A 288,358-nucleotide genomic window follows, 5' to 3' on the forward strand; every position below is an offset into this window, starting at 1 on the left:
ACATCATTTATGAACATTGACTTACCTCCTGCTGCGTCCTGTGAGCCGAGTTCCAGCCTCGTTTTGGCGTTGATGAAGGTAGTCCGGCTAGTTGGCTGGGGCTTAAAAAATAAAGCGTTTTTTAAGCCCCAGCCAACTAGCCAGACTACCTTCGTCAACGCGAGGCTGGAACTCGGCTCACAGGACGCAGCAGGGGGTAAGTCAATGTTCATAAATGATGTTGCTAATATGGGATGTCATACAGCTTCATGTCAAAAGAGGCGAACTATCCCTTTAACTTCAATAAAAACCCTTGGAGCACAAAATGCAGGATTCTCAGCTGGGGTTCTTGCGATTGCTCCTCAGAAAACTACGCATCCCAGCTGGAAGTAAATGTACGCACAACAATGCAGAAGTAAGATGATGCACAGCACACAACTGCTCCAGCTCTGGGTCTGTTAAGCGTTTTCATCTGGGCAGAAGGTGTCCTTACTCCTTTTGATTTCGAGCCATGAATATGTTTGGTTACACTTACCCAATATTGAAAAACAAAAAAAACAGGAAAGCGACTGTAACCACTAAAAGGTAAACTGAGAAACACACAAAAATAATAAGACTTCAAACGCATCCATTCCCATTTCTCTAGGGATGAAGTGGATTTTTCTCAACAGATGGCAGACTCAGAGTGACCCTTTCGGTTAAGTGTAACGCCAGCTTTGTGTATGCAAATCATCATGTCACGCAGCATGTGTACGAACAGATTGGGGGGGGTCAAAACTGATATCAACGGGGGGGGGGGGGGGGTCTCCTAATTAGCGACTGCTGCAATGCACCCAAGGGACCTGAAGGTGGAGTGTTGAGCTGCAGGGCGCAGGACGCACAGAAGGTCAGCGGTCTTCTGAAATCTCACATCAGTCGCAGAAAGGGATGCAAATGTTTGATGTGTTGGAATGTTTCAGGGCAGGCGGATGTACGCCGTCCTGCTAATGGCCTGAATTCTCAGCCCCTCCGCATGCCCGCATGACTTGTGTGTGTGCTCATGAATAAGTCTGGGCGAAGCCACGCCAAATAGCTCTCACTGCCGTGTGGCAATTTATTTCAATGAGCTCGGGCAGATGTGCGTTTCATGCACGTGCAAATGCTACAAATGCAACTCGCCTCTATTGCCGCCGTTTTTCTCTCCACACAAACAGGAACCAGGAGGAAAGCACAGAGTTTATTCATTAGCGTCTCACCCTGACAAAGTGGAGTAAAGTTGGACTAATGGTGGAGCAGAATGTAAATGGAGGAAGGGGTCTGCTGGGAGCAGCAGGACTGATCTTTGAGTTTGCATGTGTTCTGCAGCCTAATGTAGCCCAGATAAGCAGATGCGGGGCAAAGAAGCACATTAAGGAGACGGTGTTGTTTGCGACTTTCTGAGGGGATCAAGCCTAACGAATACAATTTTTTTTAAAGCCATCATGAAAATATAAATGCATTTATGAATGATTAGATTGTGGGAAAATCTAAGTTAAATCTTCTAATCCGAGTCTGAGCGCAGATTCCAAACTTTATGAGAAAACAAATTTCTGACGATTGAAACCCGAATCTGTGAGATCTGTGTTAAACACTGAACCCCAGCGAAAGCAGCCACCATAGGGGACAACATGACATATATTCCACCATACATTAGGAGCGAGTCAAAGAACGACGGGAACGTTTAAAGATTAAACGAGTAACTCGGAAAATTCTCCAACCAGCAGATTAACTGGTGGTTGGGGAGGGTGTCAGGATTGGGTATAAAAGGAGCGAACAAGGATGTGTGCCGGCTAACCACTTTGCACCAAACTCTGTCCATGTTTCAAATGCTTTTGGAAAAAAAAAAAAAAAAAACACAAATAAAATGAATGACCATCCAGTACGTTACGAGCAAAAGGTGCCATGAACCTGCACCTGGAACTGTTTAGGGTGTCATGAACCTGCACCTGGAATTGTTTGGGGTGTCATGAACCTGCACCTGGAACTGTTTAGGGTGTCATGAACCTGCACCTGGAACTGTTTGGGGTGTCATGAACCTGTTTGGGGTGTCATGAACCTGCACCTGGAATTGTTTGGGGTGTCATGAACCTGCATCTGGGATTGTTTGGGGTGTCATGAACCTGCACCTGGGATTGTTTGGGGTGTCATGAACCTGCACCTGGAACTGTTTGGGGTGTCATGAACCTGCACCTGGAACTGTTTGGGGTGTCATGAACCTGCACCTGGAATTGTTTGGGGTGTCATGAACCTGTACCTGGAATTGTTTGGGGTGTCATGAACCTGTTTGGGGTGTCATGAACCTGCACCTGGAATTGTTTGGGGTGTCATGAACCTGTTTGGGGTGTCATGAACCTGCACCTGGAATTGTTTGGGGTGTCATGAACCTGCATCTGGGATTGTTTGGGGTGTGGTTAAAGGTACTGTTGTATTGGCAATTTGGAACGATGCCTCGCTCAGTGGTTAGAGTGGAAGGTTGGCGGTTCGATCCCCACTCTCACCGCTCAAAATTGGTGGACTGACAGCTGCAGGGGTGGCGGTCCACCTCCCTGCCACGACTGAGGTGCCCTTGAGCAAGGCACGGCTCCCCGGGTCGCTGTGATTGGCTGCCCACCGCTCCAGTGTGTGGCACCTGTCTCTATGAGTGTGTGTTCAACAGGTGCCAACCTGGATGAGTCATTTTGTGTGACTACATGACAATAAAGCAATCTTAATCTTAGATTAGATACCATCTAGGTGGCGTCTTTTCCATGGATGCAAGCGGTCCGACCTCATTCAAGAGCCCCAGAGTGAAAGTGTAATGTTATCCGACGGGTGAAAATGGACCTGAATACATCCTAAAGTAACATCAATGCATGTGTGCCGGTGGAGGATCCCATCTCTTCTTTTTGCTCAGGGTTGGAATATTTTGGCTTCAACCAGTGATGACCTTTGTGGCCGATTGTGAAGCAGCTGGGACCACGATGAGCCTCTCCACATCTGTGGATTTGACTGCTATGGGTTACGGAGGAGTCATAGCGTCCTGTTGGGGAGTTTAACTGAATAAGTGGGGCGAGATGAATAGAAGATTGTGAATAAAATGTCAACACTGCACGCTTTAATTTGAACCTCAGTTATTTGTGTCGCGTGTTGCTCATGACAATATGATGAGATGGGCGTTTCCATTCATATTGGAAGCAGCAGAGCTTTGATCGGCTCTTACATACCGACATCAATCCAGGACTTGTCAGGTCAAAATAAAACTCTGCGAGCTGTAGCCAACAGTTAAAATCACAGCATTGGTTTTATTCCCCTTTTTACACAGCGTCTATATGGCAGCACATTCCCATCTTTCAATCAAAAGCTTTTTTTTAATTTCTTTTATCGGTTTGAGAGCAGGGTTTCTTGCTTGTAGGCAAGAAAAAAAAAAAAAACACTCTTTGACTCAGAAAGGCGCAGCGCTGGTCAGCAGGCACGCTCGACTTGGCCTGAAAACTGCGTCAGACTCACTGCTGCCTTTACATTCTCTCCCGTTTAAGCCCCTTCTCCTTCACTCCTTTCCTTCTCGCTCTTGAATTGTTTGCGAGAGGAAAAAAAACAAACACAAAAGCCTGGGATCATGCCTATGACGCCGGCGCCGTGTCACAGCTTCCTTACGGGCGCGTTCTTTCGGAACTTTTAGAGTGCGAGGTTCAGCTTTGAGAGAGCAGAACAATATCTGACCAGAAAACAAAAGAAACCCTGCTCTAAATCTAAAGAAATGTGCTCCTGATTAGCAACAGTTACACACCCCAACATGTTGCTCCTGTTCTGGTAGGAGCATTTAGTTGCACTCTTATTCGTCTGCTTTGAGGGTTCAACCTCTGCTTATACTGAAAACAGTTGCTTGGCTTTAGTTACTTCCCCTGAAGGCTTTCATCTAAAAGCAAATACAACCAAGCCTTAACTGCAATCAGATTTATTTGTAGTGCAAATCTTCCAGCAAATTTCATAAAAATATACATTTGCACCTACTTTTTTTACAAATACATACTGCATTACACCAAAAAACAGAAAGTTGGTCAATACATTAAAAGAGAAGGTAACAGAGAGAAGCCTTCATGATATAAAATCTTTAAAAAAAACAACAACTGCAGGCAGTTCCAAAGGCACCAGAGTTTAGGTCGGGCTTCATAAACTATACATTTTAGCACAGAGATGTTGGCATGATCACAGACACGTAAAGCAGCCGCAGAGCAGGTCGAATGAAACGATGGAAAGACGCCAAACAGTGAAACTACTTTGGTTTCATGCTCTTAAAATACATTAAATACATTCAGTGCATTTGCTTATAAATAGGCGTGAAGAGCCACGTCTCTTCTTCCAAAGTGTTTCTAAAAGTTTGCCGTGAAATCTCAGGCTTACCCTTCGTGCTCTCGAGCACCATCAGCGACTGCCTGCTTGAGGTAATTGAGTAGGATCGGTGTTGAGCGCAGGGCCTCATACTGGAGGCCGGCTCGTTACGGATGAGCGCCGAGCGGGAGGAGAAGCGGTGCGTTTGGGTTCGTCGGGATCCACATGAAGGTTTTTGCTCAAAGCTGAACTAATGCGGGAGGAGTCGGCCCTCTTTGGAGTCTTCCAGGTCTGAAGTGGTCAGGAGTTTCAGAGGAGCTGTAGCAGAGAGGAGAACAGAAACAGAAACACCAGCTCTTTTTTTTTTTTGCCACTCACTGCCATAGATGACATGGATGTGTGAAAATCGCATTGCATATCAGCATCTGCACTGCCATAGATATGCTCTGGCAGGTCAGCGGATACAAAGCCACGCACACCGTGCACCTCAACATCTGTACCACAGTGAAATGTCAGCTTCGGCCTGTGTGGAGTTCTGTTTTGTGTGTTCAACAGGGAGGTTTTTGATCTCCCATTTCTTATCTAACTTCTGTACCATCGCTGCAGCTGCACAGAAGCCATACAGGGTGTGCGACTGCTAGTTTTCTCATCAGACGTCTCACGCACGCTGAGGGTTTACCGATTTCCTGTAAGAGTAGCGCTGCTTACCCGACAATTATTGCATTATTTAACAACACAGTGTGGGCTTCAACATCAAATTTAATCCAAAAAAGAGTAATGTTATGATGATTAGAAAATAAGGGCGACGGAAAATTGATACTTTCAGTTTTCTTTCAGTCCGGCTCTGTCCCTTAAGGTGTGAAATAAGATCATATTTCTAGGACATTACATAACTAGAGACCTTTCAGATGCTGAAATATTTATAGACATGTTGCAGGCTACAAGCAAACATCTGGGAAATGTACAGTGTCTGTGAAGATCTGTCTCTTTTCAAAGCTTCGTTCTTCCCCTTTGTGATGGCGTTACAAAAAAAAGGGTTCACAGTGGTCCAAGAATGAGTGAAAATGTTGCTTTAAGAAAATGTTGGGAAAAAAAAAAAGGTCTGACAAGCATCAAACGCACAGAGAGTGAACACTCACACAGTGAGTCGGACATCTGTGTGCTGCTGAGGAACGTGCCGGGGCCTTTGATGGAGGACGAAAGAGCAGCAAGTCTCAAACTCCTGGATGTGGCGTCAAACTTCTCGTCCTGGGAAGACAAATAAATTAATGAATTAATTAAAAAAAAATCAATCATTAAACAGGTGGCCGTCTTTTCATTGAGAGATTTTTAATGAATCCAAACAGTTTGGACAACAGATCTCCAGCACTGCTCTGAAAAGAACTGTCGGGCAAGACTTCTGTCAGAGGCTACAAACAGAGCCAAGACTACTTAAGTTTTTACTGAAATAGTTTGTTGATCCGGCTCTTTAGTTGGTGCCAAGGCTTCAGTTTGAGCTGCCGTTGTTTCCACTGTTTTGTTCAGGTTTAACACACTGTATGAGGTAAGCCAACAAAGAAACAAATGTGTGGACCAGAACTGAACGGCAAACAGAATCTGCTCGTCTGAAACAGGGCAACCAGGGCCTTTGACTGTAGGGACAGGGAGCGCCCAAAGAAGGAATTCTGTTTTTTAGGTTTTAAAAACAGCCGTTTCAATTGAAAAAAAACACCTTCGGAAGCTGTTCGCCACTGCCAGCATTGCAGAGCAATCAAAAGTAAAAACCTTTAAAGAGGTTCTTACCTCTTCTCATTTTCTATAAAACGGACCTCGAGTGTGCAGAACTGTACTAGTTTACGGAACTGTGCTAAACTGGTTCAAAACATACTTAGAGAACAGGAAGTACTTTGTGTCAATAGGTAACTTTACATCTGAGCAGACAACAAACACATGTGGAGTTCCCCAAGGTTCCATCCTGGGACCTCTTCTGTTTAACACGTAAATGCTCCCCCACTGGCACAGATTATAAAACAACAACAAAATAAACTACCATAGCTATGCAGATGACACACAGATATATATTACAATGTCACCAGGAGACCACGGCCCTGTACAGGCTCTTGGTAAATGCATTGAGGAGATTACTGGATGTGCCACAACTTTCTCCAGCTAAACAAAAACAAAACTGAGAGAAAAAGAGAAACATAAAAGAGAAATGATTACAGGTCACCACAGAGCTTCAATCTATACACCTAGAAACTACCAACCAGGCCAGAAATCTGGGTGTAGTTATGGACTCAGACCTAAATTTGGAAAAACCCATTAAGGCAATAACAATGTCAGCCTACTATCACCTTAAGAATACAGTGGAAACCGCTTATAGTGATCACGTTGGTCCAGAGCCAATTTGAACACTATAAGCGGTTGATTACTAAAACCGAATTTGTATTATTTGATTTTTTTGCTTTTTTATTTTTTACTCCCTTGATTCCTTTCTGGACGTCTGCTTCTTCCCTATGCTTCTGCCTCGCTAGCTAACATAACGAGTTGACACCGGGCAGCAAGCCGAGATGCTGCGGCGAAGCTTGGCATTCCTCAGGCTACCTTGTGTAGTCTAATTAAGCAACGAGAGACAGTCATGAATGCTAACGACGGAGAAAGAAAACGACGCCGCCCGGGAAAAGCACCGGAGGAATGCCAAGCTTCGCCGCAGCATCTCGTTGGCTCGTTTTTGGTAATTTGTCATACGCCTCGAGGAAACTACGTTTTTCATTCAGAGAAAATGACTTCCTTTTTCCAGCCATGATTCGCGCGCTTGCTGCCCGGTGTCAACTCGTTACGTTAGCTAGCGAGGCAGAAGCATAGGGCAGAAGCAGACGTCCAGAAAGGAATCAAGGGAGTAAAAAATAAAATAGCTACACGTAGTTTTTAAATTATTTTTGCACGTTTACATTCATAAAATGGCCAAAAATTAACATTATAAGCGGATTTCTTGATTACTATAAACAAATTATTTAAACAGCATTTGTATAGAAATGATTCTGTCCCAAGCCTTTTGATCTATATAAGCGGTTGATTACTAAATCCGTGACCACTATAAGCGGTTTCCACTGTATTTCAAGGTTAAAAGATCTGATGTGTCAGCAGGACCTGGAAAAACTAGTCCATGCATTCATCTTTAGTGGGCTTGATTAGCATCTTTACAGGTCTACCTAAAAAGTCAGTTAGACAACTGCAGCTTATTCAGAACTCTGCCGCTCGAGTCCTTACTAAGACCAAAAAAGTGGACCACATCAGCCCAGCTCTGAGGTCTTTACACTGGCTGCCTGTCCATCAGAGGATAGACTTTAAAGTTCTGATGCTGGTCTATAAAGCTCTGAATGGTCCAGGACCAAATTACATCAGTGACCTCCTGACCCAGTTTGAACCTTCCAGACAACTCAGGTCATCTGGATCCAGTCTTTTATCAGTTCCCAGAGTCAGAACCAGACATGGAGAAGCTGCATTCAGCTTGTATGCTCCACATGTCTGGAACAAACTCTCAGAAAGCCTCAGATCAGCTGAAACACTCAGTGTATTTAAGTCCAGGTTGAAGACACACCTATTTTCAGCTGCATTTGAATAAAGCTCCAAAATCTGAAGCTTGAGTTTCAAAACTTAATCACATTTTAACAAATTTTATCTATTGTTCTTATTTCTTTCTTTTTTGTTTAAAATTTAAATCATGATTTTTATTTCTACTGTTTTAATGTATCTGTAAAGCACTTTGAATCACCTTGTTGTTGAATTGTGCAATTCAAATAAACTTTCCTTGTCTTGCAACAGCTAATAAGCTCCTGTAATGGCCACTTATCATTCAGCGTTGGAGTCGTCTGGCGAGCCAACAGGCTAATCGAGACGAGTAAAATCATTTAAAAAGAGGCTGTATGGCTGTTTAGGGGAGGTTGCAAACTGCTGATGGCAATCAGCTGTCAAACAATAATGTTCAGATGGCTCCCTTGACTGATTTATAACACAGAACATGATGGTAGTAATTAACAGTGGTAATACTTAGGCTTCGTTTGAGCCTACGCTTGTGCCGTTGCTCACTTTGACCACTGATGACACATTAACACTGCATGAAAGTTGCAGATTAGCTGCAGCGTACGCTGGCATCTGTGTGGGCGAGTAACACTCGTAAAGAAAAGGCTCTCAAAGTCAGACCCTCCTTATCCAAACGACGGCCATTTGAACAATTAGTGATGGAAACAGAATCAGCGTGGGGTGTTGTTTGGCTTTACAAAGCTCATTGACATCACAGCACTGACACCGTGTGCGTGTCACGTACTCTGTACTCTTGGATTCTGCGTTTGGACTCGTCCAGCTGGTGCTGCAGGTCCCCGACAATCTCTCTGTACTTAGTGTAGCGCTGCTCTACGATCTCCTTCTGCTGCTGCGATTCCTGAGAAAACAAAACAACAAACACACGGAGGCTATTATCGCAACAAAGCACAGGGAGGACCGAGCGGAGGCCTGAACAGGCTTGAAACATGCAGCGTAACACTGTGAGAAAGGAAAAAAGTAATACATTCTCGACTTTACGCGCACCCACCTCCAAATCTTTGAAGTTCTCAATCAGAATATTTTTCTCTGGAATTGACTCCAAGTGGTCCAGTGCTACTCTCGTGTTCTGGAAACCACACATAGAAAATCAGACTGACAGAAAAAGGAGATTTTAGGGAGATTTACCTGAAAATAAACCAAAAATAAACAGGAGTTTAATTAAATTAATACCTAAGTAACATAAGATAGACTTCAGTGTGAAGCTTCAGAACTTGTTCAAGAAAAATTCAGTTTATAACACAACATTAATCATCTTCTATGGTAGTCAGTGTATTTTAACAGTACACGGCAAAAAGGAACCATGTAATAACCGTTTAATAACCATGTAATAACCATATAAAGGACGAGAAGAGGGCACCACACCAAAACATAAAAGCTAAAAGCTGGAGAATGAGTTATAGATGATATCTGTGGCTACATCCTCCGTGTATCTCCTGGCCCGCTCCCTCTCATGACGTGTCCTGATTGGTCAGCACTTCTCACTTAAGAACAAGATCAAAGGCTGGGAAGCAAAGGAGGGAATAATCAATGAAACGCAGGGAAAGTGAGACGTAGTTCTCTGCGAAAACCTGTGACAGCACACAGCTGGATTTGACTGCTCTGTACAGTCGGCCGGCACCTTTATATTTGCACGGATAATGGATCACTTTGCTGGTCTGAAACATTCAGACGGGTGTTTACGAAATTGTCAAGGAAGAAAGACCTCAGCAGCAATTTTGAAGGAGCAACTGTTGCTGCCCATCAATCAGGAAAAAGGGTATGAGGTCATCGTTCTACAATGAGGACGATTATTCCCAAAGTAAAAAGATTCAAGATCGTAGGTGATTTTTCCAGGAGCGGACGTCCCAGCAAGTTCACCCCAAGGTCAGACCGAGCAATCTTCAGAGAAACTGAAAAAAAAAAAAAACTAAACCAAGAGCTACATCTCAGACTATACGGGCCTCAGTCAGCATGTTAAATGTTAAAGTTGACGACAGTACAATCAGAAAAAGGCCGAACAAGTGTGGCTTGTTTGGAATGTCTGTCAGGAGAAAGGCTCTTCTCACACGGCAGCACAGCTTAGACTTAGACTTAAAAAGTCTAAAAAACTTCCAGAACAATGTCCTTTGGACAGACGAGACCGATACGGAGGATGTTTGGTCATGTTGCACAGCAGCATGCTTTAAACAGCATATCTGTCTGACAGCACTCACAGCAACAAATCTACAACAAAATGTCTGAAAAAGTGTTAAGATGGTTCAGACCTGAACCCGATTGAAAAGCGCTGTTGGGAGCTGTGTATTCAGCAATGTGAGCAAACCTCAATGAACCGACGGAAGGTAAAAGAAGACTCGGCCAAAATTCCTCCACAACAATGTGGGAGACTTATAACGTCATATGGAAACTTAAAGGTAGGGTAGGAGATCCTGGATTTTGAGTCCAGCGAAGCTGCAATTTGAAAATACACAGGTAAAAAGTCCCAACCCTTTTCTTCACTTTCCCCCACAAAGGCACGCCTCTAGAGTACATGAACGCGCACGAGCACGAAGGTGCACGAGCGCTGTTCTGACAGCAAGCATTGATCGTTGCCGTATTTAGTATTTAGTATTTAGTTTATGCTAACTATACGTTTAATAATGCTAGGTGCTAGCCAAGCTGGCTCTAGTTTAGCTTCCTGCCAAGCTTCGTTCACGGAGCAGGGTACGCGCACAGGGGGAAGGAGGGGGAGGGGGAGGGAGGAGCAGATTGCAGTTTGATAGACGGCATCAGTATCCAATCATTGTGAACGGTCCGTTCACAATGATTGGATACTGTTTTTCCTAGATTGTACATTCTAGAGGCCACTAAAACTTTTCATATTTGTGTCAAAACTTTTAATTAATTTGTTGCAATGGGGGTTTGAAGAGTATTTCAAGCAATATGTAAAAAAATGTTCCAGAAAAAGATCCCCTACCCTGCCTTTAATACTTCAAGCTACTGTCACTAAAATAGCTTCTACAAGCTGCTTGCATTTTTGGCTGAGTTTTCTTAAATAAATAACGACACAGTGACGCGCCATTTTCCATTTTTAGACCCGGTGAGGAACAGATTATTTTCTATTAATCTACTTAATATTAATTTATATTCGTATATTCGTATCATGTCCTGATACATAAAACCTTAGACTTGAAAAAGGTTAAAGGACTTTATTTTTCACGTCTTTATGAGGGTACTGCTGCAATCCCCAGGGAAGGCTCCTCTTCCCACTAGCTTTGGCATCAGTCGAGGGTCCGCCCAGCGCCTGTGAAGGGGGAGCCAAATTCAACATGGCACACTGACTTGGCCTAAGAGTTTTATCCTGTTTTCATTCAAATGTATAAAATATTGGCCCGGGGGTATACTTATACGGCTTAAACATTATTTCACAGGTAGCTCCCTCTCTCACACATCTTTCATTATACAGACACACCTGATGCTAAAGGAATGGAAGAAATTGAATTAATTATTTTATGACAAAAACAAAAACAAAAAAACAACAACCAGAAGCGACGACAGTAAATCTCGTAATGCTGCCGACGTATTTCAGGCCGGTTCCCTATGTAAGATGCTGAGAGGACATTTTGTTTCAGGAGCATGTCGACTGGACAGAGGCAGAGAGACGGCATTCTCACTGAAGACGAGAAGAGAAACACGATAAACGATGAGCTTCGCTGGAATCAAATTGGGAAAGACGGGGATATACACTGCGTCTTAACTTCTTTCCCACCGGGACCTGAGAGATACATTTTTAATGGATTATAACTTTAATGGAGCACTGTCATCCCTGGGCAATACCGATGCTTCTTCTCCGCCCCTCTTAAACTAGTACTGGCAGGATTGCATTCAAACACCACTTGCAGTCCTTCCCTGTGGAAGCGCTGAGTCGCACGGCCTAGTTCATTCAAAAGGCAATTGAGGACTTTCATCGCAACACACTCAGCACGATCTTTAATCATTTACCCACGCGAGCTGCACTCCATTCAATTCATCCCTCCGCTGAACGTTTCAATAGCCTCCCTCTTCCCATCCGAATTCGACATGTAAGCATCATAAGACCCGGCGCTTTGAATGGCACGCTGACGAGACTAGTGAGATTTGCTGGATGATCCTCAGCTGCCAGGCTGTGAGTTGACGGCAGTCCAAAGCGTCCCCTCTTCATTTCTTGTAACAGCTACTTAAAGGCTGAAGTAGACAAGCATTGCACATAATTGTGACGGATATCCAGCGTGCCTTTGACAATTTATTTTTTTATTTTCCAGGAGAGTAAAAAAGTGCTTTAGTTAATATGACCTTTCAGTAGTAATTCATTAATTAATTAACAAATTGCTGACTGGCATCTAATGGCTGATTAAGGATGTTGGTGGTGGACATCAATAGCGCGGATGGTGAGATCAATACGGTGCTGTCAGCGCGGCTCGGTTCTTAGCGCCATCAGGAAGACGTATGATGATTAACAGAGCGCTGAGCCTTGACTAAAACAATTATTTCTATCCCTGTGTTAGCCTCCACGGGTTGCTATACAAATAAAGCCTGCCGCGGTTAAATCAAATCATGATGAAAGTCATCATGACTTCCAATTTAACTCCGGGGCACTTAGGGGATAACTTTTCCTTTTTTCTGAGCGGGAATCAAATTTACAACCTCTATTCCAAGTTGGGCTGTGTAGAATGAAAAGGAGAACAGAATGCAATGATTTGTGAATCTCACAAACCAACATATTATTCAATAGAAGAACACAGAAAATGCTGACAGTGAGATATTTCACCATTTCGTGAAAAATATTCGCTCAAACTGAACTCGACGGCAGCGGCACGTCTCAGTTGGAGGCTGGAACAAAACGCTGGAAAAGTATGCGGTGCTAAAGAGGAACAGCTGGTGTCGCAACTGATTAGGTTAACCGCCAACAAATCAGAAACTCTATTGGGTATAAAAGAGCACCTTAGAGAAGCAGAGTCTCTCTGAAGTAAAGGTGGGCAGAGGTTCGGTAACCTGTAGAAATCTGAAATCTTTTAATATCATAATCCTCAATGTAAAGCTGTGAAGAATGAACATTCAAAATCATCTCCATGAAATAACATAATCAAAAGATTCTGAGACTCTGGAGACGTCTCTGTGTGCAAGGCACACGGCCAATGAATCAATACTTTATGCTTAAGTCTGGGGGCCCTCAGGCAGTACTGCGTTATTAACAGCCATGCTTCAAATATGGAAATCACTTCCAGAAATCATTGTCTGATAAAACAGTTCACTCTGTCCTCCTCTAATACAGGTTAAAGCTACATCATGCCAAATCCCATCCATATGTGACCCAGAAATGTAGCTGCTTTCTCAGTGACTAAGTAAAAAAAAAAAAAAAGATTGTTCTGGGGTCAGACTAATCAAAATTTGAAATTCTTTTATAGGTATGAAGAGGTTTCAGTGCTACATATGCTCCCACCCAGATGAAGACGTTTTTAGGTTAACATGATCCTGTCCCCGCTCTTTTGAGATATGTTGTTGTCATGGAAATGATGGATGCCGTGTCCTCCGCACTCAGCTCAAAAGCCTTCATCTCTGATGGTTTTGAGGTGCATTAGTGCCTATGAAACTGGGAACCTGCATTTCTTGAAATGCACCATCAATGCAGAGAGGTATGAAGAGGTTTCAGTGCTACATATGTTCCCACCCAGATGAAGACTTTTTTTAGGTTAACACGATCCTGTCCCAACTCTTTTGAGATGTTATTATCGAATTCAAGATGGGCTAAACATTTTTCTGGAAACAGTAAAATGTTTCACTTTCAACATTTGATCGGTTTTTCCGTGTTCTGTCGTGAATAAATTGCAACTCGTTCCATTATGCTTTTATTTGTGTTTTTGCACAGTGTCCAATCTGTCTGAATTGGGGAAATGTTCAGCTTACCATCTCCAGATCCAGCACACGATCCTGGAAGGACACATGCAACACAGAAATATTACTTTAGACTATGCAACAGCGAGTCCAGACAACAGCTCAAAACAGTGGCTGAACAAAGAGAAGCCCGGTCGATGCATGTGAGGGAGGAAAAACCTGAAAGAAGAGTGGAATGGGGTGTTCCAACATAACGAGGGAGGGAAATGCAGGGGCTCGGGAGAGTCTGTAGCACACACCAAACTTCTTATCGCGCACACAGACGCACACGGAGACAAAATAGTCTCGCCTCTCATCCAGCCTCCTCACTGATGTTCCCTGTCTAACGATGCATAAGTGATGCTATGGCTCTTATCTGCCACTCAAATGCACACCTGCTCTTTCCTTCAACCGCCTGCCTTTCCACCTCTGCCTGCAACGTGTTGATGAGTTCTGACAGAGCTGCTCCCCCCCCCCCCCCCATCCAGCCCCCATCAGTTCATTCCTAAGCTCTATCCAGCTCCTCCGTGTCCCTCACTCTATCAGTCTTTTCCTCGTTACATGTGAATCTCTCTCTCCTGATCCTCCATGATTAAAAGCTTGGCTGACTCTCAGACTGAGTGCAGGTTCTGACAGGTGCCATCATGCAGCCACACTTTGAACCTCGCCACCCGACGCACACACACTTCTGGAAAGAGTCGCTTCTTTGCAGACTCTTTGCTGTGTATGCTATATGTGCACACATCTGCTTTCCCGTTTAATGGCGAGTTAAGAGCCTGTGAGGCACTGGGGGCCAGTTTATTCAGGACGAGGTGAGTGGGCAGCCTGCAAAATGTAGCAGCCTTTAGTGGCTTTTAAACTGCAAGGCCTCGTGTCTGCAGTACTTAGCGAGTCGTCCAAGCGAGGCTGCAAGGAGCCTGTCACGCTCACAGCTGTGCGTTCATGTTGGGAACAGCACCACGGATCTGAAATCTCCCTCAGCCTGGCAGTTTCTTTAAAAACAGCCCCACCTGACATGCAAAAAAAAAAAAAAAAAAAAAAAATACAGGGAAAGTGGTGTATATAGTCAGCATCTCCTCATAGTGGAGTCTTTTCTGTCCAGTGCACACAGACAGAGGCTGCATGGATTAATAAAGATAAACGACGCTGACCTGAAGGCTTCTCATTTCTTCCTCCTTCCTGCGACTCCTCTCCAACAGCTCTGCAAAGAGAGGTTCGGGTGTTAGATAACATGGCGCTGTTCACGAGCAGAGTTCTCAGATCCCCATTAACTCTGAATATAATGATATATAAAGTTCAAGCCTCCCATTTTATTCACTACTCAACGGTTTTGTTTTCCACCTGCAATCCATCAGCGGCAGTTATCTCGAAAGCTATAAAGCCGAGGCCATCAGGCCAGGGTCAGACCGCAAGCACTTTGCGTTTTCTTTGTGCAGCCCTCACTGTTACTTTACAAGCGATCGCCATGAGTGTGTGTGTGTGTGTGTCTCTCCGTGTCATCAAGCTATCTGCGTAGGTTGCAGAGGTAACTAAAGCAGTCCTCAGAAACACTGTAGTCACGCTGGCATGGCTTCTTAAAAGGCATCTAAGTTCCAAATTTGCTGATTCAAATGTGCAGCTTTGCTCGTGGAAAAACACACTGACTGCACTTGGCTACCCACTGTGGCTCCTGTTTTGACATTGGCAAGAACAACTCTGCTGATATTTCTCAGTGACGCAGAAGACTCTTTGAAGTAACACAAATAACTAACGTTTTCACAATTTGTTAAAAATCTAATTTTTTTGTCTGGTTAATTTGCTGATAAAATGTTCTAAAAAATTGATTGTATCCAGTCATTTTCCAGAGACAGCTTTGGGGTTGGTAGTCCAAAAAGTAGCACACCGGTCAAGAAATGATGACATTCCAAGACAAAATCTAAAAGATGACTGTGTGGAACAAAGCACAAACAGAAAAACCCAACAGGGCAACTCTCAAAGCTCAGTTCCAAACTCAAGCAGACTCTTGAATGGCGCAGCAGCCGGTTACAGGAAGCAGCTCCGTCTCTTGTTTTGAACTTTTTAATTTTCTAAAAAGTTTTCTTTCGGCGGTTTTCGGAGGTTTTTTTTTCTAAAAACAATTTCCTACACTACTCTGGATGCTGTGCTCCTGGAATCATCGCTGCTGGTAATTCTGGCACATTTTAACATCTGCCATGACGCGTAACTGTCCTAACGGCAAAGCTGTATGCACAAGGGAGCCGCTGATTGAGCCCCAGTAAAGCCTGCAGGAAGACAAGCTGAAGTGGAGATGTTTAAGATGTAGGGCAGGAGAAAAAAATAAACACAGAGAAAAGGAGTACAAAATCATGGGGAAATTAATTGGACGACGCTTTATTTATCCCTGAAGGGAAATGACACTATTCCAGCAGAGATTATGCAGATAAAATAAAACAAAAATCAGTTAAACTGTTATAAAGTTGGGAGTGCAGCACAGAGGTGCGGCTGAGACCACCGTGAGCGCATATGGTTATGTTTATAGCCTGCGTGATACCCAATGGACAAGCTCACAGGAATACAATAGAACATACAACGGACCCCTACACTTCTCTACATGGCACTCGCTTTGAGATGATGCGTGTCGTGCATCAGCGCTTTATAAATAAGATGCAGTTCATCACACAGGCAGACAGAGACCGCAGGCAGAGCGGTAGGAGCAAAGGACGGGGGATGACAGTGCTGGTTAACGACACATGATATAATTCTTTATACGTTACTGTGAAGGAGCGCCTCTGCACCATGGATGTTGAACTGTTGGCGGCGAGTTTCCGCCCTTTCAACTTTCTGACAGTTTTTATTTGCCGTCTTATTTCATTTTGAGACACATTTACAGTATATTTCAATTCCATTGATACACTTTCCTTTCAGACCTGCAACGTGTTTGTAACAAAGGGTAATTTACCATACAAGTCAAATGCTTATACTCCTAAATACTAAATGTATGCAATTCAATATTCTTTATTTCAACATAGGATGAGAACTAAAGGTTTTGGTAGACAGTGACTATTTTAGGGGACTGGGATTAACAAACTCACAGCAAATAACAGAAGATCGTGTTGATTAATTGTTTTTGATTAAGTCAAGTGAGAAATTCTCATCCAGTGTATCTGACTGCCTCAGTCTGGTAGAGATGGATTATTTTAATCTTAAAATGTAGATAAACACAAAGCGTTTCTTCTACAAAGTCCTGTTTGTTGACGGCAGCACCAAACTTTTAAATCAGAGGCGACTTGAGACGTTGACTAAGAGGAATAATTCTGAATTTACTGAATATATGCCAACCAAACTTTTCAGCACGGCAGTTCGCCAAGCAGAAAATGGTTTGTGGGAATGGTTCAGACAAAATGTTTCCCTTACAGCGATAATGCAGGGAGGAAAATGCTGAAAGACATTTTTATCTTAATTCGTCTTCTTCATTCAGCATGCTTCTAGAAACCAACACAACGTGAGAGCTGAGCATCCGATACCACTTCTCCGACAGCGTACAGCCAACAACAGCCTCTGCAAATGTTTTTATCTACACTGCCCTTTCATTTGACACGACGCCCACCTCATGACATGTCCACAAATTCAACATCCAGTTTCCTGAGGACGCTCGACACCTCCACCTCCTCAAACAGATGTGAGTAACTCACGCGGGCCAAGCCACTTGACAGACATACTTGAAAAAACCAACGCCAACTTCCAAGTCTGTTACAGTCAACTTTGAAGCCAGCAGAGGGAAGATAGGAATAGCAGTCTACTGCTATCTATGCTGACTCACACTCAAGTCTCATCTCACCTGAGAGCTGTGGCAGGCTCTGTAATACTAGAGCCACGGTTATCTACACATGCAGGGAGGAGGCCAACAGGGAGCTCTGAAAGAAAATGAACAGACCACTGCTTGACACAAAATAAATTCTGACAGAAGGGCTGTTTGGCTTTGCAAAGTTAAGGGGGGGTAATCTGTGGAGTTAAAACAAGCACATGTAAGAACTTAAAAGAGAATAGTTTCAGGGCGGTCGGTGGCGTAGTGGGTTAAGCAGCCGCCCCATGTACAGAGGCTACAGTCCTCGCTGCAGCTGGCCCCGGTTCCAGTCCCGCACCGGACGGCCCTTTGCTGCATGTCTTCCCCCTCTCTCTGCCCCCTGCTTCCTGTCTCTTTCCAACTGTCCTATCATTAAAAGGCATAAAAACCCCCAAAAAATATATATATATATATATATATAAAAAAAAAAATAGAGTTTCCAGGGTGCGTTAATGAATTTGCATTTCTCACACGCCTTGTCTGCTCTGCAGAAACGGGACACGATACAGAAACCTGAACGTCTCAATTCAGACGACACTTTCATTATTTGCTGCTTTAATTGCTACAGACTCCATATAAGAGCGTCTGCCTGCAGTGAAGAAAGACAAGCCTCCTCCTTTCAAAATGTCCACCGGATCTAGTTGGTTCACTGACCAACTTTATGTCTGCAACACAACCTGAAAAAAAAAAAAAAAAGTTGCAACAGAGGCATGTTTACTCTTGTGTTATTTTAAATTCCTTTGGGAACTGAGGATTCTATTTGTCGCAGAGGAATCTGTGTCCATCCGGCTGCTGGTCTCTGATTCTCCTCCTCATGATGTGGCATTACACTTTTAATAGGAGACAGATCTGGACTGCAGGCAGTTCAGTAAAGCACACTCTCACACTCGCACCATCACAAATGCTGGCTTTTGCAGCGTTCTCTGAAAACGACCCGGATGTTTATCTCCTTAAAGCAGCTGAAACGTGGTTAATATTCGGATTTCTCTTTTCTCCTTGTGTAAGAAACTTCCATGTTACAGCAGAAGACTGCGAGTGAAAATGGTTTTTCAAGGAAAGGTGCACCCGAGCCCACATATCTGCAGTTTCTCGTGCGTTGTTGCCTAAGGGCTCGAAGGTGTGTTCATCCAGCGGAGGTTTCACCCAGACTCCCTTTTCACAATATTATGCACTGTAGATGTGAAGAGACCAAAGTTCTTTGCAGTCTGGCATTGAAAAAAATCAGTTTGGGGAACTTACTGATGATTCTCTGATTGGACGATTCTCTGAAAAAGGTGAGCAACGACTCATCCCTGCTGGAAAACACTCAGCCTTTGGTGGATGCTCCTTTTATACCCAATCCTGACACCCTCACCTGTCCCTGAATAATTTGTGGTTTGGAGAATCGTCCAGAACGCTGTTGCTTGTGAATTCTGTTTCATCTTTTTTTTTCAACATTAACATAACTTTTTTTTTTTTTTCTTTTGGGGCATGTGTGTATCAAATGTTAATTTTATTTATATCATCAAAGTAAAATTGAGTTGGTCAGTAAAAACACTAAAAATCAAAGTTTCGATTGATAGCGACAGAATAAAAAAAAAAAAAAAGAATATCATTGGAAAGTAGCATCAAAAGTAAGTAAATGGGGGGGTGTAAAGTGTGTTGCTATGCAACAGCAGAGGGGAAAAGTGTAGGGAGAAATGTGCACAAGCAGCTTTTCATCATAACTGTGGGAATACTGTCAGTGGTTCACGGGGCTGCAGCTGAAGGGATATTGTCATACAGAACTGTGCATAAACAGACATACAAAGAGGATTAGCATGTTAACCAACCTTCTGCCCAAACGCACAGACACCGAGCATCTGTTGAGTCATCTTTTATCATGTTCTGTGGGTGTAGGCAGAATGTGTGTCAATACAAGCTGAGAAATAGCTCGATTATTAATAGGTAATAACACACACATGCATTGATATGTTAATTAGCCATGTGCTGCGCCATGTGAACGCCTTGCCTGGGATGTTGTGCTTGGTTGCAAAGCACAGTAGTCTGGGGAAACTGTCATGACTGAGGAGCATTGAGATAAATGAGGAACAGGAAACACGTGACGACATGATCTTTGACTGCATGTATTGAACCTGCATCTGAATCAGTGATGTGTTCCCATGTGCCGTGGGCCAAACTCTACAGATTCCGATAATTTGTAAAATGTCCTTTCAGCTGAGTTTAATTGGATGGATAGATGAGCCGTTATACCTCTAATAATAACCGAGCAAAATGATTCCACAATATATCCTGGGGTGAGGCTGTATCATCAAAATGCACATCTGAATAGTGTAACAGTACCACAACAACCAGAGACATTGCTGACATCCTCTTATGAAGGTTTTCCGTCTGTGACTAAACCCAACATTACCTCTGCCTCACTGCGTCTTTTTCTGAGCTAATGGGACACACGTTACTTCTCTCTCTCTGCCATTTACAGCTAATTAGGGAAAATTCAGTCAAAAACGGGGCTGAGGGTGGAAAAACAAGTCAATTTGCCACCGAAAATCCAACGCTCAAAACCATTAAGGTGCTTTCTCCAACATTTGTAAGTGTACAGACCCCCAAAAAAATAAATAAAAAAACAACAATGCATTAAGTTCGCAGACAGCCATTTTCCTAAGCATCGATTACAACAAAGCACACAAAAAACATTAAGTAGCATTTCTGATTTTTACCAATGGTCTGAGTACACGTAAATGAGATAAAAGGGAACAAAAGAGGAGAGTCTGACTCAACTTTGTCTAGAACTGTGGCACAAATACACCTTCATTTTCACAATCATTAGTTTAGCGTACATGGATGCATCAAAGGAGGTACGCTGTAAGCTTTTAACTTGTATTAACTCCCTCTTTAGTATCAGATAATGCTCAACTGGGACCGATATATTTCATATACAGGTAAAAAGTGGCATAATAACCATGAGTGAAACCGGCATGAATTTTCTTTCTGTAATAAACTACTACCTGTCTTGTCAGTGCCGAGGGAGTGCAGCAGCGTCTCCTTCTGATCCAGCCGCTGCAGAAGAGCCGCCTGTTCCAAGTCCCGGCTCTGCCTGAGGGCCTTCAACTGATCCCTGGTCTGCTGGTGCTGCCTCCTAAGGCGCTGATCCCTCGAGTCGCGCTCCCGCACCTCCTCACACAGCCAGCGGAGCTTGCTCTAGTTTGTTCCGAGACAAAAGTCTTTATTGCAAACTTGGGGAATCGAGTCCATACGGAGGTTTATGTCACCATAGACCTCATCTGATGCGCTCCACTTCATCAAAAAAATGCCGGATGAGTACTGCGAGCAGACTTTTTAGTCAAATGAGACTAAATGACTGGTTCAGACTGTGTCTAAGCCTTCTAAATCATAACATTGTATTACCAGAGAAAGGTTTGTCTTAAACAAGCAAAAATCTACCTAACATGAAATCTAGAGTTTGCTACTTTGTGATGAAGGTTTCCATAGTTTTTTTAATGACTGACAGTCACTCTCCTTTTATGTCGCATTGCCATCGCACTTTGTAGCTGCTCAAAGCACAACACGACGGCACGCTGCCACGTTTTTACAGTTTTTTTTCCCACACATGGCACAATACTAGGGCTGTAGCGATACACTAATCTCACGATACGATACACAATATTCAGCCAACGATACGATTTGATACGATTCGATGCACTTACATCATTTTATGGGGGGAAAAAAGAGAAAGTGTGATTTGACATGAATCGTCGCTAATTGGACTGGTGGTCCAATCTTTGAACCGGAAGGACAACACAGTCAGACAAACAGAAACAAACGAACATGTCACAAACGTGAGAGCTAAGCACTTTATATAACATTTTTTATGAAGTAATTTATCACTGTTTTGTATAATGTGACCCCCTGGCATTGTATAGTATTACCTTAATGTTCTGTGTTTTCACTAATTGTAACGTCTGACTTTTCAATAAAGTTTTCTTTGAAAAAATAAAATAAAATAAAAATCAATGCTCGCGGCTGAAAAATCGATACTTTATCGGGAAACGAAATATCGATATATATATATCGCGGTATAAATAAAATTGCTCAGCCCTACACGATACAGTGTTTTGGTCTGCATTGGTTTAACTCGACTCCCTCGTCCTTCCACGCTTGGTTTTCCAGTGCAGACAGAATCCCCTCGACATGGGCTGGATCTGCCGTTTATCATCACAGTTTGTGCGAAGCTGCTGCTGCTGCTGCTACTCAGAGATGAGGCAGCTTCCGCGTGTTTTTTGCGTCACACTGGTGCAGCAGACTCTTTTTTTTATCTAAAGTGACAAGTATTTCGTGGATATTACACTAAATGAGTCTGCAACTTGATTTTAGTTCAGAGGGCTATATGCTATGGTCTGCAATTATACTAGTTATGTAAACTATCAAAGACAGCTGTATTAACACTATGCTAACACCACCACTTCTTATTGAAATTGTCAGCACTGATGATGCGTTAAATAACGATGTTATATTGCATGGCAGATGCGCTTGTTTTTAACCTTAAAGTTGGTGTTGTTCAACTTATTCGTGAGTGCTGACCATTCAATTAAGCCAGTCTCTGCTCGAGTAATGGGGGAATTTCTGAGTCGAGCCCACCTTTGACACTACCACGATATCATACATTAAATTTGATGATCATCAACTGATAATCTACAGAATACGTTGGTAACTGAACTTTTTTTTTGGGAAGGGGGCAGCTGGTAAAAACAATTGACAACTTTGTGTCTTTTTCCTTGTTGTAGCAAGCTAAGGGAAACTTTCTGTACTTTTACTTCGTTTCATGTTGCACCACTTCTTCTTCTTCTTTTCTTTCCCCATTTAGTTTTATTGGCCTGAGGAGCATTTAAAACCCAATTTCATCCAGCTGACACTGTAAGCGCCACAGCAGGAGAAAAACGGGTGCGATTGGTCCACGAGTTGTTAACGCAGTCTGCGATTGGTAGACAGACTGGGCACAAAGCAGCTAGACGGCTAATGACCATACAAAAAAAAAAAAAAAGCAAAAACATTTATTTTCACTTGCTCCATCGGACAACGACATGACACTTTCCATTTGCCCAAACACAGAAATTTAGTTCCCCCGGGCAGCGCGTAACCACTAATGTTGAGCCCTTTATGAGCCTGGCTCACTTGGACCGTCGGCTGAGTAACAATAAAGATTAAGCCAGTATTGCTATCTACTACATACTGTGGAAAACCAGAAAACCGTGTTTTAATTTGTCTGGAGAAGAATCAAATAAATCTGACACCGACACAATAGTCAATCAAGCAGCCGGCATAAAGCAGCAGGTTTCTGTGTCTAGGAGTAAGCACGATGTTCTTGGTAATAGCATTACCTTACCTTTGTCTCAGCGAGCCAGCGGTGTGAATCCTTCGCTAATCCAGGTCTCTGGGAGATGGCCTGTTAAAGCAGGACAGAGTTAAATGCAAATGTGAGCATTCCTCCCATTTCTAGCATGCATATGCATTCATCTAGTTTTTTTTCATGAAATCTGAATACAATGGATGTTAGTCGTCTGAATGGACAAAAAATATCAATACAGAGAAACTGCGGGAGAAACAAAGTGGATAAAAATGTGGATGGACAAACAAGAAGATGGAAATCAGATGAAAGAAAGGGCCTCCAGTCAAACCCCTAACGTTGGTGAGGAGCAGCTGCCAACTTAAATTGCTGCGTGTGTGTGTGTGTTAAACAGCCCATCGCACAACACACACTGGCGCATGCACACCTTTGAGCAGGGGTTGTGTGTCATAAAAATGAGCTCAGGGACTGTGTTCCGTCCTGCCACGCAGGCTTGTCAGCATCAGAAATGCAAACCAACTGCCGACTTTTAATGGCCGACACAGACACCCGAGCCGCACATTCAAAAACAAAAAGACAGATATGCAGATAAGCACAGCTTATAAGCACAGCTTAAGCACCGCATAACTGAAACAGCCCGGGGCTTTTTTTCCTTTTTAAATAAAAGGAGCTAACACGTTATTTCAGCTCTTGGCCGTCTGCATTTTCACTGAGGACTGAGGAACAGGGTAGATGAAGTCAGCCGAAGTGTGAAGCCCTCTCTTTGCCAAAGTGTCGAGGCCACTTTGCGTCATACACGAGTTCTGCTGAACGCAAACACAGTTGGAGAGAGGAGATTCTTACAGTTCGACATATGCAAAGCAATTTTGCATATCTTTCCAATGGAGCGTAACTTGATTGGCTGCCGTTGGATTAAATGAGACAGGGATCGATTGCTTCTCCCTGTCTGGTTCTTTTTCCACTGACTTTTTTTAAGTAGAATTTTTTTCCACTGAATTTTTTTTTAGATGTTGAAAGTCTGATTTTGATGCTATAAAAATTCAATATTAGAAATTCATACTCAAATTCTGATGGCACAGGGGTGGTCGGTGGCGTAGTGGGTTAAGCAGCCGCCCCATGTACAGAGGCTTAGTCCTCACTGCAGCTGGCCCCGGTTCGAGTCCCGCACTGGACGGCCCTTTGCTGCATGTCTTCCCCCTCTCTCTGCCCCCTGCTTCCTGTCTCTCTCCAACTGTCCTATCCATTAAAGGCATAAATAGCCCCAAAAAATATTTAAAAAATAAATAAATAAATAAATAAAAATTAAAAAAAAATAAAAAAAATTCTGATGGTTACTGATAGGTCACTCAATTTACTCCGAGTATGCCATGAATTTGGGTTCAAAGTAGACCCAGAGAAAGCAAGAGAGAAGAAGGTGTTCCACTAATTTAGATGTTTTCCTGTCTGGAAAGACTTTACAAGAAAGCTCTTCCTCTAGCCCTAACTGCTTATCGTTCATCATTAACAGAGGAGAGTCATTTTTGTCAGCAGTCATTATGACATTTGGCAAAACTAAATTAATCACAGTAATCTGTGATGTCCACCGGGAGACGGTGGTAATCATACAGATCTCCTGTGCTTCTCTGTTGAAAACGTATCTGAAACATCCACGTTTTAAAATCTGTGGTGTCTTTGCACAAACATCCATATTTAAAGTTACCGTCCAATATAACGGCCGTGAAGAGAGTTGACACAAAACAGCAAGGCCGCTTTTTCATGCCCAACTACACCCAAATCAACACTGAAAAACAGCAGACTTATCAGGACCCTTTCTGTCCCGATCCTCAGCAATCAACACCGCCACCAAACAGGCGTTAAAGAGACTTTTCCTGCAAATGTTTACAGGTTGTCGCTGTGGCAGCTCAAAGTATGGCATCGGAGTGGTATTGCTGTGCAGAGCTCCCTGTCTGAGGCAGCGCAGGCCGTACGTCAGATCATGTGACTGTGTAGGAGGATGAAACACGTCTGAGCTTCTCGCTCGCGCTCCCTTAACTCTTACTTGAACCATCAAAGGCTGCTTGGCACAGCGGCAGACAAAACGGAGGTGAAACTGTTTGGAAAAACTTAACAAGTAAGCAGGGAGTTGAAAGTGCCGTCTGTGGGCTTGAAGCGAACAAAATGCCACTATTTTCTCAGCAGACCTGCAACTGCTCCTCTAAATATGCTGCCGCGTGGATCACTTCTGGAATGGGAGGAAATCTGTGGATGTGTTGTTTTTAAGGACGACATTTCCAACTTTCCACTGAGAAAAAACAGAAAAGGTGGCAAGATTTTGAAAAAAAGGAAAAGTGGCGAACGTTCAGGCAGACGGCAAAGAAAGAGCTTCTTACTTTGGTATTCATCTTCATTAGTCAGTTAACAGCAGAGACTGAAGAAAACGAAACGTGATAAGTGTCCACAGGAGGTGCGCAATCTCAATCTTACACGGAGTCATCTTAATCTGGCGTGTGATCAGCTCTTCAGTGGATAATAAAGGAGGAAACTTTTCACTAATTGGGACACAATCAGGAGACTCCTCAGCGGACGCACAACTTATCACGAGGTGTAATTTACCAACATCTCGCCGTACGTTGCAATATTCATCATGGTTAGAAATTCTGACTGCAAGAGAAAGCAAATCTTCCCTTTAATGTCAGAAGACAGATTGCCAGCAAATGTCGGTTTTCTCACGAGCAAAAAAGCGAGTCTGTCCTAGGGGTGGGCGATATGGGCAAAAGAAAATATCTCGATATTTTTTAGGATTTTCACGATAAAGACATTTTGACGATATTTTAAAAAAAAAATTAAAACTTGCATTAAGATCACAATAAAATGAACACAAGCATGCAAGTCTAAGCACACACGGCCGGTAGGCTACAGTGAAACTGCGAATGGCTCATTAAATCAGTTGTGGTTCCTTTGATCGCTCTACCGTTACTTGGATAACTGTGGCAATTCTAGAGCTAATACATGCAAACGAGTGCTGACCTTCGGGGATGCGTGCATTTATCAGACCCAAAACCCATGCGGGGTGCCTCTCGGGGTGCCGCGGCCACTTTGATGACTCTAGATAACCTCGAGCCGTTTCTCAGGCTACTTCTCCCTCCGGAGAGGGAGCCTGAGAAACGGCTCCCACATCCAAGGAAGGCAGCAGGCGCGCAAATTACTCACTCCCGACTCGGGGAGCCGGTAGTGACGAAAAATAACAATACAGGACTCTTTAAATCCTTTAACGGGGATCAATTGAAGGGCAAGTCTGGTGCCAGCAGCCGCGGTAATTCCAGCTCCAATAGCGTATCTTAAAGTTGCTGCAGTTAAAAAGCTGGTAGTTGGATCTCGTGATCGAGGTGACGGTCCGCCGTGAGGCGAGCTGCCGTCTATCTCCCAGCCCCTGCCTCTCGGCGCCACCTCGATGCTCTTAGCTGAGTGTCCCGCTGGGTCCGAAGCGTTTACTTTGAAAAAAATAGAGTGTTCAAAGCAGGGCGTGGCGCCGTGGTAAGGGTAGAGGACCACTGGCGCCGCACTTTATTGATTTTTGGCGATTGAAAAAAAAAAAAATATATATATATATATATCTATCTATCTCGATATTGCAAAATTACTCATCGTCAAAACAACATTCACGATAATTTCGCAAACGATACATATCGCCCACCCCTAGTCTGTCCATAAAGATTATTTAGCAAGTCTCGACAAAGTTGCGACTAGATCGAAGCGATGAAGGTATGCGTGACGGCTTCCACTCAGACAAAAACGCAGCCGTATCCAGACCTCACGCCGTGAACAGAGGTTTAACTAAATCTGTGGGACCAATTGTAACTCCGATCCTGGACAGTGGCTCTGCAGTAAAAAGTCAAAATATGAGATCTAAACCCACTACAGGTAGATTCAAACAAGAGCCTTCTTTTTCTCTCAACATTCCTCAACAGCAAACACACAATTTTCTTCAGTTTTTCTTAAAAGGAACCCTCACGAACAAGACTTTTATGTTGTAATTACATATGTTGTAAAAACTTTTTTTTTTCAAAACTCCTTCAGGCTCATCACATATTTTGAGTTAAAGTGTCCATGATGGACTATGGACCGATTTATTTAATAACTTCATATTGGCATTTTCTGCCATCGTTTTAAAGGAATAGTTCGCCTCTTGGCACTATTTTCTCTCCCTTCGTATCACTCCATGATTGCCACCTGTGCGCCTGTTTCACGGTGTTTACTGCTCGGAAGCAGGGGACTGCTCGGTCTGCACGATCTATACAGCACGCAGTGATACGAAGGGAGAGAAAATAGCGCCAAGCAATTGTGAGGTCAGACTTTTTCCTGGAGAATGATTTTGTGATGCAAATGTATTACTCTTTTGAACGCATATTGTTTTGAGAAGCAAAACGCTTTATTTCTTAAACCCCAGCCAACAAGCCGGACTACTTTCGTCAATGCCAAAACGAGGCCGGACCTCGGCTCACAGTACGCAGTAGGGGTAAGTCAATGTTCATAAACGATATTGCTAGTATGGAATGTCATACAGCTTCATGTCAAAAGAGGCAAACTATCCCTTTAAGTTCAGAGCAATGTGGATGCAGCCTAATTGCTGGCCATACCCCTGCTGCCAAACACACCGTCTAAAAGTCACTGTTACCCACAGAAAGCAGAGGGAAGCAGGGATTCCAGCCTTGCTAGTCTTGCAGAGAGCGCGATTCAGTTTTGTTTCAAAGGTTGCTACATTTTTCGCTGGTTGCTTTACGGCAAAGCAAAATGAGCTGAACGGATCTGAAAAGAGATCTGAAAAGAGGTCTAAAAATAGCTAAATCTAGTTGGCGTGACTGCGTATTGATCCTGTGTGTTATGATGTGTCGTGAGGGTGCGAGAGAGGGGCTGAATCGCAGCATTACACACAGCTTAACAGCCGTAGATTTCACTACTTTGGATTGTAAAGCATAAAAACACGCGAGTGGGCTGTCCCTGTAATCTGATAAGCCATACAGATCATATTAGTCAGGGTTCCATTTGACTTTTGCCATCTTTACACATGCAGTAGTGCCTCTTAAGCAAACAGGGGGTAACACACTCCTAATAAAAGCTTTTAACTGTTAATGATCACCCTCATTAAGCCAATCGCTGGTAAGTTTGACTTCTTTTCCTACATGACGGATAACAGATGAGCCAAGGTGTTGGCTCGCATGTCTGAAGGCGTAACCACTGGACCAGAATGAGAAATCTATAGGAGCAGATCAGAGCAGGCTGGGTTAATTAGCCCAGAGCAGCAGAGGAAAACTAGCTTCAAGCGTGTGTGTGTGTGTGTGTGTGTGTGTGTGTGTATGCCATTTATTTATCAGTGCATTAGGAATTAGATGCTTCTGCAGGGCGGCTTTTTCCCTCCTTTTGGACAGCGCTGAAATATCATTGCATGGGTGTATGGTTATATAGTACATTTGTAGTATATATTCATTTGTTCTGTATGCTTCATTAGGGTTGTCACGATACTAGAATTTCAAACTTGAAACCTACACCCAGGGAAATAATCAACAGTCTATACCAGGGCTATTTCAACTACAAATTCAGTTGGGCCAGACACTAAGTGGCATCTAAGCTGCAGACTATAACACATTTTAAACCAACACATGTATTTAAGAACGAACCTTTCCCATGTACGTCAAAAAGTACTCAAAAAGCTATATAAAAAATAAAAATAAAAAACACGCTGGAGAGTAGCAACACTTCTTTCCCACTTTTGAAATGAATAAATGTTTGAAATAAAGGCGTGAAATGTCTTTAATAAATAAGGCCACAGTCTTCATCATCAATGTTCGAACATCTGGACTACAAGGCTGCTTGGGTTCTAAACAGACAGTTTACAGAAAGAATCAAACTTCTGTTTCATTCTGAGGGGGAAATGTCACAAATGTGACTTTTTATGAGAAAACCAAACTGGATTTAAATCTCACCCTTCAAGATAGAACAGCAGTGTGCCATTTCTGTAGGCCAAACTATCTGTTCCTGTTCGAGATGGAATAAATATCAATGTGTGCTTTTGTGTCGAGTCAAGTCATCAGGGTGGAGACATCTGCGTTTATTGGGATACAGACTCCTCTACCGACTGATGAGGTGATTCTTGCCGTTAAAAAGCTGACGCATCATTGGCGAATCATCAGCGTAGCTTTACAAAGGTCTTGTGTTTAAAGTTTGAGGTCAAGTCATATTCACAAGTCGCACCTAGTTGTCTCCAAATTTGGCGGCAGGATACATCGAAGTGTTCTCAGTCTGGAGTCGTGGTGAAGTTTAGAATAACAATAATGCAGGGTTAGTTGTATGCTGACGGCAGCTGTGAGTGAGGGGGGGGCTTTCGGCCCGAGTGTGCGCAGTGGTGCCGTGCAAAGTTGTGCATCAACTGGAGAAAAGGGGGAAAACAGCACCGTTGGCATCGATACTGTTGCAAATGAGTATTTAAGCGTACATTTAAGCATCTGATAATTAGTTTCTGTTTTTTTCCTGACACCGCCCCATAGACGACACATAACCGATAACTTGATACTGGACATCAGTTCGATCTGGCTTCTCCAAATATAAAGTCTGTCATACCTGCAATGGGTAAAAAAAAAAAAAAAAAACTAAAAACAATAAAGGCTAAATGGACTACCACAAAATAAAACAACATGTTGGACAGACATAGGACCCTGCAGCTGTTTACCAATGCGAGCCACAAGGATAAAAAGCAAAAACCAGACTCAACAAACTTTCTCATTGCTCATTTTGTGCACATCCGAACCAGCAGCAAATAAGGCTTCACATCATGCCAGTTTCTGTAGGAGCACACAAATGTAACAAAATAACTGCATTTCTGACCATTTGCCCGCAAACATAAATTAAACAAGTGTTTAGATGAACACATCTGTGACAGTTCTATCTGATCCGATTTCCTGCATCAACAGAAAAGCCAGTTAGAAGCAGCAGCAAGAGGCAACACAGTGGAACAAAACAAGACTGCTAAAGAAACAAAGGTCTCCCTTCTCTCAGTAACTCTACAAACTGTAGAGACCTGTTTTCAGAAAGCACTGACAGACAGCCAAAGTTAGTAAGACTCCAGTTTGCTTGTTTCTTTTCCTAATAACGGCGAAAGGCCAAATAAGAAGAGACAGAAAGAGACACGCAGCTTCAACCTGAACACGAAGGGTGCAATTCGTGCGAGTGAGCTCCGGAGAAGCCCAGACAAAGAGCCAATTAAGAAAATTCAGCATCTTGTAAATTAAAAGCCAAGTAGTGAATAAGGACCCAATCCTTGTTTTGTACCCTTGTTGTCTAAATTTTCTAAATGCAGCTTTAAACACAACAGCGGGTCATCAAGACTGCTCAGTGGATCACTGGCTCCCCACTCCCACGCCTAGAGGAGATCCACCTTTATTACCTGTATTATGTTCTATACTTGTGACATTGTAGCCGCTACAAGCGATGCTGCCAAACGCAATTTTGTTGTATTCTTGTGGGATGACAACAAAGCTTCTTATTCTTCTAAATGACCAAGTTAAAGGGAAAAAAAGAAACCATAAGGAAAGGAAATACCTGTAGTTTGTCTTCTCCGTTCACAGCCAGGCTTCGGCACGCAGAGTCCAGCTCCTCGCCCAAAGATGAAAGGAGGGCCTCTTGCTCGGTTTCCATTTGGAACACTCTCTTCTCGGACTCCAACGCACGTCTCTGCTCACCCGACCTGACCTGTGGAGAACAGCAGAGAGATGCTAATCGTTGCAAATGATCACTTCCTGGGGGTCTCAGCAGCGCCATTTGCATCTTACAAGACATTGATTTAGAGCAGGTTTTTTATCTATCTGAGTACGCAGTATTTTTCTTGCCCCTACAGACAGAAAACTTTAGACCTCAGAGAGGCAGTCGGTTTTCTTTAAAAAAAATAAAATAAAAAAATAAAAATAAACATAACTCGGAATGTTTCCTTCCTGGGCCAGGAGCTTTAATAAGTTCAGGATCTCTACCAGGACGAAGCCAATCGATATATCAGAGGACAAGAACCCGGTGATCAGTGCTGGCTTGGGACTGTGGTTCATTATCCTGTCTCTGAGAAAATAAAGCTCCCATGTTACATTAAAAAGAGCCTGTTTTCTGCAATCAACCAGTATGAAATCAATACATGCTCCCGTCTTATCAGGGCCCTGTCAGGAAGGTGAACCGAGCTCAATACTTCATCAGCGTAAGAACACCTAAGGACAAATTGAAAAAAAAAATACTCCTTATAATATAGCCTATTAAACATTGTTTAACCTTCGAAGTTTCCTTTGTTTTAAATGATCACGCAACCTTACCAGATCAACTAAATTTCTTTCTAAATTCAGGGTTTTTTCTTTTTGTTAAACTGCAACTTATTTACAAAGTATATCCATAATATTTTGTGGAATAATAGATTTTACGAGACATGAGCTCAAAAGTCCAGAGGAAAAGTAGCAAACCTGCTAAGCACACTTTTTGGGGTTGTTAACCTGCGAGGTGCAGGTGAAAAACATTCAAAAACACAGCAGATGAGGTTGCGGCTTACTTTTTCTCCCAGTTCCTGTTTGAGGAGCTGGTATTTTCTGTGAAGAATTGAACGTGCCTCTTCCTTTGAGCTCAGCTGTGCCGCCAGCTTGTCGCACTCATCCTTCATCCTGTCCAGCTTGATCTGCAGCGCCCCGCACAGCTCCTTGTCCGACGCTGCGTCGTCCTAGTAGAGAATGGACGGTGAGAAGAGATTGACATCATTTGAGATCATCGAGGCTGCCGGGTTTGTCTGGAAACACAAGCACGCGGTACTTTCAAGAGTCATCGTTTAAAAAATAAACCTCGGCTGCGGAGATCAGATACAATAGAGCATGCCCAATTCACCTGCGCACCTCAAACACGTTTGGTGGCTCTTAAGATTGTTGGACAAACAAATTAACAATGTCATCAGGACTAGTTTTTTCCAGTTGCGTCTCCTGGCCAAAGTTGAATTGTTTTTAAGTTGTCATGACCTTGAGAAAGCCATCCATGCCCTAATAAGTTCAAGGTTAGACTAATGCAATGCACTTTATGTCGGCGTCTCCCAGTCTTCTCTCAGTCGCCTTCAACTTGTGCAAAACGCTGCTGCCCGTATTTTAACCAACACTAACAGACATGTGCACATCACTCCTGTTCTTACCTCCCTCCATTGGCTTCCTGTCCTTTATAGAATTGATTTTAAACTTTTAATGTTTGTTTTTAAAGCTCTAACGGCCTCGCCCCATCATATTTATCTGAGCTTTTAACAGTCCGCAATCCTGGTAGAGCTCTGAGGTCAACAAATCAATTTTTGCTGGAAGTGCCCAGGTCAAAATACAAACCCTGGGGTGACCGAGCCTTTTCCCAAAGCTGCCCCCAGGCTCTGCAATAAGCTCCCTGTCGAACTGCGTCTTATTTCTGACCTGGGCCTCTTCAAATCTAGGCTAAAAACCTACTAATCTAGGATTGCTTTTAATAGCCAGTAGTATGATGACACTTTTATCTTATTTTATCTTATTCGATTTTGTTGTATTTTATTGCTTTCACTGTTCTTTTATTGTATTTACTCATTCTTCTCTTTATTTTTTATTCTGTTGTTAAGCACTTTGGTACATCGTTAGGATTATCTGTAAAGGGCTGTATAAATAAAGTACATTTACATTTACTGACAGGCTGAATTCATAATTCTGTCATTCTGTGCTGTGCAAACAGACATAATTGTGTAATGAGCCAATAGAACATCTATGGCATGTGGCCCGGTGCAACTTCTTGTCTTATTTTCAACCGTCGCTGCTCCTGAATTCGCTTCCACACAGGTACGTAGATCCTTGCTGCCATTCCACAGCAGCTCCACTGCGGTGCTTCAGTTTTTGTTCTTTCCTTCTTTGCCTTCATTAGAATGCTGTCGCACAAACACATCTGCAATAAATGGCTGAGGAGCGGTGAACTACTAAGGCAGAGAAATAACCGGAGCTATACGACCCACAGTCCTGTCATCACAAATAGTTTTAGGAAAATAAAAGTAGTCGTGATTTTTATAGTTGAAATCTGAGTTTAGTCGCTTTAAAAAGGTACAGCTATGCCGCCTGCTGGCATAAGCTGGCAGGCTAGTTTAGGCTTTATAAAAAGAAAAGAGAGAAAAAAAACTGTTACACCTCATTCTGACTGAACGCGAGCGAGCGATTGATACAAAGTGATTAGAATGCGTACTTTTCAATCAGCCTTTCCTGAGCGATGTCGCTCAGTCCAGCGATGACGCAGACCCCTTATAAAAATCGCCCGCGCCGTCTCTATCTGGACGACATTTCGCGGCGGCGGCCCGCCCCTAAACACTTCTTATTGGTTGAAATGAAGACGCTGCTTCCTGTTGACCAGCTAGTTAGCAACAAGCTAGCATCATTCAGGGAATAATGGACAAGGAGAAGCTGATCTTTACCGTGGAACAGCACCCAATGGTTAATGACCCCAAACACCCGTACCACAAAGATCTGAACCAAAGGGAGCCAGAGAACTCGGTGTTTCAAGTGAGTACTTTCTGAACCAATAGAATCACTCCCGACAAAATCGTCACGCTACATATCAGAACACCCTCGCGAAATTTCATTGTCGTATCGCGTCAGTTTCGCTCGCTCGCTTTCAGTCAGGATTAGGTGTTATAGGGTTTCCTATGAACTATGTAGGTAGTTCAGCTGATTTCAAGACACTATATCACAGCTCAAAACACACTCCCACAGCCTGTGATCTGTGTAGGCACATACAGACCCTTCTTAATAGTGCTAGCAGGGGCACTTCATTCGAGTCACATGACTGGCCACAGGTGGGTTCTGGCCTTAGAAGACCAAGATTCTGAAGTCATAGTCCCGCACTTTAAAGCCTCTCCGTTAATGTCATCATCACAACATAATGAAACTATAATAAAGAGGACTGAACAATGACTGAGAATTCGGGGGGGGGGGGAAGAAAAAAGAGAAAAGGGAAGAGCTGGTAGTGAGAGAGCAAAATCCGAATCACAGGGTGGCAGAAAGAGAGGAGTGAAGGCAGTGAAAAGGAAATCAGGAGTGAGAGGACAAAGAAATGAATTAGAACATCTTCATCTTTTTACTGACAGGTAGCTGTATCACAATTGCAACACAGGCTACCAGCTATGCTGCATGAATATTAGGTGGGCTTCTGTGGGACATCTGGTGCACCCTTAGGCTGGCATTTTAAAAACACTCCAGCAAACGCCCTTGTCCTTTCCGCACAAGGAAACGACACCATCACAATGAGCTATGTCGGATATTAATGCCATTCGGCAAAGCTAATGGACTAAACTCAACCATATCAGGGAGGACCATGCCCCTTAAGGAACAGCGTGCCCAGGGGGGGCTCACCATTTGAGATACAGAAGGTAAAGAGGAGGATGGGTGCCGGGGGAGAGAGTTAAGAGGAGTCTCATATCTCCAGCACAGCATTAATGAGTCTTCTGAAGTCTGATGTGTTGGTTTTTAAATATTCAGCCTTGTGGTTCTGGCATGGACGAGGAAATCCATGGGGGCAATGCACGCCATTAACAGCTTAGCAACCCTTGGTTAACTTGTACTCAGAGGACAAACGCCTGGCCAAAAAAAAAATAATAATAATTATTGAGAACTAAATGAGAATTTTGTCTACTCAGAAATGTGCCAGCTGTTTCGTGGCTGAGGCAAGTTGCCCTGCTCCACATGTAAGGTGGGAGCCAATGATATTCTAAATGTCAATTAGATCGTGGCATTCGGTGAAAAGATTTCACAAATTAGGAAACGCGTGACAATCGAAAAAGTATCCAGCGATCAGCAGCGCTTTTGAGAGGATTTGTTGAGCATTTCTAGGAAAAACAAACAAACAAAAAAAAAAAAACACATGCTCATTATTTTTTCTTACAACAGCCAGATGGGGAGATTAACACCACCCTTGTGTATGAACACTGAATATGTAGCCTCAGTATAGCCAGCTTAAGTTTGAATGGCTCTGTTCAGAGGTAATAATAACAGTTTAAAGGTAGGGTAGGAGATCCTGGATTTTGAGTCCAGCGAAGCTGCATTTTGAAAATACACAGGTAAAAAGTCCCAACCCTTTTCTTCACTTTCCCCCCGAAGGCACGCCTCTAGAGTACATGAACGAGCACGAAGGTGCACGAGCGCTGTTCTGACAGCAAGCATCGATCGTTGCCGTATTTAGTATTTAGTATTTCGTTTATGCTAACTATACGTTTAATAATAATAGGTGCTAGCCAAGATGGCTCTAGTTTAGCTTCCTGCCAAGCTTCTGGGCGCGTAATTCGTTCACGGAGCAGGGTACGCGCACGGGGGGCGGGGCGTGGGGGGAGGGAGGAGCAGATTGCAGTTTGATAGACGGCATCAGTATCCAATCATTGTGAACGGTCCGTTCACAATGATTGGATACTGTTTTTCCTAGATTGTACGTTCTAGAGGCCACTAAAACTTTTCATATTTGTGTCAAAACTTTTAATTAATTGGTTGCAATGGGGGTGTGAAGAGTATTTCAAGCAATTTGTAAAAAAATGTTCCAGAAAAAGATCCCCTACCCTGCCTTTAACAGCCCCTCTAAAGCTCACAAATTAACACACTATTTCCCTTTTAATCGGCACTTAATGATTAAATACCAGGATATTTCTTGGCCGGAAATAGCTGCCGAACAACCAGTGGAAACTCAGGAAGATTTTTTTTTAAACTTTTCAACCAAGCTAACCATTTGCTGGTTCCATTTATAAACCTACTGCACACAGATATTGGTAAAAGGGCCCTACCGTAACCTCTCTCAGTTGTCCCTGTATTTCATCTCGGTCCTGACGACACAGTTTGAGCATCTCCTGCACTTCGCGATCCTTCCTCATCCTGCTGTCCTCCACTGTGGCCTTCAGGCCGTCCAATTCCTTCCGATGCACCTCTCTCTCAAGCTGCAGCTGCCGGCCCAGAGAAGCCCGCTCTTCCTGCAGAGCTGTCACCTTGGCTTTAAGCTCCGAGGCGCCCCTCTGCAACTCCTTCCTGGCGCTCTCCTCCTCAGCCAGCCGCTGAGAGAGCTGCGCGTGTGCTGTGGTCGTCTGCTTAAGGGCAGCCTGGAGCTCAGCTTGTGCGTCCTGGTCCCTCAGACACCGACGGGCTTGGGTCTCAGCTTGCTCCTGTAACTTCTGGTTCTCTTCTCTCAGCCGGGCTTGGAAGGCGACCTGATGCTGAGTCTCCTGCTCCAGGGCAGCTGAAGCCTCCCTCACCTGGGGTTAGGAGCCTCGTTAGGATTTATCAGCTCGATTTAATCACTCAAAAGGTGCTTTGTTACATTAGTTTCCATTTTAAGTTGAAAAGGTAATGCAGGCATTCTAATGAGTTCAGTACAAGTTGAAGGAACAACATGGATTTCTATGCACATCGCTCAATGAAAACCTGAATGGTTTCAAAACTGTTTTGAAATTCCATTTCTGGATGTTGAACCACACACCTCTCGGATTTCCTGCTGCAGTGACAAGTGGCGCTGCTGAGTCTCCGACAGCTCCACGCCCTTGCGGTGGAGCTCTTCTTCGCGCTGGGCCAAGCGGCCCAGTATATCAGCAAGTTCCCTGCGGGCAGCTTCGGCCTGCTGGCTCAGCGCCTTCAGCTGGGCCTGTGAGGTCTCTCGTTCCCTGGCTGCCTGGAGGGAGAGAAAAATCAAGGGATGGGAGCAAAAGAAGGAGGGTGGTTAGGGAGGGGAAAAAGGCAAATGAGGAATGACAAATGAAGAGGAGGATGGCGTACACAGAGGAGTTCTAACAATAATGATGAGAGGAAGAGAAAAAGTGACAGAAAGACCGAGGGAGAGAAACATATGCAGTACCAGCTCTCAGCTGATAGGAAAATGCTAACACTCAGCGTTCTGATAAGGGACAATGGTCAGGTCTGTTGAAGGCAGATTGCTTTTAATGCTCCAGCTTTGACTGGAATTTGCAAAGACTTTGCTGCTGCTCAGAGCCTAATCATTTAATTGAGCACTTGATTCTCTTCCCTAATTCATTAAGAGGGCAGAAATTATTCTGTAATGAATTCGCATCACAGAGAATGTGCCAGGTGGGAGTCTGTCCTTCTTTCTGTGTCTGTTAGAGGAGGCACGACGGTGCTGACTGAGTTTGGAGGCGACTCCCTCTGTTCAAACTGACTGAAAGTCACTGGGAGGTGACTTTTTAACCTAAAGATAGGAACTGTCAACTATTTGTTATCTAACTAAACCCAATCACTGTGTCAAACCAAGAAAATTTACTTTTTTGGGGGGGTAATCTCTGCCAAGCCTCACCAAAAAAAGAACAGGCATATTAATGATGGTTGCGATAGACTTGAGTGAAGGTCCTGCTGTAGCACATCTTTAATTTAATTAATTCCACCTTTAATTCTGTGACAAGTCAAAATGTCCGCGCTGAAAACAACCTATTCACCCCCACTCCACATGAAAACTTCACTCTCACCAGGTAATCAAATTTAAGTCCTAAATACAAATATCTCCCACGGGGTAAAATAAACTAAACATCCTCTCTAAAGCTCAAAAGGTTTTGTCCCTCAAGGGGAAGTTAAAGGGAGTTTGTTAACAGAAGAAGATGTTAGGACACAATGCAAAGTCACAATCTAAGCGAACAGTCCTCCTGACCTTCCATGTTTTATAGAATGGGACTATCACAAAGAGCTTATTTTATCTTTTTAAATAAATTTTAAAATACAGCTTATGAACAGAGCTATAATATATACATTTCCAAAAATGAATTCAAAAGTAGTGTATATCTTTTAGCATTTAGTTTCATTTTAAATGTACTGCCATATGAATGAAAGTGCCATAACATTTGTTGTGCAAACACTTTTAACATCAGCATTTTTATGTAGTTTTTATGTAGAAGCCTCGCTCCACTGTCTGTTTCATTGAATGACTTGCTGGTATCAATCGTGTGTTTTGCCTTTAAGTGATATTTTAGACTGGACCTGCTACGGTGAGAAGACAATTCAACTTGGCAGTGTTTACAGATGACTTTGGTTCTGTCGACTCCGCCGTCTGGAAGAGTAAAAGTTCCGTACCCTTCTCCATGTTTGGTGGATCCGCCAATTACTTTCTTCTCCAGTTCCACAGCAAACAGCAACAGACTTTTACAAAATAAAAGCCTGTGAGCAACAGACTTTTACAATAATAAAATAAATAATAAAACCTGTGTTAATGCGCGATAAAATATTTATCAGCGTTAAATAACTAACGAGTTAACGCGATAATAACAGGTTAACTCACCCAGCCCTAATATATTATATATATGATATCAGAGAACCGTTAACGAGCTGTTAGCAGTTTTGAGGTGTAAGTTGTCCAAAATGCCAGTTTTACATGTCAATATTCTGTCAATTACTGTAAAGAGTACATCCACTGATTTATTCTGAGTTGCACAATTACAGAGCGTTCCGCTTCAAACTGTGTTTCCTTCGCCACCCAAGGGAGTCCCCACCGAAGCATTACTGATTCTACTTCTAACACAACAAAGTAAGTTAGAGGCTTACGCGTAATATGCCCGTAAATGAAGAGTTATTCATGCAATAATTAATGTAACTCTGAAACACTCTGAAAGAAAGCCTCCTCATTTGCTCAAAGAACCCTGAAACACATACAGGAATGTAAAAGAGGAGACGGATAAATGTAAAAAGAACACTTGGACATAAATGAGCCTCAGGGAAACAAACAAGGGGAAAGCGTAAAGGGAATATAATAGAGGCATAAATCCATCCTCTAGATTAAAAAAAAACAAAAAAAAACAGCAACGTGTACAGTGATTTCATTTAGAAACACATTGTAAACATACAATAAAATACATGAATAACAATGTTTGTGGAGAATAAATTCAGGGAAAATGAGCAGAAAAAAATAACGCAGGTATGAATGCAGGGTTAAAAGAGAACACGTGTAAATTAATGAATAAATTGTTAAATCAATAATTGTAATTGAAAATTAAATGGCCAAATAAGCTGGAGTAGTAACACGTGGTCGAATAACAACATTTGGTGACTAAAGCTGAAGTTATGTTAGGACACCAATTCCAAAAAAGTCTAAACGTGTAAAAACATAAATGAAAACAAAATACAACAATCTGCAAAACTCATCAACGAATATTTCGTCCATGATAACGCAGAAAAATATGAGCCGCTTAAACTAAGACGTTTGGCAATTTCGTGAAGAATATTAGCTCATCCTGAATTTGATGGCAGCAACGGGCTTCAAAAGGTTGGGACAGAGATGACAAAAGACTGAATTTATTTAGCTGCTTCTGTCTTGTGTCATGTTTCAGCAAACACTGTTAAGGGGGCTCCATGTTTATGCATCTCAGCGCTGCTTTTGACACAGTCAAACACAGACCGGATAACTGGGTGGGACTCTAAAGTTCCACTTCAAGGACAGAGACTAATTTGTGTCACTAGGTGCAAAATGAGCATGTGAAGTTCCTCAGGGTTAAATTCTGGGGCCTCTATTATTTGACACTTGCATGCTCCCACTGCCTCAGATCATGAACAGCACACAGATGCGCATCACCCAACCTTCCGAGGTTTATAACCCCTTACAAACACTCTTTAAGTGCCTTGAACGAACAAACAATGGGATGGTCCAGAATTTCCTTCAGTCAAGCAAAGACAGAACAGAGGTTACTGCCTTTGAAGGCAAAGAAAAACAGTTGAAAATCTGTTGTCAACTGCAGTCTGTATTATTAAAAAAAGCACAAACCAAGCCAGAAATCTGGCTTGGTTTGTATACAAAATTATGGACTCGCGTCTAAACTTTAACTGCCATATCATGTCAGTTGTGAGGTCAGCCAACTTTCACCAGAAGAATATCGTATGGACTTATGTGTCAGACTGATTTAGAAAAGCCGGTCAGATGATTCAGAGTCCTCGCTAAGAAGAGAGAAGGGAATCATGTCACTCGTGTCTTGAGGTATCTGCGCTGGCTTGCTGTCAGTCAAAGAGCTGGTTTAAAACGCTGCTGGGGGTTTCTAAAGAATTTTAAACGGTTTCGGGCCAAACCACGTCTAAGATCTTGAGGTATGTTATGAACAGATTTGCCTTCTGTCCCCGGAGTCAGAACTAAATACAGAGATGCAGCTTTCAGTTTTTATACACCATGTATGTGGAACTCTCTTAAGACCTTCCTGTTCACCACTGCATCTAAAAAACTAATTTCATTCAATTAAAGGACTTTGATGAACAACTTTCACTGCACTGTACCTCACTCTGTTTTTTCCCCTTCATTCCAATGTAAAATTTCTTGTTTTTTAAGTTTTTATAATGCTTTTATGTACAATATAAAGCATTTTAAGTCTTCTTGTTGTCAAACTATGCTAGTTAAAGAAATTCGCCTTGCGATATAGCACGATGGAGCATGTTTTTGCCCGACCCCTTCTGTTAGACTTGGATAAAGACATGCCTCCCTAGCAGAAGGGGTTGTTGTGAGAGTGGCTTCATTACCATAGAAAAGATCATCTGTCACTCTGAAAAATGCCTTTGTAAGTTATCTTTGCCTTAAAGCTGACCGCCACATTCTTCTCTTCCAGACGTTATTAAACTATCCCCACCATCTTTGATGGATTTGTTTGGCTTCTACAACATAAAGGTTGTCTTCTTCACTTGGACAGAGGGTCCAATGGGACTGTGTTTTGTGGGTTCTGCAAAATTGAGTGTCCAGATATTTCCAGTGTATAATACAATGCAGATTGACATGCCAGAGGCTTTATGTTGGCTGACTGATAGGCATGTGCACGTCTCTTCGTCTGACAGACGGAGGCAGGCGAAAGCAGGGAAAATGCCACTTTCTTTATCAACAGGAAAGACACTCAACACATTATAGTCCTCTTAAGAGTTACATCCATTTTTACATCAAGTCTAAACTAGCCTTCATGTGTAAAATCAATAGAGTGCCCAATTTCAAGTGTGGGACTGACTTTTTGAAACCTAAAATGTACTTTTAGGAATACTCACTTTCGAGAATTAGGCAAAGGGAAAACGTTACTTTTTCCCAGCGTAAGAAAGTCGACATAACAATTACAAAAACTGTGACTGTAAATGTCTGCGATGTCAAAAACTGTGATGGACGCATCCGCTTCGACCAACCTGCACGGACTTGTTGGTATGAAGTTGGGCCGTGGCTCTCTCCTCCTCCAGCTCCTTCTCGAGCCTCCTGCACTTCGCCCTCCACTGGCGCACGGCCTCCTGGGCTCTCGTCTTAAGGTCGTCTCTGCTCCTCGTGCTCTCCTGCAGTAAGGCCTCCATCTCTCTCCTCTCCGTCTGCCCTCGGCTCTGAAAGGATGACACGATCTATGAATAAAGTCCAATCCTAGTTCTGTCTTCTTTTCATTCTGCGGGGTAAAATGTTTTCTAAGTCTAACATTGAAGGATGTCCTCACGGCAATATCTGATTTTCAATTCGTGACAGAATTTTATGATCTGGCGGCTCAAAAAAAAAAAAAAAAAAAAAAAAAAAAAGGGGGGGGGGGGGGGGGGGGCAGAAACAGCACGTTTCTAATTGAGATCAGTGTAGCGATTTATTAAAATATGTGCAGAGACAAACACAGTTTCTGAGGCTAAAACACTGTTTGCACAGTTCTAATGAGTTTGAAAATCAATATTTGGTCCGAGCACCTTTATTCTTCAACACAACCTGAACCCTGTTAGACAAGCTTTCCTGAAAATTTCTGTAAGTAGTCTTCAGGAATAATTCTACAGGCTTCTTGAAGGACATCCCAAAGGTTTTCTTTGGATGTTGGCTGCCTTTTGTTTCCGTTCTCTGTCAAAATGATCCACACTGCTTCAATAGTGTTGAGGTCCGGGCTCTGGGGAGGATTCATCCCTCCATAAGACCTGTTGCCACTGATTTTCAGTCCATTTCTTGGGTCATTTGGCATAGCTCAGCCTTTCCTCCCTCATTCCCTTCCTTACGAATGGCTTCTTGACAGCCACCATTCACTTTTAGATACTGTTCATCTTCTATAAGTTAGTTTCTTTCAGGCCTGCCACTTCTGTTTTATAACCTACACTTGTCCAGTTTCCTCACACCATGTCGAAGTATGCCGGGTTTTCATCTAAAAGCTCTTTGGGGATCGCCTTGTTGGGGCAAAAAACACTGTTCTGTGTCTGTCAAACTGTGATGTCTTTGACATTTTTGTAGATGAAACTAGGGAAATGGAAACAAATCGTGCGTTTTTGACAGGCTGCTCGTAACAAAGGACCCAAAGATACAAATATAAAATTGGCTCTTTGTAAGATGTGTAGACACAACACTGGTTCATCCGGCGAGTTAGGTGCCACTTTTATGCTCAAATGATTCATAAGTCGGCGTTTAATAGCATCACGCAAAAATCCATTTCTCTGAAAATAGTCATGTACAAGGACTGAAAATTAGTGAAAAAAAGCAGCCTATGTCCACAGAAAAACTTTGAGACCTAAAGCTCTCCTTTTAAATTACCTGTATGTCTTTGAGCTGGTCCAGCATTCGTAGCTGCTGTTGCTCACGCCCTGCAAGGTCCGATGACAATTCCTTGCATGTAGAGAAAAAGAAAGGTCAAGGATTGCCATTTGAGTAAATACTACTGCTGGTAGAGGGGGAAAAGAAAAAAGAAAAGCAGGGCAAAGGTTTACAGGAGATAATGGGTGTGGGGTTAAAAGATAAAACAAGAAAAGGGACCAAAGAGAAAAGGATATGATGGATTTTAAGAAAAGAGGAGTACAGGGCAGGTAGAGGTAGGGAGAGCAAATAGGGGGGAGGACACAAAGTTGGCAAAGAGGGTCAAGTTTGTCTAAAAACTGGATTATATATAAGCATGCTCAGAGTCGAGGTCTGAAAGGGGAGTTGTTCCAGTTTCCTTTCATGCCCCAGAAAAATCGCATCAAGCAAGGTTACCCTAAAATAACAAACCACCATTTAGGTATTTGCTAAACTGTTAGCTAGGAATAAGACTGTTAGTTCAGGGTAATTAGTCATCCAGTGATTAGTCTTAGACAAACTAAGACCGCTTCTCCTCATTATGCTTCCCTTTTTGCTTATTTAACACTAAAATGAGACAAATATATATATAAAAAAAAAAATTTGTACGAGTTGCCTCAGGTGATGCATGCAAACACCCACTTCATCTCTTTACACCTACTCTGCAGCGGGGGTGCTTAAATGCATTTTCAGCTATAGAATCACCAGGGATTACAGGATTGTTAAAAAAAAAAATAAAAAAAAAAAGCCTAAACTGAAGCCATTTCCGCTTTCGATTGAAGCCAACCACAATCAGGAATACCAAAGCTTATAATAGGAACGTGTTCCGCTCGTGAAGTGACACAGGTTTGAGAGGGACAATGACAGCTGGTTCACATCTGATCCCCTTATTCAAACAGTCATTCCATCTGATGAGGTTAAGAGGATCAAGCGACGCAGCGTTGGCAGAGGATTCCACCGCAGATGACAGACACCCGCGCGTTGAAATAACCCTGCTCAGGGTGACGAGGGCAGCACTGGCATTCGTGTTGTGATCATTTGCACTCATTTGCAGCCATGGGGATACTCATTTGGCTGCTTTTGCTGCATATTTTAAGGCAGTGGTTCACAAAGACCCCGCACACATCTCTAAGACTTTATCACCTTTCATAAAAAAATAAAAAATAATAACTGCCAGCTCGAGCTCGCATGCCTCCTTGATGTTTTGTGGCAGCCCGTTATGGCCTTTTGCTTTTGTTACAAGCCGCTGAAGTCTGTCCCCCGGCAGGTAAGTAGTTGTGAACAGGACAATAACCTGAAATAGATGGATGGCTGGTCGGTGTGAGAAAGCGCGTCCCTTTGACGATCCAAAACTGTCTGAATGGGTTTGAGCTCGCCTTCACGGACGAGGAGTTCCGCGTTCTCAAGGTGGAAATTTCGAGGCTCAACACTCTTAAATCCTTTCACTTGTAAGCGCCAACATTTACTATGATGAGACTTCATTTACTACCAAATAAAGCTGCGAATACACGCACAGCCGCCAGATCGTTTCACCTGGAGTGGAAATTGTTGTAGCCCCCCCGTCTGACATTTTCATACGTTTGCGTACGAAAGGCATCTCTGAGGTGTGTGTTGTTCGATTTACGACACCTGCACCTCCTGTGTCTCATTTTAGAGATTCAATGTGTCCCTGAAGAGTGCAGCTTTGAAAACGCATCCGCACGCTGTTCCACTTTCGAGAATTCTTTTATATTCCTGCAAATCCATTCAACAAACGTGTACTTGTCCAACGCAACAACCAACATACCTGCGTGGAACAGCAGTGTTTGACACTCTTCATCCCCATCCACACTTTTGATGAAGCAGTAAATGTGTTATTATATTTGCACATGTGCAAATCCAATTTAAAACGAAAAAAAAAAAAAACTCAGCCTGTGATCTTTGGCGGCCCCCAGGCTGGGAGGTGCTGCTCTAAAGGAGAAAGTGAAAACACTGAAGAACAAAGGAGAGGCATGACACACATTCTCCTGTGGATTTCTCTGATACGCACCTTCACCTGTAGGCTGAGCTGGAGAATCTCCTTCTCCTTGCAGTCCAGAGCCCTCTTCAGTTCTTCGACCTCACTGAGAACGGAAGCTTTGCGCAGCTGAGCTCGCAGCTCTGCCACTTCTCTCTCCAGGTCCGAGCGATCTATGCCGACGCAAGCGAGCACACCAAGAGACAGACTTAAAATGACCAAAGACGACAGAGGTAGAACGAGAAAGTAGAACACAAGTAGAATAAATGTCTCTCAGACTGCAGGTTTACTTGTGGAGAGTTTTAAAATCTGAGGACCTCCATCTGAGAACAACTTATCAACTTAAGAACATATCCAGAATGAAGGGTTTCATGTCCCAAACAGATCAGGAGAAGCTGATTCATGCTTTCATTCCAGCAGACTTGACTAATGTAATGGTCTTCTGACTGGACTCCCCCAAAAGAGTCTCAAACAGCTGCAGCTCATTCAGAACGCTGCAGCCCGAGTTTTAACCAGAACAAAGAGATCAGATCACATCACCCCAGTTCTCAAGTCTTTACATTGGCTCCCGCTCAGATACAGAATAGATTTTAAAGTTCTGCTACTCGTCTACAAATTACGGAATGGTGTAGGTCCAGAATACATGAATGACATGCTAGTAGAGTATAAACCGAGTAGAGCTCTGAGATCTACTGACTCAGGTCAGATAGTGGAGCCCAGAGTTCAAACTAGACACGGCGAAGCAGCTTTTAGCTGTTATGCTGCACACAACTGGAACAAACTACCAGCAGAACTGAAATCAGCCCCAACTGTAAGCACTTTTAAATCCAGGTTAAAAATATTTCTCTTTCGGTGTGCTTATGGTTGAGTTCCTTTAAATATTTTTAAGGCATAATGCTATAAATCCTCTTAATTGTTTTTTTTTTTGTTTGTTGTTTTCTTAATTGTTATATATATATATATATATATATATATATATATATATATATATATACACATCCCCTCTTCTTTGATTGCTTTTAACTGTGTGTTTTAATTTTTATTCTATTTCTTTAAATTGCTTGTTTTTATGCTGCTTTATGCTGTTCTTTTAAATACCTTGTCTTTATGTAAAGCACATTGAGTTGCCTGTAATATGAAATGCGCTATATAAATAAAGATGCCTTGCCTTGCCCAAAAGCAGAATGGGAGGCAGAGCCTTCATTTATCAGGCATCATGACATTATCGTTGGAATTAACTTGGGTTTCTCTTTCTCAGCAGGTCTCCCTGGTCTGGCTCTGATAGAGGTTTCTTCTCTTCACCATCACCTCCTGCATGCTCAGGTTGGGAGATTTTCTTTTTCTTTATTGGCTCCGAACTGAGCGTAAAACGTCAGGTAAAACAAATCGGTAATCCATTCTTTTTCCTGTTTCCTCTGCCTTCGATCCCCCCCGAGACGTCGCTACTTGACCCTCGCAGCTCACCTCTTCCCACTTCCCGGACAGTGTGGTTCCCATGGAGCTGAGCGCTGAGCTGAGACGTCTCCAGTTGTTCTCTCTGAAGCGCCATCGCCTCCGTCCTCGTCCTCAGCAGCTCACTGCGCATATCCCCCACCTAGTGTTCATCAGCAGAGCGAGCAGACACAGACGAGACATCTAACTGACAGTGGGTAAAATAAACAGTGAGGGTGCCTTCACAGGTTCCCGTTTTGTCCCGCGATGTTTGCTGCACATTTGCACACTTTATCAGGTGGAGAACCAGAAACAAACCTGCTGAACGAGGGACTCCCTGCCGTCCTCCGACTGCTGCAGTAACCTCCTGGCTCTCTCTAGCTCCTGCTCCATCTGAGGACAACAGAACAATTCTGAATCTGATGCGAAGGCAGTGTGGAATCTAAATATTTAACCATTTTGTTGATGCATAAAATTGGAATAAAAAAAAAACAAAAAAAAAAAAACACAAAAAAAAACGTAAATCTACAATCCCGATTCTTAAAACGTAGGGACGCGATGAGAAATTAAAAGTCCCGTGCAGTGAATTCAATGACAGAATCATGTCTGTTTATGGCCTAAAGATTTTTGAGGCCTTTTTTTTTTTTTTTTTTTACCCGTCTCCATCATTTGCGATGGAGTAAACGTGCTCTTTGGAATTGAACACTGGGAAGCATAATTCGGAAACTGCTCCACAAATTGCAGACAAAGTTTTTTTTGCAGATCACTGAACCTCTGCCCATCCTTACTCCCGAGAGACTCTGCCTCTTAAAAGTGTTCTCTTTAAACCCAACCATAGCAACAATGAGCCATCGTCATTTAGCCATGAAGCACTTACTTTTCCCACCTTTGTTGCCCCCTTCCTAACATGGCGGAGACATGCTGCTGCCGTCGAGAGAAGCTAATATTTTTCAAGAAACAGCCGAGTCTCACTTCCTACATTTTGTGTGCTCTATGCTTTGTTGGTTTATGAGATTTTCGTATCATTGGATGGTTTCACACGATTTACATAGTATTTCTGGAATTGGATTGTAGATTCAAGCCAAAAACTTTTGGAAATATTTTCTTGCCCTTTATTTGTTTTTTTCCCAGTAAAATTGCGCATTAAAAAAAAAAAAAAGGAAGCAAACCCACGATAAATATATATCAAACTTCCACAAAGAGGAGTTCATTTTCGATTTTTTTTTTTAAAACAAGATGCATTCACCTTGGATTTCTCCCTCTCTGCCCTCAGTAGCCTGGCTGTCGTGGCGTCCTCTCTCTCGTGGGCTTGAACTTGGCGCTTCCCAAAAGGCTACAGGACACAGACAAAAATCCCTTACAGACCACAGCGGAAGACCAATGACAGAATGCAACAACCAACCAGCAACCCCCCCCCCCAATATCTCGTCTTCTTGGAACAAGACACTGGCATCATGGTGGATTTGAACAAGAGCTTAGATCCCACTCGTTCTGAGCAGGCTGCGGTGATGACTTACCGGCTGCTTGCAATAACATCTACCCAAGTGACTCATCATCTGTTTGATTCACAACACAGCGGGCCCATTGGTGGGGAATGAATGTGCCCCCTGCTCTCCCTCCTCTCCTGCTCTTTAACAGAAGAAGAGATTATTTTCCTCTTCGTTTCCTCTTGGTTGTTTATTTACCCTTAATTTTTGTACAAATGCATTATCTCCCACCGCCCCGGGGCCCTGCCAGGGTCCCATTAGAGCACTACGGGGGGAAGAGGGATGCAAATGAAGTGGTGGCTCCTATCATTACGCAGCATGTTCAAAACTCATGCGTGCAAGGGTTATTGGCCGGCATGCAGCTACACAGCGCCCCCCTGTGGTTCTCCAACTAAATGCAGCAGGCATGGCAGATGGAAACAAGACAGTCGCAAGAAATACTGCATCAGTGATTTTAAACATTAACTGACATCCTGCTGATAAGTGTGCGATAGCGGCAACATAGCGATGAAGCCATCAGTCTGCATCACTGAAGTAAAGTCAATGATAAAACTCCATCAGCTAAAAATGCTTTAGACTGAACATCTCGCATTCAGCTGTCAAGTTGCATTCCTTCACGTATAATTTCTGTTTAGAAAACTCACTCCTCTTTCTAGTCAACATTCTAAGGAAAGGGGGGGGGGGGGGGGGGGGGATTTGCTGCATGGGTTATAAGGCCCCTTAAGTCATGTATGATCCAAGATAAAGGGATACACAATATCAAAACATATCCCACATGGGGGGGGGGGGGGGGTCAAAATAGGCTTAATAGGCAAAAAAAGCTGAATACAACAGAACTATTTTCTGTGTCCTGCTACTATTCAACCCGAACGGAACGGAAAACACGGTGGGTGATAAATCATTACTCTTTGATGAAAATCAAACTACCAATTACCCAAGTTGGTGCAAGTGCCCTTTATGTCATCGAACAGGCAAAGAGGCACTCCCCTCCGCTGGCTGTGTCTACACCACCCGTTTTTAGATAGAACCGAGCTGCTTCGGGCAAAACCCATCAGACTCCAAGTGGTCCAACTGCATTTTGAAGCGATGCATCCTAAAAAGAAGGTTATTTGTGACAGTTTGTGACGTTCTCTGCGGTTGCGTTCGCGAGCATGTGATGGAAAACACGTTGCACTGGATTACCAATGCACTGGAGCCAGAACGGGAAGTCTTGGGAAAACTGAGCACCAATAAACTGCGGAAATGCCAACATTCTGCACAAGAGTGGCCAATCAGCACTTAGTGCCGCTGTAAATCCTCATCCTGACTGAACGCGAGCGAGCGATTGATTGATTGATAAAAAGTGATTAGAATGCGTACTTTTCAATCAGCCTGTCCTGACATGCCGCGAGCGATGGTTCATGACCCCAAACACCTGTACCACAAAGATCTGAACCGAAGGGAGCCAGAGAACTCGGTGTTTGAAGTGAATATTTACTGAACCAATAGAATCACTCCCGACAAAATCGTCATGCTGCATTTTAGGACACCCTCGCAAAATTTAGTCGTCGTATCGCGTCAGTTTCGCTCGCTCGCTTTCAGTCAGGATGAGGTGTAAATCCGCTATTACGCACAGGAAAAGTGCTCCTGACATTCTGTCATCAGCAGTGTACCTCGATATGCGGAGAATGACTAAACCGATACGATTTGGGAAATTTACTGGACAAGCGCGTCCAGCAGAACTGTCCAAAAGAAACAGGTGACAGCCACATAAGTAAGTTTCTCTCTGAGCATCTTAGCATTGAAACTTGTGATCCCTCCAAATAATTTGAGACAATTCAGCTTGACTTTGAGTAAAATTAGCTGGAAATGATTTGATATATTCTTATTTAAGGCTGTGCATTGGAAACTACGCTTGATGTGATGTCTAACGTTGGCCTGTTTGTTTTTGAGGACCTCTCTATCGGTCAGACTCGCTTGTTTACATGCATTTAAAAAGTCCAGTTTGGATCGAACTAAAACAAAAGTTAAATTTTTGTTCCCAGTTTCACGTAAAACATGCTTCGTGTAAACGCATTTGTTTAACGTGCTTTGTCCTCGGAGGTCCCGCTTCACTTCTCGCTTCTGAACCCATGTGCTTTCCTGACCGCTGCAGGCTCTTGTCTGACGCTCTTTATGAATGAAAGGCAATGTGCGGCGGATGTGAGGAAAGAAAAAGAGTCACCTCCTGCGGCTCGCCAGACACGGCCCCCCGCTGTTCCGGCCGCCTCTCCCTCTCCGCGCTCCTTCGCTCGTCTCTCTCCAGCTCCTGCAGACGCCGCTCCACATGAGACGACACCTGCACAGACAAGAGGAGCGAGGACGCCTCGGGTCACGCAAACATCAGCGGCGAGCGGGCGGCGGCAGGGATGTGATTAATGAGCAGACAGGAAATTAAGGTGTGGGCGACCAAAAAAAAAAAAGAAAGAACGAAAGAAAGAAATCTCTCTGATAACAGACTGGAAGTAATGCGTTCAAGATGCGACAGCTCCCGGTCTAATCAGGAAGCGGCGCATCCACCTGGAAGGGACAGTTAATACTTTTATCTTGCAACGTCCACAGACAGGACGAGATAAAAAATATTAAACACATCGGCTGTCATGTGCAGCAGCCCGTTTGTCACGGTGCTGATGGTGAAGTGAGGAGCTATGTGCCTGGAAATCAAAATGAAATATTTGCAAGAGTCGGGCCTGTAAAGCTCCATGCACCAGCTATTTCTACTCGGAGAGAAAAACATCTTCATATTCCACGTTTTACAGCAGCTTTCGCCAGTCAAAGTTTGTTTTGTGATGTTCTCGAATTCAAGATGTATTGGCATGGAAATCCGCAGCCACAACTCACCGAGTCCTGTCTTTGGGAGGCTGTCATGTGCTCCGTGAAGCTCTCCATCGCCCGCCTGGTGTCGATATCAGACCTGCAAAACAAAACAGACGAGCCCGACCGCCTGAAAACACTCACGCAGCAGAGCTCTCGGCGGTTTTTTAAAGATTCTTTTCCCAAGATGTCATCGATCAGAACGTGAGCGTATAATTTGACGCCACGAAAAAGAATAATTGTTCAGCTGCAGATGTTGAAATACGGCTGCGGATCGATCCGCTCTGGGACGGCGGCGCTCGGAAAGGGGAGAGATTTTTTAATAACTTCAAAAATGTCAAAATTCCAATCCACGCTGAGAGAAATATCAGCCACCTTCCGACTCGGCCGCACCATGTTTTCAAGTTTTCAAGGACACCCCCCCCACCCCATCAAAGAGATTTAAAGACATGGAAACCGTGCATTTACTGACTGAGTTTAGGCAGAACCTTCAGTGCAGTGGGTATGAAAAGTAAAGGATCAGTATTCGAGACAGGTCGGCACCAACCCCAGAACTCAAGTTTGTGACATCAATACACAGCCTTAAAGAAATGACTGCATGAACATCTTCTTGCACTTGATGTGAATTATTTAAACCATCATGTTCTTAATTAGAAAAACATCCAAACTTTGCTTCGGAATTCTAGTAAACACTCGATTTGTGTTTAATTTAAATAAGCAGTTGAAGAGTCTCTTTTAGCTTCAAACGCTGTTTCACTTTGTTAATATGCTAAAGCTGTAATAATGAGCATTCATTTCATTCATTCAGACTTTGATATGTTAGAATAAACATCTTCACTGTTCGGGCCCATTGTCGCCATTTGAGGGACGGAATCTTTTTTAAACGCTTCTTAACTGTAGCGAACAACTACTTAGACACAACTTTGCTTTGTCTAATGATTAAATCCTACTGCACAGCGCTCACAAAACAATACCCAAGACTCTTTTAAGTTGTGAAACCATGCATCTGTTCGCATAATGACAGTGGCACCTTAATTCAGCTCCCAGCGAGCCACCTGTTGGTAGGACAGGTAGCGACCTCAGCCATCAGATACCTGTTTCTCCGGAGAATCTCTCTGTCCAGGTCATGGGACAGTCTCTGCTGGTCAGAGCGAAGATCCCGCAGCGACTGGTGCAACTCGTGGATCTGCGCAAGACGGCCACAAAACAATAATTACTGAACACAAAACGGCAGACCCATCAGCCAGCAAAACAGAGCTCACTGCAGGTTCAATGCAACCATCAGTGAAGACACGCTATCGCCTACTGAGAGGGGAAAAACTCATCTGAACAGCAGCTCAGTAGAAGGAAATCCTACAAAAACTCAATTTAGCTCATCAACATCTGCAGAGGACATATTTCATTTATGCTGCTGAGTCTGTGTGCCCTCCAGTGGCAGCTTTTTGAAACTACAGAATTGGGCAAATGTCTTGAGCCGCCTCTCATTTCTTTATCTAGAGCCAGTAAAAAAAAAAAAAATAATAATTTTAAAAAGGGAACAGGTGCAGTGATTTAAAATGTACCCACATCTATGGAAATGCGGTACATAAGGCAAAAACTGACTTTCAATCTCATTAAAACTGTGTATGAGCACCTTTATTCTTCAACACAGCCTGAACCCTCTTAGACGAGATTTCTTTCTTGAAGTAGTCTTAAGGAATAGTTCTCCAGGCTCCTTGAAGGACATTCCAAAGCTCTGTCAAGATGTTGCCACACTGCTTCAACAGTGTTTATGCCGTTCATCTGCTGTATTGTGTTTTTAGACCTGCCACTTGTTCTTTTTGTGCTCTGCTTCCCCAGATTTTCTAAAGGACAAATTGCACATCATGTGGATATACACCAAGATTTTTGGGCCAATAATTCTTTGGAATCACTTTGTTGGTGCAAAAACAATACCATTTTGTTTCTTCCAAGTGTCTTGCCTTTGGCATTTTTCATAGTCGCAACTTAAGAAATGGGCTGCTGGTAACAAAGTGTCGAAAGATATCATTCAAAATCGGTTCTCTGCCAAGTTGTCTGTTGCGTGTAGACACAACGCAGGCTCGTCCTTTGAGTGAGGGGGCCCTGAATGAGTGAACAGTGGGTTCATAAAACAAAATAAAAAAAAGAACAAAAAGGGACAGGTACGGGGACCGTGACTAGACTGACAGTTGGTGTCAGAGTGCCTAGAGAACTGTTGCTCAAGACCACTTTAAAAAGGTTACAAGAAAGGTTTTTGCCTCGCACTGCACACAAAGTGACACTGATTCCTTACATCCTCTCCGGCCAGGTTGGGGTCTTTGAAGCGAACGTTGGCGGACTGAGACCTCCTCTTCCTTCGCGGCGTGCTCGTGTAGTCCTTTAGCGGAGAGGTGGGACAGAAGCGCTGGTCCTCTAAAATCCCAAAGGTATAGATTTTAGGAGAGAATGTAGGCTGGTCATGAGAAACTAAACAAAAGATTCAGAAAAATCCTTAAAGGTGCACAGCTTTTCTGTTTTATCACCAGAAACAAAAAGGAGGCAGTTAACAGCAAATATTTTCTATCAAGTCTAATGTTTTTTTTTGTTTTGTTTTTTTACCTGATCCTGAGCCACCTTCCAGGTCACTGGTATGCAGGGTAGAGGCAGAAGCACTGCGAACCCCATTGGTTCTGCTCAGCCTCTGTGTCTGCAGCTGACTGATCGATTCCTCCAAATTCTCCCTAAGCTGCACCAAAAAGCAGAGTTTGACATTTTTTTGTTGTTATAGTTGCCATTGCAGTTTAGTCTTTTGATTTATTGTAATTTATTTCTTGATTCATTGCTTGATTATTGATTTTTGTGATGTTGTTTTTATTCTTTTTTTTCTCTCTCTCTCTCTCTCTGTCTCTCTCTCTCTCTCATTAACCCATTTGTTGTTTTATCCTGATAAGATACATTTAATTTTGTTTATTTATCTTAATGGTGAGGTTCTTGATAAGCCCTCCCAGGGTTTCTAACCTCTCCAGCACTGATTCATTGCAGCGTATCATTTATTATCTATTGTATATATATTATTTATTTATTTATTTTATTCTATTTCTTTCTTTTATGTGATATACTCTTGTTTGTAATGTTTTATTAAAGTGCAAACAAACAATAAACAACAAATAAATGCAAAATGTGTCTTTAACTCAAACAATTAGTAGTGGAGGTTTGTATCGATTCCAACAAAGCTTACATGAAAATGAAAGTCTAATAATCTGCATCTCTGAGGTGTGAGATCATTTTCAATTGAACAACAGTGAAGGAAACAGATGTCTCACCAGTGCCATGGCTCCAGCCTGATCATCTGTATGCTCCCTGTACTGACCCAGCATCCTGTCTACTTTGGTCAGGTTCCTACTGGTGTCCTGCCAGAGTGACCTTCAGTTAGTCATTGTGGAAAACAGGTAACATGTGCACATCTTCAACTAACTTTATTAGATATTTAAATGGATGCCAACGCAATGCAATTGTGAATCTGGAATGGTATGAGGTGACAGGAGGCTTTGGGGTGTGGTGGAGCTTCGTAATAAAGATTCGTGCTCAGTAGCTGCAGGTGTGTGAAAACACAAGCAGAGTACCTGTAACGTGTCCGCGAGGGTGCTGATTTTCTCTGAAATGTCCACGGCGCGACCGTCGCCTCCGCTCCCGCCGGCTCGGTCCCTGTCCCGGCCAGGTCTGCGGTGGGATTCACGCCCCCGAGGCCTGTGTCCGCGCAACCTGTCGTATGAGTCGGACCCACTAGATGTGTCCATAGTCGGAGACAAGTCACGGGGAGGCCAATTGAAACACGCCAGACGACGCGAATTGTGACGATTAGTGACCAGCACTAGGTTCGTCGGTGGAGAACGCTAACTGTTAACATTAACGTTCATCAGATTAACGAACATTGCATCTCTGCATTGTATCATTTTGACAGAGCAAAAATGCACGGGAGCTTTGTCATCGTTACTTTAACAACCAATTGAGACACAAAGCTATCTAACCAGCGGAGAACAACCATTCAAGCTGTCCTCATCCCAATAAATCTCTGTCCAAGACATTGTTGGGAGTGTTGCTCCTCCTGGTTAGCAACAAGTGGGAACTACAGAGAACGTTAGCTAGCTAGCTAACCAAACGCTAGCCAACTAGTTTAACCTTGTGATAACACTTTAAAAACCACAAGACAGAAGCAGGGAAAAGATGAAAACGCCAGGAATAAGTTCCACGGGAAACACCGCTGTCGCGCCGTGAGAGTGATAACCAACAGAAGAACAAGCCTCTACTCCACTGTGCTATGGCAACTTGAACTAGCCGCGTCTGAGCAGGGAAAACAACGGTCCGCAACCAGCTCCAAGGGACGCCGGGAAGTGTAGGCCGCCCACAATAGAGCGATGCGGGAATAAAATATGTGTGAACTACATTGTCCAAAGGTATGCATTTGCGCCACTGCTGCCGCTCTTCAGTGAGAAGAAAAACTGACAGTTAATCACTGTTAAACTCCCTTTTATATCGATACATGATTTAAAAATCCTAATTTTAATAAAAGTATTGATTAAGTGATATAATCTATATAGTCTATCTGACATGGAAAACGTCCCATTGCTGTAAAATGTGGTCAGTTATCAAATTCGAATCGTATGGTCTTTAATAGATTTTAAAACATTAGATAAAAACAGAGATAGTTTATGTTCCATAATCGTTTTAAACAAACCTCTAAACATTTCCAGTGCAAATAAAATCAATTTAGGACAAATCCTCTTACTGACCTCCCAAAGACTGGCTCGAAGTACAGGTGCACAGTGTGCGCACAAAATGCTGTTTCTTTTGTGTAATTTTTCTCTTGGTGCCTTATGGGTTCATAAGCTGCTGCGTTTCTGTGTTTAAACGTTGTAAGTTGGGCCATGGTGCCTCGCTTCTGGTAAAGCTTTAATTCAAATCCCTTAGCAAAAACTGGGAACCTGGAAAGTGAAAAACTCCCTCCCCTCGAGTTGGAGACCACCTCCAAACCCAGCGCAGAGCTGCGGCATCCCCACCTTCACAGCCTCCCAGACACCCTTGGGCCCCTGTAAAGCACACTGAGCATTAACACTCCTATGCAGCCCCACTCCCTTTCACCTAAGGACACCAGAGGCTACACCAGACCGACTTTGTTCAGACTGAAATATCAGTCGCTGTGGACTTCGGAGGGCAACTGACAGCCAGCAGGGTTCCATCATGCAGGTGATAACGTGCGCGCTGTTTACGCTCGTCTCCCTCAGCCGCGCCGCGTCGGACGCTGACTCTTGCCCGGCTGTCTGCGAGTGCTCAGAGTGGAGGACCCACACCATCTCCTGCTTTGACATTGATATCCTCCCGAGGTTTCCAGCAAGCACAGAGACACTGTGAGTAGGCGTCCGAAACGCAGCTGCAAAAGTGATTCTGCTGAGGGTTTTCTTTCTTTTTCAATGTATTTAGAATTTAAAAATTGCCTTTAACCCCGAGGAAAAACCATTAGCCTACACTACAATAACACGAATATTCCTCCAAAGTGCACGCATGGGGATTTGGAGGCCATCTGTTCCTAAGTGGTTTTTCCATTTTCAAGTATCATTCTGTTAGTCGTCTGTTATTTTAAATCACAAGTGCTTAAGCTGTGTGGAACTTGTAGCAGTTTTCTTAATTTGGTTTGAAATAGCCAATCTTAACTCGACTTAAACATTACATAGATGTACTTTTTTTTTGTTTTGTTTCATTAGATTAACATCCAACTTTCAAGGTTATTGTTGGAACAATACAACTGCACTGGTGCAAAATTATTAAAGTACATTTTTTTTTTAATGATTTCCTTCACCGTCAACACAATTTTATATCCTGATATCGTGCAACCCCTCATAAACCGATCACTGCTGTAACAAAATGGCTGTAACGTATGATAGCACCATACCATTCATTTTCTATTTTTGTGCCATTTCTGCTTTTCTCTGTTGACTGGAACGCCATATTTTATTGAGCAAGCACCCAGCCTTTATTTCCTCTAACTAATTTAGCTGTTAATCATTCATACTCCTGTGTGTCTGTTCAGGAGGAATATAATGTGAAAATCTAGTGTTTTTTGGTTTGTTTTTCTTGCTTCTAAATGTATTGACCAGTTCTGCAACTAGCGATGAAAATAGAGCGAAATAACAAGGCTACCTCCTTACATAATGACTTCAGTTTCTTTTTCGACCTATGCAAACAGTCGCACAATGACAGCCAAGGTGCTATTGATGCGAGATATCAGACTACGGTGAAGAATCACAGAACCACCTCTCCCTCCCTCTCTCAAAACAGTAATTCCAGTAAGAGCAAGGCACAGAGAGGGGTAATATTACTGTGGAGGAGTCATTATTTTCATCATCAACTTTCTGGCAACTTTCCTTTTTTCAAACGACACACGCCTGGTGTGTAAAACTGAGGAAAGCAGTGGAATGTGTCCATAACGTTTTCAGAGAGTCCAAGGGGAGGTATCCACATTGCTTTTTTTGTGTAACAACAAAAAAATCCCACCTTGAACTTCCTAGATGCAATTATATATGTGCAAGAAAATACAGAGAATTGGGCAACTGAAAGAAAACAATGATCTGGCACCCAAAATAATCGTCCTACGAACTGTATAAACACCAATATGATGTCATCTGTCAGGACCTCTGAAAAATGTAGCAGGGCTTTTGCACGTTCCAAACTGCTAAACTACAGAGAGAAAATTATGCAATAGAGAGCAACCAGTGATCCGTGATCTTGGCCAATGGAAACACATACCCTTTAGATGGGCTCTTTGGTATGGAAACATCGTATTAGAAGTGTGAGAAAGGATATTTCCTTCTAAATCGGCACTTGTGAATGGTGAGTGCAACTGTGCTGCGTAGACATATGAACAGATCAATCTTTTATTTCCACGGCGCTGTCGTGGAAATAAACTAAACAGCTCCATTTACTACTACAGCCCAGTGAAATGCAATGCATACAATGACACGGGTCACTGTTGGCTATTATTCCGCATGCAACCCCAATTCCAAAAAAGTTGGGACATTGGGTAAAATATGAACAAAAACAGAATGCAATGATTCGCAGAGCTCGTAAATCTATATTTTATTCGCAATTGACTTCAGAAAGAATACCGAATGTTGAAGGGGAAACATTTTACCATTTAAGGAAAAATATAATTTACTACTGTGTAGCACCCACAGCAAATGTCTGTGAACTGGGGGAAATCAGTAGCTGGACCTTTGGGAGGGGATTGTCCCACTCTTGTCTGATATAGGATTCTAGCTGATTAACAGTCCTGAATCTCCTTTGTCATATTTTGAGTTTCCTGCGTTGGTGAAAGGTCTGGTCTGCACCCAGTCTTTTCTACTATGAGGCAATACTGTTGTCATAGGTTGAGGCAGGTGGCTGCCCATCCGAAGTCTGGTTCTGCCAGAGGTTTCTTCCTCTTGATGGGGGATTGAATCGAAGAGAAGTTTGCAACCTGTTGGTTGCAACTTTTATTTTTAATTGGCTTGGTATGACTTGGACTTATTTGGAATTTAATTAATTGGATTGGATTACAGTTAATTGAATTGTAATTGGCTTTAATTGGACTGTATCTTTGAAGTGCCTTGAGACAACATTTGTTGTGATTTGGCGCTGTATAAAAAAAACTGAACTGAATTGAAGAATTGATGCAGTATGGTTTAGCATTGTCTTGCTGAAATATGCAAAGCCTTCCCTGACAAAGACTTTATCTGGATGGGAGCATATGTTGCTCTAAAACCCGTATAAGACTCTCAGAACTGCTGGTGCCTTTCCAGCCGTGTAAGTTCCCAGCTCCATAGGCATGAATGCACAACAAAACCATCAGAGATGAAGGCTTTTGAGTGCAGAAGACACGACATCCTGGATTTACAAAAAGAATTTCAGAATTTGATTTCCATAGGTTACTGAGCCTCTGCCCATTTGTACTTTAGAGTGACTTTGCCTCTCTAAGGTGCTCTTCTATTATGAAGCCATGCTGTTGTAATAGGTGCAGTATGTGGCTTAGCATTGTGAAGCTGAAAAATGCAAGGCCTTTCCTGGAAAAGAGGCTGACTGGATAGGAGCCATTTCTGAGTCTTTTGATGACATACTGTAGATGATGGATTAAGTCATCTTTACAATTATACACTGAGGAATATTGTTCGGAAATAGCTTCACAAGTTGGAGACGTGCTTTTTTTTTTCTTGCAAATTGCTTAACCTCAGTAATCTTTACTTCTGAGAGACTCTGCCTCTCCGAGGTGCTCTTTTAATACCCAGTCATGTTACTGACCTGTTGTTAAGTAACCTAATAGGGTTTAAACATGTTCCTCCAGCAGTTTCTTCTTACTACCGCTTACTTTTTCAGTCATTTTCTGCCCGTGTCCCGACTTTTTTTTAGATACGTTGCTGCCATCTAGTTCAGCGAATATTTAACCTCAAACAATAAAATGTCTCACTTTCATCATTTGACTTCTTTCTATTGTTTTAATTATAAATAAAGTATTTTTTTGCGAGATTTGCAAATCATTTCAGTCTGTTTATATTTAAATTTCGCACAGCCTGCCAAATGCTTTGGAATTAGGGTTTTATTTAGAGGGACACATTCCAGCCCTACTCTGGTATTCTATGGTTTGCGATGTTAAACTATACCAGTATTACTCATCTCTAATACACTGTGGGCATACATTAAATTACCAAACTATCACTTGAATAAACTTGTTTCTCTTTCACACAAAGCCTGGGCGTAGGCTTCACCAATAATAACTCAAGCTAAAGAAAAGATTCTGGGCTATGTTGTTATAATCCTCATTCCTGCCTTACAGTTTATTGGAACATCTCCTCATCCTTGAATTCCAAACAACACTTTGCATTGCCTCCAACAGCACCCATCACATAAAATTATCTCCCGATCACTGCTTCAATTCACACGTTCACGTGCCTGGAGTGTTCCCTACAATTTCCTAACATTCCTGCTCAAAGTTTACCCAGCACCCTTTAGGAGGATAAAGCACGCCACCTAACACTGTCAACCTTCCCGATTAAAAATATCGACCAAATAAGCCAGAAATAGAATGGGATGTTCCAGCACATGAGGCGTGAGGAAGTTTGATGTTATTGTATTCATACTGAGGAATGATTGACCCCATTGGCTTGATGAGGTCAGTGGGGACTCAGACTGCTGCCAGGTCCAGCTGTGAGTTCAGTTGTGCAACTGACTTTTCATCTTGTGGCTTCTGACTTCTGCTAAAGTTGTTCCACCTGTTGGGTTGTGATTCTGTCAACTAAATACCTTCTTCTATTCAATGTATCGACCAAATACCCTCTTTTATTCATATTTTTCTTCCAAAGAGTCGGACTCTGTTATAATCTTTTAATGTGGGCTCAAACAAAACTTTTCCAGGCTTTCCTACGGTTTTTTAAAGTTGTTTTTGGATACTGGCAGCTTTTTTTTTTTTCCTCATTCATTTTCGGTCCAGGCCTTGTACTTGACCATTTTCCGAGCAATGTGTTTGTTTCTTGGTTACGCTATTTTACACAAACCTTTCAATCATTCAAACATAAAGAAAGGCGGCCTCTGAAGAGATGAATCAGTGTTGTGTATATAACAGAACAGATTACTTAGCAAAGAACCAATTTTAGATTGTATAGGTGATTTGTTACTAGCGATCTATCACAAAGAGGAATTGTTTGTTCCCATTTCTTCTGTTGTACCTGGGGAAATTTTCAAAAACAAGACAGGTTGACTGATTTTTCCATCAACAAGTTTATTTCCAAAGAACTATTGGCCAAAATCGTGGTATATATATCAACATTGTGTGTAGTGTATCCGAAAGGAATTTGAAGAAACTGGACAAATGGAGGACAAAAAAGAAGTGGCAGGTCTGAAATCCATCTCCTGTTCACTGAAGCCTCATCAGAAATGGTCTCCCTGGAAGGGTGGCTGTCAACAAGCCGTTCTTAAGGAAGGGAAACAGGGAGAAAAGGCTGAGGTATGCCAAATGACGAAAGAAGTGGACTGAAAATCAGTGGCAACAGGTCTGATGGAGGGATGAATCCTCCGCAGAACCCGGACCTCAACATTATTTAAGCTGTGTGGTATCACCTTGATAGAAAACGGAACAAGAGGCAGCCGACATCCAAAGAAGAGCTTTGGGATGTCCTTCAAGAAGCCTGGAGAACTATTCCTGAAGACTATTTAAAGAAATGACAGAAAGCCTCTATAAGAGGGTTCAGGCTGGGTGAAAGAATAAAAACGGTCATACCGAATACTGACTTTCAAGGTAGAATTGTACAAACTCTGTTTTGACTTTATATACTGTATTTCCATTTATGTTTGGTATGTTTCAATAAATTGCTGCACCTATATCCAATTTCCCTGTCAAAAAATACAGAAAGCATGGTTAGTTCAAGATTGTTGCACATCACTCTGCAGCTAACAGCTAGTTAGCTTGGCATAGCAATAATGACCAGAAGCACAATCTAATGCATAATCTTTTACATATGCAACATCAGATGTTTTTTTTTTTCGAATTAAAATTCAAAGGAGATGGCTGCAAACGTGTGTTGCCTTTGGACCGAGACTCTCACTGGTCTTGTGTTTGATATCTTTATGCTAAGCTAAGTTCATGAACTTAAAAATTCTCGAAGAAGAGTGATAATCTCGTCTAACTCTCGGCAGCAAACTAAAGCGTTTAAACTACTATTCTTTGTTCAGTTTACTTAGTAAAGACTTGTGTAGACATAGTAATGAAATATCCCCTCCATTATAAACATGAACAAACCAAACAAAATTAGCCAAACCACATAAATACACCGCTCTAATTCTGCTATTAACATAATAGTTTAGTTCAAACATATTTTGTGCAGGAAGACGTGCAAAAGTACTTTTCGTAAGACAAAATGTGAATGCAAAGCAGACATCTGTCTGTTTCTCCATGTCGGTGTGCACATGTGGATGGTTTGGAGTACTTTTAGTGTGTGTGTGTGTAGAGATTACTCCATGTGTCACTGGGAGTCAGAGAGGTGGAAAGGAAAGCACAGACACGCTAAAAAGCCTGCGTAGCGTGACACCCTCCTACGTCTGGACGATGCATTCAAATACAATATTTACCTTTTACAGCACATTTCTCAAACACCCAGAGAGTTCCATTTGAGAATAATTAAGAGGAAAAAAGACTTCAAGGGAAAAGGGAGGAGGGGGGTGGCACAGCAGTTCCAGTCCTTCAGAAAACCTCAGAATTCCTGGATTGGAGTTCAGACATGTGATAACTCATGATATTCGTTGTCCCTCAACCTTTAATAAAACAGACTGAATCCTAATTCTGTTTCCTGGATGGTAACAGATGAGCACTCATGTAAAAAAGTGGGATGTCGACCATATTTGAGCTGTGGCTGGGATTAATGGAAATGCAGACAATTTCCCAACCATTATTTTTGTACCGATACATTGATAATGGAAATTGTTGCTTTTACACTCTGCTCATACTTTCATGGAATAACTTTATATGTATTTATTTGTATATATATATATATATATAAAACAAGAGAGGAGTTTGCACTGAATCTCTTTGGCAAAAATGTAGGTTGAAATTTGTTGAGGAATATGAAACTGACCCGCTCTACCAGTTGCCATAGACCACATCTAAAGGAGACAGAGCTCCCAGTAAACACAGCTATGTTGTAAATCCACTGCTGACACCAGTATTAATTACACGGCCTCTCGCCACTTCAAACTCAATTCCAAACTTGATTGGTTTCTATGGTTTCTATCCAAAATGACAAATTGAGGCAGCAATTTTCTTCGTAAACCTATGAGATGGGCTCATCTGTCTTCTCCCAGCTGCCCTGTGGTAAAATGCATGCTGGTTATTTGGGTTCTAACTGGGGTGTCCGGTATCAGGATCTGCTTTGTGTCCCTGTGTTTGTTTGAGTTTGTCAAGGCGTATGCAGAATGCCGTGCTCCCGTCTTTACTGACTGCCGAACCGCCCATGTGAGTGTGATTCAGAATTATGGGCCAGATCTCAGTCTCTGAATTAGTCCATTGTTCCCCTGATAAACCAAAGGTACATGAAGATGGTGGCTTTGGGCAAACCTTTTATTTTTCAACCTGTTTCCAAATGGACACATGGTGCAGTATTTCTAGTTGAGGCAGGATGCAGTGGAATTAACTCTGTCTGCGTGTCCCTTGAGCCAAGGATACAACACGACAATCACACATGTGGCTACCATCTTAATCCCTTTCCTGAATTACTTTGTTTTGATTCCTAAATCCACCACAGCGAGATGTCCAGCAAGATCACACGAAAGAAATACCACAACTTTAAGGCAACATTTTGGGAGATACAGTGCCTTTATGTGCCTTTGTTGCAACGACATAAAGACTACATATCACTATTACACCTAAACCTGAAGCAACCAGTTATCTTAGAGAGCGAAGAGACTTGCACATTGATTGATAACTTTTTTTAGCAAATGTGCACCACAAACAAAAGTGTAAAAATGACAATTCACAGCTGGTTGGCAGAGTTTATTGCTTTATGTTTATAGATACAGACATGATAGCCGTTGACTGTATAAACTTTATACATAAACTTGCATAAAACAGATGGATGTAATCACTGTCATGTCGACTATGATTTGTGTCTCAATTTTGCAACTTCATTATTGGCACTGTGGCCATTTGGCAACAGTTAATCAGGAATTATTAATCAAGATGTGAAGCTTCTTATCAAGATTATTTATGAAAATGTTTTCTTAGGTCACCAATCAGTTGAAAAGCAGGGTCATTTTCCTCAGACTTTCTTAAAGTCGATGCAAACAGACTTACTTTGCGACTTTTTAAAACTTTTTTACTTAAATGTGAGCCTATTTCTTTGAAAATTTTAAAGTGCCCTTTCCTGATGACAAATGGTGAGTCCGGGTCCAATGGGCAGAGGAGATCGGTAATGTTTGTGTGTGTTTGTGCATGAGCGTATTGGCGTGTCTGCTTGTGAAAATGTGACAACTAGAATGCTCATCTCTATTTTTCCTTTAACCAGATGGCTTTTTGAGACCCGTCTATTGTCAGTGCCAACAGATGCTTTCGCCAGCACGATCAACATCTCAAGAATGTGAGTATTCTCATTTTTATCAAACTTGACATTATTTAAAAGGCCAAAAAAGGTTTCAAGATCTTGCATGGAATCCGATATTGACATTACATCAGCTTATAAATGAGTTGATCTTGCACACAGTCGTGGCTAAATTGGACTCTCACTCAGTCCAAGAATGCAGTTTGCAATGTGTTGCAATGCGAGCAGAAGATTAGTATTTCAGCATATGGATCAATGTTGTTAATCTACTTCCTTGGCAGAGCAATTCAGATTATCTCAATAAAGTCCTTTTTGTCTCTCTTTGCCCATCTCTCCCACCTCAGATTTGCTGCCCAAATTTTTTCTTTTTTTTAACCAAATCAAAAGGTAGCCAGGCATTATCTCCCATTTATCTCCCACCTAAGCAGATGACACCCTCCCTGTTTAGTACGACCACTGAAGAAACTAATGTGTTCCTTTTCCCGAAAGGAATGTTTGTCCTTCAACCACAGCAGGGTTTGGGCATTGGTTGACTACTCCAGCAGAACCCTTTGAGCATGTGGTCATTTTAGACTCCCAATAGAGGTGCAGCCTCTGTGTCAAGGTAAAATATACACTTGAGCTTTGTTCCTCAAGTGAGTCCAAGTCACACATGAGGGGAGATTTATGTCAATGGGCAGTTTTTGGTGAGTCTCAAGTCCACATAGCCAGGTGTTTGCCTGATTCTCTGCTCACTGTCCAAATGAAAAGATTATGTAACTATGTATATTTTAAGAATTTTTTCTGACGAGTAAGGAGTTTTTGAGATTGATTTGGTGCAAAGTTCAAGATTTATTTTAAGAGCATACATGTTACCAAGTAATAACAAATGGGAGCAGAGTGACTGATGACTAGGTAATCTATAGGCGCATGCCTGTAAAATTACCCGTGACTTTGGGGGCTTTAAAAAAGATGGAGTTATAGATTGAAGACTTTAGGATTGTTTAGGAAGTCATTTTCTTCCTAAACAAGTCTTAGGATTTTATTTTCGAGAAAATGTACCTTCATTCCTCAAAAGTCACAAGCGGAACAAAAGTAATTTTTTGTGTATCAGAGAGACAATTTGTTCAGCAGGTCTGGTTTAAGCTTTGTTTGTCCCTTTTAGATATATATCTGTGGATGTGAAGCTGCAGAGGCTGGAGAAGCACTCGTTTAACAGCCTGAGGAAAATCACCCACATGTGAGTAACTAAAGGCAAAGGGCACACTCTTTATTGATCTTTATTGATTAAGCTGTTCCATTTGCTCTCTGGAGAAGAAGAAAAAAAAAGCTTAATTTCGAAGCTCGCCAGCAGCAAATGGAAGCAGGCAAGAATCACATCAGGAGCTTATTTCTCCCTCTCAACGCTTAATGGTCCTCATCAAGGTGGTGCTGAGCAGTTTTTCTATTCTATGGGGCAGATAAAAAAAAACTGTTGTGGAAATGACTAAAAACTGAATTGATTAGAAACCTTTTAATTCATTTAAATAACTCATTAACTGCATTCTGCTAAGTTCAGTCTTACAAGCATGTGAGGGAAGAGAAGCTAAGCAGCAGCCAGCACTTAAGCTTACCTACTCATCTTCTTCATACCCCAGCTCTTATTAAAGCAGCTCAGGGGAAAAAGTCTAGCAAGGTGTACTTTATTCTTAATTAAGGGATAAAGATTTATGGCTGAGTTCCCCGCTGGACCACACGCTTTCCAGCAAAACACCTCCTAGCACCTCATATATTCTTGTGAGACTGTCTGCTTATGTAAACGATTTGTCCTAAGTAAAAGCATTCTGTGACACAGCAATTTGCCTGCAAGTGTAGCAATTTGAAAGTGACTATGAACAAGACCTACGGAAATGAATTTGACATGACCTGAAGCGTCATTTGGTTTTCATTTCTATCTTAATTATCCCAGTCTTTCCTTTTTTAGCTGCTGAATTCCAGATTTAAAAATTACAGACAGAAGCAATAATTGAAATTGCTAGCTGAGGGTTGTATCTGTGCTCTGAGGTGTATTTTGGATCTTCTGAGGCCCATTTGCCACTGATTGGTGCGGTGTAGTGCCATACATACAGTAAGATAATGGAATCTCTCTCAGGTTTCTTTCAGGGTCAGACGCAAATTAATGTTCCGCTTCCTGCTGGCTGCTTCAGGCAGACAGCAGCTGTGCATCAAGGACTGCAGTTGGAGCTAAGAATTCAAAGGGGGTTGGGAGAAGTTTGAATTGTGCCACCACCAATTGAAGCCATCAATTTCACAAATTTTTTTTTTTTTTTTTTTTTTTCAGTAAAACTAGTAATGTGTGATTATTTTTCATTGCTAAAATCCATTTCATTGCCGTGTTCAAGCTTTTCAATTAGAAGGGATCGCCAAAGGAAATTTAGGGGAATTTAGGCCAGTTTAAAACAGCTCATCCTCTCCTTTTCAACCATTCTTCTGTGCGTTTGGACTCAAACCTCCTCAAGGGACTTTGTATTGATTTATATTTCATCATTTCATGTTTTACGGTAGGAACATTCTTCTTTATTGGAGTAGCTTTAAGTTTTTTGCCTGTACACTAAAGAAAATGTTTCATAGTAACCACATATGATTGTATGCAAGGTCTGTGTGACATGTGTTTGCTAATTTTCATCAGTCCGAGAGAGCCAAAAAGGGTCCCTCTGACTGTGTGCAGTTAAAAAATTTCTAACTGTGTTGACCATGCACGCCGCAAACTAGATACATGTGCCACTATCAAGGAAAAAAAAAACAGGCGCAGAAGAAGAACAACAACATGGATGTTTATTTGAGGAAAGAGTGCAAGAGAGTCTACATTTTCCAGACCTTTGTAATGCTTCATTAAAAGAGTATAAAGACTGTAGACTGATTGATTGCAGTTGCATGGAAAACTTCAGCTTATCAAAATTAGTATGAATACAACCAAGTGTTTGTCTGCAGTGCCAATATGTCAAAGTGATCTTATGGCACTTTGGGCACACTGTTGCTTGCCATTTATACATGATTAAAAGTCCACCTCAAAAATCAAGTTTTTAACCTTTTTAACATGTTCAGAAGTTATTTTTCTATGTATTGCAAAGCCTATCATGAGCAAAATAAGATATGAGTGCTGTCTTAGCTAAGTGAGGTCAGACAGTCTGTATGTGCTACATAAATTATTACAACTGGCGGGCTAGGGCTATGCAGCATGCGCTGTGTGGAACAGATGAAATGAGAAGCTAGCAAGATGAGGAGAAGTGAGTACAGGTTAGGAGAACAAAGCACTCGATGTGAAGCTTTCTCACTTTTGCCCTGTGGAACAGGAACTAAACCCGGAAGCCACCAGATGCTGGATTTCTGGTCTGGATAGGGTCAGATAGCATGCTAATCAGAGTGCAAACACAACAGACAATGCCAAGCAAGAACTTGCATCCTCTGCGGTTACATGCCGCCATTCCGACATCCCACCAGTCCGACATGGGCCTCAAATTGTCGACACTTTTTTCCTCCTATGGTCGGAATGGCGGTACGTTTTATTTTATTTAAACATCCTGCCTTTCAGACAATTCCTTTAATAGCCTATTAAAGCCTTTTTTTTTTTTTTAGAGGAACTCCACAACTTCTCAAACCAACTTTAATAATCTAATATTAAAATCCCCTGAAATTTCAAATATCAAAATACAGGTATTAATGTAAATCGGGCGAGTCTGAAACATGTTAGATTAAGCAGAAATACAGTGTCAGTGACCTGTCACAGCAGCCAGCTGGAGCGGAGCTCTCCACAGAGCCCATGCTGTCTTTTGCACGCTGGCATCATCATGCAACATTAATAATTGCAATTACAGACATCAATGACAGCTCACCTGTGTCCCAGTGCTGCAATTAAAAACAATTTCATATATTAGGTTACCCAAAATGTATCATTATTATTATTTTTTATTATTTTATCAGTTTCAAATCAATAAGTGAACAGTGTTTGTCGCTCCTTTTTGTGTAATAAACTATTTGAATATCATTTATTTGCTTTTGGAGTGCGTTTTGAAAATGACCACAGACTCATGGCATTGTTAGGATCTGACGGTATCCGGCACACCTACATGATAGCTGTTACCCGCACACACTAGATTTATAGTGAAATAGTAACAACACAGCCCTTATGGATGAATCCTGAGTGCCATCATCTTTTATTTTTAAAATCCAAAATAAGCCCACATCCACCTGATCCTCCCATCTGACTGTAGATTTGACCCATAAATTATCATTCAGTATAAATTTGATATCATTCAAACATCACCAGGTTTGCATGTTGGGATGGCGGAATGACGGGATGGCGGGAATGGCGGTTGCCGCCCGCCCTTTGCAAGCCATGCTAGCCAACTGGAAGCCCACTTGCCCTTATTATATATATATATATATATATATATATATATATATATATATATATATATATATATATATATATATATATATACACATATATATGGCTCTGATGTGTGTTGCTAATATCCTGGGAGCACTGGTCCAGCTAGCAACTCCGAGTTAGGCTGGCTACTGCAGCTAACCACATCTGAATTGCTGAAAGTACAGAAAGTGAATACATTACCATCATGATACATCCACGTGCATGCAACCTTATATTATTAATTTGGCTTTCTTGTTCTGCTTTGCTTTCTAGTTCAAATATGTATGGTTGGATTTCTTTTTATTAGCCGAGTACTTTGTAGCTTACCTGTAGAAGGCAGCAGTCGGAGCTGTCTTTTTATAAAACCAGAGAGTGAATCTTCGCTTTCTAAAACAACTCAAACCTGGATAGTCTTCCCTGTGGCCATTACTTCTGCAAAGATTTACAATATATACTGTATATATTTTTGAATTTTTTTCACAACAGCTAACGGAAAAGTTGTTCTTGTCGTGACAGAATCACTTGAAATGATTCCTATCTGCAATTCCTTTTAGTTCTGTTTTACCTTAACTCGTTGCTTTTGGTTTTACTTTACAGTTTCAGATTAGTCTAACCACTGTCATTGACCTAAATCCAAGCTCTTACAGCAGTACAGTAAATAAGATTAGCAACTATCCTGTAAACATAGCATGTAGCTTTTAGCAGCTAAGAAACCAGATGTTTTTTTCAGGAAGTATGGGAGACCAAAGCAGAACTAAAAACAGAGCATTAATCTTATATTACAGCTACATTTCCCATTCTACAAATTCCACAATTGACCAATTGGCTACCACTCCCAATTGGCCAAAAAGAATTTGACCAAAGATACTTTTTTTTCTTTTTGTCTCTCGTTTTTTTTCACTCAAACATGCCGGTCTGTGTTTTTGTCTGTGCTCGGCGGGGCTATTTCCTCTTTGATGATGAGGGTACTGTTTACATTGGCACAAGGTACCAGATTCAATTTTTCAGTAAGGCTGCTTTCAAGAGCGCTAACCTTTTCAAACTCTCTGGTTAACATGACCAGCCAAAGTCTACATGGCTGGCCAAAAAAAAAGGAGGACCACCCATACAAACGCAAACCTTATCAACAAATAATCCAAGTACAAGGATTATCTGTCAAATCTCCAACACTGCTCTTTGAACAACTGTTTGGAATTAAAAGAACTGCAACGGAGATTCAGCAGTTCTGTGCCCCACTTGACAGATTATATCATGATTATATTTCGCTGACATCTGACAATTCAGTGTAAGAATTAGCTTAAACTCTTGGAAGACAAACCTCATCCACTCAGGGACTTTTCTTCAGACACCTTGCAAACGAGTTGTCCGAAGAAGGGCCAGGACACATGTTCCTGAGAACCACATGGCTTCAAAGAGCAGAGAGAAGTGTTTACTCTGGCCAGGGAGGACCAGAATAAGCATGCTAATGAAACACTAATTGGACTTTGCTTCCTTTCCCTTCTCTTGTCCCTTGGCATTCACCTTGCTCTGTTCCCCTAAGCAGGTGTGAGGATTGTGCAGTGTGTATGTCACATGTCACTCACGGCCATGACACTTCGCTGGAGCCCAGAATGGGCTGAAGTTTAAGGGTAAGTGCATTTCCAGTAGCTGACACCTCTTTGTGCTTGTTCTTTCAGAGAGATTCGTAACACAAAAAGTCTGACGTACGTTGACCCAGAAGCCTTTAAACATCTCCCAAACCTTAAGTACCTGTAAGTATTTTTCAGAACAATTTTCTCTCTTTTAGAATTCATTTCAATGACATTGAGATTGGGGGTGATTCCTGAAACGGAATCATTTTGATAGTGATTTTGATGTGCTCATAGTACTGTATGCACGGCTTAGTGAGGTTTCAAGCAAAACCCCCTAACCCTAACCCTAACCCTTACCCTCCAAAACGGTGGTGGAACATGGTTAGACAAGAATGTGTATCTCCGGTGCCTATTAATTACTCAATTATAAACTTATTTTCAAAAGTAAAACTAGCTCATTGACTGACTTTGGATTTCATGAAAGTTGTTGAGGTTTTTTTAAAGTGGGATTGAGATCCATTTGTTTGCTGGACATGTCAGCGAGTTGGTATGCGTTTTTCCTGAGAAAAAGATTGAATGCTCTTTGCTCTGTGACAAGATACATTCTCATCCTGAAAAACTGCCTCCGCATCAACCTCTTTTCTATCAAGGACATGAGAAAAGTGTCCAAAATGTACTGGAGAGGGGATGACTCTGGTCCTTTACCTGACATCAACCCCAAATCATCGATGAAAGTAAATGAGTGACAATTTTTTTTTTTTTTTCAGGCAGGCATCTTTATATGTTTCACTGGACCTGCACAGAAAAAATGCAGCAATTTTAACTGATCATATACAGTCCATTACGGCTTCTCTCCAGCCCACCATAACCATGTAATTCTTTAATTAATTAATGGTTTAAGTTTAGCTTTTTGGATAAAAAAAAATCTTAATATCTTCCTTGTTTGACGTGTACGTTTCGCTTTCACAATCTTCCCATTTTAATTGTACTTGCTTCAAATTTTAGACACAACTGAATGGGAACAAATACATATTTAGCAACACTTCTTGCTGTATTCATTTCCCGAACAAGGTTTATAATTATTTCCATTGTTTCAGCTAATGCTTCCTTTGTTGGGGCCATGTTTCCTGTCTATCGAATTCAAATTTAGAGCCACTTTATCTGTCCCAAAGGGATAATTAAAAGGCACTCAGCCAGGTGAAATGACTTTTCACCTGTTTTAGCTTTTTTTTGTCTACCTGAAAACTATATCAATCTTAATCATTCTTTTTTTGAGGTATGTTTTTAAAAGCCAGAATGTTAAGCTGTTAGATTAGATAGCTTTGTGCCATTTCTGATGTGCCATTTTTTCATTGACTGAACGTCACAGACCAGTGGCTATTTAAGTCTTTTATAGTTTATGGTTTCAAGTAGGAATGGGACTTGATATGTGGGGCGACTGTAGCTCAGGAGGAAGAGCAGTCGCCAATCAGACGGTCGGTGGTTCAACTCCGGCTTCCCCGGGCCACATGCCGAAGCGTCCTTGGGCAAGACACTAAACCCCACGTTGCCAACCGATGGATCCATGAGTGTATGAATGTGTGTGAATGAGTGAATGTGGTATGTAGTGTTAGAATCTAACTGACCTTTAACAGTCCAGTCCACTAAAAAAAGCGCTATACAACTACAGTCCATTTACCATGTGAATTTATTCATACCAATGAGGTTATTGATGCTGTTTACAGATCAGGTTCTTAACCCAATTTTCTCAGAGGAAAGAAGTGCACTGGACGGGTTTTCAGTGTCAGCAGAACTGCTAACTGCTTTGGGTCTGAAATCTCAAACTAAATAAGCTTTGAGTTAAGTGTCTTGAGTGTCAACTCAATACAAATGACGTGAATAGCAGCAGTAGAGCATCAAATACAAGGCACTCCTATAAACACATCCAGTACTGTGCAGAAAGATGTTTCAGCATGTTCCTGGTAGAATACCATTAAGCTGATGAAGACTAAAGCATGAAGCATTAAGACGAGTGCTGTAATCACCTTCCTTCATGCAATGGGCTTTACTTTAGACCGTTTCTTTTTCTGCCATGACTCCATTTTTATGGCAGCATGTATAAACACACGTGCACTGTTCTTTCTTCTGGCCTGTGCCAGTTTGAGTCTGAATTAATGGACACAAGCGGGAGAAATTCAACTCCCAATCTCTTTTTCTGGGTCTGTTGCCTTGTATTATTTAAGCCAGAAGTTAACATGTTAACATGTATTTTAAAAGTCCAGTCTTAGTCAGACTGACACAAGAATCCGACTTGACTAAAGTTGTGTAAACACCCTGACTGGAGATTTTTTTCCAAGTGGCCCAAGCAATCCAAAATCTAAAAAAAATCCTACCAAAATCACTGGTTTCACACAACAAGATAATCCAGTTGAGGACTGAATCGCTCCTGCATGTATATGCTCAGCTAGGCTCAAATGGGCCAAGGCATTTTAACTTTTTGTAAAAAAAAAATTTGTAAAAAAATAGTCTATTTTAATACAGCTGAATTTCAACTAAAGTTGCCCCTGTTCACAGATTTTAAATTCTTTCGTCAGATGGATACAAGGGTCAGAAATTCGATTGAAAATCACCTCAAGACTGCATGTCAACATGTGATCACCCAAAGCACTTCCAGGCTGTCGCTCTGCTCTAATAAAATCCTTTTTTTAACCTCAGCGTCATCTGACCAAATCCCCATTTATGCAGCCTAAAGACAACAGTTGAGCAGTGAATTCGGGTATTCTTACCTCTTCGACGATCTTCCACAGAGCAAGTTCGGAGTGGCAGAATGTCTCGAGCGTTTTTCTCACGCAGTCCATTGTTGTGATGTTGGACTTACTTCAGTCCCTTCCATGAATGTCAACTGTTACATGGTTGGAGGTCTAGTTAAATGGCCGAGTTAAGTGGTAACGGTAGCTCGAGTGAACTGTGGAAGTAGCCGTGCTTAATGACTCCTTGAGTCGGGCTATTAAATTAGCTAGGCTCAGTAAAATAATTATTAAATGAAACAGTCTTGTCATGAAGTCTTTTGTTTCTGGAATTTCCAGACCCCCCCCCCCCCAACTTAACTGGTAACATTGGTATTGTAATACCTGTTTTGTTTTTTGTTTTTTACCTTTTTAAACATAATTGTGTCTTTTTCACTCAGAGGGATCTTCAACACTGGCTTGACTTTCTTCCCGGCTTTGAGCAACATCCACTCCAATGATATGAACTTCATACTGTAAGTTATTGCCTGCTTGCTTAAAACTGCACCAGCAGTCAATCATAGTCAGCTGGGAGTAACTCCTGAAGTACAGTTCACAAATAAGCTTGTTAAGACCATCATTTGCCATTACCTGCCCTTTCCTGCACTATATTTTATACTTAAGGAACAGGAAGATGAATCTGCTCTTCCTCTGCAAATGTACCCTTTAGTCTTTCATGATTTTGTCAATGTGTCAAAGTGAAGAGCATGGAAAGACGGCAAAAATAGTTTCTCCTTCTTTAGAAGATTAGCAACTAAGAAATGTGGTTTAACTTATGGGAAATTCCAGTTCCACCGACAGGGCCACTCTCCTCAAGAATTTCACTGGGTTCTACTGATATATTAGATCCTACAATATGTGGTTGCAAGTGCATTTGGTCCGCTTCTCCGTGTCCGATCGAAAAGAACTGCAACCACAGACACATTTCTGTGTTGGCAGTCACTTCCTTTATACGCCAAATCTAATAAATGTTCATACCCAGCTGTAACACTTGAGAATATAGACATCCACATCACATTTCTCCCCGTGCTTCTATCCAGTGAAAGGTCTATATTTATTGCACCACTTCATTTCCTCTCTTTTCTGTATCCTCCTTTGCAGGGAAATTGTTGATCATCCCTACATCACCGAGATCCCGGCCAACTCGTTCAGTGGCATCACAAGTGAAGTGCTGACAGTGTGAGATATAGGAGCAGGAGCGACACACACACACACACACGTCAAGATAGAATAGAATAGAAAAATACTTTATTCATCCCCCAATGGGCGAAATTCAAATGATTAAAAAAGATGCACACACGTTCTCAAAAGAAAATGTGCAAAAAAGAAGAATTCCCAAAAACCTAATGCAAATATGTACACAAAGGAAATGCTAAGATAAATACTATAGTAACGCTGTACCATTTCTCTGTTAACTTTGGTCTTTATCTCTAAACTTTGCCAAAAAATCCTAAAATAGTCCCTACTAGAAATCTGGACTGTCCAGCATGACTTCACTTTTAAAACATGTCCTCACCCTGACCTCACTGGAGTCTTACGGGGATAGCAAAAACGAGTACACAGGCATCGACTCGCACAGCGAGGAACTTGTATGTATGCGGTTAGCTTTGGGACAGCGGTAAGTGGGGTAAATGTCGGGTAGAAAGAGCCACAAAATTACACAGACAGAAAAAAATCTCACCATCAAATAGGAAATAAGTAGTCCCCACTTAGCTCTGTCACTCTTGCGGGGAAACAGAATAAAGATCAGCACATGGAAAGCATTTACATTCAGTGGCTTGTTTGTTCCACCTAAAAGAGAGCATTTTCTTTCATGTTACTGTGTAAACGTGTTCTTTTGTTGCAGCATGCTGTATGGAAACGGCTTCAGAGAGATACAACACCATGCCTTTAATGGGACGAAGTTAGATCAAGTGTAGGTATTTCTCCTTTGTGGGCTGAAACGCTGTGCTTGACTCATTTGATTTGATTTAGTTAGAAATATGAAACAGTCTGGCATTTTGGGAAATGCTAATATTCACTTTCTTACCGTTCTTACCTTTTTTCATTTTTTTGGCTGAAGGTTGCCAATGAGACAATGGGCAACCTTGTCTCATATTAGCTTAAAAGCAGCTTGTAGCTTTTAAGCTAATATGTAGCTAAGTTAACCTGCTGCTTGCTTTATCTTTATATTGACAATGAAGCAGGATGAGCTTACAGTTTCAAAGCTTGTTTAGAGATTATAGAGACACTGTTTTATTATATGTCATTGAAGCTCTGGCGCTTGGACGCTGAAAGCAGTCAGTTTAGCGAGCTTCCATCTTCACGTAAATGAAGTTACTCACCATTTTGGCCGGATTAAGCCATTGCTGACATCTGGGATGTGTATTTCTTTACCCAAAATTGCACTGCATAAGCAAAGGGATCACAGTCAGTTCTCTGTGGGCCGTCTCACATGTACTCAAAAATGCCTAAGTCCGGCTTCTTGATTAGTAAGACGGAGTTCTCAAGGGAAAATGTTTCCAACAGTGAATAACAGGAAGCCTGCTTTAAGAGTTCCCCTCGAACATAGCCTATACTCAGTGTCTCCGAGACCAGCCCCATGCTTGTTTATTTAATGGTCTCATTCGTATAATCACCAATCTGTGAGGATTCCTCATTTTTCTCGCAACACGTTTTCACCCTCCGGTCCAGAAAAACCCACATAATCAGGATATGAGGTATTAATGACATTAAAGTGAGACCCCTTACTTCTTTTACAACACCTAAACTCAGCTCAGGGTTTATAAGAGTCAAATTAAGCCATCGGCCTGTAACTAGTCAGTCTTACCACACGGGTGTTTGTGTTGGCGCCTGATCTCCTCTGAGAGGAGAACTGATCTCAGCACAGCGTGACCAAGACAAACACACCCCTCACAGGTCTATTATCCTTATTAGATTTAAGGGATTTGGGGAAGATGTGTAGGAGGGTGCAGCATGTTTTAAGTACACCTTTGTATCTTATGCTGTTTAATTTGAATCAACAACATACAGAAAGTGAGGCCTTTTTCCATCAGCCCCCCGACACACGCACACACAAACACAAAAGAAAAGATTGAATAAACACAGAAATATGCAGAGATGAGGCTTGAGCCTCTGTCTGACTGAAATGTGCAGAATAGCTTTTCTTTTAATAAACTTGTACATGTGCTTTCCTGTCCAGTGACCTCCACAGGAATAAGTATTTGACCAGAATGGATGACAGGGCTTTCGCAGGAGCCATCAGCGGCCCCGTGCTTCTGTAAGTGTTTGCTCTTATCAACCGTTTGCACTTAAACTCTGATTAAACACACTTCTACTCGTCATGATTTGATTTAACCGAACGTGTCAAAATCCAATCTCAAAATATCACAGGTTTGTCGCGCTTGGCTTGAGGCGTAAAACTTGGTGTTTTACAGAAAGTGCTATGCAAAAAAAGTGCAATGAAAACGAGTTTAGGGACTAAGTGATGATGTACTGAAATCCCATGACTTACGAACACACGCACGCACACAGGGCTCTAAGAAGAACCGTTTATGTTGTCCATGCTGCTCTTTGTCAGCAGGCTTTCGAACAGGTTTCTCTCCGGTTTATCTCTCGGACTGAAACAAACACCATAAGAAAGGCTGAATATTTTATATCTTAAACTTTAAGATGATAACAAATCACAACGGCACACATTAACCGGTCTTATCTGTAAAGGAAAACATTGGGAAATACTACCAATATACTTGCCAATGGACTCCGTTGCTGAGAGTTAGCGGAGATAAATGATCAGTTTTCGAAACAATATTAAACAAGTGATATAATGTGTTGATAGGCTGGCTTTCGAGGTGCTGATACAGAGATTTCGCAAACTTAGAGGAGAGCCGTGCAAGCTTTTTCCTGTTTTCAGTCAGTTTTATTAAGGCGGCTGCTGTCTGTAATCTAATATTCATAATAGATATTGATATAGATCGTCCATTTGAGCTCTCAGCAAGTCGGCAAAATGTATCCTCAACGTGTTATAAGTGTTTATTTTTTCATATATATTTTTAGAACTCTTGGACTTTTCTCACATTTTTCTCTCCTCAAACACACCACCTGCAGCAAAACCCCCCAATGGGGGGATAGATCAAGAACCAATAGCCCTGTATTAGTAATTACTCGCATTGTGTCGAGTTACTGCTGCCTTTAACAATGTCCTCATTCATAATGTGCAGACTAGGTGACACATGTCTGCAAGACAGGATAGAGTAGAGATCATTCCCTCACAGCTGCGATGAAGTGACCAGGAAATCTGTGTGCAAGCATGTGATGAAGGAACTTCAGACTTTCTCAGATACTGTTCATCATATTAAAGGATACTTGATGCCCGCACGCTTTACCACGGCTATCTGGTTGCCGTTGAGGCTCTGATCGAGCCGTGAAGTGTTTGGTTAGGTAAAAGAGTTTTTTCTTTTTTTAGTGCAGGTCGTCCTCTGTTCCACCGAGGAACATGTCCTGACTGAGGTCACCTCCATGAGGTCATGAGCTAAACATCTGGAAATGACAAAATCAGACTTAAACTCAGAGGGGCTGCCTTACACAATGAGCCCCACGAGAAGAAAAGAGAGCAGAGGACAGAGAAGTGGAGAGAGCAAATGGGACTAAAAATGGACAAGCTCTTACCAAATATTAAAAAAAATTGCCTGCTTGTGTTTCTTTATTTGATCAAATTAAGCAATGACTTAGAGCGACGATGGGTCAGAAAACTAAAGAAAGCAAAGGAGAACTTGGACTCGGCTTGGTCCCTGGAAGGGGAGAGTGTCCAGTGTGGGACACTGGAATGTCCTGATTATGGGATCACACAGGATGTTGGTGCGATTGTCTCCTTTGTCTCAGTGAGGTTAGCCTGGCTTTGGCATGATAGCCCAAGAAATACCGTATGTAATTACTTAAAGATGAAGGACTGGGGAGTTCATGCAAGGAAACAGATGGAGAGTGTCACTTAATCCATCTCTCGACTCTCTGGTCTCACTGTGTCTAGTACTTGCTTATATACCGACGGTTAGGGTTCTGTTCTATATCATGACTTGAGCCCCTTTCTTTATATTAGCATGCAAATACAACGTTGTGGACTAGGGATAGCCTGGTCTGAATGTTACAATGTGATTCAGTCACATGTTTTGACCTGTTCGTATTCCTTTCAACTCCATAGTTGTCTTTTGTCTGCCAACGCAAATACAAAAGGGGTCAAAATGACAAGCACTGAGCAAAAGGGTTTGTTTTAAAAAGGATAATAGTAAAATAGTATGAAAGCAAAATGTACTCCAAACACAATTACTGGCATCCCACAGTTGTCTTGGCAGAACTATCCATCAGTCCTTAATGGCAGATTTTAGCTCTTTCCAAAGGTTTTCAATAGGATTTAGGTCATGTCTCCCTGCCAACTAGTTTAAAACAGTCCATCCTGAACCATCTGCCTTGCTCTTGGGTCTGTGCTTCAGGTTGTTTTGCACCGAACCAAAGAATTTCCCCTTAGACCTTGTTTTATGAGACTTGATAATGCTCAGTTTCACTCAAAAAAGCTAAATGATAACAAGAAAAACTAACAAAATAATTAGATTTCATCATTCATTTGGTACATCCTGTGCTTTCAGTACCAGAGGCTGTGAAGAGCCCCCACAGCATGACATACCTCCACCGTGTTTCACTGAAGGAGTGTTCTTTTCCTTGTGGGCTTCATTTCATCACCCATAAACAAACTGATGCACTGCATTCCCAAAGAGTTCTACTCTGGTTTGTACGTAGAGCATTAAACAAAGAGAGACTGGGACTCATCTACGACTATGCCTTTTAGTGGTCTACTTTCAAGAGTGTGCAGCAGATGGTAGGGGCTGACACCACCAACTCTGGTCAGTGTAAAGCTCTAAAGATGTACGAAGTACGTAGGCCAGAATTACAGAGCTAATGGTGGATTTCCCTTTTTCTCCTGTCTCCTCATCAAGTTTCAGTTTAGCAGAATGTTGATTGAATTTTTCTTCACCACTTTCATTCCTTGTCTTAATTTCAGGGACGTGTCCCTGACGGGGGTCTCCTCCCTGCCCACCACAGGCATGGACTCTCTGCGGGAGCTGAAGGCGCGCAATGTCTGGGCTCTCAAGAAACTGCCGCCCATCAAGACCTTCAAACACCTCATAATCGCCAATCTCACCTACCCCAGCCACTGCTGCGGCTTCAAAAACATCAAAAAGAAACGGGGGTGCGCTTTCCATCAGCTCTTGATTTTGTAATTGGCGTTTGTGCCAACAAGAAACCAACCAGATTAAGTGTGTGCATGGTGTGTGAGTCTTAGTATTTCATGTGGATCTTGGCAGGGATTGAAGGCACACTGCCATGTTTACCTATAACCTCTTACAGCGCTGACATAATTAGTCACTCACCGCTGTTATTGCAGGAAAACGGTTATGTCAGACTAATCATGACTCAAAACTAGATTTCCATCTCTTCATCTGGATATGCAGTATAAATTACTTAATTATGCTTGTGAAGTTTGCAGCCAGCTATGTTTTTTTTTTGGTCTTACTTAGAACTACATTATTATTTAATGGACTCAATCTTCTGCACTGGTCTGCATGTGTTTTTCAGTTTTTTGGAGTACATCATCTGCAACCTGACGGCTTTCTACGACCAGCATCACAAGCGCTCCGTGGGGCCCCTTCGCATGCCTTTTCTTCAAGGGGACAGTGTTGTGGAAACGCCTCCAGACCAGGAGCAGAGCGACGGAGGTCACAGAGAGTCCCAGCAAGACTTGAGGACAGAAGACTTCCGTGGCAGCCTCCACTACCACACCTACTTTGGGGGCCAGCCAGATGAGGAAGTGGGTTTCGGAGAGACCCTCAAGAACCCCCAGGAGGACAACAGCCAAGACTTTGACAGTCGCTATGATTATGTGGTGTGCGAGGAAGAAGAGGAGGTGGCGTGTGCACCGGTGCCCGACGAGTTCAATCCGTGTGAGGACATAATGGGTTTTGGCTTCCTGCGAGTGTCCGTCTGGTTTGTGAGTTTGCTGGCTGTTCTGGGGAATGTGGTGGTGCTCCTGGTGCTGCTCACGAGCCACTACAAGCTCTCAGTCTCCCGCTTCCTCATGTGCCACCTGGCCTTTGCAGATCTATGCATGGGGATTTACCTCCTGCTCATCGCTTCCGTGGACCTCCACACACGGTCTGAGTACTTCAACCACGCCATAGACTGGCAGACGGGCGCCGGTTGTGGACTTGCAGGGTTTTTTACAGTCTTCGCCAGCGAGCTGTCCGTCTACACCTTGACTGTGATCACCCTGGAAAGGTGGTACGCCATCACCTTTGCTATGCGGCTGGACCGCAAGCTGCGTCTGCACCATGCGGCAGCCGTGATGTTAGGCGGCTGGATCTTCTGCCTGCTCCTGGCCCTGCTCCCGCTGGTTGGGGTGAGCAGTTACCAGAAGGTCAGCATCTGTCTCCCGATGGACACCCAGTCCACAGTGTCTCAGGTCTACATCTTGGCCGTATTGGTCCTGAACGTCCTGGCTTTTTTCGTCATCTGCGCTTGTTACTTCAAGATCTACTGCGCAGTGCACAACCCTCACTACCGCTCTGGATCCAAGGATACGAACATCGCCAAGCGCATGGCTGTCCTCATCTTCACGGATTTCTTGTGCATGGCGCCCATTTCTTTCTACGCCATGTCTGCCGTGGTAGATCGGCCCCTTATCACCGTCTCCAACTCCAAGATTTTACTGGTGCTCTTTTACCCCCTTAATTCTTGTGCCAACCCGTTCCTCTATGCCATCTTCACTAAGGCCTTCAGGGGAGATGTGTTCATCCTCCTCAGTAAGGTGGGCCTTTGTCAGCAGCGAGCACAACTCTTTAGAGGCCAGACAGTCTCATCAAAGGGCAGCAGCGGGACTGTCCAGGTCCGAAGAGAAAAGGTTAAGAAAGGAGGGAATGTAGGCCGTGACGTGCCCATCCACCTGAAAAGGTGCTCAGGACATACCTACAACAAAGCAATCAGCCAAAAGGCCAGCCCTGAGGAAATCCAGGGCGTTGACACGTGAGCCGAACACAAGCTTGAGATCGTAAAACGAAACAGGTTCAGGTGGGAGAGAAGAAGCCTCGAAGTGTTCCTGGACCGGTCCGTTTGGATATTTAAAACGATTATGAATCTGCCTCAGGTCTCAGACAAAGTTCAGCTGTTTTCCCAATTTCGGCTGTGATGATTTTACGGTTCCAGTTGTTGGAACGTATCAAGTGTCACTGAAACATGAGCCCGACTTCATCTCACTCGTAGGCTTTCGCATTCCAGTGGAAGGGATAGAATTATACAGATATTATATTCAGGAAAACAGCAAGGGTAATAGTTCAAACACATGTAACAATAAGCAAAACATATGTTTTCTGTAGCTTAATTATATATGGACTCCAGTTCAAATGATACAAAAAAAACATAGCACAATATCTTCAATTTGCAATGATGTGACGACCTTTCTGGGGCACATTATGTGTGATGATTGTGTTGTAGGACAGCCTGCTGGCTCAGTGCCGTTCAACGGTGGAAACGTACCCAGTTTAAGACGATACAAAAACACAGCATTTCTTTTTTACCCCCCATCAGATTAACACTTGTGTATGATGTAAATATGCGATAACGAATGGAGAACTATGGACCAAAAAAAAGGACACATTTTTTTGTCTATTTTTCTGAGACTTAAATGTAAATACGAACGTGCGCAGTATGGTTCAGAGTTTGGCTGTGATGTTAGAAAGCAGATAAAGGACCATTACAGCACAGGTGGACCGTGTCAGTGTGCTTTTTATTGGTGGCATAAACCTGCACCAAACTGATGTATTGCTTAGAGTAATAAAATATGTCTACTTTAGTTCATTATGTCATTTTTTTGGTTTTATTTAATTTGACCGAATACGGTCGGAGACATATTTTCAATATTAGCGTTTTTTTTTGTTTTGTTTTGTTTTTTTTTTACAAATCACACGCAGGTATGAAAATCATAAATCCATACGGTTCAGGCCGTGCCTCTCCTTTGGAATGTCATGGTTGTTTTTCTAGCACGATCGTGATGTTTTTCCATCCTTCTACGGAAACTGGTGACTTATACAATCAGGGGAGATAGCTCTCCTCTTGCTGGTAGAGCCTAAAGCAAATATAGCTGACACACGTGTGGAGCTTGTGAGATATTGAACTAATGTGCGTTAAAGGACACCCTCTGCAAATAGCAGCGTAACATCTGGTTAGCATTTAATCTGCGAGGTGACGCTTTCCTCCATCTACAGATGAACAGGAGGGACTTTCCACGAAAGAGGGATCATTTGCGGACCGCGTTTGATTTTGTTTGCATTTTTTATTTTTATTTTTTTGCATTTCTGACCAGATTCCAGCACAGTTTGGGAGAAAAAAAAAAAACCTGTGCAACATTCCCGGCTCTATATCACTCTGATGCATGAGTGGATGTGAAGTGTCTAAAACCTCAAAACTGGAAGGACTTCCAAGTTGAAAGTTGAAAAAAAGAAAGAAAAAAAATGAAAGAGTGGCATCTGCTCACATTGTTCCAGACTCGAGTCGCACCGTAAATTCCAACCTAAAATTCAGCAGGATGTTTTCCACAGCTTTATGACGCCCAATCACCCACTGACAGCGTAAGAGCGCGGTGTGGACCGTTCAGATCCAAAGCACACCGAGCCCCACGATGATGGGCCTGGCTGCGTTTGTGAGGGCCTCCCTCCCCCCGCTGCCACTTAACATCAACTCACAGGTCAGCGGTCAGAAAATCAAAGCCGCTGCACGACAAAGTGACCGGCGGGTTGGGGGCACGAACCTGCAAAATGCTCGTGATCTGTACTCACACTCGGAGAACTGTGGGTAGGGCTCATGGTCCAATTAATAGACAGAGCCGAGCAAACCCGAACGAGACTCAGACTTGATTTATTTGGACATTTTTCTTCTAACTCGTTCTCAGGCCTCAGTGATCAACCCCCTCCTGATATTACAAATAAACCCCCGTGTGAGCCGTTCTTCAAATAAGCAGGGCAGAACCCGACGATGCACCTCTCCAACACAGTGGGAAAGGAATGATGAAAAAGGGCTACTCAGAGAAACCGAGGTTTCCGTTACAAGATCTGGAGTAGCCGCGGCCACTCAGAGGAGGTGGAACCCTTAAGTATCCAGCCAGCTCTTAATGCTGGGAACATAAAATCCCTGCATTTATGCCGCGAGCCAGTCAGCACAAATGGTCCTCTTCAAGAGTCAAGTTCCTCTCCCACAGAAAGCTCTTGAATGACAACCAAAGTGAAGCGAAGAGTTTCAGGCAGGGAAAACATCCCTTCCTCCGCAGGACCCAAGGTCTCCACAACCACAGTATTTGTAGATAGGATTAAAAAACAGAATGCAATGATTTGAAGGTCTCATAAGACAATTTTTTTTCTTTTATCCACAATGAAACACAGCAAAGATATAACTTATTTACATCGATGTGCAATTTCACCAAAAACATTAGCTCACCTCATACACTCAACAACAAAACAAAACAAAACCCGGTAAAAGTAAGGAGAGAAGAAAAAAAACACCACAAAGAAGCTAATATGGAGAGCGGGGAGGCCACCGTGTTCATGGTCTGCATGATGGTGATATTAATCATGGACGATCACATCGGACGTCTAACATCGAGGCTGGAAGAGCACACAGAGAGAGTCAGGAGACGAAGAATCGAGCGGCAGGCGATACTTTTTCGTTTCATGAAGGAAGGAGAGCAGAGCGCTGCAGACAAAGGAGACGACGTGTAAGTTTAACTTATCAAACACGTGCAGGTTGTGTCTGTGTAGTATGAGTAAACATTTCAGCCGTTATTCTACCGTTTGCGTTCGAGCAGATTAGGAACATGAAGAAGCGGAAATCTGACAAGGGGCGTAGCTACCAAACACCTCCGTCACATGTGTTCGGATAAAACCCAGAAAAGACCCAGCCTCGGAGAAGGAGCTAAAGTGGTTATGGAACTGAGGGCCATGGTCCCTAGTTCCTGTATGTCCGAATGCGGGAAAAAACGGCCCTGTTCCTGAAAAGGTTTCTTTAATAGCCCATTAAATGCCTATTTTAAAAAAAAAATTTTTAGAGGAACTGCACAACCTCGCAAACCAACTATAATAAATTATTGTCAAAATCCCCTGAAATTTAAAACATCAAACTACAGGTATTAATGTAAATTGGGCGAGTCTGAAACATGTTAGATTAATACAGAAATACAGTGTGAGTGACCTGTCACAGCAGCCAGCTGGAGCGGAGCTCTCCACAGAGCCCATGCTGTCTTTTGCACGCTGGCATCATTATGCAACATTAATAATTGCAATTACAGACATCAATGACAGCTCACCTGTGTCGGACGTCCCAGTGCTGTAAATTATTATTATTTTCATTAGTTTATCAGTTTTAAATTAATAAGTGAACAGTTCTTGTCGCTCCTTTTTGTGTAATAAACTACTTGAATGTCATTCATTTGCTTTTGGAGTGTGTTTTGAAAATGACTCATGACATTGTCAGGATCTGACGGTATCTGGCACACCTACATGACAACACGCGCACACCAGATTTATAGTGAAATAGTAACAACACAGCCCTTATGGATGGATCCTGAGTGCCATCATCTTTTATTTTCATTTTTAAATTTCGAAATAAGCCCACATCCACCTGATCCTCCCCTCTGACTGTAGATTTGACCCTTAAATTATCATTCAGTATCAATTTAATATCATTCAAACATCACCAGGTTTGAAGAATAGCAGGCAGAGAGAGAGGGGGAGAGGCTTTAATTACGCTTTTAAAGACTGTATCAAATCTGTACACAAGTCTTAAAACATGTAAAATGCATGAACAGAAAGAAGGGGCTGTTACCTGTTGAGTAACACACATTTCCTTATATGGAAAGACTTGTCGGAATGGCGGGATGTCGGAAGGGGGGTGGAACCCGTCGTCTCGATGGGCGCATTGTTGTTGCCCCGAACATGGCAGCTACGCACCCCCACACGTTCAGAGATGAGGGCTTTTGAACTCAACGCCAGTAATAAGCCAAGATGGCCCCTCTCTTCTTTAGTCCACAAAGACGTCAGGGTCTCTCCACTTTCACTCCAGTCCATTTGAAATGAGCTTTGGCTCAGAGCATCTCTGGATCCTGTTCACATATGGCTTCTTCTCTGCATGACTGACTTGTGGATGCCACTGTGAACTGCGATCAGAGAGAAAGTTCCCCCTTGCACACGGATGTCTCCAGATTCTCTGAGTCTTTTGTTGATATTATATACTGTAGATAGTGATATATTCGGCCTGAGCAATTTTACACAGAGGAACATTTTCCCTGAGATTGCGTCATAATTAGTAGACACAGCTTTTTGCAGATTGCTGAGACTCAGCTTCTCTAAGGTGCTTTTTTCTTTTTTTTTTAAATACCTCGTCGTCTTACTGTCCTGTCGACGATTAACCTAAATCAGTTGCAACATGTTCCTCCAGTTATTTCTTTATTGCCGCCACTAACCTTTTCAGCTCGCTTGTAGCCTCGTCCCAACTTTTTTAGAGAAGCGTTGCTGCAAACAAATTCAGGATGTACCAGCTGGCTAAAAGCGCTGGTGGTTGAAATAGGTGGTGCAATGGTTTGTACACCGCTTCTTGCAAAAGAGATGTTTTGTTCCTTGTTAATTTTTTCAAGCTTTCCCTTAATAGAAAGCACAAAAACACGCAGGCAGAATGCAATACAAATTTTCAAACCTTTGCCGAAGAGGATTCATAACTTCCAGATTTCACAACCGGCTTTCGTCCTGTGACTCTTCTGCAAATGTACAAACTCAAATCAAGACTTCAAATTGACGCACAACTGTCCTTTAATGACGTCGGTCACATTTGTTTACAGATTACACAATTACTCTTCAAATATGGGGAAGATGGTGCACACAGATGGGACCTGCTTACTTTCTCCAGCTATTAGCCTGTGCCTGGACTGTTTTCTGTGTGATATCATCAGTCTCTCACATCTTTGTGGACAAATTTTGCATCTTCTCTTTGCAATGTTAATCCAGTCGATTGAGGTTTGCAGCAGTTGTTTATTCACGGCCCTCTTAAAGCTGCAGTCTGCAACTCTTTTTCAAGCATAATGCCTGGAACTGTCCCGGGATTCTGAAAGTAGGACATTAAATACCCCAATACAAAAAAAAATGAGTTCTCTAGGTCCCCTATATGTCCCGCTAGGTCCCTCCAAAGCCAGCAGGTTTGTTTACAAAATTGCAGACCGGACCGGTAAAAGGTAACCAATCAGGTTACGAGCTGGGCTCTGCTGCCTGTCAATCACCGATTGTGCACGCGCGATACAAGGTAGGCTCGTCCCCACGCTTATTTATCTAGACTATTGAACTTCATTACGGGCTAGTCTACTTACTGTGTCTTCCATGATCGCAAATGACAGGTGAGTTGATGAATGAGGAGTCGTGTGGGCGCATCTGGCGAGTTCTCATGTGTTTTGATGGGCGGGACAGTAAGTTGAATAACTTTTTATTTTTCGGTTAAAAAATAAGCATTTCTTGCATTTTGCGACTACGGAGGTCACCGTTTTCAACTTCAAACGTTCTGCTAGATCATGTAAACTCTTAAAATGCCAAAAATTAGGACTTTACGTATGACAACAACAAATCCTGCAGACTGCAGCTTTAAGGCTCTAGCATGGTCTGCTAGCGCGAGCGGTGTTGATGACGTCACGATTTCGTGCCCGCCAGGTATAGTGGCGCAAGTCGATGCGCCAGTAGTTGCAATTTTCTCCGTCACAGAGGTGGCGCTGCTACGTTAAGGTTACCGCTACTCTACAACCACGAAAGTGGAGAAGAAAACAATGCCTCTGTCAAAAGCAAGAATACTGTAATTAATGATACTGCTGCAGTTTTCGGATCATTTTAATTTTGTAATTCAGTTAATAGAGGTGAACGTTTGAAGCCCCCGGCATCAACAGAGTCTCTGCCCTCTTCTTTGCCTTCACGCATCTGTCCCGTAGCTTCTTTCACACATTCTTACAGAACTCTCCCTCTTTCCCCAAAGTTCTGCAAATCTCTGTGCACCAGTTTTGGGAGTTTACGAGCTCCCTGTGCTGTTTCACTGCAGTTTCGTACAGCTGTCTGTACAAACGCACCTCCTCACTGAGCCTGGTCTCACATCGGTCCATCCGGTTCGTTGTTCTCGGCGCCGCCAAGTTACAAAAATCGAATGGTGCACGACAACGCGCTGCGCCGTCTTTTCAAGGGAAGCGCCATGCCTGAAACGTCATTTTGACGTCACGGTGCGACACCGCCGTGACAGACGCGGCAACCATGCTAGCGCCTTTAAGGTCCCACCATTTAAATCGGGTTGAGGTCTGGATTTAGACGGGATCGTTGCAGCGCCTCGATTCTTCCCCTTTTTTCCCAGTCAGTTGCAGATTTGCTGGCGTTTTTTGGGATCGTTGTCCAGTTGCTTCACATTTGATATTAGAATACTTTGGTATACAGAGGAGTTCATGATCAAGTCATTGACTACAAGGTCCAATGGCTGTAAAACAAGCCCAAATCATCAGCCCTCCACCACCGTGCTTGACAGTTGGTATGAGGCATTTTGTGCTGACATGCTGCGTTTGGTTTCTCCAAATGTGCTGCTGTGCATTATGACCAAACACCACCACTTTGGTCTCATCTGTCTAAAGGATGGAGTGGAAGCAGCTCCTCATTCTTTGTTCAAGGTGGGCTAACATAGCTAGAAATGTTTTCCATGGCGGTGTTAGTTGGAAACAAAAAGGCTGGGCTATAAATAACGTGGTTAAAGGGATAGTTTGCCTCTTTTGACATGCATCACTATGGGCTATGCAGACCGAAGTGCAGACCGAGCAGTGAACACCGTAACAGGTGCGGCTATCGGCAGGTGCGGCACCCATTGATATGAAGGGAGAGAAAATAGCGCCAAGCCATTGTGAGGTCTGACTTTTTCTGGATGAACGATTTTGTGATGCAAATGTATTACTCTTTTGAACGCATATTGTTTTAAGAAGCAAAAAAACTTTATTTTTTAAGCCCCAGCCAACTAGCCGGACTACTTTTGTCAACGCCAAAACGAGGCCGGAACTCGGCTCACAGGACGCAGGTACGGGGTAAGTCAAATTTAATAAATGATATTGCTAATATGGGATTTCATACAACTTCATGTCAAAAGAGGCGAACTATCCCTTTAAGCCGCGCTAAAGGAGTGGGACAAACAAGACGCTATCTCTTAAAACATCACCAACTAGTGCGAGAATCAACTCGTGTTATGAATCATTAAACAAAAGGCATCTCACAGCCATTATCTTCGCTCATCGAGAAGGGTTAGGGCTCGAGAAGAGCAGAAAGTAGCAACAACAAACGCAGCAACCGTCGGCGTTCCGGATTTAAATACTTTTCTTGAGTGAAATTGCACAAGCTTAAGAAGAGAATGTGGTTTAGGACTCAGCCAAGAGCTAAGATTGAAAGTAGAAGCAGATTCAGTGCACAACCCTGGAAAAGGGACGAGAGATCCTGGAAGCAAAATTAAGGCGAGGAGGAATCTATTTTAGCCAGGCAGTGTCCTGACGACCTGCCCGTTTTCTGGGACTACAATAAACTCAACAAAGCACAGCCAACAAGCCCGGCTACCTCACTCCACCGGAGCCGAAAAACTCTTGCCATGTAGCTGATTGGCAGTCACTGCGTTAAGCTACCGAGCCTAAGCCAGACATCTCCAGGGCTTTGTTAGAAGCCTCACTTGACGGCGGCTCGGTTTCTTATGAGTGCCCGGGAGTGGCGAGGAGGACCCACTTGATCAGAAGCAGCCAGGGAGACATTCCTCCTCCTCCAGGTCTGTCAAGGGCTGAAAAAAAGAAATATTGTTAAAGCGACAGCTTACCTCAAAATCCATTTGCAATCAAGGGCAAAAATCTCCGTGTAGTGTCTGATTCGGCTTTAATCCCAGACAGCACCACACCATCTCATAACGACCCCGGAGGAAACACACGGGGATTGAGTGGGTTTTGGTAGGAATTAGAGGACTGGCAGGGAGAACGCCCATGCTGTGCAAACCCTGACAGCCTTCCAGATGCTGGATTATGGAAGAGTGGAACTGAAGGAAGGCTGGGACAGATGCAGAGTCTCGAGTGTGTGCTGCTTTGCTTACAGCGGCCTTCGGGAGAGCGTGGTGCGAGATAGCCAAGAAAAAAAAGACAATTGTGTCAATTTTTGCAGCTCTTTTCAGTTATCTGAACTGGCTTTTTTTTTCCCCCAGTGTGAAATGTTCGCCAAAGTAAAGCCGTGTCTCTCTTCCCAGATATTTTTGAAGACATTCATACCCTCATTTCACTGATTATCGTAATTCCTCGTATGTGGCTGCAGATCAGTTGTCTGCGGCCGACTCCTCTACTGACGGGAGCCAGGCTGGCCTTTGCCATTAGCTTCCTCTTTGTTACAGGATTGATTTTAATACTTGATTGCTGTTTTTTTTTTTAAAAAGATTCTTAAAGGCCTAGAAAAATCCAAGAGATCAAACTTCCATCTTAAACACTGAGGTCAAACAGAAGTTTTGCATCGAACTCAAGCAGAGGCCGAAACCCTGATCTCATCCGTTACATTTCGTGTTTGGTTTTTTTTTTTGGATAAAGCTTCACACTCATTTTAGTCAATTCACACATTGTGTTTTTTTTTTAAGCGGGATTTTATTCGTCCAGCACTTTGGCGCAACTCTTTACTTCAAGGTGTTTCACACATGAAAACTCAATCAAGGGTCATTTCAACGGTTGCCCGAGGGTTTTTCTAGATGACACGAGTAGGCCGAGAAGCTGCCTGATGGGGTAACAGAGAGCTGAATGCAATGGCAACAGCTGGAACTACCCTTTGAAAGTAATACATGAACACTGGAAACACAGCAAAGAACTAAATGAGGACATGAGGAGGAGTAATGGACAAACATCTGCTGAGCCGCAGATAAAGTGGATAAAAGTTAAAAGGCAACTACAATGAAGAGCTCAAACACCTGAAGGTGATCATTCAAACTTACCCTGAAGGAAAAACGCTGTCACAATACAAAAATGGTATTTTGACTTCCTTTTTGAAAAAGACAATTTCAACTGCTGAAATAAAAACTCGCCATCGTTTTATTCCAAACTTGACTTAATTTATGAAAATCAAAACGAATGAACGCAAACTTAAACATTTCTTCCACTGTCTGAACATCAGTCACAACACACACAACAAGCAGAAAGGAGAGAGTACAGCTTTCCTGTGGACATTATCTGTGAATTCCAAACCCCCCCCACAAAAAAAAAGAAGAAAATTCAAAAAGGCACAGGTGTAGGCCCAAAGAAACGCGGGTACCCTCTCAGGGCGACTCGTGTTTGTCAGGGGTCCGATTCGTCCGAAAAAGAAAAGAAAAGAAAGAAGCATGTTTTTTTTTTTATTGCAGCTAGATCACACCTGGAAAACATCGAGCCATTTGGTTACATCTCATTCGTCTACATTAGGTTGCCGTTCTTTTTTTGCGACTTCTCAGCGCCGATGCAATTCGGACTCGAAAGAAACGAACAAAACAAAAAACAAACAAACAGAAAACATACTTTATTTCAAATTGCTGCAACGGGGGCACTAAAAACAAACTGCAGAAACACACACAGCACCCCCCCCCCCTTGAGCTAAACTCACTTCGATAGAAAATATTCTCATTTTTAAAAAGTCGTGAATAAAATGAAAGCACAGGACTGTGGACGAAATGATTTGGAACACAGCGTTACGTAGCTTTCTGTCCAGCCAAAAAACAAGAAGAAGGAAGAGGAGGGGGAAAAAAAAGGATCACTTATTAGATATTAAGAGCACAATGCGGTGCTGCTTTTCAACCTTTCAAAAGAAAAAAAACAAAACAAACAAAAACAAAAAAATTGAACATTTTTACGAAATTTCAGCAATAAATAGATCAAGAATGAACAACCACCCTCCTCACGGCTGTAACTGTGGCATGTTGAGGTTTGCAGGGTGCGCACTCATTTCTTTCCAGGGAGAAGTGGTAGTAAACACACACACACACACACACACATCTGTAGAGTCAGTCACTATCACACACACAAATGGACAGAGCAGAGAACATTGAGGCTATTGATTACCTTTGACTGACTGACCTCACCACACATTGATAAAATGACACAGTGCAAATCTTTAGACGGCTGCAGAGAGCTAAAATAAGAGCGACAAAGACACACCGACATGGCAAACGTTCAGACATTTTGTACAATTCTAAAATGAAGTCTTTCTCTTTTTTTTTTTAATATTTTATTTTTTTATTTTGGTACTTTTCTTTTTAGGATCAAGATGGAATGAAGCTCCAGAGAAGCAAATGTGGAGGGGGGGGGCGGAAAAAACCCAACAAAACAACCAACAACAACATTATCGCTGATTCGGAAAAAGGTTTTTTTTTTTTGTTAAATGTCTTTACGCAACTATTTCAAAGATTTATTTCCTTCTACCTTCTTTTTCTTAACCCTTCATTGACCACGTTTAAAAAAAAAAAAAAAAAAAAAGAAAGAAAAGATTTAAAACAATTAGAGGTTTAACTACATAAAACACTCTGGAGCACCATTTTCATTAACAAGGAGACGGGACTACGATCCAAGAACAAGAAACCGACAACCAAAAAAAAAAAAAAAAAAAAAAGGAGAAAATAAAATAGAAGCCAAAAGGTCGTTCTGGTCATTCTAAAAAGGCAGCGATTTTGACTGGTGGCACTAAGTTTGGACTTAAATGTAGACACGAGTCAATCCAGTCAACCGACTACAGTGCATTATAAAGGTGTTTCTCATCTATGGGGGTTATTGTGAATGACCTCGGACCTCCTGTGGCGGGGCAGGTCGCGTCACCCTGGTCCTCTACACCTGTTTGAAGTGAAATGCTTACTTTTGAGAGTTCTCAGGAAAAGGCAGAGAAAGCCTTGGAAGGAGGAGGAAAACAAAAGAAAAAAAAAGAAAAAAAGAAACGATGCTCTGTTCTCGGGCTCTCCTCTCCCCTGTTAGTTTTCTCGTCCTCGCAAGGCTAGTCGAGTGTTTTCGATGGATGACACCCAGGTTTTTACAGTACCTCACAACCCTTTGGGTTTGCAGAGTTCTTAAAGACTCAGAAGCAGCTTCCTGAAGGAATCCAGTCACAGGATATGGAAGGATGCTGAAGTGTCTGTTAACTGGATAGAAGGAGTCACAGAGGTCCTGCTCCTGCTGCTTTCTTCTTCACCACTCGGCATCCCCGATGGTTTTGGAAAAGACGTAATCTCTGCCGTTCAGATTCATGATCCCGTCCTTCAGGTGGAATTTCCATTTGTTCTTACTTCTGTGAATCTGCGGAGCGAGCGGGAGGAAATGAGTGTTGTGGGCGTTCGGGTACAGATGGGACACAGTTTCAGCTTACGAGTGGACACAGTCTCGGATGTCTGAGGACTCATCCAGACACGTACACGGAGACATTAAGCAGTGTTGACTTTTACTCAAAATGAATTAGCATCAACTCGTGTTGCAGTACACCTCGTGCCATGTGAGAGCACCAGCCGCAGGCTGCACTTAAAGCTAAAAGGTGGTCGAGTGTCGGGGAGAATAATTTCCTACCTTGTCATACTGGCACACCACTACATTCTCTGTATCAAACAGCTCCTGGTCCTCCGCGTCGCTGACATCGTCCCCACTGTTCAGAGGCTCCTACCAAGGAAACCAAACCAGCAAGTTTAGAAAAAAGTTGTTTAACCCGAGGTGGGGCACACAAGAATTTTGAAAATCTACTAAAATAACCGTTTCCAGAAAGAATAGCGTCTTCCAAAGCTCACCTCTTCGACCTGCCCGTCCTCTCCACCGTCCTTGTCTTTCTCCTCCTCGTCATCTTCGTCGTACTCCTCCTCCTCATCCTCGTCGTCCTCTGAGGAGGTGTCTCCGGCTCCGTCCACCTGCAGCATCATGGGAGGCTGCTGCGCCTGCTGCTGGGCCTGGGGCTGCGGTGGGGCCTGTGGCGCAGCTGGGCCCTGGGCCTGCTGAACCTGCTGGACCTGAGCCGCCGTCGCTGCTTGACCGGGCTGTGGCGCCATCGTGGCCGCCTGCATCACCTGCTGGGAAAAGGGAAGTCCTGTCAGGTGACACTGGTCTGGTGTCAAGAATCTGACGCGGTCAAAATCCCACACTAGGAGACACTTTGAAATCTGGCTGGAATATCAGAGGTTGGACAAATGCTTTAAAATCCTCCAGATAATCAGTTTAAATGGGTCCTGATGTTCTGACCTGTGCATTGCCTTGGACTTTGTTTCCCGGAGCCAAGACGATCTGCTGTGGCTGTATGATGACTCCTGTTTGCTGAGGCAGGCCTCCCTGCAGAGGAGCCAGAACCTAGAAACAAACAAATAGAAATAAATTATTCGTGCGAACTTGCGTGGTTTTAAGGGAATTATTCCAGAAGAATTTGAATGCATCTCAATTACATTAAATGTGTTACTGAACTTAACTATTGCCAGCATGAGCGAGTCATTTCTTTATTTAGTATACTGCCAGGAAAACAGGAAACTGGTGCAGCGATATATATATCAAAACATGAGCAAAGACAAATGGAAAATACAGGATGTGGGTCCAAAAACAGAGCACAATTCTACTGAGCTTGGAAGTCGCTGTTTGGCATGTCCACCTTTATTCTTCAGCACAGTCTGAACCCGCTTAGTCATCAGGAATAGTTCTCCCTGCTTCCTCCTGTTGCCACTGATTTTCAGTCCATGTTACATGAGACTGTGTTGATGTTTTGCTGCCCAGGCTTTAAACCTATTTTTTTTAGGGGCCTCTCTGTGTACAAAGTCTAGGCGTGTTGGAACACACCTGTTGTATGACCGGCGCCTGCACGCCTCCGGGCTGCATCTGCTGCTGCAGCACGATCTGCTGCTGGGGCTGCTGGATGATGTACTGAGTGCCGTTGGGGGCGCGGACCACCTGCAGGATCTGACCTGAAATGAGGAAACGCAGGGGACACGAGTGTGAACACATCTCACTCAAAAGCCAAACGCGCTTCGGAGCGGTAAACGGTGCCGAGACATTCGCATGACACAGCGACTGCAATGCACAGAGATAAATTAGTGCGAGTGCTCTACCTTGGCTGGTGAGGAGCTGTTGGTATGGGGTGACCCCTGTGGGCAAAGCGAGGGTTGCTGCGGTAGCCGCTGCAGTCTAGAGGAGAGAAGCAGAACACACAGGTTTAGTGCCCCTTCAGAGCTAAAATAACAGTAGAAACTGAGACACACAGAGGTATTTATTATTTAGGTCAGTTTCTCGCTGACATGACAGGTGTGTAATCTTGATTTTATCTGCTGGGCTTCGGTGTAAAAATAGAAAAATTGAAGCTTAATGTTGTTAGTAGATCGAGGAGGGGAAAAAAAAAACTGTTTACTACGGCAGCACAGTCGCACAAACCAACAACAACAGATGGTTTGCACAGCAGATGTGTTAAGGGAAGCAAAGGAAAGTGCTCCCAGTGCGACATTAAAGGGATAGTTCTGTTTTTCATGTGGGGGCTATGTGGAGTACTTATGAGCAGTCCGTTTTAACTACAGCCGTCAGGGCGCTCTCAGGTCAGTGTTGGCCGTTTTAAAGCACTGAGGTTTATGCTCCTCACACTTCATTCCAGGGCGCATGTGCATTATTTGAAATTCGGGGCGAGATTGAGCGTTACATAAAGAGACTAATCGTTGAGTCAAAGGTTTCTCATATGTTGCATCACCGTAACAGATCACACAAGCCCATCTGGAGAGTAGCAGTTGTGCAAAACAAGCATCTGAAAATCACACTTTTCTACATGTTTAAGTTTTTCAAACCATCGGTGTCGCTGTGAGGGTTTTGAACTGCCCTCCGGTGAAAGTGTAGCTGTTCTCACCAACAGAAAAATCTTTTAATGTCACCTGTTGACATCGTAGCGCTGTCAGACGAGGAGCTGCACCGCACGAAAAGCTCTCCAAGTCCCTCTCTAGGTACAGTTTCACCATAGCAACATGCTATTTTGCCATAAAAATACACAGGAGCAGTTTAAGATATTGATATGATCGCTCAGACACGGAGCAGGAGCTCCAGCACCAGTTCAAATCCCTTTAAACTGTTTTACTTTGCTCTTTTGGCTCAGATGATGTGGAAAAAAAGAGAAATAAATTGAAACTGACAGAGCTCCAGGTGACCATCGCAGGTAAAACGACTTGTGCTGCATTTGAAAGTGAAACGTATATATTACTAAGCCCGACCTGGTGAGACTGCAGTTGTAAAACGTCCTGGAATAGCATCGGGGGTGGGTGTTTGTGTGTGTGGTATCATTCACACATGATACCCACTACCTCAGCTGCTGCCAGATTAAAGGAAAGCAGTTCATGTCTGAGAAGAGCTTAAGCGTCTGAGGCTGAAATGCCACTGCAGCTCCATCAGACCGGTAAGTAATGTGTTCTGCACAGATGAAGAACCACAGCAGGCTGCCTTATCTCATGATTCAAATCACTGTCAAACCGGCCATTAGCAGCGTCCCTCCCACAGAGGCTGGCATGTTTAAAAAACGGTCACATGGAGATGGAGATGGGAAGAGGGGGGGGGGGGGGGGGGGGGGGCTCAAGAGTCGGCAACTGGTGAATCGGACTCAGGGTTACAGAACTACTTTTTGTTTCAGAGGGATGCACAAGAAGCGCTCCTTTTATTTTTCTGATGAGCATGATGTTTTGTGCACACAATCCACTCACCATCCCCGTTGCACTCATGTGCTGTAAAATCTTCGGATCCTGAACAATGACTTGCTGCTGGGGAGCTGAAGAGAGAAAACACGTTCAAATCCCCAAAAACAATGAGGCCGTAAAATCTGTATTGTCATTCCCATCCGTGTTCCCCACCTTGCTGCTGCTGAGGGGGCAGGATGACTTGCTGGGCCTGTGCTGCCTGCGTCACCTGCTGCACCTGCTGCACATGCTGGACGTGCTGAACGTGCTGAACCTGCTGCTGCTGCTGCTGCTGGGCGGCCTGCAGGGCTGCCTGCTCCTCGGTGTGGAAGCCCTCCACTGCCTTCGACTGCAGCAGCTTGTTCTCCCACAGCTGCGAGACGGGAGAGAGACGACAGGCCGACTCAGAAACACAGCCGCGCCGCTGTCATTTCAGAACAACAGTCACGGAGGCTCCTTACCGTTTTCAGCTCCAGGAGAACCTGCTCGTCCACTCCCTCGTCCAGGAACAGCTCTCGTACCTCGCTGATCACGTCCTCGATCACAGACTTGTATAATTTAGGCTAGAAGAAAATGATCGGTCACATCAAAACAACACATCCGAAAAAAAGTCAAAGCTTGCCAGCTGGGACGGTAACTGGAATATTCTGGTTGTGGCATTTCAATTTGTGTTTAAAAGGTGCTTCCCAGCTGCCAGCAGCAAAACCTTTTGTACAAACAGATCATGTCAGCAATTACAAAACATCCAGTTTTTCCTTTGCAGAGTAAGCATTAATAGGGATAACGAGGTAATAGCTTGTGTATAGCTGCTGCATATGTGCAAGCCAACTTTGACACTGCCTGCACTCCCAATGTAATCCATAGGGCTGAGCTGCAGCATCTGCACGGCACTGCGCGGCTTGCTGAGCTAATCCATACATCCGTCTGTCACCATTAACGAGGCTACACGTCCCTCGGGACAGCGCTGCGTGAATGGTGGGTCTCTCACCAACAAAATGCATGGCGCTTAAAGTGTACACGACACGGCGGCACAACCTTAAACCTTAAACGGTCGGGCGGCCGCACAGCGCTCACTGTACGGTGCTGCCCTGGTGTCCGCAGCGGAGACCGAGGTCTCTCCTTCCCTCCCCCTCGGCCCGTCTGTTCCTCCACTATTTAAAGCTCAGTGTGGTGTTTATATGTAGAGCCGGTGACGTAGCGTCGTGTAGCACCGTCCCATCCCGGGCAGTCTATATTAGACAGCCAATATGGCTGTATAAAACCAGGCAGCGGAAAGGAGGAGGGCCAGAACCGAGAGAGAGGAGAGACGTGGAAGCCATTTTACAGAGCGGCGGGCTGCGAGCTCGCGAGCCTCGTTCTTTTGCCAATATGTGGCGGAATTAAACGGATTTTTATCCGTGTTATAGCTTATGAGAAGTCAGCTTAGACCAAGTAGTTTGGCTTTGACGTTAGGGAGCAGGAATATATTTTGTATGTTATGGGTAAAAGAGGTGGTTTGGGACGGCGCTCGTGCCCTCTGGTCGTGGAATGGTGGACAATGATGAGGCAGCTCACGGAGCGCTGAAGACTTTCGGATCAGGACATTTTTAATATTTGAAAATTAGCCTTAATTCAATCGCAGTGGATGGTGACTGTGCTTTGGGTACATTTGCATTTAATAAATTATGCAATATCAAGTATTAAACTTGAGCTGAACGTTTGTAATTTTAATCAACATTCAATTTTTTTTGTTGGCCCCCTTTGCTGGAGTAACAGCAAAAACGTCAAAAACACTCCATATTTTAAAGTGATTCAGTCATACACAGAAGCCTCTCTCACACTACAATGAGACAACTAAGCTAAAAGGACAACTCATGAAGCTCCAGCCTGACAAAAACCCAACTCAATGTAAAATTGTATTTTCAAAGGATCTAAAAACTACACCATTTTCACGTAAATTATGCTTTTTTTTTTAAAGAAATGTTGTCCCTGAAAAGTAAGCCATTCCTGCTCTGAATGGTCTCCTCTGAAAGAACTACCTAGTTTCGAAAACTGGTAAGAATGTCTCGTGCCTGAACGTGAGTTTCCCTTTTAATTGACACAAAAGTGACGTGTTGGTTAAAGCGGACTCATTTTACTGCAATAAATTAAACCAGCTCGTCGACATCTTTCCATAAACTTTACCCCCATTTTCCCCCGCTGACAGTCCTTAGAGATTGATCCTTACCACTGGGTTCGAGTTTGCCGAGCTCGCCATTATACGCGCAGTGTAAAACCACACAGAAATAGGCGAGAAATAGAGCCAAAAATTACGAAAAAAAAAGACTTAAAACAACTGGGAACGATACTTTAAAACAGCCGGCATCACTTTTGTAAATAAAACACAGTTTAAGCGGTCTTATTTACAATCCCGGGCTGCGACTCCCCAGCCGTCCTCCTTCCGTCGTTGTCCTGCTTTATATACTGAGCGAAGGAGCTGCGAGTGCGCGAGACATAGGGCAGGGTCAAGTGGCACATAGCGCGAGATTTGTTGCGGAATATGATGACTAATGAGCAGCTGCTGCTGGGAAATGCAGTTCAAATGGTGGTGAATCGTTAAATACGGGCGGGCAAATAAGCTTAGACCTCAGCTCGTTAATGCTGCTGTGTGATCGTATTTTTTTAATTAGGCTAACTGTAAATAATAAGACCTTTATATTTTTCTCACAAGTTTATTTTATACATTGAATGATTGTAAGAAGAGTAAAAAGGATAGGCAGTTGATGAAATAAGTTAGTTAATTTTTCTTAAATGACTCAGAGACCCTAGAGTGGCTGGCGTTGTCGGCTTATCTGCACTGAAAAGGTTCAACGTCAAAAGTTAAGAGGTGTTTTTCCTCTTTTCATCAGCCAAATCAGCTGCTCTTTGCTGCGTAAGCGAACATATGCGTTTTCAGATCATTTGTCATGTAGTAACACCATGCTGCCACGAGAGGGTGGTCACACCACACAACAAGAACACAACCCCTCTTTCCAATTCCAAGACACTCACATGCAAAAGCAGACACACACACACATACATACACACGCACACAAACCATTCACTTGGTATAGCATGCAACTATTTTACAAGACAACCAATTTAAACAAAAGGAGATTTAAGTGAGTTTCTGAATGAGCAGCACCCACAGGGTCTGTTTGCTTGATCTAAAATGCACCAGGCCCCAACTACCAAAGAGGGGGAATGTTCAGAAACAATAAAGCTTTGCCATAAATTTGAGCTGACAAGAGAACCGTTACCTCCAGTTCAGTCTCCATGGAAACTTGCTTTGCTGGTCATTCTGTGGATATGGATGCTATAGACCAAGGGAACGTACAGCGCTCGCTGCAGCAATCCACTTAACACGTCAGTGTGGCTTCTCTAAAACAGAAGGTCATCTACTAGAATTAATCTCCCCGAGATGGAATCAAAGGCCTCCCTGGTCCCCGCTGAGGACAATGCTTTTGATTTCACTTGTAAAACAAAAGTGAGAAATGTCTGGAGACGTGTGACAGATCCGCGCTTGTGCGCCTTTTTTTTTGTTGAGATGTGATCAGACAACAAAAGCTGGGCCATGGCGTCTCTACCTTTGAGCCTCCGTCTCTGTAACTGAGTAATACGATGCCCTCTAAAGATCTAGAGAATGCACTTTTTTTTCCTCAACCCCCCCCCCCCATCCCAACACCACACACACACACACACCACCCTCCTATCCTCTTTGCTGTAGTTGCATAGCAACAGAGGAGCTGCTATAGCTCCAGTTGTGTTGTGGTGGGAGCGTGCTGCACAGGGGAGGCACTGGCTCGAGATTAAGCCTCGTCTCTGCTTCAATTATGAATGGGCTTCCACTGCCACACGGCTCTGAAATGGCACCTCTCAGATTGATAAGACGCCGAGGAACTCTTTGGTACACTTAAACTCTTTTACTTCTCTCCCTGAGAGAGGGGAGGGGTTTGACTTTAATCAGAAGTATTGAACTTAAATGATTAGAGGAAGTAAATGAATAATTAACTGGCAGAGGAGGCATGGTTATGATAAGACCCTTGTTGATGGGAATATGCGAGGTTAATGATTGGGGTCAGGCTTGAGAGCAAATTAAAGAGTCTCCAGTCTCACAAAGCCAGCCCTTTACAAGTGAATGAGGGTTAGTGTGTGGCGCTGTGAGGGAGGAGGGGGACAGTGGGAATATTCTTTCCTGTAATCCTCTACTCTATTTAACTTCAGACGATGAGAAGAAAGCCGTTCAGTTTGGGGAGATCCTATACCATTTGTTTTTCCATCCGTGAAAAAAACAACAGGCAAAGTTCTTCTCTGCAATTTGTACTTTTTATTATTGCAACCAACTGGAAGACAATACATCACATAAACATCATTGTAGTTTCTCAGAAAATGGAAAAACAAAATAAAACAACATTTATATATTTTTTGCCACGGTATTGGACAACGTTGATATTTACATGTAGTGATGAAATCGGTCTTAAAATCATTCTTTGGCAATGGTGATTGCACGATAAGGAGAAAAACTGAACATTTAACCGGAAAGGAAAACCCCCAAAACAAAACAAAAAACAACAACAACAAATAAAATAAAAAAAAACACCCGGGTGGACTCTGCATCGCCTCTCACGGATCAATAACAGCTTTGCATTTTGACATCTCTAACCTATGGCTTTCCAATACTCAGCTCAGACGGTCACCAAAAACGAAAAAAAAAAAAAAAAAAAAAAAGAATCTTCAAAACATGGCAGTATCGTAGATCATTTCAGAAGCTCAACAGAAGACAAAAAGGCAAGTAAAAACACCGGTGAAGGAAACAAAAAAAAAAAAGAAATGGCAACAGTTTCTTTCAGAGCGTTTCTTTTGGCAGGTTTCTAAACGAACACTTGTTTTTGGGGAGCTTTTCAGGCAGTGTCGTGGAGTTCTCTTTGCAGGTGGATCTTGAAGTGTCGCTGCTTTTCCAAGGACTAACGAATGAGTCACGGGGGGGAAAGAAGAATATGAAAGCAACACACTCTCCCTGTCGACATGCCAGCTGAACTGATCTCAACTGTAGATCGTTACACGGAAACTCAGCAAAGTGCCCGACCTGGGCCCCGGACCACAGCGCAGGCGCCGTCTCCTTTCAGCCTCTTTCCTTCACGTCGGCATGGACACGTGCAGGACGCAGAGCCGGCGAGGCGCGCTACAGGTGGCAGAAACTGGACCAGCGGATGGTGCGCGCATTGCTTTTCCCGCTCGGCTCGCTGACAAATCGCTCGGAGTCTTATTCAAACTCCAAGAAAAACCCTCGTCTGGCTCCGCTGCCATAAGCCCACCCCGCCCTAGTTTGCGCCCCACAGAGCCGCTTCTTTCGGCGGGTCTGCGGAAGAGAGAGAAAAAAACGAGCCCTTTTGTGCACCCCCCCGTTTTTAGCACAGCGTGGCAGTGCAGCGTTTGGATGAAGAGAACGCTCAAAGCCACCAATCCAGTCGGCATTGTGATGTGCATTGCAGGGTCACAAAACATCTAAAAAAAACAAAACAAAAACACCCCCCCAAAATAAAGAACCATATCTTCCAGGTAGCCTTTTTTCTTTTCTTTTCTTTTCTTTTCTTTTGTTTTTTGGAGATACGAGGTTCATTCAGGACGCATACAGAGTTGTCCATGCCCATCCGAGTCACACGTTTACACGGAACAATGCCAATGGAAAGTGAGGACAACGTGTAGGCTACATTTACACACTGGAGGAGACGGAAAAGAAAAAAAACCCAAAGCAAAAAAACAAACACTGTTATAAATAAAGACGGGTAAAAACAGAGGGGCTGAGGGCAGGCAGGCACAAATGTTTAAAGGGTGTGTGTGTTCCTGGGGTTCCACACGAACTCACACACTCCACAGACGTGTTCCGGGGTGACACGGGGGGGGGGGGGAGGTGTTTAACACTGAACACCGAAAAATCACTGTACAGGCAGGAGAAAGACGGAAGCCCACCACCCTGAGAGGTGATTCTGCTGGCTGGCCAAGCGTAGCCCGAAACCCGAAGCCCAGAGGTGGCGACCCCCTGGGAGGTAAGGGGGGGGGGGGAAAGGGGGCTCTAATTGCAGAGTGATCTCCCACATTCCTCCCTGAAGACGTGTCTTTGAAAAGCCCGCTCAGAGTAAAAAGAAAAAGAACCCAAAAGAAGATTAGTTTTTTTTTTTAAAAAAGGGAGAAAAAAACCTCCATTATAATCACAGGTATAAGAACTGGTGGGGAAAAAACAAACAAACAAACAAACAAACAAACAAACAAACAAAAACTTTTTCTTTCCTCTAGGATCAAGGTTTATATGAAAATAAGTCATGCTTCATGCTAAATACATCGTTTATCTTACATGATCTTTGAATAAAAAAGATTTGCTTTTTATCTTATTTACAAGCACCCATGCAATATAACTGAGAAAAGTCCTGCAGGTCAAATTGCTTCAATTAAGAAAAGGAAAAAAATAAAATATTTTCTAACCTTTTTACAGAGTTGCCCGCGCGGGACAAATTGCTTATATCTTTATGAGGGTAGAGTGAGGGGTAAACAGACGCCAAACGGAAATCGGACAGAAAAACCCACAGTTCATGTAAAGAGCTTTGTCGACAGTGTCAAAAAAAAAAGAAGGAGGAAAGGTGTGGCAGCTACCGGCAGCTATGATATCTATACCAGGTGTCTACGTCTATGGACAGAAGTACTGAGGAAGTTTTCAGGACGTTTACATTATGCAACAACAACAACAAAATGAAGGAGATATTGCCTCAGACCCGGCACACTATCCATCTCTCTGGTGATAAACATGACCTTTTTTTTTTCTTTTCCCATTTTAATATATTTCTTCTTAAATACTATGAGTGCTCTTGAAATAAACCATGTCTTTACCCATGATGCTTTTAGTATAAGTGGCGTAAAATAATCTTAAGTGCATGAATATATATATCACATTGGGTTTTCCGTTCCTTTTGACACTTAAGGTCACTCTCTCTGGCTCTTCACCGCTTTGCATCCCGCTTGCTTCCTTTTTTTTTTCCCAAATTCTCCTCCTTTTTTCCTTTTCTTCCCCCCGGCTGTCGCATCGGCTACATGGAAGCAACCTGGTCGCTTAATCTTTGGCACAGTCTCACATTTGTGCTCGTGGGTGTAAGAGAGTGATGCTCGAGAGCTCCGAGTCTCCGCCGTCCTCGCTGCGAGATTGCTACAGATTCACGTGGAAACAAACAGGTAAAGACAAACGGCCGTCCTCGGTCGCCGTGCTGTGCGCTCCTCAGTGTGACTCAGTTTTGTCGTTTTTCAGCTTGTCCAAATTAGTGACAAAACAGGCTTCTTTTATGGCTTGCATCCCCTTTTTAAACAACAAAAACAACATAGACACATGAGAAATACCCATTGATGTTAGTGTTGCTGAACATGTAGGAAAACATAGATTTTTGATATTGCCACAAATAAGTAGGATTCACCTAATGCCCTGCAGATAGATAGAGGGAGATGACAAGTGTCAGTTGAGACTAATGCTGTAGTAACGTTACCTGTTGACCTATTTGTGTATTGTACTGTGTGTGTGTGTGTGTGTGTGTTGTAATGTGTGTGCGTCTTGCATGGCCGTGTGTTTGTTCTATGTGTGTGTCTTAGTTTCTCAGGGCCTCTTTCTGCTCCTTCTGGCCCTTGGCGGTGCGGTTTGTGATGTTGTTGAGGCAGGCTCTCACCCCCGCCAGGTGGAGCAGCGACCCCGCCGCCTCCTTCATCTCCTCGTCGTCGCTCTCCGGCGGCTTCTCCACCGCGCGCCGCTTCTTCAGCGGCAGCGTGTCGCTAATCCCCCTCGCTCGGTTTTTGGTCCAGGGCAAACTGCTGCCCGGCAGAGTCCCGGCTCCCGCCCCCGAGCTACGTCTCTGTCCGCGCAGGGGCTGCTGGGAAATATAGGTAGCGGCGGCAGTGGCGATGTGAGAATCCAGCGGGATCTCCCGGGGCTCGGGTTTGACGTCTGACTGGATCTCCACGGCGATGATGTCGTCGTCGTCCAGAGGGGAGGGAGAGTCGGCGGCCTGGGAGGGGCTCAGCCTGCTCGGGGACTTGGCGGTGCTGTATGTGTGGTCGTCCTGGAGGTCCTCGCCGCACGGCGGTGGAGAGTAGCAGGATGGGCTGTCCTGTCCTCGGGTTAGATAATCTCCCAGGGATGATCTGCATGAAGCGGGAGAGAATACTGTTACTCCATGCTGTCAGCCAGGAGACTCACACAAAAAGTTCCCGGTGATAACTTCTAACCTTCAAACTGCCACTTGGGCCTCATGTGCACATCTCTCTGGTCGGATGTAAATCAAGTTTAATCGATTAATCAAATTCGTACTTTAAAATCGATATTTTTCTCTTTAAACATCCACATTAAGCCGTATACAAGAGGCACATTTTATCTGCCAAAATGTGAAGATTGATCACACTTGTGTTAACAAATGGCAAGATTATCTGTTTTTGTAATGGTATTCAACCTGACCACTTAAATCTGTGTTGACACGAGTGTTTTTTTCAAGTTTTTAACAAGTGGCACTCTTCTTTCTATTCTGAATTGAGTTTAAAGGGGTGCTGTGTCACAGTCGGAGTTCTGAGCGGTTTTTCTTTTCAGAGTGGGGAAAGATTAAGTCCTCCGAAATTAGGACATCGTGCAAAGTTTGCTCAAAAGTGTTGTTTGGTCTTTTCGCTTCTGATTCACTTCAGACTGTTTATTCCAAAAGCTAAAAAACAACTTCATGAATTTAAATTATTTGGTTAAAAAACGTCTTTGCCCCGTGTCGCTCTTTGTTTTTTGAAGAAGGAAACCAAAACGATCCACGTAAATTGAGTTGGACGGGGACAAAAAATGGAGTTTGGAGTTGCATCTCCAGAAAGAGTCAGCCTCTCCCCTTTAGAAATAAGCAGGCGCATCGTCGGATTGCCACCTGTGCATGTTTCAATCAACGCAGCGCACAATCAGCTGCTCGGATTCTCTGTTAAACTTGTTAAACTTGCTCGGGGCAAAAGAGGAACCCTGAAAACTCTGGAGTCAGAGCAACGCGGGGGCAGTCACCCCATTCAGCGCATCAGCTTCTGCATTATACCGCATCACATATTTAGCTCTATTAGGCAGGGGAGTGTTTCCTGTGTAAAGCATTAAAGGGACAGGAAGAGAGGGGGGGGGAGTTGTCCTGACAACCCATAAATCACCGGTAGCTTCGGCAGTGTGCTCTCTCCCCTCAGACATTCTCTCCTTCAGAAAGAGAGGGTTAGCTTATTAATATCTTATAATAAAAAAAAAAAAAAACATGCACCCCTTACACTGATCAAATATTCACTGCATACCTTTAGTGAGTCTTTGGGTATGTTTAATTCATTATGCAGTGCAAACCATCATACTCTTATGCTCTTGTGATGGATGTACATGTCCATGCATGCTGCAAATGTTCTTTGAATCATGAGGCCTCTCCCTCTAATAAACCTGTTTGTGTGTGAGAGACCGTTATATAAACACACCTGGATCAAATGTTCCACGCAGCGGGGAGCGTGTGAATGCCTCTGACTTTTGAACACAATAAAGATGTAATTATGTAAACTATCAGTGGAAAATTTTGGTGCTGCATCTGTTTTATGTGTGTGTGTGTTTTGTTTTGTTTTTCTTCTTCTTTCTAAGGGTATAGGTGTGTCTGTGTGTGTCTGAGAGGGAACGTGTTTGTGCAGGGAAAACCCAGGCTGACATTAATTACATGGTTGAGGGCAACAGGGGCGAAGTTTACCAACCTTATGGCCGAGGTTCTGCTCCCCACGGGGCTTACAGGCAGAGGTCTGATAACAGGGAAGAGGGCCTGGCTCCTGACACGGGCGCCATTTTGGATCACACCACGAGGAACTGGAAGAAAAAAACGCAGCAACTTGAGACAGAAGGTTGAGGCATCAGTCACGAGCAAAACAACACATATCGGTTTGACAGCAGGGGGGGGGGACAAAAACTTGACCGGACCTCGATAAGACGGCAGGAGCGGCTCGATGAGAATTCACCGACCATCCAAGGAGGCCAACAGGGCAATATTGATGAGCAAGGCGAGGTTAAATGGAGCGGGAAAGCGTCATAAATGAGTTAAGGCGGCTGTGATTCATTCAATTACCAACGACCGCTGGGCTCGGCTAAATCCAGCCTGTCTGATGCTGCGGGCTGAACAGCAGCCGCTGGACCCTAAAGGGGGATCCTGCAGATTTTACTAATTGAAGGGACACAATGTTTTGTTCAGAACTTAGTAAAAAAAATGACTCGTTAAGTGTATTTTCATGGCACGGACTACTGAAAAGTACACAATCATAAACATACAGGTGTGTTTTCACTTCTTAGACATGTGGCTGTAACCAAGAGTCATCCATTCGCCTTTCGCTCATTTTGCAAATGATTTTCTTAACCGACCCAACTAAAAAAAAAAAAGACAATAAAGCAATAAAATGGTCCGAGATGTCTGTGAAAATGTACCAAAGCCTAAGCTGGGAGATTTAAATGAAGACTGCGACTTACAGTAACTTCAATATTCACATCTAACTTCAAATGTCAGGCCTCATCTGACCAGCCTGGCAAAATCTCAAGATATCCATTTAACAAAGACATAAAACTGATTAATGCAGCCCATGCTCGCTACAAGCTGCGGCTAGAAAATGTGTTTGCAGCAGTTTCGCTTAAAACTTTCTCATTAAATAATGATGAAAGCAAACAGTCATTGAATCCATGTAAATCAGGTATTTCATGGCTCTGATTTGATTATTTGTTGTGTTCAACAGCCGAACAAGTGCGACTATTCTTTTTTTTCTTCCAATGTCCTAAAGTACTTGACCAACTATTCAAGCTGTGTTTAAAGGCATGACTTTCTTTTACCTCCATCGGTGGTACTTAACTTGAATATGTAGTTAAGAGTTCGAAAGACCTTAAGTTGATCTCCCACATCAGGCTAGAGGCAGAAAAGAGACCAGAAGAACAGCAAAATATTCCCCAGGGAAGTGGGCTTCATAAAAGAGGGAGTCGTTTTCAACAAATGCATGTCTGTTGCGTGTCTTTTCCAACAGTCATCCATCTCGTCTGAGTCGGTAACCAGGCGAGAAGAGCCTTGGTCAGGGAGGAGGAGGACGCGTACCAAACGGACGCAACTCATTTTAAAAGTAAAGGGAAGAACCTAACAGGACTTTATACAGACAAAACAAAATGCCTTATTGCTCCAATTTTGTGCCCACCTGGTGTTTAGCTGACATGCATTAAATCCCTAATAAATCTCATGATTAAAAAGACTGAAATCCTATGTGTTAAAGCCAAGCATTGCAACTAGGGATCCAGCAATGGAGCCAATTTAAAAATGGTAAACCTGAGTAGGAAACGGGCATATAATGGAATAGTAAAAGGGCATTTCATCTAAATATCAACATATCACTTGGGTGACTATAAGTTGAGAAGCACAACAAATTTACTGGTTAAACTAATGAATAAGTCCACCTCTAATATAACCAGGAAGCCACTGATATTGTTTGTCACCAGCTGATGTGGCCACCATGCTGAAGGATAACGCAAATAAAGCCAAACACAGAGAGGTCATTGAGGAAAATCCCACGAATATGGTACACAAATAAAACCTATCGGAAGACACAACACACAGCCTGGATGATGGAGCTGCTTTGTAGCAAATCCCTGTTTATCCTTGTGAGGCCCACTTGGCTAGACTCGAAAAAATCTGTAGGGACAGTTGGACCTCTGAGTTTACACATCTGAAGCATTCTATCTGCTGGTTGACGCAAGAATCAAGGCAGCTGTGTTACAGCAATTTTAGTTTTAAGATTACATATATATATATGCAGTGATATATGAGAATATTGAAAACTTCTCTCAGGAAAAGTCAATATGGAGAAAAAGCCAGCTTGTTAGCTTAGCTTAGCAAGAATAACAGAAACAGGTGAAACAGGGCACCGTTCACTGAGCTTCTTTTTTAAACTTTAGGACAAAACTAAATCAGCTAGTTCCCCGTCTTTTGTTTCTTTTTGCAAAGCTAAGCTAACTGGCTGCTTCTAACTCAGCAAATAACAGAGTCAGCACATTCCTACAAATGTAAAAGCACTTCCTTAACATTTCTAAATCAGACTCCTTTTTTGTCATTATAATTGAGGTTGTGGACTATGAAATAAAAGACAGAGTTTAAGAATTATACTGCTAATCATTTATTTGAAAAAAATAGGGGAAAAAAAAAAAAGCTGGACTCATTTGTCTCTAAACCGGCGTGTCTCAGAGTAAAAAAATATGTTAGAATTCAAGAAAACAGTCAGAACCTCCCAATAAATACAAATGTATGTTTTTGTTATATGTGCAGTCAAAGAATAGCCTTTATCAGGGAATGAACTGACTATTTAAAAAAAAAAAAAAGAGAGAGCGTTAAATGAGAAGATCGGTACTTTTCTTCTGAACGTACTTTACATAAACAGATGGAGCTAGCGGCTTAGTTTAGCTAGGCATGAAGAACAAAAACAGGTTAAATAGAGCGCTTTTTTCTTTGATTGTTTTGTATGGACTAAATCAACAAGATGAAACACATTCTTTATTGAGCTTTTTCTTAACTTTCTGGACAATAAAAAGACAGACAGACAGAGAGAGAGAGAGAGAGAGAGAGAGAGAGAGAGAGAGAGAGAGAGACAGATATTGCTTGTTCCCGCTCTTTTTTCTCTTTATGCTGAGCTAGCTAACTAGCTGCTTCTAACTCACTGAGATACTGAGTAAGCACACCTGCGAAAATGTCAAAGCCCCTCCTTGACATTTCTAAATTAGTTCTTATTTTGCCCTTCCAAATGATGTTTGGGACTAAAAAAAAGAAACGAAAATGGTTCAAGAGTTACACTGCTATCATTGAAAAGAAATTGCCCTACTTTGAGGGAGAATTAATTCTAAAATAATGGTTCAATTTATAGTTTTCAGGTGGTCCACTTCCTGGTTTTAAACAAAAAATAAAAATCCACCTTAAAGAAAAAAAAAGAAGAAGTTCGAACTGAAGAAAAGATTCAAAAACCTCCAAATAAAAAACACATTCCTGGAGCTGTTTCGGATTTTTCTGTGAAGTCACCGTCTTTCCACTGATGTCCTACTTCTGCTAAGGACTGAACTGTGGCAGAGCAGCGGGAACGTCTACGTAGCTTATAAGATTTTAGCACTGCAACTCTTCTGAATCTGAATGAGGGGAGAGGAGTGCAACTGAGCCAAAAGCTCCCATTTTTCAAGGCTGAGTGCTCACCGCAGCCATCCCAGTGCACTAAAACAGCTGTCATTTTCATCTCTGGGGTCAGTTTGTGTTTGGCAAATGATGACCCGCTGTTTGCTCGTGTCTGCCGCAGAAGCATTTGTTAAGGTGCAAATCCCAACACTCGTGTACCACCGTGTCGATTTATACCGCAGCTAAAGCTTAGTTCTATGTTAAATCTCAGTAAAAAACGTTACATTTTTGATTGATGTCATGAGGAGAAATTTAATTTGCCCTCGGAGCCACAAGCTCATTAAAACATACAAGTTGTCATGGCGAGGCCCCACAGAACACAGTCGCGTGTATTCGCTCCGTGTTGTACCGCACGCAGGCACAAACGCTAGATGAATTATGACAGAGTTGTTTGTGGTTTTGTCATCGTAAGTGTGTTTTGTAGGTTTTTCCCTGGCCAGCTGTGTCCACAGTAATCTTATTGACTGCAGTTAGCGTGGCTCTGCCCCTGATATCTCCAGCTCTGCTCTCCATAACCTTATAAGTAAGTCCCTGCACAGAGTCTCTTTTGTAATCTTGATCACTTGCTGCATGGTTCTGTGTGTGTGTGTTTGTGTGTGTGGGCAGTGCATTAGGTCTCCCCGGGTTGACAGGCACCCACCCCTCCTTCCCCACCTCTCACTCCAGAGTCGGGCTTTGGGTTGCCATAGCAACCATTCCCCTTCCACATGCCACAGAGTGGTAGATCATGCATCAGAAGAGAAAGTGATAGAGAGAAAAGGCGAGAAAGGAAATACCAGGAATGGTCTGAAATGGCCTCTCATAGCTCAGCGACACACTCCCGACCACTGTTTACCCTCCACACACACACAAACACACACACACACACACACACACACACACACACACACACACGCGCCTGCACACACAGCTCTCCAGTATAAGCGCAGGCATTTACCCCCTTCATCATTTTTTTACTTTGCTGTTTGAATTCCTCAGTAAACCTTTCTTTTTCCTCCTTGAATTCAATCCTCTTGTTGATTTTTCCCCCCCTCTCTGTATTGATCTCGCTCACATTCTATGTATAGTGGTGACTCACATCTCCAACTGAGCGTGCATGCTGTCTCTGCAGGTAAAAAAGCCTGGGACATATGCTGTGGAGATGAGGTGGCACACGAGACTGAGGAAGACCAGGCGGTGTGCTCCGAAAGTACCGCTCCATCTCAGACTTAGATTTTACAGGCTGAAAGCTATTAGCAAACAAACAAGAAAAACAAAAGAACTTTCCACTTCAGATGGGAACAGACACAAGAAAAAAGGAAAAGAAAAAAAAAAAAGGATGACCTTACAAGAGAAGTGGTCTAACTGCATGTGTGTCTTTTTTCCTGGAGAGTAAATATCCCCTAGACTGTCTTTTTCCTACGTGTGGTCAGCTGCTCTGCTTTCTCCGTCTGCTTCCTGCATCTTCGCCCGCTGCCCGTCTCCCTGCCCGACCGCCTGTTTTCCAGGGCGAGCGAAGCAAAAAAAAAGAAAAAAAGTGAGCCCCCACCCGCCCCTTCCCAACTCCCCTCTCCACACTGCTCCTCCTCTGTTCTCCAGCTAAATGAGTTCCACATGGCCCTGCAGCCTCCACACGGCCGGCAGAGGAGTGCAGCTCACAGGCACCGAGTGCAAACAAACAGTCACACAAACACACACACACACAGTCCAAAGGTTCAGAGGTCACCCCCGGCAGACCTTGAGAATGCAACCGTTTGAAACACCTCCTCCCTGTCTTTTCTTTTTCGCCTGCTCGGCTGCTGTGTGTTAAACGGAGAACAGAGTCTGAGGGCAGGACGCATACTAATGCTGTCTGACCGGCTGCCTGACTGACGGGCTGGATTGCTGGTGGGATGAAGTTGCTGGCAGTTTAACTGGACGGCTAACTGGCTTGTCTATCTGCAACTTCAAGTGGCCGGCTGACTGACATGGGGTATAACTTGCAGAGGGAGGACAAAGTAAAAGCAGTACTTGATCACAGTAAATTAACAAGCCTTTTAAAACAGGCAACGCACTTTGACCTTCCCACCTTTTCTTGGCAACGCACTCGAACCAACTTGAGAGAGCTGATCGCGCTCCTTAAACGTGTCGTAACCTTTTGCTCGTTCGCTCCATCGCGCTAACACCCGGCCAGAAAAACAGGAAACAGGTGCAGCAGTTTATCAAACATAATGTGCAAACATAATGTAAATGCAGCACACCGGGCAAAAAGCAGAGTTTGTTGAACTCTTAACAGGCTTGAAAGTCAACTGTTGGTCTGAGCCCCTTTGTTCTCCAACACAGCCTGAACCCTCTTCGAGAAGCTTTCTTGTCATTTCTTGCAGTGGCCTTCGGGAATCGTTCTACAGCTGTTCTTTGGATGTTGGCTGCCTTTTGTTTTTTATTCCCCGTCAAGATGATCCCACACTACCTATCCTATTCTATGTCTGTGAAACTATTTTTTGCCATTTATCGCAGATGCAACTGAACACTGGAAAAAATCAAAGTCTTACCAAGTAAATTTGTCTCATTTCTAGTCAAAATATCTCATTACACTTAATATAAGACACAACTGCCTAACAAGTACTATTTCAGCCAGATATAGGGACTTGTTTGAAGACAATACATCTGGAATATCTTGTTAAATGAAAAAGTCTTGAAAACAAATAGTTTTGAGTCAGATTTCATATGAAACAAGCTTTTTTGACATTTGGTTTTTAAGCTAATTTCAAGACCACTTTTATCTCAAAAGTCCCAAATATCACTTATTTCAAGAAATCTTGACAAGCCGATTTTCACTAGTTCCATTGGCAGATTTTTTTGCTTATTTCAAGCAAAAACGTCTTGTATTTGTTGTTTTTTTTTACTTATTTTTGGCGTCTTTATGACAGGCTGCTAATAACAAAGTGCGTAAAGATGGGATTTAAAACTGTTTGTTACTCTTCGTCACAACACTGGCTCATCCCTTGAGTTAGCTGGCTTTTTTATGCTCGAAACAAACCAAGAAACACAGGTACAAGGACTGGACTGAAAATGAGTGAAAAAGCAGGAAACGTGCCATAGACAAACTTTAAGACCTTCAGAGAGCCTGGAGATGTATCGCTTAAGACCACTTCAAAAGATTGCAAAGAAGTCTTGCTCCTCACAGGCAAAATATGAATCGATGAAGGGTGGGTCGATGCCTTTGAACAGCGTTGTAAATCAGTATATTTGCTTTATCATACCTAACATCTTACTTCTGCGATAAGGTAAACGTTTCTGACCTAAATGCTAACAAAGATCACTCAGTCCCAGCAGAGCAAACTGAATGGGGAACCGCTGGGCTCGTGGAGGTGGGGTTGAGAGGAGAACTCCAAGTCACTGTCCTCGTGTTGCCTCTGAGCTGCTGCTGGGTGACAGGTGGAGGCAGGTTTCAGCCCACATCGGCTTAGAGCAGAGCACCTCTGAAAGCTCTGGGAATGGGAGGTGGAAGTAATAACTGAGGGCATGAACAGCACCTTCCTCTACCCTCCTCAAAAAACCTCTTTTCCTTGTCTTTGCCTCTGGCTTTCTGTCACAACTTTCTTTCTCCCTGCTGCCTCCGAATGTCACAACTGACCATACTTGCGCTCTCCTTAAGAGGAAAAAAAAACCAGAAACAAATTTTCCCTCTTCCTCCTTGTCACACATGTGCGCTCTGAGTCAGCCTCCCTGACTTGTCTCCTTATCTATGTGTCCATCTGTCCGGCTGCTCAGACACATCACCCAGACTGTGCGAGTCCAGAGGGAGTCCAGGTTTTCAGGCACTCTCCCCAACCCCCCCGGCTTCTTGACCATTACTACTCCATTATCAGCGGCGATGGAGAGCTCGCCGCAGACGCCTAATGTATCCATTTCCCCCTCCATTTAGGGCTCTGCGGCCCAGCGAGCTCCCGGAGTGCTCCCTGATTGGGATTGAATGTCCATTTAAACTATTGTCCGGCCACCAGGGAGGACGTCGGTGGGAAGATGAGGAGAGGAGAGGAATAATGGGAAATATGAGGAAAAGGAAGTGAGACTATACATATGTTGTGATGAATGAGGGGAGGAAGTGATGGGATTGCTCCCAAATCTCTGCTTTGAAGCTCAGATTTTCTTCTCCTGTCCTTTCTTTCCCTTTCTCTCTCTCTCTCTCTCTCTCTCTCTCTCTCTCTCTCTCTCTCTCTCTCTCTCTCTCTCTCTCTCTCTCTCTCTCTCTCTCTCTCTCTCTCTCTCTCTCTCTCTCTCTCTCTCTCTCTCTCTCTCTCTCTCTCTCTCTCTCTCTCTCTCTCTCTTGTTGTGTCTCAATCCTTTCTTTAAAGCAAAAAAGAAAACAAACTTTCAAGTACGCCTCTGTAGGAAAAAAAAAAAAAAAGCATTCCCTCTTTTGGCGGCGAGCCAAGTGTCAGAACTCGGTACTCTGTATTCTCAAGGTGCACTTCTAAAAAGAGGGATTTGGAATTGAGATGATTGGAGTTGGCACATATACGTAGAGTGTGGAGGGAGGGTGGGAGGGGTTGGGGTGGGGTGGGGGGTTTAGGGACAGAGAGAAAGAAAAAGAGAAAGAAAGAAAGAAAGAAAGAAAGAAAGAAAGAGTCGCACAGAGTACAAGACTTGCGGAGGTGAAACTGTACCTTGTAGGAGAACTCCTCCGTTCTTTCTGAAGAGGGGACTCCCCGACCACAATGGAGGACTAGAAAAGAAAGAAGCAGAAGAAGAAGAAGAAGCAGGGGTGGGGTGGGGGGTTGGGGAGGGAGGGGAGGAGAACGAGAGAAAGAGAAAAAAAAAAACTGGTCAATCATTTGATCACGTAGCAGCAGCCAACCAGCCCTGCCGGCTTCATCACGAGGCAGATAGCGAGGCAGGAATTTGAGCCCATAAGCCAATGCTTCTGATTATAGTGATTAGAATCCCGGGTGTCCCACTGTTGCCATTATTCCCTGTGATTACCTCGGAGAATTACAGCCTCCACACTGTAGTCCATGGGGGTAATTTCTCATGACAACCCCACACCTCCCTCCACTGGCCCATTCACACACAGCCCTCATCAATGAGCGTGCGTTTAACACACTTTCAGACAGATGTGCATACGGTGCGACACGTTAAAACACGGCTGTGTCAGCATGCTGCGAAGACACGCACGCACGCATCCGTATCTTCCTCTATTTGTGGGGACTCTCAAGTGACATGAAGCAGCCTCCCTCCTCTTAACCTTAAGTCAAAGTCTTGATGCTACAGTTGCCGATAACACTTGCGGGGTCCAGCTTTTTGGTTTTTGGGGCCTACAAAGCTGTCGAAGTCCCCCCCACCAGCACCACCACACATAGAAACCTCACACACTCACAGAGGAACACACAAAGCCAGAGACTCACTTTAAGTGATCATTGCACCACTAATGAGGGAGGTAATGACATGCATTTCTCACATAGACGGAGATATCCTCACTCACACATCCGCTCACGCAAGAACACAATAGGCACAGTTCTGCTGCCGGAGACAGAGGGAGAAAGATGGAAGGATATGGACGGAGGGAGGAAAAAAAGAGAAAGAGGCTGTAAGAGCTTTTCCAGGTTGAGTGGTCTTTAGCTCTCCATTAAACTGACGGCCCTTCTTTTTTTTTTTTCCTCCCCTTTTGTAGTCAGACAGGCTGTTCTCCTACACAGTCTGTGACAGCATGGATAGGGCTTGGTCATATCACACACACACACACACACACACACAAACAGAGGACAAAACACCTGGAGTCCCACTTGTTTCCACTCATCAGCAGAGCTTCCTTTGTGGAAGCAGGTTGTGTTTTATGTTGCTCTGAAGCTGCTGATTGAGAGGATTTGGATGTCTGCGCTTGTGATGCGGCTCTCCCCTCACCAGATGCAGGGGAGAGATGGACACACATACAGGCATGCACGCACACACACACACACACACACACACACACACACACACACACACACACACTGCAATAGCAAAGCGAAAGCAAGCGAGCGCAAATTTCAGCCCTGAGCCACCTGCTGTTGCCATGGAGAGTTGCCACATTGCGTTGCCACGGCGATAACATATTTTTCCTGCGCTAACAGCCTGTCTGTTTTCCCTGCCACCCCACCATCCCCCCACCCCCCCTCTTCTCACTCCTTTCCGTCTCTCAACAAATGGCTTTGTAATGCGACAGCACCTGACTTATACTAGACGTGTTGCCATGGCGGCGTTCCCGTTGCTAAGGCAACCCTGTGCATTAAATGTTGTGGGCGAGGGGGGATAAACCCATAGCAGACGCTTGCTCTATCACCCCTCTCTCCTGCAGTCAACATCTTCCTCCGTCCCTTTTCTCCCAGGGAGGGAAGGGGAGGAGGAGGAAAAAACAAAAAGGGAAAGAGGGATGGCGAGAGCTCCTCCTCATCACCCCCCTTGAGACACACCTCCTTCCATCCATTCTTCCCTCCCCTCTTCCTCTCATCCAGATGCTGATGGGGTGTGAAGGAATGCACCACGGAGCTGACCTCCTACCCAGCATGCTCCGTCTCTTTCTCTCTCTCCCTATCACCCATTTGGAAAATGCATGCATTGGATAAACACACACACACACACACACACACACACACACACACACACACACTCGCATCCTGGAGCTCAAGCTGCACGTGGGGGTCGACCAGTGCGGCGTGAGTTATTATAGCCCATGAAAAACCGAGAGGTGTGAGCGACAAACAGCAGAGGACAAAGAAGCGCTCCTTCTGTAAACTGCCCTCCACCAGCACTCCTCAGCCTCCCCACCCTTCCTTTCCTCCGCCACTTCCTTCCTATCTATCTCCATCATTCGTTCATTCTCTGCGTTCAACTGCTGGAGACGGTCCTTGACCTTAACATAATAGACACGCTGTGCAGCCATTCACAGTCATTACACTCCATACATAGCGTTCTTGAGCGTGAGGGCTCCTGAGAGAGATATCATGTTATATTGATTGGACTTGAGCTCCAGGATCCACCTGAAGTGAACTGCAAAACACCTTATTCGAAACACGAGACATTTGGGTTATTATGTGCGTCTCTACTTTCCACAACTAATGCAAAGTCTTTCAGGCGTTCGGCTGTAACACATGATCTGTACTTCCTTGTGGAGGCTTCTTTAGTCCCGCTGAAGGCTTGATGTCGTTAAAAGGCTGGATGAATATCAAAGGTAAAGGCAGGACGGTAGTGTTTTCTGCCAAAGCCTTTAACTTTATTGTCTTTTAAATGAAAGAATTAGCAGTTGCAAAGTTCTGCTCACAGTTTCTCCGCTGTTAAAGAAGTATCCTCATAATTCCAGACTCAGATTGACCTTCTCAATTGAAGACCGAATGGTTTGAGGGCTGCATGTGTTGAGAGAACCGTTTGGAAAAGACAATGTGAACACGGTGCACGTCTACTGGTGATCATCGTGAAATCTAAAGAACGAAATCTGGAAAAAACGGGCTGATAAATCGCACGATCATATCGTGATTTGATCTCAGGTCAAAATGTCATTGACTGCAGATTTTTTCACATTTTTCACAGTTCCTCACCTCCTACTTTAAGTCCGAATCAATTGCCAAAAACAAAACAAAACAAAAAATATCGATATCGCGATAAACTGACATTGGGAAGTCTTTTTGGCTATAACTGTCCAGTAAAGATCTGTTGTCACGACAGTCCAAGTGGGACGTATTCTAAACTAATCTAAGATTTCTAAGAAAAGCGTTTTATTTTGCTGTATCAGAATTCTAAATGGAAATTGAAATGACCTTTGCATGAATAAAAATGAATCACTTTAGCCAATTAGAACCTGCTTTGTGGACCCAGCAACAAATTATTTCCTGAAGAGGCACCATTGCTACAAATTGCTATCGTATTGTGCGTACTGTGCATTTCAAGCACACCTTGAATTACTTGACTGGTTTTCCACCCTCAAAGCAGCCTGTGGCTTCCAAAAATGTAAGGATACACACACAAAGGAAGAAAAGGAAAAAAAAAGACTCAAAAATGCCTGTATTATGTTGAGAGCAGATAAAAGAACCCTTTTAGAAAGCTCTCACAATCAAGGACGAAACGACAAACTGTGGAGGTCTTAAAAAAAAAAAAAAAGGTTTGCATAAATCGGTTCATTGCATTAAAAGGTTTGTTGTTAAGCTGCTCGTTTGATGTGGAACCGTACTTGAGGCCACCTATTCCCTTCGTGCTTATAGCATTCTTATCACAGAGACATTTTTTTTTTTTTTGGGGGGGGGGATTGTTTCATGGGGAGTTAAGTTTTGAGATTTGGGGCATTCGTTGCCTCCGCGACAAGAAAAAAAAACGTACTTGGGCCTAGCTCTTGGAAATGTCTGCAGTTCAGCACATATTTAACCAGACAATGCCTCATTTAGCTCTGCCAAGGAGGTTATGTGGTTGGTCTCGGTTTGTCTGTTTGTTTGTTAGCGGGATTACTCATTGAGCTTCAAACAGCGGGGGCACGGTCCAAGTTTGAAGTGATTAACTTCTGAGGCTGTTCTGGTTCCAGATTTGGATCCACGATTTACATTTTATTTATTAATTTTTTTCAATTCAGCCCTGGTTGAGGTACGTGGTCTTGTGCTGCTACTTTAAGTATTTAAACAGAAAACCTCCATATCTCTACCTCCCCCCTCAATCTCTTTTATTTCTCTATATAAAAAGTAATAACTTAAAAAAAAATATATGATCTCTTGGCGACTTCCCGCCATATCTATCAACCATCCATCCATTTTCTATACCGCTGAATCCGTCGGTCGCGTCGCGGGGGGGCGGGAGCCTATCCCAGCAGTCAATGGGCGAGAGGCGGGGTACACCCTGGACAGGCCGCCAGTCCATCACAGGGCCACACAGAGACATATTTGTTCTAATTCTTTACCTGTAAGTACGGAAGCCCAGAGCCGACGTGGTACGTATAAACTTTTTTCTGATGGTTTTCTCGAGATAACGATATAATTATGTCGTTATCTCGAGAAAACGATCATTGTTAACGAGTTAATTTACCGATGGTTTTCGAGGCCACTTTTTCTCCCCAGTCCGCCCCTGTTTATATGTGTTTATATGTATTGCTGGCAAAGGTGTACCCATTTTTACCCCTCTTTCATTGAAAACTGAATAAAGTAGCCGGAGACAGCTGGCTCGACTGCTGCTCAATAGGCGTTTACACCTCAGTGACCCTGCTGGTATAGTCAACTTCATCAGTGACCAGCTGAGGGGACCAGGCCGTCTCCATGGTTACCGAATGATGCACGAGAGGTGCCGTTATCGTTTTTTTTCGAGGTAACGAGATAAATAACTCGTTAACAACATAATTATCTCATTATCTCAAGAAAACCATAAAAAAAAGTTTATACGTACCACGTCCGCTCTGGGAATCCGTATGTAAGTGATGAAGTCTTATAATCTTTTGTCTGGCGGCGTGAGTTTTCAAACAAATCCCATAATTTTATAATAATTTTATCCCATAACAGCAGATTCTCGGCTTTGTGTGCGAGGGCCATCCATATTCTGAGGAGGGATTCGTTTCCTGCATTCATACATGTTTCACGTTTTTTTTTCTTTTTCAATGCTAAAAATTTCCTAAGCAGTTACCAAATTTTTTTTTTTTTTTTTTTTTTTTTTTTTTTTAAGATTTGTAAAGTGGAAAAAAACAAGAGATGCAAAATGCCATCGGTAACAGAACTTTGATTCTAATACATCTACAACATGGAACATCAATTCTGAAGTAAAACTAGGTAATTTGAGCATTTTTGTGCTCTTTGGCTCCACCTAACGGTTGTGGGATGTCATGAAAACGAACCTTCATGCCAGCCCTGCACATCCACAGCCGCACACATGGATTTGCTTTCATGTTAAAGAGGCCACAAAGACGCCATAAAAAAGCCCACAAAAATGTCACGGGACCGTAAAGCAAGGCGGTGCGGTGCGGGGCTGGAAACCACAGTATCGCAAACCCTGGACGCTCTAGGGCAGTTTCAGGCCCGAGAATGTGCATTAACAAAGGTCATTGCACTACAAAACAAGCCAGAAGCACATAGTTTTAAGGTTCGCATGCTGCTTTAGTGTTGCTTTCAGCCTAACTTCATATATTATTCAATTTTTGTACAGGAAACTCAACCAAATGAGTTCTAATTTAATCGAATAAAATCTAATGGGGATATCTGAACTGAAAATTTCACAGCTATTAACACAAAATATAATGTCTAGTGTAAGCGAAGGGTGGAGTAGTTCCATGGGGATATTGATTAGTTTGAACTTTTACCCTGTTAACCTGTAATGTCGACATTTACTAAATTAATTGACAAATGGAAAGTGACTGAACTAGAATATCTCCACTGAGGTTGCAGCTTTAATATTTCTTGCGTTTCTATCGATTTTTTTTTGTTTTATAACAATGGCCTTAATTTCTTTGAGTTTGGGACTTACTGCCAGAGGAAAACCAGGCACTAAAAAAACCTCTCCTGATGTGATGGGAACCTGCGAAGGACATTTCATAGATCAAATACCCGGTAACTATATGCTGTAAGTGAAGTGCATGCGGCATGTACACAAACGCACACGGCGCAGGTGCTGCATCACGATGGACCTCCAGCTCCAGTTTAACCAAGAAACGTGCTCACATATTCTCGTTTCCCACTCTGTGTGTGTGTGTGTGTGTGTGTCACCATGCAAATAACAGGTCTTGCCTCTCCATGCCTCCCCCCTCCAACCTCCCTTGTGTTCCGAATCCAGCCTCCAATTTGTTCCACTTCCCCATACCTCATTGTTCAAAATGACACTTTTACATTTTATGGTGAACCAATTATTCTGTCTTACACAGTCCGCTGGCTCTGCGAGCCAACCTGCCCGGATCAGCTGGGGAGTGGGGTGGAGGGCTGCTGCTGCTGCCGATGCTGGGGTGTTTGGACAGAGGATGAGAGGGAGAGAAGAGGCTGAAGAAAGTAAAAAGAAAAAGGAGAAACAGCTAATGGCAGTGCTCTCTGACGTGTCCACAGGGGTGGATGGAAGGGCAGGATACTGAGAAGTTACCGGGCGGGGGGGGGGTCAGGAAGCGTAGAAGAGAGGAAGAGAAACAACACAGGTGAACTGCGGCGAGGCGTGTGGACAGCGAGAGGTTGGAGAATAAAGTGAATGTAGACAAAGAAGGATTTAATTGAATGATGAAGTGATGGAGAGAGTAGAAAGAGGGTGGGGGTAGGGTGGATAAATCACAGCAGGGATGAATAAAGATGATGAAGTGGACGGTACCCCGCTAGAGGCAATGTATGTGGGGCGGGGGGTGGGAATCAGAGGAGGAAAGAAAGGAGCGGAACAGGAGGCGTGCGAGAAGCTGGAGGAGAGGCAGAGCGGAGGGGGTGGGGGCGATGGAGCGAACTCGTGGAGAAAGAGAGGGAAAAAGAAAAAAGGAAGGTGGTTTTTTGTTGTTGTTGATTTTTTTTTTTTTACCTGCGATGCGCCTCAGGGGGAGGGAGGGACGGGGGTGTTGTTGCATGAAAACAGTGTGCGAAAAGATTTAAGGAGAGGATGGAGGAGGTCAGCTCCAAACGCCTGCAGCGAGTGGGTGCAGAGCGAGTGACAGATGGGGAGAGGATAGAGAGTGGAGTGGATGAGTGTACTCTGTAGGTTTTATGTTATAATTGGATATTGGCACGGGAGTCCTCATTTGATTGGTTTTCTTTTGATTCTTGAAGATCCACTTACATGTGATAAATACTAAAAGCAACTTTTATCAGAATTATTTATCCTGGGAGCTTTTACTTCTCCTTTTATTTTCTCTGTTGGAAAATGGTGAAGCGGAACAGTCCAGCCACTTGGAGCAATTAAGGGTCAACGGATAGAACAAATAAAAAAAAACTCACTTAACTGCACGATCTTGCTTTAACTCTCTTCCATCGGCTGTAACTGTCTGAACTTAAGTTACGATGTACGTAACAGAGAAGACCAATCCAAACCCCCAGAGTTGTAATCAGTATTAGGCTTTTTTTTCCAAAGTCTTCAGAACGGGGTTTAAATCGCTTCTTTAAGAGCTAAACGATTGAGTAATCATTAAAGTGAACAGCCATCACAATGATTTGGATGCTCTGTGTTGTCATTTTTTACAGTTTTGTGTCCAAGTCTCAAGTCACCCCTCATTTCCTTTACATGTTGCAAGGGAAAAATCCTGGAAATAGGTGCAGTGACTTTTTAAACCAGACCAAACGTAAATGGAAGGACAATTTGTAAAAACCGGCAAGCTTGAAAGTCAAAATTTGGTAGGAGCAACTTTCCATTTCCTGTTATTTCGTTAAGTAGCCTTCAGGATCGGCTTGTTCGGGTTCTTCGGTCCTTTTAAAGACTCCACGTTTTCAGATAGCTCTTTGGGAATCCCCATGTTGCCTCCAAAATACTATTTTATGTCTGTCAAAATAAATGGGGGGGGTGATGTCTTTCCGACAGGCTGCTGAAAACAAAGTGCCAAAGGTCTGTTAGACACAACACTGGTTCATCCCTTGAGTGTCTTTTCTTTTTTTTTTTTTTTAGCTTGAATGTGTTAAGTGTTAAGTGCCTAAAGAAAAAAAAGCTAAACAAAACATTCCTCTCAACATAGTCAGGTACACAGACTGGACTGAAAAATGAGTGAAAAAGCAGCCAACGTCCAAAGAAAAACCTTTCGAAGACCTTCAGAAGGACCTTCCTGGAGAACTGTGGCTCATCTTTTAAAGTGCAAGACCATTTTAAAAGGTTACAGGAAGGTTCTGGCTCCCTGGAAGCAAAATATAAAGGAATGAAAGGGGGCTCAAGACCACCCGACCCACTGTGGCGCTCGGTTTTCCATTGAACATTATGAGCGGTTCATACTGAATTCAGAAATTGCAAAGTAAACGATCCCGGTTCATCAATTATGGTGACAACAGCCACTCCTCGGTCTGTGGATCAGATAGTCCGTCTTACCTGTGGTGAAACGTCTGTGGTAGTGTGGGTGGGGAGGTGGAGGGGGCGGCCAGGCCGGGCGAGTACGGATGATACGGCGTCTTCTTCAGCGCCTGGATCAGGTTGTGCCTATACTCCGGATCTATGGACCACAGGGAGCCTTTGCCTATGCTCTGACAGAGGGAAAGGGAGAAGGATCGCAAGAAAGGGGGAAAGAAAAAGAGTGGGGAAGGAAAGACAGAGGAGAGAATTGTTAATGGAGGTGCTCCCTGGCCCCCCCTCGAAGCACAGCACAAACACAGCACAGCACGGTGACCCGAGCCACCAGGTGGAGAGCCCACACACAAGCTCAGAGTCCGGACATTATTGACCAAAACCACCTGTTCACACAACAATCCTGCCTTCCCACTGAGAGAAGGACCTTGAGAAAAACAACAACCTGTGCATCTACAGACTCAAACAATGTCAGATTACTGTCCGCCCACAGAACAACATTCCCATAATCCCAAAACAGATAACACTCCCAGGAATGAGAATTAACACTTCCTCGCTGCCACCGTACTGCCTTCTCCGATCCTCAGCCTCTCCTGGAAATAAATAAATAAATAAATAAATAAATAAATAAAAGGCTCTTTTTGATTAAGACACGAGGAAACTCTTTAACTTTTTCCACTCCAGAGGCGATGATGGCATGTATTTTTAGATCAAAGCAGCCTCCCCTTCACCTAATGAAGCCGCCGGCCCCCGATCTGAGTGAAGCCAGCCTATAGATTATAAAGAGAGGCCGCCATGAAAACGCAATCCCCGGCTGTGCCTCTCACAGCCTTCTCTGTGCTTTCATCCGAACGTGGCAAAATCAGGAGTTCGCGTGCAGCGGAGACCGAGAATGACAGGACAGGGGAGGACGTGTTAGGGGGGAGAACACCAAGTGAATACAAAAAGTCCTCTGTGATATGACACAGGTACATGCTACCGGGTGGGAAGATGTCATGACTGCAGAGTTCTGCTCTCTGTTGTTACAACATGCGTTCTACTAAGAGCCAGAGCGGCGCATGCGAACCATTACTGCGGATATTAAACCCTTCAACCCGGCGCATTTTGTGACTAAATGTAAGAGAAATCCGGGTCATGTTGCTGCCCTTAAGCTGTTAGGATAGTCAAATGCTTTATTGCCTTCCCTCACTGCCCCACTGACTACGATGGCACTTTGGCAGAGTCGTAAACCAAGAAAAAAAATGATTATCACAGAGCCGAGCATGACAAGTTTTACCGGGAGACAAAAAACAAGAATTTGACATTTAAAAATGCAAAAAAATAAATAAAAACCTCAGAAATTCTGAGATGGTGAATCTGCAAATCAAACTTTTAAACAGATTTTTTTAATATTTTTTTTTTTATTAATTTCAAATAAAACTTTTATATATATATGAATTGGTTTCTCTGGGAATCAAGTAGTTAAATTCTAAGGAAAAAAAGTCACAAATGTATGAAGAGAAAGGCAGAATATTCGCTGAGATTCAAGTGGTAAACCCTTAGGGAAAACAACCTGGATATTTACGATAAATTTCCGAGACGAGACTTTTTTTTATGGTTGGATCGAACATAATCACGCCACAAGGTGCGCTATTGCTTGGGCAATATGATGCATTTAATGGATCGCATACAGCAGTAATAAAATCAAATCCTGCAATTGGATTTAGCTAAATGGAAAATACCTGCAAGTTTACTGCTAAATATTGAAAAGATGCAATCACGTCACCGGTTTCACCTCCTTCGATTTTGATTTTAGTTCTGGAAATGTGTGCCTGTATTCTCAGAGAATGTTTACATTTCTTTTCTCCGCCCCCTTGCTTTAACTCCTTTCCGACTTTGTGATTTGTATGACCTTTTTTCCTCACCTGCTGGCCCAGAAACAACGCTGCAGTTGAAAGCAGGTGCTCTGTTACCTGGTGGGCGAAAACGACCGCAGAAAGGTGAAAAGGTGGAACGTTTGACTGCAAACCAACGTTACATGAACGTCTGAGAACTTTTTTTTTACCCCCAATAAATTCCTTTTCGTCTGGGATGAACCGTTTGAATCCGAGTCAAAAACTACGACCCACCTTGGAAGACTTGGAAGGAGCTAATGGGATGCGTGTGCACTGCTGATTTGTGTCCCCTCCCGTGTGGATCTTTGCATTAGTATGTCAGCCGTGTTGAACGCAGCCCATATGTGCCTGTATGCGCACGTGTGGGTGAATGTGTGCATGGCAAGTTCCCTAGGGAGTGTGATATTACCCAGCATGGTCTACTCCTGGGAGTGCTTCTATTACTGCCAGCGATGCCTCTCCTGGAGAGCATGATATTACACACATATACACTGGCTCCCACAGAGATGACCCCCACTGGGCCCAAATTTCCCCTCGTACCTCCAGCCTGCAAGAGTTGAAAAAAAAATATATGTATATATATATATATATATATATATATATATGTGTGTGTGTGTGTGTGTGTGTGTGTGTGTGTGCCTACTGTCTGCCTGCATGCTAGCTGATTAAATCAATGCTTTCTTCTGAATCTCTCTCTGCTGGGGCCCCTGCCTCTGCCAAGCATCCAGCCAATCAAAATCTTCAATCTGTAGACCCCCCCCCCTTCTTCCCCTATTTCATAGAAAGGCCAATCACATGTTGCATCTCACAGGACGGGTCCGTAACCTGGGTTATAGCAGTCGCCTTGGCAACTGGCATCATCTACGCGTGGAAGTGAGAGAAGGTAAAAATGACCAAATTCACTGAGATGCGCACTTTTTCCCCCTAAAAATTCGCTCTTATAAGCATTCCGTGAATGTTCTGGAAAATAGTCAGTGAGAGGCAAAAGAGCAGGATTGCACACGCACACGAAAAAAAAAAATAAAATAAAAATAATCCACAGCTCAGAAGGTATGCCCCTTCTTTAAGACAAACCTCATAAAGTATGAAAACTAAATCTGACGAGGCTCCGAATTTAGACTTTAAATTCAAGTTAAAGCAGCGCTACCCTTAAAGAGGAAGGGGTTAAGAGTTGATTTGGAGAACAGCAGGGCTTTTATGCCTTGGAGGAATGTACAGGTATTTTCACGATGAAGAAAACATACGCACTGTAACTTGCCTGGGGACACGTTATGGTGTGAGTAAGAGACAAAAGGGGAAGAAAGAGGAGAGAAAAAGTGAGAGGGGGGGGCGGAGAGCGTGACAGGGATGATTGTGAGTTGCTAACATCTGTTTCCTGTGTTATATAAGCTGTGGGGGCTGGTCTCTGTTGTAAATGGGAGATATTGAAAAGTCCTGCTGCCACTGACCCCGCTGGTAACTCCACACTCCTGCTACCGCATTCCGGACTGCACCGCGGTCCTATCACTCGCGCAGTTACCTGACACACATCTACAGTGCGCAGCCGGCCCAATTTCAGACCTAATTTTAGAAACGCAAAGATGGTGAAAAACAAAAAAACAAAACACAAAAAAAAAAACAGTGCACTATTGTTTATGCAAACCCACACTTTTTCCTCTTTAAATTCAACCAGTTGTCGCAGTTTTTTTGCTGTTAAAGGAACAGTGCCACAGATTCAGAAAAGACTCACTCTCAAGTCACATGTTTAATTTGGTGCTTTTCCGAGTTGGTCGGCTCTTGAAACAAAGCGGTGTTGTAGTTTTTACACTTGAACGAACAACATGTTAATCCCTGAACTCCACACGTGCCTCGAATTATTCCACGTTTGAGCAGAGCTAGACTTTATGCTCAGCTAAGCTAACCAGCTGCTACATATTTAATGGACTGACATGAAAAAGGTATCAGTCCTCTCATCTAGCTCTTTGTCAGTGGACACAACGGCAACTGTCTCTACCCAGCCGGCAACAATGTGTGTCTGTTGTTGTGAACAAGTGAAAAAAAAAAAAAAAAAAAAGGAATTAAAATAAAAACTACCAAATCTAAAACAACAATGACTTCTTGGAGCTAACGAGCTAAGTTTTGCTCTTCTGTGCCACAGGACTCAAATGTTGTCCCAAAAACTATGAAAAACACACCAATAAGTTGCACTCTTGAACTAGCCAACACATTTCTTAACGTAATTTTGTATTTTTCTTTTTAAATTCGAGGAAATAACGTTATTCACTCACAGTGAAAACTCACAAATGCAAATGCAAAAAAAAAAGTATCATTCTTCAGCTGAAAATAGTCCAAAACAAAAACTCTATTTCTTCTCAGATATATTGGTTTAAAGTTGTTCTTTGTGACTTATTTGAACGTTTACAGTCTTCTAGGAAAGAATAAATGATCTTGGGGAATGAGGGCTATGGAAACGGGGGTTTATCAACAAAAAGGATCCTTTAACTATTTAACAATGTAGCAACAACAAACAGGCACGTCGTTCACAGAGGTCTCCAAGCCTAAAGGCCTCGGTATGCTACTCCGTCGCTATCCGTAAATCCGACTCCGTGGTCACGCAGAGGCTATTAAACCTTTCGAAGTTCTCCGTCGGGATGTCGGATACGCAAGACAATTCACCTCCCGATCAGTAGGAGTCGCTACGCTAGACGAGCTAATCTCGCGACGTCTATCGTGAAAGTCGTTGATTGATTGTTTACCTTCCGTCTCCGTTCCACCCCTCACAGTGAACGATGGCGACCGAGAGAGAAAGACTTTTGTTTGAATTGGAGCTTATTGATTTTGAAATGCAAATAATTTTGATCAAATGTTGACCATCACACAGTAAATTCTTTCAAAAATGGCGGTGTCGTTGTTCTGAGAGGAAGGAGCTAAACCTGAAAAGTGATTCTGGAAATTATGTTGTTAGACGACCAATCACAACCCATGCCGTCTCAGGTTTAGCTCCTTCCTCTTACAACAACAACACCGCCATTTTTGAAAGAGTTTCATTCCAATTATTTGCGTTTCAATATCAATAAGCTCCAACTCCAACATCATTCACTATGAGGAGTGGAACAGAGCCGGACGGTAGCGACTCCTACTGATCGGGAGGTGAATTGCCTTGCGTATCCGACATCCCGACGGAGAACTTCGAAAGGCTTAATAGCCTCTGCATGACCACGGAGACGGATTGGCGGATAGCTACGGAGTAGCATACCGGAGCCAACAAACATGATTATTATTAATTAATTGAATTCCAATTGGCTTGAATTGGACTTACTATCTAAGTGCCTTGAGATGACATTTGTTGTATTTGGCGCTATATAAATAAAAAAATTAAACAAAGCAGACTGACAGACCGCTAACAACACATAGGCTCTGAAGGTGATGCTAAATATCGATCAAATGCCGATCTGTTGAAAGTTAGCTTCGGTCTAATAGAGCCTGGAGAAGCCAACAACAACCGATTTTACAACAAAGCCAACACAGTTCCCAAAATCATAACCAGGGACAACAGCCGTACTGGACAACCTTCAATATTAACACTTCTCACGTGTTAGCACAAAAAAGCTCAGCACAGATTGTTCCACATATTTAATGAGACGGCCCCCAAGTGGCAGCAGAACGCAACAACACATAGATGTCCGACAAAGAGCGCACTGAAATCTGTTTTTTCACCTCATGGAGGAAAAAGAGGGGTGGATGCTGCAGTTATGCGCCCCCACTTTCAATCATGGGATGAGCTCGATAACCAAGATATGACAGCATTTTTTTTTTTTTTTTTTTACCTCTGGTTCAGCCAATAACAAGAGAACACTTAACTAATACACTAAGTCACTTCCTGGTTTGATTGAGGCAATAACATTACTCGGTCAGGGTTAAGAAAAGCATCACGGTTCCACCAAATTACTTTTTTTACAAAGCCAAAGTCACCTTAATGGTTGCCCTTTTTCCGGTTGGGTTGCCTTGGTCACACGTTATGATGACATTTTGCCACTTTCTGGATGGGTTTGGTCAGTAACTTCACTCAATTAGGGTTTAAAAAAAAACAAAAAACATCACGGTTAGGACTAAAATACGTCGCCATAACATTTATGGACGCCATTGCAGTTGCTCTTGCACTCTAGAAGTTCCGTAATCTTTGAACATATGTTGAGGCCATTGTAGCCTGCAAACAAAACATCCGTGATTTCTTTTGTGAGAGGACGACAATCTCTAATATGGAGCTGCAATCCACATGCCTCACATTGTCCTCTAAAGAAACTAAAGCTTTATACTTTAATCATATACAAACCGAAGTGGACCGACCCATTTCTACAGTTCATCGTGGCTATTACCAGTGGCACCCAAAGGATCACTTTGTTTTCAATTCAGTGCTGCAATGAGATTAAAAATAATGGATAAGAACAACATCTCTGCATGAGCGCAGCAGTGTAAGAGGCTTTACTGTCTGCTACGTTTTACATGCACAGCATGACTTAACCTATATCCCCAATCGAAGTGATTTAGCAAATGTTTCTGCTTCTGGAGCAGTTGTCACTTTCACTTTTTCCTCTCTCCTGCATCAGTGACTACAATCCTTGTTTACTCAGAGATGAATACAGACCAAACTCTATCAACTTGTCAGCACTTCCTGCCGCTTTTGAAGACTTCTCCAGATTCCAAAAAAGCCCCTCTTGTTCAGCTGGATTGAAAATTGATCCCATCTGCTGTAAAGTACATTTGAACTGTTTTCACAAGCTGCGACTATATTCCTTCAACCGCTTTCTTACATCGCAGTCATCAATGCAACCGTCTTAGAAAGGCTGCACCGACTACGCGAGAGGAGGCAGAAACTGGACTGAGCCCAATTTTCTGTTAGCAACTCCCAAAGCTCCTATGATGCGCTGTTGCTTAGCAATTAACTTCAGTAAGGTCATGTGGGTTCCCCTAAGGCTTGTCACAGTGGCATAATTCTTCATGCACCTATGAAACTTGTCCAAGAACACTGGAAAGCAGCAGTCGTAGATGTTTAAATCGCACGCCTCAGGCTGCCCTGAACATATGGCATGTGACGACAAGGCTTCACGGCAGCGACACAAGCATAATAGAGAATATAACTAAACAGTTCAACATGACCTTCCACGTCCACGTCCACGTCCACGTCATGCCCCCCCCCCCGTGAAGCCCTTAGTCTTTCGAGAGCTTTTTGCCATCTAAACCCATACTGACCTCTTTTGGAATCGGAAACAAAACAGTTAAATATTACCGGGTGCTATTAGCCAATTCAAAAAGAAATGGACGCCTGGCCTACATCAGATTTTACCGAGTGGAAATACATCTGACGTAACTATAAAAAAAAAAAGGGAAAAAAAAGACCATCGCGTGAACTGAAAGCTGGACTGGTTCTGTTCAAAGCAATCACCAGAACTTGCTGGAGACTAAAAAGACAGCATGAAGCTAAACATAGAGACGGAGATCCTTCTGGGAATGTACCAAAGCACAGACCTCGTGTCAAGATTTTCCTAAAACACCTCGCCTGTGTAATCCGTCCGTCGCCACACATGTGCACTGGATCCACACAGCCAGAACTCCGGGATGGGAAGATTTTGGTTGAAGAATGGAAATGGGTTCATTTCTCTCCAGTGCATATTTATTGCTCTCACAGCCCGGAGCAGCGGCAGCAGCTCATAAGAAATTTTCTTTTAGGATAAATAATTAGGTGGATAAATATAGCCTGAAATGGAACTGATACCTTAATCACATTCAAAGCTCTCATGCCCTCTAACAATCAGGTAACAGCTCTTTGATTTGCATTTCTTTGCACATTAAATGTGCTCCCGCGTATGGCTCCGAATCTCTGTGCTGACACTGATGTTTCTTTATACCATTTGATTGCACTCTTTTTGTTTTGTTTTGTATTTGATTACCTTCTGTATTTGATTTGATGTCTTATTTGAGCCTTCAGTTATGTTTCCGTCTTGTTACGGGTTGTCACGACCATTGATGACGCTCATCAGTGATGCCAAATACCTGATGAGGGAGGATAAACTGACAGTTTTGCGACAGTTACTTTAGGCGGTAAGTGATACTATTTGGAGTGATTTGGGTTTGTTTTTTCTTGCTCGCAGTGGGGGTGGAGGTGGGGGTTTCTCAATGTAAAATTCACCTCTGTAACATCTACGATGCCTCTCCTCACCATTCCAGTCGAATCATTTTCAAAAGTTAAAACGGAACACCGAGGGCCTCCGACTTTCCATCCTCATTACTTCCAACGGAGAAGGAAGAAGAAAGGAGGAGAGACGGGTACCCGGAGGTATGAGACGGGCAGCCAGGGCAAAAAAAGCTGCATTGCGTTGACGTTAAGGTTCGGCAGGACAAGCGTAAGGGACCCCCCACACACCTGGCCAAGGCTTCATACTATTGTTTTCACAGAGCATTTAGGGAGCGTCCGGTAGTCGTACCCCAAATAATAATGAAAAGAGAAAATAAGTTCACATTGAGGCCGTTGTGGTTGCTTAGCATCTCCAACAGCTACCCCACCAACACTGCGATGTTACAAATTTGAGGGTTATTGCAGCAGCCCTACTTACAATTATTATGCATTCTAATTTTAGCACAGCTGGATATACGGGTGACAATTTCCTTCAAAATAGGATCATTTCAAGACTCCGCAATGACACATTTTCAGCAACACTGCTCCACAGACACCTGAGGGAAACTTCCCACTAATTAGGTGCCGATACCACACCAGGATCACTCCCTACTGGCTGTTAGCTAGGCAGGTGTTGGGAAACCTAAAATGCTGTGACCCCCCCCTATGTTTGAAAATCCAGAGCCTGTGCAGGTTTTAGCCTTTAATGTGACAGTAATATTGCCAGCTGTGTTGGTGAGCACTGCCTAATGTGCTGTGTGGAGCGCCATTCGCAACTGCTGTTTGCAACTGAACTTTTCGAACATTACCATTCATGAATGAATCCTGCTTACGGTGTTCATAAAGACTGTTCAGTGTTTGGAAAGGCAGGTCGGCATTGCTGGGATGGTTCATTAACACCGACTGTTGTTCACAACAGAGTTTATAAACTGGGCTGGTGGTATCGAGTCATCCGTTCGCAGTGAAAAAAACACAGATCTGTGAAGATAAACTGTCCCTCTTTTTTTAATGTGGTCCCCCACGGAAACTCCGACAGGGATTGGAAGAGACGCTTAAAAGTGACGCAATGGTGCGGGCTCCGTCCTGGCTCTCTGGCTTTGGAAAATCAAACCAGTTCTTAGCTGCTATTTTAGAAAGAACATTTTTAAAAATTAAGGCTGGGAAAGTTAACTCGTTAATTGTTTAACGCCGATAAATATTGTATCACGCATTAACGCAGGTTTTATTTATTTATTTATTTATTTTTTAAATTTAAAAAAAAGAAATTTAAAAAATTAGAAAAAAAACATTTTTTGGCAGAGAGCCCCTCTCTCTGCCAAAACAAAAGAACGACACGCAGCACAGGGCCGTCTGATGCGGGACTCGAACCGGGACCGGCTGCAGTGAGGACTATAGCCTCTTGGTACATGGGGTGCCTGCTCAACCCACTACGCCACGGACCACCCCTGTTTTATTATTGTAAAAGTCTGTTGCTCACAGGCTTTTATTCTGTAGAAGTCTGTTGCTGCCTGCTGCGGAACCGGAAAAGAAAGTAATTGGCGGATCCAGCAAACATGGAGAAGGGTACGGAACTTTTACTCGGCCATTTTCATTTTGAAGTTCTTCCAGACGGCGGAGTCCACAGAACCAAAGTCATCTGTAAACACTGCCAAGTTGAATTGTCTTCTCACTGTAGTAGTTCCAGTCTAAAATATCACTTAAAGGCAAAACACACCAGCGAGAAGCGAGGCTTCTACATAAAAACTACATAAAAATGCTGATGTTAAAAGTGTGTTTGCACAACAAATGTTATGGCACTTTCATTCATATGGCAGCACATTTAAAATAAAACTAAATGCTAAAGGCTATGCACTACTTTTGAATTCATGTTTGGATTTTGCGTACAAATGCGATTAATCGTGATTAATCAGGGACATCATGTGATTAATTAGATTAAAAATTTGAATCGTTGCCCAGCCCTATTAAAAATACAACTTAGAACTGGCTCTAGTACCAGCATGAACGAGCACTGGCAGGGTCCAAAAGCGGGATCTGTGTTCTGGGCGTGAAACTGAATGAAACTGAGGGGCTTTAAGGGCGGAACGTTGCTCTGGAAGATGCTCGCGGTATCTTCCAGTTTGAAAATTCTTTTCAAACTTGAAAAACGAGGGGTTGGTAAAAACCCATCCCGCCTCCCACCTTCACTGTGTCTGGATTTCAAACATCGCTAATGATTCCGACTCGTGACCTTGACTCCGAAACTTGTTTCTTAGTTTGGTTGTGTCTCAGAAGAATGCTGATAAACCTACTTAGGGAAGAAACAAAGAATAAAAAACACAGACAAATCTGCGCTCGCTGTGGTTAAAAAAAACTGCGTGAGCGTGAAAAGCATCAAGGATGCCTCTCATCTGAGCAGGCTGGGGTTAAGTTAGGGGTGACACACTTGAGTACAACACCGAGAGACTTCATCTCGAGCCTCAGATTACAAAACTGCCTGTTCTCTCTGCTGTGATTTCATAAGAGGCTGCGAGAGGCATGCCGCTGAATGTGTGCGTGTGTGGGTTTTGGGCTGTTACAACATTGATCTTCAGCACTGATCCACAAGTCTGAGGGCAACAACACTTGTCATTAAGGCATGTCGTTCAGCACAGCGAAGAATCCTGTTTGTAAACAAAGCCATGGCAACCGTGGGACTCGCACTCTCTCACGCTCTCCCTCGCAACTTTGAGCTCCCACACGCAAGACCGACAAACGCATACACACACACACCGAGCAGCGAGCTTATTCTGAACATGTCCCCATCTTGTCATCTGCCTGGATATGACCCAGAAATACAGCCACTGGAACAAATAGGCCACTGTCATATTAATCTCTACCTCTGCAAATTGAGGGAAATATAATTTGGTGACTTCACAGCGAGCCACGTTTCCCCGCTTCGCCTCCCGTCTGTGTATGTGTGTGTGTTTGTGTGAGTCCGTATATCCACCTATCCCTTCTAACCACAACTTGACCTACCGCTTTAGCAACTCCTCTGTCTCTCCTCATTCCCCAAAGCGAGCAGTGAGTAAAATATAATGCAGCGCAAAGAAACGCATCTTACAACCTGTAATTGCAAGGCTGGATTCAAAAGACATAAACAGGTACAGCAAATAAAAGAAGAAAAGGAGGGAAGGGGAAAAAAAAGGCGTATCGACACGCACGGATTCTCAGTGAAACGCTCCGAAACGGCAGAGTCTGAGTGAAATTACAGAGATTCTGTAATTGCTGCTTCAGATAAAGCGCAGCTCTTGGCAGGTAGAGTAAGAGTCTGCAGAGATGTGCCCTCATTTCCACACCGGCACAGCGCTCGCATGTGCGTGTGCGCGTGCGTTCAGTCATGCATGCTCGTAAGTGTGTGCACTTGTGTGCGCTTGTTTGTTTGGATGTCTGACATGACCTGCCTGTGCATGGTGTGTGTGTGTGTGTGTGTGTGTGTGTGTGTGTGTGTTTGGAATTGGGCGTGCAAGAAAGAGGGAACGGGTTTGAGGGGTTAATGAGCGTGTTGTCTTAAAAACAGAGCACAGCGACAGGAAGACAAGACAAGCTGTCCTTGCCAAAATCACCTCTACACACACACACACACACACACACATATATATAAATATGTATATATATACACATACACATATATATATTGACTATTGATATATATATGTGCATATAGCACAAAATGAGGACATATACTTTTTTCTCCCCCCCCCCACTTAACACCTCAGTGCCCATCTGAAGCTCTCACATGCAGACACCCGCAGACACACACACGCACGCCTTAGTCAGTAAAGCCAAATCAGTTTTCCCGTTGCTACAGCAACAGCATACTTTTATGTCAACTGCAACCTTGTTACTATGGAGATATGTATACAAGAGAAACTCTGCACTGGTGTAGTCAAGGGCCAGATGACAGCATAGTGTGAGGGTGTGTACAAAGACACACACACACACACACACACACACACACACTGAGGCAAACACACACCAACGCACAACATCTTCGCCATCCTCCGTCCATTTTGTCCTGCCCTGCGCCGCACACTCACTCCAAGGAGAGGAGTTCAGATTCTCACTTCGGTCACAGAAAGCTTAAAGAGTTTTCTCACATCCTCCGGTATAACCTAAATCAACTGAACATGCACGGCGAGCATTGATCCCCCTCCCTCCCTCCCTCCCTCCCTCCCTCCCCCTGGGCAAGACCAAACCTAAAGTCTGCTGGCATCTGCGTTATTAAATCCTCCAGAATTAATTCAGCACTAATTGAGTGAGGGATTCAGCCCCGTGTTTACCCTGAGAAAAATCTGGATGGGAAAGCCGGTATAAAAGGCTGTATCAAGACTTAAATCAAAAGCGAAATGCTCTTCCCACCGGGGAGGCACAGAACGTCGGAGTGAAAGAGAACTATGAAAGCAGAGATCATCAACTATTGATAAGGCCGAATCTGGTACAGCTGTAGACAAAATACAGAATATGTTTGACTTCACGCTGGATATGCCTTAAAAAGGCTGATAACTGTCTGGCTGTGAAATAAGTTCCAACCACAAATGATAGTGAATAATGGGTCTCATATGCAGCGCTGTGCAAAAGTCTCGATCCACTCCTCATTTCCCAAATACTGCCAGAGACCATGTGACATATGTTTCATGTTATGGGTGAAACGGAAATATTTTTAGAAGGCAAAAACAGAGTTCGTACAATTCTAATGTGCGTCAAAATCTGTCTTCAGGAATAGTTCTCCAGGCTTCTCGAAAGACATTCCGAAGTGCTTCTTTAAGACCTGTTGCCACTGATTTTCAGTCCCCCTTTTTCCTCCCTGTTTCCCTTCCTTAGGAGTGGCTTCTTGTGACAGCCACCCTTCACTTTCAGATGCTGTTCATCTTCTGGAGGTCAGTTTTTTTCTTTTTTTCTTTTTAGGCCTGCCACTTCCTCTTTTGTCCCACATTAGCCCGGCTTCCTATAAGTTTACAGCTAATAGCTCTTTGGTAATCAACTTGTTGGTGTAAAAATAGTATTTTCAGCCTGTTAAACTGTGTTTATCTTTAGCTTTTTTTTTTTTTTTGCTGATGTAACAAAAAAACTAGGAAGACATTTGACAAGCTGTCAATGACAAAATGCAGAAAGTTAGGGTTAGGGTTGAGTAACCTTCAGAAAGCTTAGGGAACCCTCGCTCATAGTCAATTAAAAGATGACAAGAATGCCTGGCCCATTTTGAGCAAAATATAAAGAAATGAAGTGGGAATCAAGACTTTTCCACGGCACTGTTTGTGGCTACACTGATATCTCATAATACAGGCAGGGAAACTATGATTGGTGAACAGTGACGGGGTTCATAATCAGGGTCTAAATTCAGAGCAATGCAGTTCTCTGAAAAACAAATGAATCATTACTACTTCCAGGAAAAACTGATGAGCACTGATTGTTCCTGGTAAGAATAATCTCAAAAACATTGAGGGAATACTGCTAAAGCCCTACAGGAATTTTTCCAATGCCTTCAAGAAGTGATTAGTACCCAACACCAGCTCCAAATACAAGTCAATTCTGAGTGATCCCATATAGCTCTGCGGAGGTGGGGAGATCTTTACCTGGCTGCGATCTTTATCCACCTTCTTGAAGCACTTGTTGAGCGACAGATTGTGGCGCACTGAGTTCTTCCAGCCTGTAGGCGCACTTGCAAAGTAAGGGAAGTGCTCCAGAATCCACCCATAGATATCTTTCACTGGCAGCCGCTTGTTCGGTGCATCCTCAATGGCCATGAAGATCAGGCAGCTGAAGGAGTACGGAGGTTTCCGGTTGGCCCCCGCCGCCAAGTCGTACGCCGAGTGCGCATCGCCGAGCAGGGGGTCATCCAGGGACGGTGATGAGGAGGAGGGCGAGCGGGCGTGCTGGCTGTCGGGGTCCTGCAGAGGGGAGACGCTACGCAACCCGGAGTGGCTGAAGCTGTTGAGGAGGTCGGTGCTCTCGTGGAGCCAAGAGAGGCTGGTGAGCTCCTCGTCCTCGGCTTTGGAGAATGAGGCGGACACGGAGAGGGAAAGATCGGCCGCCTCGGCCTCGGATGCTGCCGCGGCGGCGTCTCCCTGCCGGTACGGTGGGCTCATGCCCTGCGACGCACTGGCTCCACTACTGGGGCTCTGGGCCTTCTTACTGGGGGGCATGGTGGGTCCCATCCAGCCCAGGGCGCACTCCTGGAGAGGGAGACAGCAGAGGGAGGAGAAAGGGTAGAGGTGGCGGGGGGTAGAGATGGCACAGAAAGGAGAGAAAAGGGGGAAAAAAAGTCAGCTTATGAAGCTCATATAAAACCTTCATTTTTGTTAAAGGTCAAAAGTAGGAGGATTTTGACCGCAATGCATATTAGAGGAAAATACACATCATCCTCTCCCTCAGGGGCTTTCCATCCTATTCTGACTGGTACTGCAAATTTAGTGCTTCAGTGGTTGAGGAAATCTTGCCTTGTACAACTACCCTCTAATTACCAGTGCAACAGCAAAGTATTGGCATTACATGGGGTTGCTGTCATAACACATGAAAACTGTTAAAGGTCTAATAGTAGCGGGAACGCGGGAACTATGCCGGTGATTTAACATCTCTGCAGCGGGAGAAAATTTAATTGAGTGCAGTTAAGGAAAAGGACAAAAAAAAAAAAAAAAAAATCTCGGGATTTGCAACATCAGAAACATCATCCAATGATTAGACTTAGTTCCACAGCGGGATATCTGTGACCAGACACGGTCGTGATCGGGGAGGGTAATTTAGCAAGAAAAAGAAACAAATTAAACTGCGAGTTCAAATCCATCCCCCGCTCCAATCAGACCGCTATCCCGCCAACATAAGTGCGACGCTGAGCTCGTTACGCGCAGGCAGAGCGCCATAATTGAAGGGGAACGGGCCTGAGAATCACACCACAATCAGAGGCCTTTGATTGTCCTCTGGCTCAGACAGCTGTGGGAAGGACCCGACAGCAGCTACAGCAAAATGTAATCTGCTCCGCTCGCTCTGAGCCCGAGTGCAGACACATTCCCACCCTCACAAGGATGCAGACATGCTCTCTCTCTCGCTCTCACACACACAAAATGAATGAAAACGCACTTATAAACAAACGCACGCGCACGCCATGGAGCGGCACCATTAGGACACGGGATTAAGTCTAGATATGTTCTAACCGGTCTCTGTGTGGCACGATCGCTCTAATCCAAGGTGATCATCGGCCGATCTGTCCCCTCACTCTGCGTGATTGACTGACAGCTGTCACCCGTGGCAACTACAGCTCTGGTTTCCAAGTCACCATGGCAACAGAGCAAAACAACTCCATCCCCCTCCGCTCCTCCGTGTCTGTCTCTCCCCGACCTCTCTGCCCCCCACCACCACCACTTTTCTACCAGTGGATATAGCTCTGCTTAGCAGTGTTGACGGGCTGTAGTGGAAGGACTGAGCTAAATTTAGAACGTGTGATGTATAGCTGCTGCGCCGCGGCTCCGCACATCGCCGGCCAGCCCGCAGTCACCTCGCCGCTCCATCCGACTCTTCTCCGCGGCGAAGCGTCTCTGATCTCCTCTCCTGCCTTCCCCTCTTTTTCTCGCGCCTGACAGCTCGCGCGCTCATTCAACAAGGTGTACCTGTCGGAGGCGCGGCGTGGTTGCACCAATATTGACATTGAGCATAATGAATTTGAATTACACCGGTGACGACAAAAAAAGAAGAAAAAAAAAAGGAAAAAAACGCCGTGTCTGAAAATAGTGAGCAGATGATCAAAGAGATGGAGAGGATGTTTGACATGCTTTTCAAGGTGTGTGTGTGTGTGTGTGTGTGTGTGTGTGTGTGTGTGTGTGTTTATGAAAGGCTTGTCACGGTGTGTGTTCGTACGCGTGTTTGTCTTGAGGAGGAAGAAAGGACACCGTAGTGACATTGTTCCTGGTAGGAGTCCACCGGAATGCAGAGATGCCTCTGATGCTCTCTTTCTCTCCATCTCCTCTTCCTCCTCCTTGTTATGTTGCCATAGCGGCAAGGGGGCCATGAAACATTACGGCTGACAGTAAAGTCATCTCATTTTACTGTTGCTATGACAACAAACTCCTCACTGTTGGTTGGGGCCACTGCGAGCTGCCGCCCAAGCCTCGTGCCTGAGCGTGCGTGAGTGTATGCGTGGATGTGTGTGTGTGTGTGTGTGTGCCACCAAGTCTCCCATGGGCTCTCATAAAGCTTAACACACTTGCTCAGCTCTAAACAAACTTTTCATGCAACTTCTCCTGCGGCCCCTGAGGACCAACAGCTAAAGGACAAAGGCAGATATTGCTCAAGTTCAGACTAAATGATGCTTTTTGTGTCTGTGTCTGTGTGTGTGTGTGTGTGTGTGTGTGTGTGTGCGTGTAAATATGAGTGTGTGTGTGGTTGAAGCATCATCGCACTTGTTTGACAGATGGGACTGAGCTATTCTCTCTGTCTTCCTCATTCTCTGGATCTCCTTTGTGTTTGCATGCTTTGTTTTGATTTGTGTTCTCCTCCGTTTGGCGTGCTAGCTTGTGCACGTGTTTTGTCCTTTCTGCACTTGCGTGTGTGCGTGCACTGGACTGCGAGCACGCCGTCTCACTATCCATCCAGCACGTGTGTCTTGTTCTCTCTGTGACCCTGGCACCACACTGCTTCTGTTTGCACTCTGCGCCCTGAGAAAACGGACTTCAAAAGACACCATTCATTTAGAATAAATTACTTTCTCCACTGGATACGCCATTCTTGAACGCCTAGTGGCTGGTGGTACACTTAAGTCAAACTGTTGCTATTATTATGCTGCCGTGAATATACAGTAGACACTGGCAGGTAACAGCGGCTCGAAAACTGTAGTGGAAACTGTGCTCAACATTCAAACTTAACAGCTAAAATGGTCCTTTATTCAGAGGGATTACTGCATATAGCAGAAAGTAAATGACCGCAGGATTGACAGGAAATGGACTGATATTATTGGATAGAAAGTGTCAGATATATACTTAGGTCATCTTTCAGGTCCCAAAAAGTTTCCCCCTTTTTTTCTTCGTACAACTCCAATTCCAAAAAGATGGGAAGCTGCATGAAAACATATTCAATTTTGAATATGAGATATTGCACTATTTCATGAAGCTGATCCCATGTCTCAGAAGGACTGGCAGGGGGGCCATGTTTACCCCTGTGTGGCATCCCCTCTCCGTTTGACAGCAGTCTGTAAACATCTGGGAACTGAGGAGACCAGCAGCTGGACCTTTGGGAGAGGAATGCTGCCTCATTCTTGTCAGATATGGGATTCTAGCTGCTCAACAGTCCCGGGTCTTCTTTGTCATTATCAACATTATAATGTTTTCAATGGTGAAGGGTTTTAAACTACAGTCAGGCCCGTCCAGTAGCACTCGGACTCCTCTGCCACAAAGCTGTGCCGTTATCATACAAGTAGTATGTAGTTTAACATTGTCTTGCTGAAATATGCAAGGCCTTCCCTGAAAAAGACAGTCTGGATAGGAGCACATGTTTCTCTAAAACTTGCACATAACCCTCAGCAGTGATGGAGCCTTTCCAGATGTGCGCACTAACGCACGTTCCATAGCATCAGAGATGCAGGCTTCTAAACTGACCGCTTACAACAAGCCGGATAGACCCTCTCCTTTTAGAATTTCAATTTTAGATTGGTCCGACCACAGAGGACTTTTCCTCTTTGGCCCGGAGAAGCTGTGGACTATGATCATGAAACAATGTTCAAAGTCATTGCAAAGTCCTGACGTTGCTCCTTGATTTTCAAGCACCTTTTTTAGTTTGTTTTTTTGTAGATTACTGAACCTCTGTCCATCTTTACTTTTGAGAGACTTTGCCTCTCTAAGGTGCTCTTTGTATACCCAATCACATTACCGACATGAGGTCAATTAATCCATTGTAGCAAGCTCTTCACAGTGTCACTTATTTTTCCAGCCTTGTTGACCCATTCCACACCTTTTTTTGGAGGCGCGCTGCTGCCATGGAATTCACGATGAGCTCATTCGATTCCGAAAATAGTAAAATGTCTCACTTTCAACGTTTGACGCGTTCTCTATTTTCTACTGTCAATCACAAATTCAGTTAATGTAAATAATTGGATTGGATTGCGAAATTTGCAAACCACTATATTCCGTTCTTATTCACATTTCACGCTGCATCCTACCTTTTTTGGAATTGGGGTCATGTTGGAACGATTGTATATTGGGTTTCATCTGACAAAACAACCAATCTGTTGAGGTCACACTTGGCGGTCAGAAAGCAGCGCTCATCCCAGTTTGTTTGGCAGAGACCAGCTCCTAAGAGAAGACGTTAACTGCCGTTAACTGGATCAACCAGAAAAAAAGAAAAAAAAAATAGAAAAGAATTATGGGGGAAATTGTTTAATATTCAGAAGGGATTGCAGCCTTTTGCCAAAAGAAGAAGATTACAGATCAAGGCCAGTAAAAGGGTGGGCTGGGGTCCCTCGACTTCCAAAGGCAGCAAACAATATAATATCGGTATTAAATATCTGCCAACAGAGCCGGTCACTGTGAAAGCCGATTGTTCCTTTTCCTCAGTGGGGACAGTGCTGCTCGTTTTCAGCCATACGGAACCCAAGCGGGTGAGAGTGAACTTACAACCAGAAAACAAGTTCATTTTTAGAAACCGTCAACAACCGCGATGTAATGCTGCTGACCTGCGACCAGCTCCAGCCCTCTGAGCCTGAGTCTTTGCAGCTGGAGACAGAAGCCATCAGCGTTTCCACGGACAGAGGAGGGTTAATAAACTCCTCTGAGAGTGGATAGGTTGTAAGCCAATTCATGGGCACTAATTGACAGCCTAATCATCTTGCGCCGCATTCAGACTGCCGCAGATACTCGTCTAAATCGCATGCCACATTTACGTAATCCTCGGAAGATCTCCATTCCCCGTTGGCAGCTTTTTCTGTCTGACTTGTAGGCGCTTTTGTGAGCTGAAGCCAGGGGAAACATTCCAATAATGTCCTACATTTCACTGTTTTGAACTGGAATCTAACGCACACATTTGCCAAACTGAGTTTCAGCGAAATCCCCAAGTCATCAAATTACAGAACCCCCAAAAACCACATCAGTGCAGAAATATTAAAATAAAACCAAGATTGGGTTATGACATGCTGTCAGCAGCTCATTTATGCGCCGCTCTGGGCCTCTGCAGACTGAAGCGACTATTGCAACTTTGTCAGTTTGATTGTAGCTTTTGACATATGTTGCATGTCACATCCTCCTGCTCCATGCTTTCCTGTCAGTCTTCACTGTACAGTGCAATAAACCCAGTGCCATGGAAATAATCCCCCTACCCCAGAATAGAGTAGTAATAGTAGTATAGGAGATAACAGCAAAGAATGGAATAGTGGCTGGTAGGAGTTATTATTTGCAGAGGGGTGAGTTGAACCTTGTGGCTCCTCTGGCCACAGTGATAAAGCAGGGAGTCAGATGCACCGAGGCAAAACTAATCTGGAGTTTTGATGACAAAAGGACGACCTTTATCCTTCCTTCACAAAGGCCGAACGGATGGAAGGGGAGAGGAAGACCAACAGAGAGAAGGAGAAAATGAGAAGTCTCCAAGAGACTGGAAAATAATAACTTGTGCCACATATATGTCAACATTGGTTGAAGGAAGCCTTGCAATGTTCTCCATTTCCGAGCCATGAAATCACTCCCTCTTCCATCTCTATGTCCTGCCTTTCCCCGACGACAAATATCAGGGTTCCAGAGGGCTTAAAGGAAGCAGAGGAACACCAATCAGATCCTATAAGGTCTGACTGTGTCTTCTTTTTATGTTGTCCACGCCAGCAGAGAATTATGGAATAGAGGTCAGGGGTCAGGGTGTCCCCGAGGACTGCAGCTGACCCTTCTGTAAGGGATGTGCCCTCTGGTGACTGCCAGCTAAAAACAGTTGCACACACAGAAATCCGACTATGTTCGGAGAATGGCAGCTCACTGCTTTGCACTTGCAAAGGAGACACTATCAAATGCAATATATCTGAGATTTGGGTTTATTCACATTGGCACTGTATTTTCTTCAACCTGAGAGTGTCCATGTTAGACTGGTAATGCACAGCTTCTAAATAAGCTACCACTGACCTGTATGCTGCACAGATGTTATTCAGTCAAGAAATGATGTAAAGTAAAGCGGTGAAAATATACAGCGCTCGCTCACACCAGGACGAGTTTATGGGGTTTGAGTTATTTTAGATGTCAAATTTCACCATTCTCCCGTCTCCGTTTTGAGTAGCTGTTAGCTTTGTTAGCTTGTTTGCTCCCCTCCCTGCTTCACAAAATTGAGAGTACTCTGTCCGCTGTCAACTTGAGGCAAGTCTGCTCATAAGTACCAAACACGTTTACATTACACTAGAGAAAACACTGGAAAAAATTACTATGTTAGTCTGACCAAAAAGTGTACCTTTAAAATACACGTAAACATGCTAGTCCGACTGAAACTGTAGAAAAGCATTGCTCAAAAACCTGGCCTAACGCAAGCAGATAATGCACTTGGGGATGGATTACTTCTGTGTGTACATGCTCATCAGAACCCTGATCCGATACTTCAGAACAGACAGGCCCATGCCTATATAATAAATGGACAACTCATTTACACAGCAAGTGATTAGAGCCTAATTGTTGCGGCTTTTTTTGTATCATACAGTCAAAAGAACTAAATTTTGCATAGCTGTAATCTATATAAAATTAGAAACTTCATTGTTGCAGCCTAATCTAAAATAGGTCACGGTTCTTGTTTTGCATACCTAATATGCGAGTCTGAGTTCAGAGCGCACTCTGCAAGAGGATTGAACAGTATTCCTTCTGTCTACTGGCAAACCAACTAAGCAGATAATAAGCTCATGATATACAGTATAGTTAGGGGAACCGAGCCCCAGAACTTTCAATTTGAAAAATGATGGCACAAAGCATACGAGAGGGACCACTGCTTATGGTGTAAGAACAACTCGATGCAGCTTTACTAATAGAAAGCCCAGCAAGGACGGGTACAATGTGAGATGCAGAAAAAAAAGAAAAAAAAACAAGAGTGGAAAAAACAAACAAACCGCTGAATATTTTCAGTGAATAATGCAGGACAACACACACGCAGCCTGTTTCGTCCAAAGCCGGCTAACCAGCAAAGCAAACAGACATTTACATCAAGCACACAGACTAATTTTGGTATGATTCATTAGTAGCCAATGATCATGAAGAAATCATGCTCACTCCCTCTCTCTGTGGATTTAGAACAATTAGACGGATGTATTCACACACGTGCACACACACAAAAGCAAACTGCAAACCTGGACAGTTGAAGGTGACGTGTGTGTGTGTGTGTGTGTGTGTGTGTGTGTGTTGGCAGCCTGCAGGTCTTTTGGTGTTGTGCGAGGGTAGAGTGTGTGTCTGTGTGTTGGACTGAGTGCAACAGTCAGGTCAAGCTCAAAAAAGCTCAGGCCCAAGGCTCCACTCCACGGTTTACCACCATGACACACCACGGGCTTACATGCAGTCACAAGTTTATGCGCAGTTCCACATGTCTAACGTAGCGATGTTAGAAGTGCACGGAATCTCTACTTGAATCTTTTTTTGTCGTTCTTTCCACTTTTCCTTTCTCAGCAAAGAGCGACTCGTGTTTGAAACAGAGGGCGAATCAAAGCCCTTGATCGTTGCTCAAGTTGCCAGCGAAAATGACAAATGTAGCCAAAAGGCTCAAAAAGTGACTCTTGGCCGTTGTTTAGTTCATGCGCACATGAAAGACAATGTGTTCTTGGCTAAAGATCATTTGTCAAGAGAAAGAAAGAGGGCTCTCTGAACCCACTCAACACAACAATGTGTGTGTGAGTGTGTGTGTGTGCAGCATTTTTTTTTTCTTAATCTCTTAATTCGCCCTCTCAACAGGTCTTCTGCTTTAAAAATGGAATTTTTTCCCTCTTTCCCTCTTGTTTTTTTGAGACATATCATTCCCTTCAAATCTTACAACCCATGGGTTGTAAAAGTAGGTCGATTTAAAAAAAAAAGAAAAAAACTTGTAGTGTTCAGATATCAAGCTGCACCTTCCTGTGAGTTCCACTGCGATGATACAATCCAATTCAAGCCAGTTAGAGTCTGATTCATTGTAATCATAATCCAAAACAATTCGATAAATTCAAAATTAGTCCAGTTCATACATACAAAGCCAATTCAAAAAAACTATTTCCCAGCTGAGGAAACCGACAGATTGCACCGAAACTTCTCTTCGGTCCAATCGCCCGTCCTGAGCGCGCATGAGGCGACTGTGGGGAGAAAAAAACTCCCTTTAAACAAGAGGAAACCTCACCAGACTCAGGAAGGGTGGCCATCCACCTCGACCAGGACAGAAAAAGTCCACATCTGTTCTTATTTAAAGACAATATAACAATATCAGACCGCATTTACCATCTAAAAATCAACGCCAGCTCCTCTGTTCATAAATAGACCGCAATAGTAGAGGCTGAGTTTGTTTTTTAACCTTCCGGAAGAGCCAGCTTAGATTTCTCCCCGTCTTTATGTAAAGCAAAGCTAATCACCTCCCAGCTTTAGTGGCACACAGGTCAAAAACATGCACCTGAGAGTGATAATAATAAGGGGCGCATTCATCGGAACGTAGAACTACAACTGTTTAAATTTGATGCAATGTGAAGAACAGCACTAATTATCACGGCAGTAAATGGTACCACAAAACTATTTCGCTGTTTTCACCTTTCTCCCCTCTGCTCCGCCAGAGCTGCCCTCCTTCGCCCGGTCCTTCCCTCACTCCCTCTAAGGCCTCCCTGTCTTTTCTCTTTGACAGTGAACAGGTCCTTGTTGGTGCTCTGTGCTCTTTTACAATATTGTGGGGAAGGAGAGACCGAACGGGAGAGGAGGAGCGGGGGGGGGGTTGTGGAAGAAAGAGAAAAGGAGACTGCCAGAAACACTGCGCGATGTATCAAAGGAGGCAGTGCACAGCCGACAACGCTTTTGATAGCGGGCAGGGAGGGGCGCGGGGTCACCGAAGAGCAAGGAGAAAGTCTCAGTGACCGGCTTAAAGAGGGGAGCGTGATCTATCAGGATCCCCACGCCGAGGGGAGAGTGGGGGAACTGATGCTTTGAGGTCGTGAGGGGGTTTCAGCTGTATGTCCTGCGGTCAAAAAAAAAAAAAAAAAAAAAGGGAGAAAAGAAAAGACATTTTAAAAAGTAAAGCTCCCTCTCTATGTCTGTGCGTCTCTGCTGCCCACCCTCCCCCCGGCTTTTCCACTTATCTTTAACAAACAGCAGCTCAGGCTCTCAGCCACTGGTCGACAGTTTGTCCCGACAACAAAAAACCATGGCAACAACAGCTGGAAGAGCGTGTCCAGTTCCAAAGGTCCGCCCTCTCCGGTCTCTCCCAGCTGCTGCTGCTGCTGCTGCTGCTGCTCTTTGGCCAAAGAGGCTCAAATTCAGACTGAAGTTTGTAATCAGTAAAACTGATTGACCCAGGATTGATTAAGAAACTCGCGGCTTAAGAGACTGTGAGATCACCGCTGGCTGACGAAGAAGAGTGCAAAAAAGAAAAAGAAAAAAATGTGTGTCTGTGTGTGTGTGTGTGTGTGTGTGTGTGGGGGGGGGGGGGGTTGTGGTTGAGAAGAGAAAAAAAGTGAAAAGACAAGGACAAGCGGGTGAAGCAGCAGTCTGTCAGGAGCCTGTACAGCCCTCTCTGGCCTGCCTTTGCTGACGATACTCACAGAGCTTCTGCTGATGATACAACTCTGCTTACATCCTTCACTCCTCCCTCCCACTCCGACAAGCTGTTTTTAACACTGCACAAGATACCTTATGTCAACTAAAAATGTGTTTCCGAATGCTGACAAAACCAAATTCAGGTTGTCCACAAACAGGCCAAATAAAGAAGTTGAAATGAGGTCTCACACCTCTATGGAATTTGGATGTAAATATCTTTCTTTTCTTTTTGGTTCGGGATGGAGCATCTAGATCCTTGCTTTGAAAATACCTTCTCTCCTCAATGAGTAGTTAGTTGTTATTTGAGCAATTCCAGCTCCATATGGATTAATGCTCCTTTGAAAAAATAGGAATGCAATCCATCAGAGGCTTTTTTTTCTTTCTTTTTTTACAGCGCCACAATTTAATCATGACTACTTTTAACATTACCGAACCAAAGTAAGTCCAGAGCACACAGGATCAATAAATGTCAAATACTAGAAAAATTGTTCTTGCCAGATTCTATACTGTTGGTTTGGTTTAAAGCTGAACTTTCTACAATAAAGGTTTAACCTGACGTACCTGCGCGCTGCCGTCTCATGTGATCACTCTAAACTCCACACTGATTGGCTCAGAGACAAACACACATCTGCATCAACGGCCTTTTTGTCCCGTCAGCGTCTGAATGGATGAAGAAAAATGAATGAACGGTGCTATGCTCAAGACTAGTCTGCATTTTCAGTACCGTCAATGAAAAGCGAGCAGTGAATGGTGCCGTTATCAATACCGCCAGCAGGCTTTGGCAACTCAGTTTAGGGAAAGGTGGCTAAGGTGAGTGAGAGCTTTTTTTTTTCTGAAAACCTGCTGGAAAAGCCTGGGAATGGTTCCAAAGTCTAGACCGTCTCAGTCTATATTTCCGGGTTTGGATATTTTTGGTTTGGACTGCAGTCCAGGAAACGTTAATTAATAGTTAATAGTCCAAACCAGACTGCAGAGTTTGAAAGTCTGGACATGGTGGGGTAGATGTGAAAGCTCCCCATATCTCCGATCCAGGCAACTTTTAAATAAGTTTGTTTAAACGAGCGGCAGTTATTTTGTTCTGTGAATTTTGAGCTGAGCAAAGCTGTTTGAAACTGATGACCCAAAGTGAGTTCTCTCTCCCGTGCCGTTGAACCACATTCTTCTCAGGGAATGCATCGTGCTGAGTTTGTGGGTGCGCATCCTGGCGGAAAACAACTATGAAGCAGATTCTTGCAGTATTTCCGCAGTAATCAAAGGCTTAACTACCATGTATCTATGTACCAGTAATGCGGCTGCATTAGGACATTACAGACATATGTAATTGTAGATGTGTAGACCTACATGGCAACATTCCCACAGCAGACAACAGGACAGAAACTGAGAAAAAAGGGGCAAACTAAAACTGGCTTTAGCTGGTGTGGCCTGCTAGCCGAATCTGAGGGATACGGAAACAGACAACTGCACAGGAGAAAGCCAACTGAGAACACCTCATACGCAAGTCAAACTTTTGTTTTGGCCTTGGCGCGGACAGCTGCACATTTACCGACTGTCTAGCCTGGTGAAAGCTGAGATGGTTGAGGTTAAGAGTGCTCTTTAAATTGTCAGAAAAAGCTAATTTTCCAGTTAAGTGATGGAGTTTGATCGTGCCTTAACTACAAACCAAATATCATGGTCTGAGGCTAACGTTTTAAACAGTTACATTTTCACATTTTTATTTATCTTTTCCCCCAGTTTTTTAAGTTGAGTACACAGGATACATTAGACTGACTTTGGTGATCCTCTGACATCTTTAGCAGGTCCAAGTTTTGTCATATATTATGTGGAATTTCTATTAAAACGTCCATTTTACCGACTGGCACAAAAAATTATGAGGACATTAATGGTGCACGATCCTCTTACTTCACCTCAAGCCACCACGATGAGATTTTCATTTGTGGTTTCAGATGGGCTTTCTCAGCACCGACAGGAAGGGCTGCCATGAAATTCACTCCAGTCAATCATGCTCATGCCAGGACACCTGCGAAACTTAGCGGGACTACAGGACTGAGAAGACAACAGAGGAAAAGGCTTTGTGCATCCCAATAAAACAACGAGGGATAAAGAAAGTTTGACAGTAAAAAGAAAAAAAAAACCTCCTGGGGATGGTCACTGTGATGGATTGCCTTTCTAAAGCAAGCTAAAAATCTTTCCAGTTTAATTTTGGAGCTGTGTAAGATGGCTGGGGAAAAAAAAAAGTCTGTCTGGGATGTAGGAAAAACTTGTGCAAGGGAAGAAGTGGATTTAAATGCACAAATGGTTTGGTCCTTTTAAAGTTGAATTTGGGTCATGTTTTTTTTTTCTTTTCTTTCTGCTGAGAGAGAGAAGTTTATGCCATTTCCATGCAAATAAATGCATAATAAACTGTTTTATATTCACTTCACTTCATCACTCAAGTCATTCAGGTTGCTTTTACATGAAAAGAAACCCAACAGTTTCTGTCACCGTGGCAGCGAGACGCTCCCTTACTGCCTTTCTTTTAATGTTTTTTCTTTTCTTTTTTTGTTGATTACAGAAACACAAGGACACACAAGAGCTGATGTGTTTAATCAGTCCAAATTTAAATCACTTGAAATTGTTATGAATCATCTTCCATCATCATGGAAGCAGATTCAAAATTATTCAAAGCCGAAGAATCTCCTGGTGAGTTTGAACGGTTAATGGGGTTGGTAGATTCAATAAGGAGCCGTCTTCGCTCTGTTTGGTCAAGACTTAAATAGGTTTGGCAGTAAGCCCGCTCGTTTGATGCCCAAGTGTTGCCTTTTTGGGCTGCCCACAATCCAGTCTCTGGGCTATGATCGCATGCTGCTTTCTCTGTCCGAGACTTTGTTTGTCCGGTTGCTGAATGCTGATTGGCCTCCCATTCAGGAGGAGACTTTTAATCAGTAAGGTTTCCCAGTTTAAACAAAGGTTAATAACATTTTGACAAAAGCCGGCCCTCACAGTGACCCTTAACGACTTCGCTCTCCGGTCTGTCCACATTCGCTTTCAATTATTTTTACGGAAAAAAAAAAAAAAAAAAAAAAAAGGTGCGACTCCTTTGCTTCCACTCGCCTCCTCTTTGTTGTACTTCCTAATCAGCAGATCTTGAGAGTGACGGCGAACAAAATAAAAAAAAAAGAGGATGACTGTGAGCGCTAATGACAGGAGTGAACAAGAAAGAAAGAGTGAGGGAGAGTAAAATGGAGAGCGTGGTTATGTCTTAGGGTCATTAGCAGCAATTCAAAGTCACCCTCTCTTTCAGCGTATGCTGTTTGACAGGTCCTGCCAACAGAATTAGGGATGAGGAATGATGGTGCTGTGATTAGATGTTTAACTCAGTGGAAAGACAGGGCTTGATGCATGGTTACGCCACGCTCACATGTGGCAAGAAAAGGATCACGAAGAGATGTGATAACCACAGTGTTTGAGATGTGGCCAATTATTGACTGGATAGAGCCTTTATTTCAGTGCGCTGATCTGAACTAAGTCTGCTTGATAAACACCACGGGCTCCCCCGACTCCCCCGATGAGCGAACTGAATTCCCAAATTACCAGGCTTAAGATAACATACCTGGCTAAATTGGCGCTCTTTATAAGTCTCCAATCTCTTTGTAGATATTCATCAAAGGCTGTTTCACTCCTGATGTGGAGAACACAGGAGAAAGGAAACAGGGGAACAGCACACAATGTGGTTCATATTAAGGCCTCTGATCTTCTATCTCAAACCCTCGTTTTCCGCTACATTCCTTTAGCCAGGGGTGATGTGTGGGAGAAGAAGGAGGGGCTGGCATCCTCTCAGCCATCCCAAAATATGTAATGATGCGACCTTGTTAGTTGGAGATTTCGAGAGGAATGCGATTGGAGGCTCGCGCAATATCTCCTCTCTACTTCCTAAGCCTTGAGCTCCGTGCAACAACTATATATCCTTGTAGCTTTCTGTGCATTACTTCAGGAAGGCACTTCAATCCCTGTTGTATTTTCTGTTCATCTTACAGCTTTTTCTTCCATTCCTCCACAGCGTCGACTGTGGACTAAATCCCAAGTTTCTTTCCGCCCCCTGCCAAATGAATGCCAATGATTGCAGCGTTTGTTAGAAAGTGAGATGCGCCCCACTGTTGATTGGAGACACAAACACACACAACGTATCTAATCCTTCCTCGAAGACACTCGTTCTTGTACAATCAGTTCAATAACCAGTGAGCAGCTTCACCGCAGTTTTGCTCATCTCTTCTTTACAGTCTATATCCATACACACAGCTCCGAGGTTTTCATTCACTAAAGCCACAAAATTAAATCAATAAGACACGTCAGTTTCCACCGACGAGACTGAAAGCAAGTCAACTGGCGTGGCGTAACCTACGTAGCCTTTACTGCCACGGCAACAATAGAGGAAGTAGTTGTTCTAACGGGAAACAAACATCCAGGAAGACAAAATACTGCTGTGGACATTCACAAGGGGAAAATGGAGAGAGGTCCTCTTGAGGAATTACTTTCATCTCTCCGAACATCTGGGATACTATATCAAACCTGGTCCGTCATGTGAACTTCCCAGCTCAGACTGGAAACAGCTGGTGAGTGGGCCATTTCAATCTGTGCCAGGTCAGATGCAATTAGCAAAATACTTTCAATAGCCCCGAAGGTGTATAAAAGTCTTCTTCAAAACAGGTCAAAACCCACCGGAAGTTAGCTTTTTCCTCAATGGTGGAAGTTTTTAAAATGATTTCTTTTACTGTTTACATTCACCTTTTATTATTCAAATCTTCTGGTAGCAAGTCAAAAACGACAGTGGAAATCCAGCTTTAGCTTTTGGAAATGTTACAATGTTTCATGCAGTAATGTCGCCTCTGTGACCGTGTTACACATCAGCATTACCTCCAAACACCAAAGTCAGTCATCCATCCATCTCTCCATTTTATCTGCTTTATCCTTGAAAGATTTCCAAACAACCAAAGGGCTAAAATGAATGCTGTCTGGAATTGAGATGTGCCTAAATGACAGTGTTAGTTACAGCATTCAATATCACTGTTTTGTATTCCTATTTTTTAGGGTGTTGAAGATAGTTTTTTAGAATTACAATGTCACAGAGAAGCTGACCTATTGATATTTTTGGGAGGTGTGAATGTCATCGTCTCACGTATGATACATTTGTGTACATATCTGTCATAATTAACATGTTATGTGGGATTAAAGTTACCTTGACCTTTTTTTGCAACCAAATGCCATCAGTTCATCTTTGGTAGAACATTTGGGCCACATTTGAAGCAAATTCCACCCAATGCCTTCAAGCAAGTAGAACGGACAGAGGGACAGACGGACAACCAGCTGACACCAGCACACTGGCATAGCACCATATTATTTGTGTATTAGCAGCAGTGATGGATGCCCAGCTGGAGAAAATGTTCCCAGGGAGATTCATTCTTTTAGTTTAACGGCTGTTTGCGGGTGAGTCAAAAAGTTAATTTCAGTCAGTGCTCCCGAGAATTACCACAGCATACAGGAAAAAGCTCGGCAGGCAAATAAAAACCACGCTCTCCTGTGTTTTTCTCCTAATGAAGTTCTTGGAAGGGCAGAAAAAAAACCTGTGAAACTGTATCAGACACTGCCGCTCTCCAGTGGACCCTGCGCTAATTGAATTGCTTTAGATTTGCTTCAAGCTATTCATGTAAAAGAAAAGTAGACCCTTCAACAAGTGGACCAAAACAATATGGTTGAATTTTTTTTTTTGTGTCAATGCTGCATAACTTGCACAACTTATCATTTCACACAGAGGTAGTAATACTGAGGCTAAAAAGGATGGAGAACAATTCAAAGAGACAGCCGTGAGCAAAAAAGCAACAGGTGCTTCTTAAAGTCAAGGAAGGATCTTTAACGGTTACTAGCCGTATTAAAAAAAAACATGCGTTCTGAAATCAAGGATCCTTTGCACTTCAACTTTTTTTTTTATTTATATATTTTTTGGGTTTTTATGCCTTTAATGGCCAGGACAGTTCAAGAGAGACAGGAAGCAGGGGGCAGAGAGAGGGGGAAAGACACGCAGCAAAGGGCTGTCTGATGCGGGACTCGAACCGGGGCCAGCTGCAGTGAGAACTATAGCCTCTGTACACGGGGTGTCTGCTTAACCCACTACGCCACCGACCACCGCTGCACTTCGACTTTTGATCAAGCATCCTCAGTGTTTTCAAAGCACCCACAATCCTTTGCGCACGTTCTGGCGGGAGGTGATGCGAGGTCTGCTCAATTTGCGTTTCAATTTCTGTTTTGTTTTTTCAGCGTATTCGTTGTCACAGTAACGTTGTAAGCATTGTAATGTGCGCCATCAGAGGACAGCCAATCATAAATGACCAGTATGGCGATGTCGGTTTTTCAAGCTGATGTGTGTATGAGGTGTAACTGACGCTGGAGCCATTACTGTGACCTTAATGAGCATTTTCTGAAAAAAAGGTGCAATCCAACAAAGTAAGCGTCACCGTCTTTCACAAGCGCCACCAAACAAGTCGTATTCTCAGGTGGCGGAAAAGTGGGGAACTTTGTGATTCACATATTTTTGCATTATGGGAAATTAAGTAAATTGACACCAATTGAAGGTGGCAAAAGAGGCCAAAGGAAAGGTTGATGGAGCAACGAGGCAAATGACAAGTGTGCATTCGCAAAATGAGTGAGAGGACATTGGACATCCCAGCCTGATGATTTACAACAGTGTAGGAGCAGCTCAGGGTGGAATGTTCCTCTGAGGCAGGGCGTTCCACTGTTATACCAAACTCCGGGGGAAACTTTCACACACACAAAAGCACACATTTCAGCGCGCACCCACACACACACACACACACACACGAGTGCAGAACAGAAAGGATAAAATCATGAAAATTTGCGTTCATTTAAGCATACGTGCATTTGCGCTCTCTTCCGCCCCTTCTTCCCCATTTGCTCTTTTACAGTGGTTTCCTGTGCACACTGTCTACCTCTCATGGTGCATTCAGAGCATGAACACCCGGAGTCAGCAAGTCTGGACACAGCTGCTAAATATTCAGCTCTGCATTCCCTCTTGCTCTTTTACTTTCTCTCACCTTAAACTCCCCTCATCCCCTCCCTCGCTCCGGTCTTACCCTACTTCTAGCTACCTTCCTCCCCTCCATGTAGCTCTCCCTACAGCGGTGCCACCACCGCTGCCTCCGCTCTCCGTGCTCCACTTTCATTAAGGGGCTCTCCTCTGATAGCCCTTCATATAACACTTAATCTTCATAACAATAAGAGCACTCGCTCTGCGACGAATCACCTCGAGGGGCCAGTTCTAAAGATCCTCTGCTAAATGATGTCATTATCTGGGAGGGCTGCTGATTGGCTGGAGCAGAGCGGCAGATCCCGCCCCAGGTGTTTGACGGAGGGCTCAGCGGGAGCATGCAGGTCGGACAGGCCAAGGGCATACCTCTTATGGAGAGGAGCTGAGAAATCACACATGCACGAGTTTGCATGAGCAGAGACACGGAGCCTCTTGCTGGGAAGCAGAAGACTGGGCCTGTTTGGTTTTGCAGTCAAAAGAGAGATGAATAAGACTATTGAACAAAGGGGAGGGAGGTTTGAATAACAGTATTTTACATGAATGGATCTTGAGGGAAACGACTGCTCCACAGCTCTCTCAGCTCTCTATTTTCGGCTGTGATTTGACAACAGGGTTGAGAGTGAGTGTGTGTGTGTGTGTGTGTGTGTGTGTGTGTGTGTGTGTGTGTCTGTGCTTGGGGAACGTTTTTGGATGATTGAGTCTATGCCGTTATCACGCCATGGAGGTGTCAGTGTGCCATATTATGTTGTTGTGGGCGTGTGCATAGATGAACAGTGACGGCGGCTTCTCGCGAACATGACACGCACAAACAAATCGGCTCACACACTCGTCCAAACCAGAAATCACAGCTGTTCTCAGTTGCTATGCAGCAGTCGCACCATCAGCTCAGCTAACCCACACACACACACACACAAATACACAGGCGCACATACGAGAACGAGACGAGGACGGTAACGCCGGACTTGGCAGGGTCGGAAGGTCACAGGGGTATTGTGACAAAGTTGCCTAGCAACAAACACGGGGCACATATAATTTCCAGTGCGAGCTCCTGCGTGGCCCTGACCAGATCCGAAGGTAGTTATGATGCATGTTGACAGATGCTGATTGTTTTGCATCTGGCTCTCAATGTTAGAGCGGGAATGTGTTAAATGCGATGGCGCTTCACAAAAGACCACGAGAAAAACCTTGGTTAAATTAAAGAGTGCAGTTGGCCACGTACAAGCTTGCTCGTCTGCAGTCGCCGTTGACTGAGTGATGACAACATAGAGCGGCGTTTAAAGCAGTTCAAAGCACTAGAAACGCATTCAAAGGCTCATTTTTTAGTTGCGTCGAGTCTCATTCCTCTTCCAGCACAAAGCCCATTATATCAAAAAGTTAGCAAATGTTCTAAAATGCAACCAAAATGCAAAATATGTCATTTTTGTCACTCGATTCTAACCTTCACTTGAAAGGAAGAAATCAAAATAAATTATTTTCAGTGTTCAGTGATCAACTGCATTGTATTTGGAAAATGTCAACAATTAAAATAAATGGGACAACAGCATCGAGTTGAAAAGATTTCAGCTGCTCAACAGTCTGTTGTTGTTGTCTAATTGTCTTCCTTACAGCGTGCCATTTATTTTCAACAGGACACAGATCTGGACTGCAAGCAGGCCAGTTAACCACACACACACACACACTCTTTGTGTCTATGAAGAATGAGGTCTGGCATTTTCTCTCTAAATAACCACTTATCTCCGGGGATAAAGGTGTCACTCTAATGGCAGAATACGTCTCTCCAAAATCCCAATATACGCCTTTGCATCAGTGGCACCACCACACATATGTAAGTCACACGAACTATTGACACTGATGTAGCCCCTATTCCGTCTTCCGTCATCTTTGGCTTGTTGAGCCCAACATTGCAGTTTACCCAAAAGCGGCTGAAATGTGGACTCGTCTGACCACAGAACACGGGTCCATTTTCAATCTCTAATCCAAGATGAGCCCAGAGAACTCAGTTGATAGCTTCTTCATGGCGTAAGACAGTTTCAGGTTACATTTTTGGATTGCAGACCGCGTTGAGCGAAAACGGTTTTCTAAGGTGCTCCCGGGTCCGTCTGGTAATATTGATCATGGAGGCACGGCGCTTTCTCGTGCAGCGCTATCTGAGGGCTCAGAGATCATGCCTGTCCAACAGTGGTGTCCGTCCTTGACCTTTATTGACCAATATTGCACTGAGGCATAGTTTCTGGTACTTATTTCTAGGATTCTCTGACAGAGTTTGACACAAAGTGGTGAGTCACTTGGTAAGACAAAGGCTTTGGTGGAAACCTCCTTTTATACCCAACCGGGACACCCTCGCCTGTCACGAAGGAATCTGCCGATTGAAGAATCTTCCAGAACACCTTTTTTTTTTTTTTTTTCAGTGGGTTCTAATACTTTAATTTGTTTATCTTTCCTCAGTTATTGGGTGAAGATGATGTGATTACTTTTTTTAACTTATGTCTGTTGAATAAAGGTTTAAACAAATGAATAAGTTAAAGATCTAAGTTTCTGTTGCATTTAGAACATTTCCCAACTTATACCGTATCATTCTGCACTTGCCACTATTGCGGGATATTGAGAGGAAGCAACTGATTTTCAGGATGCCTAAACAAAGTCCCTTTGGGCTTTCACAGATAGTAACAAAGTCAAATACATAAACACTATATATAGAGTTTCACGAGGACTTCAAGATGGCTCACTTTCTGTACTAAATTCAATTTGTCAGCAGAATAAATTTCCTGTCTTATCCGGCCCCCCAAAACAGTGGACAAACAGTGGTCTGGGAAAACGTGTAACTTGTGCAGAAGCTGAATTATGGACAGTTTCAAAGTTGAAAAAAACCTGTCCAGTCAGCCCGAAGGGTAAAATTATTCGTAGTAGTGTCAAAGAATGAACACTAAAATGAAAATCCTACTGTATGCCAGCGAGCAAGCACAATGTTTTTTCTCATGCAGAGATAGCAGTATTACTATGTCACCTAATGCTATCTGAAGTGTCTCGCCTCAGGCTCTGAGATCACAACCTTTTGACATAAAGCCAGACCTTATGAATACCATTTTGGCAGCATTATAGGAAGTGTAAAAACTTTCCACTTTGGAGGCGACTCCTAATAAAAGACTAAGTTAGCGCATCTAGCCTTCTGCTCCCTTCAATCACAGCGTCAAAAGCCACTGACTAAAATGCTGTATTTGAGCTGCCAGAACATTTCTGACCCTTTGGATATCAACTGTCAATTCCAACTCATCGCATCACGAAGCCTTGGTCAGGATCCCCGAGTTGAACGAAGTAACCTGACCAAGGCAACCCGAGTCCTCTGACGGGACTTTTAATGTCCATTGTTGTTGAGGTGCCAAAGCTGCTTAGGCTTCATAAAAAACATCATGGTAGGAGATTGAAAAACAAACTTCATGGCTGTGGTTACCGTGGCAACGCGTCCCGTGACAATTACATCACCGACAGGAAGGTGAATGGCATATATAGAAAATAAGATCCACGTATAAGCAAGGTCGAAATGTTCCCCAGCTTAACGATGTCAGTGGTTTGAATTCAGAAGATTCGGTTCTAATAATGTTGACAAAAAAGTCAAAAGAGGAGTTCCACTTTTTCGGCATTACTTCTAAAGGGTCCTGCAAGCATTACAGCCATCATAACAATCAGCGAAAAAAACATCATAGAATGCCTCCGTCTTTACCTCACTGCCCTCCTTTAGCGAGTGATGTCACACCTCGGCCCGCCTGACTCTGCCGTCTGCTTTCCACTGCGTGCAGCGGAACAAAGCCGAGGTGGCAGAGGAACTTATCTTTGAAAAGAAACTGCACGGCGTTGTGGAATCATTTGGAAAACTGTCACAGAGAGCGAATCCTATCTTAGAGAACGCCAGTCACACACACACACACACACACACAAACAGGGACTTTGGTGTTTACATCATATGGGAAGGTATTTTTTCCCCTCACAGTGCCAGGGAACAGGCCCACGCACGGACACACAGACGCTGACTAAGCCCAAGACTTCTTTGGGGTGGGTGGGGGAGGGACTCCGCTGAGGGGGTGGGGGTGCGTGTGAGACTGTATGATGTTTGTTGGTGCGTATGTCTATAATTACTTGTCTACCGAGTTGTCTTACTGAAGTGAACATCATTTGAACTGCACTCTGTTTGAGCTGTTATGGCCTAAAGTGTGTGTACAGATTTCATGTTTGCATGTGTTTGCGTGTACCCAGTGTTTGTGCAGCAGAATCAAACAGTCCTGTTTAGAGTTGAGCGGTTGTATGGTTAGTGGAATGTGCAAGCGCTCTGTTTGTGGTTTGGCCTTAGCGTGGCCGAGCTAATGCTAATCAGTTTATTAGGAAAATCTGCATATTTTGTGTTTGCACGTGCGTTATTTGAATCGTTTGTGTGTGTGTGTGTGTGTGTGTGTGTGTGTGTTTGTTTGTTGCTCCCCAGTTCATAAACTCTTAAGTCATCGTGTGGCGTGATTTCCCAATGGTTTGAGGTTTGAGGTTGGAGAGAAAAAGAGTGGAAGAAGACAGCAGAAACACAAAAGTCTGTTTGTGTGTGTGTGTGTGTGTGTGTGTGTATGTGTTCTCGTCCTTAAAAGCTCCCCGTCATCTCGTCCAGTTGTTGGATGGCAGATGTTCAGAGCTTCAATCACAACACTTGGGGAACACAACAGACAGCTTATTCAGCCCGCAAACGCAAACAGAACAGTCTTCCTCTGTGAAAAACCCAGAGCTCAAACAGCGAGCTAAAAACAGACATTTCTGTGGAGCGTTCAAGAAAGGGCGACCACTTAAATGAGTCTCATTTCTCCATGACGATGTCGTTTCTTTTGCTAAAATAAGAACTGGCACGTACAGTAACGGTGGAGACGGCCCAGATTCATCTCTCTCCCCCTTCAGTCAATGCCTGCCTGCGATTGTTGGTGAGACTCAGGGAGAGAATCAACAGAGGTCAGACAGTTTCAGATGGAGAGGGCAACAAGGCGATGGTGTTACCGGTGATGAGAAACGAGCAAATCCATTTCAAACAGAACCTTCTCTCAAGAGGCAGTGAGAGAGTTAAACAGTGTGTGTGTGTGTCTGTGTGTACGTTGCAAGAACATCTTTAAATGCCTCGTGTTTCTATGAATAAACAGTTGTGAAATAGAAAATACGCCCTCTTTTAATTTTATGGTCATTTGTACCAGGACATGACAAAAATCCTTTGGTTCTAACCAGGTTGAAATGAGGTGAATACAACCTCAGATAAAGAACAACGTGTGACAACATAAAATCATTTGTTGAGCAAAAATCAAGCCAAAACGGAGAAGTAGTGTGTGACAAACTTAGTACAACGCCATGATTCAACAGCTTGGAGAACCACCCTCAGCAGCAGTAGCTTAAACATTTTGACTCACATTTGACTGCAAGGTGCCCAGGTCCTGTGGCTGTAAAACAAGCCCAAATCATCAGCCCTCCGCCACCGTGCTTGGCAGTTGGTATGAGGAGTTTGTGCTGACATGCTGTGTTTGGTTCTCTCCAAACGTGCTGCCGTGCATTATGACCAAACCTCTCCACTTTAGTCTCGTCTGTTTAAAGAACACCGTTCCAGAAACTAGTCCCAGAAGTCTTGTGCTTTGTTCAGGTTCCCGTGCTGCCATGTACTCTTAGAGAAAAGTTTTCCAAACAAACCATATTCATTCAGTCTTTTTCTAACGGTACCTTCTTGAACTTTAAAACTTAAAATGCTAACTGAGGCCTGTAGAGTCTGAGATGTGGCTCGTGGGTTTTTGACCTTGAGGTGAACTTGCTGGGACGTCCTCTCATGGGAAGTTCGACAACTGTCTTGAATGTTTTCTTCTTGTGAATAACCTTTCTTTCTACCAATGGACTACAAATTGTTTAGAAATGGCCTTATAATCCTTCCCAGATTGATGGAGAGCAACAATTGATTCTCTAAGATCATTACTGGTGTCCTACCTCTTCGGCATTGTGTTAACACACACCTGAATGCTCCAGACCAGCAAACTGCCATGGCTACTGCTTTTACAGAGGTGCTCACGCTTACTGATGATTAATTGATCAATTGCGTTTGATTAGTCTCAGCTCCTATGGAAACAGTAAGGGTGTACTTAAGGACCAGGATCTTTTTTTTTCTTTCCTGTTCTGATGTGCAAAATCTTAAAATTGAAAGAAGATGTACTTTCTTTTTCATATTATAGAACAATAAAGTCTCTTTGTTGTGAATATATTTTACTTTAGAGCAAAAGAATAGGTCAAAAAAAGAGCTAGTCATTCAAAACAATAGAGTTCCTGAGGTCATTTTTGTCTTTGCAGTTGAGCATGCAAGCCAACACACACACAGACACACACTCCGTATGGCTCCATCCACTTATGACATCACTGTAGCTAGCCAGAAAGACAGGAGAGCCAGCGAGAGCCAAGCTGACGTCATCCCATTCACTCAGTGTCAATTACGTAATCGTGGGGTCCGATGCCTGCAGGACAGACACCCTGTGTGTGTGAGTTTTTGTGATCGCATGAAGGGCAAGAACACATAATTGTAATCTCATGTGTGAGAGAAGACATAAAAAGTGGCACGCTAAAGACATCATGAGGGGGAGGCGGCTTGGAGTGAGCACGGCGACTCTGACATGTTGAGTGTTTGGGTTAAAGAAGAGGAGACAGAGCGGTACTAACAGACCCGGCTCGAGGAGTTATGCAACGCAAATCCAACTCAACAGACTTGAAAGGGCCCTTTTTTTGGGGCTTTTTTTTCCTTGTGTACAGAATATATACAGTGTGTGCTTGCGTGTGTCTTCCATGACTTTTTCATAGCACTCTTACTTGAGGCAAAGAGTGCATTAAAAAACACACAAGCACTAAAGCGTACTGCTGTAATCTGCTCACACAAACACATCCACGTATATGCATACACACTCACTCCCCCCCCCGCCCCACTTATAATCAAAGCTTCCTAAGGACAGGAAATCCTTCCACCCACGTTCCTGTGTTGCCTGGCAACCAGAGCAGCGTCACCGTGTGCATGCCTCCACCACTGAAAACACACAGGCAAGGAGACGAGAGACACACAAACTGCAACTCCATGAACTCTGCTCCATTAAAAGCACCGAAAAAATATTTTTAAAAAACCATCAGATAACCAAGCCAAAGCTCTGCAGGCTGAAACTCGCCACAGCTGCCCTCCAGTTCGTCAGCCATGGATCTACACCAAACATGACATCACCCCCTTGTAAACATAAAACACTTTTTCCCCCCAATTTACAAGCTCTATTTTTACACCCGCTGACGTCTTTTTCTATGCATGAGACTGTCCGCGTGTGTCGGCGAGTGTTCATGCATGTGCACTTGTGAGCCACTGTGCGAGGATGCGACCAACAGGGGCTCAGCACGACTCGGCGCAGAGAGGCTAATTGAGCAGAGGTGGTCAGCACTGTGGACAATGGGTTCGTTACAAATCAGCAGGAGGCCTATTGAAGACAATTATAACCTGAGTGATGTAGAGGAGCATTATTCTTCAAAGCTATCTTGGCTATTTAAGCCAGCTGCGTTTCGACTGCAATTTGAAACCCTGCTTTATTAACACATGAAGCAGCACATGACAGGCAAAGGAACAACGTCAGAAATCGCATTACTGACTCAGTCATTGACTAATAAATCCTATGTTTAGACAGTCACAGTCCCTCACTGGTGTTTAAAAGACAATACGGTAAGTCCGCCAGGAAAGGGTAAATGTGTTTGCATTTAAGGGTGCTTCTGAGTACCCAAAAACTGCTCACTGAGGAGTTAAACTAAAGACTTTTGTTGCTATTGTGCCATTAAAATACAAAGCATGTTGTATATTATGTTCGGGGAGTGTTTTAGGGAAAGTTTTACAAGTACAACGAGACAGATTGCTGTGGATGGGATGGACACAGCTGTAGAGGTGGTTGAAAACAAACTCGGACGCCTTCACCAGACAACCAGCCCAAATATTTTTCTTTTTAAGATCATATATACAGCAGATTGTAACTAGATTCATTTTAGAAGATATGGACCGCCTGGTTCATTTTTTAGTGTCTCTAATATCACCTGCAATGTAGCAATGGAGGAAAACGTAGAAAACAAATGATACGCACACTTGCGTCTTTATCACAACAGCCAATGCAGATAGGTGAGACATATGTGCCCACACACACACACACACACACACGCTGAACTGATCATTTGCAGATAGCTGTGTGTTGGACAGTCACACACAAACACGCATTTTACATGGAGGGTCTGTACAGCATGAGGAGGAAATGTCAAGTGTTCCTTGTTCAAGCTGTAAACATTACAGTTTTAACAAGACTTGTATGATTTGCAACTATACATGAACATCTCAGGCAACATGTAAACAAACCTACTTATGGTATGGAACACAGACCAAATGGCTAATTTATATATACATGTACATTACTTCTCAGCCATTATTCTCCAAACCATATCTAGATATAAGCTAGCACAATAGTTATACAGGCGTTCCGATAAATGTGAAACCTGGTAAACATACCTGTATTTAGCTACAGTAATGAAGCAGTTTCTCTGCATTTCCTGCAATGGCTGTCACATAAGCTGCAGCGTTTTCTCCCTGGTCTGCACTCCATCACAAACACCCCATATCAGACAGCCTGAAATACTGCTGTACAGATCAATCGATGGAAGTTGTTCTGCTTCCTATATTCCAGTCTGGTGTGTACAAGCAAGGGATTTTTTACATGGAAGTTTACATGACTCTCGACAAAAAAACAAAAACAACAATTATTGTGTTATTCCGACCAAAACCAGACTTTTAAAATACATGTAAAAATGTTAGTCTGACTAAAACCACACGAAATCTAAACTTGGATCACTTCGGGATATATATGCTCTCAACTTGATTCCTATTGGCTTAGGTGCTTCTTAAATGGTGCACAGCTCCCATCCCGTATATGAGAGAAGAAGCCCGAAACAACAAAAAATAACCACAAGGGATAGTGGGATCTTTTTGTGAAAACAGGAAAGCACAAGTGGAATTCCCAACAAAGCTGCTCTCTTTTTTTATATTTTTGTTTCTTTTGCCAGATGGCTTAATGTTTGGGAAATTGTGTCTGAAAATCGGCCTATTAAGACTCTGTGTCAAGTCTTGCCAACCTAAAGCATTTTCAAGTGTCAATCTGCTCTAGCCTAATAAAAAACAGATTTTATAACCACGCTGTCATCTGACAAAAATCACCATTCTAATAACTTGAAGACAATGTCTGTGCAGGGAATTTTACTAAATTTACATTTATGATGATCTCCTGATAAAGTTAAGACAAGCAGAAGCTTGTCCACTGCGTCGCAACTTCAGACAAACTTCGATCAGCAACTAGATTCGAACTCCAACTGTAGTTTGACTCAATATGCATGTAATCATAATGAGTATAATTACTAGAATGTCTTACGCTTCCTTTAATGTTAAGTTCCCATAAAATCATACATTTTTTTTTTGTATATCTCACAAGATTAGTTCATGCTTACATGGCACTTTTTCAACCTTTGTTAAGTCTCACAAAGCACTTTTTACAATGTGTTTGACATTTACCCACTCACACACACACGCTTACACACCAACGGTGGAACCGTTGCCATAAATGATGCTCGCCTGCCATCGGGAGCAACCTGGGGTTCATTGTCTTGCAAAAGGGCACCGAGACACGTGGATGGGGGTACTGGGACTGACCCATCAACTTTCAAACGACAAATCTCAATGACACTTTTAGTTAATAATGCCATGGGTACCAAAACAAAAAGGCTGATGATTCATGACTCATATTGGGTGTAAACTCATTTTGCATCTGTAAAAGCAGCAGGGTTGATTTGTAACGATGGGAGGAGCCTGTTCAGACCAATGTCGCTGACCAATGGTTGATTTACAAAGACTTTCATTAGCAGGACGTCATTCAGGGGTGTACTCATTCAGTAGGAATTGAACCGTTAACAATGGAAGTGGAAGTGCATCAATCTGCTTTGTTTAGACTCTTACTATCACATTACTGCCGCTTTGAAAGACACAGGAGCTAATTTTACTATCTTGTGGTGCCCCCATCTCTCATATTAAAGACAAAAACAGGTTGAGTCGCTGCTCCTTCAAACAGTTCAAGATGAAATTGTCCTTTATCTTTTCTCTCTTTTGAACTTTCACTTTTGTTCAAAAAAATGAAATGCCACCACCTCAGAAATGGAATATATTTCCCCCCAAAAGGTGCACAGATGTGCTCTCCAGCAACAAGTTTTGAAGGACTACACCTGCACGCCGTAGCGCCACCAAACCACCCGTCCGGCTCTCCCTGCCCACCGCCTCTCATTTAAACTAAATATGAGCTTTCCATGTGAAAAGCTTACCACGTGGTGTCCACTTTTCGCTGAGCAAATACACTCCATCATACCAAAAAAACTTAGGAGGTAAGGATATTTTTATCACATTTCGCTGACAAAGGTAATGTTTACTGAAATGTTTAGAACTAAATGTACCACAGCCTCTGCTGTGTGCTTTCATCTGACACTGCATTTCAGACACACACCACAGTATGGCTCGCAGCCACGGCTGACCAGAGCACAGCGGTGGGTTACTGTGCAGCTCCAGGCACTGCTAACACAATCAGAAATATTAAAACAGCCATTTTTGAGTATTTATGCTGAATAAACCATGAGCTGGCATCCAAGAAAACTGTCTACTGTCTGTATTCAAAACACAGACGTTTCTATTCATTCACACATGAATTATGGATCCATTATGGGCTGTTTTAGCTGTGTTCAGGGAATCAGTCCAACAGTTGTACTGAGAGCACTAACCCACTGATCCATCCATACCAATTATCTGTGTCTAGGGTGGAGTCTGAATTCAATATTCAATTTACACGATTCAATCTCACATCAGACCCCCGTAGTTGCACAACAACTGGAGTGCAGCAGCGGAGCAAAAACAGAGAAGGTCTTCTCTGAGAGCGTCAACTGTCTCCAAAGTGAAAAAGAAAAGAAGTAGGCTATCTGAACGGCGCACCACAGGGGTGTCCATTGAGAGACAGGCAGGGGTGGAGGGGCGAGAACTCCATTGAGCGCAGCCATGGGGGGTCAATATGTGAATGAACGTTTGCCATCGAGGTGAATTATGAATGAGCAGCACTCTGAGCACTCCTGGAGAGAGCATGTCAGCGCCCGTCTCCTTCACTGCATCTCCTCTGCTTGCTTTCTTTCCATTTCTCCTCCTCCTCCTCCTCTTGTCCTAAAATCTCCACCATCCTCTCCTTCCACTCTCGCTACTGGATTAATCTGCCTCATTCCTGGTCATCTGATTGCCTCCCCACCAGACCTCCTCCACCTCCTATCTCCAGACCAGGGGAGGGGAGGACGGAGGTAGACACGCGCCGTCTGTCTGAGCTCTCGTTCCCCGCACATACATATTTACACAGCCTCAGATGGATGCGCACACATGGCCGCCAAAGATAATACAAAAGCAAACAGTCCTGCACGTGCAAAGGCAGACGGGTGCATTAAGTGAAAGGCTCTCGGGCACACACACACACACACAAACACATTTCTCCCAGCTGTTCTCCTGGCCACGGAGCTCGTGTGAGTGTGTATTCGCCTGTGTGTAATCCAATGTGCTGCTGCTCAGCCTGTGCCACGCTCTCTCCTCTGTTGCTGTGCATCTGATCAGATCTGCCTCCCTCAACCTGTTTGCCGTATATGGCACACACACACACATGGTATCACACACACATTCTGAAGCTGCTACTACTTATCAAGCCCTTTTCTTTTCTTTTTTTTCAGCAACAGCTAAGCCTTGGGAAAAAACAGACAATTTATCCAGTGCTGTTTTGACACTGTGTGCGTTACCAGGTGCATGTAAAACTCCTGGACACACACTCATACGCGTATAAACACACACACACATACTGAAAGAAAGGTGGTGGTGGTGGTGGTGGAGATGGGGGGGGGGGGTGAAAATGGACTCTGGCTTCCCAAAAGAAGCCAGAGCCCGTCTTTCTCTCGCTTAACTTAAAGTAGCACACCGGAGTGTGTGTGTTGAAATGGGATCAGCCTGTTCCCTAAAAAGTAGCCACTCCTTTTGATCCCTTCACTCCAGTTTACAGTGGTCACTTACACACTTTGGCCCCTTTTTAGCTTCTGGAAAAACAACCTTAGTAACTCTATATAGGCTACACGCATACTTAGGTTGGCACACATGCATCCCGCCAACACACCACATTTCCCTTTAAGTGCAGAGCCATGCAGCACATGTCAACGCCACACACACACTCACTCATATACACACACACACACCTCTGGCAGACCTACATACAGCCAAGAAAGCTCAATGAAGTCACCTTAAGATCCTTCTGCGTTCCAGATGAGCCCCTTCTCCACACTCTTCCTCTCCTCTGTCAGACTTTTCTCTCCTCCTTTCCTTCTTTCCGTCCTTCCTTCCGTCCGTGCTATCTTACCAGTCCGTCCTTCTTCTCTCTTTCTGTGCCCCTCTCTTCGTTACGGTTCTCGGTCACTTCCGAGCGTTTTTCCCGAGCCCCTCCATATCCGCCCCGCCAGTCGTTTCTAGCACCGAGCGAGCGTACCTACACACACGCGCGCGCGCACACACACACACACACACGAGCCGCTGCTGCTGCGTTCCTATAGTCTCCCTCTCTCCCTCTGTTTATCCCTCTCTGCGCTCGCGCTCTCTCCTCTGTCGGAGAAGAGCTCGGTGAGTGTGTGTATTGTACGTGTGTGCATGCGTGTGTGTATATGCGTGGATGTGTTTCTGTGCTCCGACTGCCTGCCTTGCCCAGCCAGCGGCAGAGGACTTCCCCCGGAGGCCGCCCTGGGTCCTAAAAGGGCTCGTGTTTACTGAAAGAATGCTATTGTGTACGGAAGGTGTAGCCAAAGATCGTCTATAATTTGGACAAGACCACTTACTCACTCACGTGTGCGTGATTTCTCTTTGATTTGTGCGGGACGACTATATTTGGCCATGTCTAAAATCAACTATAGAGAATCAGAAATTAAAGTTTAAGCTATTTATAGTCAGTCAAATACGTTAATGTATGTCATTAAAGTAAAACAGTAAAACAAGAAAATAATAATAAATAATATAAATTGAGCAGAAAATACATGAGCCAAAATGGACTATGTTATCTGTATGTGAAAAATCAAAACTAATTGTGTAACACCATGAAACGCAGCTATTCAACTAATCTAAGCAGTTAATCTAGCACAGTTGTCATCTGAAGGTAAAACAAGGGGACTTTTTTTTCATTCGTCCACTAAGTTGTTTTGTGTCTGTATCCCAGTCGTCGCTATGGCAACAGCTGGGTAGAGGCAGAGGCAGGGAGTCATGCAAAGGTCTAAAAGCTGATGATAAAGGATGGAGGAGACGTATGTGATCAAGCTATTCGTTCGGATCATATTTTTATTCACACTCAAGACGGTGACGTAAAGCAGCATTTTCAACTATTCCCCCAATATTTGCGTGTGAGCTTCCATCCCAGTGCATCCTGGGTTTACACTCTGGGTTGCACGTGCTGAAACAGTTCCCAAACTCTGCTGCATTGCTGTGTGAGGCAGGCCAACATTTAAAAAAAAAGACCACAAAGAGGCCAGAGCTGTGGCGCGAGTCTCTGTTTGATATTTTCAACCGTGTGAGTCATTGGCTCTCGCGCACTCAATCTTTGGTGCAGCTACCTTCTTCCACATCTCGCTATCCCTCCCTCCCTCTTCTCCCCATCCTGCCTCAGAGCGTCATCAGGTTGCCATAGCAACGGCCCGCCTATGGGAGACAGAGATCAGATCATTATGGACCATGGGATCCAGAAACTGAAGGGCATGATTTTTTTTTTCCCTCTTCTTCTTCTTCTTTTCTCTCTCTGTGAACACAGGAAGTGGGAACCCTTAAGAGGAAAGCTTCAGCTCTATCTAAGTGCAACACTCTGGGACTTCAGAGAGAAAAGTTTTGCTGAGCGGTGTGGGGAGTAAAAAAAAAGGAGTTTTGATAAGTCACTGAAGCTTTTCAAAATCATAAGTAGTGCATTCTGTATCCCTGCATGCTGCTAAAAATAAACCAGACCTGATTAGATATGCAAAATGGACTTCTTTGAGATGTAAACATGTAGCCTCCGGAAACGGTTTGGCAGAATTTGCTTGCACGCTGCTGAATTAATGGATCTGACAGACGTGGCAGCTACTGGTCTGCTGAAAGCCCACAGTCAGGAAATCCAAGTGTGCTTTATTTATGGGTGGGGAAATCGAAGTGGGAAAAGTGCATTTGCGGTGAGTCCACGTTTAGAGAAGGAAGCACAAAAAAAAAACATCAAGGAAACTGTTGTGTTTGATAAAGATCAAAGAGAATTGTTGGGAGAATGAAGTGTGTTTACAAGTCCCTGAATCCAGGCTGCTTCTTTCTGCCCCTATTATTAGTGGGAGGCTGTGTGTGTACTTGAGCATATGTGTGTTTGTAGTGCGAGCCCAGAGGGCTGCAATAAGCTGAAGTGACAGTGGGGATCTTTAAGATGTGCTCCAGAGTTTGCTATTGAGGGTAGATCGTATCTGTAAGTATCCAAAACAGCAAGAAAGAAGACAGGAGAGGAGAGGAGAGGAGAGGAGAGGAGAGGAGAGGAGAGGAGAGGAGAGGAGAGGAGAGGAGAGGAGAGGAGAGGAGAGGAGAGGAGAGGAGAGGAGAGGAGAGGGGAGAAAAAAATAAAGAACTTGTATAAGAGAACAGGTTCATAAGAAATGGGCAAATACATCAGAACACAATGCACTGATTTGTGAATCTTTGTGAATTTGAATTTCATAGTAGCATTTTGCCACAGTCGTTCTGGTCTTTTTGCTTTTTGGAGCAAAAAGTGACAGTAGGTTATTTGCTCCTGTGGTATGACTTCTAAAACCTGATTGGACAGTAATTCATATCTTTTAAGTGCATCTAATGATGGGATTATTTTTAGACAAAAAAAAAAAGAAACTCACAGAGCAGTCGGAAACCAATGACAGCACAAAGACAATAACATGACCTTCTTTGAGTGGAATCTGCCAGATGTTTTGGAGATAGCCCCCTGTGGCCATGGGTGGTATTGCATCTTAATGCACTTAATGTGCATCCTGCATGGAGTTCCTGGGAATGTATGTACTCTTTATACTCAGTGTAATGGACAGTCAACACTGTGGGACTCCATCAACTATTTTTCTTTTCTTATTGCGACAATACAGCCTGTTGAACTAACTCCAGGTCTGTCAGCAAGACTGGGATTGGCTGAACACAAAAATGGAGGAGGCAGTGACAGTAGAGGGCTAAAGGCTAATTTAACACGTAATGCACAATCATCTTAATTTCTCCTAAGTAAGCAACACTGTTCACAATATCGTGTCGACGTGGAGTGAAGAAACGGAAGACTAACAGATCATCATGATTCAAGAGATCAGCTCTGTACGACAGTTTCCACTCAAGTTTGGTGTACAAGAGCCGTAATAGTGACAGATTATTCCCTTTTATCTTGTGTATACAGTTTATGGAGGCAGCAATCTTCAATGGTAATCTCTGAATTGAGTAGGGAAGCAACAGCTCCATTTTTTGTCCACCAAGGTGCAAGTATTTCCTTATAATATACTGTATGCTGATACTGAGGCTTGATAAAAAGCATTTAATAATAACCTCACGTTTCTCAATGACAGACTGTTATACACGTTATACTTGCTCTTCCACCAGGTCAGTACAACCTACTGGAGTGAATTTCTAGGCTGCCTGAGCTCATATACTGAAGAAACCATGGATAAAGCCACAGGTCTGAACAGTGAAGCCAATGCAGAAGTTGATTTAAGTGCAACACCACAGGTGAACACCAGGCGATAAAATAAAATCTTTGGTCCAGCAAATTCACATTTTCTCTTATAAGATACCGAAGCGTTACACTTTTTCTGCAAGTTGTTGGGTTTTTTTTCAAGACAAAGTTACTGCTTCTGACGGGTGTGTCGGCGTTGTTTCGGAAAAGTTCCTCATCATCAAGAAGATATTTGGCCTCAAAAAGAAGTGCGTTTGGTGAAAAATATACAATTTGTTGCAGATCATTCTCTGTACACATGTGTGTGTTACACCCTGTGAAGAAAACAATCTAAGGTCACTTCGGTCACTTTCTGCCCCGAGGATTGCTCTCTGTATCTTGCGCTAGCTCCTTCGTCTTGTCGTTTTAAATCATGGAAACCACGTCCCAAGCTGCACCTGTGCTGAGGCAGTACGGATAACTGCATCTTCATCACTTCTTTAGCTTTCCCTCACTAACAAGCATTGGTGGTTTCTAAGGTCTATCAAGGTCTTTGCTTGAATAAATCCATTTAAGGACAAGTGTTGGATTTTCTAGTGTCACTGGAACTCTCCCCCACCACTGTGCTTTAATTTTAGAATCAAGCAGTCAATTTGATAAACATGTTTTTAAGTGTATGGGAGTGACCGACAAGTCTTCGAGCAAGAGAAGTCAGAAGGTTGATTCACCAATGGGCCGCGGTAGAAGGCTTCATTGTTTTGATTCAGGCCTGTTTCTTGATTACATTCTTGCGGCAACAAAACCACAAGAAAAGCATTTTCATCACTTTTAAACAATTTTGGTTTTGAATACTTTTCTTCTTCTTCTTCGATGAGAGAGACCACATGTTTAACTTTAAAGACCACATGTTTAACGCTAAAGTCCAACCCCAGCGGTTAATCCCTTAAAAACTCATCTGTTTTCCTCACAACTAGACACCAATATTTTTTTTGCTATGAAAAAAAGTCTCTCTAATGCCTTTACGTGGCTTGAGTGGTGAATTGGATTCATTACATGCTGTATTTCAAATTAAGTCAGCCTAACATAATAACTCTATTTATTCTTGTGTCATGTGTATAGTGAATGTCAACAATTCCAGTCACTGTTCCAGACTAAGCTAGCTATCAATTGTGTCTCCAACAGTAGGAATAACTTCTGTTAATTGGGGCCGGTGTGTTCATTTGGAACTAACTTGACCATGCTGCCATGAAGATAGTGTCATATGAGAGCAGAAACACACAACCATCATCAAAACCAGATAAGATCATTCAGAAATAATGTCATTTTCCACAAGTCTATATTGTAACATTATTATTTCGTCCTTTCATTTTGGAGTCAACAAGAATTTACAAATAATACCAATGTATATTAATTTAATGGGTACATTAAAGTCATATGACTGTCAACTGCAGTTTCGCACCATGGATGTGCACAGATCCAGTTATGTTTATATGCAAGAGACCTGTCTATACACAATGGAAAGTTGTAAATATCAGAGTAATTTAGTCACACATGTCCAAACTGAAAAGTCATTCTGAAGAAGAGATGAAAGAATAATAAGGCTGGCTCGGTTTAGACATTAAAAATTTAATTGGTTAGGCTCAGGAATTTATAAAGAACAGGTTGAAGAACGCAACATGGTTTGCCTGATTGGCCGCATTCAACAAGATAAGCAGCTTTTGAGCCACTTCTCCAACAAGACACGTAAAAAAAAAAATCTGTCAAAAAGGGGAACTTAAAGGTACAGTTCCTACTGGGGACTTGCTCGTTCAGCCTACCTTTTCGTGAACTCACTGCCGGAAAATATACACACACAGGCTCTCATGAGCTCTCTTGTTAGTGACCTTGGTGGTTTCCTTCCATTCATGATCCTTCATTCTTTAAATGGGACTGCCATCTCTGCTTGTTCACCCAGAGGCCTCGGACGGGCAGCCGGGTGGGTCAGTAATCATGTGCGTGACAGGGAACAGGCAGGCGTATTGGCTGTCAATCAAAAAGCCTCTTTATTTCCCCTCTCAGTGCTGTCTCTCCAAGTGCGTTTCTCTGCTTCTCACAGTCTCTTTTTTGTCTCTTTGTTTCTCCCTCAAGCCTGAAAAGCAAAAGATTTTCACTTACTCTATTCCCTCTCTATCTAGTGCCAATGGAAACCTTTTCAGAACCTTATTAAATTTTCCACATTTTGTGTTTCAGACTCAGCTTGAAATGGATTCTATTCTTTTTTTTCCTCCGTAAAGTACATTGGGATGTGTATAACTGATCTGTGGAGCATTCGTAGTTTAACACTGGTCCGTGCGATAACTTACGATAATTCCACCCGCTGTCCATGGTCAAACTGCTGAAGACTAAAATTGCCAGTCAAGTATTTTTTAATTTTTCGTGCGTGATCTGAGCTCTCAGGCTATTCATTGTATTCTCTACGATATCACAATAACGTGCTCTAAGGGTAGAGTACAGCTGATATCGAAAAAAAGTTTGAGTGAAGAACACTCAGTTACATTGAAAGCAATCAGTCAAAAAATATCTTGACCGGGACCTTGCTCTGATATTTGAGATCGGATCAGGACTGTCCTAATGATCGCCATACTTTCAGTCAAGCACGGCGATGACAGTGTCATTATGTGGCCAATGTTTCTCTGAGACACTGACGGGTAGAATATTCAGGATAAAGGAAAAGATCGATGCATAGCAAAGCAGAGTAATCCTGAGTGACAACATTATACGCTTTGTTCAGTCAGTGGGGTTACATGGCACTGAAAGGATCGGATTATTGGATTATTACTCGCAATCGGATTAAGACCCCGAGATAACTCGGTTGAAAGTCAAATTAAACGTGTTTGTAGACGGTGAAACACGTAATGAATTCTTTCGCTGTCGGAAAGAAACAAACAACGCGCCGTTGTGCATCGTGTTTGTGCAATAAGCATGCTCATCATAAACGAAATGTAGAGGGACGTAGCTTCATCTTGCTCTTCGTTCGCCATTTTCTCGAATGCCTGAGTTTGGTGTTGTTGTTGGTGGTGGTGAAGCGGTCAACTGGATGTGGCTCTATTAGCAATTAGAGCTGTAACAAAATCCGGGTTATCCGGTTTTCAACCCGGATAAATACGTCACCCGGGCAGACGGGATGGTGGCATGCATTTGATCCGCCTTAAAAAAAAAAAATAAATAAAAATGATCCGCCCAAGTCGAGCCAGACGGCATTTCATTATGTCAACAAATGGCAGTTACAGCGCTCTTGCACCTTAGTGGTGAGAGAAATGATGAAACCGGAATATATATCCCTCTTTAGTTTCCTACTAGGCTACAGTCATTCTCTAGCATGGTGTTCAGTCACGAACACACAGTCACACACTGAGTGAAACGAAACCCGTTTGTCGGTTAAGTGAGCCATGCCCCCTACTGATCCGTCCTGACTTGCGATCCGTCCGTTACTTACAGTGAGGGACGAATCCCCACTGACTCCACCACCTGGGTGACTCACGGCCCGACAGCGAAAATCCTTGCTGCCGCGACCGGGCGCTCGCTCGTCAAGTCACGCGACAGAATCGAAACTTAAAAAGCTCCGAGCTGGCATGGATTCGCTACTTGCCCGTCTGACCGCTGAGTCACCCAGAGCCAGCGATTCAGCGGTCAGACGGGCAAGTAGTGAATCCATGCCAACTCGGAGCTTTTTAAGTTTCGATTCTGTCTCGAGCGCCCAGTCGGCAGCAAGGATTGTCGTCAACCCATCTGACTGCTGAAGCCACTGTACCTCGCTACAGGCTCGGTTAGCTGGCTTCATGCAACTTGTACAGTCGTTGAAAAATAATCATTTAGTGATATAGGGAGGGCAAGATCATTCCATGTTGTTTACTTGTAGGTCTAAACTCAGCATTGCCTCACCAAATGCTACCACATTTGTCGCTGTGTAAATGCACACACTAGCTGTTGTGTTTGGCTTTCAGATAAAATGGCACTGAATTATTACTTGACAAAAATAAATGAAGGAACTTGTAGCCGTAGGCTGCTCTTTGATTTATCAAAATGAATTGATAAATGGGACAAAAAAAAGGCGAGGCGCATAGCCACTAAACGGCAGAAAGGTTTTTTTTGTTTTTTTTTTAATAAGTGACTCAAGTGATTCAAGTGATCCGTATAACTCGAATCCCCTCCTCGAAATGATCCAATCAGCCCGGATTGCCCAAAAGATTCGAGTTAAGCATCTCTATTAGCAATAGTTGAAATGGGTACAGCGCCACCTATCCTATCACCTAGCCTATGATTCGATTCATTCACCGCCATATATCCAAGGATAATTACCCGTGCTCAAATAAGGAGCAACTTAGTCTGATTGTAATTTAGCCAATAATCTGATCCTTTCAGTGCCATGTAACCCCACTGAGTGTCTTAGGATGGGTTGAAGGTTTACATTTTAACAACAGCCCAAAGCATACCACGAAGAAAACACCAGAGTGACTTCAGGAAAAGTGAAGAGAGAGACCTCGCCAGAGTGATGATACTTTCTGCCAAAAAAGAATGGGAAAAACTTCCAAATGAGAGGTGCGCTAAGCTCGTTAGATCATTCCCTAGAAGACCTGACACTGCCAAAGATTCTCTAACAAAGTACAAACAAAGAGTGAAGGCTCTGAATGGGCATGTTCAGTCTTTCAGTCTCTACACTCCTTGCTTATATCTATTTTAAGATAAATCTGAACAAAAACAAACTGCAAAAACCTGAAAAGGCTTTGAAAAAGTTCTCTCCCGCTCTCTCTATCACTCACAAATGTCTCTCACACGTACAGACAGAAGTGATTTGTCATTCTAACACCTTAGTGGACTGTGTTTCCAAATCATCTCTGACACGTTTTCTTCAGACATTCCTCAGATGACAGGTTGAGTTGAGAGAGAGAGACAGAGGAAGTTGTACATTCTCTGTCTCACTCTCTCTTTCCAAATTCAGCTGAGTGCTCCACACGGATCAATAGTAATCCTCGGTGGGAGCCGTTTATTTTGGAATGTGTGTGAGGCCCAGTGGGTGACAGAATCCACATTCGCACTCACACATTCGTGCAACAATATAAATCTCACTGCAGCTGGAGTTGAGCACAACACGGCACGCACCATTGCAGACAAACTGAGACACAAACTTGCACACACTGACAAATACACACTCGACACGCTCAGGGCCTGACAAGCAAAGCCTCTTGTTGGGCTGGGTTCTCTTCTCTTGTCCACTGAGCAGAACTCACAGGACTCCAGGCTGAAGGAAGAGACCCAGTGTGTCTCAACACTGTCCCCTGCCAAGGTCTCTGTTTCTGGGGATGGCAGCTCTCAGCATCTGGCTGGGCTGAAGCTCTCTGTATGTTGACTCCAAGCCGCTGGCTGTCTAGCCCTGCCAGGAATTTATTATTCTTCAATCACACAGGAACTTCTTTTTTTTTCTTTTTTTTTTCCACCCAAGGACATAAGTAGGGATCTGTTTTTCCATATACGATTCAGATGCAGGAGAAAAGCAAACGATGAACAAATAATGTCTGTGAAGCTAAAAGTACTGAATCTGCACCAAAGCAGTACAAATCAACCAGACTTTTTTGGTCATATATGCTTTTTCTGCTTTTTGAGCCAGAGGCAACCATATAAGAGGTTCGAGCTCGAAAGTGACACATGATTGGACAAAATGCCATTTTCTTTGACGTTTCCTCTTCCGAATGTTGATGTTTTGCTGTTAGCCTCTAGTGGGAGTCAGTAGTATTGCACCTCAAGATACTTCTCCACTTGGCTAACACTTGTTCATATTTTATATACTGTCTATGACTCACAGCATTTTTTACATCAACTTCAGCTTTGGTGAGCTTGGATGTTTGAATCTATACAAAAAAATCCGCGGTTTTGATTATTTTACAAAGCAAATTAGCAAAAAGGGGGAAAAAGCACCTAAAAATAGTTCAGAATTTGCTTGAAGTTTGCTCGTCCTACTGTTTCAACCAACACACATGATAACAGCTTTACTGGAACTGTAGGCTATTTAGCCATTTGTATAATGGCTAATTATATGGTGCCTCAGGCACCCTCAGGACGGGAGATTGGACTGAAGACAAGTTTCAGTGCAATCTGTTGGTTTCCTTAGCTCAGAAATTGTTTTTGAATTGGCTCTATATGAATGAATTGGATTATTTTATAAATAATTATGATTACAATGAATTGAATTCCAATTGGCTTGAATTGGACTTTATTATTTAAGTGCCTTGAGATGACATTTGTTGTATTTGCGCTACATAAATAAAAATGAATTGAATTGAATTGAATGATGATAAAAGGTAAAAACCACAAAACGTACAATCATTTTGACATGCAACAGTTAAGTACTGCAGATTTGAACATATTTAGCATGGTACTGATTCAAAATTAATACTACTAATAATAATAATGTAACGCACTTTTCATTAGCAAAAATCTCAAAGTGCTACAAAGTACAACTAAAATCAGGGATAAAATCAACATCATAAAAATCATGTGGCGGCAGAATAGGCTTGCTTAAAAAGAAAAGTCTTTAAGCCTCTTTTGAAGTCGCCCAGTGGTTGTGAGGCTCTCAGATAGACCGGGAGAGAGTTCCAGAGACGGGGGGCAGCCACAAAGAAAGCCCGATCACCGTTGGTCCTTAATTTGGATCGAGGAAGGTGGAGGAGGTTGCAGTCTTGTGATCGTAGAGATCTGGTGGATGAATGTGGAATGAGAAGGTCCTTCAGATAATCTGGTGAGGTTCCGTTTAAGCATTGATGGGTGATGAGAGCAATTTTGTACTGAATTCTGTAAGTGACAGGAAGCCAGTGAAGATCATGAATTAGCCAAATTATTAACAACATGCGGACCATGTGACAAATGCGTCTCCTATAAAAGATCTCGTCATTGTATGACTCACTCAATTTTGACTATATAGATCTGCCACTGATGATTAGATGCATCGATTCATCCTCTTTGGGCGATGTACAGTGGTTAAGACTGTTTTCTCACAGCTGTAAAGTTCTGGGGTTTGTGGATTTTCTCCTATACTTCAAAGCCATGCACATTAAATGAACTGGCAATCCGTAATTGGCCCTAGGTGGAAGTGTGAGTCTGCATGGTTGTGTCTGATTTGTTTTAGCCTAGTGATGAATTGGCAGCCTGTCCAGGCTGTACCCTGCTTCTTACTCAATGTCAGTTGGGACGTTCTCCAGCGACATCACAGCTCTGAATGGGATAAAGCAAGTATAGAAAATGGATGCTCTGGATTATCCCCTTTAATTCGACCATTTACTGCTGAAGAATAAACTGATCCATAAAGCAGGAGGGGTTTCCAGACTTTTCGACTTGAGTCTAAGGCAGTTTGCTCTATCGAATCCAAGGTGTGTGGAAGAAACTTTAGTTTGGAGATTCACTCCTCAATCAAGTGTAAAATTAGGTGAAACCTAATGACATGGAGTAAACAACAGGCAGAAAATGAAACAGCTTGAGGAACTATTGTGTCGGTGCCAGTATTCTCGGGCTAGCACAAACACGCTAGCACTGATTTTAAGGAGTGTTTTCATCAATCCCTTCCAGCACTGAGCTACCGCTGTGTCACTTCTTGATGTGACTGCAATGCAATCTCATTTGTTTTTTGACCATGTTGCTTCATTGCCACTTTCTCTAATTAACACCCAGTTCCCCTAAATAATTAAAAAAAATAATTGCAAAAAGGCTTTTCAGTTTTATGATAGGGTGCTGCAAATGATTTGAGTAATTTGGTACAAATAATCACATGAAAAGCTCTAGGGTTTTTGTTTTTTTTGGCATCACTGTGTGGCGGCCTGTCTGGGCTTGCAACTGGACTTTTTGAGGGATGAGTTTGGACGTCTAGGTAGAGAATTTCGCCTCAGAAGCAGCCAGGTACTCCTGCACTCACAAAAAGTCTTCAAACTGAAATGGTTTGTTTACACCCTTCAATGCGACTCCGAACACCTTCCAGTAAAATACGGCCCCCACAAGTGGCAGGAGGGAAATCCAACTGTGTGCAGACGTCATTCTCAAGTCTTTCATTCAAAAAGCCATAAGTCTTCATAAGGAGAAAGAGGGAAGGAAAAGTCACCCGCATTGCTTTTAGCTACGAGCCTTTGTGTGACCTGAGTAAAATTCGTTCCATCACTAACACGACAACTGACTAAAACACTTTTGTCCCTTCCTGGTTGGGTTTAGACAATAACATCACCTCCATAAGGTTAGAAAACACTCATGGTTAGAGCTAAGATACATTCTTTTTACAACTTGACTGTCAACGTCTTGGATTTCATTTCACTGGTTCCCTTTGTTGCATTTAAACACAACACGTTAGAACGAAGCCTTATCAGTTTCTGGTTGGCTTCAGGCAATAACATTACTTGGTTAGGGTTAGAAATCAAAACTACTTGGGTGGGGTTAGAGAACCGTCATAGTTATTGCTAAAAAATGATGCTAAGTCATTATACAACATCACTGTACCATGAAAGCCATTTTCCCCCCTTGCATGAACAATTAGAAGTTACATATTCTATAAACGTAATCATTGGCCATATCTGCCTGCATGAACAAATGCCATATGGGGACATTGTTGGGCTGAAAGACAATCATTTTCCACATTGGAATGATACATTTTTAAAACCATACTGCTTTACAATTGTATTACTGCATGCTAATTACAGTCTTGCTAACTAAATAACGTCAGTTTCAGACCCAATCACTGTAATTGTAGTCAGATATGGGACTTTTCTTTGATAAGATTATTTATTCATTTGACCAAAGAGCCATCCTGGTGCCTTTAAAATGTTCAGAAAGGAAATAGCGATGGTGCAGTGGGGGCATATGCTGTACGTAGCTCCACGGGCACATGGGACCTGACCACTCAACTATCTCTGTTCTCTTCAGTAGTCAGCATTACAGACATATCCCCAGCAATGCTCCCTTATCCTCAGCAATAAAGCCTGCTCAATGGTTTTCCTCCTTTAGTGCTATATAATCACCTCTTGTGACAACACCCGTGGCTCCTCAAAAGTCTATCTACCTTCTCAAATACCCTCACACCATAAGATAAAGACATTGGAGACTATGGGATTTGGAGAGGGCTACATCTGCGATGCACAGTGATACAGACCGGGAATGCCCTGGAAGTTTGGGACCTCTATAGCCAAAACCATCAAATGAGCACAGAAGCGCGGAGGGTCAGACAGAAACAAAGCTCAGCAGGTCGCTGAACTGGTTAGGAGGGTTTCTGGCGCTCATGGCAGAGCTGCTGCAATGCAAAAAAAAGAAAAGGCAGTTTCAAACAAAAAGAGAATGGGGAGAGGAATCATCTGTGAGACTCCATGTGGGACTAGTGAGAGTCATGATATGTGTTTGGTGGAAATAAATGGCTGTGAATTACTTTTACAATGATGCACACAAAGGGATTAGCAAGGCATTGAAATGAAAGGTCAGTAAGAATATGCTTTATGCAATAGCCTAAGTCTTCTCTGTGAATCTATTAACTAGCGTTTTCCTCGCCACTGTTGTGTCGCCTCTCACATTCTCCTGTCCTTCTTCTCTCTCCTCCCTCACTTGTGGTCCCTGGGTGGGATGAGTCATCGAAGAGAGAGAAGAAAAGAAAGAGGTGTGTTTGCATGTAATGTATGTGTGTGTGCGCATGTGTTGTGTCATTCCTCCTGAGGTGCTGTGCCCTTCACACTCCTTCACAGCCTCATGTCAACCTTGCTGTTAGGGTGCAAGCTCCAAAGGTATGCATGGCACACAAACATGCGCGCACAACTTTACTCTGATGTCTTTGCACAGTGTGTCACGTTCAACATCAAAATCTTATCCGACAAAAGTGTTTGTTTTTTTCTTGTGAAAAACAGGTGTGATTTCAATCTCACTATTGTGTAAACACTTCTGAAATGAGAGGATTACACACCTACAATAAAATCACCCACAAGGATTTTGCAGGTGTTCTCCTAAAAAACAGGCACCACTAATCTCTCTTATGTTTACACTGCATTTGAAAGTAACTAAGCACTAACTTGAAAGGACCTACATGTAGAACTCAAAGGTACCACATATGGCTTTCTTCTTTTTATTTACTGTCAATGATCAGAACTAAAATATCCAAATGCCATTTAGGCTTCCTGAATTATTTTTCTTTTGTATGAGCCTTATGAAACCATTTTTTTCTTTACAATATCTTTGATCTATATCTTTGAATAGCTTATTGTGTATGTAGTACCACTACCTGACATAAGACAAGATGGCAGAATATGTGAGTAATTTTGCTACATGTACAAGCACCTGCACGGCCATATTAACTGGTCTCGATATGAAGAAACTCATTAAGAAACTGGTCTCGATATGGGGAAAAAAAAAAAAATACAAAGCTAATGCATTAGAAATGTATTTGTATATAAATGTATACATCTATGTGTGTAATGCTTTATATCACATTGATTTCCAAAAATGTTTTCGCCCCCCTCCTTTTCTGTCCAGCATCATGGCAGGCATAATTGTAATGGGAATACAATGTTGTGACAAACACATTTGCTTTGCCAAGGGAGGCTTTATGAATATAAAGCTCCTCTTGGTGCTCAAGAACTGCTTATTTGTCCATTTTTGTTAAAATGCTTTATATAGATATTAATGCTGAACCTGACAGAGACAAGGGAAGAGGGAGAGCAAAGAAAACGAAAGGTAGACGAGACAGAGATACAAAGAAATGATATGAGAGGAGAATGAGAAAAACAAGACAGAACCGGACGAATAGCTGCTGCATCTGTAGAAAGACTAAACGGAGAACATCCTATGGCCTGTGTGGGGAAACCAGACGAAGAATCATCAGAAGCACTTGGAGATAAAAAAAAGCCCAAACAGCAACAACACCAGCAGCAGGTACGTGGAATGTAACTGTGGATACTGATGGTTTGAAACCACAGGACGACACACCAACTGTATGATAACTACAACTAGTCATTTGCACGAAACTAAAAATGTCTTATTTGTGAGTACAATCCCGGAGATTAAATTGAGAGACAGGAACAATTCTGAAATGGGAGCTAATGCAGCAAATTTGCAGATGACTTTTAGATTTAAAGGACCGCAAACATTTGTTCAGCTATACAGGAAAGGAGTGAGAATGACAAGAAAAGTTAGATGGCTAGCAGAATGACAATGGAACTAAAGAGAGTATGAAATCAGGTGAGAACGTGGACAGAAAGCATCACATTGTTCAATATTTAACAGCTGCAGCTTTGAATGGTCATTCAGTATGCTGAGATGGCTACACACATGGCTGAGGTGAAAATGGGTTAGGGAAGGCCCCATTTTTTGACAGATTATTGTTGTGAAATGCAAAACAATGCAACTGTGTCATATTCAGATGATTTGATTTAGGTATTTTGTTCATACAGAGTCTTGCTTTTTACTCCTATTTATAAACCTTTTTTAAAACAGGATGTAAAAAAAAAAATCCCTTTTTCAAGAGCACCCTATTTTTTAATGACCCTCAGTGCTCTGTGGTTAATTCTACCTGGGGCACATAAGCATTGTCAAGAAGCATGCATATAAATGACATCACCAGAAATGTGGCACAGACATAAAAGCAGCAGCATCAAGTGTCTTTTCAACACTTTATAAAAATGTTTCCAAATGCTGGATGTGAAGTGTACAAAAAATGTCATCAATCAGATTTACCAAGCATTTGTCCTGTTATAAAGTCTCAATATTCAAACCACAAAGAGACATAACAGATGGAAGATATAGGGGTTTGGAGTTTGCACTGCAGAACATCATAAACTCTGTTCTGTTGGCGTTCCGAACAAGTTTGGAGTCATACAAGGTGCATTGTACAGTACAGCTTGTTGTAGCTCACAGAAAGCCTGCATAGATGCAGCACAGTATATCCCAGTATCATCAGAATAAAAGGGAAAATTGGCATTTCATGCTTCTTGATGAGGATTATTCAGATAAGAAGTCCCAAAACAGACCCCTGAGGAACACCCTTAGTTACATCGAGGCAGTTAGAAGTTATTCCACTTGGTAGATCATTTTCAAACCATCCCAAAGTATGACAGTAGAGCACTGATTAGTGTTTGCTTCCATATTGTATGATCTGTTGTGTCAAAAGCTTTAGATAGATAATTAAAAAACACCTACATAGTGTTGCTTATTGTCTGAGGTTTCAATGAACAAGTTTATTACTTGAAAAGACACTGTAGCTGTACTGTGGCCTTTTCTACAACCAGTTTGAAAGTCCAATAAGACGTTATGAGTTGATAAAAATTCGCAAAGTTTGCAGAACTTTTACAAGAACAGACAACTTGGACATAGGCCTATGATTATTTAGGTCTGCAGAGACACCAGCTTTAAATCAAAGGAAAACAAAAGCAGATTTCCAAACAGAAGGAATTTTGTTTGTGTCCAAACAGAGATTAAAAAGATCTGTTAGCGGTAGTGTCATAAAATCAGCTGCTATTTTTTTCTAAAAATAAGGCTCCAAATGATCCGAAATGGCTCATTTTCTGATGTCTAAAAGTTTGCTTTATGCGCCTCTGAGACTGTGACTGGATTAAAACTAAAAGAATAACTTCTCACAGAAGTGCTCATTAAAACAAGAAAGCATTTCTGCTTTATCAGAGATTTTTTGTGCACCTTTGACATATTCCAAGCTAAGGATTTATTGGTATTGCAAAAATTTCAAATGATTATATAAATATAATAGAATAGACATAGAATATAATAGAAAAATACTTTATTCATCCCCCAATGGGGGAAATGCAAATTCAAAATTTGTTGAGGTCTCCGAAAGTTAACAGTCAGCTTTAGCTTTTCTAATTGCTACTGTTCTTAAATGATGTGAGAAAATACTTTTTGTAATAAAGATAAATTTACTCTGCCTAGATTCTTGCCATTACAAGTTGTTTTTCAGTTGTCTTGGCGAGGGAAGCTCATGTAACATGTTGTGTTGCTTATTTCATGCAGACAGCAGACCTTAAAATGATGCCCCAGCAGAGATTTACTTCCAGCAGCACCCCTGGTAATGACAAAGATGGAATCACAAAGGCGGAAAACAAAAAAGTAACACATTTAATATGTTTTCTATTCTTCAAAATAGCCGCTTATCACTTCGAGAGATGGTTTGGAATGAGTTGGACATCAGACTGATAAAAAAAAAAAAGCAGTCAACAAGTGCTCAGTGTATCCGGAAGCTCCTTCAAGGCTGTTGGAAAAGCATTCCAGGAGATTACATCATGGAGCTGGCTGGGAGAACTCTGAGGGTGCCCAAGGCTGTCATCAAAGCACAAGGTGGTCACTTTGAAGAATCGGAAATATAAAAACGCTTTTTTTTTCACACTTTTAGAGTTGACCACAGTTCCACATGTGCATGAGTTGGTGTCAGAGCTTTTGACTGGCTCTCTATATAAAAAAGGAAACTGAGATTATATTTGGCATCCACAATGTAGAGTAGACAGAAAAATCTCAAATATGCTTTAGTCCTGTCACGAGGGCTCTGACATCGCTGACATTTTACCGTGTGTTTTGATAAAAGGGTCAGGATTCAGCTGACTTTGGCTAAAAAAAATCTTTTTTTTTCATTTATACAACAACTGAATTTGTGACAAGCTGCTTTACAGAACATAAACCCTGAACCCCCCAGAGAAAGCACTTAAACAGAGAGAAAAATCTGGGTTTGTTTTTTCCAACAGAAAGAACAAAACAAGCCCACGAAGGGAACCCATCTGCTCGAGAGTGACCAGATCGAGAGTTAGAAATAAAAAGAAGAAGGGAGGAAGCGAGATAGAACACATTAGCAAACATTTGGCATACATACATCACACACACAGGATTAACAGTGTATCAAATGGAGAGAGTCAGCAAAATGTAACAGTTTAGCAGGTAGCTATAGAGAGTCCTCAAAAGGTCACTGTTATATTGATAAGCAGTGCTAAGAGGCTGAAAGCTATATCACTGATGACAGTTTTCTGCTATGTGTGAGTCAGATGACAGAAAGCGTGAGTGTATGATGTGTCATGAGCAGAATGAAAAGGCGTGCACGGCAGCTGTAAGCAATAAACATGAGGCAGATTTTCGCACCCCAGGCAGGAGGAGACGCATAAAGTTAGTGCCATGAAAAAAGTGGCATAAATGCACGGGGAGAGAAAGAAGTTAGAGGAAAGGTGCTCAATACGTCATTGGGGGTTCCACCAGTAGACCGGGCTTACAGCTACATAATGGACTACGTTTTTTAGCCTGATCTTAAAAGAAGAAAGTGTGTCTGATAGCCTGATAGCTAAAAGCTCTGCCTCCCATTCCCTTTTGGAATCCTTAGTAGCAACAAATACACCTGTGCTCTATCAGTGATGGGCTAATTTATCATTCCAGCCGCAGTGGTAGAAGTGATGGATTGCTCCTAAATATTTCAAAATGTGTTGCTTGGGCTAGATGTAAACAGTCATGCATGTACCCTAAAAGCATCAGATAAGATTATTTCCCTAATACACTGACAAAACAGAGTATAATTTGCTCTGAAAAGACAACGTTTTTTGTTAATAGTATGTAGTTTATGGTGACAGTATGGGGATGATATGAATATATGTATTTGGATATTTTTTGGAGTGCAACAGAAAGTTTCCTGTTAGTAAAACACAGCTAGACAGCTGATGCACAGATCATATCCTGACCGGTTGTTCGACAAGCTGGGATGTGTGTAAAGTTTGTTTTTTGTGGAAATTCAAAGAATGTGCTCGCTAAATCTTATATAAGTCTGTGGTGGAGAGTGCAATCTGCTTCGCAGCCATCTGTTGGGGCAGCAGCATCAGAGCCAGTGACTCAAAGAAGCAGAACAAACTGATGAAGAAGGCTGGCTCTGTGCTGGGGACTGCTCTGGAGCACCTGGAGCCGATCACGCAAAGGAGAACGCTGTAAGCGGATAGACATAACGAACAATACTGCATCCCCATAACTCCTAAATATGGTCTGTAAAAAGAGCGTGTTCAGTCAGAGGCTTCTTCAGTTTTGCTGCAACAAAGAACAGTAAAGGAGGTCATTCATCCCCACAGCAAAAGCCTTATGCAGTGTTTATAATGACGCTTGTTTCATACTGAAGCAATATCATTATCATTTTCCTTAGGGATTGAAAAAGTATCTTTCAAACTAATTTGAAACATGGACCAAACATGGAGAAGCAGCATTTAGCTGTTATGCTGCAAACAAGTGGAACAAACTGCCAGTGGAGATTAAACTTTCACCAAATGTACACATTTTTAAATCCAGGTTAAAGACATTTCTTTTCTCATGTGTCTATGCATGAAATCTGCATGATATCTTTTAATTTATCTGGACTGTTGCTTGTTTTTAAATTCATTTAAATTGTTTCTCTTTATAATCTTTTATGTATTTTAATGCTTCTTACACTCTCTGCTGCAATGCTTTTATTTTATGTGAAGCACTTTGAATTGTTTTGTACACGAAATGTGCTATACAAATAAATTTGATTTGATTTGATTTAATTAAATAGTGAAAAAGAAATTAAGAAAAAATGTGTTGCTGAAAATGAGGAGGGTATAGAGTCTAAAGTACGAGGTCATAATAATGCATGAAAAATACATGCCAGAGTGATGGTTCCGTTTAGAGAGACACAATTTTGTACAATTTCAGTCTAACTAACATGATTACAAGCATTGAAAACATCCAGTTTATGTCTAACTAACACAATGATTTTGTTTTTTCTAGATTTGTGTATTCATGTTTCTTTTTATGGCCTGATTCACAACACATTTTATTCTGAATACCTTAATTTTTTTTCTAGTTGCCGAGAATATTTCCTGATTCATGCTGGGATTAAAAGGAATTCCAAAAGTCTTACGCGGGTTATCTCACAATGACATAACTTTGCCTCAGTGCACTTAATGGAGGGGTTCTATGGTGCAACATCAGCTCAAACTTCTCTTTCTCAGGAGTGTGCCGAGACAGGCAGTATTTCAAACAGCAAAAGTTACAACAATACGCACACAAAAGATATATAGACAAAATGTTTACATATACATGTCACATGAAATTCATAACAAAGTCATCAGAAAATGTATTCATAGCTGAATATTGTACATAATGTGATACAACTGACAGTAAATGTGACTATACAAAGGGGAAAATGTGTATATAATTAAATACGTATATCAAATATGTTATATTTAACTCCATTAATGGGTACAAATTCAAGAGTAAGGTGCTAAAGTTATGTTATCCCACATTTTATTTCTGCTTTTATTTCAAATTATTCATGAGATTTTAATATATTTTCCGCATTTGTCTCCCTATATTCTAGGTTATGTGTTGGCTACATATCTCAGTAGCCTCGACCACTTCCCAAACATGAAAAATATGGCAAAATATTAGCCAAGAACTTTGAATTCTGTCTGTCTTATGCACCCTGGTACTTGCAAATGCCTGTTTATTTCATAGAGTGTCGATGTTTCCTGTGCAGCTGTGGCTGCTCGGTCCAAGTACTCAACGGCGGAGTCTGACCTGACTTGACTGCCGCAGAGCTGTCCAAAGAGACGGATAGAGAGGAGAGAGGAAGAGATGGACGCTTTAGTGTGGCAATCTCAGACAATCAAAGTGGACGGCTTGAGAGACACTTGGCTTTCATTTGCGTAGACAGGTCTGTGTGTGTCCTCTTGCCAAATGTGCAGTGGAATCACAGCACAGTCCAGAGCAAGGAATTTACGCCAAACTCATCATAAAAAGAATTAAAAAAATAAACGGTGAACAACTCCGAATGGCAAACCAAACACTCGCTGTGTACTTAAGCGACCGCAGACACTGGCTAATGTGCACACAAGCAAGCTCGGGGAAACGTCTCGTTGTATATGCGTACGAACACATGAATACACATGTCAAACACACACAAACACATCCAAAGTCATTTTCACAAATCCCCTTAAAAGGTGCAGCCAAAACCATGGAAGGGTGCGATTGCCTCTCGGCTAGAAACTCACAGAAAATGTAACAAAAACCCCTCTATTCTCTTTCAAGAGACTGTAGAAGAGGATGACCCACTTAATCGAACAATTTCAAGTGCCTGCGTGTCTGTGTTGGTCTGTGTGTGTGTGCATAAAAAAAAGCCCTCTCAGTGCCCAGAGACCAACAATAAACAAAATCAACGAGCTTTTGGTACTGCACAGACATGGCACGATGACTGTCCGTGCGTATGTGTCATGTGCTCTACCTTCGCAAGTCACAGTTTTTAAATCTCCATCCACAGTACAGGTAGATATAGTGACTAGTGGGAACCCAGTGCTGGCCATAACCAGATGTTTTATTGTCTGTTTTTGGTTCAATCCTTGTATGTGTGTGTGTGTGTGTGTGTGTGTGTGTGTGAGAGACATCTTTGTTACAGCAGTAATGAAGCCTTCCATCTGCTGTGTGGAGCCAGGGAAAGTGAGATGTTATGTGTGTGTATTGTAGTGAGGAGGGTCAATCCTGGTTTAACTTTTTTTTACTGGTGCAGATGTTGGCTATTCAGACTTTATAAAACGGATTTGCTTGTACGTCCTTTTTCTTTTACATTTGCTTCTTTTTCACAACTGTCTGATGAAAATCAGCATTCTGAGGACGACCCTGGATTCCCTCTGTCTCTCATTTCTCCTTTTTTTCCTCAGCCACTGTGATCCACTTTCATCTCATTTTCTAAAGCCTTGAAGCATCAGGCAGCAGTGCAAATCTAACGTGTGATCGGTGTAATAACCAAGAGTTGCACCAAGCTGACAAACAGCAAGAGAAGCTGACAAGTAGACACATAACTCCCGCAGGGTCAAAAGATGATGTATCAGTTCCCCGTAGACTGCCCTCTGCCCTCCTCCGTACACAAAAAGGACCTATGATCACATTTGAAGAATATGCAAACTCTAGGGTTGGTGAGAGCACCTGCAATTGAAGTTGTGAAAATGACATCCATTAATGCGGTTACATCGTACAAAGTAGGTATTATAGTCCGAACGAGAGTGTTTTCCGACACTTGATGTTTGATCGCTCACTCTAAGCATGTAATACTGAAAGCGCTGTGTGTAATTATGCCATCAACATAGCCCACCTCCTTAAGCGGACTTCCAGGTTAAAGAAATGACTTGAGATGACATTTGCTCTAATGTCTGGGGGGGGCTCTAAGGCTCTAAGAAGTCGCATTTAAGGGTTTGCAAGAGTGAACTACTCGGTCGTGTTGATTGGATGATTTGTTGGATGCAGGCTGCACTGCGCTGTGGTGGTAAACACTGTCCCCTTCTTCATCTACATGCGTTCGTATTCTGGTTTTCCCACGGTCCAAAAATATGGATGTTGGGCTAATTAGTGAGTCTAAGCCTTGGACTCTAAAGCTACGGCTACACGAAAACGAAACGAGGTTTTTTTTGAAAACGGGTACGAAAATTATTGCGACCACACGGGGAAGCTTCTGTGTTCTCATGGAAACGATGAAAACGATGCAGTACACACGAAACACCTCTAGGTGCGCTGTAAGCCACCCCCACCGGTTACACCAGAACAATAGAAGAAGCAATGCGCATGCTGTACGCCCCTACTTCTACCAGCGCGAAGCTCACGTTGTTCCTTCAACAACGCCGCTGTAGTTAGCAGTGTCTGCAGCAGTGCTGCTATCAATGTTGTGGGGTCCATGATGATCGCTGTCTGTCCTTGTTGTGTTGTCTTCTTCTTCCGGATTTTGAATGGAAGCCGCTTTTTGTTCTGGTCACTGACGTATGTGTATACGTCACAAGCGTTAGCCATGTGGCTGTGACGCAGATGTAAACAAATCTGTTTTGGCTGTAACAATGGAAACGAAACGAGGCCGTTCTCAGATCTTCCCATTCTGGAACCCGTTCTCAAAAACTATCGTTTTGGGGTAGTGGGAACGCCGGTGTTAGCCAAACGATAAGAAAAAGTATCGTTTACAGTGAAAAACGTTTTCGTGTAGCCGTAGCCTAAATTGACCACAGGAGTGAGCTTACACGGTTTGTCTATGTTCCTGATGGTACCTGCGACAGTCTGCAGCTCCCCTGCAACCCTGAATAGGAAGAAGTGGGTATAGAAGATGTATGTATGTGCCTGTTTGATACAACAACATACTGTGCTGCTAAAGCTGCGTTGACGTCACTTCTGAGAGCTGGGAGCTTCAAAGTAAGATGAGGGTTGATCTACTACTGTAGACAACAAAGTATATGCTATATTCTACATGAATGTTTATGTTGTAGAGTTGTGAATTTATTTTATCAATGGAGAAATTGAGCAGCCTTGCTTTGTTGTTGTTACTGGGACTACTTCAGCCAGCTCATCTGTGTTTAAGGCATGTCGGAGGACTGTGTGAGTCCGTATGCCTATATAAGGGAGGTGCTGGCGCGGGGCAGAGCAGCTGCTGCTGCTTTCAATTGTTTTCATTTAAACACAACACAGTTCTTTAATTAGCAGGTTTTTTGTTTTTTTAATAATTCAATTGATTTTTTTTGTTTGTTTTTTTATAATTAAATTGAAAAATAAAAGCGCCCGAGCCCGGCCCGTGTGAGGTAATTATACGGTCGTGGCCCGAAGCCCGGCCCTCGGGCCGTCGGGCCCCTCGGGCCTAGGGCTCCAGTGCAGGACTCTAGCCTGTAAGAAGAAGAGAGCCAAACCTTAACTCATGACTGCACGTTAAATAGCTGGATTAGGTGGTCCAAAAATAACAGTTCTATTCCTCACTGTCCCCTACACAGAGGCAGTTTCAGTTTCGATAGATCTCTGTATGTCTTGCTGTGTCATGACATTCATGCTCCAAGTCTTGCTATGGCTATTTTCCACCTCTCACTACTGTTTCTCTGCTTCCTCTGAAGAACGTCCAGCTCTTAACTGTTACACTGTGCTCTCACCCACTAACAGTTATGTTAGAATCTGTCTACATGGTTGGGCTCACAAAAATTGACATGGTAAGGGCTTACATTTGATACATTCATGGCTCGCAATTCCTGTCATGCCATGTGAATGTTGCGTTACGGAAAACAACGGCCTAGGGAGATGTTTCCATTTCCCAACCATGAATCGTGACACTGTTCTGGACATGTGAACAAATGTACAGCACCTATTACATGTTTTCTGGTAAATCTGTGCTGATAGTGAAATCCCACTCAAGAACCTGCCAAATCTCCTCTTTTCTAGTGGAATTGGGAATTTGGTTTGCCTTCATAGCCATCTTAGGGTGCTTTCACACTAGCGCTGTTAGGTCCGGGCCAGAGTTTGTATCCGCGGATAGACCGCTTCTTTGGGCAGGTGTGAAAGCTCATATGAATTTTGGTGCAGACTAAACAAGCAAACTCTGGTCCGCCTGAAAACGTGGGTCTCAGTTCACTTGCAAATGAATCCCACAGACTATCCAGCGAACCAAAGAGAGGAATCGAAGTAAGTGCAGTGCATCTGGGAGAGAAAAAAAATAATGCCAACAGCGCGATACCGAAGAAGCAGAGTTAAACAAAGAAAAAGTTGGAAAATGTCATGTGGGCAGACGTGGAGTTGTAAGGAGATGCAGGCGCTTTTATACACTATATTGACAAAAGTATTCGCTCATCTGCCTTTACACGCATGTGAACTTAAGTGACATTCCATTCTTAATCCATAGGGTTTAATATGACGTTGGCCCACCCTTTGCTGCTATAACAGCTTCAACTCTTCTGGGCAAGCTTTCCACAAGGTTTAGGAATGTGTTTATGGGAACTTTTTGACCATTCTTCCAGAAGTGCATTTGTGAGGTCAGACACTGATGTTGGAGACTGGCTCGCAGTCTCCGCTCTAATTCATCCCAAAGGTGTTCTATCGGGTTGAGGTCAGGAGTCTGTGCAGGCCAGTCAAGTTCTTCCACACAAAACTCACTCATCCGAGTGAGCACATGACTCGTTGGAACAGGAAGGAGCTATCTCAAAACTGTTTCCACAAAAGTTGGGAGCATGAAATTGTCCAAAATCTCTTGGTATGTTGAAGCATTCAGAGTTCCTTTCACTGGAACTAAAGGACCAAGCCCAGCTCCTGAAAAGCAACCCCAAACCATAATACCCCCTCCACCAAACTTTACTCTTGGCACAATGCAGTCAGAAATGTACCGTTCTCCTGGCAACCGCCAAACCCAGACTCGTCCATCAGATTGTCAGATGGGGAAGCTTGATTCATCACTCCAGAGAACGCGTCTCCACTGCTCTAGAGTCTAGTGGTGGCATCCTTTATACCACTGCATCCGACGCTTTGCATTGCACTTGGTGATGTGTGGCTTGGATGCAGCTGCTCGACCATGGAAACCCATTCCATGAAACTCATCTACGCACTGTTCTTGGGCTAATTTGAAGGCCACGTGAAGTTTGGAGGTCTGTAGTGATGGACTCTGCAGAGAGTTGGCGACCTCTGCGTACTATGTGAATACTTTTGGTAATATAATGTATATTGTGTATGCTTGTGGCTAGCGTTATTGCTTGTTGTGAACAAGCCGGCTGAAGGATGGATTTCCGTTTTTGTACCTTTCCAATCAATGAACTAGGTTTTCTTGTTCCTCATTCTTTTTTCTTTACTGGTCAGAGCTCATTTAGGGCAATAAGATTGTTGTACAGCGTATACTACATGACATCCTTGTCAAAAAACTGTTGTGTGAACTGGGCTTTGCAGTGAGTCTGTTAACCAGCTTAGCTTTCTTTATTACATTACAAATGGAGGAAATAGCCAGCTGAAAACACTTCACTGCTCTTATAATCGTCACCTGCTTTGTTCACATTAATTATTTGTATGCATTGCTGCCTGGAAGAGCACATGGCAAGGTTTACTAGGACAGCATATCAGGAGTCAGAGTAATTTTAGAGATTTAAAATTTGCATCACTTCGCATATTTTATTTAGAAGCTTCACTATTAAAAAGGCCAATGAAAAACCATCTTTGAGCTGTTCTTTTTTTAGAGAGATTTGACCAGGATGCTCAAACATTTGCATCCCGTTGCCACTGATTGTTTTGAAAATCTACACATGCTCAGGCTTACAGAGAACAGTCTATACCACAGAGGGGCCAATCTCACAGATCAGATAGCGCTGTATACTCATCCAGAGACACATGCTGAATGGAACACTAATGGGATTCCATTTTCTTGGTCCTCCAGAGTCCTGACACAAGCTGCAAAGCCCAACACAAATATCACTTACAAAGCACACAACACAGAGAACCATTCACAAGAGAGAGGACAATGAATGCAAGCAGTTCGAGCGCCACGTTTTCATATGCGCTGTATTCAAACACAAGTCTGGTGACAACAGCCCAGGGTAAATTGGAAATGTTGATCCTAATCCAGTACTAGAGCTGGTATTTAAGTGGGTGAAATAGAACTTCTTTTAATCCAAAACTTGATGCTCATAAAGATGTTTCAAACAGTGACTTACTGCATCATTTAGCAATTTCTCATGGTAATAAGGGGTTTGAAGATCAGGCAATTTTGAATTCCTTTGTGTTTTCTCCACACACAAGGCCATCTGATCTGTTCTCATGAATTATGGATCTTCACTGCTGTTAAACAGATTTGCATTCAAAAAAGGCCAAACAACTAGGAAACCGTGTAAAGTACGAATCTCATTGACTCTGGCCTCTTGGAAAATGACCTGAACTAAACAGCTGAAATCAAGCAGAACAGTAAGAGATGTTCTTGGTCCAGCAACAAGAGATGGTTTGATTAGTTTCCGGCGTGAAAACGTTTTCAGGAAGGTTCTTCTTTCGCGAATATTCACAGCTAGGGGTGGGAACTGAGAAACAAATGTTCCAAATGGTCGAAATTGTTCCCCTTCGAGCTTATCAGGTTCTTTACCCGTGTACTATACACTTGTCCATATATGTTGCGTATATGTGCTCTGCAAATATCTTAGGCTCTGTTAACATCAGCACCATGCTTAGCACATTTCTCTAACATTAACTCTCAGGCTGCTGACAGCTCAGCTAATCTCTTCACACTTGCTGCACCGGCAGGGAACGTGATGAGTGAGAAAAAGGTGAACGAATGTCCCTTCACTGTCATAATATTAGCTGCTAAAGTCTTTCTCAACAGTAAGAAGACCCTCATTTTCAGTTGTATAGACTTTTATAGCCTGGTATAAAAATCAAATGGGAGAGAAAAAAAATTTCAGATGTGAAGCAAAAAGCATTTGTCAAATTACATGTTTACATTATAATCAGTTTAATATTTCATTCATATTGAAGCTGACAAAGAGTTAAATCAGTTTGCGATTTCAGATAGTAGGCAGCTGTGTTAGCAAATTTAGCAACAGCAGTGCCTCATACTTTGTTGGCAATGGCACTGGTTTTGTATAAGCAGCCGTCTGTAGGCAAAACTTGAAATAGTGACATAAAAATTTAGGATTTGTGTCCAGAAACATGATTGTCCTTTCCTTTTCTTTAGGCTGATGCCCATGAAAATAATTCACCAGAGCAACTGTGACACAGCATTTTGTGAAAAAGCCACGTATCGACTCAATCTTGATTGACTCTTGAATAGTCACTCAAGATCGAGTGCAGTCCTGTGCACTCGTGCCATCAAGTAATTACACTCCCAAATGTCGTTTCTGCGTTCAATCAGTTTCATTGCTTTTGACCTCACTGTTCCATCGCTCTTTTGCAAATTAAAAACTACTTGGTAAAGGTTATGTGTAAAAAAAAAAAAAAAAAAAAAAAACTAGGCTTGCTTTATTTATTCATTTTTTTTGTTTAAATTTTGCGTGACCATCTCAGATTCTTCCGTTTTACTGGTGCTCAATGAGGACCATCATGTGGAAAATAAAAATTAGCCTTGAGTGCTTGTGCTTGAAGTTGATGCTGCCGAATTAAGGCCATAATGATATTATCACAGTGGCAATGAAAGGATCCTGTTAATTAATTTTTCTCCACTCCAACAAGAGGGCGACCGGCCATCCGTCAGCATGCCGACGCAGGCTTGCGCTTGTCTCTAAACCAATCAGTGTCAAGATTAGAGTCTAGCAGATCATGTCGGTGATGACAGCATTAAGTTCAGTGTGAAACCAAGCCTTGGTTCAGACCATAATGCATTTAGATGTTTCCTCTAAAAAATGACTTGTCTGAGCATGTTCATTAGGGTTGCACATCTCTCTGTGATAAACGATTCGATGCGCATCTAGATGCACAGGTTGTGATACGATTAAAAAGCCAAATCCTTTTATTACAGACCGATTTGATACGAATCGATAGTGTAAGAACGATTCCATTAGATTCTACGGTTAATATTTTATGAAATAAAGAAGCCAATTCTATGAAAGTGACTATCTTACAGTACAGAACAATATTATCTTTTCAAATATGTAGAAGACCACATATCCCCAAGCGTTGTTGCTTTATGGAACTGGCAAAAAAAAAAAAAAGAACAACAACAAAATCACATGTCAATGTATTTATTTAGACATGGACCAAACAAAAAAGAACAAAGCAGCACCCACATTCTTATCTCAACAATGCAAAGAGAAAATAAATACATTAATGTATAAAATAAATGAAAAGTGCCGCTTTTTCGCCTGAGAAAGGTAATCTGAACAAAAGTGCCACCCTACATTTCTATAACATCATATGGCAGTTAAGTGTGACTGACAAGTCAACAATCATTATTGCTTTTACCTCACACACTGTAAAGTAGTTCACTTGTGTTATGCTTGTGCATTGTACCCTGTTTTTTTATTCGTCATCACTGTCCTTGGTTTTTTTGGAGGGCAGATTTTTCTTAGGGAAAATCAACTGATCCACATGTGGTGGGCTGTGATCGTCACATAAGACTCCGTTGCACATGACGTCCAAGCATCAGTTGTTATTGCCACTTGCTCTGCATTTGCCAGTTATTTCTGGCATGCACTGTTTTATACAGCATCGGTGACTTTTGAAATACTTTAGATATCTTTTCTGCTTTCACGAATATTCAAGTACTCAATCTGCACTAAACGTGGAGCAAAGTGCTTATGTTTGCTTGGTTTCTTACAAAAATGTGGAGTGAGGACTACATTCATTTCCCTCAAAATGACACAATACTGCTGGCTGCGTGAGTGTTAAGTGTGTCTGCACCGAGACAGGCTTGACCCTGGTGGCAGCGCTGAAGGCCGTACATCACTGTGACCTTTCTGAGCACTGCTGCAGCCTGCTGCCTTTGTTCGCCTAATGTGTCCCACACAAAGCGACTTTTGACCAAGAACAGAGAAGGAAGCAGAGATGGAGAGATAGCGACAGAAGGGAGGGGATGAATGGATAAAGGGACAGGCGTCGGATGGAGGTCTTCGCTAATGGCCCCTGTGCGTTTTGTAATTAGGAGCAGTGTCAAGAGATGCAGGGAAGGAAATGGGGGTGGTCAGACAACAGGCCGAGAGAAAACAGGCCAGACAGAAAGAATAAAGCCAGAGTAGGAGAGGAAGAAAGAGAATGCAGAAAAAGATGAGATTAGAGACCAATTAAGAGAGAAACTGGAGAGTTTGACTTGTAAAAAAAGCCAAGAGAAGGAGCTGCCATCTTCTGATCAGTAATTGATCTTGTGCCATTGTGCCGTGTACATCAGTATGAGAGTGCAAGTGTGTGCCTACAGTTTAAGAATGGACCTCTCATACCATTAAGCCTCAGGACAGCACTTTCTGCAGGGGAACTTAACAACCACATGGCCAACGATGATAAGCAGAGCCCGTTTTTATCTAGTACTCAGGCTTATCATGCTGACTTTGAAATTCGAGTCAAATTACTTAGCCATGCAGAGAATCTCTAGGAAATGTACTTATTTGATGATTAAAAATCGATATTCGAGACATCTGTTCAAAATATAAGAGGAGATTTTGTGCGTTTTTTTTTTTTCATCTTTAAGTAGCCGTCTATTACTAGCACACGTGCTGCTGGCACATTTGACCAAAAGAGCTTGAAATATGTTACGTGACCAAAAAGGGCATCTTGAGTGTCATGTTTAGATGTATAAGGTTTCAAGTTTAATAGATCTATTGTGGAACTTTTAGCAACAAAATACAAGCTATGACATTTCTTTCTTTCTATCACCATTGATCTCATGCCCTATTTTTTGCAACATTGTTGCTTTTTGCAGTTGTAATTCCTAAGACTCTCCTTTTTTATGACTCGATTCTCATGCAGATGGCATACATTGAATGCATTAAAAAAATATATATATATATGATAATGTGCAATGAGTCTGAAGAAGAAAACCTGGTTTAGTAAAGAAAGTTGTCATCGCGATGCTTGTTATCTCTAATCTGAGCTTCAGCCATGGTTATGTCAATTTGCTCCATAGCACACCCCTGCTTGTCTAATTTCATATGTAGCGTTTGTCACAAGATCCAGAATGAAAACCCAGTTCTCATCGAAACGTGAAATTGTAACAAAAATGTAATGTGTTTTTTCATGCCCATAAACAAGATTCTACCTTTTTTTTTTTTTCGCAGCAATGGACACTCCATTGGAGAAAACTGTGTAATTGCAATTTGAAGTTGTAAAATCTTCTAAATAACACTTCTGCTTTGTATTTAATAGGCGAAGTCCATATAAAGTCCATATTTGGAGCCCAGGGGAGTTGGATGGTGGCACTAGACACAGGATCAGCGGCACAGGAGCACCACAGGGGATTGTACTCTCCCCATTTCTTTTCATTCTCTACACCTCAAATGTCTGTTACAACAACATCCCGAAATACTCAGATGATTCTGCAGTTGTGGGGTTTATCAGTGATGGACAAAAGACTGAGTTCAGGAAACTGGTCGGCGAGTTTGTGGCATGGTATTGTAGCAATCACTTCAGTCTGCTTTACAGCCATTTGTTGGGGCAACAGATTTTTTGATACAGTCACTCAAAGAAACTGAACAAACAGACCAAAAAAGCTGTTTCTGTGCTGAGGGCTGCTCCAAAGCCCCTGGAGCTGATTATGCAAAGAAGAATGCTGCAAAAGCAGCTCAACACAATGGACAATACTGGAAACTTTCTACATAACGTAGGAGTCAAAAGTGTGTTCAGTCAGAGGCTTCATCAGCTCAGCTTCCACAGAAAACAGTACAGGCAGTCATTCCTGCCCACAGCAGTAACTCTACACAATGGCTTTTTTTTAGAATGACAAATGACTGTTATTGATTCTTTATGCTGCTAAATAATTTCCCCCTTTGGGATTAGTAAAGTATTATTCAATTCAATCAATTACTGTCAAGACTAGGAACCGAGCGCAAGTCCCTCCAGTGCACAACTTTGTAAAGTAATCTTTTTTACATTCAGTCTGTGCCTTGCACTTTCATTTGCTGTTTTGTTGCTGTTTCTTACACACATTGCAAACTACTGGGTTAAGGTTGGGTTTTGAAATCCTTGTGGCAAAAGGTTATGTATTCAAAACAGTATGACTGACGTTAGCTATTAAAAATCAGGTGGTTAATGTTTGGATACATCGTGGCTTGCAGTAACACAGGCACTTCAATAACGTATGGCATCAAAGTTTTATTTCCCTGGGGTTTGCTGAGTCCTGCACTCTCCGCTCAATACAAAGAAATAGGCTGGACACTCAAACCATTTGTCCAGTTGAAATGCATTTCTCTGAATAGCGTGCTGGGTGGTTCCAAAAATGTAATGAAATGTAATAGTGTTTCACAGTTACTTCTCTCACCTGTTGAAACGCAGAACAGTTCTTGAAAAGAAGCTCGAACAGGCTCTGCATCAACGCTGGCACGGCACTGATGGAAAACAGGCATGTGTGTACCTTGGCGCAGGCTCTGCCCAAATTGAAAGGCATGAGTGAATTAACACAGACTGAAAGATCAATACAGTCAAACAGTGTCTGCCCGGCTTTAAACTGTTCACCCTTTTTTATGTGAGCAACTGTTGTGGTTCTAAAAAGCTGAGAAACTACTGGTGTAATTTCAGTGCTGCTTAGTGAATCCCCACCTAAACCATTATAAACCGGGGGGGGGTCTATGCAAGGCTTTCTATACATGCTCCATTTATGCCAATGCAGCTCTTCCCCCTGTGTATGTATTAACATTAATGCAAGTGTGTGTTTTGCAGCACACGCAATGAGGGATGGACATCACCAGGGCAGCGCAGTGAGTGAACGAGGCAGATCAGTCAAAGACTTAAAGCTCTTCTCCCCAGTGGAGGATACGGACAGGCTTTGATGTTGATGTGAACAAATAAAAGGAAGCCAAAACGAGTGGAATGAACCATTATCTGCTGTGGAGAGGCCCTCCCATGGAACTGAGCCTGCCTGCTTTGCTTCCAATCAGGAGGGTGAAGGGGGATTGAGGAAGATGGAGGGAGAGAGAAAGAGGAGAGTGTGTGTGAGAGAAAGACACACAGAATCCTATTGATTTCACTCTTGTGCTAAATCCAAATACTGCAGTGTTCTATATTTGCAAGTGTGTGCAGCCTCTTACAAAGGACATTTGTATATGTAATATCCCCTTAGACACTGCAAGGGGCCAAGGACAGATGATCATCGTCGGAGGGAGCTGAAAATAGTTGAGAACTATATCCACCTTGCTGTATCTTGTGTGCATTACTCTCTGAAATACCTAAAATGCCCCTCCAAAAAATGCAATAAGTTAAAAGCTAATAATAAGACTTGGCAACTCATGCTTAGCACTACTAACGTCAGCTAACGGAGAAAAACACAAGACCATTTGCCAAAGTAATAGACAAAATCCAAGTGGAAACTCTCCCCTGGCTTCATTGGGAAGCTGAAATACCCAGGCCCTACATTAACTGGTACTAAAGCAGAAGTAGGCCAACTAATTCAATTACTTTTGTATTTTTGTCATCGGCCGGCTCCAAAACAGACTTTGCCAAAAGCAAAAAAAACAGCTCGAAAAAGGTCATTCATTCTAGAAATGAATAGAGGGGTATTTAAAGGCACAGGGAACTTGTTTGCACAAGCTGACACATGTTAACTATCTTTTGTACTGCCTGGAAAAACTGGGTCAAACATACTGGCAGCAAGTGTATGCAGGGCGAACAACAGAGAGCAAGCGAGTCACACAGTGGATTTAAGCAGTGTTGACCCGCAGAGGAAGATCTTCCTGTTTTCGTGATAAACGGCTATGGTTATTAATGCTAAAGGTGATGCAGTGTACTTGCATCTGAAAAGGATGTGACAAGGAGCTTTGCTGATCTGTCGGATTTTCCGTTGCAGGGGGTGTTATCTGTCCTGGTTGCCTGCCCACCCGTCTGTGCGTCTGTCTGCCACATTCTCATAAAGCAACGTTCATAGGATGCCGTGTGCATTTCATCAAGTTTGGCACAAACTAGAAAAAAAAGCAACAATTGTATATAGGAGATGGATATAGCCTCCACCTCTGAAAACTAAAGCCAATGCACGGAACCACAGTCTTTCTAATGACTGGTGTGATTTAAAAAATGGTATTCTGTTTGTATTTAATATCTTTACTTTGAAAATAATTTTGGTCTCTAACTCTAGTTAAGTCTCACTGTAACATTATGTGTTTATGATCAAGTACGGTCCCTTTTAAAGGTCCAATACCATATCTCACTGTTATGTTGATGGATTTTCATTCAATTTTCTCATTTGATTCCATTTTTTTAATTTGTACTTTTAAGTTAGTTTGGCTTATGACTTGCAAACTAATGGCATACTTATCAAATTAGGCTGTACTGTTGTTTGTCAACTTGTTACTGTAGCATGCTAACCAAGATGGTTAACATGCTAAACATTACAGATGCTAAGCCTTAGCTGTGATATTATTGCTCAGAAAGCTCCTAGCATGGGCTCATGTGTGCTGACTCTTTGTTAAAGTGTGATCATTATATTTCAGTTGGTGAAAGACTGGAAATGTAAGCAGTGATGCTCTAAATTAGATACACATGAGGGCCCACATTTAACTTAAAAGCATCTCTTGAGGGAGTCTTTGTTGTATGTCCTTTTCCATTTTCCCCGCCTGCACTTCCTGTTATTGCTTTACTTTTAAATACCAAATCAAAGCACAAAACAGACAAAATCTAAATTTTGCTGGAAGAGTGACAAAAGTCGGCATGTTTCCAGTGGCTTTTTTAATCTGAATTGGATAAATGTATATCCATGAGAGTAAATGATGCAGGAACGAAATAATGGATTATTGGCTTTTTCCCTTAAGGAACATATCAAGAAATAAAAGATTTGAATGCTAGTGTTCTGCCATGTTCTGAACTTCAAAACAATTGAGCCAGCCATGTGATATAATCCTAGATAATATCCTCAGAAACTTTGGCTTTTTCCTTCTTACAGACCCATGACAGTGACGGAAGACTGGGGGTGTTGGCTGCTAACAGTTGTAATTAGTTTGCAGTGTCACATCTGCTGAAGGGCAGTCATTTTAAATGAACGTCAGCGGCCCTAATGGAGTGGAAAACAACACTTGGATAACAAGAGGTCTTAGCCAACCAATGCGATGGCTGCATGACTCGAACCTTTCATTGCCTTACATATGCTGCAGATTACAGAGACAACAAGTTACAGACACCTTCTGATTCCAGCTTTCTTTCTCTATATAGCACTCATTTGTGGATATGGCACAATTTATGAATAAGCAGATTTCCTACATTCATAAATCTAAACATGCTTTATTGAACACTTCTGGACTTAAGCAGCCCGAGCAGCTTGATCTGTCTGCTTCAGTGAGAGCTGCTAAGATTGGATACGTCCCATTTGTTGTGGTCCCTTTTGTCAACTTCTCTTTTATTTTAATGTCTGTAAACATTTTTCCCAGGTTTTTTTTCTTAACTTGTGTTGTGGAACACTGAGCTTGACTGAGGTTTTGGTTTATTCATGAGGTTCAATGAGCAGTGTCTTTGATGTCCATGAATAATTTAAAGGCGACCGTTTTAATTCTTTTTTTTTTTTTTTTAAATCATTTCTTACTTTGGAAAATAACTAACCTGTCCTCAATCTCCAGACATCAAATAGACCTACTGCCATTCTGTTAAAGCTTTGAGATATGCGCAAGGTGTCCTTTGGCATCCGTGCTTCAGCAGTGTTTGAGTAGAGGGGCTTTCATCCTGGAGACAGTGGTTGAGGCTTTTATAAGTTTCAATTTAAGAGCATTGTTTTTCACAGTTTTAGTGGAGACACAGTGAGTTATGCGCAAATACAACCTATGCTTCCCAACACAGTCTTCAACGGTCATAGATGTGGTGGCGCTTGGATATAAGATATGAGAGACAAAAACAAAACGGGACTGAAAAGTCCTGATTTTTTTCGCTTCGTTCGTGTTTGTATGCGAGTCAAACACAAGTTCATAAATCCCTACGCGAATCCCGAGAATATCCAATAAGTGTAAATACATTTCCTGTTTATTCTGGAGAGAGGCCGCACTGTGTGCCAAGAAGCAGGATAAACGAACAGGCCAGCAAACTACAAACTTACAAATCAAAATGATCATTGTTTGAACACATTCAAGTGAAATGTCAGATTTCAGCAATATTAGCCAAGAGCATGCATAACTGTTCATATAGCTTCTTACAAAGCACTTTGAATGACCTTGTGTACGAATTGTGCTCTATAAATAAAATTGCCTTGCCTTGCCTTACAGTCTTTCACAGAAATTTCTACCAGGAAGAACAGCTTCTTTTAACGTACCTCTTTCCTTGTATTATATATTTTTTTCATGCAATACAATATATGACATGCATTTTCCATTACACTTGGTGGGGAAACTGCTAATATAAGCATTTCTTACAATTGAAGTGAAGTTTATCAGAAAAAAATGCAAAAACTGAACTTTTTCTGTGGGTTTTCAAGTGGGACGGCACGTTTTACCCTTAAGTTTAATTTAAAAAAAATACATATTGCAGCTAGCAGGCTCACAATCTACTTGCTTGACAATCAAAGTGATCACCAAGTTTCGAATACATTCAAGTGAAAGCCCTTTTTTATCATATTCAGCCAACATCGGTACTGATATGATGAGAAGCTGTATAACGTACAGAGTGCATCCATGGTGGTTCACACATTCTATACAAAAATGACAACCAGGCAGAGCAATTTCTGTGAACTTAACCTTTCCCTTGTATTATTAGTGTATTTTCGTTGCACCAATGCAATGTGCATAGTCTGTAAAACTGGATGGGAAAACTGATAAATAAGCCTTTCCAATTGCTGCTGTACTGTTTTCTGTTTCTCATCTTAATAGACCTGCATTTACTTACATTGAACATTAGAGGGCAAGGTCCTTTATTCAGGTGGAACCGCAGACAGAAGGCAAATGTGAAAATGGGGTGAGAGTCAATCCTGCCGCTTATTATTCTGTTTGCACACTTTTCAGTCGAACACAAGTGTTATAGACACTTACTTGTTGTCCTTTCAAAGAATGTAGGTGTCTCTTTTTACTTCCAAGTGGTGGGCACAGCCTCAACTTGGAACAAAGCTCTGTTTACACAGTTGGTCAGTGCTGACATCCAAGTGCCTAAAGTAAACCATCTGCAAACACAATTTCTGTTTTCGGTTCCGTTTACAGCAGTGGTCTCTGTAGTCGTGACTTCTGATTCTGCATTTCTATCCTGGGTACAATGACAGGGATAGAGAGAAAAAGGAGTTAGCAAATCGTACACAAGTTATATTAGAGGATGCCGTAAAAGGACATGTTCACAATGTATACCTTGATAATGCAATGACAACAGAAATCCAACACTCTGTTTTATGTTCAATCACCTGAAGCTGATGTGCAGTTTCAGCATATTCACGTTCATCGTTATTCAGTCCAAAATTCCCCAGTTTTGTCCCTAGCACTTCAATACAGCCTTGCAGAGTAAAACTTCAATTGAATTTGTCCAACAGAGACTGTGTTTTTGGAGAAAAAAAACACCAGCTGGACTTTAGAAAGCTCTTTGGGCTGAACAAGGGCTGTGAATGTGATGCCTTTTCACCACACTGAAGTTGATGAGGCTCTATGAAGGACACTGGGGGGAAGACATAATGGTGCAGAGGTTGATTTGTAGTAACCAATAGCTTTCAATGCAGACATCTGCATGTCGCCGTCAGTGGTTGTTTAAGATGCGCTTCAAGAGTGTGAACTAGAAAAGTGGATCATTGCCACCCTATTCAAACAATGGACCCATTGACACACTTGAGAGGATAATGGCCAGTCTGCTTGGTCTCAGTATAGCTCTGAAATATAAAGTAGTGTTGCAATCCCTGGTCTTGTTGATTGCAGAGGGAATCGAAAATTGAGAACAATCATTTAGACGATTTTATCTTTTTGTTTTAAGTAATCTATCTAATATCAAACACTTGCTGGGTGCAATGTCTTGTATCAGTTGCGAGGTTGTGAAATGAAGTGAAATATCTTAAACTCAATGAAATTTAATGAAGTTATCTTTTTAAATCATGGATCTTAGGTCTTCCAGGCTTAAAAAGCCAGCAACAATCCAGCTTGTTATAAGAGCACTAAACCTGTGATTGAATGGGGGGGGGCATTTGTACACATGGGGCAGGTACAGCTCTGAAGGCCCCATTGAAGGCTATAAACAGGCTTTGGAGCAACATATTCTGCCACCGAGATTATTTTTAGCAAGTAACTACTTTGTTAAGGTTAAGTTAAAACAAACGATGTCTCTCACATTTTTCTGTACTCCGGAACAAATGTTTGCAGCTGTAACCAGACCGTGGTTTTTACCCACTATTGAATCATGATTCAATCCCGTCTGCAGAGGTTGCAGAAGTCAGCTGAAACTATTATATCTCAGTCAATTTTTCACTGATTTTCAAGTGGTTAGGTTTGTTAGAAAGATCCGACTTTTATCCATTATAATGGGGATATGGTCTAACTAAACATGCATTACCGTATCACTTTTTTCAGGCAATAATATTTTAGCCTGGCTTAGTCTTTATATGAACTTAAATAGTCAAGTTGGATGCATGTTATTCTTCCTGTTCTTTCTGCATATTCAGTAACTACCATCCTAATTTGTTTGAACATTTTAAGTTGAAACACACTCACTGGCCACTTTATTAGGCACATTTGTTCAATTGCTTGTTAACACGAATAGCTAATCAGCCACTCCTGTCAGCTAAGAACGGGAAACTGAGACTAAAATTCGCACAGGCTCACCAAAATTGGACAACAGGGGATATTTTCATGGCACACTTTGGGGCCCTTAGTACCAATTGAGCATCGTTTAAATGCCGCAGCCTACCTGAGTATTGTTTCCGACCATGTTCATCCTTTTATGACCACAGTGTACCCATCTTCTGATGGTGCATTATCCTACTGGAAGTAGCCATGTCACAAAGCTCATATCATGTCAAACTGGTTTCTTGAACACTCCAATGGCCTCCACAGTCACCTGATCTCAATCCAGTAGAGCAGTGTTTCTCAATCCCGGTCCTCAAGTACCACCGCCCTGCATGTTTTCGATGTTTCCCTCCTCCAGCACACCTGATTCAAATGAATGGCTCCTGATCAGGCCACTGCACTGAGTTGATCATTTGAATCAGGTGTGCTGGAGGAGGGAAACATCGAAAACATGCAGGGCAGTGGTACTTGAGGACCGGGATTGAGAAACACTGCAATCGAGCACCTGTGGGATGTGGTGGAACGGGAGATTCGCATCATAGATGTGCAGCAACTGCGTGATGCCGTCATGTCAATATGGACCAAAATCTCTGAGGAATGTTTCCAACATCTTGTTGAAAGTACGCCACGAAAAATTAGGGCAGCTCTGAAGGTGTACCTCAGAGATGCGCGGTTGGCGGTTGAATCCGCGGAGCCCGCGGATTAACCGCGGATCGGGCGGATGACACGCCGAAAAATCGTATTTTAATTAAATTCGGGCGGGTTGCGGTTGAAGCACTGAAAAAAAACAAAAAAAACCCACATAATTTTCCAAAGGTAACGAACGAAAACATACATTACAAACAGTATGACAAAGATCAAAGATGGCAGCGGCAGCAAAGTTAGTGCGAGAGAGGCTTAAAACGGGTGATCTTAAAACGAAACCTAAAGAAGGTGCTAAAAGTGCCGTTTGGGAAAAATTCCACGAGATGATCAATTCGGATGACACCAGTATGTGATTTGCAAAACTTGTGAATGCGTAGGCCTATATGTTATCCACTACATAGTAGTAGGCGGACTTATTGGCAAGATATAATGAACTACGCTGTTTGAAAAAGCCGATACAAATAGCCAAGGCACCTTCAATAGACACCTATCGGCGGATGGCGGGCGGGTTCGGTTTTGAAAATCGGTGAAAAAATGTTTGTGCAAATGGATAGCGGGCGGATATATATTTTTTGCAGCGGTTGCGGATGGGAAAATACGTCATCCGCGCATCTCTAGTGTACCTAATAAAGTGGCCGGTGAGTGCATAAGATAAGTGTTTTGGGTGTTTTCAAAGCATTTTGGACTTTTACACATTAACTGAAAAACACAGATCTGCTGCAGATTTTTAGAGAAGTTACTATGTTTTTCTGCTCCTGACACTATGTGTCATGTTTATGGTTTTTTTTTTTTTTTTGTGTGTGTATGATGACTAGGCAGCCAGGTCAGTTGAAATAGAAAAGAAAAAAGAGGCATTAAGTCATTTTTTTCTCAGTGCACTAAAATGCCAGGTAAGTAAAATGTTCGAAGTGATTTCAAAGGTAGTTTGATGAAGTCCTTCTGAGAAAGATCTTATGAAAAGTTCTTATGAAAACTTTTAATGATGGTGTCATCAGGAGATGCAACAGATCTGGGCTCACACAGAAAGGGACAGGCAGCCTCAAGTTAGTCCGTTGATCATTTATTAGTTGTGAAATATGATGAAATATCCCTTCACTCTAGGAATTGTAGACAACAGTTTTCTGGGAGAGTCTGGGATCACTTCTGAAGCTGTGGGAGAGGTGGAAGGATCAGTGTCAGGATCAGCGTCAGAGAGAAAATTTGACATGTCAAATGACAGCACAGGGAAAGCAAACAGCACTGGTCCTCCCAACATTTGCTCTTGAGAATGTTTGTGATTAACAACATGACAGTGAAATATCTGCCCATGGCTGTAACATGCCATGTGTTCTTGTTCATCTGAGATAGTCTTTACCTAATTATAAGACCTAATAAGAACCAGGTCATGTTTTACTCTGTCCTGATCTTTGAAAGATGTTCTTCCTTTTTCAAACAACAGTTTCTTTCTGATCCTCGGAATATTTTTGCACCGTAACTACTATGAGTGTTTAATAAGTCTGTGTAATTTGAAATATATGTCGTCAAACGTTCTAATAATCTGTTCAGTGTGTGTAAGACACTGACATATGGGGAAAATGTGGAAAGCATTGCATGCATCGTGCAACTTATCCTGTTTGGTGTGGACTGAACAATCTCTCAAGAGGCTGTCATATTACTCGCAGGCCTGGTGATCGGCAACGGCTGAGACCCCCTGCTGGTGCTCAGATTTAGGTCCAGCAAGCTTCACCAGAGCTCCCAACTAATCTAGGTTTGTCCTTCATTTGATTTGCCCACTGAGAAGTGGCAGAGTCTGCTCCTATATCACATTATAAAACCACCATTCTGTCATTTAGAGCACTGCAGCAGCATTACTCTCTTTGCTTTGGCAACTGTTCCTTTGTCTCAGTTTCTCCTTCAAGTACCGGTGCAAAGAGCGTGCAGTCACCGATCCTAACTCCCTCTCCTTGTCGCTGTCTTTTCTCTTTCTTATAATGCTGATGTTATACGATAGCATGGCATAATGTGGTGTGAGGGCAGCGGAGAGAGCAACCACTAGGATCTTCAGCCAGCCGTGCTCTGCTGTTTTACCCCATGCGGTGGCACACAGCACAGGCAGGAGTGATATAATTAGAATGGAAATTACAGAAAGTTACAGGCGAGCTAAATCCCCCCGCGCATCGCGTGGCTAAAAATGTCCCGGGCAACGCCAGTGGATGTATCACCATAGCAACAGCCTTCTTCTGCACTCTATTTTCAGACTGAAAAGGGAGAACCATCCAGAGCGAGACGCAGAGAGCGAGGCAGGGAGAAATGCAAACATTGCTGTTTCTGTAGAAATTGATACATTATTCAAGTAAGGAAAACATCTTGGAGTGATTGCCGGCGGATGGGAGGTGGGCAGGCGTGTGTGCTCACTTGTCAGGGCTAAACTGAACTGTCTTGGGGTTGTTGGTGTGACGGTCATACAAGGACAATGGGGTGCTGTGGGGTTGACTTACACGTCTCAGCAGAGGTCAATGCTGAAATCCACACCAGCAGCCAAAGATGTTAACGTCGATGCAGCAGCGTGGTGAGGCTTCCCAACTGCTGCCGCACCGACTTCTCTTTTAGCCAATCACACATCGAATGGTTGGAGGGTGAACTGCCGGAGTGACTCATAGTATGAAGGAAATAGAGTAATTTGGGCTTCAAAGAAAAGTGTTTAAGTTCAACATTGTGCCACGGGCAGGGAGTTATCGTTGCATCTGAAAATCAGATTCATTATCAAATCATGAAATAAATTTTTTAAGATCCCACAGCAATTCCTCTTAATTCACTTCATTGTAATTCATTTTAGTACAGTGTGCTGTATTAGCATAGTGATTAGAACAAAAGACCCAGATCTCTCTCTTTGCCTCTGTATTCTCATCTAATCAGGTTGTAGATGGAAACACACTCTCTTTCGCTTACACACACATGCGCACACATGCCACTCTCTGTCCATCTTTCCGTCTCCTAATGTTTCTCTGGCCCCCCCGGGGGTCTGATTGAGCCGGCTGGGAGGCATGGATCTTCCTGTATTGATCTGCCTGCTGAATCACTTATCCCTTTTCCAATGGCCCTCATCACCGCTCTCAGGTTTTAGCACTCTCTGCATGCACGGATTTCTCTGCTTGTGCAGCCAAGATCTGGGGTTTGGAAAGAAACATTTCCCAAGTGGAAAGAGAGGAGCAAGCGCGCTGAAAACTATTGAGTCGCAGTTTTTTTTTGTTTGTTTTTTTAGAGAAGAAACATGCTAATTGCACAGGTTGGATCATAAATGCTTAAAGCAACTAAAGACAGTGAAAAAGATGATCACAGTTTCCAGCAGCAAGCAACACTTTCAGAAGGGGACAATGGGTCACTGTTGCATGTAGCAAAAACAAATGATTAAAGAAACGCTCGGGTCAAGCTACACTCAAGCTGCTTGTTTGTGGCAGATTCTTTAAAAGCTCCAGCATCGTCTCCCTACCCAATGCAGATTGGTGATCCGATACATTTCCAATATCACTTTCAAGGACCTGAATGGTGTGACTGAGAGGGAAAACAAATATCACATAGTCTTTAACTTCAATTGCAATATAAATATAACAATAAGTACAAAAAGTGCTTTGCAAAGTAGCAATGCAACCCTCTCCTACCCACAACCACCACACGTCAAACCGCCACAAGCACCATCTGACTCTGTGGGAAACATGCTCCATTTGTTTTTCCCTTTCATTTATTTTGCATTTATCTTTTTCAGGTTTTGTTTCCTGTACCTTCCTATTTTGTTTGCAGTTGTACAAACTTTATCTTTGCACAGTTGACTGGGAACAACAAACATCTTTTGCCACACTCCATGCTGAATTACCGTCTTGAAGGAGTTTTATAATCCATTCCGCTGCTCTAACTGACAGCTGTCTTGTCGGGGACATGTTTCCTGTCAGTCAGCCAGATGCAACAGCTCCTTATGGACCTCAAGCACCCCGTTTTAACTGCAGACTGATCTGCATTATTTTAGTTTCGTCTAGTTTTTGTTTTCGAAGTGCAAATTAGAAGTTAATCCTCAGATTTTTTCTCTGTGGTTGAGAAGGCTGTAAACCAGATTTAGACTTGAAAGCAGGAACACAAAGCATGTAAGATTCATGCAGACGTGTCACTGGAAAGAAAAAAAAGATGTCTACGGGGTAAAAAATGTCCTCTGTTAATTTCCCTGCAGAAATACTACTTGTTAATGCAGCGAGACGAATGAGTCATGACAGAGCCATGACCTGGAACCACTCTGGTATATGGTATACGGTCCATGTTCAGTCCAGTCTGTTCAAAGGGAATAGGCTTTAATCTCAAAACAAAGCCATTCGGGGCTTTACAACAGGACTTGGGACTGGATCAAAAGAGCGCCTTAACATGTGTAAAAATTACATAATGTAGTTTTTTTTTTAAACGCCATCTATGTTCACGAGAATCAGAGGACTAAATACCAAGCAAATAAGCACACCCAAGTAGGATTCTGGTGGAAAATACAGAAAATATTGTTGCAGAACCCGAGTGTAATCATTTCTGGCTGTGAAACTATGCAGACAAAGCAAGACTGAGCCTATTTCTATGGTTTACCTCAGATTGTAGGCTACTGGAGATCATTCGAATGCTGCCGTTCCCTAGACAAACCAGTTAATTTCGCCATCCATCAGCTTGTTGTGCATCAACACAACTGTTGTGTTGATGCACAACTGAAGAAGGAAAATAAGGAGAAAAAAAGACATGATCCTACAAGTTTAAACAGTTTATATCAAACAACTATTTGATCACCCGCTCATTCAGCCAGTGCAACGAGGAAAAGAAAACCAAAGTCTCGGGCTTGTGGATTTATAATACCGTTAGCCATGGGTAACCATTTACCGGTAGGTAAACTGCGCTAAACTTTGAAAAACTCTGCCGTAGCAAAACCATTTCACAGTTTCAACCAGCTGACACGGACTAAAACTATGCTCTCTCCCGCATCTGCTGGGAATGCTCAAAAACATGTTGGTACCTCTGAAAACAAGCATGAAAAAAGGCCAACACTCTAAAGACGGGTCCCTGGCGGTAATTGAGCTTTTTGCAATGTCAACCACATGCTCGTGGTCTGATACAGACACTTTTACTCTCCGGGCAGGATGGACTCACTTACACTGCCAGCCTCTGTCCAGGCAAGAAACAGTCCCTGCGTGCATCCTGATAAGGCCCATCTGCCTGGTACCAAACTTCGCTCTCTCTGCCTCGCTTTCTTTGACCGTCGCTCACTACTTCCCCTCGGCCTCCTTAACTTTTCTTTCATTCCTTCTGGTGCTTTTGTTTGACTTTATTTTCGTCATCCGACTCGACGATCTGTCATTGTTGACGCAGCATGCGCTGACCTCCAGTGTGCGCTGCCGCTTTGAACATTTGCCGTCCTTCTGTTGGGAATGACTCGCGCACACAGAGGACACAGAAGCAGAGAATAATGAAGTGTATTAGGCACGGGGTTGAAAGTCTTAGAAGAAAGGATCAAAGGAGGCAAAAGCAAAGATGAGAGCATTCAAGGGAAGGGAATGACGCTTGATTCCACTCTGAAATAGCAACCATCTGTAACACCTCTCTGCTAGAACCCTCATGCAGTGCTAGCTCGTGGAGGCAAGTCCCATATCTAAGCACAGTAGGAACAGGGAAGATCTAAATGTATGGGAGCCCATGGCAAACGCACGTACTCACACACATGCATGCATACAGCACATCTATATAACTCAAGCTTAGATTCAAAGCCGTCAATCAAGATGTCAGTAAAGGTTTACTCAGATCAGTAATAGCAGGTTGCGGTATCGGGGGGACTGTCGTGCTGAGTCAACAGCACGGAAGGGGCCGGCGAGAAAGCAGAGCGACGAAAGAAAACATCAATGAAAGAGCGAAGGAAAAGTGTGAGAGACGTAAAGCGAGGCAGGAGGCAGAATGAGGTTTCTAGGAGAAGCAGATTTGTTGCAGACAAACTCTCGTATTTGGACAGTCAGCGCGGGCCTGCAGCATTTCCAAAGTGTCTGTGTCAAAAAGATTATGACCCCCTTGTTGAGCAGGGCTAAATAGACGTCTTATGCACGTCTTACATGAAGAGGCGTTTGGTCTCTCTCAGGAGGGAGAGGAAGTTTTCTGAGCACTCAATGTGCTCCTAGAAATGGATCCAAGGCAGAGAGGGGAAAAAAAAAGAGAGGAGTGTATAAATGCACAACCTGTTTTTGCCAAGTCGTCTGCAGCCTCAAACCAACATTTTATTTATTTTTTCCGTTACATGCTGGAGCCAACAGCGCTCTCAAACAATCTCACCTCAAACATTTTAGTAGCTTTTTTTAGGGACAGGATGTGCTGCATGTCAATTTTGTGGGAGGAATTTAGTAATGTGAACAATATTCTTAACTTAAAGAAAAGCAAGATGCATGCTGTTGTTCCGTCATCGCAGACGAGCACTGGGAGACTCAGCAGCATGTTGATATTAAACACTGAGAAATCCATATTAATCCAGAGATCTTTTGTAAGAAATCTGCAATTCAGTCCAAAAAAAAAAAAAAATCTTGGGCAAACACTCAGTTGCTCTGACATATCTTGAGGTAAATACTTTATATTCCCAATCAATCTAAGTCTCTCAGACATAATTCAGTGCATCTGCAACAGTAAGGGCGCCGATTTTATCTTCAGAGAGACTGGACCGATCCACAGTTTGACATGTTCAAGTAGTTAGTTTAGCTAATCAACAAAACTTAACAAATAATTGTGTTCATCCAACTGAACTAAAACCCAACCAACGTGTTAGTCTTACAGAAATTGTCAATATCAAATTTCTCAAAGTCATTTGGGAGTCAAATTACTCCTTCATATATATGTTCAACTGGAATGAAACTGGCCAAGGAGTTTGGCATCATCCACAGTTCCTGTCCTAGGCTTTGACTCAGATGTAATACAGAAGAAGAAGCTGGTAACAGTATAAAATAACGCCAAGGGATTTTAAAAAGGAAAGTTTGCAGGAAAAGCTAATATAAAATCAACAGAGCTGTAAAAACAGCCAATTTCCTATTCCACATGGCACCAATTTGCAGCAAGCTGAATTGTTTTGGTTGTTTTGGTCTGTGATGTAATTAGTCAACTGGGAAAGCCCAATACCAACAAGCTTGAATGGGGCATATCACTATCTCGATGGACATTCTTTGGTCAACGCATAACTTTTGAAAAGCCACCAAAAAAAGGAATGAAGGCAGGTTTTAAAGTGAATAAACTTGGCAGTCCAGCGTCACCAGTGAGTGGCAGTATGAGGTTACCAGTGGTAATCATTAGAAAAAGCATTTGTTCGGAAACTACAGTTCTTGCTTCGAGGACAACACACACTGCAGTGGACATCCACACAAGCAAAATAAAGGGAGGTCCTCTTCTGGAATTACTTTAATCTTTGAAAATATCTGGGACATTATATCATATCGAGGAAGCTGCAGGTCAGCTGCGTGAGTTTCCAGAAAGAGCTGGTGAGTCATATTATTTCAATCCTTGCTTGGTCAGACACAGACACTCATAAAAATGTTTCCATTCTCTCTAGTGCACATAAACTCTTTTTCAAAACAGATTAAAAACCTCCTGAGGTTTACACTTGTGGAAGTTTTTTGCTTTTTTTTTTACTGTTTCCATTCACTTTTGGGGTCCCCTGTGCATTTGAAATGACGCACCTAGCATTAGCACGTGACAAGTTAGGAGTGAGAACAGCCTGACTTTCTGTCCTTTGTCGGAGGAGCTTATCTTTCCTGCTTGCCATTAGACATGGTTTCTTCGCTGACTGCTAGCCAAAGAACATAACTGATATCCTGCAAACTGTTTTAGAAAATCATTTCACCCTTAAGATTTTGGAAACTGAAAACAGGTCATTTTTACATCCGAAAAACCCAAGTGAAGCAACATGCCATTGATGAAAGTCAAAGCAGAGTTGTAAGTCTAAAAAACGTATCATTACCTCTGCACTAATCGCCGTCATTTCTACATCTTAAGTGCCACAACAGTTGAAGTGTGAAACTGGGAGACTGTATTAAGATTGTCAGCACAATTGATCCGACGGCGACAGGTGTGACAAGGCTTCGCTGTGTTTTTGTCCTGCCTGTTTAAAACAGCAATGCACACACTCCCGGGTCAGTCCTCAACTGTGGAATTTCATCAGTCCCTAATCACCGTGTGTGTGCTGAGCATGCACGTGCAGCGGTTCCAAACTGCACACTATGCCGGACGCGCATACAGTATGCAGCTGTGATTAGCAGGAGTTGAGTGAGAGAATGATGACAAAGGTGAGGCGGGTGATGCAGAGGCGGAGATATGACCAAACATTGTTGCTCAGGTTGACAGTGTAATGACAGTAAAGGTCACGGTGAGAGACTGAGTCTACACGTTGTTTCAGCACAGGGGAAGCAGAAAAAGGGGCCTTTAGTGTCCAAGACAGGATGTTAACACACAGATCAACAAGCCTTTCTACTAACCAGAATGCTCTTCTTAATTAGCCAGGAGCCTCCTTGTGTGCACACAAACCCACAAAGCATCTCTTTTTGCAAGGCACATATGTGTATGTATGAGTGGCCACAGGTTTTTCCTGCATAACATCTCAACTGGGCTTCATATACAGGCACACTCGCAAACAGATGCACATTGGCAGCAGCACACGACTTGGGATGTGTAAAGATTTAATCCATGCCTAGGGTGCTTCAGAGGTATTATGTACAACAAAGGCTTGCTAAAGATGCCATTTCTGTCGGTTTAGCTCCAGGATGCGTTTTCCACACCAGGTGAGACGCCTGAGGCTACTGTAACACTTGGTCCATAATGAGAGAGGGACGGAGGAAAGAGGAAATATAGTGACGAACGTGGAGGAAGGTAGTCTGTAAAAGAGGGAGTGGTCATCTCGTAGGGAACTTAAATGCATCTTTGAAAGATATGGGAATGAGAGGGATGGTTTTGGTAAGTGGAACTCAAGAGTAGGAGGGACAAATCAAGAGTAGAAGGGTTTCAAATGACTACGGAAAAAGCGAGACAATGAGAAAGAAAAGGACAAAAGAACCTTGCAGACAGTCGGTGACAACACATCATCAGATCTCAAATTATATTCACTCAAAACAGACAGGAAAACCTGCACTAAAATTTCAGAGGCTCTTAGAAGAGGTAGTGACAAGGCAGGAGGGAGGGGGGAGAATGAATTGGGGCAGAGGGAGGCAACAGCAACAACTCTATCGGGCACAGCAGGTTAATTCGCTCTTGTCAGAACGAGGGTTTTCCCTCTCGCTGGCCTTATCTTTGTTGTCCTCCTGGGTGTTGGTGTCAAACCGAGAGGCTGTGCGGATCCCGCCTCAGCGCTGTCACCTCACTGGGTGTAGCACGGATGTGACAGAGTAGCAGCTTTACACTGTAATCCTGTAATTATGTCAATTAAGGGGCTGAAGAATGGAGTGGGGAATCCAAATTCTACTTGTAAAGAGGTGAAAGTATGGGAACACACACATTCAAAAGAACCAATGACGATAATGGGCCATACTGGCAAAAAGAATGCATGCTAAGTTAAGCAATATAAGCAGTACTATAATTAGTTCATATTCTTTAATTGGTTAAAGGGAGGCAATCGCTGTTGACTGCGACACTAAGAGCAACTAAAAGGAAACAATAATCGAGGGGAGCAAAATGCAAATTTAGGATAAGTGTCAGGCAAGAGGACTTAAATGTGTTGTACATTTGCTCAAATGGGATTTATAGCAACCATGGTGAGAGATTACATAAAAACACAGAGTACACAGTCATGTACTAATCACATACACGTCAAAATCCTGTGGAGGACTGCTATTTGTTACAGCTGCTAGTCACAAAAGAGGGGAAACGATTGATGACTGATGATGAATATTTTCTCAGATGGTGGATAGGAAGACAAAACCATGCTAGATTGACACGTACAGTCATGTGAAAAGGAAAGCACACCGTCTTTCACTTCTAAAGTTTTATGTATCGGGACATGCAAAAAAAAAAAGAAAAGTCCTCTGGTCCTTACCAGGTTTTAAGATAAGCAAATGCAACCTCAGATAAACATCAACACATGATATATTATACTGTGTCATTATTTATTCAATAAAAGCTATTCCAAAAATGCAGACAGACTGTGTGAAAGTTTATTCCACGGTTCAAAAGTGGACAGAACCACTTTTAGTTGTCAATCGTTCTCTGTGGGATGTTATCAGTCTCTCACATCATGGAAGCAGTGAGGGTGTACTGTTTTTTTCTCACACACCCCTTTGGCTTAGTATAATATATATAATACAATATGATATAATATACAGTATTAGTATAGTGACACAGTGTAATGTGTTTTGTGCACCAGAGGTTGTATTTAGCTCATTTTAAAACCTGGTTAAGACCAGATTTTTTTCTTCATCGAATAGTGTTCTGATTTTCACATGACTGCAACCATTATACGGAGGCATTGACTTTTATTCTGGAAATAAGCAATAGTGACAACTCGCACCATCTTTATGGTGACCCCTGAGGGGAAACACATATAGAAGACCGAAAGCACAAACATAAAGAGCAATGTACTCCAAGAAATGCCACATCAAGAAGACAGAAGCACAAACACAAGGCAGCTGAAACTCTAAAAACATAAAAACGCAAGGTATTAATTTTAAGAATAACACAGGGATACATGGATACATTTATACATGTAAGTAGAAATAAAATAAATGTGAGTACAATTCAATTTAAAGGTTTGTTTTCTCTTAACTGTGGAATTGTCCATTATTTGAGTATCTCTTTGCTTTTTCCATCATTACTCATCTCCCAGTCTGATGAACAAGTGTGTGTAGCTGTGCACACAGGCAAGCTGTGTCAGTTAACACAGGGCTTTTTTTTTTTAGCACAAACACTGCCTGAAACATCACTTGGTATTGAAAAATAAGTACGTTCCAATCTGGTCCATCACTTTATTGTGTCTTGGTCACTGTACATATACAATTAGGAAGGACCTGTAATTACTCAAACTATAGTAGTATTTATCTATGATAACAGATGTTATCTTCTTTTCACTACAAAGACATTCAGTGATGGCCAGGGGTACATTTCCCTTCAACCATGTGCTCACAGAGGCTACTGGCTTCTTATTAGGTGTATTTGCATACTTGCCTGTGTACTACATTATGCATATAAATTACATTATATTTGACCAAACATTTCCACTAGGTGGCAGACCAGAGATCTGTGACCATATAAACCTATGCCAGCTTCACACCAGGGAACATTGTGAGTGCTTTGGTAAACTGCTGCATCACAGCTGCATGTTTGTATTCATACCAACAACCTGTTCGCTGTGGCACTGGCCTGTGCTTTCATATCTAATGCAGCCTGCCTCTGGTAACAGTTATATTTACACAGAGTTTGGTGTAATTAATGGTCGATAGAACTCTGCAAAGGGAAGTCAGAAGTTATTCATAAGTGATGTCACATTCAGTTGCCAAAATGAACAGAAAGTCGTCATTACAACAGGGGAAACTGGCCACTGTCTGTCACATACTACCTTCAGACTGAAACTATAGTGAAAGTTGTATTGTTGCAGATATGTCATCAAAAAATGGTTTTATTGAGGGGTTTTTTTTGCTGAAAACCGCTACCCTGACGCTCAGTCCACCATGCCGAAACTTTAGATAACCCTTTGTACTGGTTCACATATGATTTTCCAAAAAACTTGATCCATCGTTGATAATAACAGTAGCCTATGACCACGTTACCAAGTAACATTTTAAATTACCTGGGTAAATAAACAGTAAATAAGTCAAATAAGCTTAAGAAATCTGTATTCAGATATAGTATTCAGGTTACAGTGACTAATTTAAGTAAATTTCATTATGCATAGTTAGCTTCTTAGCTCAGGAAGACAGTTAGCATTCACTAATTAAAAACGAGAAATGCGTTCCATTAACGAAAAGCTATTTTTTTTCTTTTTTACACCACATCTTCTGAGCTGATGAGCTAGCCTAGCTTACATGCAGGGGTTGTATTAGAAACAGAGTGTATTAGAAGCCTGTAGCACCACTTAATGCTGCGAGCATTCACAAGAGCTATAAGCTAGCTGTTGTTGTTAGGGAACAGAAACTGCCTTTTTAAGGCACTTCACACCCACACAGGTGTTTTTACTTATCCTGTCTGATTAGACCTCTGCTCAGACTGAAGGTGGGCAGAGCTGTTAGGTACATTATTTGTCTCATTATGCCCAGTGCGACAAAAGAACAGTAGATAGGAAGATGTCAATCAAAGACAGCTTTCACACTACGACAAACTCAGAGAAGAGCTCGTTATCTAAAAATAATCTGTGGGGGTGCATAATGGTTTTGTGGTACCTGAAGAACTTAATTTCTCATTCTGTGCCTCTGAAGATAAACTCTGAGCAGCAGGAGTGAACATTCACAGGGTAGTGGTAAATTGCTGTGCTGCTGTACTCATATCTTCTGCTTTTGAGTGATTGCCGAATGAATGAATGATTAACTACTTTTTTAAGTTAATAAGCTGCAGTTCAGAGGCTACTTGTTTTTGTTTGATAATGCTTAGTTGTAATTAACCCATTTTTCAAAGACCACTTTCAGCCTACTTAATTGTATTTCTGCACATGATTCAAAATAGCTTTTGTGTGACTGTTGTCTTGTCATTTGAAATTTTGATGACTGTATGTTTCTTAATTTGCAGCGCATTTGCCTTTGTCCACAGTGATTTAGAACGGTCTAAAATGCATTGTTTACATGTGTTGTCTTTGTCTTACTGAAGTACGCCACAAACGTTTGAGAGGTTTTTATTTTAGAAATGATAACATTTGTACACCGAAATTCATAAATGAAAAATATAGTGAGAACAAATGTGTTTATGCTGAGCTATCGCTGATGCAGTATAATTCTTCTTTTGCTCTGCAGTACTACAGGCTACTTTCCTTCTGTGCATTTCTGAAGCATGTCATTGCCATCAGCAACTATCCCCCAGGAGACGTCCCTCACTGATGACATCATCTCTCAGCGTGGGAAGTTGATGGATCCTTCGCCATTTTGGCGCCTGTGGTTTGATGAAGTGTTGAGCAGGTAGCTGATGGGGGAGGTGAGAGGAGGAGGACCGCCAAAAACACCCAAACCGCTTTGTCAACGTCATGGAGGTGCACTCAGGGTCCCAGCACAGCACAGACAGAGATTAAGAGGAGGGAGGATAGTGGAAGTAGTGTGTGTGTGTGTGTGTTTATCCTTGCATCATCATCAGATATATCAGGTTATCTCACTGCACCACCTTCTATTACAGAGTGAAATATTTCTTCATAACACTAGTGGCTGGGATGTGAAATCACACCTCCCTGTCCTGTGATTCCATTCAGCACTTACTGAGCCTTTAGCCTGTGAACCAGCCCTACATAAAGAGTCGCAGAGGGAAGTGAAAAAGGAGGGAGGATAGATGGGGTGTGCTGCGCTCCTTGTGAATGTGTAAAGTCTCTGTTCCTCAAACGTTTCCGTCTCACTTTAGTCCTGAGCTGTAAGAGACCAGCAGGGGGCCTCGCTGCCAGGGCGCTCGCCATGAGCTAAAACAGTTAAAATGTAATTTAACTGCATGAGAGCATGTGTGTGGGCATATGGATATTGGAGTGTGAGTGTGTGTGTGTGAATATGACACTGTATATACTGTAGATGAGACAAGGACAAGGAAGGGATGCGAGGCCCCCGTTATTTCTGTCAAGGGCGAATCAGACCTGTCAGAAAGCATCAAGCAGCGCTGCCATGGCAACGACGTTTGCACCCGCGAAGGTCACAAGATGGAGTGTGCGTTCCCCTCCTGCTGGGCGGCTGTCATGAATGACACACAACTTAAGCCACACGCACACACTCCTTCAATCTGTATTAACAATAAACCGCCACACAGTAAACTGTTTATCACCGAGTGTTTTTTTTTTTTTTATGGTTTGAAGGGAAGCAAGCAGGATTTTTGTGTTTCCAAGGGAGACGGATGACGTGGTGGTTCAGGCAAAGTTGATTTCATTCTGTATTTATACTTTGGGAACATGAAGGCCTGGTTTAGTCAAACCATAAGAGATAAAAATCCGTCTAAAAGGTTTCTATTTTTGTTCAGTCTTGGGAGAAGACTTACAAATTGGAAAGAACAGGACTGGGTACACATGTAGGTAAATACACACACGCACAAACATCCTTAGACACACACACACACTTCTCAGCAGGTTCGCAGGCTCATTAAAGTTTTCCCAGCTGTCTGGATAGGATCTGTGGGGTGTCGCTATCACTTACCTCAACTACATAGGGATCCAACACCATCAGCTCCACACACACTCACATCTGCAGCACGACGAGCAAATGTGAGCTCAAAGCAATGTGTATTGTCTTATCCACGGGGCCGGCTGCTGGCTAGATGATGAATGTGCTGCTCTGCTGCGTGTCCTCCCTTTGTTAATAGAGTGATAGAGCCACAGTGGCACCCTGCAATTGCCAGCCCTCCCCTCGGCTGCACCCAGGAAGTGGTCATAAATAGGCGCATAAAGCCATAAAATCCTTGGCATCTGAATAGGGTCAGAGAAGCTTTGTAATCTTTTCCTTACAAAGCTGAGGCTGATTCCGTACCACGCTGCCCTTGGGAGGAGGCCCCTCTGCCTTGCTGGCTCAATTACAAGAGAACAACAAGAATAATTAGTTATCGGGATTTGACAAACTTACCTACTGGGTGACAAGATGAATGGCACTATGCAAAGTTCGCTTCTGCTTCCTCAGAGAGAAACCTCTTAAGAGATCGTCCTAACACTTGGTTACAAGATGTAACTTTGTGCCTCGAAGCAGGAAGTGTATTATCAGCTCCGCCCTCCTCCTCCTACTCAGTCGGTCAAGTTCACACCCCCAACACCTGCCACTCATCCTGACGAGCTGTCTGCTGTGAGGCAGCTTAAAGCCTGAGGCTGGAGTGTCCGGCATCAGTAAAAGGTTGGTAACAGATGCTGAAGAAACAGGCAGTTGTCGAATGGCTGTCCACCAAAAACATTTTCATTCGCAGGCTTCTGCTTGTTGTCACTCACCGCTGGAACATTTATACCTCTCTGTCCGATGTTACCTGTCAAACTCACTCAGAGCCAACATCCAAAGACGACAGCAACAAAGCTGAAACACTGATTTCGTCGTTCAAACCCTTTCCAAGTACACGTTTTTGTCATTCTGAGACTGATCATACAAAAAAAAATAACAAAAACAAACCAGCATGTTGTAGATGTGTCTCTACTTCAACACACTCAGCTCTTTGGAACATTATCATAGAGGATCAGGCGCAGAAAGCAGCACTCAACCCATTTTTTTTTCTTTTGGTAGAGCCTTGCTCCTGAACAGAGATGATAAGCCCGATCAATTTTTCAACTACCTAAAAAGATGGATGGAAATTATTCAAAATTCCAAGGGGATCCCAAGCATTTGCCAAAAAGCGGAAAAGGTTGTGGATCGGGGCCAGTACAAGAGTGGGCTGAGATCCCGTGAGTCCCAAAGCAGCAAAGTTTCTGCAGTGCTCAGTTTGTCTCAAAATGAAAAGCTCTCCCATGTCCTAAGACTTGCTTCTTAAAACTACACAGGGAACATGAATAGATGTACATAAGGATTTGACTGAAGGCAGTTTTTCCCTTGTAAAAACACTATGACAGCCTCAATGATGTGTTTCAGGCCATGCAATTACCCACTAAGATATATCACAGTTAGCTCAGTATGCAGCGGTGGCTGGAATTGAATACATTGTTAGCTTGGACTGCATAGTTTAAACTAAATTCAGCATCATGGAATGCCAGGAATTTTGATATACTTTGTGTAGGAACAATAAAAGAAACTTGAATAAAATATGCAGTGAAGTTATGAGATCTCAACACTGTTCCTGTCAACAGAAGGTTTTGTCTTTTTCAGTAGGTGCCATTTCTGTTAGATGTGGTAGGTTATAAAATACAACCTGTGAACATTATTACTTAATGAGCCGAGCTAACCTTATGATCATGCTGCTGACATAAGGAGAGCAGAACCTTGGCCAATGTGGAGCAGTCGCTCAGAAAAAAAGCCCAGTATCGTCGTCAGAGAGGGATTGTTTGCTCTTTAAGCAGAGCCAATTAGAAAACAGTTTAACACAAGAGTGCAAATGAACAAGCACTTAAAGGGAAGCATTCTGGAGTGATTTGTCAATACTACAGTGACAACAAAACAGCACCCTGTGCACATAATGTCCACGCACAGCAGACATCTGACAAGCAGTTTATATTTTTAATATCATAACACGATGGCATGAAAATAAGATGACTACCAAAATATTACCTCGTCTATTTTTTTATTCATGATATGGGGAAAATGTTTTCATCAATTCAACAAATTTAAAATGATCTTTTGAGCAATTGACTAGCTGTTGCATTTATTAACCAACCAATTTGATTATTAAGTTTAGCTCTACACTATCCCCAGAGCAATGCGGTGTGAGTGTAACAAAGTTGAAAATTGCCGTAAGCTTTGTTGTATGAAGTGAAACAGAAAGTTTTAGAGCAAAATACATTCAATGTTACAAGAAAAGTCTTACTCTCCATCACTGACTTCAACAAAGACATGGCTGAATATTGGCAACGCTTCCTCCCTCTACGAGCCACTTTTAAAGCCTTTAAATGGTGCGTCTCTTAGGTTCTAGCAAATATCCTGTGATAATTCTCCGTCCAGTAAATGTCGACGTAGTTTCATGTTACAGTCTACTGTTGTTTCAGAATACTTGAAACCTTAACTGAGGTAGTAAAACATTTTTTTTATCAGTACCAGTTACATGGTACTGCCTACTAATGCTAAACTTCACTTTAGCAATGGGAGAGGCTAATATTAGCAGTTTTTAATAATACAAGAAGAGAGGTAAGTTAAAAGTGGTTGGTCTGCCTCATAGTAATTCTTATGAGGCCCATTGGTCAAAAGATAGTGCATTCCATACACTACACAGCTTCCCATTATTTCAGTTTCAGTGTCAACTAATTAGACAATGAACTTTTCACTTCAATCTGTTCAAAATAAAGTGACTGTTAAGCAGCGTACAGAGAAGAGGTTCAGCATCTGGCAGAGTGGTGCGCTGACAACAACCTGGCCCTCAACACCAAGAAGACCAAAGAGCTCATTGTGGACTTCAGGAAGAAGAGTGGCACACACACCCCCATCCTTATCAACGGGACGGAGGTTGAGCGTGTCACCAGCTTCAAGTTCCTGGGTGTCCACATCTCTGAGGACCTCTCTTGGTCTCTCAACACCTCAACTCTGGTCAAGAAGGCACACCAGCGTCTCTTCTTCCTGAGAAGACTCAAGAAGGCCCATCTGTCTCCTCAGATCCTGGTGAACTTCTACCGCTGCACCATCGAGAGCATCCTCACCAACTGCATCTCGGTGTGGTATGGTAGCTGCTCTGTCGCGGACCGGAGAGAACTTCAGAGGGTGGTGAAAACCGCCCAACGCATTACAGGTTCTCCACTCCCATTCATCGAGGCTGTCCAGAGCAAGAGGTGTCTGCGGAAGGCGCATCGTGAGGGACAGCTCTCACCCCAGCCACAGACTGTTTGCCCTCCTCCCCACCGGGAAGCGCTACAGGGTTCTCCGCTCCAGGACCAGCAGGTTCAGGAAAAGCTTCCTCCCTGCAGCGGTCACCCTGCTGAACTCTCAACTTCGGTGTCCAACCCCCCCCCCCTCACACACACACACACACACCCAGAGACTGTGGACTGCCACACACACACACACACACACACACACACACACACACACACACACACACACACACACACACACACACAGACTGTGGACTGCCACACAAACCCCCTCAGCCACTGAACCTTGCACTGAACTGTTTGTACTGTATTATTTCACTATAGTGTATTCACTTCGTATTGTATTCATTGTATTTATTTCATACTACCTCATTCCATTTATGCCATACTACCTCACAGTGTAATTCATCGTACTTATTCCATTCTATCTTTTCATTCTACATTTGTATTTATTCACTACTACACTTTACATATGCACATACTCTGCACTTTAACTGCTTTTTGCACTTCTGGTTAGATGCTAAACTGCATTTCGTTGTCTCAGTACCTGTACTCTGTGCAATGACAATAAAGTTGAATCTAATCTAATCTAATCTAATCTAATCTAATCTAATCTAAACAAATCTAATCTAATCTAATCTAATCTAATCTAATCTAATCTAATCTAATCTAATCTAATCTAATCCAATCTAATCTAATCTAATCTAATCTAATCTAGTAGTTAAGTTAGTGGTTTGCTAGTTTAACAGCTACTTCATTTACTAAACTTCCTGGCACACAGTACTGTCTTCCTAATATCCACTGCAAAAGTGAACATTTTTAAGGGCATTACCAAAGGAGGAAAAATGATCGGTGGAATTTCATTCATTTATTCAATTGACTCATTTATGAACACATTTGTGGAAGTTATGTTTCATACACTGTATACTGAAGCACACAACTACCATATCTTAACAACTACTACTACTACTTCTTTATTTATAAAGCACTTTAAAAAAAACAGTTGCAGCGACAAAGTGCTGTACAGACGAAAATCAATAAACATGCAAAATATGGAAAAGACAACAGAAACAATAAAACACGATAACAGAAAGTAAGAGCAAAAGTCTCAACATGTGTTAAAAGCCAAAGAATAAAAATGTGTCTTAAGATGAGTTTTAAAAGTGGACAATAAAGGGGCACTTCTAATATGTAACGGCAAATCGTTCCATAGTTTGGGAGCGGCAACACTAAAAGCTTTAGTTTAGTCCTCGGTACCTCCAGGAGCAGCTGATCAGCTGACCTGAGACAAAGAGCGGGAGAATATGGGTGAAGCAGCTCAGAGAGGTAAGATGGGGGAAGACCAGGTAAACTTTTAAAAACAAATAAAAGAATCTTAAAATGAACACTAAAATGCACAGGCAGCCAGTGGAGAGAAGCCAGGATAGGGGTGATGTGCTCCCTCTTCCTGACTCCGGTTAAAAGCCGAGCAGCAGCGCTCTGGACCAACTGGAGACGCCTGAGGGAAGACTGGCTAACTCCAAAGTAAATTACTGTTTCAAAATCTTGTCTTAAAAGAATTTGCTTAATCTTTGCCAGCTGCTTAAGATGATTCGCAATATAACTTCTTTATAACTTCAATATAACTTCTTTCTGGAAGCATATTCAAGTAATATGATCACCATACAATAGTGTGTGATTTCCACAGCTCTTGCTTTTTGTGTAACATACCAGGTGCTGTTTTTATGTGAGCCATGAGTTTTTATGACGTGTACCATCTCTGTCTAATTCTTTGTCAGTGCTGCACCACAATGCATTTGGCCGGTCCCTTTAATGAATATAAGTTGTGGGCCTACTTGAAAATGAAAATATAAAATTTGATCTCACATGTTTTCTGCTCATTCGAGTCAAATGCCCTCCTTCACAGCAAGTAGTGGTTCCAGTTTATTTTGGAAAATGTTGAATGAGTAAACAGCAGTAACACGACACAGAAGAAAAACCCCAGGATTTACACAATGAGTAGTCTTACATGGCCGGTCATGTTTTGCTTTGGGTCTGTTTATGTGATGTATCCAAAATGTACCACAGGAGTATTTTTCACTTGAACATTTGGACCTCAGAATAACTTTCCGGTGGTTGCAAAGAAATGAACATGATCAAAGAGCTTGTTTGCCAAGGAGCCGCTTCACACATCAGAGGTCCGTTTCACGTAGCAGGTTTAGTGAAAACTCTGAGTAGGTTAACCCTGAAATGAGGGAAACCCTGAGTTTTCCGTTTCACAAAGGGAGGTAACTCAACCCCGAGAAAGAGGGGTAACTCTAGCCTGTTTCACAAAGAGAGGTAACTTAACCTCACGGTCAGTTACCGTAGTAACAGACTCTCTGAACCTAACCTGGTCGGGACCAGGTTTTATTCAAGAAACCTTGAGTTTCTTTCTGTCTCCGCCCTCTTTCAGCCACACACGCCATTTGATTTCCTCATTCATTCAGTCAGCAGAGCGAGTTCTTCTACTTCTAGAAGTCCATTAGGCACAGTAGGAGGCAACTTTTTTCACGAACATGTCCTTTTGACAACGATCCCGTGGATGAAGGTGCAGCATTATTGCGCAGAGAAATAAATATTCGTCGGAGATGGTTATCAGACCGCGCATAGATTTTTGCATTTACAGACAAATATCTTTTTGAGCGGCACCATCAGAATGTGTTGGGACAAAAGAAAAAAAAGACATAAAAGACAAATAAATATTTGTACAAATAGGCTTAAAAAAGACATATATATATAGGCCTATTATATTTTATAAAGGCACTCGTGTCTTGGGGGTGGATTCCCTCCGGGGACTCCCTCAGCCACTGCCCTCCCGTTAGAGGTGGTGGCCACCACCCGTTTTACGGGCATCTGCCTTCTTTCTGTTGGCTCAGTAGAAGTCTGCGTTAGTTTAAATAGGCTTAATTATTTAACAGAATATGATATAGATGATGACTCTAAATTGTCCTGAGTGAGTGTGAGTGTGCATGGTTGTTTGTCTCGTTTGTCTCTATGTGGCCCTGTGATGGACTGGCAGTTTCCCTGTAATATTATTCTGATTGCAAAGGACTACATTTAAACTTACACTTTTGCTGCTGCAACGGTGTTGCACTTATTTCTAAAAACGTATTGAAACTCGCCGTATGAGCGCATTAAGATTTCCAATTCGAGGTTGGTGAAAAACGTAGCCCCTCCTCTTCCCCGTTGCCAAGGTGACTCGTCGAATCGGGGCTCCATTGATGCTGGCTTTTTAAAGTTGTGGTGCACGCGCTAAACTCAAGGTGAACTTACTCAGAGTTGATTAACCTCACTCAAATCAACGTTTCTGGAACCAAAAACTCAGAGTTTTCTATCTCAGAGTAGATCAACTCAGAGATCAGGAATAGACTCAGAGTTGGTTGAACCTGCTACGTGAAACGGACCCCAGCTGTTTTGAAGCAGCTGCATTAATAGAAAAACATCAACATGGTCCTGTTTTCTAATGGTATTACAGAATGCTGCCAGTGTTGTCAGCATGCTGCTTTTCTTCAGAAGCTCAATACTCAGCAATGATCTTTTATCACTGTGGTTGCCCTGCTGTGTGTGTGACACACTTTCATCATGGTGTATAGTCTCACCGTATTCCCTGTTGAACAAAACAAACCTCTGCCTCAGGGCTTTAACGTGTCTAAACATAAACCTTAGAGGATAAACTGCAGCGTTCCAGAAGTACTGCTTTAGTTCAGGCGTCATATACTGAAAATCCAGAGCTGGGGAACCAATCAGGCCACATGTGAAAAAACAAAAATGGTTTGATATTTGAATGTAAATTAAAGTAATTTTTGCTTATCTTTTTTAATTTACGGTCGGTTTCCTCAGTGTTTATAGGGAAAAATCATCAGGCCACACATCATCAGAAACCCGCCCTGACTTGAGACACAAAGTCTTAGATACCACTACTAAACTACTAAGTATCGAAAGTTTTAAGTAACCTTTTTTGGCAGGAGACCATGTGAGACTTATGTACTAAGACCTAGGAGCCAAAATGTTGGGTCATGGTTTGTAATGTAATAATTTATTTTTGTCAGTCCAGTTTCTTTAAAGGATAACTCCGGTATTTTCAACATTAAGCCTCCTTTCTGAGTCGTCTGCAATGTTTTAGAACCCCCCTCACCGCTTTTTTGATGTTTACTGCTGTCTCCGGTATTTGCCTAATTTTGATTCATCTCAACCTGCTTCAGTATGGCAAGTCATATGCATGTCCAAAAAGGTCCGTAAAAGCACCATGAACGTCCGTTTTCAAAATCATCAACTCACCGGAGTGGTTACTGGTGTGCACTGGTAATCCATATCAAATTTCGTGGCGAAAAGTTGCTTCTGTCGTGTTTTATTTTGCAGCTCGTTCATGCTCGAGCTATTTACTTAGCCACCTCTCAGCCGTGGATAAACTTCCGCTCAGCAGTTGAATCTGACTTGCTATACTCCACACCACTTGATGGCGCCATTGATGGTGATTGTTCATTGTCCTTCGGCACGTAATCGGCACGTAATCGGAGTAATATCAACGAACATCCAGTCTTCAATAGAACTCAATGGGATTTACAAAATGTCAAATAAAACACGACAGAAGCAACTTTTCGCAACGAAATTTGATATGGATTACCAGTGCGCACCAGTAACCACTCCGGTGAGTTGATGATTTTGAAAACGGACGTTTATTGTGCTTTTACGGACCTTTTTGGACATGCACATGACTTGCCATTCTGAAGCAGGTTGAGATGAATCAAAATTAGGCAAATACCGGAGACAGCAGTAAACATCAAAAAAGCGGTGAGGGGGGTTCTAAAACATTGCAGACGACTCAGAAAAGAGGCTTAATGTTGAAAATACCGCAGTTATCCTTTAATTAAACGCATTGTTGTTTTTCCAACAAAAATCACACTCACTCATCTTAGTTTCCACATTTGTCCCCATGGTCATCCATGCCCACCCTGCAGTGGCTTCCCTTTTTGAGAACTACTGCTGTAACTGGACATTGCAAGCAGTGGGATGCAGCTGAGACTTTGTTTTCACTGCACGTGCTTCTTTTGAGCCTCGAGTCTCACTTCCAAATGAACCCCACACTGCGTCAGGAGCCTTGAGGTCAGATTGCAATGCAATAATTACTTGATGTCTTCGTTTTTTCAACATGCAAGGGTAACACTGTTAAGGGGTGTATTGAAAGACAAAACCTGAATCATTCCAAACCCTCAACACGTAGTTTTTGGGCCTAAATTTAACCAAAGTTGGAGCCTAAACATAACCAAACAGCAACTATTGTGGTTACCAATAAGACCAATAAAAATCTAAGGCTGTCATGTTTGGAAAAACCCAAATAAATGTAGCATCTTATCTGCTTAACCCAAGGAAGATCTGAAGTTGAGGCAACAGCATATCTACTGTCAAGTTGAAATGAAAAAAATGTGTCAGTGTGTCTAGAACAATTCTTAACAGGATTTCTGAAAGCTCACTGACTTTGAATGCCTAAGACGTCTGCACTGAGGCGGACTTTTAATTTTCTCAAGAGAGGAATTTTGACTTTAAACATTTGTAGCATCAATGAACAGATTTTAAAAGCTGCCTTAATAGAGTTGCATGATGCCTCGATAGATAAATGTCAGTGTGTTATTTATAGTCCATCCTTATCTAAGCGGAGAAGCCTCAGCTTGTGGTTGTGGCAGCTTGTGTCAGTCCCCTGACGTCAAAGTGACTGTGGCACTTTTCTGAGGTGATTGCTGGGCAGAGCACAGCAAAACACCTCAGAGGTGATCATTTAGCATCAACATGTTCCAAAATGATGATAAGAAAGAAGAAAAAAAGCAGATTATCACTTTAGCAAATGGCGCTTGGAGGCTGACACCCCTCAAGCCAGCTGATGGCTAAGCTTTTCTGGATCAAGCTCTCATGTATTTGGTCCTCAGCCTCACTTGGCAGCCTGGTTTTGGCCTCATGGCTCGAGCGGGAGCTGATGATTAAGGCTACGGCTACACGAAAACGAAACGAGGTTTTTTTTGAAAACGGGTTCGAAAATTCTTGCGACCACACGGAAACGCGCTGCTGTCCAGACGAAAACGATGAAACGAGGCAGTACACACGCCACTGTGTCACGCCACGCTGTGAGACAATAGAGAAGTGTTAAAATTGGCTCCCAGCGTCAACGTGTGACTGACGCAAAAACGTTTTAGCTGTAACAATGGAAACGAAACGAGGCCGTTTTCAAACTTTCCCACTCTGGAACCCGTTTTCAAAAACTATCGTTTTGGGGTAGTGGGAACGCCGGCTCCGTGTGGCCGCGACAGTGAAACGATAAGAAAAAGTATCGTTTACAGTGAAAAACGTTTCCGTGTAGCCGCAGCCTAGAGTGAGGCACATTACTGGAAGAACACTAAAAACAAATACACATAAAAAAGTAATGCCTCTCTGGGTTACAGGATTTCTTAAGGATCAAGAGTGCCAACCTCCACAAGCTACCCGGCATCACATTTTCGGCTCCATTTTGTAACCCTAAAAATGTTGCTTCCTCCATTTTTTTTTTTTTTAAACTTCACTTTCAGCAGAAGTCCTATCCAGTAAAGCAGAAATACCAGAGAAAAAAAGTTACAACAACAAGGCAAGAAGAGGGGGGGGGGGGGGTAATGTCTGACCTAGAAAAAAAGATGTCCACGAAACCTCTTTGAATCAGTGTCTGGAATTAGAAGTGGCAGCGGCACAAGCTCTTGCTTCAAAAACAAACAGATAACAGTCAGTTTCCCATTTTTCAGGGTCACACTTGTGCTTCATTTATTCAGACTGCGACATCATTTTCTGTATTTGGTACACTCTCATTAATTGCAGAGGAATGTTTGAACATGTTATTGATGTTTATTGGCTTTGATGAGAGAGAACTGCTGCCATCACGGACCCTCAACAGCGAGTGTGCACGTTCACACGTTCACACGTTGATTATGGCTTTATTCATCTCTCCGTGCTGGAAATGGTTCCAGCACATACACACAAAAGCGGAACCATTATTAGTGCGGCTTTGAAGAGTGGTAAATGAACTGCAGGGATACAGAACATCCCATACAAAACACCTTTAAACGCACACACACACACACACACACACACATAATCACAGTCACACAATCTGGTGACTGATAAAATGATCAAGTGGCAGCAAGAGCGCTGATTACAAGAAGTGATTCACCGTCAACAGATGTTGTGTGATCATAAACAAGAGGATGTTTGTCAGAGCCATGAATCATACTGCCTGCCCTGATGCTGCAGTGTGCTGCCCAGAGCCTCATCAAGTTGCTATTATCATTCCAGGCAAACTTGTATTTCAACTCTGAGGAGAGACCAACTGGATCAACTTAAGCTCAGGTTGAGTCTCTCTGTCTCTTTGATCATAAGCAAGAGATTCAAAGTTTCTTCAAGAGCAAAAACTTCAAGTCCAATGTCTTTTTCTCTGCATCACACCGACTCTGTCTTATTGAAATATAATGCTATCACTGATACTATTACAATGAAAAGCAGCGATAATAGTATTGTGTTGTATTTAATAATGTGATAGCATCTAGAAATCAGTAGGGTTTATCAAACTGGCACAAACTCAATCAAAATCCATTTCACTTGAGGCTTCATGAAGTGTAAATGATTTTGATCAATATTGCTTTTCTTTCTTTCATCTTTGCTGGATATTTGAGAAAATGCACAAAGCACACTGCAGCTCACTCCCATTACACACTTCTGTGATGTGCCTTGCGCTTGAGAATTATTCATGCACTTCACAGTGCAGCTTATTTTGTTTGTCCAATAACTTTATGATTGGCAGAGAAGTAGAGCGAGATTAAACATTTACTTGGTACATCAGCTGACTGGCAGTTTAATTTTTTTTTATGAGATGTTACATGGATTTAACACACACAAACAATCAATTATCTATGTATCTCTAAAAGGGTATCCTGAACATACACTAAATGGTAATTAAGCAGCATGGAACGCCGTTTATCACATGAAATCTTAAGTCCATATGACATGAGATGTTTTACATACTGCATGTCAAAGACGTGATCTGAATCTGCAGAGCACCACCCAAAGCCTTACACAAGGTCAGACAGTTTGTGTGCTCTATAATAACTATTTGGAGGAACCAGGACAGCAAATTTGCATGTGCTGTGAGGAACAGGTGAAATGAGCAGCTAGCAAGCTGAAAAAAAGTTAGCACCAGCTAGGTGGAGAAAATAGCAGAAGCAAGGCTGAGCAAGGAGACAACAACACTAAGCACACCCAGGAAAGCAGTGAGAAGCTCGGTTAAATAGAAGCTTACTGCGGATGCCACTAGCTCCAGAAGTACTGGGCTGGATAAGCCTGGGAAATACACTAGCCTGGAAGCGAACCAAGCAAACTCTCAGCCAGGGTGTAAGATTACTAAAAGCCTGCTCGCCACAGAGGTGGAGCTAGTTCTGCAGCAAGTGGGCTTCCAGCCGGTCTGCACAGCTAGAAAAGTGCTGTGTCTTTCCTGCTGTTTTAAATAGCTCTGTGTCGCTGATCCCAGGAACTAGCAGCACTGAGTTAGCCAGGGTCCTACAGCTAGCAACTTCTGGATCGTTCAAAACACAATGAATAAAGAATATAAAAAATTAGGAAACAGAGAGTGACATTTCCATATGTAAGCAGCAAAATAGCGCTTATGTTAACCACTTTTAATAGACAAAAGATAGATAAAAGGATGCTGTTGGTGATGGCTGTAGCTCAGGATGTAGTAGGCAAGGCAAGGCAAGTTTATTTGTAGAGCACAATTCGTACACAAGGCATTTCAAAGTGCTTTACAGCTACATAAAATCACAAAAAGGCAAATAAAATCATTCCAAAAAACATAAAAAATAATCATTAATTTATTAAAATAAAAGCGAAGAGTACAGATAAAATACTTTCAGTTTTCATATGCACAGCTAAATGGAATTTAAACATTGTCAGAGTTGAGGCCTGTCTCACATCTTCTGGAAGACTGTTCCAGATGTTAGGAGCATAAAACTGAAACGCAGCCTCGCCTTGCTTAGTCCTGACTCGGGGCACCAGCAGGAGACCCCTCCCTGAGGTTCTCAGAGCCCGAGTATGTTCATACGGCTCTAACATGTCAGAGATGTACTTTGGCGCTTGACCATGAAGAGACTTGTACACGAGCAGAGCTGTTTTAAAGTCTATTCTCTGAGCGACAGGAAGCCAGTGCAGAGACCTGAGCACTGGACTAATATGGTCGTATTTCCTGGTTCTAGTCGGGACTCGAGCAGCAGCATTCTGGATGTTCTGCAGCTGTCTTACAGCCCGTTTAGAGAGCCCAGTGAGCAGGCCGTTACAGTAGTCTAACCTGCTGGAGACAAACGCATGGATTAGTCTTTCTAAGTCTGGTTTAGACACTATTCCTTTGATTCTGGCAATGTTTTTCAGATGGTAAAAAGCTGCTGATGTTATTGATTTAATGTGGCTGTTAAAGTTCAGGTCTGAGTCCAATATTACCCTTAGATTTCTAACTTGATTATTAGGTTTTAGAGAGAGAGTCTCAAGGTGACTGATAACACTTTCTCTTTGTTTCTGTGGGCCACAGACAACAATTTCAGTTTTGTCTGAGTTTAGCTGGAGAAAATTGTTTTGCATCCACACACTCATCTGTTCGATGCAGTGACACAATGTATCTACAGGCCCCAGTAGTGATTATCTTTTAACCAGAAGACTGCTGGGTTGCTCCCCGAATTTTCTATAGTCTACATGTTGAAAGTGATGTAGAAACCAGTGGTGGAAAAAGTACTCAACTGCAGTACTTGAGTCAAAGTATTGATACTCATGGTCAAATCTTACTCAACTACAAGTAAAAGTTGCTCGGTCCAAATTTTACTCAAGTTAAAGTACTGAAGTACTTACTTTTAAAAATACTTAAGTATTCGAAAGTACAAAGTACATTTTTCTAGTATCAGTACATTGCTGTATTGTTTTTTCTGAGTGCTTTTACAGAACCATGTAACTGTTTGAAACCACCTGATGATGTACTGACATGTAGACTTTTTTGTACAAAAAGTCTGTAGCCTACTGCCTGTAAAAACTTCAGCATAAAAATGCAACAAAAAAAAAAATAAGGACAGCTATTTTCATTAAAAAAAAAAGCATTTAAAACATCCCCATCCAAAAAACAGGAGAGCCTTTTTTTTTTCCTCCACACACATTCACCATGGAGTAGAAGTTTACTGTTGAGTCCATTACCGCGAATAAACTACAACTCTGCTTTGATGAAGATCTTAAGTTCATAAAACACTCTCGTAGTCTCGGCACAAAAACAGCCTTGCAGCCAAATCCAGTTTTTTGGCCAATTGCATGCTAGGAAAGAAAAACATCAACAGCGGATTACAAAACCTAAAAGGAACGATTAAAAGACATGCTTCCAAGAAATGTAGTGGAATCGAAAGTACAATATTTGTCTTTGAAATGTAGTGGAGTGAAAGTCACAAGTTTCCAAAAATACAAATACTCAAGTAAAATACAGATACCCAAATAATGTACTTAAGTACAGTACTCAAGTAAATGTGCTCCATTACTGTCCACCACTGATGGAAACTGGATAGATGGATGTTGTGGACATCACAGTCCCTTTAATGCACAATATAACTAAAGTTTTCAACAGCCTACATATATTTAATGACGTTTAATGTTTTTACATCCATGTTTTTATACTAAATGTAATGTATGAATAATGTACTGAAATGAAATATAAAGTTTATTATGAATAAATGTAGTGATAACCTGCACATATAGGTGTAAGCACACATACTAATTACAAAAGCTAGAGTGATGAGAAGTTTGGAAGCAAAATTAGATGGGTTTTTTTTTGCTCAACACTAATGTAAAATATAAAAACCTTATCTGTCTGTCTAAAATAAGCTCATTCGTGCTCTATTTTCCTACTTTAAAACGTTTTAAACAGAATCCAGCTGCTGAATCAGGTGACCCATAAATTGTTAGCATGCGTTATTCAGAGAGGTGAGAGCTGTGTGTCCTGCTGTGAATACAGACTAAGTCAGACTACAACTGGGGACCACCTCATTACGGTGTTAATTGGGTTGGTTAGTGTGTGTGGAGATGCAAGTGCATGGCTATGCAGCGTCTGCACTACTAAGATGTGGAATGGACATACTCAACCGTGGACAGAGAAGCCAAAAGAGGTGCCAGATGATGGAGATGGAATCTGGTAAGAAGCCTGGATCTCCTGGGGGAAGAGGGAAATCAAAAGCCAGACAGGCGTTGCAATGAGATGTTATCTGATTTGTGATTGATACAAGACCCTCTCTAATTGGCCCGCACTGTGAGGGAGATGGCTCCCAGGCACAGCTGTCATTTAGTCAGATGTATGCTGATGTGTCCACACATCATCAGTGACCTTTTTAAAAAGGAACGCACATGCTACAGAAAGTTGTCATGGTGAACACAGCAACCGGATTCCACTTGTCACTATTCATTCTACTTAACAATTTTCTGCTATATTAAAAGATGCCACAAAGGAATACAGCCATTCCAGCAAGGTGCGGCTATATTTTACATGGGCTACTTACTGTCTTATCTGTATACATCCTTAAAGGCACAGCAAGAATGTTCTCTATGTCGTATTCTGGCTGAGACTCTTTATGGCCAAGAGGAAGCATCATATTCAAACTCTGAACATTTTTTATGTTTCAACAGGCACAAGATAAACACAGAGCACATGACCTCGGTGTCTACAACAGCAGCTGCCCTCTACAGCAATATTTTTGCCGACTGTATAAAGAGTGGTCAGGTCATGCCCTAAGCCCATTCAAGCGTAAATGTCAAGTTCAGCCTCAGGTGAAAATGTCAACTATGTGCCATTCAGCTGCTCCTGAAAGTGCGACTAGCTCACTCACCAAATCCATTGATTTTCCCGAGACCAATTACCCCAGCGTCAGAGATCTCACTCACGAGTTCCGAGCGGCAGGGGGATTCTCTGACTTTAATCACACATCAATGCCAGCCCCTCTGAGCAATCTCCACTGTTTATCCCAAGCCCCAGCCCTTTGCCAGCTCTGTATCGATTACTACACTGCTTTAGGCCTTTACTGCGTTTCGTTGATATCTGTGCCCCCTCCGCCGGCTGTCCCTCTGACTATGTCTTCCCTTGCGGCAGGGGAAAAACAGCCAGAGGAAACACAGGTATTTCACACGAAACACCCATTGATTATGAGACAAGATGAGGCCGTTTGGCTCTAAATGGTGAGTAAACAGTACTTGTGGTTATGACAAACTGTGAACACCACAAAGAGTGGTGCTGATGTTGATCTTATTTGTAACACGGGATTTTTCTGCGTCTGTCTTGGTTGTCTCTGTGTGGCCTTGTGATGGACTGGCGACCCGTCCAGGGTACACCCTGCCTCTCACCCAACGACACTGAGTTGGATTAAGAGGGCATAGAAAATGGATGAATAGATGATTTTAATGCTATGGCAAATTAAGTTATTAGAAATTCTCCTACAAAACCCTTTTCCAGAAAATCTGGAATGGAACAAAAAGTTAAATAAGTAATTTATTATTTCATTTTAACCTTTAAGTTAAAGTTAAGACCAAGTTTTTTTAAATGTATTTATTTAGTCATTTATTATTATTATTATTATTATTAGCAGTAGTAGTAGTAGTATTCATTTATTAGAATTGGTATTATTGTTGTTGCTAATATACAATCATTGTAAATATTTATAATTTTTTGAGTTACTTGACTAATTTGAATTTCCCCCATTGGGGGATGAATAAAGTATTTTTCTATTCTATTCTATTTCTATATTGACGCCTCAGTGCAGAGAGGAGGAACTCCAGGCATGCTAGGCTGCCTCAAAAAAACGGGCTGTCATCCAGCTCATCAGGGAGGCTCATAAGGAAAAAAGGGGATCTGGTTGTATTGATGATGGACCTGACCAACACACATGGGTCAATACCATACGAGCTGCTAGAAACTGCACTAAACTGGCACCATGTTCCCAATAAGATCAAGGATCTAATCTTGGATTATTATAACAACTTCCAATTGAGAGTCACCTCTGGGTCACTGACTTCAGCTTGGCACCAACTGGGGAAGGGCATCATCATGTACCAGGGGATAAATGGCTACTTCAAGGGCTTGGAGAGGCATATCAAGTGGGCAAGGGTGAGCTTGAAGCCTACCAAATTCAGGTCACTTGTACTGAGAAAAGGCAGAGTATTGGACAAGTTCTTATTTTTCTCATTTATCAATGATAAACCTGTCAAGATTTTGTGGAAACTTTTTGACCACTGGTTTTAGGGATGTGGCAGCCATCGTGACACCCATCAAGGAGCTTAAGTCTACAATTCAATTCAGTTTATTTATATAGCGCCAAATCACAACAAGTGTCATCTCAAGGCACTTCAGTGATACAGTTCAATTCATTGTAATCATAATCCAATTAAATCCAATTAATTAAATTAAAAAAATAGTCCAATTCATACATACAGAGCCAATTCAAAAACAATTTCCTAGCTAAGCAAACAACCTGATTGCACTGAAACTTCTCATCAGTCCAATCCCATGTCCTGAGCATGCATGAGGCGACTGTGAAGAGAAACGACTCCGACAAGTCAGGACTGTCTGGGAAATTCAAGTCCTGGATATACCAACAAAGCATCCTTCCTTGGAGCCACTGCTGGTCTATGATGTGCCCATCCCATCAGTACAGACAATGGAGAGGGGAATCAGCGGATACCTTCGCAAATGGCTCGGCTTACCTTGAAGCCTGAGCAGTCCAACTCTGTATAGGAAGAATAACATCTTGCAACTTCCATTTAACTTCCCATGCTAGAGAAGCACTGCAGTATAGAGACCCCAATGACCCCAAAGTCTCAACAGCTGGCATCAAGATCCACACTGGCAGGAAGTGGAGTGCCACTAGGAAGCAGGAGACAGCAGAAGCCAGACTGAGGCTCAAGGCTATCATGGGAGCAGTGGCAACGAGAGGATCAAGCTTTGGCAGCTTTCCACTGCCTCAGTATAACAAGGCCCAGGGCCAGGAGAGGTGACTGCTTCTGTGCTAACCTTGTCAATCATTGAGATTCCTACCTTCATGTAACCATCGCAGAAGGTTTTCACACAACTGCTGCAGTCCTGAAATGTTCTAGAAATGTTTAGGAGGACATTAGGTAACGCAAATGTCCACAGTGACAACATTTTGTCCACAGCAAATTTACGGGGGTCAGCAGGTGAGAAAGTGTGAAAACATAGCCGCAAATCTTCAGTCGCATTTACAGATTAGTGCAGAAGCAGCAGTGAGTTGCTGCCTCATGCTCCTCTCTGCTGACCTGCATGTTGCATTTCATTTGCTCAATATATTTTTGTAGGCCTGTTTAGATACGCGGTATACTTATACCAGCACAAAAAAAAAACATTTCTGACAGGATGTTAAGGAAACAGCAGTTTCCCAACCATCACGTTCTGCCTCTTCTGCACTCTAGACATAAGGTTCCCATCCATTCCCTCACTTCATGTTGTATGAGCAAGTCTCCAACAGAAAATCTCCTGCTGTTAAGGACATATGTGAACAGAAACTGTGAAAAAAGTCCTAATTGTCAGCACATTCTCTGGAACTTCTCCAGTGTTCATGTGTGAAAATGAGCTTGAGTGTCACAGCATTTCTGTGGTTTTATCAAAGACACTAATAGAAGTAGAAAACAAATAGAACTTTAACAGAATAAGCTCATTTGTCAGAGTATAAGCTTTTTTCTAAAAAAAACAAAACATATATGTTCAAATCAATTGCTTTCAAGAGAAACCAGTGTCTCTGTCACTTCATTACGAGGTGACACTTTATGAGGAAAGGTGTAGCATTTTGAAAGGTTGTTTATTACGGCAAACCATGACCCCCCCCCAAAATGCTAACCAGCTATCTTTCGTATGTAAACCTATCATAACCTAAAAGTGACAAAGAAAAACAAATGCTCTCACAAAAGATTGGGGCTGTAGATGAAGCCGAAAGAAAGTGAAGAAACATTGAAGTCACTCCAGTGTCGCCGCAAGTAAAGTTCAGGTGACTTAATTCACCACCCCTTCAATCTCCAAACGCAGACTTGTTTGCCGGCTGATATAATGGCGCTTTTCCACTAGCTCGCTTTGGCTCGGCTCGGCACGCTATTGCGTGTTTCCACTAGCCCGCCGTACCTGCAACCGGGACGATTTTCTGTATCACCTCAGCCCTGGTTCCAAGTGGGCCGAAGCGTTACTAAAACGTGACGTCAGCCGACTGCCTTCCACTGATTGGGCGATGAGCGTCGTCACTGGAAGCGTCATAACGCAGATAATAAAAGCTAGCGTTAGCAACCGTTAGCTTACCTCCAAACGTCAAAAAATCCATGATGCAAATTATTTACTTCGGTATGTCGGTTATTCCCGTTTCACACAGTTGTTACTGTCACATGACATATGTGCTGCGTTTATAGAAAGCCTGATTTGATGGCCCAATGGAGGACACTGGAAATACTGTACAGTGTGTCCATTGTAAAACCGAATTAGCTTACCACAATAGCACAACGTCAATGCTACAGCATCTCAGCAGAAAGCACCCAATTCACACGTAGAGTCCACTGACCGGAACAAACCCTGGGTAACATTTCATGCTAGTATTTTATTGTAAATCTGCTTCCTTTTGCGCTCTAGTTTGCCCACACCCCTTCCCTCGCTGTTTCACTCGGTAAAATCCAGCAGAAAGCCTCCATCTGTGAGTGAGTCTACATGGTGATATTCATTCGATTATAGCTATAGTTGGGTTATGCTCCTTATTTGAGCAGGGGTAATTATCCTTGGATATATGGCGGTGAATGAATCGAATCGTACTCAACAAAGCATGTCATACCCCGATATGATAGGTGGCGCTGTACCCATTTCAGCTATTGCTAATAGAGCCACTTCCGGTTGACCGCTTCAACACCAACAACAACAACAACAAACTCAGGTATTCGAGAAAATGGCGAACGAAGAGCAAGATGAAGCTACGTCCTTCTACATGTTGTTTGTGATGAGCACTTGATGCCCAACGGCGCATAGAAAGCGCATAGAACGCAAAGTCTAATTCACCTCGTGCTTCACCGACTACATGCATGTTTAATTTGACTTTCAACCGAGTTATTTCGGAGTCTTAATCCGATTGTGAGTAATCCGATCCAATCCAATTTCTTGTCCGATTAAGGTTTCTACATGAACTTAATAACTCAGTCTTATTGTAATTTAGCCAATAATCTGATCCTTTCAGTGCCATGTAACCCCACTGTGTGATGTACTTATATGAACAGCAACTATGGGAAAAGTCGGAAACAGGATTTTCTCCTGTAAATCTCTGCCATTATATGTGAAAATGACTCTGGATACATAAAAGAGCAATGTTTTCCACTGCCATGGAGCCTAGTCTCTTTTTCTAGGCTATTTTTGTCCCAATCCACCCTCAGTCAATGCAGAAACTTAATGAAGATTATTTTAAAGCAACAAACTTTATAGCATCCCTGTTACCGTATTGTTCAACACTTTGTGTTGGAAAGAAAAGACTGCAGGGAACAAATAACTTGAAACGCTCGGCCATTGTCGTTCAGCTGTAACAAATGCTGACCCTGTCTTTGGATTTTTAACCACAAGCTGCACTTTATGGAGCAGATTCTTTCTAACCAGGAGAGAGATGAGAGATGTTTACCACCAACTGCAGTTTGATTACCTCATCATCATTTGGCTCACTGATGTCAATCTGGACCATCAGAGAGCCAAAGTATTTAATGCGTGTGTGTTTGTGTGAGCATGTATGTGTGTTTGCAACTGGCTGGGTTGGTTTGAGAATAAATGCATTTTTAACTATGATTGTGTGCAAAAAAAGTGTGGCACATTTCTTTTGCATTGTGTGGGTCCAAGCAGAAGTGCGTGTGTGGCTGTGTGTGTGTGTGTGTGCGTGTGTGCGCATGTGTGTGTGTTTTGGCTGAGTCACGGTGATTCTGGCAGGGTCGAGGCGGGCTGAGATGCAATGGGGTGAGTTTGGAAGAAGTGGCGGAGCGGACGTGGGAACCCTCTCTCCTGTTCTCCCATCTGTTCTGCTCGGTGGAGGTGCAGGAGGTGATAGAGCTGCTGAGCTCCTGTGTGTGTGTGTGTGATATGGGGACAGAAAAAAAATCACATCACAAGTATGCACAGAGGCATACGGGTATGCGAGCAGACACACAGAAACACACAGATAAAGACACATTTTAATGAGTTGTCATTTGAAAAAAGTTACAAAAACTAGGTCCGTTTGACTTACACATTCCTGCACACACAAAAACACACACACGCACACACACCCCTGAGCCACAGATGGCAGAGTGAAAGGGTTAGGGCTTCCTGAGGTCTGTGCCTGAGCCTCCTGTGGGCAACATCTCTGGAGCCAAACTTTATCTTCCTCCTCCTCCTCCTCATCTTCTCCTTCCCTGTTGACGTGATGCTCATTCATCACCGGCAGACAGGGAGTCTACTTTCCAGCCATTAGTATGCAGGTGGTGTGCCACTCTAACCTTGGCTGAAGGTGCGACTCCCTTGGTGGTATTTTGTCTCTTTTTCGCGTTCTGAAGTGGCAGAGGGTACAGCTTGCTCTGGCATTTTCAGCTGCTTTAACCTTTTAATCAAATTCAAACATAGGAGAACAATCTAAAGGAAAACACCACTTTATATTCATACTGTGGACTGCCATTCCAAGTAGTCATGATAACTTTGACTTCGTAGTGTTATCTGCTTCGATGTGGGAGCATTCTGACACATTTGAGTCTGGCAGAGCAAAGTCCGATTACCTGAACCGTTAGATACCGTGCAGACCTCGTAGGAACAGACCCAGACAGCCGCGGTATCAGGCAGCTTCAAATCAAGCTTTGGTTTAACGCAACCATTTATGGCTCAACATCTCTTACCTGGACAGCCAACAGTGGTACTCCACAAGTACAAAAAAGCCAAGTTGGGTAAGCATGAACAAGGGCTAGTCAGGGAGAAGATTAACTCCTTACAACTTACCAAACTTTACAGAAAAGTTTCTCTGACCATATTCTGGATCTTTGTCAAGCCTGAACATTGAGACACAAGAGCAATGAGAACAGCTTCCATTTCCAGCAACATATCTCTGCAAAGCGGGATTTTATATGAATAAAATGAATATGTGACAGGTGTCTGCTGTCTGCTTTAATGGAACCGCCTAGTTGGAGGGAAATGCTTAGTGCCCAAAAAAAAATTATATTGATAAGCAATTTTACAAGTTATATTGGTAACATGTGTTTTTATGTGTGTTATGAAACACTACTTAAACAGTGTGAATGTCAGAGAAAGTGTGATATGATTTGATTGATTATGAGAATCAAACTTTTTTTAAAAAAGCTGACGATGGTCAGCAGGTTTGTACCTTAATCCCACATTCCATAGCTTCCTACGTGCAATTTCCATAAATTGCAATGCCATGTTAATGAGCACCAATGGGGGAAAATTGTATGCCAAAGCAAATTTAATTTGCCTAAAAGAACAATAAAGGGGAAAAGATGTGATGTAATGCCTGTGTGCTTAAGTCAATAAGTAAATTATACTGATACAGTATAAATGATTATCAAAGATAGATAACTGAATAAAAAAAAAAAAAGAAAGAGATTCACTGAAAAAAAAAAACTGGGAAGTTGAAGTACATTAGAGAGAGCAGTGGTTGAAATCTTCAGAGATTGCTGTGAATGGATTGGATTGTTCCTGTGGCTTGGCAACAGCTAACTGATGATGTCATTTGCAGTGTCAGCAGGTGACACAGGTGAACTCTTTTGGTGGACAACATGGACAGAAACTCTGAGCAAGTTGTTCAGCAGCCAGGGGGTAGAGCTAGGAGTCTAATAATATTTTGCTTACCGATAATACCATTGCTTCCTCGTTAGTGCTCCCAGCTATGTTCATTTTATCTACCAGTGATCTAAATTTTTTTATGACGATCAAGGGAAGAAATGATCAAGACTTCCTCCTCCTTTCTTTCCATTAATGTTCTCGCTCTCGTCTGGCTTTTGAGTCTTATTCCAGGTATTACTGAGAAAAGCTCAGTCAGGTTTTCCCACATGCAAAAAGCTGGTCGTTGACATGGTTAGACATCATAACAGGTGTGAAAAGCAGCACAGCATACAAACCAGGATAGATAAATGTTTAAATAAATCATTGTTTTAACAGAGAAAAACCTCATTTGAAAATCTTCAAATGCAATGAAAGACTTAATATCCAGAATTACTGCAACAAAATGCATTTTATAGGCCAAGTACGATGTGATTGCCCAAAATGTCTCTCAAAATGTTGATGAACATTCAGAGGCGATTAACAATTGGTTGAGCTGCCTTTGTTTTTTATTCCATGTTAATTATTTTCTTTTAATAATTCTGTCAAGTGTTTCAGAAAATCCAGAATTTACAGAAAGCGTCACAGAGATTTGTGAAGACGAAGTTGTACATATTTTTCTGATACAAAACTGAACAGTAACACACTAAATTTAATAACTGTCTACACAAGGGCTGGGCATCGCGATTCAATATCCAACAAAATGATCTTGTTTGGGTACAAATTTGGCTTGGCCACGAAAGAGGTTTTCACAAAAACAATTGCTATAATTATTTATATAAATAAGATAAAATAAAAACTTTTTGATGTTTATTTTCTGGATTTCTTGATGTGTGTGGCTCCTTACATGTCCGCATACGTTAAGCCCCTGCATTTGCGGTGGTAAAAGTGAAAACTTGGCCCAAGTTGTCGCAAATTGACCTGGCAACTGCTCCCCCATGCCCCCCTCCCCTCCCCTACTTAGGAGAGCCTTTAATATGTAAATGCCAGTGATCAGGTCAGGAGCTGCCACAGTCATTTTCAAGTGGGGTGGGATGAGGTGAGGTGGAGTGGGGGGTGGGGGGTGGGCAGGCCTGTTTCTAGGATTTTGGGGGCCCTATTTCACGTTCATCACCATCATCTCCAACTCCAGCCAAGTTTGTTGCTGTGTTGTCTTGAAAAAGAAGAGGTGCACGCTGTCTGCTGGTGACAGGTGATGCATATCTGTTTTTTTTCTCCCAAACACCTCTTTTGTAACCGCTTTTTGTGGGCAAAATATTGTGTATGGCTTAATTCGGTGTCACAATGGTCACAATATCGCCGAGGTCTTTTCTTTGTCCTTGCAGAGTCCATTTTTGTGTCAAAACAGTGCAAATTGCCAGCTGTGGTCAGACAACATTAAATAGCAAAAGGACAGGAGGTTGTCTCGCGAGTATTCCGTGTAATGACGTATACGCAGGGTTGGGGAGTAACGGATTACATGTAACGGCGTTACGGTAAAAGGATACAAAATAAAAGTAACTGTAATCCGTTACAGTACAAGCAAAAACGATGTACTCAGATTACAGTTACATTCAGTGAGAATGGGGTTACTTAACAGGATTACAATTTGTGCAAGGTTGCAGTGACAGAAGTAGCCTACAGAGCGGCAGGGTCGGACTGGGGAAAAAAAAAAAATCGGCCCTGGCAATTTTTCCCGGGACCAGCCCCCCCTCAGTATTAATTAGTATCTCCAATCTAATTAAATAAAAAATAAAAAAACGAGCACAGACCGCTCATACAGTCAATGGCATGTACCCATAGAAAAAATACACACTCACACACACGTCACACAACCTGACTATCGGCTGCTAACAACCATGATCAGTAGGCTAACCTACACAAACCCAGACACATAATGGCTCGGCGGCCAGCAATCGGATAAACCAATGAAGTGAATCAATCCTGTGAAAGAATGAAAACAAGTGAATGAAACCTGCACTCACCCATTATGAAGTTAAAGGCGGGGTAGGGGATCTTTTTCTGGAACATTTTTTTACATATTCCTTGAAATACTCTTCACACCCCCATTGCAACCAATTAATTAAAAGTTTTGACACAAATATGAAAAGTTTTAGTGGCCTCTAGAATGTACAATCTAGGAAAAACACTATCCAATCATTGTGAACGGACCGTTCACAATGATTGGATACTGATGCCGTCTATCAAACTGCAATCTGCTCCTCCCTCCCCCTCCCCCTCCTTCCCCCTGTGCGCGTACCCTGCTCCGTGAACGTCCAGAAGCTTGGCAGGAAGCTAAACTAGAGCCAGCTTGGCTAGCACCTAGCATTATTAAACGTATAGTTAGCATAAACTAAATACTAAATACTAAATACTAAATACGGCAACGATCGATGCTTGCTGTCAGAACAGCGCTCGTGCACCTTAGTGCTCGTGCGCGTTCATGTACTCTAGAGGCGTGCCTTCGGGAAGAAAGTGAAGAAAAGGGTTGGGACTTTTTACCTGTGTATTTTCAAAATGCTGCTTCGCTGGACTCAAAATCCAGGATCTCCTACCCTACCTTTAACTCTGCCAGCCCCATACTCTTGCCCCTGCTCAGCTAACTCCTTGACGTCGGGTATGGCTGGTAACGTTACGGCGGCTAGCATTAGCAACGAGGCTGCTAGGCTTGCTAAATCGGTAAGCATTAGGCTACTGAAGAAAGCTAGTCTTTTTAGCTACGTTATATTATCATCTTTCTTCTCGGCTATAAGTCAACCTTTGTTTACGGCCACTGGCCCTAACCTGACGCGCTAGCTGTCAAATCACCTGGAAGTTTTCATCGGAAGTACTGGGGCACACACACAAGCAAGGGTGTGCAAAGAAAAATAAAATGTGATGTAAAAGTCTTACTTTGCTTATTTATTACTAAAGTAGAGCACTTCATTGTCATTGCACATGTATTAATGAAATGCAGTTTGGCATCTTATCAAGTGTAACGCGTGCAGATTGTATAGCATGCAGTATTTAGAGATAAAATGCAGTTATTTACAGCTAGTGTAAGGAGAGATGGTTAATAGATATGTGCAGAATAGATCAATTACCTAGGGAAATGCATGTATGTGCAGAGAATGTATAATGTAGTTATGGCAGTACAATGAAAAGAAAAATAGCATGGTATAAATAAATGTGATAAATACAGATGGAATCATGCAGATAATATACAGATTATCCTATACCATAAATAGGTCAAAGTAATTAGTTACATTACTTTTTTTAAGTAATCCAAAAAGTTACACTACAATTACATTTTAAACAAGGTAACTTGTAACTGTAACGGATTACATTTTTAAAGTAACTTACCCAACACTGCGTATACGCATATGATTGGTGGAGCTTAAAGGCTCGCATAAGCTCTCGTCCAATCACAGATGAGAAACATTGTGTCGTGCAGTGTAAACAAAAAGTTTAAAGAGCAGATCTGGCGGCAGAAAGGCAGACAGAAATCGCTGAGGTCCCGTGCTGTGAAAACTGCCCTGGTTTGCGAAATACAATGGCTGGAAGACGACTTGCTTTCAACTCCCCAGCAACTCTCTGCGGATCTACAGGTTTGTGTGTTTTTTTCTACTTGCACATGACCATTTGATTGTTTAATTTTAGTCTTGTTGACACTGTACAGCACTTGGGACAGTTCTCGCTGATTTTAAATGTGCTGTATATTAAACTTACTTACTCACTTGCTCGTATGGTGGCCAGCACTGTGGATACGGTCGTGGAGAGGGTGCTGGAGGGAATCGACCAGAGATTCGCTAGGTTGGAGGCAAGATTGGAGGCCGTCGAGAACGCACTGGAGTGTGGACATTCCAGAGAAGTTGAAGAGCGCACCCCCAAGAGAAGGCGGATACAGAATCCGAAAATCGCGGTAAGAGTAGGTTGTTGACTGTGGCTTTAGGCTAAACTCAACTTAATTGTGTCCATCACGTGAAAATCAGTGTGAGTTGCTTTATTTAAAAAAAAACGTATTTCGTGTTTTCAATTTATAGGAAGCAGTTCGCCGCCTGCATAACTCGGAGAATACACTGTGGCATTATAATCCAGGTCAAGGGTAAGAATAAGTGAATGTTCTCCCAATATCTAGTTGAGTTGGACCCGATGTTACGTTACGTCAGTGCAGGTTTTTTTTATTAACCATAGGCCTATTGTTTTTACAGGCTACTGTCACCTCACAATATGGATGTAACGAGTCGCTTGAAGGAGGCGGTGTCAAACAGTCCGAACTTCAGAGAGGTAGACAGCGACACTATCGAGGGTGAGCGGCGCTGACTTTTACCACGGCTCTGGCACTGATACTTTTAAGCACTGGTCATTTTATTCATTCCTCTTGTTGTTGTTTTTTGGCTGCGTGTAAGACCCTATTTCGAGAGTGTACGGAGGAATTACCGCTACAGCAAGCCTGAGTTTTCATTGAAGGCGGAGGCAGCAAGGCAGTCGGCTAAAAGTCGCTCAAGGAGGAAGAGGGTAAGCGTTGAGATTGTGTTCGGTAATGGATTCGTTGTGCCAATAGGCTATGACGTGCGATGTATTGATTAGGCCTACTATTGCTAGTGTGTGTATATAGTTTTCAATTCTTTATTATCAACATGGTTCTTATTACAATGTAAGCTATGTACATTGTGTGGTAATAAAAGCGCTTTAAAAAAAAAAGTTTCCTTTTTCATTTCCTCAATAGATTCACGTCATTCATGCCTGCATTCATAGCCTAGTCATAGTGCAGCTTATAAGAATGACGTGAATATATGAAGTACACGAACATCCCAGGAATATTAGTAATCATAATCACAATTATTAATCATAATTGCTGAATGATATGCCCATATAAAGTATGCATATGTTAACCTAATGGGCCAACGGTCAGCTTTACCGTCAGTACAGGAGCTTTTACATGTAATCACGTGCCTTTTTCGTCCAATACCAGCGAGGCCAGTGAGAGGTCCAGGCACTCTCACTGCTTTTCATATGCTAATCGCTGGGCCATTAGCACCCCGCAGTGAGAGCTCGCCGCGAGTTGGATTCGTTTGTGACGATTTTCTCGCTCCACAAACCTAAAGTTTGTCTGCCTCACAAGCGCCCAGGTGCGTCCGAAAGTTAGGCAAATTCTCGGATGTTCACTGCTGTCCACAGTGACTCAAATCCCTCTTTTCGTCCAGTGTGAGACTTAAGGCTGAGTTATACTTCTTTTAACTGCCCTTGCGCTTTCTTCTTGCGCGTATGTTAATGGCTCGAGACGTTTATACTTCATTTAGCTTTGCCGGCGCTTGCGTTTGCTGCATGGCGATTCACTGCCAGGAGAGTAGGTGGAGTAGCGGGTTTTTTCAATGACAAGCCTACTATGATGAAAGGAAATTCACCGCCAGGACCTCTTCGAGTGATTCATGCTTCTTCTTCTTGTAAATAGCCGGTATTTTGTCAGATTTTCAACACCTTGGGGGTCTAAACGACTACTTTCTCGCCTGAAAATGTTTCAAATGTTGCTAAAGTTATATATTTACAGAGTTTATAGCTTAAGGGAAAACAGCTTTTCAGGCCGGCTGATTTCGGCTCGGGCAGGAGTGAAGTGCACTGTGTGTAAACGCTCTGCATGCTGTCTGATTGATGAGTATGTCGTTTTCAAGTAGTGGGCTTGCGTCTTTTCTTGCGTGAAGTTTAGAAAATTGAGGTGACACACGCAAGCTCGCAATGGGGGGCTTGCAACCGCGCAAGGGCTTGCGTTTCTTCTTGCGTCTTGCTTTGCGTCTTGCGTTACCGACTATAAACCAGGCTTTACTTGTTACTTGCAAAATCATGACTTAAGCCTCGTTTCCACTATGCAGTCCGGTATGGGTCGGTTCAGAACGGTTCGCTTATTTCAGTGTTTCCACTACCACGAAAGCATACAGGTCCCATGGTACCCGTTACCATTTTTGTAACCCTTCTGCTTGGGGTACCTAGCACACAGGACCGGTTCCAGGCTCTGCTCTCCGTTGTTGGTGAGGAGGCTGTGCAGCGGGAGCTCGATGGCGCTGTGCGAAACAAAAACGTTTTCCAGGTGATTGCCGCAAAAATGGCAGAGTGGTTTCAACCGGGCCGCGAGTCAGTGTCGCATTAAGCTGAAGAAGCTTCGGAGCGATCGACGTAGTGACGCTTCGGCACGCACTCCACCCACCCCTGAGGGTCCCCTTTGTACAGTGGGAACGCAAGCTGACCCCAAAGCGACCCGACCTGTACCGTACCGATACGAAGTGACCTGAACTGTACTGACAGTGGAAACGAGGCTTTAGTCCCACCTCTATAAAATAGAGAAGCTGCCTCCTTTTGCCTTTTGGACCAGTGTTCTCTTGTTGCTCCATCGCACTGTCCTCTGTAATTGTGGCCACAAAAATGAAAGCCTGTTCGATGATATCAGATCTAAGTATACATTGCTGCTAGGGATAAAAGCTATTCCTGTCTATATATGATCATCAAAAAAAAATATTTAAAAAAAAATCTGTATTTACATTGACAGCACAAGTTGTTAGAAATGGCCTTAGACCATTTTCATTCATCATTTATGCTCCTCACACATATATGTATTAGTGTAGCTGTACATGAAATATGCGAAATAACATTTATCTTAATAACATAATATCTTAATCATGTGCCTAAATCAAATGACAAGAAGAAATAACATTAACTTTGCCTTGTAAGAAAAGGGAAAAAAAGCAGTCGACATAAAAGCTGGTTGATTGTAGATGACTTGCAGAAATGGAAAATGGGGATTTAAACAAGAAATACATTTTACACCTCTCGTATAGCATAATTAAAGGATGAAGTGTAAGTCCATCTCCAGGTGACAATAAAAAATGGTCAGTTAGCTAATTATAAATGTTATTCTTATTGATCATTATGTTAAAAGCAGTCTTGGCCATTTTGCATGCATTTGACAAGATGACACATTTAGATGTAAAAGCTGATTCAGTGAATTCAACGATGGTGCGTTGTCTAAAAGAGTTTCTGTAGGCCGACTATAAACACATTATTTATAAGTTGGCACCTGTCCAGGGAACTGTCTGGTGAAGTTCACGGACGCACACTTTCCTCCTCGTAATCCCACCTTCCCTGAGCCTCTCTCCAAAGAGGTCACATCCTGCGTTTGAAATAATCTCATACAACAGATGGATCTTTTTCCACGGGCCTGCCAGCCGGCCCCGCACCGCACCGCGGGCACTTGTGGCAGTGAAAATATAAACGCTACACGCGCCAGGAGAGTGGTCCAGTTTTCGTAGCACTGCCCACCATCACCACGGACGCTCTGCTGGTGCATGACACTTTTCCGGAAACACCAGTGGGTGGGAGTTGCAGCTCCTGCACCTTTTTCCTGAGCAAAAAGTAACGGCTCGGAGTCATTTCTTTCCTCGAATGGGGAGGGTTTTAGGTGTTGGGCTGCAGCGACAGGTGGGTGCAGGCAAGAACAATAGAGCAACAGACAGGAAACCCAAGCAGTTGGGGTTATATGAAACACACAGATTTGCGTCTTCTGTGCTACTTTTTTTAATCTGCAGGTACAATCAGCTAAACCCAAATCTGCCTCCATCCGCAAAGAAGATGATAAAAACATTTTAATCGATATTCTTGGCCAAAACACAGCAAACCTTTTAAATATTCCAATTCTGAATCTTCCTTCAATATCATACATGCTCATTTTGACTTGAACAAAATTTTTGAAAAGGTTGTGGACAGTTAAAACCCGAAAGTCTGTAAAAGTTTACACTGATGGAGAATTTCACCAAGTAGCCGACGAACTGGACATTTTGCAGATATCAGTGGAAATAGGTGCGTGGGCTCTATAGAGCACCTTTAAAGGCCATTTTCACATTATCTGCGCCTTCACAAATTCAGCTAAAGTTTTTTTCTTCGAATCAGAATTTGAAATTCTTTTTGGAAAGCAGGGACTCTTTGTTCAGAGGTTGAACTGACCTCATCAAAGGAGCAAAAGCATGAATACGGGAAGCAAACAACTCAACTTTGTCTCCCATCCCAACCACTGATGGTTCAAAGCAACTATAAAGAATGAAGGAAAATTAGTTCTTGAAACCGAGCATTTAAAAACAATGTGGTTAAGGTGAGTGAAACGTCATGGCTTGCTGGCTGCCAAGCCCAGCCCTCTCGATTTAAGAACTAAACGCCCCACTGAAACAGATTGTTGCAGATTGAACAAGTTTGTGTTTTTCCATGCAACAGGGTTGAAATGCCAGTAAGTGTTAAACACTATTACTTTAAAGGGCAAAATGGAAACGTAGATGTAAACTTCAACTTGGCTCGTTGGCGTCGGCATACAACCACAATGTGATGGCTATTATGGACTCATTGTATATATATATATTTATATATTTATGTTTATAAACATCCAGAGCTTTTCAAGTATCAGAGATTTGAACACTTTGAAAAACACAGCTTGACATTTAAGTAGTGGAGCAAAGTAAGAATAAGTTAAACGACAGGAAATATGAATCCTCACAGGAGTTTTGACACTTAAGAAAGGAAAAACGTAAGACACAAAACAGACCACAGAGTATTATCATGAGCCTGGGAGGCATATAACGGAGACAAATAAAGAAAAAAAGATCAGGGGAAGATTCGCCATTGGAGAGAAATTCATTTGTGCGAAGGACAAAGATTCGAGTAAAAAAACAAACTAGAGAGGGTCATCAGCTAGTACGGTAAAAAAAAAAAAAGACACAAAACATATTCTATAGCCAAAGGATCAGCAGCAGGATTATTAGCCATATTGCACATTGTATAACAAAGCAAAGCTACATTTTACTGTGCCTTTCATAGATTTCAGAGCTAGAGTCAGAGAAGAAATCAACAAAAAAATGAAAGACAAACAAACTAAAAAAAAGAAGATTGAAACTGCACACTACTTATCTCCGCCAAGCTGTTTTTTTAGCGGTTTCTCAATTTTGGTCCCTTGAACCAGTCCCTTGTATTGTGTCAGCCTGATGCCGATGGAGATGTACTGATGCTAATAGAGCAGCTTCATTTCACTGCTATCTGTAAACTGCAATTTGCTACCAATCTCACATGTTCTGCTGGCTTCTAAATCTGGTGTGTGACTCCAGAAAATATCCAGGCACATAATCCTCTAAACTGAAATGAGCTCCACGCGGCCACTTCTGTGGTCACGGCTGCATTACAGCTGTCTCCACTAGCTACGTTTCCCTCTATGTTTCTGCTGTTGTGTCTCGTAAACGCATTAAGTTCATGGGTAACTTTTGAAACACACAATCCCACTAAAGACTCACCACATACTTTGGAAATAAGACAACCTGCACTTCAAACTAATTATGCACAGATGAGCTGGAGGTGGAGGTAAGACGAGCACTTCTGTCTGTCTCTCTTTTTAGGTGAAACTTTGAAAAAAAACTGCATTTTCACACACTTTAAATATCTGAAAGGTTAAAGGAAGGCCTTTGTTAGTGATAAGTGCCTGTGCTTTGTTTACCTTGAAGACAACTATTCCCCGTTTCCATTTCTAACTGAATGAAGGCAACCACCCATACATGGCAGCTTTATATATAGATAGATACTGAATGAGCTATAACAATGGGCTCATCTTGATGTTGATGTAAACAGCGTCTGTACTTGGAGGAACAGCAGTGACCTTTTGATAAACCTGAACTGAAGTTTTCGCTGTTGTCATGTTAATACCCGGCTGTGAGACATGATGAAGATTGCACGAGCATGAATCTCAGTTTCAAAGGCCTAATGTTTCCCACAACTGCTCCCCTCGCATTCAGACACTGATGTCGGCTTGTGTGGGAGTGCGTGTGGACCAAAGGGTGCTCATTGCACCCTAAATTAATTAAGCCACTTTAACGTCTGGGCGTTCTCTGCTGAGCCAGCTGTAAAGTTGGAGTGAGCTTGAAAAAGAGGAAGAAGGCTAAGCCTCATCGCAGCAGAAACTCAGAGCGGTTAAAGAAATACTCCCCCTTGCGCTTTTCTTCTCTTATACTCTTCTTTGCGAAAACCGCCACCTCCCTACCCAGCAAACTTTTATAATTCTCCATTAATCCTCCTGTCTCCTCCTCCTCATATTGCGCTTCTGTTACCATGTCAATATCATCTCACATCCTCCCTCCTGTTCCAAATTTCCCTCCCTCCACCTCCTCCTGGGATGCTTTTCTCACACCCCTCTCGTCTGCCCGTATTCTCCCCCGCCGTTGCCCTCTGAGCGCCGTTCTGGTACGGCACAGCTGGTGATGGCGTGCATGTAGACTGCTCCTTTTGTGCCCCGTTGAAAAGGACTCATCGCTCGTGTGAGTGTGTGCATGAATGAAGAGGGTGAGTGGGTCAGAACGATTGACATGGGCATCCATCAGCGGCGAGCGCGCAGCGTGCCTGTCGCTGTCACAGAGATTTCAGTCAAGCTTGTCCACATCAATTATATGTAGTAGATAACTGGGACATAACTACACACACACACACACACACACAGCAACACACGGTTACGGCTCTAAGGCCCACTTCAACGCACAATGCCAGCTATTTGCAGTTGCAGCTTCCCAAAACTGTTATTGATGTCAACCCCATTTTTGGCCAACTGCACACGTAGAAAAGCTTGGGTAACGTACAGTCATCTTCTCTCTCAGCCTTATAGTAAAGACACAAAAGAAGCGGTGTGTGTTTTGAAGTTCACTAGAGCATGACTAGGAAGAAGAAAGCTTGTTAAAAGCTCGAGCATGTCTGTCTTCCTCTGCGTCTTCCCGCTAATGGATAAGTAAATTTAGAAATACAGTCAAAAAGAGAAGAACGGGGCTGAAAAGGGCTTCGACATGAGGAGTCTTCCTTTTTTCTTTTTCTTTTTTTTCCAGCTGAGAATTGTGAAGAGCTTTCCCCTAATTCGCTGAAAAGGGGCTTCAAAGACAGCAGAAACGACACGTTTAAAGTGTCCCGAGCCGACACCGTTCCGCAGCTTTTCATCAACAGCCTGCGGTACAGCAAAATGGCGGCGTGATGGTTAGCCATAAAATGTGACAGGATGAGAAAGGTAGAGGAAAGGAAAAGGACCTGTGGGGGATGATATCATCATTATGACATTCATCCCAATGCACCATCTGGAGTAATGGCTTTTGGATGCCTCTTTGACCATGCCTCGAGCTACAGTGATTTAACGATTTACTGATAGTGACATGCCTTACGGCTATGCAACTAAATTAAAGCTTAATCCTGCCATTGTGAAATCATTACCTAAATTACCACGCAGGTGCGATGTAGGTTGTTTGACCTGAATGGGAGGCGTGAAAACTATAAATAATGAGCCTGAATCGTCATACAAACAGCAAAAGTCCTTGACGGGCTATGCTTTCAAACTCGGGCAGTTTTGACTGGGATCAACTGGGAACAAACCAAGCTCTCAGTTGGCTTTTTAAGGTGGAGCGCCAAAGCACAAATGATGTCACATAATGATGTCTTTGGTCCAGGTTGCTCTCCACTGGAATAAAAAAAAAAACTAGGGAAATAGGAGGACAGCAGGAGACTTCACTTAAAGATTGAGGGCTGCTCAGCAGCTTGGGTGCCACTGAAGGTGTGAGCGCACTGTCATCAGACTGAGAAAATTGTGTTTTTCGTTCATTTACACCTGCCTCAAATCAAGTTTTTTCACTCTGCAGGAGTAGTTCAGCATTTGGAGAGAAACTCTTCATCAAAAGGATGAAAAGATCATCATATTGATCCAGTGCAGCCAAGCCTGGTTGTGAGAGTAACTAAATCCACCTTCAAATCTCACTAATGAGCACACTACCGCTTACTGGCTATCATTATTGATGGGGGACAAAAAGAAATGTTTGATCATGTGTCCGACTAATTCTGGAACAGTATATGTAATATTCATATACTTATAATATTTAACCAAAATACACAACTTAGGGACTTCATATACCAAAATCTGTCCTTGAGATACTAAGTGCAGTAAATTTTTGTTTGTCTAATGATTCAATTCCATTTAGAATGAACTGCTGGGAAAATGCATTTCCTTGTCTTGCGTCTTCAAATCACAATGTAAACATACGTATGCGCTCTCTCACTAAAATAAGCAGATCAGTTTGTTAATTTTTTAAAAATACTTTGAGAAGAAATCTGTTTTGTTGTGTTTTTTATGTCAAAAACTGCATCTCTGCAAAGCCAGCGTCACCTGGTCTTCAGTTCACCCGCAGAGTGATGTTTGTGATGGGCCTTGTGCTGCAGCCTTCAACAGGTGGTGAAATGTGGCGTTCTCCATCACTGGACAGACCCTGCGCTCTGACAGCTGCCGCAGATTTAGTCATTCTCTGTCTTCTCTCATAGCTGGAAAGTTAAAAGCACTTCACGATTTAATTGCTAATTATTGGAGCTAGTTTTCTTCCCAAAAGTTGTTTTTTTCAGCAGGGCCGTGCAGAGACCTTTGGAGGGGCAGGGGCTCAAAGTCAAAAGGGGGCACATGAAGCACGAATTTGAAACACTCCTTTTGTTTTTTGTTTTAACTTCCTCTCCTTACCAAGCATCTCTGCAGAATGAAATATGTTGACTTGACAGTAAAATTATTCATCTCTCTAATGCACTTTGCCCATGACAAAAGAAACATATAGACACAAAAAGAAGCCATACATACAGGCATGCAGACAGACGCACACACACACAGGATGCTGCTCACTTCACTAACTTTGTCAGTCATCTTGCAAGAATACACAGTGGCGTGCACAAACAAATACAGCTGCAAAACCTACTCACCGGAGCGTCAGTTGTGCTCTCTCTGTCTTATCAGCGCCGAGCTGCAGGGCGCGTCGTCTGGGCAGGTCAGGGCCGTGAGGGCAGAGTGAGGGCACGTCTATGTGGATCATGTGACCGGCCGAGGGTAGATCTAAATTTTTTATTATTTTTATTATTATTATTTTGGGCCACACAGACAGACTTTGACACACACACTTACAAAAAAAACCCAAATAAATGGAAAAAGAAAAACTTTTGACAAAAGGTCACTTTGGGCATAAAAGTGACCTTTTGTCGTGCCTGATATTCGATGTCCATCTCTGAATCCCTTTTTGCTTTTATGCATCCAGAATATGTTGTATGTGTATATATATATTCTGTGTATATATATATATATATATATATATATATATATATATATATATACACAGAATATATGTTTTTTGCTGCTCTTGTTATGAGCCTCAATGAAGAAATCTTATTTTTGCCCTCTCCTCTGGACACATTTTTTTCCAGTCTGTCACTCGTTTTTGTTTTTTCTCCCATAGTAATACGTGGTTTTAAAGTATCTTAAGAAGTCGTTTCTTCTCCCCCTCGCTGCAGATTTCTTTTTCAGTTCTCCAAAACCTTTAAAAGTTTCCTCAGGATTAAGGTACAAACAGCTGTCTTACCTTGATCCAACCGCCAGTCTGAATCCAGGATCAAAGAGTCCCCTGCTTAAATTTACAGTCCAGGGCGGCCTATTATAATATTTTGGTTATTTCACTCAATATTAAACTCTTAAACAATTTTACTCCAGACACTCAGTGTTACTCACCCCGCCCCGCTCCCACCCTCCTCCTACAAAACTCCTTAAGCTGTATCAAAGCTGTACAGACTGTGGAAGAGTGGCGTCATGAACAAATAATAAAAGGTTTGACTGGCTGAACACAATTCCTCCTCCACTAGCGGCCTGCACAGAGACACGCGTGAATATGGCGCATGAGCTATACGACCTGCTCCAGTGGCTTTGGTCAATGTCCACAGGGGCTGTAGCAGTTACCAGGTGTGCTGAGTCCTGTGACTGAGCGAGAATATGCAGGGCAGGCTGAAAAAGCCCTCATGTGTTCTGTCAACCCATTCCAGGTTAATAAAGGTTTTAAAAGGTGCAGTTTTGGTATTTCAAACCTTTTCCGCTCTAAGACATCTAAACAAACAAAAAAAAAAACCCAGTCTGTCCTTTGTGTGCACAACTAAAACATATCACTTCTGTTAAAGGGAAAAAAAAAGGTGCCATGCCATGTTTCAGTACAGTCTCAATGAAATGTTCCAGCACGATTATTATGGTCTCTGCAACAGCCTGCTGACACGTCTCCTGCCTGCCATAAGACACACAGACACAAAGACACACGCCACAGCCATGCAAACAGGATTTTTACACTTCCAGACGAAATGAGATTATTTTTTTGCCATTGAGATTATTCCAGCCGAGCGCTCGTGTTGTGTCTCAGCTCGGCTTGGGCGCACATTGCACCTCTGCACATGCAAAGAAAAGAAAAAAGAGAGATAATGTATCATAGAAAAAAGAGTCTGTTGGCTGGTTTCACCTACAGGGCTCAGCACGCTGGGCCAGGACACGCTCAAAATTCACATAATTCACTGTCCAGCTGAACACGCTGTTGCGCGGGCAGAAATGAATTGTCTGCTGGGCTGCAGTTTAGAATAAACAAGCGCTGCTTTCAACTCATCTCTGAGTCGGAGATGGTAAGCCCTGGCAATGGCCACATTAGACTGTGGTTGATAAGTAGTTATTGTGGACAGGGGATGATGCACCGACGGAGGATGAGACGCTGCAGACACCATCATATTCAGCCCCATCATAAACACCCCTCCTAGTATATATGTCCTAGTGGAATTACTGTAGGAATGTGTGGTTTGTGTTAACTTAGTTAACCATTTTTTTTTACAATATTTCACACATAAATTATCTCTAAAAGAGTGCAGCAAACTCTAAAAGATGCATCAATCACTATACTCTTTGGGACGTTTCAAAAGCATGGAGACAGAAACACATCGTGTATTACTGTTGATTTGGTTTGAAGTGTCAAGCAAATTATTTTAAAGTCTTTGATCTACAGTTTCTTGGGGCCACACTAATTAAAAGATCGACATCTATCAGGTTCACCTGGTGTAGACAGCAGCACAGATACCGTTACTGTCGTAGTTATTTTCCCACACTACTCCTGTGTGGCTTCAAATTGCACCAATTGGATTTTAATCTGTGTACCACTGATTAGTCATTTGGCTCCCCAGCCGCTGTGTAATTTGTTCCACAACAGAGAGCGGAACAGGCACGTGTTCACACGCATACTGTACACACATTTCACCGAGGCGCACACACACATGCAGGCAGGCATGCATGCAAAGGGATACGCATGCACGGGCACTCGGAGAGATGGACCTGCGAGTAAAAAACAAAGGGCAGACCAAATAAGAACAAGCACAGAAAGAAAGGGAACAAGAAGGAGCAAGAGCACAACAATAGTTTGTTCAGAGAGATTCAAGAGGATCTTAGCGCCCTCTCATGGCCACAGAGTGCAAAGCATGTACTTCAGAAACTAGACTAATCATCTGCATTGACTGAATGTACAGATGTCTGGAGGGGATGGACAAGGTTGCTCACTCATGTCAATCTATTTGGACTGTCACAATAAAGTGGCTGGGACTCCTCCAGGAAAAGGTCAAGAGCCCAACAGGCGGCCACAAAGGAGACTAAGACAGTCATTTCACCTGACAGGCATGAATGAGTAACAATGTCTGCCATGGAGGTAGGAGGGGTGGTGGTGGCTTAGGGCACGGGCACACGGGCAGCTGTTTTTGTGCTGAAAATGTCAATTTTCTGTATGAATTTGATAGAATTCAGCACAACTTCCCCGTGCAAACATAGCTTTTTGTTCTGCTGCACTCAGGGAGCTTTCAGTTGAAATCAGGCCAAGGTTTGGAACACTGGCAAGTCACTTTGCTCTCACGGAACAATCCAAATCAGGAAAATATGGTCATTGGCATTTCCAGTTTAAAAGCAGTTGCCTGTGGGCACAGAACCAAGTGTAGACACGAATTTGAGAAGACAGCCGTTCTTTTCGCAACCCTCCTGAACTTCCCTCATTATTCCAAGCTTCACTCACCATATGAGCGCAGGCACAATCTTCATACTCTAAATACACCACCCAGGAGTCAAACTGGGTAAGAGCTCTTCAGCTAAGAGAAGCATCCACCACAACCTACTCTTTGTGGGAAATTGCTGTTCTTGCTCATTTGAGTACTTGTTGGTAACAGATGGGATTATCTAGAACCATAAATTCCCTCTGGATCCTCTCATAGCACTTGAATTACAATATGCTAAAATGTTATGTCATTTTTTTCCCCCAATGACACCAAATAATTAGTGCTCCCCCAACATAAGTGCAAGATAGTTGTGGGGACCAAAGTTTAAGTACCATGTCACTCCATTTTTCAATTTAAGCCTATTGCAAGTTCCATTGCCCCGCATCTCCAACAGCCTCTACATGACAACAGCACCCCCCAGACATTAGTGGTGGGTCTTACAAAAAGGCCTTAGGAATGCAAAGAGAACAACATCCAGCCCTTGCCCAATGGCAGCTGGGATAGGTTCCATTTAGCGGGTTTAGTAAAATGGATGAATGCACAGTATTGTCACATAGTTTTAGCACAGAATTTCTTTCAGCACTCATTTTAACAAGCTGAAAATACGAAACAGAAATGTATCAATTTATACGCTGTATTTAACTTTACATTGGCAAACTTTGTGAGATTTCTAAAGAATTTAAAGAGGAAAAGCATGCTAAATAAAAGCAAATAAGAAACCAGACTAACTGATAGTGATAGTCATGTCACATTTATTCGTGAAGAACCCAAAGCGCTTTCCATTTACAGGCACAAAAGAAAATCTGAACATAAAAACAGTATGTGAACCATGTGAATGGTGTAAACGATAAAAACTATCATGATACAGTTGAGTAAGGGAAATAAGAACCAATAACTAATACAATCAATAAAACAATCGTTAAAACAAAAGAAATATGATAACAGAAAAATAATGCTGCCACACAGAATTAAAAGCAACAGTCTATTGACAAAAAATATGGGTAAATGAGAAACTTGTCGAGTGTTTGAACTTTACTGTATCGAATGGAAAGCTTGTTTAATAAATGAGCCACTGGTTTGAACCTCTTAGAATGATATTTGTAACAATCTTAACTGCTGCATGAGCCAAGTCAAGTAAGTAAAAAAATGTAAATATCATATTGAATTATTTGTAAAATATTTGTAAAAAAGTAGACAGTCATTAATAAATTAAGCCAGACATTTACATGAAAATTTGAAGAATTACATGAGGAAAAAAAATATTAGAGAGAAATATCATTGTATAATTATCATCTTACATACTTAGAGACGAAGCATTTCGTTGATTGTCATCACTTTTGCAACGTTGTATTATCCACATTTGTCCACTAGATGGCAACAATAGCCTACACACTTCTACTGTTGGCACGGGTCAACCCACAGTGGGAAAGATACCTGGCCTTGGAACTTAGCGCTCACTGTCTCACACAACCTGACTGGCCTTGAAGTAGACTGGATCCTGATTTTACAGAGAGTGTGAAGATTAAACTGATCTCTCAAGACTGCCTCACTTACTAAAAATATTCATCTATCTATTAATTGTCATGTTAAGGGCTGCAGAGGTCCTGGAGCCCGTTCAAGCCGTCATAGGGTGAGAGGAGGGGTAACCTGTAACAGTCACTGAATAATTTTGCATTTACTTATATCAAGTAATGTTCCTTTTGGTTTTGATGATGGGAAATCTGCCAATCTTTTACTGGAAACATACCGCATTTTTTTCAGTAAAATGATTAACAGTGACACAAAGAGCTATGAGAGTTAAAGGGGAACTCCGGGGCATTTGAAGCGCAATCCCATTGCTAGAGCTTGTCAAATACTGACAGTAGAACACAGACTGGTGCAAATCGGCGCTCCCTGTGCGGCGATTGCGCTGTTTGCGCAGCCTGTCATGCTAGCCAATGACAGGCTGCGCATGGGGCATGGGGACGTTACAAAACAACTTTATAAACAGCATGTCACTTACCTTTTGTCGGTATGCTCGCGCATGTGAAAGCCCAAAAGAGTCAATGGACGATACTCCCATATACAGAACAATTATCTTCTCTAGAAAAACTGCGTTCAAGTATTTAAAACATTACAACAATACATGCCCAGTAATATTGTTGTAATGTTTTAAATACTTGAACGCAGTTTTTCTAGAGAAGATAATTTCTTTGTATATGGTATTATCGTCCATTGACTCTTTTGGGCTTTCACATGCGCGAGCGTACAAATAACCGGTGAGTGACATGCTGTTTATGAAGTTGTTTTGTAACGTCCCCATGCCAGTAATGTGAGAACCATGCATATGGTTTTGATGGTAAGGCTTATGACTTTATTGTCGGATGGTTTATAAAGTGGTGTGACGTTTCTGCAGTGTGCAAGTTGTTGTTTTACGTGGAAGGTTTAGCACTTGCCCTTTGGCCACCACGTATTTGGCTAGCATGACAGGCTGCGCAAACAGCGCAATCGCCGCACAGGGAGCGCCGATTTGCACCAGTCTGTGTCCTACTGTCAGTATTTGACAAGCTCTAGCAATGGGATTGCGCTTCAAATGCCCCGGAGTTCCCCTTTAACCAAAACAGTAAAGTTGCAAAAGCAAACAAATGGTAACAAATTTTACTTTAAAATTCTGACCTTTACACGAATCGCCATCATTAGATATGTGTGGAGCCAGCAAGTATTATCCATCAGACTTAGGTAGCATTGTGGGGCTTTTCATAGAGAGAAATTTTGACCTTTAATTATGGTGCAGTGACATTTTAAATGCTATTTCATACAATTTTGGGAAACCATGTCTAAAATATCAGAGCTAAAGAGAAGATAGAGAAGTAGATCACGATAGTCACCTGCTGTCAGAGGGTACTTGACAAGCCCCCCTTTCCATTTTCTGGGTTGCCACTGTGACGTGACCTATGACAGTGACATCACCAGCAGTGAAGATTTAGCTATGGTCTCTTTGTTTTATGCGCGGAGGAAATTCTGTTGACGGTCTGTAACACATTGCATGGAAAACAAATTATTCCGGTGAGGTACATCATGTGCAAAAACGTGACATCAAGTGGTCCTGACAAAGTTCCAGAATGTGACGCGCTGGAAGTAACAACAGAGTATAAGTGGACACTCTTCTGGCAATTTGGCCAAATAGGTCCCCATTCACAAGCTGGAGACATTCGGAGGCAGAAAATCTCAGAAACATTAAGAGATGGAACCTTGGAGGCACAGCTTCATTGTTCTTACTGCCATGTTTGACAGTTTGTCTAATCTTACTTTTTAGCTGCACAACAATCTCCACATTAAACCTGTATCTTGATACAAATTCATCAGCATGATAGACTCAATCGGGTTGGGTTAAGCCCTTAATTTTCTTCAAAGAGTTTGATTACTTTGTGGAATGCGTCTCACAAAGACTGTAGTTTTTCTGAGTTAAACCTTAAGTGTGAGTTGAGCTGTTTGCAGGAGTGAAAAAACATTTTTACATTTTACATTTGATCTTTCTTAATTCAAAGCTCTCTCAAAGTTTCGTGCAAATACATAATTTAAAGTTATACCATGACTGAATGAAGGAGCTGCATCTCGTAGTTAAGAACCTAATGATGAATAAATATATGTTTAAGTCAATTTTGTGCATCTGTTCTCTAAGAGCAAAGGGCTGGAGAGACAAAAACAAGCTAACTTGGCTTACTCCAGATTAAAATAAAGTTTCCTGAAAGTTGTAAAGCTCTGAATATCACATTAAATCTCTTTTTGTTGTTGTTTTTGTTCATTTATGTAGCATTGAGACGTTCGTCCCTGTTCCAGTGCTAAGCTAACCTGCTTTATCTTGGCCGTAGCTTCCTCTAGCTTAGCTCTCAGAACATCACGAACAAAAGTAGGATGCCGTTTTTTATTTCATATATATTACGTTATATTTTGAAACCACTCCCTTACAAACAATATACTTTTGTCATTTGTCACAGTTCATTCATGAAGCTCAGCTCTTTAGGTGTGTCCTTTCAGTTGAGCCAAGCTCAATTTCTTCCTCCAAACTTAAATCTAAGCTAGGCTAATCTCTTATTAAATTTAGCTTTGCGCTTAATGCCCTTGCACAAGTGTGGTGCTGCTCTTCTCACTGAGCATTAAAGAATGCAGTGTGACTATTTATTCCAAAACAGGTTTTTGAACTGAGAGAGGCATGTAAGTCCCAGGTGTTACAGCATAATTTCAGGCTGAGCTGCTGCTCTTTGCCCGAAGCGCAGGCACCACTCATTTGAAATTGCCCAGTCTTCTTCTTTCTCAAAACATTCCTCAGGATGTTCACACTCATTAAAATTGTGTTCGGCCAACTCTCTTATTGTCCCACTTGTTACATGCCTAACTCCTGAAGGAAACATCAATGCCAGAAGTGTTGGAAAAACAAACACCTCTATAAACAGAATGGAAAAGATAACATGGTGTGGCATTTCCTTTCCCATTAAAGGTTGAGGAAAAGGTGCTTTTGTTTTGATTTATACATGCTGCATCCACTGAAATTGGGTTTTAGCAACTTATCAATCTTTCATGCCGTTACTTTCTTTATTCTGTCATTTGTTTACAATCCAGTTTAAACTCTTTTATTCTTCCAAAGAGCATTCTTCACCATTCACAGCCACAAAACCTATTTCAGAATGTCCTTTATATTCATTTGTATGTAGTTTTCTCTGACAATGTGATACTTCTTCCAACTCGTGTCAAACAAAACAAACAGCTGCATGTCAGTTGAAGGAAGTTTTGAATTCAATCACTTTTCTGCTGCCTTTTTAAAAACAATTTTAGCAACATAATGGCAGATTTTTCACTTCATTTTCATACCTTGCTTGGAAGATTTGAATTGGCAGCTTTTTTGTCACACCCGATTTACATGTACACATGCAGAGTATGCTAAATAAGGAAGCAGCCAGTCACGCTGCCCGTTACTTGAGAAGATTTAAAGCCCTGTTAAGACACTCCACACCCTGTAAGCTTTATGTTCTCTCACAATGTCACAAGAAGATTTTAATTAGGCAGCCAGTCAAGGTGAATATCTAAAAAAAGAAATGGCACGGTAACACAGTTGTCAAAATATGCTGGGCCTACATCTGGACCCCTTTAGGAACAGAGTCTTGGGGGGGTTAGACGATGAAAATAGCACTTATGACTGGGATGTCAGCAGCTTTCAGCAGTGCAATCATACACTCTTATTTCTATCAGCTGTAAGAGCAATTTTTGGTCCTTCGGGGACAGGCTCAATTCTACAGCACAAGAGTCATTTATCTTTGCCTGTATGCTCTATGTCGTTGTAATCACTTGTAAGCTTGTTCAATCCAGTTTATATTACATATTTTTTATTCATCCTCTATCTGTTTTGCCTTTTTTTTGGCTCTTTGCTGCTCTTTCCAGTTTCAGTTCCGAAGCTCTCTATAACCTACAAGTTGAAGACGGCAAGAGAGCCGCACATAAGCTTTTTCACCGTGGTGTTACTTAACTGAGAAGTCATCATTAGTTATATAAGCTTTTTCACCGTGGTGTTACTTAACTGAGAAGTCATCATTAGTTATAGGGATGCCTTAAAACCAACTAACTGTTATTAATTTTGACACACAGATGTGTCTTTACCTTCACCCCTCCCCACCTTCGAACTCTCCACGGCCATCGTAGCTTCCACCCCAAGGTTGCCAGGGAACGGTGTCTCCCTGCATTTGTGTGGGCGTTCGCCTGGACAAGTGGAAAGGTGGCTGGAGACAGGAGAGCGAGGCAGGGGTAGATGAAAAGCCTCCAGCACTCCGCTCGTTACGCTGCTCTTCTTTTTAATCTTCTCCCAGTCCCCATCGGCAGTAAGACACAGTGTGAACCCAATTAGAGGTTCTCTCTCCCCACAAGACCCGATGCCTTTGTTCCCATTTTTTTTTCATTGTCTACTCTAGAATGCATAATTTATCTTTGTACATATTCATGCAACACAGAGGAGAAAAATAAAAAAAATCATGCTAATTAGTCACCTTTATGTTTATTCACAGGCTGAGGGGTTGTTGCTGGACAAAAGTTTTTTGTGTCTTCAAAGTAACACGAACCAAGAACTTCAGTCCCGTTTCAGCCCAGTTTTAAATCAAAAACCCGTAAAAAAACGTAAACTCACTGAACTTCAACCGAAAACAAGGGTACAAAGCAACAAAAAAATTACATGAAGTGTAGGTATGAAGGAATATTGGTTGCACACAGTGAGTGAAAAAGAAACTAGACCAAGGCTGAAGACGAAAAGGTTTCTAAAACTCATAATGATACCAGTTGAGACTTACTCCTCTCCTGGGTGAGTGATGTGCAACTTGCTTTGTGGATGTCTGCTGAGAGAAAAAAAACAAAAAACAGGACATTTATTCAGGCCAGTAAAAAACGATAGAAAGGAGAAGAAAAAAAAGGACACCCTTTACAACTTTTTTGAAGAAGCCAAAGTGTCTTTCCCAGTGGACAAATATCATCAGCTAGCTAGCACCTCAATTACATTCTGCTTCGTAGAGCAGGCTCCTGCGCTCCATTATGAGATAATAAGCTATTATTCTTAGAAAGTTGAGTTTACTGTAACACAAACAGAGGCCCACCAAAGCCTGTGGGACAGTCAAATGCCACCTTTCCATGCAGGTAACAGTCTGGGCGGTTTAAAATTAGAAAGACAGGAGTCAAATGAGTAACCTGCATTTGATGCGATCATTTATGTGTAAAATGATTTTGTTATGACACGGGCTCGAAATTCATGAGAAGGAGAAAAAGCCATTAACCTTCTATCAGCAGTGACTGCTTTGAAAGCTTGGTCCCCAGCGCAAAACAGGCCCTGATCCAAAAATGTAATACCCTCATACTACCTGCAGCACAGAATATAATATGGGTGTCTGAGTACCTAAGATATACACAGTGCAACACGTTTCAGTTTCACAGTGAAGGCTCAAAACTTGTACAAATACTATGTTTTCATTGCCCTGTTTCTTACATCAAGTCAAATCACAGATACAGCTTCACTTTTTGATTTGTCAGCAAGTCGACGTCCTATGTCTGAGCAGAGCTGTGGGATCCATACCGTCACAGCAAAATACTCACGTAACTTAATCTATTGAAAACAACTTTGTAGAGTAATGCAGTCAGATGGTTACATACCGACTATGGCTTCAGTATCAACAGGTGAAAACCACATCCTTTTCCCATGCTGACAAGTAGTGTTTTCAACTAACTTTGCTTTGAAATGTTATTTCCTACTTCAGTTGCTATTTTTTTGGAGCTTTCACTTAAATTTTTTTAGTGTTTCACACATTACAAGCTACTTTGCCAAGGTTAGATACTATAAATGACATTGTTAAAAGGATAGTTCTGTCAGAGTCCTGTGTGTGCGTGTATGTGAGTGCAAGTGATACATCTTTCCCAGTGAGGATCTTGGTGGAGAACCTGGGCAGCCTATCCCAGCAGTCATCAGGCAAGAGGCAAGGTACACCCTGGCCAGACCACCAGTCCATCACAGGGCCACAAAGAGACAAATGAGACAAACAACCACACACACTCCTACAGACAGTTTTAGAGACACCAATTAACCTAACATGCATGTTTTTGGACAGTGGGAGGAAGCCAGAGTACCCAGAGAGAACCCACACATACACAGGGAGAACATGCAAACTCCACACAGAAAGGCCCCAGCTGGGAGTTTAACCTGGAACCTTCTTGCTGTGAGGTGACAGTGCTAACCACCACACCACTGTGCTATTAGCAATATCATTTATGAACATTTTCTTACCCCCCGCTGCGTCCTGTGAGCCGAGTTCCGGCCTCGTTTTGGCATTGATGAAGGTAGTCCGGCTAGTTGGCTGGGGTTGCAAAAATAAAGCGTTTTGCTTCTCAAAACAATATGTGTTCAAAAGAGTAATACATTTGCATCACAAAATCGTTGTGCAGGAAAAAGTCAGACCTTACAATCGCTTGGCGCTATTTTCTCTCCCTTTGTATCGCTGCGAAGGTCCACAATGTCTAGGCAGTAATTACTTGGTAACAAACACTTACAATGAAGAAGGAGGGGATGGTAAGAGATGCTAATCCACAGGTTTTTGTGACACTGATCCCTTTCCTGCAAGAGATCACTGGTTTCAGACTCATTCTACTCAAAGGCATCAGCTAATGTTGCTCTTGTTTACCGTCTTCGCACACGTGATTTCTTACATTTGTCCTGTGCTTTCACCCACAAATAGTTAGCCATGAAAAGTTAATGGTAAGGGTTAGAATGAATGCACACGGTCAGGGCTACATGTTAGAAATGACATATTTACAGCAAACACATTGTCATATTCATGCACGGCAATCACAATGTCTCTAACAGTTACCGAATTGATTGCTAAGCCAAGTCTGCCACGTGGATGTAGTTTAACGTTAATCTAATTGCTGTTTTAGAATGGCCTACTTTTACAATTTCAGGGACAAATGATAAAATTCCAGGCTGACGCTGTCAAAAAAACTGAAAAATGCACTGAAATTGCGCTGAAAAATGTTATGCATGAGAAGTTTAGGCTACACAACCAGTTATGGATATGCCTGTTAATGTAATCTGTGGTGCAGAGCAAGCACACATATTTCCAAACATATCTCCCAATACATATACTTCAAACAAGCTTTCATGGCGTTTCTTCACATTGGATTGAAGTAGCCCTCTTAAGTGACCATGCTCTGATCAATTTTGAACCTACAGTGTCTAATGATATTACATATATTGATAATACAGTATGCTTTCAGTCCATAACATACAGCAATGTAGTCTTATCTAGACCAAATGGCATGTGTCTAGAACGTTCATTTCAGTCATTTGAGACTTGAGAATTGACTTGGATTTGGGTAAAAAGACTTGAGACTTGACTTGGACTCAAACACAAAGACTTGAGACTTGACTTGGACTTGGAAAAAATGACTTGTGAACATGTCTGACTTGAACCGACGCATACTGTCACTCAGCATCTCACTAGTCATGTAAACTCAAATTTTCAGTCGATCAAAATGAGTTGCTGCCCTGATTTGCAACTCATCTTTTTTTGTGTTGCCATGGTTACCGAAAAATCTGTGCGCATAAGGTTTGTTCATGGCCCACTATTCTAAAGTTAAAAGCTGACTTCTGGATGCATTATTCAAAGGCTCTGCTGTGAATATTCACACTGATTGACCTCTTTTGACTCCTTTAGAACTGTTGTAAATATGTTTTGCACTCAAAAGTTGTAAAAACTGCACTCGTGTCAACAACATTTAACATAATTCTCCCATTTTATAGTCAAGCTTCTCAAATGAGCCATATTGGGAGATTTATTTTTGTTCTGTAAGTGTGCTTCTCTCTTGTCATTGTGGTAAACATGAATCTACAGCTGGCAGAAAATAACCACATCTTAGCATTCAGGCTGTACAGAGGCTGTCCAAAGTCCAGAAAATCTCTGTGCCTTAGTAATTGGTATATTATATCTTGTTTGTTTCATCAGTACACAAACTGAAGTCAGCTGGTTGCCAGGCTACCGGACTTTATGGTTCCAGGATGTCCGAGCAAAAGCATGTTGCCGTTTTTACATGAGACTGTCCCCAGAGGGATTTTGCGTTGTAGTTTAGGCTTTTATGTGGAAAAGATATGAAGTGTTAAAAGTAAAGAACAAATCAGAAGTTAATACTGAAAAAGTATTGAATTTTTGCTCTTTCTCGGTATAATCACATGCTGGCTTGAGCATGAGAGCGTACAAGCATCTGTTTGCAGAAGAGCAAAAGAGTATGTTTCCCAAGTATCGAAGGAAACAACAGCTGAAATGTTGTGTTTATATGATACAGGAGAGTAAACTGTGACATGATCATACACCATCAGTTACTGTTAAGCCCCTGGACAGTACTCATCTAGGACCTGCAGATTTGTTCACTTCCACTGCACAAACATGTACAAATGTAGCCGTAAAGCGCTCACACGGCATCAATAAAGGAACATTGCAAATTGTCAGAAGTATTCACAGCTCGTGAGATCTGACCCCGTTTTCAATATCAGTCATAGAGCTTTAGGTCCCCGGGTCCCTGACGAGGTGTGTTGCAGCATCGCGTTGCTGTTTAACAGGCAGAATGTGTGGAAAGCAAGAAGTGTTCATTTATAGCTGCTTCAACAACAGCCCAATCACTAGGAGGAGGACACAAATTACTTTTATTCTAAATGGATTTGGCTGTGATGATGGTGATGATGATTGGTTGGTTATTTAGCATGTGTAAAGTTAATAATACAGCCGGCACTGTAATTGAAATGTTGGTATTTAATTATTCGTTTGTCATTCAGGGAAGGCTGAAGCCAAGCTGCTGTGATAGTGCTGTTTGCTTTATTATTACTAGTGCAACGTCTTCAGGCCAAGTAATATGATTTAATCTAATTTAAAATGCATTGATGTTATCTTTCAAGCTATTACTTGTTTTGTTCTGTTCCTTTATGAACAATAAAAGTCGCTGTAGTTTGAGTTGTGGCGCTGTATGTATATAGATATATCTATATATGGATATATATCTATATATATATATATAGATATATATTATCCTACTGTACATGCCATGTGTAAATCACTAAGTACAGTGTTGTCATGTTTGTGCATTTGTGCAGCTGTCTGTCCTAAATAATACTTGGACTACATATTTACTCTGTATAGTAAATACAGCACATTGTAAATTCAGAGTTGTTCATCATTTCTGCCTTTGTTCTATTGCCAGGTATTTTTATGACACAGATTAAACAGAAGTCTTTGTGCACTGATTGTTTTTCTCTGGAAACATGGCCTTTTTGTACTCTTTACAGCTTTATAACGTGTCTCTTAGTTGTACTCTGTGATGTGTATTTTCCCATCAAACGGTTTTAAACTCTACAAAGGCAACAAGACATTGTGACGAGTGATTCAAAGATGGATATCAAACTACAGGCCATTTCTACGCTCAAACCAAAATAAAGCAACACAGACGACCACCTTGTCTTGATTTGATCTCTCTACTCCTTCTGTTGGTTGCGTTTGATACTGGAAGCCTCACGGAAATCACCACTTCATCCTTAAGAATACATTTAAGAGATGACTTGCTACATCTGTGACACCCCATAGATGCTACCGATACTTTGCTTCAGCCATTAATTGTATTTACTATTTCATTCTCTTACTACCTGTACTTCATCATAGCGTTTTGCGAAAGAAAAATACAACATGTAGACATCACTAAGACAACTTTAGAGGTTCAAAACAGTATTACACAAGGATGGCATAGTAAGTTGATTAAATATCTTTGCAAATCAATACAAAGATGTCTCAGACATAAAAAATGTCAAAATTGCATTTTACAAGTTTTACCTAATCTTTTATTCTTCTGGACTATTGTTCTACAATTTAGCAGTTTTGCATATTACACCTTAAACTGAAGCCATTGTTAATTGTAGTACAGCTTATGTCTCTCATGCTTAGACAAAGCTCTGGACATGCTGTGTCTTTCTTTCATCTTCACAAAAAATTTTCTACTCGTTTTTTTTCTGTGAAAACTCTAACATTCGTTAAGATGCCCAACTGTGGCTACAGGTCAGGAAGGTTGTTAGCCTGTTGAAGCAACTAACTGAGCTTTCTAAATCAAATCAACCCCCAAATCAAGATGAGTTGAAGAGCAGACGTCTAGAATGCAGAGCAAGAAGAAAATGGACAAAAAAAAAGAAGAAGGTTAAACCAATTCTTCACTTGATCATCATGGGAAGTGTGAGATCACAGGCAGATGAAATGGACAAGCTTGGAAGGCAATATTATTTTTGTCATTGTGACATGACTGCAGGAACAACTCGAACACCTCTCTACTCAGCTTTAAGATTGCATGGGCAGAAAGATACGGAACTGTTGGCTTTTCACCTGGGTTACCTAGCAAAGCTGCATGTGCACTCATCAGCCAAGTTGTTGACAAGATACAAAACTAACACCCCGAATAACTGATGGAAATCTTTGAAGATTTCTACCACACCTTCCTCTCTCATACATTTCAACTTTCTACATGTTTGTCAGCCGATTTATTTATTTTTTATTTTGTAATATATTTATTACAAAAGCATATATTTATTAATGATCATTGCTGCGGGATCAATAAAGTTCTGCTGAATTTAATTGAAATAGCTCTGCAAAATCCAATAAACACGAAGGAGTTCCGGTTTGCCAAAGCAGCTGAAGAGTCACTAAATATGAAGAATAGCTGAAACTGCTTTAAACCAAAGCAAAATTAGGATGAAAACGTTTGCCTTATCGTACTGTGTGATGATTTAGATTTGTCCTTAAGGATAGGCCATAGATGTCAGTATCAATGTTCCCATTCCGCTTGTAGATGCTGGGATTTTTAGAAGACATACACATACTAGGAGTTTTGTGTAAACAGACACTGATGATGAAAAAAAATCCTTTTGTTTTTATAATACACATCATAAAACAGTTAAATGTTTGTTGCTTTAGTTGACAATCTATTGATTAGGGATGTTTGACCTGATGGGTTTAACGCGGTCAAAGTGGAGACAGCAACCATCTCAAATGTTGTATATGTTAGTATAAACCACCCCAATTCCATCGGTAAAACAGACAAAACACATAGCAAATCATGGATCAACAAACTAATAATCACCATCATCACTGGTTAAACATGATAGTTAAATTGTATTTACAACATACTTTAATGTAGCTATTGTTAGTGGGGGGGACTTTTTTTGGAACTGAATATGATATTTGGATTAATTTTCCCATCAGTAACAGTAATAAACAGATGCAATCACTACAATTAACTCAATCACGTCCACTGTGGCAATACAGCTGCAAGGCTCTGATATTGCTGATAATGAGTTAATCCCTCTGAGCATTCTACTTTCTACCTCCTGTTTGGTTGTTCCCCTTTTCATGTCTCTTTGGCTCTGAAGTGAGAGTAGCAACACACTTGCAGCATGTTGCAATGCATTAATAGATGCACAAAGGAAAATACAGGCAACGTTTGTACAATACAGTTCACAGACACATACATGTTTAAACACACACACACACACACACACACACACACACACACACAAGCATAAATATGCTCTAAATATGCATACAAGCACTCACTGATGGGCTGCTTGAATAAAGTGTCCATATTGCACTGCTTCTCATGCTGCTCACTGAAATAAGAACCATCTGCTGCCACTACATCATTACAAAATGAACAGTGTAAATACTTACTCTCACAAACGGCGACTTTTCAACTCCTGCTTATGTTTAACCGCCTTATTCTGCAATCAAAGTGATGCTGTTTATTTTTTGACTCGTTTGAAGTGATGCTCTTTATTTCTTTTGACACTCACTCCCTTACGATTAACCTCTATTCGTCCCACACAACCTCTTCTTCCTCTACACTGACACATGGTCGCACACACAATTCACCTTTCAAAGGTAGAACAACAGCTAATGAAGGTCTTCCTCTTTGTACACATCATCAACGCCATCTGTTCATGATTCACGATTAATTGGATTGCAATTCAGTATAGGTGTTACAGTAAGATTTGTTGGCAAATTTTACAAAACAAACAAAACATGAAAACATTCGCCTACACTTTAGCTTCCAATTTGTTTTAGCCAAACATAAAAGTTATTAAAAAGCTTCGCTTTGGTCCCATACTGGCGACTTGTTTCCCAGCGGGATATATTATTGCTAGATGATACATAAAGGAACCAGTGTCACAGTCCAGACCTGATTGGTTTACTGAAGTGGGCACACTGACATAACAGGGGTGGGAAAAGCTGCTAAGATGGATCAAAGGGCCAGCCTCTGGAAGTAGCCATAGCAACCAGTGCGCCTCACCATGACATTGCAGCAGAGTGCAAAAACACTGCATGTGGTCTTTCAGGACTTTTGTTTTTTTTCTACTGTCATAAATATGATTTACTGGGAAAGATTAAATAAAAAAAATTAGGAATGCATTACACTTTTGTAGCTTAATTTGACTCATTTTACATCATGCATGATTGTACAACCAAAAAATGAATTATGCCTTTCGAAAGTCACATTTGGAAGTATGAAAACCTTCTCAAGAGATTCACACCGCCCTCCAACAACAGCTGCAATCACGCAGTAAATAAATCGTGCGATCATTTGCTCTATTATGGGCTTATTAGCATATAATGATTTGTGCGAGCTTCCCTGGTGTTTAAGGATGAGCTTGTCAGAAGTAGTGCCGAAAGTTGATCTCACATCACAGATGTGTCTGCATCCTCAGTGAGGAGCAATTGCTGTAAAATCCTCAAGGACAGAGATGAATCAGCCTGGCGGCAGAAGCAACTTTAGATTCCATACTTAGAGACAAAAAAGGGAAAGGGAAATTTATTTGAGACATGCAGTCAATAACTGATCAATTGTTTGACAGTCAATTTTTAAAACTGGGAAGCATAGGAACTCAGGAATTTTATTGATGGAAACAATGAAAACTTTCAAAGTGAATTAATGCCTTGATAGGACAGAAGAATAATGACACCTAGACACATGCTGTCAGTACCGATGCCTTTTGCATCTTGGTTTTGGAACAATGAAACAGCCCTTTACCCTCACAAGTATATGGATAGAATATTGAGGACCTTGTTATGGCCCATTTGGTCCCTCTACAACCAGAGTAAGAGCTTGGTTTGTATAACAGACAGAAGGTCAGAATAATTTCTGGTGTATGTTGGACTCTGCCAGGCCTGTCCTTTGTCACTGATTATGTTCATAACAGCCCCCCCTTGTTCCTGCTGTTGCCTCAGAACTTGCATGTGCCCTGCCAGCCACGAAGCCTACTGGCCTCTAGCCAGTCCCTGCGCTTGTCCTGGGGCCTACAGGCTACCCAGTAGCTCCAGCTTCTGTGCCTACCTCTGGGCTGGCAGGCATCCAACCAACTCCAGCCCAGAACGGTCTCCTGCGTTGTCTGCCACGCTGGCCCCATCTGCATCCCGGCTGGGCTCCAGGAGAGGTCCCAGCCTTTCCACTTTCATCCACTTTGCACCTTGGTAAGCCCCCAAAGAGGTTCCAGTTTCATCAGCTTCATCTTGCTCACCTGTTCAACCTGCATCTTGGACTGGCTTCCTGGGGGGTTCCTGTTTCACAGGTATAGTCAGCTTCCAGGTAGCCCTCTAGAACTGTTGAGCCTTCTGCCTTTCTTCTCATTCTCCTCAGTAGCCAATTGGAGTGGTTTAGACATCTGGTCAGGATACACTCTGGATGCCTCCCAGGGGAAATGTTTCAGACTTGAACTGGAGAGATGATATCTCTTGGATTGCTTGGGAACACCTTGGTGTCCCCTCCAGAAGAACCTGAGGAGGTGGCTGAAGAGAGGGAGGTCTCAGGATCTCTGGCCTGACTGTCTCTGCCCATGATCTGGTCACAGATAAACGTCAGAAAATTCTATTCAGAATTTTAAAATTGGAATAAGAGATAAATGTTGAATTGTTAGGGGTTAGAAAGATTAATAATTTAGTTGACATCTTGGATAGCATAGTACCATAATTAAGTTCAGGTCTCTCTTATTATTCTTTGGTGTTAGGGCTCTTCTGTCCTTGTGACCGATGACTCCTCAAATGAAACAAGCTCATTATCTCTCCCCAGCCAATTAAAGTGGACTCAAGAGCCTGTGGTCTTCGTTGTCTTTGGATAGGGATGTCCAAAAAAAGCTATGGGTATCAAAGCCACTGGAGATGAATGCCTTTTGTGCACTCACTAATACACAAACTTGCACTCAGTCATTCACATAAACTCCCTCAAAGAGAACCTCTTATGAATGCATAAGCCCACATTAAGACATGCACCGAACCTCCTGTGCTTCTGCTTTTTTTCCCCCTCAGAGACACACACAGAAAGCTGCCATAGCGCCTGAAGCAGCTAATTGGCTCGTAACTAATCCCACTTCTGTGTGACCGCTGATAGAAATGAAGTCTGCTGCTTTTAGCGCGACACTATGAACGAGGAAGCAGTGACAGAACCCCTTTGCAGAACAACACGTTAAGTCATTTACATTTGAAAAGGGGAAGGTGGAGGAGAGTTGGCTTTGCAGAAAATTACACTCACAGCAAATATCAAAGGGGGAATCATTTTTCTCATACTCATATAGAACAATAAATGTCCGCCAATACGTTTAATGTACTTTGATAAAAAAAACTTTGTTTGAATATAAATGCTGTTTGACGTAGAATTCTTTTAAAAATTGGCCACCAAAAAGGCTACCCAATTCTTTGAAGCAGCATGGCACCCTGTCTTCGCACACAGAGGTTTATTTGGACCCTCTTTACAAATAATTTTTGACAAAAATTCATCATTTTGTGCACACTGTAGATTTGGACTTATTCAGTTCAGTTAGACATTTCTGTTTACAACAATGGGAAGAGATTGTGGATTATATGTACAAATTAAAAGAGGGTCAGACAGACTGCGAGACGAAGTCACCCCTCAGGACACATAAGTCCACGTTCAATATCTTTCTGATAGAATATTAACTGTTCTGAGACACTTTTCTGTTGTTTATATACACTACTTTGTAACCTAGTTTCTTGTTACTATGGTTACCCCCATGCTCCATGGATAGATAGTCTCCCTACCAGTAAGCCAGATACAGACCTGCATTGTGATTGCATTCACCAAAACAAAATTAATCTTGTGATTCAGTTGAAAATAAATGAGCTTTTCAATTCTTTTTTGTTTTCCACTTTAAAAAAAAAATCAGAACAGATCCACACTTTTAATACACAATAACATCAAATGAGTCAAAACAGAAATTCCCCAGCAATAATCCTGTTTTACCTAATATCCTGATAAAATAAGAAAGTGGTTTTAGGAAATGCTCAGGAAGTAACTCGTCTGTCATGTCAAGAAACCTTAGCACAAAGCTTTCATGAGAATCACAAGATGTATGAGAATCTCTAGACTAGTTACTATACCTGAAACCTGCAAGTTACTATTATTTGCCTTGCTGGGTAACAGTTCACTTCAGCACTGCTACTATGGATAGGTTTTGCCATTGATATCATTTCAAAGATACCACATGGATTGAGTTTCATCTCCCCTTTTTCTCCATTTATTCAAACAGCGCAGCTTGTGCTCACCGACAGTTTTTTACAGCAGATGGAATGGTGCATTTGTACTCTGATATACGTACATCACAGGTAAGTGCTCTTGAGTCTCCATAACCAAAGGATGAGATCACACTGGAATCTTCCCTGCATTAAAAGCAGTGTGGGGGCTGCTTTAATGTAGGCACCATGAAGCACAACTCCAAACCAGAAGGAATTCGAACAGTATGGAAAATGAAAAAAAAAAAGACACAGTGACTCACCATTTACTTTGAAGGAAAGAACCTAACATATTTCATGCTTTGTCATCTTTATTTCATATGCTTCTACGCTTCCCTTTTCCCATTTCAGACCATTTCAACACCATCCAATAAAGCAGGGAAGTTAAATAAAGGAAATTAAATAGTGTTTACAGTATATCATCGTCATTTTTAAGACAAACTAAAACAATGTTCCTCAAAGAAAGATTGGGAGGGATTTACATATTTTGTCCCCTCTATGGTATATAACATAATTCAATTAATTTTGCAAAGAAATTCAGAAGGGTACAGGTGCAAATCCCTCAGATGGCACTGCATGAGGAATCATCATTCATTAAAATGCAACAGCAAGCCCTGTACTGTTGCACACCTTTAGATGTGTTTGCAGGATGAATGGGGCACATTAACTCCTGAAAAGCATCATCGTTTGGTATCCTCAATGCCAGAAAGTCCTTTAAGTGTTTGTAAGAGACGGTGAATGGTAATATCGCAAAGTGGCAAAAGCTTCACCGTTCCCTTTTTTTTCCATTTATTTTTTAATTCGTCACGGGCCTGAAACGTCAAAGTAAATGAAAGAAACACTGATATGAGCTTCTATTGCAAGACATCAGACTATATTGCATGTTGAATTAAAGAGGTATCCTGAAAGCTGAATTGTGGCGAAAAGTAGCTAACTGGCTTATTTGAATGTCAGCTATGTAATGCAGAACTACCCAGGTCTGAGGCCATGGTGAAGGTGGACTGTGGTCTCCAAAAATCCCCTTCATTTTGTGTTACAGTTTGTTGTTTATATCTTTCTTACATGGAAGGTAACAACTCTCCTGTGTGAAACAAGACAGCTAAGCTTCAGAAGAGGACGTTTCCTTTGGGATTTGTTTGTTCAGTAGACCTGTTAACCTAACTCCAACAAGAAATATGTTTTCTTACCACCAATAGGAGGTCAGAGGTCAGGATCAGCTGAAGAACGACTACACAGAAAATGCTGGATATGTTGCTTAAGGACAGCTCACCACTGTGGATGTTTGTAGTCCCAAGAGCTTGAATTAGAGCCTTTCTTCTGAAAATTGGTGTATGTGTGTGTTTGCGTGGCAGCGATTAGAGCATTAGACTAAGGATGCCGCTCATAAACCAGTGTAAAATGAGGCAAAGTGCCCGCTTACAGAGGCTGATGACAAACGTTCTGACCTTGCCTCGACGCATGACAGTTTTTATAAGTCATTGGAGCACCAATGTCATCGTACCTATTTAAAAAAAGCCAAGGATCGTGGTCTTTCATTATCTTATAGAACTGGTTTATGGATAAAAAAAACATATACGGTTGTAATTAGCAGAGCTGTTGCTGTGGTTACAAAATGTCTCAATTCTCAGCTCATGAATAACCATTTTTAACATTCCCAATCTCCGTGGAAACAGAACCACATACCTATATACAGTAAATGCAAGCTTGTGGATCAGCTTTAAGTTGATATATACCACGATGTTCTTCTCGGAAAGTTAGTTTGTTCTTTGATTTAGCCCATTACTCGATGTACTTATAAACATGTGGAGCATCCAGTGGCATTTTTTGAGAAAATAACTGTAAACAGAACCATCCTATGCATCTGATATATTCAGTGGCTGGATATGAAAAGGCTTTCCTTTGCAAAACAGATTTTGACCCCAGACATTGAACCACAAGTTTCTAACAATCGACAATCACAAATCTGCTGCTCCCTGCACATGTGAATATAAATTGAGTGCAGCAAAATTTACAGTGGGAGGACAACTGAATGCACATCAAATCACAAACGGTGAATGGGGAAAATGGCATTTATGATTGTTCCATTCAGGATTCAGTTGAACAACAGCTTACATGATGTTTTTAAAGACAGAGTCCATTCATACTAGTTTCAGTGAAACTATATAAGAACGAATAAATTGTCAGGTTGGAAACATGAAATCATTGTTATCATTTTGGGGTTAAGAGGATACATTTAGTACTTTTGAGGAAGAAACTAGCAGATACCAGCAGATATTTCTGTATCAGTTGACGAAGGCAGCATCGTAAACAGGGCTAAGTACTCTCTTTTATCTGTCTTGAATCTCTTTGGGTCATATGTCCCAGATTGATTTTAGTTTTAGAATCGTCTTTCTTTTTTAATTAGTTTCTACAAATTGAAAATGCACATAAAGACATGTCGAAAACGCAATGTTTCCCATCAAAATTAACATTACTATACATTACCATAGACCAATTGTAGACACACGATGATATTTGGCCTGAATTTGATAAAGTCAGTATCTAGTGAGAGGGTTTATCCCCACTCCGATGTTTGTGCATTGATTTCACATGCCATGTTTTTGCACACATGCCAGCAAATGAGCAAACAGCCACAAATAATGACCTATAATTAGAGCCCCACATGTGCAAAAACACGAGAGCCAAATTATGCTGAGTCAATTTTTTATTGACAGATTTTTTCCTACTACTTTTCCTTTTCTGAAGTGGATTGGATCTCATGTTTCACACAGTGAGCTAATGAAACATTTACTGCTCGAGGTAAAAAAATAATTGACCACCAACATCTGCAGGGAAGCCAGACTTAAAGGGAGATGCTTCAATCTTTCAATTCAAATAGAATATCAATACGTTTATCCAGGATACAGTGAGATTGCTTGGCAACAACGTATCATAGAAGGAAGTAAAAGCAGAATCACCAGTGTCTAATCTTGTAACAGATAAGTGCAGATAAAAAAAATATATAAAAACATTGCCACGGAGAGCATACATCTGGTTTTCGTCCAAATTCTGCGAATCTAAGTTGTCAATAAAAAATATTTGCTAATTTTGTTCAAACGTTTAATAGGAAATTGCTGGAGGGAGGCTGTGATTTTGGCAGTCCATCTCTACAGCAGTTCCAGCTACCTCCTCAAAGGAAAACATATTAACAAGTTCTGCTCCCAGCTTCCCCCGTGGGCAATGTGAATCAGAAATCTGAAGGGACAACCGATCGTGTTTAGCATCTCTGTCCCTGCATATGAAATTGATGAAATAATTATGAGCTTGAGTTTCAGTGTTATGGGAGATACACAGCTGCAGGGGAGCTAGTTTGGAACAAAACACAACACACACACACGTCAAGAAATGAGAGCCAAACATATGGTAGTCATGAGAAGGGCAACAGCTGCAGCTGGAGTGGAATTTTAGGTTGTTAGCTCCGTACAGGCCACTGTAGCATTGTAAAGTACAGATTCCGACAGTATAATGCAGTGCAGTGTGTTACCTGATTGTACAGGTTCTGATAAGCAGTGCAGTACAGAATACTACACAATACTTAAGCATTATGTTAGAAATATAGTTTACATATAAGCCATACTACAGTATGACACAATTATACTATACAGTTATATAGATATGATAACAATAATACTTGAATGCTCTCGCAAAGGCTTATGTCACAACTCGGTCACTCCGGTCGTCTAGCAGTGCCTACACCACGCTTAAGACAATCCAGACTCTTTTCATGTGTGGTTCCACGATGGTGGAATGACCTACCGAGTGCTACAAGAACAGTCTACACTATCTTCAAGAAACTCTTGAAGACCCAGCTCTTCAGAGAGCATCTCCTACCCTAGTACTTACCCATTACTTCCCTACCCCCTCTACTGCACTTTCCATTTCTGAACTTCCCTCTATGCCTGCACTCTATCTCTACACTGTGACCTCTGACAGAGTCGGACTAGGTTTCCTTCTACGTAGCTTATAGCTTTGATGTTAGCTGTAATGTTACATCCTCATTTGTAAGCTTTGTATAAAAGCGTCTGCTAAATGCATAAACATAAACACATACACATAATATACAGTGCAGTCTACTACAATATAGTATATACCAGTGTAGTATTCTCCACTGCAGTACTACTGTTGTACAATGTAGTACTATGCACTATACTATATTGTCTATAAGTAAACATCCTTCCAGAAAGATACCACTTAAGAAGTATCAATAGCAAATTGTAGATGAAAACTTAAAGGTACTGGTTTTGTCCCTCTTACTGAGGTCATAGATAAGATCATTACATTAATGATAAAAAGGCGTCAGTGTGAAAGAAGTACTCTACTGGAGGAGTGATAATATGATATATAGGAGTTTAAATCTGAAGACCGTGTGGTTACCACAGGCTGTACAGATTTTTTTCAATTTAATTTGAAGCATAATCAACCATTTATAATAATCCCCTTTTCAATAACAGCATAGCGAAACAAAAATGCCTCAGATGGCAAAGTCTGGCAAATCAGTCACAACGTGGCCTCAATCAAGGAGAAAGCCACGCACAAAGTAATGAGTTGACAAGATGACTAAATTCATAGATGTGCAATTATTTTTAGGGTTCATCACTCCCCCACCCCATTCAATGACTAGCCTACTTCATCTGCTTTTAACACTAATCCAATGTGTTCGTATATCGGTCTTTATATTTCCTTTAGCTTAGCTAAATTGAGCTTTAAAATTATTCACAAAATAAATAAGACTGTTTTGAACTTTTCTAACGTTCTATGAAATAATGAACTGGTTAAAATAAAATCATGAATCTACAGTTTGCTTCAAATGGTTTCTCCAGCGTTCTTAATTCTGGCCATATGCAGCGCAGACGTTCACTAATGCGCACATCTTCGGGTTCAACTCACTTTTAAAAGAGACCATCTATAAGTAGTTGCTTTTTTACATCACCTGCGCCTGACAGCTGCCGCGCGCCTGCTGTCAGGTGGCATCAACACAAATACAGACTTGTTGCTCTGTCCGTGGTCCTGAAACGGCCTTGACGCGTCATCGTTTTGCTAAATCCCTTTTCCCTCCCCTTTCCCCCCAGAAATAGCTCTTTTGGTGTCCCTGTGATCCTGAATAATTTATTTCGAACCGTCGCTCCGCTGTGACATTTGCTCACATCGTCCCCGGGCAACAGTGGGCAGGAGCATGAATCCCTCATCAGAGCACGGAAAGGTCAAGTGATATTGATCTTGCCGTACAAACACGCTTTCATATTGTCAGGATCAAACTTCCAAAGTTGGGATCGGGTCGAACATGACGGGTCACTTCGAGGCTCATGGTCAGACTCTGCTCTTCTGAAGCCTTTTTAGAAACAGAAGCCGGGAAATTAGTCCTCGAGCTGACAGATTTAGGATGATAGATCTCTCGCGCGATGCTGAGGAGTAAGTTCAATCATCTATTTGTGCTAAATATGCGGCGCGTAAAACGCGCGCTCCGGGGCGGGGACTGCTTTGGAGAGGCAGCACTGAAGATCAGCAGATCAGCACGTTGCTTTGCATCTACAGGTTGCTTCGAGTACCTCTCCTCCTCTGTGAACATTTTCTCCATCCAGTCTAATGTAGAACCTAACTAGTGGTCATGAACTGAGAGCAGAAGGGGTTAGACAACGCTAAAACAGTTTGGACATCCACGGCGCAAAACCACCCGATTACAACCTGCTTTAACAGCAATGAAACTATACGGCGAGGGACTTTTTCCTCATCAGCTGTCCCCTAAGCGTTTCCTCGGAGGACCGCGCGTTTTAATCGACACCACCATGTCACAGGTCCCCAGCAGCAGCTGCACCGCGGAGACAACAGCGACATAATGGCATGTAGGAGCGGCTGCTGCTGCAGCTCCGGTCCGATAAACGAGGATAACGCGCGCTTCCTGCTGCTGGCGTTGTTCATTGTCATCTATCTCCTGTGTGGGGCCGCCGTCTTCTCGGCGCTGGAACAGCCCAAGGAGCGAGAGGCGAAGGAGCGCTGGGCGCAGCGGTTCGAGCATTTCTCGCAGAAGTATAACCTGAGTAAGAAGGACTTGAATAACTTCCTGAGGAACTATGAGGAGGCGAACATGGCGGGAATCCGCGTGGACGCGATCAGACCCCGATGGGACTTCACGGGGGCTTTTTACTTCGTGGGAACTGTGGTATCAACCATTGGTGAGATAGAGGGGAAAGTCGTACTTAACAGTGTAAAAATGCCATTTTTAATGTCAAACCTAACGTTACAGTATGAAGCCACTGCGAAATATTACTCTAAAGCCCTTCTTTGGGGGTCACGATCAGTTTATAAGTTTTTGTGTGTGTGGGTGTTATGAGCCTTTTCAAATTGTATTCTTCACTCGGCTACAAATGGTATTTGTCAGTTTTCCCTTTTTTATTTGGGAAATGTTGTCACAAACTCTCTCACATCATGGTCAGCTCTTACATTTCACAGGCCAAAAATTCTTGTTTGAGCACAAAATCCAATTTTAGGGATAAAAGGGAACTACACAAAGAAGGAGAAGAAAATCCCTCAGAGCAGTATTTGTCTTTGACAATTTTCTCCTCATCTCAGAACTCTCCGTCTCCGTGACTGTCTGACAGCATTTGAGTTGTTAGTGTCGGTGGAGGAGACCAGCAGGATATGTCTGAGCAGCTGTTCTGAACAAGAACACTGCTCTTGACCCTTCGCTGTCAAAACATTCCCTCCGACTTGTGCCCCCATTCCTTTTTTTTCCTGTACATGATTTGCCAATCAAACATCTTGAGGGGAGAGAGTTGATCTTTATCGACTGACAGAACGACAGGCCTTCCGACTGATGACAATCTCAGGCCATAGTTTATATGGAGGCACTCTGTATGAAACACCGTGTTTGGAGTTTGACGGAGCCTAAAAAGAGAAAAAGATTGAAATCATGAATACCGAAATCACCATTTCCTTGGACCTGCCTGCGAGATTATCAACAGCACAGCACCACATGATGAGTTTAACCCCAGAAATTTGCCTCGTTTTTCATTCACGTGGTTGCCTCCCGAGTGCAGAAACATCATTGTTATGTGTTTGAACGCAGTCAGTTTGAGGTTCAGACAGTGTAAGTAATGTGCTGCTCTATACTGCACTGCAGAGAGACTTCACCTTATATCGCTGATCTTATGACAGACAAGTCATCAGAAATGATGTCTTGATTACTGTAACTGACTCTGAATCCAGCTCTTGTTGGTCAACGATTCCATTTATGTCAAATCTTGTCCGTTTCAGCAGTCATGTGTAACCTTTCTCGTCTTGAATTTCATCTTACATTCTGGTCTCGGTTTTTGAGGGACGCACATGAAGCCAGAGAAACCCACCACAAGCACAACCTCCGTGAGTATCGTAAGTGTACGTAGTCACAGGGAACTTACAAAACGCCTAATTCAAAGGCACCTTGTAAGGCATACGCTGGCATCAGATTGAAATTCTACTGATGTTGACAATTGATCACACCTCACAAGTTGTGACTATATTTCCAGCATTTCACTCCAATGGAACCATAAATCCCAGCAATCTTTTGATATCGTTAGTTAGCTTTTTTTTACAGGATCGTCTGTCGGCGATCTATTTTCTCCTGCGATGGTGAGGGAACGCTACAGTTTGGCCCTCCCTCTGCTTTTCGAGTTTACATCCATTTTTGTTGCCTCAAGTTTTTCCATTAGCTTTTTCTTTGTGTCCCTTCTCTCTTGGAATACACAATGAAGTAAATGGCACCTTGCTAAAGGAACAAAAGACAAATGGTGTAAACTCACAGCAAGACCAGCATGAAGACTGGAAATGGGGAAACAAGCCCAAACATGAGAATATCCACTTGTAACTGCAGCTACAAATCAGTTTTTGCGTGAATTAGAAAAAAAAAACACATTTATAATTCAGCTTTCGGGGTGCTGTTGGAGCAGTTTTATGTTGCAAAATCAGACCACAAGCAGTTAAGAGCTGCTGGCTGTCTCATATTTACTGTACACACAGGTAAATCGTTTTGTTGATTTTTGTCCCGGCACACAAAAAGTCTCCCCAAAAGAGACCATTACTTTGAAAGTTTTTTTTTTTACCTTTTAAGGAGATGCTTTCAATGCTTTTGTTACAGTGTTGATGTTCATATGAAACATAATTCTGTCAGTAAAGTGTATGTGGTCATACAAGAACAGGAAAGACAGGAGAGCTCACAAAGAGGGGGTGCCTCCTCATGGCAGGCTCCCAAATATTAACCAATCAGAAGAGAGTGGGGTTTTAGGGAGGGGGTTCTTAAAGAGACAGAAGCTAAACTGTTTCTTTTAGGCGCCGTTTACACATACCCGGGTATTTTGAAAAACGCATATTTTCTAACCTTCGTTTGCAAAAAAAACTAGGTGCACACAACCCCGTTTTTAAAAAAAACCACGTCTACATTGATCCGGAGAAATACGCTATCAGGAGCTGTTAAATTACGCCAAGCCTGACGGTGGCAGTGTTAGAACAATGAGAATTCCACACAAGCCAATCAGAAGCCTAATAGAGAACCGCTGACAGGAAGAACTTCCGGATCCTTTTCAAGAAGAAAATATTGCGCCAGGCTCATGTGTGTGGACTGATAGCGAGACTGAGCTACTTTTACACGTTGCGCTGGACTATAAAACTGCTAAAGCCGTGAAAAATGTCTTTGATGAAATGTATGACTGTAATTTTCAAAATCACACAAGCGAGTATAGCTCTCAACAACAGAAATGCTGCTAGTACCTCCATGCTTGCTAGATAAACAATGGACGGAGAGAAAGGCGTTCTCACGCTAGCATTCTGCCAACATGACGGATAGGGGCGGGGCTCTGTACTATGACGACAACTCTGCATTCCATTCTGAAAACTCCGTTTTCGTCTCTTTCAACCAGTTTACACACAAACGCTAAACGGAGTTTTTAAAAAATCTCCACTTTTGCCAGAGTTTTTTGTTAGCTTCGTTTTCGGAGGAAAAAACTCTGTTTGTGTATAAACGAAAGGCACAAACGAAGGGAAAGGTCTTCGTTTTTCAAAATACCCGGGTATGTGTAAACAGCACCTTAGAGACCTTAGAGCATAAAATCACAGGGGGATGTATAAAGGTCCAGCAAAAAAAACAAACAGACGCAGATTTGTTTTTTCGTTTTTAATTGGGAATCATACAAAGCTGCTCTGGCGGAGTCAGAGAATAAGAATTAGGTGGAAATCTAGAAATGAGCATGATAGGTTTCCTTTTAAGACAGTAAGGAGGGATTTAGAGAGAAAGCCAGATTTAAATAGCAAAACACCAGCCTCATCTAGAAGTTTTGTTTCGAACAACCGTCCTGACACCAGTGTTACAATGACACAGCAGTACACTATCTTCTTTCATTTTTTTCAGATACTATATAGTTTATTTAATGTCTCAAATGGATCGTTAACATCACACTTACCTGGGTTTGTGAAGCACGAAGGAAAGAAAAACACATCTGTAAAATCCAGCCCATTTGCCTTTATAGTCGTCTTTGGATGAAAACTCCGGCTCAATTAGCATCTTGACAACCATTTTGAACGAAGAGGCAATCAAACCCTCCACAAGAGGCCTGCCTGTGGCACAGCGCCAGTTTGTCACAAAGCAGAACATGTTTTCCATCACAGTACCAACTGTAATTTTTAACTTTCTTTTTATAGTGAGAGGGACTTGTGTGTTGCACTCATTGACAGTTGCCATACCTCTAAACAATTAATTTGTAATGCAACACAAAAAATTACACGTGGGATCAAACTTTTAGAAAATATCGTGAATTCAATAAAGTGAAAAACCAGTACAGGAATAGAGATAGGCAGCATTTCACAAGCTTTTAGTGTTAAATGAGGGGTGAAAAGGAGACACCGCTGACATTAGTGCAGGGGAATGTAAAACCTCTCACTTTGATTCCTTTTTTTTTTTGCATCTGTTGTTTCAAAAGAAACAAAGTCGCATTGAAACAACATCTCAGGGATTTAAAAAGAAAAAAAGAAAAGACAAATTTAAAAATCTGGGACAATGATTAAATGGAATGTCAGATGGCTCGACTGGTTCTCTCAGTCGCCAAACACATGCTGGAAATGGGAATAATTACAGAACACCTTAGTCCTCAAAGTGAATGTTAGCAAATTACAGAAACATTTAGAGAACAAGGGAGCGGATGTCACCAATGGCAACCCATTGCAGAGAGGCAGTTGCATGAGTACAATTTTAACTTCGAAGAAGAGGAGAAAAGTAATTGGCCATTTTCCCTCATCAGTAACTGGAAGTGTGTATCGTTTAAATGACAAAGCAGCTGGAGGCTTTTACCACTCTTATCTTCTCTACAAATAACCTATTCATTTACTTACAGCACTAGGATTCATTTGCAAGTGTGTGTGAGAAAGAAAATGGAGGTTTTACATAAGTTCGAGAAAGCTTATGCTTTATGGCGATTGCTTCTATTTTTCCGTCATTCAAAGTTGTTCATACACAATGAAAACAAACAAATTACGAATTCAAAATTCAGTTACTCCTTGCGATGACCTCTTCCTGTCTCGTTATTACCCATGTAGATGTCCACTCACTGCAGAATGATTTGTGTGTGTATGCCAGGGTTTGGAATGACCACTCCTGCCACCATTGGAGGAAAAGTCTTCCTGATGTTTTACGGCCTGCTGGGCTGCGCCGCCACCATCCTCTTCTTCAATCTCTTTCTGGAGCGTGTCATCACTGTCATCGCCTTCGTCCTCAAGTCCTGTCACGAACGGCGGCATAACAAGGCTGTGCTCCCGCAAAATGGACGCCGTCTCTCAGGGGGAGACAGAGCAGGCGGAGCTGGAGTAGGAAAAGGGGAGGATCTTGCCGGCTGGAAGCCATCAGTCTATTGTGTCATGCTTATTCTAGGAGCGGCAGCTATCCTGGTGTCTTGCTGTGCCTCCCTGATGTACTCAGCTGCTGAAGGCTGGGGCTACCTGGACTCACTTTACTTCTGCTTTGTGGCCTTCAGCACCATTGGGTTTGGCGATATGGTGAGCAGCCAGCGAGTCGTATACGAGGGCCATGCCACGGCTGCCTACCGGCTGGGTAACTTCCTCCTCATCCTGACCGGCGTCTGCTGCATCTACTCCCTCTTCAATGTCATCTCTATCGTCATCAAGCAGGTGCTCAACTGGCTGCTGAGGAGGTTGGAAGCCCCTTTCCGCTGCTGCTTTCCCAGGAGAGGTCACCACCCACATCGGCACCCCCGACGTAACGTGGTTGTCCCAGGCCACCTCCGTGCCCGTAGGGACCCCTCCATTGAGACAGACGCCATCAACGAGAGCGAAACCGACAATGGGCGCAGGATGTCTGGGGAGATGATCTCCATGAGGGACTTCTTAGTAGCCAACAAGGTGAGAACTTTGGGGCTGGAGCAGGTTCTGTCTCACACCCTGTGTGACATAATGCCCATCTAATTGTAATCAGTCAGTGGGGTTACATGGCACTGAAAGGATCGGATAATTGGCTAAATTAAAATAAGAAGGAGTTATTAAGTTCATGTAGACACCTTAATTGGACAAGAAATTGGATCGGTTCAGATTACTTGCAATCGGATTAAGACTCCGAGATAACTCGGTTGAAAGTCAAATTAAACGTGCTTGTAGACGGTGAAGCACGAGGTGAATTAGACTTTGCGTTCTGCGCATGCTCGAGATTTGCTCGGGGTCGTGAACCGGAAGTCGGAAGAGACGATATTACTGTTGTCGTCGCCGCGTCGGAAAGAAACAAACAATGCACCGTTGTGCATCGCGTTTGTGCAATAAGCATGCTCATCACAAACGAAATGTAGAGGGACGTAGCTTCATCTTGCTCTTCGTTCGCCATTTTCTCGAATACCTGAGTTTTTGTTGTTGTTGGTGGTGGTGAAGCGGTCAACCGGAAGTGGCTCTATTAGCAATAGTTGAAATGGGTACAGCGCCACCCATCGTATCGGAGTATGACATGCTTTGTGCCTATGATTCGATTCATTCACCGCCATATATCCAAGGATAATTACCCTTGCTCAAATAAGGAGAAACTCTATAATACGCCAATAATCCGATCCTTTCAGTGCCATGTAACCCCACTGAGTGAGGTTAGACCAACGTCTCATCAGTGATCTGTGATAGCCCGACAAAAATTAATGTGATTTATATTTTGATATACTGTAAGTCTTCTGTCTACACGGGTATTGTTTTATATTTTCTGCAGGCTACATACATATTAGTACTAAAAATTCTTTAAATATCAGTGGCTACCCCACTGTTCGAACAAATAATCAAGAGACTGATGAGCTGAGGGAGCAAGTGAATGTCAAAACTCTGTTCCCTCAGCTAAAGATTACTATAGTAACCTGATCTCACAGAAATACTTGAATAAGTAGGACCTCTTCAACATCACATTACATGTTGAAATGACATGCTCTGAAGTGAAATACCAGCTCTGCTGTGGTGGCTCCGGTGGACTCAGATTCCCTTTGAACGAATCTTTGACCATTTCACAGAAGCAGCAGTGTCCTCATAACCTCATGAAACTCATCATCCTCTCATACAAGTCAGTGGAGCAAAAACGTCTGTAGCTTTTCTTGGTGCAGTTATATAATTGTTGCACACCACGTGCCCTCATCACACAGTGCATTCTCGAGGTATCGTGCATATTTTACACGTTTCCGTGAGACCAGTTTGTATTCCAAAATGGATCAGAAACCAAATTACATCTGTTCACATCTGATGATCATTCTGGTGAAAGAACTTGACAGTTTACTTGCACAACAGTATTCTTATATTTACCTAATAAAGACCTTACTCTGAGTAATAAACTGCCATGTAAACAGCATTTTCTGATCACCTTAACCCAAAAGAGATCATATTCAGAGTATTCAGAGAGCAGAGTATTCTGATCTTAGTCAGATTATGTAGGAATGTATTCACTTTAATGGCACCATTATGTCTGACCTGAGGTTTCGTGGCATCATGCAACACACACTTCTGCTTTACAACGCGTGCTCTCAGGTCTTTGGGCCTGTAATGGGCTTGTTTTCATATATCCGGTGGCTTGTTTCTGTTACAACATCTGCCAACACTGGCTCTGACGGAGTTTGGTCAAGAACAGGTAGACTGATGTGAAAAAAAACGTTTTACTTGCTTCATGTTTTGGGGAACATAAATACAACAGAGGTTTTAGATGGGTGTAAACACTGCTGATGCATAGGGGGGACATAAGGTGGTTGAGAGTCATGAACTGAACTATACTCTGTAACATGGAATATGAATGGGTTTGTCTTATCTGCAATGCCTGTACACATCATAATTGGAATGTAGTGGGAATATTGCTGTGCATGTACACAGAGGCAGTACTAACCAGAAACTACAAAACTAATTGGCTCGATTCAAAGGAATGTGAATAAAATCTTTACATCGAAGAATAAAGTTAAAATTAGGATACTGTGGCATTCTGTCATTATAGATCTCTAACTTATCCCTTAAGATGGCCGTAACTAATACTCAAAATATCAGTGTGTGACTGTTTAAAGCATTTTATTGAAAATTGTATGATTTAACTTTATCATCTCATGTTGATTTTTTCAGTGAGATAGCTCAACGTCTATTGAATGCTCTGACGAAAGGTTTGGTGACACGATGTTCTGGATCCACGTCTTGGATTTGTAGAGCACTGTTAGCTCATAGCTAATGAGAATTTATTAACACACTTACACTCGTGAGATGGTGAGAATAGAAAACGTGCCTGCTGAAGTTAAGCATGTTAGCATTAAATTCCTCACTCAGGTAAATATCCACACTTAGAAATAAGTCAAAAACTAGCAGTCTCTCTCATGCATAAAATTTAGAGGTCAGTCCAGACGGGTTATCTTTAGGAGGAACAGTCAATTATCTGAAAAACAGAAGGTGGCTGCACTTTGTAATCATTACAAGGATGCTGGTGAACAATAAAGACATACTAGAAAGGCATTAAAGTCTCTTACGACTCCGCTTCCCATGTAAAAATAAACAGTCTCAGTTAAGCTATTTGCTTTATTATTCTTTTTTTTGTATATTTATGATTAATAATTTTGAAAGTTTGAATGGGCTGATTGGAGTGTATTCTCTACTACGCTGCTAAACAATGTTTAAAAAAGACATAAACTGTTGTACAAAGATGTGTTTACACTGAAAAATAACAAGTGAGGAATAAAAAAAGAGTTTATTAGCCTTAAAGGGGACTTTAATCCCTGATTGTAGGATCATCACCCTGGCCTAGCCTTATTCTTCATATCAAAATGGCATCAAAATTGATTGATACCGTTAGGCTAAATGCATATTGGGTGAGGGCCTATTCTTCTTCTGAGCGCGGACATTTAAGGCACACTAAGAAGAAAATTTCTCGACAAAAAAAAAAAAAAAAAACACACCCAGACCAAAGTCATTTCTCTCAGTTAGTATCCAATAGAAATGTGTGGTGGTGCATTTCTCTATAAAAAAATACAAACAAACACCCTCCTATGCTTGTATTTTACATGCTTGTTTTAGATGCCACACCCACTAAACCCCTAACCCTGCCACATAACCTTACTCTGTTGGATTTGATGTTGGTTGAGTTGAAGTTGAGCGGAGTTGGATGAGATTATGAGATTCGCAGCCAGACCTACTTGCTTTTTGGTGATGCCCCGTCCTAATTTTCCTTTTGTGTAGGCATCTTCATTAGACACACTGGAACAGCTTAAAACAAACTGGTGGCAAAATCTCTATTTGAGCTCTGGGTTATCTTGTTAGAACGCTGTCCCTACAAATCAGTAACCACCTGTTATACCTTTAAGCATTTTGATGGTAAAAATCTTGACCTTATATTATATAAGGGTTACATTTCCCAATCACATAGCGTGCTTCATATCATATCCAGAAGCTGTATTTGTAGCCATCTCTCTCCTTGAAATCCTTTGTTGTTGGTGTCTTAGCTTTTACAAGCTCCAAAGCTACTGAATGATCATAGAAATATTAGAGTAATATTAGAAGAACACTACAGGCAGCAGCGCATCTCTTTGATTCTCTATGTTCTTCATCAAGTTGCAGCTTGTGACTTTAATCATGAGACATGCTTCACAAGCAGTCTACAGCACGGCATAGAGTTAAGTTTTTATTGGCTGTCATCTGGATAATTTGCTAGACCTAAGATGAAAGAGATTGAAAAGTTGGACTAAGAGAATAATAATAAAAAAAAAGCAGTCAATTTCTTCAGTACCATAGTTGATATTTCAGAGCTACAGCCAGGCAGTTGTTACTTGCACAAATGTCAGTCAGATAAAGGCTTTAATGAGTTGAACAAGCCAAATTAAGATATCCAACAAGTTCAATTAAGATCTTCAACTCATCTGTAACCACAGTCTCTTTGTGCCTTTGCTGGTTTGAAATGAACGATTAACCTGCCAGAAGTTGCTGATAACATTAGAACCCTACATGACTGCTGTTTACAACAAAGGAAGTCGGGTTAGGCAGACTGACAGCAAATTTGATGGCAAAGGGATGAGATAGACTGTCTGTATGCGACTCCAAACTGCCAAACTCCCAGTTACTGAGCAGATCAGTTTTTTTGTATAATTCCTACTAATTTATAAGTGAAAAAGGTGCGGCAAAATGACGGCCATGCCTGAGTGTTAGGCTGTCCTGTTCTGGCACACATTCTAAAATGAAGCCCATACAGCATTAAACTCTACCTCACAGTCTAGAAGAATAAGACAGAGATGAAAAATACAAATTTTCACAGGTTTTAATGACTTCGAATGTTGCAGCTTCACAGATCGACTTCCTGATCAGTGATGATTTGCAGGGAGAATACATTGGCTCCTCTCACCTTTAGAGATGAGTGAGTGTTAAAAAAAACATTACAATGAACTGTTAAACATAAGTTCTTTATGCAGATAAATTACTTCAGGGTCGTTTCAAATTTACTACGTCGTTAACGTTAATGTTGAGGTAAATCAGCATAACTCCAAATCTATGTCTCTCTGTCACCTAAATGATGAAAGCATAATATTAGATACAGCTGACTACATGCAAGTGTCCTCAAATATTTCATTTTTTTTTAATGGAAGAATCCAAGGATCCATTTAATTGTAGAGGTCAGATTTGCAGAGGTAACACCAAAGACTGCTTGCTTTTCAATTTGTATTCAAGGTGCTTATTAACCTTTAACGTAGCTATAAAGATAATTAAAGATACGTAATCAATCTTTGGCAACAAAAATGTTATTGATTAAGCTAATTGTTTTGGTTATAACAACACTATTAAGTCTTTAGAAATGCGAGCAGAGCGGTTAATTAAAATGATAATTGCGGTACACGTTAATGCCAGCTTGCTACTGTGCTAACAACAGTATTAACACGCTGGTGTTAGGTGGACACTGTGAAGGAATATCTGCTCCAGATGGTTGGTCGTAGCTTTGGTATGTAAATAAGGACTTTCTCTGAACTCATCCCCTGCCTTATTAAAGATGAAATGCTGTTAAGTCTTCAGAGTAATTACCCAACAAGATGTTTCATCCCCAGATGTTTCATCCTCGGCCTCTTAGGAGCTGCAACGTGTTTAGATTTCACGTGTGTGCAGAAGTGAACAACGTGCTAACCCTTTTTCCTTCAAGTAAAGGCC

The 288,358-nt window shown here is 42.5% G+C and overlaps 5 protein-coding genes across 10 annotated transcripts in view; 2 read left to right on the forward strand and 3 right to left on the reverse strand.

Annotated features, from left to right (window-relative positions):
* Positions 1 to 3,915: 3,915 nt before the first annotated feature.
* Positions 3,916 to 54,461, reverse strand: cep128 (centrosomal protein 128). 2 transcript variants are annotated; one of them, XM_075459090.1, is made up of 25 exons: positions 53,759 to 54,461; positions 53,459 to 53,545; positions 52,755 to 52,881; positions 52,450 to 52,568; positions 51,251 to 51,342; positions 50,184 to 50,256; positions 49,528 to 49,641; positions 47,084 to 47,170; positions 46,156 to 46,230; positions 45,871 to 46,000; positions 44,440 to 44,579; positions 42,393 to 42,464; positions 41,042 to 41,227; positions 36,387 to 36,575; positions 35,701 to 36,162; positions 31,453 to 31,617; positions 30,471 to 30,620; positions 22,938 to 22,997; positions 20,563 to 20,755; positions 14,904 to 14,953; positions 13,786 to 13,809; positions 8,876 to 8,953; positions 8,612 to 8,725; positions 5,445 to 5,553; positions 3,916 to 4,623 (listed from the first exon to the last, which is right to left on the reverse strand). In XM_075459090.1, exons 1-25 carry the CDS (start codon positions 53,930 to 53,932, stop codon positions 4,556 to 4,558), a joined length of 3,138 nt encoding a protein of 1,045 aa, XP_075315205.1. In that variant the 5' UTR covers positions 53,933 to 54,461; the 3' UTR covers positions 3,916 to 4,555. The 2 variants fall into 2 exon arrangements, 1 of the variants encoding a protein (XP_075315205.1); XR_012768888.1 differs by lacking the exons at positions 3,916 to 4,623; positions 5,445 to 5,553 and having other exon boundaries at positions 8,642 to 8,725; positions 8,876 to 8,979.
* A 912-nt stretch (positions 54,462 to 55,373) lies between these two features.
* On the forward strand, positions 55,374 to 80,075 carry tshr (thyroid stimulating hormone receptor). Its single transcript, XM_075458472.1, has 10 exons — positions 55,374 to 55,540; positions 63,212 to 63,283; positions 64,389 to 64,463; positions 69,311 to 69,385; positions 72,372 to 72,446; positions 73,072 to 73,149; positions 73,817 to 73,885; positions 75,152 to 75,229; positions 78,002 to 78,190; positions 78,577 to 80,075. Exons 1-10 carry the CDS (start codon positions 55,374 to 55,376, stop codon positions 80,021 to 80,023), a joined length of 2,325 nt encoding a protein of 774 aa, XP_075314587.1. The 3' UTR covers positions 80,024 to 80,075.
* A 9,345-nt stretch (positions 80,076 to 89,420) lies between these two features.
* On the reverse strand, positions 89,421 to 97,157 carry gtf2a1 (general transcription factor IIA, 1). The gene is made up of 10 exons (XM_075459167.1): positions 96,929 to 97,157; positions 95,184 to 95,285; positions 94,897 to 95,095; positions 94,750 to 94,814; positions 93,130 to 93,205; positions 92,861 to 92,985; positions 92,279 to 92,383; positions 91,834 to 92,106; positions 91,619 to 91,708; positions 89,421 to 91,354 (listed from the first exon to the last, which is right to left on the reverse strand). Exons 1-10 carry the CDS (start codon positions 96,956 to 96,958, stop codon positions 91,247 to 91,249), a joined length of 1,173 nt encoding a protein of 390 aa, XP_075315282.1. The 5' UTR covers positions 96,959 to 97,157; the 3' UTR covers positions 89,421 to 91,246.
* Positions 97,158 to 99,033: 1,876 nt separating this feature from the next.
* On the reverse strand, positions 99,034 to 164,516 carry ches1 (checkpoint suppressor 1). Of its 5 annotated transcripts, none has more exons than XM_075458617.1 (7): positions 164,066 to 164,516; positions 134,477 to 135,076; positions 120,888 to 121,039; positions 112,589 to 112,647; positions 104,482 to 104,590; positions 102,423 to 102,894; positions 99,034 to 102,061 (listed from the first exon to the last, which is right to left on the reverse strand). In XM_075458617.1, exons 2-7 carry the CDS (start codon positions 135,056 to 135,058, stop codon positions 101,984 to 101,986), a joined length of 1,452 nt encoding a protein of 483 aa, XP_075314732.1. In that variant the 5' UTR covers positions 135,059 to 135,076; positions 164,066 to 164,516; the 3' UTR covers positions 99,034 to 101,983. The 5 variants fall into 5 exon arrangements, 4 of the variants coding, with proteins under 4 accessions (XP_075314732.1, XP_075314730.1, XP_075314729.1 ...); XM_075458615.1 differs by adding an exon at positions 145,154 to 145,252 and having other exon boundaries at positions 99,034 to 102,894; XR_012768808.1 differs by having other exon boundaries at positions 101,976 to 102,061; positions 102,177 to 102,894.
* A 112,456-nt stretch (positions 164,517 to 276,972) lies between these two features.
* The window catches only part of kcnk13b (potassium channel, subfamily K, member 13b), a 14,309-nt gene continuing 2,923 nt past the window's right edge, over positions 276,973 to 288,358 (forward strand). The window contains exons 1-2 of the mRNA XM_075459006.1: positions 276,973 to 277,887; positions 282,315 to 283,093. Of these exons, the coding sequence (XP_075315121.1) occupies positions 277,551 to 277,887; positions 282,315 to 283,093 (1,116 nt within the window). The 5' untranslated portion in view covers positions 276,973 to 277,550. The remainder of the gene's footprint in view (positions 277,888 to 282,314; positions 283,094 to 288,358) is intronic.

This window comes from Odontesthes bonariensis, chromosome 24, assembly GCF_027942865.1.
Source record: "Odontesthes bonariensis isolate fOdoBon6 chromosome 24, fOdoBon6.hap1, whole genome shotgun sequence".
Taxonomy (NCBI): Eukaryota; Metazoa; Chordata; class Actinopteri; order Atheriniformes; family Atherinopsidae; genus Odontesthes; species Odontesthes bonariensis.

What these genes read in the sequence shown, in the direction of transcription:
- ches1 (XM_075458617.1), bottom strand. Translation starts at nt 135,058, where the DNA reads ATGGGACCCACCATGCCCCCCAGTAAGAAGGCCCAGAGCCCCAGTAGT. An exon ending in CGGAGGAGTTCTCCTACAAG is followed by an intron (nt 104,591 to 112,588) that starts GTACAGTTTCAC and finishes TTTTTCTTCCAG; the next exon opens with TTCCTCGTGGTGTGATCCAA. An exon ending in CGCTGCTCCACCTGGCGGGG is followed by an intron (nt 102,062 to 102,422) that starts GTGAGAGCCTGC and finishes TTGTTTAAAAAG; the next exon opens with GGGATGCAAGCCATAAAAGA.
- tshr (XM_075458472.1), top strand. Translation starts at nt 55,374, where the DNA reads ATGCAGGTGATAACGTGCGCGCTGTTTACGCTCGTCTCCCTCAGCCGC. An exon ending in ACGATCAACATCTCAAGAAT is followed by an intron (nt 63,284 to 64,388) that starts GTGAGTATTCTC and finishes TGTCCCTTTTAG; the next exon opens with ATATATATCTGTGGATGTGA. An exon ending in ATCAGCGGCCCCGTGCTTCT is followed by an intron (nt 75,230 to 78,001) that starts GTAAGTGTTTGC and finishes TCTTAATTTCAG; the next exon opens with GGACGTGTCCCTGACGGGGG.
- gtf2a1 (XM_075459167.1), bottom strand. Translation starts at nt 96,958, where the DNA reads ATGGCGAGCTCGGCAAACTCGAACCCAGTG. An exon ending in ACAGCTCCTCACCAGCCAAG is followed by an intron (nt 92,986 to 93,129) that starts GTAGAGCACTCG and finishes TCCTCATTTCAG; the next exon opens with GTCAGATCCTGCAGGTGGTC. An exon ending in AGGCGCCGGTCATACAACAG is followed by an intron (nt 92,384 to 92,860) that starts GTGTGTTCCAAC and finishes GTTTGTTTCTAG; the next exon opens with GTTCTGGCTCCTCTGCAGGG.
- cep128 (XM_075459090.1), bottom strand. Translation starts at nt 53,932, where the DNA reads ATGGACACATCTAGTGGGTCCGACTCATACGACAGGTTGCGCGGACAC. An exon ending in AACAGGAACTGGGAGAAAAA is followed by an intron (nt 30,621 to 31,452) that starts GTAAGCCGCAAC and finishes TGTTCTCCACAG; the next exon opens with GTCAGGTCGGGTGAGCAGAG. An exon ending in GCTGGCTCGCTGAGACAAAG is followed by an intron (nt 20,756 to 22,937) that starts GTAAGGTAATGC and finishes GGAACAAACTAG; the next exon opens with AGCAAGCTCCGCTGGCTGTG.